This window comes from Heterodontus francisci, unplaced genomic scaffold, assembly GCF_036365525.1.
Source record: "Heterodontus francisci isolate sHetFra1 unplaced genomic scaffold, sHetFra1.hap1 HAP1_SCAFFOLD_756, whole genome shotgun sequence".
Classification (NCBI taxonomy): Eukaryota; Metazoa; Chordata; class Chondrichthyes; order Heterodontiformes; family Heterodontidae; genus Heterodontus; species Heterodontus francisci.
In genome coordinates this window covers 166,642-448,250 of record NW_027141903.1, presented here as the reverse complement: position 1 = coordinate 448,250, position 281,609 = coordinate 166,642, and the positions used below count along the sequence as shown (strand labels likewise).

At 50.7% G+C, this 281,609-nt stretch overlaps 1 protein-coding gene across 2 annotated transcripts; it reads left to right on the top strand.

The window, feature by feature from the left end:
* Positions 1–107,472: 107,472 nt before the first annotated feature.
* On the top strand, positions 107,473–243,448 carry LOC137365626 (probable carboxypeptidase X1). Of its 2 annotated transcripts, none has more exons than XM_068028004.1 (9): positions 107,473–107,593; positions 111,975–112,063; positions 143,867–143,990; positions 155,990–156,186; positions 161,358–161,537; positions 214,175–214,472; positions 236,332–236,471; positions 236,560–236,659; positions 240,999–243,448. In XM_068028004.1, exons 1-9 carry the CDS (start codon positions 107,575–107,577, stop codon positions 241,241–241,243), a joined length of 1,392 nt encoding a protein of 463 aa, XP_067884105.1. In that variant the 5' UTR covers positions 107,473–107,574; the 3' UTR covers positions 241,244–243,448. The 2 variants fall into 2 exon arrangements, with proteins under 2 accessions (XP_067884105.1, XP_067884104.1); XM_068028003.1 differs by lacking the exon at positions 107,473–107,593 and adding an exon at positions 108,730–108,808.
* The last annotated feature ends 38,161 nt before the right edge of the window (positions 243,449–281,609 follow it).

Sequence of the window (281,609 nt, the reverse complement as noted above, 5' to 3'; positions counted from 1 at the left end):
GTTTTGCAGAGAGAGAGAGGGTGTTGCAGAGAGAGAGAGAGGTTGTTGCACAGAGAGAGAGAGAGTTTTGCAGAGAGAGAGAGAGAGTTTTGCAGAGAGAGAGGGTGTTGCAGAGAGAGAGAGAGGTTGTTGCAGAGAGAGAGAGAGAGTTTTGCAGAGAGAGAGAGAGAGTTTTGCAGAGAGAGAGAGAGGGTGTTGCAGAGAGAGAGAGAGAGAGGGTGTTGCAGAGAGAGAGAGAGGTTGTTGCAGAGAGAGAGAGAGGGTGTTGCAGAGAGAGAGAGGGTGTTGCAGAGAGAGAGAGAGGGTGTTGCAGAGAGAGGGAGAGGGTGTTGCAGAGAGAGAGGGGGTGTTGCAGAGAGAGAGGGGGTGTTGCAGAGAGAGAGGGGGTGTTGCAGAGAGAGAGAGGGTGTTGCAGAGAGAGAGAGGGTGTTGCAGAGAGAGAGAGAGGGTGTTGCAGAGAGAGAGAGAGAGGGTGTTGCAGAGAGAGAGAGAGGTTGTTGCACAGAGAGAGAGAGAGTTTTGCAGAGAGAGAGAGAGGGTGTTGCAGAGAGAGAGAGAGGGTGTTGCAGAGAGAGGGAGAGGGTGTTGCAGAGAGAGAGAGGGTGTTGCAGAGAGAGAGAGAGGGTGTTGGAGAGAGAGAGAGAGGGTGTTGCAGAGAGAGAGAGAGAGGGTGTTGCAGAGAGAGAGAGAGAGGGTGTTGCAGAGAGAGAGAGAGAGGGTGTTGCAGAGAGAGAGAGAGAGTTTTGCAGAGAGAGAGAGAGTTTTGCAGAGAGAGAGAGAGAGTTTTGCAGAGAGAGAGAGAGGGTGTTGCAGAGAGAGAGAGAGGGTGTTGCAGAGAGAGGGAGAGGGTGTTGCAGAGAGAGAGGGGGTGTTGCAGAGAGAGAGAGGGTGTTGCAGAGAGAGAGAGGGTGTTGCAGAGAGAGAGAGAGGGTGTTGCAGAGAGAGAGAGAGGGTGTTGCAGAGAGAGAGAGAGAGGGTGTTGCAGAGAGAGAGAGGGTGTTGCAGAGAGAGAGAGAGAGAGGGTGTTGCAGAGAGAGAGAGAGAGGGTGTTGCAGAGAGAGAGAGGGTGTTGCAGAGAGAGAGAGAGGGTGTTGCACAGAGAGAGAGAGGGTTTTGCAGAGAGAGAGAGTTTTGCAGAGAGAGAGAGAGGGTGTTGCAGAGAGAGAGGGTGTTGCAGAGAGAGAGAGAGGGTGTTGCAGTGAGAGAGAGAGGGTGTTGCAGAGAGAGAGAGAGGGTGTTGCAGAGAGAGAGAGGGTGTTGCAGAGAGAGAGAGGGTGTTGCAGAGAGAGAGAGGGTGTTGCAGAGAGAGAGAGAGGGTGTTGCAGAGAGAGAGAGAGGGTTTTGCAGAGAGAGAGAGAGGGTTTTGCAGAGAGAGAGAGAGGGTGTTGCAGAGAGAGAGAGAGGGTGTTGCAGAGAGAGAGAGAGGGTGTTGCAGTGAGAGAGAGAGGGTGTTGCAGTGAGAGAGAGAGGGTGTTGCAGAGAGAGAGAGAGGGTGTTGCAGAGAGAGAGAGAGGGTGTTGCAGAGAGAGAGAGAGGGTGTTGCAGAGAGAGAGAGAGGGTGTTGCACAGAGAGAGAGAGTTTTGCAGAGAGAGAGAGAGAGAGGGTGTTGCAGAGAGAGAGGGTGTTGCAGAGAGAGAGGGTGTTGCAGAGAGAGAGAGAGGGTGTTGCAGAGAGAGAGAGAGGGTGTTGCAGAGAGAGAGAGGGGGTGTTGCAGAGAGAGAGAGAGAGGGTGTTGCAGAGAGAGAGAGAGAGGGTGTTGCAGAGAGAGAGAGAGAGGGTGTTGCAGAGAGAGAGAGAGGGTGTTGCAGAGAGAGAGAGAGGGTGTTGCAGAGAGAGAGAGAGAGGGTGTTGCAGAGAGAGAGAGAGAGGGTGTTGCAGAGAGAGAGAGAGAGGGTGTTGCAGAGAGAGAGAGAGGGTGTTGCAGAGAGAGAGAGAGAGGGTGTTGCAGAGAGAGAGAGAGAGGGTGTTGCAGAGAGAGAGAGAGAGGGTGTTGCAGAGAGAGAGAGAGAGGGTGTTGCAGAGAGAGAGAGAGAGAGGGTGTTGCAGAGAGAGAGAGAGAGGGTGTTGCAGAGAGAGAGAGAGAGGGTGTTGCAGAGAGAGAGAGAGAGGGTGGTGCAGAGAGAGAGAGAGGGTGTTGGAGAGAGAGAGAGCGGGTGTTGGAGAGAGAGAGAGGGTGTTGCAGAGAGAGAGAGAGAGGGTGTTGCAGAGAGAGAGAGAGAGGGTGTTGCAGAGAGAGAGAGAGGGTGTTGCAGAGAGAGAGAGAGAGGGTGTTGCAGAGAGAGAGAGAGAGGGTGTTGCAGAGAGAGAGAGAGAGGGTGTTGGAGAGAGAGAGAGCGGGTGTTGGAGAGAGAGGGTGTTGCAGAGAGAGAGAGGGAGGGTGTTGCAGAGAGAGAGAGAGAGTTTTGCAGAGAGAGAGAGAGGGTGTTGCAGAGAGAGAGAGAGAGGGTGTTGCAGAGAGAGAGAGAGGGTGTTGCAGAGAGAGAGAGAGGGTGTTGGAGAGAGAGAGCGGGTGTTGGAGAGAGAGGGTGTTGCAGAGAGAGAGAGAGAGGGTGTTGCAGAGAGAGAGAGAGAGTTTTGCAGAGAGAGAGAGAGGGTGTTGCAGAGAGAGAGAGAGAGGGTGTTGCAGAGAGAGAGAGAGGGTGTTGCAGAGAGAGAGAGAGGGTGTTGCAGAGAGAGAGAGAGGGTGTTGCAGAGAGAGAGAGAGGGTGTTGCAGAGAGAGAGAGAGGGTTTTGCAGAGAGAGAGAGAGGGTGTTGCAGAGAGAGAGAGAGGGTGTTGCAGAGAGAGAGAGAGGGTGTTGCAGAGAGAGAGAGAGGGTGTTGCAGAGAGAGAGAGAGGGTGTTGCAGAGAGAGAGAGAGGGTGTTGCAGAGAGAGAGAGAGGGTGTTGCAGAGAGAGAGAGAGGGTGTTGCAGAGAGAGAGAGAGGGTGTTGCAGAGAGAGAGAGAGAGTTTTGCAGAGAGAGAGAGAGAGTTTTGCAGAGAGAGAGAGAGGGTGTTGCAGAGAGAGAGAGAGGGTGTTGCAGAGAGAGAGAGGGTGTTGCAGAGAGAGAGAGAGAGGGTGTTGCAGAGAGAGAGAGAGGGTGTTGCAGAGAGAGAGAGAGGGTGTTGCAGAGAGAGAGAGAGGGTGTTGCAGAGAGAGAGAGAGGGTGTTGCAGAGAGAGAGAGAGGGTGTTGCAGAGAGAGAGAGAGGGTGTTGCAGAGAGAGAGAGAGGGTGTTGCAGAGAGAGAGAGAGGGTGTTGCAGAGAGAGAGAGAGGGTTTTGCAGAGAGAGAGAGAGGGTTTTGCAGAGAGAGAGAGAGGGTGTTGCAGAGAGAGAGAGAGGGTGTTGCAGAGAGAGAGAGAGGGTGTTGCAGAGAGAGGGAGAGGGTGTTGCAGAGAGAGGGAGAGGGTGTTGCAGAGAGAGAGGGGGTCTTGCAGAGAGAGAGAGGGTGTTGCAGAGAGAGAGAGGGTGTTGCAGAGAGAGAGAGAGGGTGTTGCAGAGAGAGAGAGAGGGTGTTGCAGAGAGAGAGAGGGTGTTGCAGAGAGAGAGAGAGGGTGTTGCAGAGAGAGGGAGAGGGTGTTGCAGAGAGAGAGGGGGTGTTGCAGAGAGAGAGGGGGTGTTGCAGAGAGAGAGGGGGTGTTGCAGAGAGAGAGAGGGTGTTGCAGAGAGAGAGAGGGTGTTGCAGAGAGAGAGAGAGGGTGTTGCAGAGAGAGAGAGAGAGGGTGTTGCAGAGAGAGAGAGAGGTTGTTGCACAGAGAGAGAGAGAGGTTTTGCAGAGAGAGAGAGAGAGGGTGTTGCAGAGAGAGAGAGAGGGTGTTGCAGAGAGAGGGAGAGGGTGTTGCAGAGAGAGAGAGGGTGTTGCAGAGAGAGAGAGAGGGTGTTGCAGAGAGAGAGAGAGGGTGTTGCAGAGAGAGAGAGAGAGGGTGTTGCAGAGAGAGAGAGAGGGTGTTGCAGAGAGAGAGAGAGGGTGTTGCAGAGAGAGAGAGAGGGTGTTGCAGAGAGAGAGAGAGAGGGTGTTGCAGAGAGAGAGAGAGGGTGTTGCAGAGAGAGAGAGAGGGTGTTGCAGAGAGAGAGAGAGGGTGTTGCAGAGAGAGGGAGAGGGTGTTGCAGAGAGAGAGGGGGTGTTGCAGAGAGAGAGAGGGTGTTGCAGAGAGAGAGAGGGTGTTGCAGAGAGAGAGAGAGGGTGTTGCAGAGAGAGAGAGAGAGGGTGTTGCAGAGAGAGAGAGAGAGGGTGTTGCAGAGAGAGAGAGAGAGAGGGTGTTGCAGAGAGAGAGAGAGAGGGTGTTGCAGAGAGAGAGAGGGGTGTTGCAGAGAGAGAGAGAGGGTGTTGCACAGAGAGAGAGGGTGTTGCAGAGAGAGAGAGTTTTGCAGAGAGAGAGAGAGGGTGTTGCAGAGAGAGAGAGAGGGTGTTGCAGAGAGAGAGAGGGTGTTGCAGAGAGAGAGAGGGTGTTGCAGAGAGAGAGAGAGGGTGTTGCAGAGAGAGAGAGAGGGTTTTGCAGAGAGAGAGAGAGGGTTTTGCAGAGAGAGAGAGAGGGTTTTGCAGAGAGAGAGAGAGGGTGTTGCAGAGAGAGAGAGAGGGTGTTGCAGTGAGAGAGAGAGGGTGTTGCAGAGAGAGAGAGAGGGTGTTGCAGAGAGAGAGAGAGGGTGTTGCACAGAGAGAGAGAGTTTTGCAGAGAGAGAGAGAGAGAGGGTGTTGCAGAGAGAGAGGGTGTTGCAGAGAGAGAGGGTGTTGCAGAGAGAGAGAGAGGGTGTTGCAGAGAGAGAGAGAGGGTGTTGCAGAGAGAGAGAGAGGGTGTTGCAGAGAGAGAGAGGGGGTGTTGCAGAGAGAGAGAGAGAGGGTGTTGCAGAGAGAGAGAGAGAGGGTGTTGCAGAGAGAGAGAGAGAGGGTGTTGCAGAGAGAGAGAGAGGGTGTTGCAGAGAGAGAGAGAGGGTGTTGCAGAGAGAGAGAGAGAGGGTGTTGCAGAGAGAGAGAGAGAGGGTGTTGCAGAGAGAGAGAGAGGGTGTTGCAGAGAGAGAGAGAGAGGGTGTTGCAGAGAGAGAGAGAGAGGGTGTTGCAGAGAGAGAGAGAGAGGGTGTTGCAGAGAGAGAGAGAGAGGGTGTTGCAGAGAGAGAGAGAGAGAGGGTGTTGCAGAGAGAGAGAGAGAGGGTGTTGCAGAGAGAGAGAGAGAGGGTGGTGCAGAGAGAGAGAGAGGGTGTTGGAGAGAGAGAGAGCGGGTGTTGGAGAGAGAGAGAGGGTGTTGCAGAGAGAGAGAGAGAGGGTGTTGCAGAGAGAGAGAGAGAGGGTGTTGCAGAGAGAGAGAGAGGGTGTTGCAGAGAGAGAGAGAGAGGGTGTTGCAGAGAGAGAGAGAGAGGGTGTTGCAGAGAGAGAGAGAGAGGGTGGTGCAGAGAGAGAGAGAGGGTGTTGGAGAGAGAGAGAGCGGGTGTTGGAGAGAGAGGGTGTTGCAGAGAGAGAGAGAGAGGGTGTTGCAGAGAGAGAGAGAGAGTTTTGCAGAGAGAGAGAGAGGGTGTTGCAGAGAGAGAGAGAGAGGGTGTTGCAGAGAGAGAGAGAGGGTGTTGCAGAGAGAGAGAGAGGGTGTTGCAGAGAGAGAGAGAGGGTGTTGCAGAGAGAGAGAGAGGGTGTTGCAGAGAGAGAGAGAGGGTGTTGCAGAGAGAGAGAGAGGGTTTTGCAGAGAGAGAGAGAGGGTGTTGCAGAGAGAGAGAGAGGGTGTTGCAGAGAGAGAGAGAGGGTGTTGCAGAGAGAGAGAGAGGGTGTTGCAGAGAGAGAGAGAGGGTGTTGCAGAGAGAGAGAGAGGGTGTTGCAGAGAGAGAGAGAGGGTGTTGCAGAGAGAGAGAGAGGGTGTTGCAGAGAGAGAGAGAGAGTTTTGCAGAGAGAGAGAGAGAGTTTTGCAGAGAGAGAGAGAGGGTGTTGCAGAGAGAGAGAGAGGGTGTTGCAGAGAGAGAGAGGGTGTTGCAGAGAGAGAGAGAGAGGGTGTTGCAGAGAGAGAGAGAGGGTGTTGCAGAGAGAGAGAGAGGGTGTTGCAGAGAGAGAGAGAGGGTGTTGCAGAGAGAGAGAGAGGGTGTTGCAGAGAGAGAGAGAGGGTGTTGCAGAGAGAGAGAGAGGGTGTTGCAGAGAGAGAGAGAGGGTGTTGCAGAGAGAGAGAGAGGGTGTTGCAGAGAGAGAGAGAGGGTTTTGCAGAGAGAGAGAGAGGGTTTTGCAGAGAGAGAGAGAGGGTGTTGCAGAGAGAGAGAGAGGGTGTTGCAGAGAGAGGGAGAGGGTGTTGCAGAGAGAGGGAGAGGGTGTTGCAGAGAGAGAGGGGGTCTTGCAGAGAGAGAGAGGGTGTTGCAGAGAGAGAGAGGGTATTGCAGAGAGAGAGAGAGGGTGTTGCAGAGAGAGAGAGAGGGTGTTGCAGAGAGAGAGAGGGGGTGTTGCAGAGAGAGAGAGGGGGTGTTGCAGAGAGAGAGAGAGAGGGTGTTGCAGAGAGAGAGAGAGGGTGTTGCAGAGAGAGAGAGAGAGAGAGGGTGTTGCAGAGAGAGAGAGAGAGGGGGTGTTGCAGAGAGAGAGAGAGAGGGGGTGTTGCAGAGAGAGAGAGAGAGGGGGTGTTGCAGAGAGAGAGAGAGAGGGGGTGTTGCAGAGAGAGAGAGAGAGAGTTTTGCAGAGAGAGAGAGAGGGTGTTGCAGAGAGAGAGAGAGAGAGGGTGTTGCAGAGAGAGGGAGAGGGTGTTGCAGAGAGAGGGAGAGGGTGTTGCAGAGAGAGGGAGAGGGTGTTGCAGAGAGAGAGAGGGTGTTGCAGAGAGAGAGAGGGTGTTGCAGAGAGAGAGAGAGGTTGTTGCACAGAGAGAGAGAGAGTTTTGCAGAGAGAGAGAGAGAGGGTGTTGCAGAGAGAGAGAGAGAGAGGGTGTTGCAGAGAGAGAGAGAGAGGGGGTGTTGCAGAGAGAGAGAGAGAGGGGGTGTTGCAGAGAGAGAGAGAGAGGGGGTGTTGCAGAGAGAGCGAGAGAGGGGGTGTTGCAGAGAGAGAGAGAGGGGGTGTTGCAGAGAGAGAGAGAGAGGGTGTTGCAGAGAGAGAGAGAGAGAGGGTGTTGCAGAGAGAGAGAGAGAGGGTGTTGCAGAGAGAGAGAGAGGGTGTTGCAGAGAGAGAGAGAGGGTGTTGCAGAGAGAGAGAGAGAGAGGGTGTTGCAGAGAGAGAGAGGGGGTGTTGCAGAGAGAGAGAGAGAGAGAGGGTGTTGCAGAGAGAGAGAGAGAGAGGGTGTTGCAGAGAGAGAGAGAGAGAGGGTGTTGCAGAGAGAGAGAGAGAGGGGGTGTTGCAGAGAGAGAGAGAGGGTGTTGCAGAGAGAGAGAGAGAGAGAGAGGGTGTTGCAGAGAGAGAGAGAGGGTTTTGCAGAGAGAGAGAGAGGGTTTTGCAGAGAGAGAGAGAGGGTGTTGCAGAGAGAGAGAGAGGGTGTTGCAGTGAGAGAGAGAGGGTGTTGCAGTGAGAGAGAGAGGGTGTTGCAGAGAGAGAGAGAGGGTGTTGCAGAGAGAGAGAGAGGGTGTTGCAGAGAGAGAGAGAGGGTGTTGCACAGAGAGAGAGAGTTTTGCAGAGAGAGAGAGAGAGAGGGTGTTGCAGAGAGAGAGGGTGTTGCAGAGAGAGAGGGTGTTGCAGAGAGAGAGAGAGGGTGTTGCAGAGAGAGAGAGAGGGTGTTGCAGAGAGAGAGAGGGGGTGTTGCAGAGAGAGAGAGAGAGGGTGTTGCAGAGAGAGAGAGAGAGGGTGTTGCAGAGAGAGAGAGAGAGGGTGTTGCAGAGAGAGAGAGAGGGTGTTGCAGAGAGAGAGAGAGGGTGTTGCAGAGAGAGAGAGAGAGGGTGTTGCAGAGAGAGAGAGAGAGGGTGTTGCAGAGAGAGAGAGAGGGTGTTGCAGAGAGAGAGAGAGAGGGTGTTGCAGAGAGAGAGAGAGAGGGTGTTGCAGAGAGAGAGAGAGAGGGTGTTGCAGAGAGAGAGAGAGAGGGTGTTGCAGAGAGAGAGAGAGAGAGGGTGTTGCAGAGAGAGAGAGAGAGGGTGTTGCAGAGAGAGAGAGAGAGGGTGGTGCAGAGAGAGAGAGAGGGTGTTGGAGAGAGAGAGAGCGGGTGTTGGAGAGAGAGAGAGGGTGTTGCAGAGAGAGAGAGAGAGGGTGTTGCAGAGAGAGAGAGAGAGGGTGTTGCAGAGAGAGAGAGAGGGTGTTGCAGAGAGAGAGAGAGAGGGTGTTGCAGAGAGAGAGAGAGAGGGTGTTGCAGAGAGAGAGAGAGAGGGTGGTGCAGAGAGAGAGAGAGGGTGTTGGAGAGAGAGAGAGCGGGTGTTGGAGAGAGAGGGTGTTGCAGAGAGAGAGAGAGAGGGTGTTGCAGAGAGAGAGAGAGAGTTTTGCAGAGAGAGAGAGAGGGTGTTGCAGAGAGAGAGAGAGAGGGTGTTGCAGAGAGAGAGAGAGGGTGTTGCAGAGAGAGAGAGAGGGTGTTGCAGAGAGAGAGAGAGGGTGTTGCAGAGAGAGAGAGAGGGTGTTGCAGAGAGAGAGAGAGGGTGTTGCAGAGAGAGAGAGAGGGTTTTGCAGAGAGAGAGAGAGGGTGTTGCAGAGAGAGAGAGAGGGTGTTGCAGAGAGAGAGAGAGAGGGTGTTGCAGAGAGAGAGAGAGGGTGTTGCAGAGAGAGAGAGAGGGTGTTGCAGAGAGAGAGAGTGGGTGTTGCAGAGAGAGAGAGAGGGTGTTGCAGAGAGAGAGAGAGGGTGTTGCAGAGAGAGAGAGAGAGTTTTGCAGAGAGAGAGAGAGAGTTTTGCAGAGAGAGAGAGAGGGTGTTGCAGAGAGAGAGAGAGGGTGTTGCAGAGAGAGAGAGGGTGTTGCAGAGAGAGAGAGAGAGGGTGTTGCAGAGAGAGAGAGAGGGTGTTGCAGAGAGAGAGAGAGGGTGTTGCAGAGAGAGAGAGAGGGTGTTGCAGAGAAGAGAGAGAGAGGGTGTTGCAGAGAGAGAGAGAGGGTGTTGCAGAGAGAGAGAGAGGGTGTTGCAGAGAGAGAGAGAGGGTGTTGCAGAGAGAGAGAGAGGGTGTTGCAGAGAGAGAGAGAGGGTTTTGCAGAGAGAGAGAGAGGGTTTTGCAGAGAGAGAGAGAGGGTGTTGCAGAGAGAGAGAGAGGGTGTTGCAGAGAGAGGGAGAGGGTGTTGCAGAGAGAGGGAGAGGGTGTTGCAGAGAGAGAGGGGGTCTTGCAGAGAGAGAGAGGGTGTTGCAGAGAGAGAGAGGGTATTGCAGAGAGAGAGAGAGGGTGTTGCAGAGAGAGAGAGAGGGTGTTGCAGAGAGAGAGAGGGGGTGTTGCAGAGAGAGAGAGGGGGTGTTGCAGAGAGAGAGAGAGAGGGTGTTGCAGAGAGAGAGAGAGGGTGTTGCAGAGAGAGAGAGAGAGAGAGGGTGTTGCAGAGAGAGAGAGAGAGGGGGTGTTGCAGAGAGAGAGAGAGAGGGGGTGTTGCAGAGAGAGAGAGAGAGGGGGTGTTGCAGAGAGAGAGAGAGAGGGGGTGTTGCAGAGAGAGAGAGAGAGAGTTTTGCAGAGAGAGAGAGAGGGTGTTGCAGAGAGAGAGAGAGAGAGGGTGTTGCAGAGAGAGGGAGAGGGTGTTGCAGAGAGAGGGAGAGGGTGTTGCAGAGAGAGGGAGAGGGTGTTGCAGAGAGAGAGAGGGTGTTGCAGAGAGAGAGAGGGTGTTGCAGAGAGAGAGAGAGGTTGTTGCACAGAGAGAGAGAGAGTTTTGCAGAGAGAGAGAGAGAGGGTGTTGCAGAGAGAGAGAGAGAGAGGGTGTTGCAGAGAGAGAGAGAGAGGGGGTGTTGCAGAGAGAGAGAGAGAGGGGGTGTTGCAGAGAGAGAGAGAGAGGGGGTGTTGCAGAGAGAGCGAGAGAGGGGGTGTTGCAGAGAGAGAGAGAGGGGGTGTTGCAGAGAGAGAGAGAGAGGGTGTTGCAGAGAGAGAGAGAGAGAGGGTGTTGCAGAGAGAGAGAGAGAGGGTGTTGCAGAGAGAGAGAGAGGGTGTTGCAGAGAGAGAGAGAGGGTGTTGCAGAGAGAGAGAGAGAGAGGGTGTTGCAGAGAGAGAGAGGGGGTGTTGCAGAGAGAGAGAGAGAGAGAGGGTGTTGCAGAGAGAGAGAGAGAGAGGGTGTTGCAGAGAGAGAGAGAGAGAGGGTGTTGCAGAGAGAGAGAGAGAGAGGGTGTTGCAGAGAGAGAGAGAGAGGGGGTGTTGCAGAGAGAGAGAGAGGGTGTTGCAGAGAGAGAGAGAGAGAGGGTGTTGCAGAGAGAGAGAGAGAGGGTGTTGCAGAGAGAGAGAGAGAGAGGGTGTTGCAGAGAGAGAGAGGGTGTTGCAGAGAGAGAGAGGGGGTGTTGCAGAGAGAGAGAGAGAGAGAGGGTGTTAGAGAGAGAGAGAGAGAGAGGGTGTTAGAGAGAGAGAGAGGGTGTTAGAGAGAGAGAGAGGGTGTTAGAGAGAGAGAGAGGGTGTTAGAGAGAGAGAGAGGGTGTTAGAGAGAGAGAGAGAGGGTGTGAGAGAGAGAGAGAGGGTGTGAGAGAGAGAGAGAGGGTGTGAGAGAGAGAGAGAGAGAGGGTGTGTGAGAGAGAGAGAGAGAGGGTGTGTGAGAGAGAGAGAGAGAGGGTGTGAGAGAGAGAGAGAGGGTGTGAGAGAGAGAGAGAGGGTGTGAGAGAGAGAGAGGGTGTGAGAGAGAGAGAGGGTGTGAGAGAGAGAGAGAGCGGGTGTTGGAGAGAGAGAGAGCGGGTGTTGGAGAGAGAGAGAGCGGGTGTTGGAGAGAGAGAGAGCGGGTGTTGGAGAGAGAGAGAGCGGGTGTTGGAGAGAGAGAGAGCGGGTGTTGGAGAGAGAGAGAGCGGGTGTTGGAGAGAGAGAGAGCGGGTGTTGGAGAGAGAGAGAGCGGGTGTTGGAGAGAGAGAGAGCGGGTGTTGGAGAGAGAGAGAGCGGGTGTTGGAGAGAGAGAGAGCGGGTGTTGGAGAGAGAGAGAGCGGGTGTTGGAGAGAGAGAGAGCGGGTGTTGGAGAGAGAGAGAGCGAGTGTTGGAGAGAGAGAGAGCGGGTGTTGGAGAGAGAGAGAGCGGGTGTTGGAGAGAGAGAGAGCGGGTGTTGGAGAGAGAGAGAGCGGGTGTTGGAGAGAGAGAGAGCGGGTGTTGGAGAGAGAGAGAGCGGGTGTTGGAGAGAGAGAGAGCGGGTGTTGGAGAGAGAGAGAGCGGGTGTTGGAGAGAGAGAGAGCGGGTGTTGGAGAGAGAGAGAGCGGGTGTTGGAGAGAGAGAGAGCGGGTGTTAGAGAGAGAGAGAGAGCGGGTGTTAGAGACAGAGAGCGTGTGTTAGAGAGAGGGAGGGTGTGAGAGAGAGGGAGGGTGTGAGAGAGAGAGAGGGTGTGAGAGAGAGAGAGGGTGTTAGTGAGAGAGAGCGGGTGTTAGAGAGAGAGAGAGAGCGGGTGTTAGAGAGAGAGAGAGCGGGTGTTAGAGAGAGAGAGAGCGGGTGTTAGAGAGAGAGAGAGCGGGTGTTAGAGAGAGAGAGAGCGGGTGTTAGAGAGAGAGAGAGCGGGTGTTAGAGAGAGAGAGAGAGGGTGTTAGAGAGAGAGAGAGAGAGCGTGTGTTAGAGAGAGGGAGGGTGTGAGAGAGAGAGAGAGGGTGTTAGAGAGAGAGAGAGGGTGTTAGAGAGAGAGAGAGAGGGTGTTAGAGAGAGAGAGAGAGGGTGTTAGAGAGAGAGAGAGAGGGTGTTAGAGAGAGAGAGGGTGTTAGAGAAAGAGAGGGTGTTAGAGAGAGAGAGGGTGTTAGAGAGAGAGAGGGCGTCTTAGAGAGTGTGAGAGTGTGTCAGAGAGAGTGAGAGGATGTTAGAGAGAGTGAGAGGGTGTCAGAGAGAGTGAGAGGGTGTCAGAGAGAGTGAGAGGGTGTCAGAGAGAGTGAGAGGGTGTCAGAGAGAGTGAGAGGGTGTCAGAGAGAGAGAGAGAGACGGTCTTGGAGAGAGAGACGGTCTTGGAGAGAGAGAGGGTATTAGAGAGAGTGAGAGGGTGTCAGAGAGAATGAGAGGGTGTCAGAGAGAGTGAGAGGGTGTCAGAGAGAGTGAGAGGGTGTCAGAGAGAGTGAGAGGGTGTCAGAGAGAGAGAGACGGTCTTAGTGAGAGAGTGGGTGTCGGAGAGTGTGGGCGGGTGTTAGAGAGAGTGAGAGGGTGTCAGAGAGAGTGAGAGGGTGTCAGAGAGAGTGAGATGGTGTTAGAGAGAGAGAGACGGTCTTACAGAGTGAGAGGGTGTTGGAGAGAGAGAGAGGATGTTCGAGAGAGAGAGAGGGTGTTAGAGAGAGAGAGAGCGTGTGTTAGAGAGAGAGAGGGTCTGAGAGAGAGAGACGGTGTCAGAGAGAGAGAGAGAGGGTGTCAGAGAGAGTGAGAGGCTGTTAGAGAGAGTGAGAGGGTGTTAGAGAGAGAGAGAGGGTTTTAGAGAGAGAGAGAGGGTTTTAGAGAGAGTGAGAGGGTGTTAGAGAGAGTGAGAGGGTGTTAGAGAGAGTGAGAGGGTTTTAGAGAGAGAGAGAGGGTGTTAGAGAGAGTGAGAGGGTGTTAGAGAGAGTGAGAGGGTTTTAGAGAGAGTGAGAGGGTGTTGGAGAGAGAGAGGATGTTCGAGAGAGAGAGAGGATGTTAGAGAGAGAGAGTGGGTGTTAGAGAGAGAGAGTGGGTGTTAGAGAGAGAGAGTGGGTGTTGGAGAGAGAGAGTGGGTGTTGGAGAGAGAGAGTGGGTGTTGGAGAGAGTGGGTGTTGGAGAGAGTGGGTGTTGGAGAGAGAGAGTGGGTGTTGGAGAGAGAGAGTGGGTGTTGGAGAGAGAGAGTGGGTGTTGGAGAGAGAGAGTGGGTGTTGGAGAGAGAGTGGGTGTTGGAGAGAGAGAGTGGGTGTTGGAGAGAGAGAGTGGGTGTTGGAGAGAGAGAGTGGGTGTTGGAGAGAGAGAGTGGGTGTTGGAGAGAGAGAGTGGGTGTTGGAGAGAGAGAGTGGGTGTCGGAGAGAGAGAGTGGGTGTCGGAGAGAGGGAGCGGGTGTCGGAGAGAGGGAGCGGGTGTCAGAGAGAGGGAGCGGGTGTCAGAGAGAGAGAGCGTGTGTCAGAGAGAGAGAGAGGGTGTGAGAGAGAGGGGGTGTTAGGGAGAGAGAGCGTGTGTTAGAGAGAGAGAGAGGGGTGTTAGAGAGAGAGAGAGGGTGTTAGAGAGAGAGAGAGGGTGTTAGAGAGAGGGAGAGAGGGTGTTAGAGCGAGAGAGAGAGAGAGAGGGTGTTAGAGAGAGAGAGAGAGAGAGGGTGTTAGAGAGAGAGAGGGTGTCAGAGAGAGTGAGATGGTGTGAGAGAGAGAGAGACGGTCTTACAGAGTGTGAGGGTGTTAGAGAGAGAGAGCGTGTGTTAGAGAGAGAGAGGGTCTGAGAGAGAGAGACGGTGTCAGAGAGAGAGAGAGAGGGTGTCAGAGAGAGTGAGAGGCTGTTAGAGAGAGTGAGAGGGTGTTAGAGAGAGAGAGAGGGTTTTAGAGAGAGAGAGAGGGTTTTAGAGAGAGAGAGAGGGTTTTAGAGAGAGTGAGAGGGTGTTAGAGAGAGTGAGAGGGTGTTAGAGAGAGTGAGAGGGTTTTAGAGAGAGTGAGAGGGTGTTGGAGAGAGAGAGGATGTTCGAGAGAGAGAGAGGATGTTAGAGAGAGAGAGCGGGTGTCAGAGAGAGGGAGCGGGTGTCAGAGAGAGAGAGAGGGTGTGAGAGAGACGGGGTGTTAGGGAGAGAGAGCGTGTGTTAGAGAGAGAGAGAGGGGTGTTAGAGAGAGAGAGAGGGTGTTAGAGAGAGGGAGAGAGGGTGTTAGAGCGAGAGAGAGAGAGAGAGGGTGTTAGAGAGAGAGAGAGAGAGAGGGTGTTAGAGAGAGAGAGGGTGTCAGAGAGAGTGAGATGGTGTGAGAGAGAGAGAGACGGTCTTACAGAGTGTGAGGGTGTTAGAGAGAGAGAGCGGGTGTTAGAGAGAGAGAGCGGGTGTTAGAGAGAGAGAGACGGTGTTAGAGAGAGAGAGAGAGGGTGTCAGAGAGAGTGAGAGGGTGTCAGAGAGAGTGAGAGGGTGTTAGAGAGAGTGAGAGGGTGTTAGAGAGAGAGAGAGAGGGTGTTAGAGAGAGAGAGGGTGTTAGAGAGAGTGAGAGGGTGTTTGAGAGGGTGTTAGAGAGAGTGAGAGGGTGTTAGAGAGAGTGAGAGGGTGTTAGAGAGAGTGAGAAGGTGTTAGAGAGAGTGAGAGGGTGTTGGAGAGAGAGAGGATGTTAGAGAGAGAGAGTGGGTGTTAGAGAGAGAGAGTGGGTGTTAGAGAGAGAGAGGGTGTTAGAGAGAGAGAGTGGGTGTTGGAGAGAGAGAGTGGGTGTTGGAGAGAGAGAGTGGGTGTTGGAGAGAGAGAGTGGGTGTTGGAGAGAGAGAGTGGGTGTTGGAGAGAGAGAGTGGGTGTTAGAGAGAGTGAGAAGGTGTTAGAGAGAGAGAGAGGGTGTTAGAGAGAGAGAGGGTGTTAGAGAGAGAGAGTGTGTCAGAGAGAGTGAGAGGGTGTTAGAGAGAGAGACGGTCTTAGAGAGAGAGCAGGTGTTAGAGAGAGAGAGGGTGTTAGAGAGAGAGAGAGAGACGGTGTTAGACAGCGAGAGAGAGGGTGTTAGAGAGAGAGAGAGGGTGTTGCAGAGAGAGAGAGAGGGTGTTGCAGAGAGAGAGAGAGGGTTTTGCAGAGAGAGAGAGAGGGTGTTGCAGAGAGAGAGAGAGGGTTTTGCAGAGAGAGAGAGAGGGTGTTGCAGAGAGAGAGAGAGAGTTTTGCAGAGAGAGAGAGAGAGTTTTGCAGAGAGAGAGAGAGTTTTGCAGAGAGAGAGAGAGGGTGTTGCAGAGAGAGAGAGGGTGTTGCAGAGAGAGAGAGGGTGTTGCAGAGAGAGAGAGAGAGGGTGTTGCAGAGAGAGAGAGAGGGTGTTGCAGAGAGAGAGAGAGGGTGTTGCAGAGAGAGAGAGAGGGTGTTGCAGAGAGAGAGAGAGGGTGTTGCAGAGAGAGAGAGAGGGTGTTGCAGAGAGAGAGAGAGGGTTTTGCAGAGAGAGAGAGAGGGTTTTGCAGAGAGAGAGAGAGGGTGTTGCAGAGAGAGGGAGAGGGTGTTGCAGAGAGAGGGAGAGGGTGTTGCAGAGAGAGAGGGGGTCTTGCAGAGAGAGAGAGGGTGTTGCAGAGAGAGAGAGGGTGTTGCAGAGAGAGAGAGAGGGTGTTGCAGAGAGAGAGAGAGGGTGTTGCAGAGAGAGAGAGAGGGTGTTGCAGAGAGAGAGAGGGGGTGTTGCAGAGAGAGAGAGGGGGTGTTGCAGAGAGAGAGAGGGGGTGTTGCAGAGAGAGAGAGAGAGGGTGTTGCAGAGAGAGAGAGAGAGGGTGTTGCAGAGAGAGAGAGAGAGGGTGTTGCAGAGAGAGAGAGAGAGAGAGGGTGTTGCAGAGAGAGAGAGAGAGGGGGTGTTGCAGAGAGAGAGAGAGAGGGGGTGTTGCAGAGAGAGAGAGAGAGGGGGTGTTGCAGAGAGAGAGAGAGAGGGGGTGTTGCAGAGACAGAGAGAGAGAGTTTTGCAGAGAGAGAGAGAGGGTGTTGCAGAGAGAGAGAGAGAGAGGGTGTTGCAGAGAGAGGGAGAGGGTGTTGCAGAGAGAGGGAGAGGGTGTTGCAGAGAGAGGGAGAGGGTGTTGCAGAGAGAGAGAGGGTGTTGCAGAGAGAGAGAGGGTGTTGCAGAGAGAGAGAGAGGTTGTTGCACAGAGAGAGAGAGAGTTTTGCAGAGAGAGAGAGAGAGGGTGTTGCAGAGAGAGAGAGAGAGAGGGTGTTGCAGAGAGAGAGAGAGAGGGGGTGTTGCAGAGAGAGAGAGAGAGGGGGTGTTGCAGAGAGAGAGAGAGAGGGGGTGTTGCAGAGAGAGAGAGAGAGGGGGTGTTGCAGAGAGAGAGAGAGGGGGTGTTGCAGAGAGAGAGAGAGAGGGTGTTGCAGAGAGAGAGAGAGAGAGGGTGTTGCAGAGAGAGAGAGAGAGGGTGTTGCAGAGAGAGAGAGAGGGTGTTGCAGAGAGAGAGAGAGGGTGTTGCAGAGAGAGAGAGGGTGTTGCAGAGAGAGAGAGGGGGTGTTGCAGAGAGAGAGAGAGAGAGAGGGTGTTGCAGAGAGAGAGAGAGAGAGGGTGTTGCAGAGAGAGAGAGAGAGAGGGTGTTGCAGAGAGAGAGAGAGAGGGTGTTGCAGAGAGAGAGAGAGAGAGGGTGTTGCAGAGAGAGAGAGAGAGGGTGTTGCAGAGAGAGAGAGAGAGAGGGTGTTGCAGAGAGAGAGAGGGTGTTGCAGAGAGAGAGAGGGGGTGTTGCAGAGAGAGAGAGAGAGAGAGGGTGTTAGAGAGAGAGAGAGGGTGTTAGAGAGAGAGAGAGGGTGTTAGAGAGAGAGAGAGGGTGTTTGAGAGAGAGAGAGAGGGTGTTAGAGAGAGAGAGAGAGGGTGTGAGAGAGAGAGAGAGGGTGTGAGAGAGAGAGAGAGGGTGTGAGAGAGAGAGAGAGAGAGGGTGTGAGAGAGAGAGAGAGAGAGGGTGTCAGAGAGAGAGAGAGAGAGGGTGTGAGAGAGAGAGAGAGGGTGTGAGAGAGAGAGAGAGGGTGTGAGAGAGAGAGAGAGGGTGTGAGAGAGAGAGAGGGTGTGAGAGAGAGAGAGAGAGAGAGGGTGTTGCAGAGAGAGAGGGTGTGAGAGAGAGAGAGGGTGTGAGAGAGAGAGAGAGAGAGCGGGTGTTGGAGAGAGAGAGAGCGGGTGTTGGAGAGAGAGAGAGCGGGTGTTGGAGAGAGAGAGAGCGGGTGTTGGAGAGAGAGAGAGCGGGTGTTGGAGAGAGAGAGAGCGGGTGTTGGAGAGAGAGAGAGCGGGTGTTGGAGAGAGAGAGAGCGGGTGTTGGAGAGAGAGAGAGCGGGTGTTGGAGAGAGAGAGAGCGGGTGTTGGAGAGAGAGAGAGCGGGTGTTGGAGAGAGAGAGAGCGGGTGTTAGAGAGAGAGAGAGAGCGGGTGTTAGAGACAGAGAGCGTGTGTTAGAGAGAGGGAGGGTGTGAGAGAGAGAGAGGGTGTTAGAGAGAGAGGGTGTTAGTGAGAGAGAGCGGGTGTTAGAGAGAGAGAGAGAGCGGGTGTTAGAGAGAGAGAGAGCGGGTGTTAGAGAGAGAGAGAGCGGGTGTTAGAGAGAGAGAGAGCGGGTGTTAGAGAGAGAGAGAGCGGGTGTTAGAGAGAGAGAGAGCGGGTGTTAGAGAGAGAGAGCGGGTGTTAGAGAGAGAGAGAGCGGGTGTTAGAGAGAGAGAGAGAGGGTGTTAGAGAGAGAGAGAGAGAGCGGGTGTTAGAGACAGAGAGCGTGTGTTAGAGAGAGGGAGGGTGTGAGAGAGAGAGAGAGGGTGTTAGAGAGAGAGAGAGGGTGTTAGAGAGAGAGAGAGGGTGTTAGAGAGAGAGAGAGAGGGTGTTAGAGAGAGAGAGAGAGGGTGTTAGAGAGAGAGAGAGAGGGTGTTAGAGAGAGAGAGGGTGTTAGAGAGAGAGAGGGTGTTAGAGAAAGAGAGGGTGTTAGAGAGAGAGAGGGTGTTAGAGAGAGAGAGGGTGTTAGAGAAAGAGAGGGTGTTAGAGAGAGAGAGGGTGTTAGAGAGAGAGAGGGCGTCTTAGAGAGTGTGAGAGTGTGTCAGAGAGAGTGAGAGGATGTTAGAGAGAGTGAGAGGGTGTCAGAGAGAGTGAGAGGGTGTCAGAGAGAGTGAGAGGGTGTCAGAGAGAGTGAGAGGGTGTCAGAGAGAGAGAGAGAGACGGTCTTGGAGAGAGAGACGGTCTTGGAGAGAGAGAGGGTATTAGAGAGAGTGAGAGGGTGTCAGAGAGAATGAGAGGGTGTCAGAGAGAGTGAGAGGGTGTCAGAGAGAGTGAGAGGGTGTCAGAGAGAGTGAGAGGGTGTCAGAGAGAGTGAGAGGGTGTCAGAGAGAGAGAGACGGTCTTAGTGAGAGAGTGGGTGTCGGAGAGAGTGGGCGGGTGTTAGAGAGAGTGAGAGGGTGTCAGAGAGAGTGAGAGGGTGTCAGAGAGAGTGAGAGGGTGTCAGAGAGAGTGAGAGGGTGTCAGAGAGAGTGAGATGGTGTTAGAGAGAGAGAGACGGTCTTACAGAGTGAGAGGGTGTTGGAGAGAGAGAGAGGATGTTCGAGAGAGAGAGAGGGTGTTAGAGAGAGAGAGAGCCTGTGTTAGAGAGAGAGAGGGTCTGAGAGAGAGAGAGAGGGTGTCAGAGAGAGTGAGAGGCTGTTAGAGAGAGTGAGAGGGTGTTAGAGAGAGAGAGAGGGTTTTAGAGAGAGAGAGAGGGTTTTAGAGAGAGTGAGAGGGTGTTAGAGAGAGTGAGAGGGTTTTAGAGAGAGTGAGAGGGTTTTAGAGAGAGAGAGAGGGTGTTAGAGAGAGTGAGAGGGTGTTAGAGAGAGTGAGAGGGTTTTAGAGAGAGTGAGAGGGTGTTGGAGAGAGAGAGGATGTTCGAGAGAGAGAGAGGATGTTAGAGAGAGAGAGTGGGTGTTAGAGAGAGAGAGTGGGTGTTAGAGAGAGAGAGTGGGTGTTGTAGAGAGAGAGTGGGTGTTGGAGAGAAAGAGTGGGTGTTGGAGAGAGTGGGTGTTGGAGAGAGAGAGTGGGTGTTGGAGAGAGAGAGTGGGTGTTGGAGAGAGAGAGTGGGTGTTGGAGAGAGAGAGTGGGTGTTGGAGAGAGAGTGGGTGTTGGAGAGAGAGAGTGGGTGTTGGAGAGAGAGAGTGGGTGTTGGAGAGAGAGAGTGGGTGTTGGAGAGAGAGAGTGGGTGTTGGAGAGAGAGAGTGGGTGTTGGAGAGAGGGAGCGGGTGTCGGAGAGAGGGAGCGGGTGTCAGAGAGAGGGAGCGGGTGTCAGAGAGAGAGAGCGTGTGTCAGAGAGAGAGAGAGGGTGTGAGAGAGAGGGGGTGTTAGGGAGAGAGAGCGTGTGTTAGAGAGAGAGAGAGGGGTGTTAGAGAGAGAGAGAGGGTGTTAAGAGAGAGAGAGGGTGTTAGAGAGAGGGAGAGAGGGTGTTAGAGCGAGAGAGAGAGAGAGAGGGTGTTAGAGAGAGAGAGAGAGAGAGGGTGTTAGAGAGAGAGAGGGTGTCAGAGAGAGTGAGATGGTGTGAGAGAGAGAGAGACGGTCTTACAGAGTGTGAGGGTGTTAGAGAGAGAGAGCGTGTGTTAGAGAGAGAGAGGGTCTGAGAGAGAGAGACGGTGTCAGAGAGAGAGAGAGAGGGTGTCAGAGAGAGTGAGAGGCTGTTAGAGAGAGTGAGAGGGTGTTAGAGAGAGAGAGAGGGTTTTAGAGAGAGAGAGAGGGTTTTAGAGAGAGAGAGAGGGTTTTAGAGAGAGAGAGAGGGTGTTAGAGAGAGTGAGAGGGTGTTAGAGAGAGTGAGAGGGTGTTAGAGAGAGTGAGAGGGTTTTAGAGAGAGTGAGAGGGTGTTGGAGAGAGAGAGGATGTTCGAGAGAGAGAGAGGATGTTAGAGAGAGAGAGCGGGTGTCAGAGAGAGGGAGCGGGTGTCAGAGAGAGAGAGCGTGTGTCAGAGAGAGAGAGAGGGTGTGAGAGAGACGGGGTGTTAGGGAGAGAGAGCGTGTGTTAGAGAGAGAGAGAGGGGTGTTAGAGAGAGAGAGAGGGTGTTAGAGAGAGTGAGAGGGTGTTAGAGAGAGAGAGAGAGGGTGTTAGAGAGAGAGAGGGTGTTAGAGAGAGTGAGAGGGTGTTTGAGAGGGTGTTAGAGAGAGTGAGAGGGTGTTAGAGAGAGTGAGAGGGTGTTAGAGAGAGTGAGAGGGTGTTAGAGAGAGTGAGAAGGTGTTAGAGAGAGTGAGAGGGTGTTGGAGAGAGAGAGGATGTTAGAGAGAGAGAGTGGGTGTTAGAGAGAGAGAGGGGGTGTTAGAGAGAGAGAGGGTGTTAGAGAGAGAGAGTGGGTGTTGGAGAGAGAGAGTGGGTGTTGGAGAGAGAGAGTGGGTGTTGGAGAGAGAGAGCGGGTGTTGGAGAGAGAGAGCGGGTGTTGGAGAGAGAGAGTGGGTGTTGGAGAGAGAGAGTGGGTGTTGGAGAGAGAGAGTGGGTGTTGGAGAGAGAGAGTGGGTGTTGGAGAGAGAGAGTGGGTGTTGGAGAGAGAGAGTGGGTGTGAGAGAGAGAGAGGGTGTGAGAGAGAGAGAGAGAGAGAGGGTGTTGCAGAGAGAGAGGGTGTGAGAGAGAGAGAGGGTGTGTTGGAGAGAGAGAGAGGGTGTGTTGGAGAGAGAGAGAGCGGGTGTTGGAGAGAGAGAGAGCGGGTGTTGGAGAGAGAGAGAGCGGGTGTTGGAGAGAGAGAGAGCGGGTGTTGGAGAGAGAGAGAGCGGGTGTTGGAGAGAGAGAGAGCGGGTGTTGGAGAGAGAGAGAGCGAGTGTTGGAGAGAGAGAGAGCGGGTGTTGGAGAGAGAGAGAGCGGGTGTTGGAGAGAGAGAGAGCGGGTGTTGGAGAGAGAGAGAGCGGGTGTTGGAGAGAGAGAGAGCGGGTGTTGGAGAGAGAGAGAGCGGGTGTTGGAGAGAGAGAGAGCGGGTGTTAGAGAGAGAGAGAGAGCGGGTGTTAGAGACAGAGAGCGTGTGTTAGAGAGAGGGAGGGTGTGAGAGAGAGAGAGGGTGTTAGAGAGAGAGGGTGTTAGTGAGAGAGAGCGGGTGTTAGAGAGAGAGAGAGAGCGGGTGTTAGAGAGAGAGAGAGCGGGTGTTAGAGAGAGAGAGAGCGGGTGTTAGAGAGAGAGAGAGCGGGTGTTAGAGAGAGAGAGAGCGGGTGTTAGAGAGAGAGAGAGAGGGTGTTAGAGAGAGAGAGAGAGAGCGGGTGTTAGAGACAGAGAGCGTGTGTTAGAGAGAGGGAGGGTGTGAGAGAGAGAGAGAGGGTGTTAGAGAGAGAGAGAGGGTGTTAGAGAGAGAGAGAGAGGGTGTTAGAGAGAGAGAGAGAGGGTGTTAGAGAGAGAGAGAGAGGGTGTTAGAGAGAGAGAGGGTGTTAGAGAAAGAGAGGGTGTTAGAGAGAGAGAGGGTGTTAGAGAGAGAGAGGGCGTCTTAGAGAGTGTGAGAGTGTGTCAGAGAGAGTGAGAGGATGTCAGAGAGAGTGAGAGGGTGTCAGAGAGAGTGAGAGGGTGTCAGAGAGAGAGAGAGAGACGGTCTTGGAGAGAGAGACGGTCTTGGAGAGAGAGACGGTCTTGGAGAGAGAGAGGGTATTAGAGAGAGTGAGAGGGTGTCAGAGAGAATGAGAGGGTGTCAGAGAGAGTGAGAGGGTGTCAGAGAGAGTGAGAGGGTGTCAGAGAGAGTGAGAGGGTGTCAGAGAGAGTGAGAGGGTGTCAGAGAGAGAGAGACGGTCTTAGTGAGAGAGTGGGTGTCGGAGAGAGTGGGCGGGTGTTAGAGAGAGTGAGAGGGTGTCAGAGAGAGTGAGAGGGTGTCAGAGAGAGTGAGATGGTGTTAGAGAGAGAGAGACGGTCTTACAGAGTGAGAGGGTGTTGGAGAGAGAGAGAGGATGTTCGAGAGAGAGAGAGGGTGTTAGAGAGAGAGAGAGCGTGTGTTAGAGAGAGAGAGGGTCTGAGAGAGAGAGACGGTGTCAGAGAGAGAGAGAGAGGGTGTCAGAGAGAGTGAGAGGCTGTTAGAGAGAGTGAGAGGCTGTTAGAGAGAGTGAGAGGGTGTTAGAGAGAGAGAGAGGGTTTTAGAGAGAGAGAGAGGGTTTTAGAGAGAGTGAGAGGGTGTTAGAGAGAGTGAGAGGGTTTTAGAGAGAGTGAGAGGGTTTTAGAGAGAGAGAGAGGGTGTTAGAGAGAGTGAGAGGGTGTTAGAGAGAGTGAGAGGGTTTTAGAGAGAGTGAGAGGGTGTTGGAGAGAGAGAGGATGTTCGAGAGAGAGAGAGGATGTTAGAGAGAGAGAGTGGGTGTTAGAGAGAGAGAGTGGGTGTTAGAGAGAGAGAGTGGGTGTTGGAGAGAGAGAGTGGGTGTTGGAGAGAGAGAGTGGGTGTTGGAGAGAGTGGGTGTTGGAGAGAGAGAGTGGGTGTTGGAGAGAGAGAGTGGGTGTTGGAGAGAGAGAGTGGGTGTTGGAGAGAGAGAGTGGGTGTTGGAGAGAGAGAGTGGGTGTTGGAGAGAGAGAGTGGGTGTTGGAGAGAGAGAGTGGGTGTTGGAGAGAGAGAGTGGGTGTTGGAGAGAGAGAGTGGGTGTTGGAGAGAGAGAGTGGGTGTTGGAGAGAGGGAGCGGGTGTTGGAGAGAGGGAGCGGGTGTTGGAGAGAGGGAGCGGGTGTCGGAGAGAGGGAGCGGGTGTCAGAGAGAGGGAGCGGGTGTCAGAGAGAGAGAGCGTGTGTCAGAGAGAGAGAGAGGGTGTGAGAGAGAGGGGGTGTTAGGGAGAGAGAGCGTGTGTTAGAGAGAGAGAGAGGGGTGTTAGAGAGAGAGAGAGGGTGTTAGAGAGAGAGAGAGGGTGTTAGAGCGAGAGAGAGAGAGAGAGGGTGTTAGAGAGAGAGAGAGAGAGAGGGTGTTAGAGAGAGAGAGGGTGTCAGAGAGAGTGAGATGGTGTGAGAGAGAGAGAGACGGTCTTACAGAGTGTGAGGGTGTTAGAGAGAGAGCGTGTGTTAGAGAGAGAGAGGGTCTGAGAGAGAGAGACGGTGTCAGAGAGAGAGAGAGAGGGTGTCAGAGAGAGTGAGAGGCTGTTAGAGAGAGTGAGAGGCTGTTAGAGAGAGTGAGAGGGTGTTAGAGAGAGAGAGAGGGTTTTAGAGAGAGAGAGAGGGTTTTAGAGAGAGAGAGAGGGTGTTAGAGAGAGAGAGAGGGTGTTAGAGAGAGTGAGAGGGTGTTAGAGAGAGTGAGAGGGTGTTGGAGAGAGAGAGTGAGAGGGTTTTAGAGAGAGTGAGAGGGTGTTGGAGAGAGAGAGGATGTTCGAGAGAGAGAGAGGATGTTAGAGAGAGAGAGAGCGGGTGTCAGAGAGAGGGAGCGGGTGTCAGAGAGAGAGAGCGTGTGTCAGAGAGAGAGAGAGGGTGTGAGAGAGACGGGGTGTTAGGGAGAGAGAGCGTGTGTTAGAGAGAGAGAGAGGGGTGTTAGAGAGAGAGAGAGGGTGTTAGAGAGAGGGAGAGAGGGTGTTAGAGCGAGAGAGAGAGAGAGAGGGTGTTAGAGAGAGAGAGAGAGAGAGGGTGTTAGAGAGAGAGAGGGTGTCAGAGAGAGTGAGATGGTGTGAGAGAGAGAGAGACGGTCTTACAGAGTGTGAGGGTGTTAGAGAGAGAGAGCGGGTGTTAGAGAGAGAGAGCGGGTGTTAGAGAGAGAGAGACGGTGTTAGAGAGAGAGAGGGTGTCAGAGAGAGTGAGAGGGTGTCAGAGAGAGTGAGAGGGTGTTAGAGAGAGTGAGAGGGTGTTAGAGAGAGAGAGAGAGGGTGTTAGAGAGAGAGAGGGTGTTAGAGAGAGTGAGAGGGTGTTTGAGAGGGTGTTAGAGAGAGTGAGAGGGTGTTAGAGAGAGAGAGTGGGTGTTAGAGAGAGAGAGTGGGTGTTAGAGAGAGAGAGGGTGTTAGAGAGAGAGAGTGGGTGTTGGAGAGAGAGAGTGGGTGTTGGAGAGAGAGAGTGGGTGTTGGAGAGAGAGAGTGGGTGTTGGAGAGAGAGAGTGGGTGTTGGAGAGAGAGAGTGGGTGTTGGAGAGAGAGAGTGGGTGTTGGAGAGAGAGAGCGGGTGTTGGAGAGAGAGAGCGGGTGTTGGAGAGAGAGAGCGGGTGTTAGAGACAGAGAGCGGGTGTTAGAGACAGAGAGCGGGTGTTAGAGACAGAGAGCGGGTGTTAGAGACAGAGAGCGGGTGTTAGAGACAGAGAGCGGGTGTTAGAGACAGAGAGCGGGTGTTAGAGACAGAGAGCGTGTGTTAGAGACAGAGAGCGTGTGTTAGAGAGAGAGAGAGGGTCTGAGAGAGGGAGAGCGGGTGTTAGAGAGAGAGGGAGAGCGGGTGTTTGAGAGAGAGAGCATGTGTTTGAGAGAGAGAGGGTTTTAGAGAGAGAGAGAGTGGGTTTAAGAGAGAGAGAGCGGGTGTTAGAGACAGAGAGCGTGTGTTAGAGAGAGAGAGAGGGTCTGAGAGAGAGAGAGCGGGTGTTAGAGAGAGAGGGAGAGCGGGTGTTAGAGAGAGAGAGAGGCGGTGTTAGAGAGAGAGAGCATGTGTTTGAGAGAGAGAGGGTTTTAGAGAGAGAGAGAGGGTGTTAGAGAGAGAGAGAGGGTGTTAGAGAGAGAGAGAGGGTGTTAGAGAGTGAGAGAGGGTGTTAGAGAGTGAGAGAGGGTGTTAGAGAGTGAGAGATAGTGTTAGAGAGTGAGAGAGGGTGTTAGAGAGAGAGAGAGAGAGGGTGTTAGAGAGAGAGAGAGGGTGTTAGAGAGAGAGAGAGGGTGTGAGAGAGAGAGAGAGGGTGTTAGAGAGAGAGAGGGTGTTAGAGAGAGAGAGAGGGTGTTAGAGAGAGAGAGAGGGTGTTAGAGAGAGAGAGAGGGTGTTAGAGAGAGAGAGAGGGTGTTAGAGAGAGAGAGGGTGTTAGAGAGAGAGAGGGTGTTAGAGAGAGAGAGGGTGTTAGAGAGAGAGAGGGTGTTAGAGAGAGTGAGAAGGTGTTAGAGAGAGAGAGAGGGTGTTAGAGAGAGAGAGGGTGTTAGAGAGAGAGAGGGTGTTAGAGAGAGAGAGGGTGTTAGAGAGAGTGAGAAGGTGTTAAAGAGAGAGAGAGTGTGTCAGAGAGAGTGAGAGTGTGTCAGAGAGAGTGAGAGGGTGTTAGAGAGAGAGACGGTCTTAGAGAGAGAGCAGGTGTTAGAGAGAGAGAGGGTGTTAGAGAGAGAGAGAGAGACGGTGTTAGACAGCGAGAGAGAGGGTGTTAGAGAGAGAGAGGGTGTTAGAGAGAGAGAGGGTGTTAGAGAGAGAGCGTGTGTTAGAGAGAGAGCGGGTGTTAGAGAGAGAGCGGGTGTTAGAGAGAGAGCGGGTGTTAGAGAGAGAGAGGGTGTTAGAGAGAGGGTGTTGGAGAGAGAGAGAGGGTGTTAGAGAGAGTGAGAGGGTGTTTGAGAGGGTGTTAGAGAGAGTGAGAAGGTGTTAGAGAGAGTGAGAGGGTGTTGGAGAGAGAGAGGATGTTAGAGAGAGAGTTTGGGTGTTAGAGAGAGAGAGTGGGTGTTAGAGAGAGAGAGGATGTTAGAGAGAGAGAGTGGGTGTTAGAGAGAGAGAGTGGGTGTTAGAGAGAGAGTGGGTGTTAGAGAGAGAGAGGGTGTTAGAGAGAGAGAGTGGGTGTTGGAGAGAGAGAGTGGGTGTTGGCGAGAGAGAGTGGGTGTTGGAGAGAGAGAGTGGGTGTTGGAGAGAGAGAGTGGGTGTTGGAGAGAGAGAGTGGGTGTTGGAGAGAGAGAGTGGGTGTTGGAGAGAGAGAGTGGGTGTTGGAGAGAGAGAGCGGGTGTTGGAGAGAGAGAGCGGGTGTTGGAGAGAGAGAGCGGGTGTTGGAGAGAGAGAGCGGGTTTTGGAGAGAGAGAGCGGGTTTTAGAGAGAGAGCGGGTTTTAGAGAGAGAGAGCGGGTTTTAGAGAGAGAGAGCGGGTTTTAGAGAGAGAGAGCGGGTGTTAGAGACAGAGAGCGGGTGTTAGAGACAGAGAGCGGGTGTTAGAGACAGAGAGCGGGTGTTAGAGACAGAGAGCGGGTGTTAGAGACAGAGAGCGGGTGTTAGAGACAGAGAGCGGGTGTTAGAGACAGAGAGCGGGTGTTAGAGACAGAGAGCGGGTGTTAGAGACAGAGAGCGGGTGTTAGAGACAGAGAGCGGGTGTTAGAGACAGAGAGCGGGTGTTAGAGACAGAGAGCGTGTGTTAGAGACAGAGAGCGTGTGTTAGAGAGAGAGAGAGGGTGTCAGAGAGAGAGAGCGGGTGTTAGAGAGAGAGGGAGAGCGGGTGTTAGAGAGAGAGGGAGAGCGGGTGTTAGAGAGAGAGAGAGGCGGTGTTAGAGAGAGAGAGCATGTGTTTGAGAGAGAGAGGGTTTTAGAGAGAGAGAGAGTGGGTTTTAGAGAGAGAGACCGGGTGTTAGAGACAGAGAGCGTGTGTTAGAGAGAGAGAGAGGGTCTGAGAGAGAGAGAGCGGGTGTTAGAGAGAGAGGGAGAGCGGGTGTTAGAGAGAGAGAGAGGGGTGTTAGAGAGAGAGAGAGGGTGTTAGAGAGAGAGAGAGGGTGTTAGAGAGAGGGAGAGAGGGTGTTAGAGCGAGAGAGAGAGAGAGAGGGTGTTAGAGAGAGAGAGAGGGTGTTAGAGAGAGAGAGGGTGTCAGAGAGAGTGAGATGGTGTGAGAGAGAGAGAGACGGTCTTACAGAGTGTGAGGGTGTTAGAGAGAGAGAGCGTGTGTTAGAGAGAGAGAGGGTCTGAGAGAGAGAGACGGTGTCAGAGAGAGAGAGAGAGGGTGTCAGAGAGAGTGAGAGGCTGTTAGAGAGAGTGAGAGGGTGTTAGAGAGAGAGAGAGGGTTTTAGAGAGAGAGAGAGGGTTTTAGAGAGAGAGAGAGGGTTTTAGAGAGAGAGAGAGGGTTTTAGAGAGAGAGAGAGGGTGTTAGAGAGAGTGAGAGGGTGTTAGAGAGAGTGAGAGGGTTTTAGAGAGAGTGAGAGGGTGTTGGAGAGAGAGAGGATGTTCGAGAGAGAGAGAGGATGTTAGAGAGAGAGAGCGGGTGTCAGAGAGAGGGAGCGGGTGTCAGAGAGAGAGAGCGTGTGTCAGAGAGAGAGAGAGGGTGTGAGAGAGACGGGGTGTTAGGGAGAGAGAGCGTGTGTTAGAGAGAGAGAGAGGGGTGTTAGAGAGAGAGAGAGGGTGTTAGAGAGAGGGAGAGAGGGTGTTAGAGCGAGAGAGAGAGAGAGAGGGTGTTAGAGAGAGAGAGAGAGAGAGGGTGTTAGAGAGAGAGAGGGTGTCAGAGAGAGTGAGATGGTGTGAGAGAGAGAGAGACGGTCTGACAGAGTGTGAGGGTGTTAGAGAGAGAGAGCGGGTGTTAGAGAGAGAGAGCGGGTGTTAGAGAGAGAGAGACGGTGTTAGAGAGAGAGAGAGAGGGTGTCAGAGAGAGTGAGAGGGTGTCAGAGAGAGTGAGAGGGTGTTAGAGAGAGTGAGAGGGTGTTAGAGAGAGAGAGAGAGGGTGTTAGAGAGAGTGAGAGGGTGTTTGAGAGGGTGTTAGAGAGAGTGAGAGGGTGTTAGAGAGAGTGAGAGGGTGTTAGAGAGAGTGAGAAGGTGTTAGAGAGAGTGAGAGGGTGTTGGAGAGAGAGAGGATGTTAGAGAGAGAGAGTGGGTGTTAGAGAGAGAGAGTGGGTGTTAGAGAGAGAGAGTGGGTGTTAGAGAGAGAGAGTGGGTGTTAGAGAGAGAGAGTGGGTGTTAGAGAGAGAGTGGGTGTTGGAGAGAGAGAGTGGGTGTTGGAGAGAGAGAGTGGGTGTTGGAGAGAGAGAGTGGGTGTTGGAGAGAGAGAGTGGGTGTTGGAGAGAGAGAGCGGGTGTTGGAGAGAGAGAGCGGGTGTTAGAGACAGAGAGCGGGTGTTAGAGACAGAGAGCGGGTGTTAGAGACAGAGAGCGGGTGTTAGAGACAGAGAGCGGGTGTTAGAGACAGAGAGCGTGTGTTAGAGAGAGAGAGAGGGTCTGAGAGAGAGAGAGCGGGTGTTAGAGAGAGAGGGAGAGCGGGTGTTAGAGAGAGAGAGAGGCGGTGTTAGAGAGAGAGAGCATGTGTTTGAGAGAGAGAGGGTTTTAGAGAGAGAGAGAGGGTGTTAGAGAGAGAGAGAGGGTGTTAGAGAGAGAGAGAGGGTGTTAGAGAGAGAGAGAGGGTGTTAGAGAGTGAGAGAGGGTGTTAGAGAGTGAGAGAGGGTGTTAGAGAGTGAGAGAGGGTGTTAGAGAGTGAGAGATAGTGTTAGAGAGTGAGAGATAGTGTTAGAGAGTGAGAGAGGGTGTTAGAGAGAGAGAGAGAGAGGGTGTTAGAGAGAGAGAGAGGGTGTTAGAGAGAGAGAGAGGGTGTTAGAGAGAGAGAGAGGGTGTTAGAGAGAGAGAGGGTGTTAGAGAGAGAGAGGGTGTTAGAGAGAGAGAGAGGGTGTTAGAGAGAGAGAGGGTGTTAGAGAGAGAGAGGGTGTTAGAGAGAGAGAGGGTGTTAGAGAGAGAGAGGGTGTTAGAGAGAGTGAGAAGGTGTTAGAGAGAGAGAGAGGGTGTTAGAGAGAGAGAGGGTGTTAGAGAGAGAGAGGGTGTTAGAGAGAGAGAGGGTGTTAGAGAGAGAGAGGGTGTTAGAGAGAGAGAGGGTGTTAGAGAGAGAGAGGGTGTTAGAGAGAGTGAGAAGGTGTTAAAGAGAGAGAGAGGGTGTTCGAGAGAGTGAGAGTGTGTCAGAGAGAGTGAGAGGGTGTTAGAGAGAGAGACGGTCTTAGAGAGAGAGCAGGTGTTAGAGAGAGAGAGGGTGTTAGAGAGAGAGAGAGAGACGGTGTTAGACAGCGAGAGAGAGGGTGTTAGAGAGAGAGAGGGTGTTAGAGAGAGAGAGGGTGTTAGAGAGAGAGAGGGTGTTAGAGAGAGAGCGTGTGTTAGAGAGAGAGCGGGTGTTAGAGAGAGAGCGGGTGTTAGAGAGAGAGAGGGTGTTAGAGAGAGGGTGTTAGAGAGAGAGAGAGGGTGTTAGAGAGAGTGAGAGGGTGTTTGAGAGGGTGTTAGAGAGAGTGAGAGGGTGTTAGAGAGAGTGAGAAGGTGTTAGAGAGAGTGAGAGGGTGTTGGAGAGAGAGAGGATGTTAGAGAGAGAGTTTGGGTGTTAGAGAGAGAGAGTGGGTGTTAGAGAGAGAGAGGATGTTAGAGAGAGAGAGTGGGTGTTAGAGAGAGAGAGTGGGTGTTAGAGAGAGAGAGGGTGTTAGAGAGAGAGAGTGGGTGTTGGAGAGAGAGAGTGGGTGTTGGCGAGAGAGAGTGGGTGTTGGAGAGAGAGAGTGGGTGTTGGAGAGAGAGAGTGGGTGTTGGAGAGAGAGAGTGGGTGTTGGAGAGAGAGAGTGGGTGTTGGAGAGAGAGAGTGGGTGTTGGAGAGAGAGAGTGGGTGTTGGAGAGAGAGAGCGGGTGTTGGAGAGAGAGAGCGGGTGTTGGAGAGAGAGAGCGGGTGTTGGAGAGAGAGAGCGGGTTTTAGAGAGAGAGAGCGGGTTTTAGAGAGGGAGCGGGTTTTAGAGAGAGAGAGCGGGTTTTAGAGAGAGAGAGCGGGTGTTAGAGACAGAGAGCGGGTGTTAGAGACAGAGAGCGGGTGTTAGAGACAGAGAGCGGGTGTTAGAGACAGAGAGCGGGTGTTAGAGACAGAGAGCGGGTGTTAGAGACAGAGAGCGGGTGTTAGAGACAGAGAGCGGGTGTTAGAGACAGAGAGCGGGTGTTAGAGACAGAGAGCGGGTGTTAGAGACAGAGAGCGTGTGTTAGAGACAGAGAGCGTGTGTTAGAGAGAGAGAGAGGGTGTCAGAGAGAGAGAGCGGGTGTTAGAGAGAGAGGGAGAGCGGGTGTTAGAGAGAGAGGGAGAGCGGGTGTTAGAGAGAGAGAGAGGCGGTGTTAGAGAGAGAGAGCATGTGTTTGAGAGAGAGAGGGTTTTAGAGAGAGAGAGAGCGGGTTTTAGAGAGAGAGAGCGGGTGTTAGAGACAGAGAGCGGGTGTTAGAGACAGAGAGCGGGTGTTAGAGACAGAGAGCGGGTGTTAGAGACAGAGAGCGGGTGTTAGAGACAGAGAGCGGGTGTTAGAGACAGAGAGCGGGTGTTAGAGACAGAGAGCGGGTGTTAGAGACAGAGAGCGGGTGTTAGAGACAGAGAGCGGGTGTTAGAGACAGAGAGCGGGTGTTAGAGACAGAGAGCGGGTGTTAGAGACAGAGAGCGGGTGTTAGAGACAGAGAGCGGGTGTTAGAGACAGAGAGCGTGTGTTAGAGACAGAGAGCGTGTGTTAGAGAGAGAGAGAGGGTGTCAGAGAGAGAGAGCGGGTGTTAGAGAGAGAGGGAGAGCGGGTGTTAGAGAGAGAGGGAGAGCGGGTGTTAGAGAGAGAGAGAGGCGGTGTTAGAGAGAGAGAGCATGTGTTTGAGAGAGAGAGGGTTTTAGAGAGAGAGAGAGGTGGTTTTAGAGAGAGAGAGCGGGTGTTAGAGACAGAGAGCGTGTGTTAGAGAGAGAGAGAGGGTCTGAGAGAGAGAGAGCGGGTGTTAGAGAGAGAGGGAGAGCGGGTGTTAGAGAGAGAGGGAGAGCGGGTGTTAGAGAGAGAGAGAGGCGGTGTTAGAGAGAGAGAGCATGTGTTTGAGAGAGAGAGGGTTTTAGAGAGAGAGAGAGAGGGTTTTAGAGAGAGAGAGAGAGGGTGTTAGAGAGAGAGAGAGGGTGTTAGAGAGAGAGAGAGGGTGTTGGAGAGAGAGAGCGGGTGTTGGAGAGAGAGAGAGCGGGTGTTGGAGAGAGAGAGAGCGGGTGTTGGAGAGAGAGAGAGCGGGTGTTGGAGAGAGAGAGAGCGGGTGTTGGAGAGAGAGAGAGCGGGTGTTGGAGAGAGAGAGAGCGGGTGTTGGAGAGAGAGAGAGCGGGTGTTGGAGAGAGAGAGAGCGGGTGTTGGAGAGAGAGAGAGCGGGTGTTAGAGACAGAGAGCGTGTGTTAGAGAGAGGGAGGGTGTGAGAGAGAGAGAGAGGGTTTGAGAGAGAGAGAGAGGGTTTGAGAGAGAGAGAGAGGGTGTGAGAGAGAGAGAGGGTGTGAGAGAGAGAGAGGGTGTTCGAGAGAGAGGGTGTTAGAGAGAGAGGGTGTTAGAGAGAGAGAGCGGGTGTTAGAGAGAGAGAGAGAGAGAGCGGGTGTTAGGGAGAGAGAGAGAGCGGGTGTTGGAGAGAGAGAGAGCGGGTGTTGGAGAGAGAGAGAGCGGGTGTTGGAGAGAGAGAGAGCGGGTGTTGGAGAGAGAGAGAGCGGGTGTTGGAGAGAGAGAGAGCGGGTGTTGGAGAGAGAGAGAGCGGGTGTTGGAGAGAGAGAGAGCGGGTGTTGGAGAGAGAGAGAGCGGGTGTTAGAGAGAGAGAGAGAGGGTGTTAGAGAGAGAGAGGGTGTTAGAGAGAGAGAGTGGGTGTTAGAGACAGAGAGCGTGTGTTAGAGAGAGAGAGAGGGTCTGAGAGAGAGAGAGCGGGTGTTAGAGAGAGAGGGTGTTAGAGAGAGAGGGAGGGTGTTAGAGAGAGAGAGAGAGAGAGAGAGGGTGTTAGAGAGAGAGAGAGAGGGTGTTAGAGAGAGAGAGAGAGGGTGTTAGAGAGAGAGAGAGAGGGTGTTAGAGAGAGAGAGGGTGTTAGAGAGAGAGAGTGGGTGTTAGAGACAGAGAGCGTGTGTTAGAGAGAGAGAGAGGGTCTGAGAGAGGGAGAGCGGGTGTTAGAGAGAGAGGGAGAGCGGGTGTTAGAGAGAGAGAGAGGCGGTGTTTGAGAGAGAGAGGGTTTTAGAGAGAGAGAGAGTGGGTTTAAGAGAGAGAGAGCGGGTGTTAGAGACAGAGAGCGTGTGTTAGAGAGAGAGAGGGTCTGAGAGAGAGAGAGCGGGTGTTAGAGAGAGAGGGAGAGCGGGTGTTAGAGAGAGAGAGAGGCGGTGTTTGAGAGAGAGAGGGTTTTAGAGAGAGAGAGAGTGGGTTTAAGAGAGAGAGAGCGGGTGTTAGAGACAGAGAGCGTGTGTTAGAGAGAGAGAGAGGGTCTGAGAGAGAGAGAGCGGGTGTTAGAGAGAGAGGGAGAGCGGGTGTTAGAGAGAGAGAGAGGCGGTGTTAGAGAGAGAGAGCATGTGTTTGAGAGAGAGAGGGTTTTAGAGAGAGAGAGAGGGTGTTAGAGAGAGAGAGAGGGTGTTAGAGAGAGAGAGAGGGTGTTAGAGAGAGAGAGAGGGTGTTAGAGAGAGAGAGAGGGTGTTAGAGAGAGAGAGAGGGTGTTAGAGAGTGAGAGAGGGTGTTAGAGAGTGAGAGAGGGTGTTAGAGAGTGAGAGATGGTGTTAGAGAGTGAGAGAGGGTGTTAGAGAGAGAGAGAGAGAGTGTTAGAGAGAGAGAGAGGGTGTTAGAGAGAGAGAGAGGGTGTTAGAGAGAGAGAGAGGGTGTTGGAGAGAGAGAGAGGGTGTTGGAGAGTGAGAGAGAGACGGTGTTAGACAGCGAGAGAGAGGGTGTTAGAGAGAGAGAGGGTGTTAGAGAGAGAGAGAGGGTGTTAGAGAGAGAGAGGGTGTTAGAGAGAGAGCGTGTGTTAGAGAGAGAGCGGGTGTTAGAGAGAGAGCGGGTGTTAGAGAGAGAGCGGGTGTTAGAGAGAGGGTGTTAGAGAGAGAGAGAGGGTGTTAGAGAGAGTGAGAGGGTGTTTGAGAGGGTGTTAGAGAGAGTGAGAGGGTGTTAGAGAGAGTGAGAAGGTGTTAGAGAGAGTGAGAGGGTGTTGGAGAGAGAGAGGATGTTAGAGAGAGAGTTTGGGTGTTAGAGAGAGAGAGTGGGTGTTAGAGAGAGAGAGGATGTTAGAGAGAGAGAGTGGGTGTTAGAGAGAGAGAGTGGGTGTTAGAGAGAGAGAGTGGGTGTTAGAGAGAGAGAGGGTGTTAGAGAGAGAGAGTGGGTGTTGGAGAGAGAGAGTGGGTGTTGGCGAGAGAGAGTGGGTGTTGGCGAGAGAGAGTGGGTGTTGGCGAGAGAGAGTGGGTGTTGGAGAGAGAGAGTGGGTGTTGGAGAGAGAGAGTGGGTGTTGGAGAGAGAGAGTGGGTGTTGGAGAGAGAGAGTGGGTGTTGGAGAGAGAGAGTGGGTGTTGGAGAGAGAGAGTGGGTGTTGGAGAGAGAGAGCGGGTGTTGGAGAGAGAGAGAGCGGGTGTTAGAGAGAGAGAGAGAGGGTGTTAGAGAGAGAGAGGGTGTTATAGAGAGAGAGTGGGTGTTAGAGACAGAGAGCGTGTGTTAGAGAGAGAGAGAGGGTCTGAGAGAGAGAGAGCGGGTGTTAGAGAGAGAGGGTGTTAGAGAGAGAGGGAGGGTGTTAGAGAGAGAGAGAGAGAGAGAGAGGGTGTTAGAGAGAGAGAGAGAGGGTGTTAGAGAGAGAGAGAGAGGGTGTTAGAGAGAGAGAGTGGGTGTTAGAGACAGAGAGCGTGTGTTAGAGAGAGAGAGAGGGTCTGAGAGAGAGAGAGCGGGTGTTAGAGAGAGAGGGAGAGCGGGTGTTAGAGAGAGAGAGAGGCGGTGTTTGAGAGAGAGAGGGTTTTAGAGAGAGAGAGAGTGGGTTTAAGAGAGAGAGAGCGGGTGTTAGAGACAGAGAGCGTGTGTTAGAGAGAGAGAGAGGGTCTGAGAGAGAGAGAGCGGGTGTTAGAGAGAGAGGGAGAGCGGGTGTTAGAGAGAGAGGGAGAGCGGGTGTTAGAGAGAGAGAGAGGCGGTGTTTGAGAGAGAGAGGGTTTTAGAGAGAGAGAGAGTGGGTTTAAGAGAGAGAGCGGGTGTTAGAGACAGAGAGCGTGTGTTAGAGAGAGAGAGAGGGTCTGAGAGAGAGAGAGCGGGTGTTAGAGAGAGAGGGAGAGCGGGTGTTAGAGAGAGAGAGAGGCGGTGTTAGAGAGAGAGAGCATGTGTTTGAGAGAGAGAGGGTTTTAGAGAGAGAGAGAGGGTGTTAGAGAGAGAGAGAGGGTGTTAGAGAGAGAGAGAGGGTGTTAGAGAGAGAGAGAGGGTGTTAGAGAGAGAGAGAGGGTGTTAGAGAGTGAGAGAGGGTGTTAGAGAGTGAGAGATGGTGTTAGAGAGTGAGAGATGGTGTTAGAGAGTGAGAGAGGGTGTTAGAGAGAGAGAGAGAGAGTGTTAGAGAGAGAGAGAGGGTGTTAGAGAGAGAGAGAGGGTGTTGGAGAGAGAGAGAGGGTGTTGGAGAGAGAGAGAGGGTGTTGGAGAGTGAGAGAGGGTGTTGGAGAGTGAGAGAGGGTGTTAGAGAGAGAGAGAGGGTGTTGGAGAGAGAGAGAGGGTGTTGGAGAGAGAGAGAGGGTGTTGGAGAGTGAGAGAGGGTGTTGGAGAGTGAGAGAGGGTGTTAGAGAGTGAGAGAGGGTGTTAGAGAGAGAGAGAGGGTGTTAGAGAGTGAGAGAGGGTGTTAGAGAGAGAGAGAGGGTGTTGGAGAGAGAGAGAGGGTGTTGGAGAGAGAGAGAGGGTGTTGGAGAGTGAGAGAGGGTGTTGGAGAGTGAGAGAGGGTGTTAGAGAGTGAGAGAGGGTGTTGGAGAGAGAGAGAGGGTGTTAGAGAGAGAGAGAGGGTGTTGGAGAGAGAGAGAGGGTGTTGGAGAGAGAGAGAGGGTGTTGGAGAGTGAGAGAGGGTGTTGGAGAGTGAGAGAGGGTGTTAGAGAGTGAGAGAGGGTGTTAGAGAGAGAGAGAGGGTGTTAGAGAGTGAGAGAGGGTGTTAGAGAGTGAGAGAGGGTGTTAGAGAGTGAGAGAGGGTGTTAGAGAGTGAGAGAGGGTGTTAGAGAGTGAGAGAGGGTGTTAGAGAGAGAGAGGGTGTTAGAGAGAGAGAGGGTGTTAGAGAGAGAGAGAGGGTGTTAGAGAGAGAGAGAGGGTGTTAGAGAGAGAGAGAGGGTGTTAGAGAGAGAGAGGGTGTTAGAGAGAGAGAGGGTGTTAGAGAGAGTGAGGGTGTTAGAGAGAGTGAGAAGGTGTTAGAGAGAGAGAGAGGGTGTTAGAGAGAGAGAGGGTGTTAGAGAGAGAGAGGGTGTTAGAGAGAGAGAGGGTGTTAGAGAGAGAGAGGGTGTTAGAGAGAGAGAGGGTGTTAGAGAGAGGGTGTTAGAGAGAGTGAGAAGGTGTTAAAGAGAGAGAGAGGGTGTTAGAGAGAGTGAGGGTGTTAGAGAGAGTGAGAAGGTGTTAGAGAGAGAGAGGGTGTTAGAGAGAGAGAGGGTGTTAGAGAGAGAGAGGGTGTTAGAGAGAGTGAGAAGGTGTTAAAGAGAGAGAGAGGGTGTTCGAGAGAGTGAGAGTGTGTCAGAGAGAGTGAGAGGGTGTTAGAGAGAGAGACGGTCTTAGAGAGAGAGCAGGTGTTAGAGAGAGAGAGGGTGTTAGAGAGAGAGAGAGAGACGGTGTTAGACAGCGAGAGAGAGGGTGTTAGAGAGAGAGAGGGTGTTAGAGAGAGAGAGGGTGTTAGAGAGAGAGCGTGTGTTAGAGAGAGAGCGTGTGTTAGAGAGAGAGCGGGTGTTAGAGAGAGAGAGGGTGTTAGAGAGAGAGAGGGTGTTAGAGAGAGTGAGAAGGTGTTAGAGAGAGAGAGAGGGTGTTAGAGAGAGAGAGAGGGTGTTAAAGAGAGAGAGGGTGTTAGAGAGAGAGAGGGTGTTAGAGAGAGAGAGGGTGTTAGAGAGAGTGAGAAGGTGTTAGAGAGAGAGAGAGGGTGTTAGAGAGAGAGAGAGGGTGTTAGAGAGAGAGAGGGTGTTAGAGAGAGAGAGGGTGTTAGAGAGAGAGAGAGGGTGTTAGAGAGAGTGAGAGGGTGTTTGAGAGGGTGTTAGAGAGAGTGAGAGGGTGTTAGAGAGAGTGAGAAGGTGTTAGAGAGAGTGAGAGGGTGTTGGAGAGAGAGAGGATGTTAGAGAGAGAGTTTGGGTGTTAGAGAGAGAGAGTGGGTGTTAGAGAGAGAGTGGGTGTTAGAGAGAGAGAGTGGGTGTTAGAGAGAGAGAGGGTGTTAGAGAGAGAGAGTGGGTGTTGGAGAGAGAGAGTGGGTGTTGGAGAGAGAGAGTGGGTGTTGGCGAGAGAGAGTGGGTGTTGGAGAGAGAGAGTGGGTGTTGGAGAGAGAGAGTGGGTGTTGGAGAGAGAGAGTGGGTGTTGGAGAGAGAGAGTGGGTGTTGGAGAGAGAGAGTGGGTGTTGGAGAGAGAGAGTGGGTGTTGGAGAGAGAGAGTGGGTGTTGGAGAGAGAGAGTGGGTGTTGGAGAGAGAGAGTGGGTGTTGGAGAGAGAGAGCGGGTTTTAGAGAGAGAGAGCGGGTTTTAGAGAGAGAGCGGGTTTTAGAGAGAGAGAGCGGGTTTTAGAGAGAGAGAGCGGGTTTTAGAGAGAGAGAGCGGGTGTTAGAGACAGAGAGCGGGTGTTAGAGACAGAGAGCGGGTGTTAGAGACAGAGAGCGGGTGTTAGAGACAGAGAGCGGGTGTTAGAGACAGAGAGCGTGTGTTAGAGACAGAGAGCGTGTGTTGGAGAGAGAGAGAGGGTCTGAGAGAGAGAGAGCGGGTGTTAGAGAGAGAGGGAGAGCGGGTGTTAGAGAGAGAGGGAGAGCGGGTGTTAGAGAGAGAGAGAGGCGGTGTTAGAGAGAGAGAGCATGTGTTTGAGAGAGAGAGGGTTTTAGAGAGAGAGAGAGTGGGTTTTAGAGAGAGAGAGCGGGTGTTAGAGAGAGAGAGCGTGTGTTAGAGAGAGAGAGAGAGCGGGTGTTAGAGAGAGAGAGAGGCGGTGTTAGAGAGAGAGAGCATGTGTTTGAGAGAGAGAGGGTTTTAGAGAGAGAGAGAGAGGGTTTTAGAGAGAGAGAGAGAGGGTGTTGGAGAGAGAGAGCGGGTGTTGGAGAGAGAGAGAGCGGGTGTTGGAGAGAGAGAGAGCGGGTGTTGGAGAGAGAGAGAGCGGGTGTTGGAGAGAGAGAGAGCGGGTGTTGGAGAGAGAGAGAGCGGGTGTTGGAGAGAGAGAGAGCGGGTGTTGGAGAGAGAGAGAGCGGGTGTTGGAGAGAGAGAGAGCGGGTGTTGGAGAGAGAGAGAGCGGGTGTTAGAGAGAGAGAGAGCGGGTGTTAGAGAGAGAGAGAGCGGGTGTTAGAGAGAGAGAGAGAGCGGGTGTTGGAGAGAGAGAGAGCGGGTGTTGGAGAGAGAGAGAGCGGGTGTTGGAGAGAGAGAGAGCGGGTGTTGGAGAGAGAGAGAGCGGGTGTTGGAGAGAGAGAGAGCGGGTGTTGGAGAGAGAGAGAGCGGGTGTTGGAGAGAGAGAGAGCGGGTGTTGGAGAGAGAGAGAGCGGGTGTTGGAGAGAGAGAGAGCGGGTGTTAGAGAGAGAGAGAGCGGGTGTTAGAGAGAGAGAGAGCGGGTGTTAGAGAGAGAGAGAGCGGGTGTTAGAGAGAGAGAGAGAGCGGGTGTTAGAGACAGAGAGCGTGTGTTAGAGAGAGAGAGGGTGTGAGAGAGAGAGAGAGGGTGTGAGAGAGAGAGAGAGGGTGTGAGAGAGAGAGAGAGGGTGTGAGAGAGAGAGAGGGTGTTAGAGAGAGAGGGTGTTAGAGAGAGAGGGTGTTAGAGAGAGAGAGCGGGTGTTAGAGAGAGAGAGAGGGTGTTAGAGAGAGAGAGAGAGAGAGCGGGTGTTGGAGAGAGAGAGAGCGGGTGTTGGAGAGAGAGAGAGCGGGTGTTGGAGAGAGAGAGAGCGGGTGTTGGAGAGAGAGAGAGCGGGTGTTGGAGAGAGAGAGAGCGGGTGTTGGAGAGAGAGAGAGCGGGTGTTGGAGAGAGAGAGAGCGGGTGTTGGAGAGAGAGAGAGCGGGTGTTGGAGAGAGAGAGAGCGGGTGTTGGAGAGAGAGAGAGAGGGTGTTAGAGAGAGAGAGAGAGAGCGGGTGTTAGAGACAGAGAGCGTGTGTTAGAGAGAGGGAGGGTGTGAGAGAGAGAGAGAGGGTGTGAGAGAGAGAGAGGGTGTGAGAGAGAGAGAGGGTGTGAGAGAGAGAGAGGGTGTTAGAGAGAGAGGGTGTTAGAGAGAGAGAGAGGGTGTTAGAGAGAGAGAGAGAGAGAGAGGGTGTTAGAGAGAGAGAGAGAGGGTGTTAGAGAGAGAGAGAGAGGGTGTTAGAGAGAGAGAGAGAGGGTGTTAGAGAGAGAGAGGGTGTTAGAGAGAGAGAGGGTGTTAGAGAGAGAGAGGGTGTTAGAGAGAGAGAGTGGGTGTTAGAGAGAGAGAGTGGGTGTTAGAGAGAGAGTGGGTGTTGGAGAGAGAGAGTGGGTGTTGGAGAGAGAGAGTGGGTGTTGGAGAGAGAGAGTGGGTGTTGGAGAGAGAGAGTGGGTGTTGGAGAGAGAGAGTGGGTGTTGGAGAGAGAGAGTGGGTGTTGGAGAGAGAGAGTGGGTGTTGGAGAGAGAGAGTGGATGTTGGAGAGAGAGAGCGGGTGTTGGAGAGAGAGAGCGGGTGTTGGAGAGAGAGAGCGGGTGTTGGAGAGAGAGAGCGTGTGTTAGAGACAGAGAGCGTGTGTTAGAGACAGAGAGCTTGTGTTAGAGAGAGAGAGAGGGTCTGAGAGAGAGAGAGCGGGTGTTAGAGAGAGAGGGAGAGCGGGTGTTAGAGAGAGAGAGAGGCGGTGTTAGAGAGAGAGAGCATGTGTTTGAGAGAGAGAGAGGGTTTTAGAGAGAGAGAGAGTGGGTTTAAGAGAGAGAGAGCGGGTGTTAGAGACAGAGAGCGTGTGTTAGAGAGAGAGAGAGGGTCTGAGAGAGAGAGAGCGGGTGTTAGAGAGAGAGAGAGAGCGGGTGTTAGAGAGAGAGGGAGAGCGGGTGTTAGAGAGAGAGAGAGGCGGTGTTAGAGAGAGAGAGCATGTGTTTGAGAGAGAGAGGGTTTTAGAGAGAGAGAGAGAGGGTGTTAGAGAGAGAGAGGGTGTTAGAGAGAGAGAGGGTGTTAGAGAGAGAGAGAGGGTGTTAGAGAGTGAGAGAGGGTGTTAGAGAGTGAGAGATAGTGTTAGAGAGTGAGAGAGGGTGTTAGAGAGTGAGAGAGGGTGTTAGAGAGTGAGAGAGGGTGTTAGAGAGAGAGAGAGGGTGTTAGAGAGTGAGAGAGGGTGTTAGAGAGTGAGAGAGGGTGTTAGAGAGAGAGAGAGGCGGTGTTTGAGAGAGAGAGGGTTTTAGAGAGAGAGAGAGTGGGTTTAAGAGAGAGAGAGCGGGTGTTAGAGACAGAGAGCGTGTGTTAGAGAGAGAGAGAGGGTCTGAGAGAGAGAGAGCGGGTGTTAGAGAGAGAGGGAGAGCGGGTGTTAGAGAGAGAGGGAGAGCGGGTGTTAGAGAGAGAGAGAGGCGGTGTTTGAGAGAGAGAGGGTTTTAGAGAGAGAGAGAGTGGGTTTAAGAGAGAGAGCGGGTGTTAGAGACAGAGAGCGTGTGTTAGAGAGAGAGAGAGGGTCTGAGAGAGAGAGAGCGGGTGTTAGAGAGAGAGGGAGAGCGGGTGTTAGAGAGAGAGAGAGGCGGTGTTAGAGAGAGAGAGCATGTGTTTGAGAGAGAGAGGGTTTTAGAGAGAGAGAGAGGGTGTTAGAGAGAGAGAGAGGGTGTTAGAGAGAGAGAGAGGGTGTTAGAGAGAGAGAGAGGGTGTTAGAGAGAGAGAGAGGGTGTTAGAGAGTGAGAGAGGGTGTTAGAGAGTGAGAGATGGTGTTAGAGAGTGAGAGATGGTGTTAGAGAGTGAGAGAGGGTGTTAGAGAGAGAGAGAGAGAGTGTTAGAGAGAGAGAGAGGGTGTTAGAGAGAGAGAGAGGGTGTTAGAGAGAGAGAGAGGGTGTTGGAGAGAGAGAGAGGGTGTTGGAGAGAGAGAGAGGGTGTTGGAGAGTGAGAGAGGGTGTTGGAGAGTGAGAGAGGGTGTTAGAGAGTGAGAGAGGGTGTTAGAGAGAGAGAGAGGGTGTTAGAGAGTGAGAGAGGGTGTTAGAGAGTGAGAGAGGGTGTTAGAGAGTGAGAGAGGGTGTTAGAGAGTGAGAGAGGGTGTTAGAGAGTGAGAGAGGGTGTTAGAGAGAGAGAGGGTGTTAGAGAGAGAGAGAGGGTGTTAGAGAGAGAGAGAGGGTGTTAGAGAGAGAGAGAGGGTGTTAGAGAGAGAGAGGGTGTTAGAGAGAGAGAGGGTGTTAGAGAGAGTGAGGGTGTTAGAGAGAGTGAGAAGGTGTTAGAGAGAGAGAGAGGGTGTTAGAGAGAGAGAGGGTGTTAGAGAGAGAGAGGGTGTTAGAGAGAGAGAGGGTGTTAGAGAGAGAGAGGGTGTTAGAGAGAGAGAGGGTGTTAGAGAGAGAGAGGGTGTTAGAGAGAGGGTGTTAGAGAGAGTGAGAAGGTGTTAAAGAGAGAGAGAGGGTGTTAGAGAGAGTGAGGGTGTTAGAGAGAGTGAGAAGGTGTTAGAGAGAGAGAGGGTGTTAGAGAGAGAGAGGGTGTTAGAGAGAGAGAGGGTGTTAGAGAGAGTGAGAAGGTGTTAAAGAGAGAGAGAGGGTGTTCGAGAGAGTGAGAGTGTGTCAGAGAGAGTGAGAGGGTGTTAGAGAGAGAGACGGTCTTAGAGAGAGAGCAGGTGTTAGAGAGAGAGAGGGTGTTAGAGAGAGAGAGAGAGACGGTGTTAGACAGCGAGAGAGAGGGTGTTAGAGAGAGAGAGGGTGTTAGAGAGAGAGAGGGTGTTAGAGAGAGAGCGTGTGTTAGAGAGAGAGCGGGTGTTAGAGAGAGAGAGGGTGTTAGAGAGAGAGAGGGTGTTAGAGAGAGAGAGGGTGTTAGAGAGAGAGAGGGTGTTAGAGAGAGAGAGGGTGTTAGAGAGAGAGAGAGGGTGTTAGAGAGAGTGAGAGGGTGTTTGAGAGGGTGTTAGAGAGAGTGAGAGGGTGTTAGAGAGAGTGAGAAGGTGTTAGAGAGAGTGAGAGGGTGTTGGAGAGAGAGAGGATGTTAGAGAGAGAGTTTGGGTGTTAGAGAGAGAGAGTGGGTGTTAGAGAGAGAGTGGGTGTTAGAGAGAGAGAGTGGGTGTTAGAGAGAGAGAGGGTGTTAGAGAGAGAGAGTGGGTGTTGGAGAGAGAGAGTGGGTGTTGGAGAGAGAGAGTGGGTGTTGGCGAGAGAGAGTGGGTGTTGGAGAGAGAGAGTGGGTGTTGGAGAGAGAGAGTGGGTGTTGGAGAGAGAGAGTGGGTGTTGGAGAGAGAGAGTGGGTGTTGGAGAGAGAGAGTGGGTGTTGGAGAGAGAGAGTGGGTGTTGGAGAGAGAGAGTGGGTGTTGGAGAGAGAGAGCGGGTTTTAGAGAGAGAGAGCGGGTTTTAGAGAGAGAGCGGGTTTTAGAGAGAGAGAGCGGGTTTTAGAGAGAGAGAGCGGGTTTTAGAGAGAGAGAGCGGGTGTTAGAGACAGAGAGCGGGTGTTAGAGACAGAGAGCGGGTGTTAGAGACAGAGAGCGGGTGTTAGAGACAGAGAGCGGGTGTTAGAGACAGAGAGCGGGTGTTAGAGACAGAGAGCGTGTGTTAGAGACAGAGAGCGTGTGTTGGAGAGAGAGAGAGGGTCTGAGAGAGAGAGAGCGGGTGTTAGAGAGAGAGGGAGAGCGGGTGTTAGAGAGAGAGGGAGAGCGGGTGTTAGAGAGAGAGAGAGGCGGTGTTAGAGAGAGAGAGCATGTGTTTGAGAGAGAGAGGGTTTTAGAGAGAGAGAGAGTGGGTTTTAGAGAGAGAGAGCGGGTGTTAGAGAGAGAGAGCGTGTGTTAGAGAGAGAGAGAGAGCGGGTGTTAGAGAGAGAGAGAGGCGGTGTTAGAGAGAGAGAGCATGTGTTTGAGAGAGAGAGGGTTTTAGAGAGAGAGAGAGAGGGTTTTAGAGAGAGAGAGAGAGGGTGTTGGAGAGAGAGAGCGGGTGTTGGAGAGAGAGAGAGCGGGTGTTGGAGAGAGAGAGAGCGGGTGTTGGAGAGAGAGAGAGCGGGTGTTGGAGAGAGAGAGAGCGGGTGTTGGAGAGAGAGAGAGCGGGTGTTGGAGAGAGAGAGAGCGGGTGTTGGAGAGAGAGAGAGCGGGTGTTGGAGAGAGAGAGAGCGGGTGTTAGAGAGAGAGAGAGCGGGTGTTAGAGAGAGAGAGAGCGGGTGTTAGAGAGAGAGAGAGCGGGTGTTAGAGAGAGAGAGAGAGCGGGTGTTGGAGAGAGAGAGAGCGGGTGTTGGAGAGAGAGAGAGCGGGTGTTGGAGAGAGAGAGAGCGGGTGTTGGAGAGAGAGAGAGCGGGTGTTGGAGAGAGAGAGAGCGGGTGTTGGAGAGAGAGAGAGCGGGTGTTGGAGAGAGAGAGAGCGGGTGTTGGAGAGAGAGAGAGCGGGTGTTGGAGAGAGAGAGAGCGGGTGTTGGAGAGAGAGAGAGCGGGTGTTGGAGAGAGAGAGAGCGGGTGTTAGAGAGAGAGAGAGCGGGTGTTAGAGAGAGAGAGAGCGGGTGTTAGAGAGAGAGAGAGCGGGTGTTAGAGAGAGAGAGAGAGCGGGTGTTAGAGACAGAGAGCGTGTGTTAGAGAGAGAGAGGGTGTGAGAGAGAGAGAGAGGGTGTGAGAGAGAGAGAGAGGGTGTGAGAGAGAGAGAGAGGGTGTGAGAGAGAGAGAGGGTGTTAGAGAGAGAGGGTGTTAGAGAGAGAGGGTGTTAGAGAGAGAGAGCGGGTGTTAGAGAGAGAGAGAGGGTGTTAGAGAGAGAGAGAGAGAGAGCGGGTGTTGGAGAGAGAGAGAGCGGGTGTTGGAGAGAGAGAGAGCGGGTGTTGGAGAGAGAGAGAGCGGGTGTTGGAGAGAGAGAGAGCGGGTGTTGGAGAGAGAGAGAGCGGGTGTTGGAGAGAGAGAGAGCGGGTGTTGGAGAGAGAGAGAGCGGGTGTTGGAGAGAGAGAGAGCGGGTGTTGGAGAGAGAGAGAGCGGGTGTTGGAGAGAGAGAGAGCGGGTGTTGGAGAGAGAGAGAGCGGGTGTTAGAGAGAGAGAGAGAGGGTGTTAGAGAGAGAGAGAGAGAGCGGGTGTTAGAGACAGAGAGCGTGTGTTAGAGAGAGGGAGGGTGTGAGAGAGAGAGAGAGGGTGTGAGAGAGAGAGAGGGTGTGAGAGAGAGAGAGGGTGTGAGAGAGAGAGAGGGTGTTAGAGAGAGAGGGTGTTAGAGAGAGAGAGAGGGTGTTAGAGAGAGAGAGAGAGAGAGAGGGTGTTAGAGAGAGAGAGAGAGGGTGTTAGAGAGAGAGAGAGAGGGTGTTAGAGAGAGAGAGAGAGGGTGTTAGAGAGAGAGAGAGAGGGTGTTAGAGAGAGAGAGGGTGTTAGAGAGAGAGAGGGTGTTAGAGAGAGAGAGGGTGTTAGAGAGAGAGAGGGTGTTAGAGAGAGAGAGTGGGTGTTAGAGAGAGAGAGTGGGTGTTAGAGAGAGAGTGGGTGTTGGAGAGAGAGAGTGGGTGTTGGAGAGAGAGAGTGGGTGTTGGAGAGAGAGAGTGGGTGTTGGAGAGAGAGAGTGGGTGTTGGAGAGAGAGAGTGGGTGTTGGAGAGAGAGAGTGGGTGTTGGAGAGAGAGAGTGGGTGTTGGAGAGAGAGAGTGGGTGTTGGAGAGAGAGAGTGGATGTTGGAGAGAGAGAGCGGGTGTTGGAGAGAGAGAGCGGGTGTTGGAGAGAGAGAGCGTGTGTTAGAGACAGAGAGCGTGTGTTAGAGACAGAGAGCTTGTGTTAGAGAGAGAGAGAGGGTCTGAGAGAGAGAGAGCGGGTGTTAGAGAGAGAGGGAGAGCGGGTGTTAGAGAGAGAGAGAGGCGGTGTTAGAGAGAGAGAGCATGTGTTTGAGAGAGAGAGAGGGTTTTAGAGAGAGAGAGAGTGGGTTTAAGAGAGAGAGAGCGGGTGTTAGAGACAGAGAGCGTGTGTTAGAGAGAGAGAGAGGGTCTGAGAGAGAGAGAGCGGGTGTTAGAGAGAGAGAGAGAGCGGGTGTTAGAGAGAGAGGGAGAGCGGGTGTTAGAGAGAGAGAGAGGCGGTGTTAGAGAGAGAGAGCATGTGTTTGAGAGAGAGAGGGTTTTAGAGAGAGAGAGAGAGGGTGTTAGAGAGAGAGAGGGTGTTAGAGAGAGAGAGAGGGTGTTAGAGAGTGAGAGAGGGTGTTAGAGAGTGAGAGATAGTGTTAGAGAGTGAGAGAGGGTGTTAGAGAGTGAGAGAGGGTGTTAGAGAGTGAGAGAGGGTGTTAGAGAGAGAGAGAGGGTGTTAGAGAGTGAGAGAGGGTGTTAGAGAGTGAGAGAGGGTGTTAGAGAGTGAGAGAGGGTGTTAGAGAGAGAGAGGGTGTTAGAGAGAGAGAGGGGGTGTTGGAGAGAGAGAGAGCGGGTGTTGGAGAGAGAGAGAGCGGGTGTTGGAGAGAGAGAGAGCGGGTGTTGGAGAGAGAGAGAGCATGTGTTTGAGAGAGAGAGGGTTTTAGAGAGAGAGAGAGTGGGTTTTAGAGAGAGAGAGCGGGTGTTAGAGACAGAGAGCGTGTGTTAGAGAGAGAGAGAGGGTCTGAGAGAGAGAGCGGGTGTTAGAGAGAGAGGGAGAGCGGGTGTTAGAGAGAGAGAGAGGCGGTGAGAGAGAGAGAGAGCATGTGTTTGAGAGAGAGAGGGTTTTAGAGAGAGAGAGAGAGGGTTTTAGAGAGAGAGAGAGAGGGTGTTAGAGAGAGAGAGAGGGTGTTAGAGAGAGAGAGCGGGTGTTGGAGAGAGAGAGAGCGGGTGTTGGAGAGAGAGAGAGCGGGTGTTGGAGAGAGAGAGAGCGGGTGTTGGAGAGAGAGAGAGCGGGTGTTGGAGAGAGAGAGAGCGGGTGTTGGAGAGAGAGAGAGCGGGTGTTGGAGAGAGAGAGAGCGGGTGTTAGAGAGAGAGAGAGCGGGTGTTAGAGAGAGAGAGAGAGCGGGTGTTAGAGACAGAGAGCGTGTGTTAGAGAGAGAGAGGGTGTGAGAGAGAGAGAGAGGGTGTGAGAGAGAGAGAGAGGGTGTGAGAGAGAGAGAGAGGGTGTGAGAGAGAGAGAGAGGGTGTGAGAGAGAGAGAGAGGGTGTGAGAGAGAGAGAGAGGGTGTGAGAGAGAGAGAGGGTGTTAGAGAGAGAGGGTGTTAGAGAGAGAGGGTGTTAGAGAGAGAGGGTGTTAGAGAGAGAGAGCGGGTGTTAGAGAGAGAGAGCGGGTGTTAGAGAGAGAGAGAGGGTGTGAGAGAGAGAGAGAGGGTGTGAGAGAGAGAGAGAGGGTGTGAGAGAGAGAGAGAGGGTGTGAGAGAGAGAGAGAGGGTGTGAGAGAGAGAGAGGGTGTTAGAGAGAGAGGGTGTTAGAGAGAGAGGGTGTTAGAGAGAGAGGGTGTTAGAGAGAGAGGGTGTTAGAGAGAGAGAGCGGGTGTTAGAGAGAGAGAGAGGGTGTGAGAGAGAGAGAGAGGGTGTGAGAGAGAGAGAGAGGGTGTGAGAGAGAGAGAGAGGGTGTGAGAGAGAGAGAGAGGGTGTGAGAGAGAGAGAGAGGGTGTGAGAGAGAGAGAGAGGGTGTGAGAGAGAGAGAGGGTGTGAGAGAGAGAGAGGGTGTGAGAGAGAGAGAGGGTGTTAGAGAGAGAGGGTGTTAGAGAGAGAGGGTGTTAGAGAGAGAGGGTGTTAGAGAGAGAGAGCGGGTGTTAGAGAGAGAGAGCGGGTGTTAGAGAGAGAGAGCGGGTGTTAGAGAGAGAGAGCGGGTGTTAGAGAGAGAGAGAGGGTGTTAGAGAGAGAGAGAGAGAGAGCGGGTGTTGGAGAGAGAGAGAGCGGGTGTTGGAGAGAGAGAGAGCGGGTGTTGGAGAGAGAGAGAGCGGGTGTTGGAGAGAGAGAGAGCGGGTGTTGGAGAGAGAGAGAGCGGGTGTTGGAGAGAGAGAGAGCGGGTGTTGGAGAGAGAGAGAGCGGGTGTTGGAGAGAGAGAGAGCGGGTGTTGGAGAGAGAGAGAGCGGGTGTTGGAGAGAGAGAGAGCGGGTGTTGGAGAGAGAGAGAGCGGGTGTTGGAGAGAGAGAGAGCGGGTGTTAGAGAGAGAGAGAGAGCGGGTGTTAGAGAGAGAGAGAGCGGGTGTTAGAGAGAGAGAGAGAGAGCGGGTGTTAGAGACAGAGAGCGTGTGTTAGAGAGAGGGAGGGTGTGAGAGAGAGAGAGAGGGTGTGAGAGAGAGAGAGGGTGTGAGAGAGAGAGAGGGTGTGTTAGAGAGAGAGAGGGTGTTAGAGAGAGAGGGTGTTAGAGAGAGAGAGAGGGTGTTAGAGAGAGAGAGAGAGAGAGAGGGTGTTAGAGAGAGAGAGAGAGAGAGAGGGTGTTAGAGAGAGAGAGAGAGGGTGTTAGAGAGAGAGAGAGAGGGTGTTAGAGAGAGAGAGAGAGGGTGTTAGAGAGAGAGAGGGTTTTAGAGAGAGAGAGGGTGTTAGAGAGAGAGAGTGGGTGTTAGAGAGAGAGAGTGGGTGTTAGAGAGAGAGAGTGGGTGTTAGAGAGAGAGAGTGGGTGTTAGAGAGAGAGTGGGTGTTAGAGAGAGAGAGTGGGTGTTGGAGAGAGAGAGTGGGTGTTGGAGAGAGAGAGTGGGTGTTGGAGAGAGAGAGTGGGTGTTGGAGAGAGAGAGTGGGTGTTGGAGAGAGAGAGTGGGTGTTGGAGAGAGAGAGTGGGTGTTAGAGAGAGAGAGTGGGTGTTAGAGAGAGAGAGTGGGTGTTGGAGAGAGAGAGTGGGTGTTGGAGAGAGAGAGTGGGTGTTGGAGAGAGAGAGTGGGTGTTGGAGAGAGAGAGTGGGTGTTGGAGAGAGAGAGTGGGTGTTGGAGAGAGAGAGTGGGTGTTGGAGAGAGAGAGTGGGTGTTGGAGAGAGAGTGGGTGTTGGAGAGAGAGAGTGGGTGTTGGAGAGAGAGAGTGGGTGTTGGAGAGAGAGAGTGGGTGTTGGAGAGAGAGAGTGGGTGTTGGAGAGAGAGAGTGGGTGTTGGAGAGAGAGAGCGGGTGTTGGAGAGAGAGAGCGTGTGTTAGAGACAGAGAGCTTGTGTTAGAGAGAGAGAGAGGGTCTGAGAGAGAGAGAGCGGGTGTTAGAGAGAGAGGGAGAGCGGGTGTTAGAGAGAGAGAGAGGCGGTGTTAGAGAGAGAGAGCATGTGTTTGAGAGAGAGAGAGGGTTTTAGAGAGAGAGAGAGTGGGTTTAAGAGAGAGAGAGCGGGTGTTAGAGACAGAGAGCGTGTGTTAGAGAGAGAGAGAGGGTCTGAGAGAGAGAGAGCGGGTGTTAGAGAGAGAGAGAGAGCGGGTGTTAGAGAGAGAGGGAGAGCGGGTGTTAGAGAGAGAGAGAGGCGGTGTTAGAGAGAGAGAGCATGTGTTTGAGAGAGAGAGGGTTTTAGAGAGAGAGAGAGAGAGTGTTAGAGAGAGAGAGAGGGTGTTAGAGAGAGAGAGAGGGTGTTAGAGAGAGAGAGAGGGTGTTAGAGAGAGAGAGAGGGTGTTAGAGAGTGAGAGAGGGTGTTAGAGAGTGAGAGATAGTGTTAGAGAGTGAGAGAGGGTGTTAGAGAGTGAGAGAGGGTGTTAGAGAGTGAGAGAGGGTGTTAGAGAGTGAGAGAGGGTGTTAGAGAGTGAGAGAGGGTGTTAGAGAGAGAGAGAGGGTGTTAGAGAGTGAGAGAGGGTGTTAGAGAGAGAGAGGGTGTTAGAGAGAGAGAGAGGGTGTTAGAGAGAGAGAGAGGGTGTTAGAGAGAGAGAGAGGGTGTTAGAGAGAGAGAGGGTGTTAGAGAGAGAGAGGGTGTTAGAGAGAGAGAGGATGTTAGAGAGAGTGAGAAGGTGTTAGAGAGAGAGAGAGGGTGTTAGAGAGAGAGGGAGAGCGGGTGTTAGAGAGAGAGGGAGAGCGGGTGTTAGAGAGAGAGAGAGGCGGTGTTAGAGAGAGAGAGCATGTGTTTGAGAGAGAGAGGGTTTTAGAGAGAGAGAGAGTGGGTTTTAGAGAGAGAGAGCGGGTGTTAGAGACAGAGAGCGTGTGTTAGAGAGAGAGAGAGGGTCTGAGAGAGAGAGCGGGTGTTAGAGAGAGAGGGAGAGCGGGTGTTAGAGAGAGAGAGAGGCGGTGTTAGAGAGAGAGAGCATGTGTTTGAGAGAGAGAGGGTTTTAGAGAGAGAGAGAGAGGGTTTTAGAGAGAGAGAGAGAGGGTGTTAGAGAGAGAGAGAGGGTGTTAGAGAGAGAGAGCGGGTGTTGGAGAGAGAGAGAGCGGGTGTTGGAGAGAGAGAGAGCGGGTGTTGGAGAGAGAGAGAGCGGGTGTTGGAGAGAGAGAGAGCGGGTGTTGGAGAGAGAGAGAGCGGGTGTTGGAGAGAGAGAGAGCGGGTGTTGGAGAGAGAGAGAGCGGGTGTTGGAGAGAGAGAGAGCGGGTGTTGGAGAGAGAGAGAGCGGGTGTTAGAGAGAGAGAGAGCGGGTGTTAGAGAGAGAGAGAGCGGGTGTTAGAGAGAGAGAGAGCGGGTGTTAGAGAGAGAGAGGGTGTTAGAGAGAGAGAGAGAGCGGGTGTTAGAGACAGAGAGCGTGTGTTAGAGAGAGGGAGGGTGTGAGAGAGAGAGAGAGGGTGTGAGAGAGAGAGAGAGGGTGTGAGAGAGAGAGAGAGGGTGTGAGAGAGAGAGAGAGGGTGTGAGAGAGAGAGAGAGGGTGTGAGAGAGAGAGAGAGGGTGTGAGAGAGAGAGAGAGGGTGTGAGAGAGAGAGAGAGGGTGTGAGAGAGAGAGAGGGTGTGAGAGAGAGAGAGGGTGTGAGAGAGAGAGAGGGTGTTAGAGAGAGAGGGTGTTAGAGAGAGAGGGTGTTAGAGAGAGAGGGTGTTAGAGAGAGAGAGCGGGTGTTAGAGAGAGAGAGAGGGTGTTAGAGAGAGAGAGAGAGAGAGCGGGTGTTGGAGAGAGAGAGAGCGGGTGTTGGAGAGAGAGAGAGCGGGTGTTGGAGAGAGAGAGAGCGGGTGTTGGAGAGAGAGAGAGCGGGTGTTGGAGAGAGAGAGAGCGGGTGTTGGAGAGAGAGAGAGCGGGTGTTGGAGAGAGAGAGAGCGGGTGTTGGAGAGAGAGAGAGCGGGTGTTGGAGAGAGAGAGAGCGGGTGTTGGAGAGAGAGAGAGCGGGTGTTGGAGAGAGAGAGAGCGGGTGTTGGAGAGAGAGAGAGCGGGTGTTGGAGAGAGAGAGAGCGGGTGTTGGAGAGAGAGAGAGCGGGTGTTGGAGAGAGAGAGAGCGGGTGTTAGAGAGAGAGAGAGAGGGTGTTAGAGAGAGAGAGAGAGAGCGGGTGTTAGAGACAGAGAGCGTGTGTTAGAGAGAGAGAGGGTCTGAGAGAGAGAGAGCGGGTGTTAGAGAGAGAGAGAGAGCGGGTGTTAGAGAGAGAGGGAGAGCGGGTGTTAGAGAGAGAGAGAGGCGGTGTTAGAGAGAGAGAGCATGTGTTTGAGAGAGAGAGGGTTTTAGAGAGAGAGAGAGAGGGTGTTAGAGAGAGAGAGAGAGGGTGTTAGAGAGAGAGAGAGCGGGTGTTAGAGAGAGAGAGAGAGGGTGTTAGAGAGAGAGAGAGAGAGCGGGTGTTAGAGACAGAGAGCGTGTGTTAGAGAGAGAGAGAGGGTCTGAGAGAGAGAGAGCGGGTGTTAGAGAGAGAGAGAGAGCGGGTGTTAGAGAGAGAGGGAGAGCGGGTGTTAGAGAGAGAGGGAGAGCGGGTGTTAGAGAGAGAGAGGCGGTGTTAGAGAGAGAGAGCATGTGTTTGAGAGAGAGAGGGTGTTAGAGAGAGAGAGAGAGGGTGTTAGAGAGAGAGAGAGGGTGTTAGAGAGAGAGAGAGGGTGTTAGAGAGAGAGAGAGGGTGTTAGAGAGAGAGAGAGGGTGTTAGAGAGAGAGAGAGGGTGTTAGAGAGTGAGAGAGGGTGTTAGAGAGTGAGAGAGGGTGTTAGAGAGTGAGAGAGGGTGTTAGAGAGTGAGAGAGGGTGTTAGAGAGAGAGAGAGAGGGTGTTAGAGAGAGAGAGAGGGTGTTAGAGAGAGAGAGAGGGTGTTGGAGAGAGAGAGAGGGTGTTGGAGAGAGAGAGAGGGTGTTAGAGAGTGAGAGAGGGTGTTAGAGAGTGAGAGAGGGTGTTAGAGAGTGAGAGAGGGTGTTAGAGAGTGAGAGAGGGTGTTAGAGAGAGAGAGAGGGTGTTAGAGAGTGAGAGAGGGTGTTAGAGAGAGAGAGGGTGTTAGAGAGAGAGAGAGGGTGTTAGAGAGAGAGAGAGGGTGTTAGAGAGAGAGAGAGGGTGTTAAAGAGAGAGAGGGTGTTAGAGAGAGAGAGGGTGTTAGAGAGAGAGAGGGTGTTAGAGAGAGTGAGAAGGTGTTAGAGAGAGAGAGAGGGTGTTAGAGAGAGAGAGGGTGTTAGAGAGAGAGAGGGTGTTAGAGAGAGAGAGGGTGTTAGAGAGAGAGAGGGTGTTAGAGAGAGAGAGGGTGTTAGAGAGAGAGAGGGTGTTAGAGAGAGTGAGAAGGTGTTAGAGAGAGAGAGAGGGTGTTCGAGAGAGTGAGAGTGTGTCAGAGAGAGTGAGAGGGTGTTAGAGAGAGAGACGGTCTTAGAGAGAGAGCAGGTGTTAGAGAGAGAGAGGGTGTTAGAGAGAGAGAGAGAGACGCTGTTAGACAGCGAGAGAGAGGGTGTTATAGAGAGAGAGGGTGTTAGAGAGAGAGAGGGTGTTAGAGAGAGAGAGGGTGTTAGAGAGAGAGAGCGTGTGTTAGAGAGAGAGCGTGTGTTAGAGAGAGAGCGGGTGTTAGAGAGAGAGCGGGTGTTAGAGAGAGAGCGGGTGTTAGAGAGAGAGCGGGTGTTAGAGAGAGAGCGGGTGTTAGAGAGAGAGCGGGTGTTAGAGAGAGAGAGGGTGTTAGAGAGAGAGAGGGTGTTAGAGAGAGAGAGGGTGTTAGAGAGAGAGAGAGGGTGTTAGAGAGAGTGAGAGGGTGTTTGAGAGGGTGTTAGAGAGAGTGAGAGGGTGTTAGAGAGAGTGAGAAGGTGTTAGAGAGAGTGAGAGGGTGTTGGAGAGAGAGAGAGTGGGTGTTAGAGAGAGAGAGTGGGTGTTAGAGAGAGAGAGGATGTTAGAGAGAGAGAGTGGGTGTTAGAGAGAGAGAGGGTGTTAGAGAGAGAGAGTGGGTGTTGGAGAGAGAGAGTGGGTGTTGGAGAGAGAGAGTGGGTGTTGGCGAGAGAGAGTGGGTGTTGGAGAGAGAGAGTGGGTGTTGGAGAGAGAGAGTGGGTGTTGGAGAGAGAGAGTGGGTGTTGGAGAGAGAGAGTGGGTGTTGGAGAGAGAGAGTGGGTGTTGGAGAGAGAGAGTGGGTGTTGGAGAGAGAGAGTGGGTGTTGGAGAGAGAGAGTGGGTGTTGGAGAGAGAGAGTGGGTGTTGGAGAGAGAGAGTGGGTGTTGGAGAGAGAGAGTGGGTGTTGGAGAGAGAGAGAGGGTGTTGGAGAGTGAGAGAGGGTGTTGGAGAGTGAGAGAGGGTGTTAGAGAGTGAGAGAGGGTGTTAGAGAGTGAGAGAGGGTGTTAGAGAGAGAGAGAGGGTGTTAGAGAGTGAGAGAGGGTGTTAGAGAGAGAGAGGGTGTTAGAGAGAGAGAGAGGGTGTTAGAGAGAGAGAGAGGGTGTTCGAGAGAGAGAGAGGGTGTTAGAGAGAGAGAGGGTGTTAGAGAGAGAGAGGGTGTTAGAGAGAGAGAGGGTGTTAGAGAGAGTGAGAAGGTGTTAGAGAGAGAGAGAGGGTGTTAGAGAGAGAGGGAGAGCGGGTGTTAGAGAGAGAGGGAGAGCGGGTGTTAGAGAGAGAGAGAGGCGGTGTTAGAGAGAGAGAGCATGTGTTTGAGAGAGAGAGGGTTTTAGAGAGAGAGAGAGTGGGTTTTAGAGAGAGAGAGTGGGTTTTAGAGAGAGAGAGTGGGTGTTGGAGAGAGAGAGTGGGTGTTGGAGAGAGAGAGTGGGTGTTGGAGAGAGAGAGTGGGTGTTGGAGAGAGAGAGTGGGTGTTGGAGAGAGAGAGTGGGTGTTGGAGAGAGAGAGTGGGTGTTAGAGAGAGAGAGTGGGTGTTGGAGAGAGAGAGTGGGTGTTGGAGAGAGAGAGTGGGTGTTGGAGAGAGAGAGTGGGTGTTGGAGAGAGAGAGCGGGTGTTGGAGAGAGAGAGCGTGTGTTAGAGACAGAGAGCGTGTGTTAGAGACAGAGAGCTTGTGTTAGAGAGAGAGAGAGGGTCTGAGAGAGAGAGAGCGGGTGTTAGAGAGAGAGGGAGAGCGGGTGTTAGAGAGAGAGAGAGGCGGTGTTAGAGAGAGAGAGCATGTGTTTGAGAGAGAGAGAGGGTTTTAGAGAGAGAGAGAGAGTGGGTTTAAGAGAGAGAGAGCGGGTGTTAGAGACAGAGAGCGTGTGTTAGAGAGAGAGAGAGGGTCTGAGAGAGAGAGAGCGGGTGTTAGAGAGAGAGAGAGAGCGGGTGTTAGAGAGAGAGGGAGAGCGGGTGTTAGAGAGAGAGAGAGGCGGTGTTAGAGAGAGAGAGCATGTGTTTGAGAGAGAGAGGGTTTTAGAGAGAGAGAGAGAGGGTGTTAGAGAGAGAGAGAGGGTGTTAGAGAGAGAGAGAGGGTGTTAGAGAGAGAGAGAGGGTGTTAGAGAGAGAGAGAGGGTGTTAGAGAGTGAGAGAGGGTGTTAGAGAGTGAGAGATGGTGTTAGAGAGTGAGAGAGGGTGTTAGAGAGTGAGAGAGGGTGTTAGAGAGAGAGAGAGAGGGTGTTAGAGAGAGAGAGAGGGTGTTAGAGAGAGAGAGAGGGTGTTGGAGAGAGAGAGAGGGTGTTGGAGAGAGAGAGAGGGTGTTGGAGAGAGAGAGAGGGTGTTGGAGAGTGAGAGAGGGTGTTAGAGAGTGAGAGAGGGTGTTAGAGAGTGAGAGAGGGTGTTAGAGAGTGAGAGAGGGTGTTAGAGAGTGAGAGAGGGTGTTAGAGAGAGAGAGAGGGTGTTAGAGAGTGAGAGAGGGTGTTAGAGAGAGAGAGGGTGTTAGAGAGAGTGAGAAGGTGTTAGAGAGAGAGAGAGGGTGTTAGAGAGAGAGAGGGTGTTAGAGAGAGAGAGGGTGTTAGAGAGAGAGAGGGTGTTAGAGAGAGAGAGGGTGTTAGAGAGAGAGAGGGTGTTAGAGAGAGAGAGGGTGTTAGAGAGAGAGAGGGTGTTAGAGAGAGTGAGAAGGTGTTAAAGAGAGAGAGAGGGTGTTCGAGAGAGTGAGAGTGTGTCAGAGAGAGTGAGAGGGTGTTAGAGAGAGAGACGGTCTTAGAGAGAGAGCAGGTGTTAGAGAGAGAGAGGGTGTTAGAGAGAGAGAGAGAGACGGTGTTAGACAGCGAGAGAGACGGTGTTAGACAGCGAGAGAGAGGGTGTTAGAGAGAGAGAGGGTGTTAGAGAGAGAGAGGGTGTTAGAGAGAGAGAGGGTGTTAGAGAGAGAGAGGGTGTTAGAGAGAGAGAGCGTGTGTTAGAGAGAGAGCGGGTGTTAGAGAGAGAGCGGGTGTTAGAGAGAGAGAGGGTGTTAGAGAGAGAGAGGGTGTTAGAGAGAGAGAGGGTGTTAGAGAGAGAGAGGGTGTTAGAGAGAGAGAGAGGGTGTTAGAGAGAGTGAGAGGGTGTTTGAGAGGGTGTTAGAGAGAGTGAGAGGGTGTTAGAGAGAGTGAGAAGGTGTTAGAGAGAGTGAGAGGGTGTTGGAGAGAGAGAGGATGTTAGAGAGAGAGAGTGGGTGTTAGAGAGAGAGAGTGGGTGTTAGAGAGAGAGAGGATGTTAGAGAGAGAGAGAGGATGTTAGAGAGAGAGAGTGGGTGTTAGAGAGAGAGAGGGTGTTAGAGAGAGAGAGAGGGTGTTAGAGAGAGAGAGTGGGTGTTGGAGAGAGAGAGTGGGTGTTGGCGAGAGAGAGTGGGTGTTGGAGAGAGAGAGTGGGTGTTGGAGAGAGAGAGTGGGTGTTGGAGAGAGAGAGTGGGTGTTGGAGAGAGAGAGTGGGTGTTGGAGAGAGAGAGTGGGTGTTGGAGAGAGAGAGTGGGTGTTGGAGAGAGAGAGTGGGTGTTGGAGAGAGAGAGTGGGTGTTGGAGAGAGAGAGTGGGTGTTGGAGAGAGAGAGCGGGTGTTGGAGAGAGAGAGCGGGTGTTGGAGAGAGAGAGCGGGTTTTAGAGAGAGAGAGCGGGTTTTAGAGAGAGAGCGGGTTTTAGAGAGAGAGAGCGGGTTTTAGAGAGAGAGAGCGGGTTTTAGAGAGAGAGAGCGGGTTTTAGAGAGAGAGAGCGGGTGTTAGAGACAGAGAGCGGGTGTTAGAGACAGAGAGCGGGTGTTAGAGACAGAGAGCGGGTGTTAGAGACAGAGAGCGGGTGTTAGAGACAGAGAGCGGGTGTTAGAGACAGAGAGCGGGTGTTAGAGACAGAGAGCGGGTGTTAGAGACAGAGAGCGGGTGTTAGAGACAGAGAGCGGGTGTTAGAGACAGAGAGCGGGTGTTAGAGACAGAGAGCGTGTGTTAGAGACAGAGAGCGTGTGTTAGAGAGAGAGAGAGGGTCTGAGAGAGAGAGAGCGGGTGTTAGAGAGAGAGGGAGAGCGGGTGTTAGAGAGAGAGAGAGGCAGTGTTAGAGAGAGAGAGCATGTGTTTGAGAGAGAGAGGGTTTTAGAGAGAGAGAGAGTGGGTTTTAGAGAGAGAGAGCGGGTGTTAGAGACAGAGAGCGTGTGTTAGAGAGAGAGAGAGGGTCTGAGAGAGAGAGAGCGGGTGTTAGAGAGAGAGGGAGAGCGGGTGTTAGAGAGAGAGAGAGGCGGTGTTAGAGAGAGAGAGCATGTGTTTGAGAGAGAGAGGGTTTTAGAGAGAGAGAGAGTGGGTTTTAGAGAGAGAGAGCGGGTGTTAGAGACAGAGAGCGTGTGTTAGAGAGAGAGAGAGAGAGGGTGTTAGAGAGAGAGAGCGGGTGTTGGAGAGAGAGAGAGCGGGTGTTGGAGAGAGAGAGAGCGGGTGTTGGAGAGAGAGAGAGCGGGTGTTGGAGAGAGAGAGAGCGGGTGTTGGAGAGAGAGAGAGCGGGTGTTGGAGAGAGAGAGAGCGGGTGTTGGAGAGAGAGAGAGCGGGTGTTGGAGAGAGAGAGAGCGGGTGTTGGAGAGAGAGAGAGCGGGTGTTAGAGAGAGAGAGAGCGGGTGTTAGAGAGAGAGAGAGCGGGTGTTAGAGAGAGAGAGAGAGCGGGTGTTGGAGAGAGAGAGAGCGGGTGTTAGAGAGAGAGAGAGAGCGGGTGTTAGAGAGAGAGAGAGCGGGTGTTAGAGAGAGAGAGAGCGGGTGTTAGAGAGAGAGAGAGCGGGTGTTAGAGAGAGAGAGAGAGGGTGTTAGAGAGAGAGAGAGAGAGCGGGTGTTAGAGACAGAGAGCGTGTGTTAGAGAGAGGGAGGGTGTGAGAGAGAGAGAGAGGGTGTGAGAGAGAGGGTGTGAGAGAGAGGGTGTGAGAGAGAGAGAGGGTGTGAGAGAGAGAGAGGGTGTGAGAGAGAGAGAGGGTGTGAGAGAGAGAGAGGGTGTGAGAGAGAGAGAGGGTGTGAGAGAGAGAGAGGGTGTTAGAGAGAGAGAGGGTGTTAGAGAGAGAGGGTGTTAGAGAGAGAGAGAGGGTGTTAGAGAGAGAGAGAGAGAGAGAGGGTGTTAGAGAGAGACAGAGAGGGTGTTAGAGAGAGACAGAGAGGGTGTTAGAGAGAGAGAGGGTGTTAGAGAGAGAGAGGGTGTTAGAGAGAGGGAGGGTGTTAGAGAGAGGGAGGGTGTTAGAGAGAGAGAGGGCGTCTTAGAGAGTGTGAGAGGATGTTAGAGAGAGTGAGAGGATGTTAGAGAGAGTGAGAGGGTGTCAGAGAGAGTGAGAGGGTGTCAGAGAGAGTGAGAGGGTGTCAGAGAGAGAGAGAGACGGTCTTGGAGAGAGAGAGAGAGACGGTCTTGGAGAGAGAGAGAGAGACGGTCTTGGAGAGAGAGAGGGTATTAGAGAGAGAGAGTGGGTGTTGGAGAGAGAGAGTGGGTGTTGGCGAGAGAGAGTGGGTGTTGGAGAGAGAGAGTGGGTGTTGGAGAGAGAGAGTGGGTGTTGGAGAGAGAGAGTGGGTGTTGGCGAGAGAGAGTGGGTGTTGGAGAGAGAGAGTGGGTGTTGGAGAGAGAGAGTGGGTGTTGGAGAGAGAGAGTGGGTGTTGGAGAGAGAGAGTGGGTGTTGGAGAGAGAGAGTGGGTGTTGGAGAGAGAGAGTGGGTGTTGGAGAGAGAGAGTGGGTGTTGGAGAGAGAGAGCGGGTGTTGGAGAGAGAGAGCGGGTGTTGGAGAGAGAGAGCGGGTTTTAGAGAGAGAGAGCGGGTTTTAGAGAGAGAGCGGGTTTTAGAGAGAGAGAGCGGGTTTTAGAGAGAGAGAGCGGGTTTTAGAGAGAGAGAGCGGGTGTTAGAGACAGAGAGCGGGTGTTAGAGACAGAGAGCGGGTGTTAGAGACAGAGAGCGGGTGTTAGAGACAGAGAGCGGGTGTTAGAGACAGAGAGCGGGTGTTAGAGACAGAGAGCGGGTGTTAGAGACAGAGAGCGGGTGTTAGAGACAGAGAGCGGGTGTTAGAGACAGAGAGCGGGTGTTAGAGACAGAGAGCGGGTGTTAGAGACAGAGAGCGGGTGTTAGAGACAGAGAGCGTGTGTTAGAGACAGAGAGCGTGTGTTAGAGAGAGAGAGAGGGTCTGAGAGAGAGAGAGCGGGTGTTAGAGAGAGAGGGAGAGCGGGTGTTAGAGAGAGAGAGAGGCAGTGTTAGAGAGAGAGAGCATGTGTTTGAGAGAGAGAGGGTTTTAGAGAGAGAGAGAGTGGGTTTTAGAGAGAGAGAGCGGGTGTTAGAGACAGAGAGCGTGTGTTAGAGAGAGAGAGAGGGTCTGAGAGAGAGAGAGCGGGTGTTAGAGAGAGAGGGAGAGCGGGTGTTAGAGAGAGAGAGAGGCGGTGTTAGAGAGAGAGAGCATGTGTTTGAGAGAGAGAGGGTTTTAGAGAGAGAGAGAGTGGGTTTTAGAGAGAGAGAGCGGGTGTTAGAGACAGAGAGCGTGTGTTAGAGAGAGAGAGAGAGAGGGTGTTAGAGAGAGAGAGCGGGTGTTGGAGAGAGAGAGAGCGGGTGTTGGAGAGAGAGAGAGCGGGTGTTGGAGAGAGAGAGAGCGGGTGTTGGAGAGAGAGAGAGCGGGTGTTGGAGAGAGAGAGAGCGGGTGTTGGAGAGAGAGAGAGCGGGTGTTGGAGAGAGAGAGAGCGGGTGTTGGAGAGAGAGAGAGCGGGTGTTAGAGAGAGAGAGAGCGGGTGTTAGAGAGAGAGAGAGCGGGTGTTAGAGAGAGAGAGAGAGCGGGTGTTGGAGAGAGAGAGAGCGGGTGTTAGAGAGAGAGAGAGAGCGGGTGTTAGAGAGAGAGAGAGCGGGTGTTAGAGAGAGAGAGAGCGGGTGTTAGAGAGAGAGAGAGCGGGTGTTAGAGAGAGAGAGAGAGGGTGTTAGAGAGAGAGAGAGAGAGCGGGTGTTAGAGACAGAGAGCGTGTGTTAGAGAGAGGGAGGGTGTGAGAGAGAGAGAGAGGGTGTGAGAGAGAGGGTGTGAGAGAGAGGGTGTGAGAGAGAGAGAGGGTGTGAGAGAGAGAGAGGGTGTGAGAGAGAGAGAGGGTGTGAGAGAGAGAGAGGGTGTGAGAGAGAGAGAGGGTGTTAGAGAGAGAGAGGGTGTTAGAGAGAGAGGGTGTTAGAGAGAGAGAGAGGGTGTTAGAGAGAGAGAGAGAGAGAGAGGGTGTTAGATAGAGACAGAGAGGGTGTTAGAGAGAGACAGAGAGGGTGTTAGAGAGAGAGAGGGTGTTAGAGAGAGAGAGGGTGTTAGAGAGAGGGAGGGTGTTAGAGAGAGGGAGGGTGTTAGAGAGAGAGAGGGCGTCTTAGAGAGTGTGAGAGGATGTTAGAGAGAGTGAGAGGATGTTAGAGAGAGTGAGAGGGTGTCAGAGAGAGTGAGAGGGTGTCAGAGAGAGTGAGAGGGTGTCAGAGAGAGAGAGAGACGGTCTTGGAGAGAGAGAGAGAGACGGTCTTGGAGAGAGAGAGAGAGACGGTCTTGGAGAGAGAGAGGGTATTAGAGAGAGAGAGAGGGTGTCAGAGAGAGTGAGAGGGTGTCAGAGAGAGTGAGAGGGTGTCAGAGAGAGTGAGATGGTGTCAGAGAGAGAGAGACGGTCTTAGTGAGAGAGTGGGTGTCGGAGAGAGTGGGAGGGTGTTAGAGAGAGTGAGAGGGTGTTAGAGAGAGTGAGAGGGTGTCAGAGAGAGTGAGAGGGTGTCAGACAGAGTGAGAGGGTGTCAGAGAGAGTGAGATGGTGTTAGAAAGAGAGAGACGGTCTTACAGAGTGAGAGGGTGTTGGAGAGAGAGAGAGGATGTTCGAGAGAGAGAGAGGATGTTCGAGAGAGAGAGAGGGTGTTAGAGAGAGAGAGCGTGTGTTAGAGAGAGAGAGGGTCTGAGAGAGAGAGACGGTGTCAGAGAGAGAGAGAGAGGGTGTCAGAGAGAGTGAGAGGCTGTTAGAGAGAGTGAGAGGGTGTTAGAGAGAGAGAGAGGGTGTTGGAGAGAGAGAGAGGGTGTTGGAGAGAGAGAGAGGGTGTTGGAGAGAGAGAGAGGGTGTTGGAGAGAGAGAGAGGGTGTTGGAGAGAGAGAGAGGGTGTTAGAGAGTGAGAGAGGGTGTTAGAGAGTGAGAGAGGGTGTTAGAGAGAGAGAGAGGGTGTTAGAGAGAGAGAGAGGGTGTTAGAGAGTGAGAGAGGGTGTTAGAGTGAGAGAGGGTGTTAGAGAGAGAGAGGGTGTTAGAGAGAGAGAGGGTGTTAGAGAGAGAGAGGGTGTTAGAGAGAGAGAGAGGGTGTTAGAGAGAGAGAGGGTGTTAGAGAGAGAGAGGGTGTTAGAGAGAGAGAGGGTGTTAGAGAGAGTGAGAAGGTGTTAGAGAGAGTGAGAGGGTGTTAGAGAGAGAGACGGTCTTAGAGAGAGAGCAGGTGTTAGAGAGAGAGAGGGTGTTAGAGAGAGAGAGAGAGACGGTGTTAGACAGCGAGAGAGAGGGTGTTAGAGAGAGAGTGGGTGTTAGAGAGAGAGAGGGTGTTAGAGAGAGAGAGCGTGTGTTAGAGAGAGAGCGTGTGTTAGAGAGAGAGCGTGTGTTAGAGAGAGAGCGGGTGTTAGAGAGAGAGCGGGTGTTAGAGAGAGAGAGGGTGTTAGAGAGAGAGAGGGTGTTAGAGAGAGAGAGGGTGTTAGAGAGAGAGAGAGGGTGTTAGAGAGAGTGAGAGGGTGTTTGAGAGGGTGTTAGAGAGAGTGAGAGGGTGTTAGAGAGAGTGAGAAGGTGTTAGAGAGAGTGAGAGGGTGTTGGAGAGAGAGAGGATGTTAGAGAGAGAGAGTGGGTGTTAGAGAGAGAGAGTGGGTGTTAGAGAGAGAGAGGATGCTAGAGAGAGAGAGTGGGTGTTAGAGAGAGAGAGTGGGTGTTAGAGAGAGAGAGTGGGTGTTAGAGAGAGAGAGGGTGTTAGAGAGAGAGAGTGGGTGTTGGCGAGAGAGAGTGGGTGTTGGCGAGAGAGAGTGGGTGTTGGCGAGAGAGAGTGGGTGTTGGAGAGAGAGAGTGGGTGTTGGAGAGAGAGAGTGGGTGTTGGAGAGAGAGAGTGGGTGTTGGAGAGGGAGAGTGGGTGTTGGAGAGAGAGAGTGGGTGTTGGAGAGAGAGAGCGGGTGTTGGAGAGAGAGAGTGGGTGTTGGAGAGAGAGAGTGGGTGTTGGAGAGAGAGAGTGGGTGTTGGAGAGAGAGAGTGGGTGTTGGAGAGAGAGAGTGGGTGTTGGAGAGAGAGAGTGGGTGTTGGAGAGAGAGAGTGGGTGTTGGAGAGAGAGAGTGGGTGTTGGAGAGAGAGAGTGGGTGTTGGAGAGAGAGAGTGGGTGTTGGAGAGAGAGAGTGGGTGTTGGAGAGGGAGAGTGGGTGTTGGAGAGAGAGAGTGGGTGTTGGAGAGAGAGAGTGGGTGTTGGAGAGAGAGAGTGGGTGTTGGAGAGAGAGAGTGGGTGTTGGAGAGAGAGAGTGGGTGTTGGAGAGAGAGAGTGGGTGTTGGAGAGAGAGAGTGGGTGTTGGAGAGAGAGAGTGGGTGTTGGAGAGAGAGAGCGGGTGTTGGAGAGAGAGAGCGGGTGTTGGAGAGAGAGAGCGGGTTTTAGAGAGAGAGAGCGGGTTTTAGAGAGAGAGAGCGGGTTTTAGAGAGAGAGAGCGGGTTTTAGAGAGAGAGCGGGTTTTAGAGAGAGAGAGCGGGTTTTAGAGAGAGAGAGCGGGTTTTAGAGAGAGAGAGCGGGTTTTAGAGAGAGAGAGCGGGTTTTAGAGAGAGAGAGCGGGTGTTAGAGACAGAGAGCGGGTGTTAGAGACAGAGAGCGGGTGTTAGAGACAGAGAGCGGGTGTTAGAGACAGAGAGCGGGTGTTAGAGACAGAGAGCGGGTGTTAGAGACAGAGAGCGGGTGTTAGAGACAGAGAGCGGGTGTTAGAGACAGAGAGCGGGTGTTAGAGACAGAGAGCGTGTGTTAGAGACAGAGAGCGTGTGTTAGAGACAGAGAGCGTGTGTTAGAGAGAGAGAGAGGGTCTGAGAGAGAGAGAGCGGGTGTTAGAGAGAGAGGGAGAGCGGGTGTTAGAGAGAGAGGGAGAGCGGGTGTTAGAGAGAGAGAGAGGGTCTGAGAGAGAGAGAGCGGGTGTTAGAGAGAGAGGGAGAGCGGGTGTTAGAGAGAGAGGGAGAGCGGGTGTTAGAGAGAGAGAGAGGCGGTGTTAGAGAGAGAGAGCATGTGTTTGAGAGAGAGAGGGTTTTAGAGAGAGAGAGAGTGGGTTTTAGAGAGAGAGAGCGGGTGTTAGAGACAGAGAGCGTGTGTTAGAGAGAGAGAGAGGGTCTGAGAGAGAGAGAGCGGGTGTTAGAGAGAGAGGGAGAGCGGGTGTTAGAGAGAGAGAGAGGCGGTGTTAGAGAGAGAGAGCATGTGTTTGAGAGAGAGAGGGTTTTAGAGAGAGAGAGAGAGGGTGTTAGAGAGAGAGAGAGGGTGTTAGAGAGAGAGAGCGGGTGTTGGAGAGAGAGAGAGCGGGTGTTGGAGAGAGAGAGAGCGGGTGTTGGAGAGAGAGAGAGCGGGTGTTGGAGAGAGAGAGAGCGGGTGTTGGAGAGAGAGAGAGCGGGTGTTGGAGAGAGAGAGAGCGGGTGTTGGAGAGAGAGAGAGCGGGTGTTGGAGAGAGAGAGAGCGGGTGTTGGAGAGAGAGAGAGAGGGTGTTAGAGAGAGAGAGAGAGCGGGTGTTAGAGACAGAGAGCGTGTGTTAGAGAGAGGGAGGGTGTGAGAGAGAGAGAGAGGGTGTGAGAGAGAGAGAGAGGGTGTGAGAGAGAGATAGAGGGTGTGAGAGAGAGAGCGGGTGTTAGAGAGAGAGAGAGAGGGTGTTAGAGAGAGAGAGAGAGAGCGGGTGTTAGAGACAGAGAGCGTGTGTTAGAGAGAGGGAGGGTGTGAGAGAGAGAGAGAGGGTGTGAGAGAGAGAGGGTGTGAGAGAGAGAGAGAGGGTGTGAGAGAGAGAGAGGGTGTGAGAGAGAGAGAGGGTGTTAGAGAGAGAGCGGGTGTTAGAGAGAGAGAGAGAGCGGGTGTTAGAGAGAGAGAGAGAGCGGGTGTTAGAGAGAGAGAGAGCGGGTGTTAGAGAGAGAGAGAGCGGGTGTTAGAGAGAGAGAGAGCGGGTGTTAGAGAGAGAGAGAGCGGGTGTTAGAGAGAGAGAGAGCGGGTGTTAGAGAGAGAGAGAGAGCGGGTGTTAGAGACAGAGAGCGTGTGTTAGAGAGAGGGAGGGTGTGAGAGAGAGAGAGAGGGTGTGAGAGAGAGAGAGGGTGTGAGAGAGAGAGAGGGTGTGAGAGAGAGGGTGTGAGAGAGAGAGATGGTGTGAGAGAGAGAGGGTGTGAGAGAGAGAGAGGGTGTTAGAGAGAGAGGGTGTTAGAGAGAGAGAGAGAGAGAGAGAGGGTGTTAGAGAGAGAGAGAGAGGGTGTTAGAGAGAGAGAGAGAGGGTGTTAGAGAGAGAGAGAGAGGGTGTTAGAGAGAGAGAGGGTGTTAGAGAGAGAGAGGGCGTCTTAGAGAGTGTGAGAGTGTGTCAGAGAGAGTGAGAGGATGTTAGAGAGAGTGAGAGGATGTTAGAGAGAGTGAGAGGATGTTAGAGAGAGTGAGAGGGTGTCAGAGAGAGTGAGAGGGTGTCAGAGAGAGTGAGAGGGTGTCAGAGAGAGAGAGAGACGGTCTTGGAGAGAGAGAGAGAGACGGTCTTGGAGAGAGAGAGGGTATTAGAGAGAGAGAGAGGGTGTCAGAGAGAGTGAGAGGGTGTCAGAGAGAGTGAGAGGGTGTCAGAGAGAGTGAGAGGGTGTCAGAGAGAGTGAGAGGGTGTCAGAGAGAGTGAGCTGGTGTCAGAGAGAGAGAGACGGTCTTAGTGAGAGAGTGGGAGGGTGTTAGAGAGAGTGGGAGGGTGTTAGAGAGAGTGAGAGGGTGTCAGACAGAGTGAGAGGGTGTCAGAGAGAGTGAGATGGTGTTAGAAAGAGAGAGACGGTCTTACAGAGTGAGAGGGTGTTGGAGAGAGAGAGAGGATGTTCGAGAGAGAGAGAGGATGTTCGAGAGAGAGAGAGAGCGTGTGTTAGAGAGAGAGAGGGTCTGAGAGAGAGAGACGGTGTCAGAGAGAGAGAGAGAGGGTGTCAGAGAGAGTGAGAGGCTGTTAGAGAGAGAGAGAGGGTTTTAGAGAGAGAGAGAGGGTTTTAGAGAGAGAGAGAGGGTTTTAGAGAGAGAGAGAGGGTTTTAGAGAGAGAGAGAGGGTGTTAGAGAGAGTGAGAGGGTTTTAGAGAGAGTGAGAGGGTGTTGGAGAGAGAGAGGATGTTCGAGAGAGAGAGAGAGGATGTTAGAGAGAGAGAGTGGGTGTTGGAGAGAGAGAGTGGGTGTTGGAGAGAGAGAGTGGGTGTTGGAGAGAGAAAGTGGGTGTTGGAGAGAGAGTGGGTGTTGGAGAGAGAGAGTGGGTGTTGGAGAGAGAGAGTGGGTGTTGGAGAGAGAGAGTGGGTGTTGGAGAGAGAGAGTGGGTGTTGGAGAGAGAGAGTGGGTGTTGGAGAGAGAGAGTGGGTGTTGGAGAGAGGGAGCGGGTGTTAGAGAGAGGGAGCGGGTGTTAGAGAGAGAGAGAGACGGTCTTGGAGAGAGAGAGGGTATTAGAGAGAGTGAGAGGGTGTCAGAGAGAGTGAGAGGGTGTCAGAGAGAGTGAGAGGGTGTCAGAGAGAGTGAGAGGGTGTCAGAGAGAGTGAGATGGTGTCAGAGAGAGAGAGACGGTCTTAGTGAGAGAGTGGGTGTCGGAGAGAGTGGGAGGGTGTTAGAGAGAGTGAGAGGGTGTTAGAGAGAGTGAGAGGGTGTCAGAGAGAGTGAGAGGGTGTCAGACAGAGTGAGAGGGTGTCAGAGAGAGTGAGATGGTGTTAGAAAGAGAGAGACGGTCTTACAGAGTGAGAGGGTGTTGGAGAGAGAGAGAGGATGTTCGAGAGAGAGAGAGGATGTTCGAGAGAGAGAGAGGGTGTTAGAGAGAGAGAGCGTGTGTTAGAGAGAGAGAGGGTCTGAGAGAGAGAGACGGTGTCAGAGAGAGAGAGAGAGGGTGTCAGAGAGAGTGAGAGGCTGTTAGAGAGAGTGAGAGGGTGTTAGAGAGAGAGAGAGGGTGTTGGAGAGAGAGAGAGGGTGTTGGAGAGAGAGAGAGGGTGTTGGAGAGAGAGAGAGGGTGTTGGAGAGAGAGAGAGGGTGTTGGAGAGAGAGAGAGGGTGTTGGAGAGAGAGAGAGGGTGTTAGAGAGTGAGAGAGGGTGTTAGAGAGTGAGAGAGGGTGTTAGAGAGAGAGAGAGGGTGTTAGAGAGAGAGAGAGGGTGTTAGAGAGTGAGAGAGGGTGTTAGAGTGAGAGAGGGTGTTAGAGAGAGAGAGGGTGTTAGAGAGAGAGAGGGTGTTAGAGAGAGAGAGGGTGTTAGAGAGAGAGAGAGGGTGTTAGAGAGAGAGAGAGGGTGTTAGAGAGAGAGAGGGTGTTAGAGAGAGAGAGGGTGTTAGAGAGAGAGAGGGTGTTAGAGAGAGAGAGGGTGTTAGAGAGAGTGAGAAGGTGTTAGAGAGAGTGAGAGGGTGTTAGAGAGAGAGACGGTCTTAGAGAGAGAGCAGGTGTTAGAGAGAGAGAGGGTGTTAGAGAGAGAGAGAGAGACGGTGTTAGACAGCGAGAGAGAGGGTGTTAGAGAGAGAGTGGGTGTTAGAGAGAGAGAGGGTGTTAGAGAGAGAGAGCGTGTGTTAGAGAGAGAGCGTGTGTTAGAGAGAGAGCGTGTGTTAGAGAGAGAGCGGGTGTTAGAGAGAGAGCGGGTGTTAGAGAGAGAGAGGGTGTTAGAGAGAGAGAGGGTGTTAGAGAGAGAGAGGGTGTTAGAGAGAGAGAGAGGGTGTTAGAGAGAGTGAGAGGGTGTTTGAGAGGGTGTTAGAGAGAGTGAGAGGGTGTTAGAGAGAGTGAGAAGGTGTTAGAGAGAGTGAGAGGGTGTTGGAGAGAGAGAGGATGTTAGAGAGAGAGAGTGGGTGTTAGAGAGAGAGAGTGGGTGTTAGAGAGAGAGAGGATGCTAGAGAGAGAGAGTGGGTGTTAGAGAGAGAGAGTGGGTGTTAGAGAGAGAGAGTGGGTGTTAGAGAGAGAGAGGGTGTTAGAGAGAGAGAGTGGGTGTTGGCGAGAGAGAGTGGGTGTTGGCGAGAGAGAGTGGGTGTTGGCGAGAGAGAGTGGGTGTTGGCGAGAGAGAGTGGGTGTTGGAGAGAGAGAGTGGGTGTTGGAGAGAGAGAGTGGGTGTTGGAGAGAGAGAGTGGGTGTTGGAGAGGGAGAGTGGGTGTTGGAGAGAGAGAGTGGGTGTTGGAGAGAGAGAGCGGGTGTTGGAGAGAGAGAGTGGGTGTTGGAGAGAGAGAGTGGGTGTTGGAGAGAGAGAGTGGGTGTTGGAGAGAGAGAGTGGGTGTTGGAGAGAGAGAGTGGGTGTTGGAGAGAGAGAGTGGGTGTTGGAGAGAGAGAGTGGGTGTTGGAGAGAGAGAGTGGGTGTTGGAGAGAGAGAGTGGGTGTTGGAGAGAGAGAGTGGGTGTTGGAGAGAGAGAGTGGGTGTTGGAGAGAGAGAGTGGGTGTTGGAGAGGGAGAGTGGGTGTTGGAGAGAGAGAGTGGGTGTTGGAGAGAGAGAGTGGGTGTTGGAGAGAGAGAGTGGGTGTTGGAGAGAGAGAGTGGGTGTTGGAGAGAGAGAGTGGGTGTTGGAGAGAGAGAGTGGGTGTTGGAGAGAGAGAGTGGGTGTTGGAGAGAGAGAGTGGGTGTTGGAGAGAGAGAGTGGGTGTTGGAGAGAGAGAGCGGGTGTTGGAGAGAGAGAGCGGGTGTTGGAGAGAGAGAGCGGGTTTTAGAGAGAGAGAGCGGGTTTTAGAGAGAGAGAGCGGGTTTTAGAGAGAGAGAGCGGGTTTTAGAGAGAGAGAGCGGGTTTTAGAGAGAGAGCGGGTTTTAGAGAGAGAGAGCGGGTTTTAGAGAGAGAGAGCGGGTTTTAGAGAGAGAGAGCGGGTTTTAGAGAGAGAGAGCGGGTGTTAGAGACAGAGAGCGGGTGTTAGAGACAGAGAGCGGGTGTTAGAGACAGAGAGCGGGTGTTAGAGACAGAGAGCGGGTGTTAGAGACAGAGAGCGGGTGTTAGAGACAGAGAGCGGGTGTTAGAGACAGAGAGCGGGTGTTAGAGACAGAGAGCGGGTGTTAGAGACAGAGAGCGGGTGTTAGAGACAGAGAGCGGGTGTTAGAGACAGAGAGCGTGTGTTAGAGACAGAGAGCGTGTGTTAGAGACAGAGAGCGTGTGTTAGAGAGAGAGAGAGGGTCTGAGAGAGAGAGAGCGGGTGTTAGAGAGAGAGGGAGAGCGGGTGTTAGAGAGAGAGGGAGAGCGGGTGTTAGAGAGAGAGAGAGGGTCTGAGAGAGAGAGAGCGGGTGTTAGAGAGAGAGGGAGAGCGGGTGTTAGAGAGAGAGGGAGAGCGGGTGTTAGAGAGAGAGAGAGGCGGTGTTAGAGAGAGAGAGCATGTGTTTGAGAGAGAGAGGGTTTTAGAGAGAGAGAGAGTGGGTTTTAGAGAGAGAGAGCGGGTGTTAGAGACAGAGAGCGTGTGTTAGAGAGAGAGAGAGGGTCTGAGAGAGAGAGAGCGGGTGTTAGAGAGAGAGGGAGAGCGGGTGTTAGAGAGAGAGAGAGGCGGTGTTAGAGAGAGAGAGCATGTGTTTGAGAGAGAGAGGGTTTTAGAGAGAGAGAGAGAGGGTGTTAGAGAGAGAGAGAGGGTGTTAGAGAGAGAGAGCGGGTGTTGGAGAGAGAGAGAGCGGGTGTTGGAGAGAGAGAGAGCGGGTGTTGGAGAGAGAGAGAGCGGGTGTTGGAGAGAGAGAGAGCGGGTGTTGGAGAGAGAGAGAGCGGGTGTTGGAGAGAGAGAGAGCGGGTGTTGGAGAGAGAGAGAGCGGGTGTTGGAGAGAGAGAGAGCGGGTGTTGGAGAGAGAGAGAGAGGGTGTTAGAGAGAGAGAGAGAGCGGGTGTTAGAGACAGAGAGCGTGTGTTAGAGAGAGGGAGGGTGTGAGAGAGAGAGAGAGGGTGTGAGAGAGAGAGAGAGGGTGTGAGAGAGAGATAGAGGGTGTGAGAGAGAGAGCGGGTGTTAGAGAGAGAGAGAGAGGGTGTTAGAGAGAGAGAGAGAGAGCGGGTGTTAGAGACAGAGAGCGTGTGTTAGAGAGAGGGAGGGTGTGAGAGAGAGAGAGAGGGTGTGAGAGAGAGAGGGTGTGAGAGAGAGAGAGAGGGTGTGAGAGAGAGAGAGGGTGTGAGAGAGAGAGAGGGTGTTAGAGAGAGAGCGGGTGTTAGAGAGAGAGAGAGAGCGGGTGTTAGAGAGAGAGAGAGAGCGGGTGTTAGAGAGAGAGAGAGCGGGTGTTAGAGAGAGAGAGAGCGGGTGTTAGAGAGAGAGAGAGCGGGTGTTAGAGAGAGAGAGAGCGGGTGTTAGAGAGAGAGAGAGCGGGTGTTAGAGAGAGAGAGAGAGCGGGTGTTAGAGACAGAGAGCGTGTGTTAGAGAGAGGGAGGGTGTGAGAGAGAGAGAGAGGGTGTGAGAGAGAGAGAGGGTGTGAGAGAGAGAGAGGGTGTGAGAGAGAGGGTGTGAGAGAGAGAGAGGGTGTGAGAGAGAGAGGGTGTGAGAGAGAGAGAGGGTGTTAGAGAGAGAGGGTGTTAGAGAGAGAGAGAGAGAGAGAGAGGGTGTTAGAGAGAGAGAGAGAGGGTGTTAGAGAGAGAGAGAGAGGGTGTTAGAGAGAGAGAGAGAGGGTGTTAGAGAGAGAGAGGGTGTTAGAGAGAGAGAGGGCGTCTTAGAGAGTGTGAGAGTGTGTCAGAGAGAGTGAGAGGATGTTAGAGAGAGTGAGAGGATGTTAGAGAGAGTGAGAGGGTGTCAGAGAGAGTGAGAGGGTGTCAGAGAGAGTGAGAGGGTGTCAGAGAGAGAGAGAGACGGTCTTGGAGAGAGAGAGAGAGACGGTCTTGGAGAGAGAGAGGGTATTAGAGAGAGAGAGAGGGTGTCAGAGAGAGTGAGAGGGTGTCAGAGAGAGTGAGAGGGTGTCAGAGAGAGTGAGAGGGTGTCAGAGAGAGTGAGCTGGTGTCAGAGAGAGAGAGACGGTCTTAGTGAGAGAGTGGGAGGGTGTTAGAGAGAGTGGGAGGGTGTTAGAGAGAGTGAGAGGGTGTCAGACAGAGTGAGAGGGTGTCAGAGAGAGTGAGATGGTGTTAGAAAGAGAGAGACGGTCTTACAGAGTGAGAGGGTGTTGGAGAGAGAGAGAGGATGTTCGAGAGAGAGAGAGGATGTTCGAGAGAGAGAGAGAGCGTGTGTTAGAGAGAGAGAGGGTCTGAGAGAGAGAGACGGTGTCAGAGAGAGAGAGAGAGGGTGTCAGAGAGAGTGAGAGGCTGTTAGAGAGAGAGAGAGGGTTTTAGAGAGAGAGAGAGGGTTTTAGAGAGAGAGAGAGGGTTTTAGAGAGAGAGAGAGGGTTTTAGAGAGAGAGAGAGGGTGTTAGAGAGAGTGAGAGGGTTTTAGAGAGAGTGAGAGGGTGTTGGAGAGAGAGAGGATGTTCGAGAGAGAGAGAGAGGATGTTAGAGAGAGAGAGTGGGTGTTGGAGAGAGAGAGTGGGTGTTGGAGAGAGAGAGTGGGTGTTGGAGAGAGAAAGTGGGTGTTGGAGAGAGAGTGGGTGTTGGAGAGAGAGAGTGGGTGTTGGAGAGAGAGAGTGGGTGTTGGAGAGAGAGAGTGGGTGTTGGAGAGAGAGAGTGGGTGTTGGAGAGAGAGAGTGGGTGTTGGAGAGAGAGAGTGGGTGTTGGAGAGAGGGAGCGGGTGTTAGAGAGAGGGAGCGGGTGTTAGAGAGAGAGAGAGCGGGTGTTAGAGAGAGAGAGCGTGTGTCAGAGAGAGAGAGAGGGTGTTGGAGAGAGAGAGGGTGTGAGAGAGAGAGGGGGTGTTAGGGAGAGAGAGGGGGTGTTAGAGAGAGAGAGAGGGGGTGTTAGAGCGAGAGAGAGGGGGTGTTAGAGAGAGAGAGAGGGTGTTAGAGAGAGAGAGAGCGGGTGTTAGAGACAGAGAGCGTGTGTTAGAGAGAGAGAGAGGGTCTGAGAGAGAGAGAGCGGGTGTTAGAGAGAGAGAGAGAGCGGGTGTTAGAGAGAGAGGGAGAGCGGGTGTTAGAGAGAGAGAGGCGGTGTTAGAGAGAGAGAGCATGTGTTTGAGAGAGAGAGGGTTTTAGAGAGAGAGAGAGAGGGTGTTAGAGAGAGAGAGAGGGTGTTAGAGAGAGAGAGAGGGTGTTAGAGAGAGAGAGAGGGTGTTAGAGAGAGAGAGAGGGTGTTAGAGAGTGAGAGAGGGTGTTAGAGAGTGAGAGAGGGTGTTAGAGAGTGAGAGAGGGTGTTAGAGAGAGAGAGAGAGGGTGTTAGAGAGAGAGAGAGGGTGTTAGAGAGAGAGAGAGGGTGTTGGAGAGAGAGAGAGGGTGTTGGAGAGAGAGAGAGGGTGTTGGAGAGTGAGAGAGGGTGTTAGAGAGTGAGAGAGGGTGTTAGAGAGTGAGAGAGGGTGTTAGAGAGTGAGAGAGGGTGTTAGAGAGTGAGAGAGGGTGTTAGAGAGAGAGAGAGGGTGTTAGAGAGTGAGAGAGGGTGTTAGAGAGAGAGAGGGTGTTAGAGAGAGAGAGAGGGTGTTAGAGAGAGAGAGAGGGTGTTAAAGAGAGAGAGGGTGTTAGAGAGAGAGAGGGTGTTAGAGAGAGAGAGGGTGTTAGAGAGAGTGAGAAGGTGTTAGAGAGAGAGAGAGGGTGTTAGAGAGAGAGAGAGGGTGTTAGAGAGAGAGAGGGTGTTAGAGAGAGAGAGGGTGTTAGAGAGAGTGAGAAGGTGTTAGAGAGAGAGAGAGGGTGTTCGAGAGAGTGAGAGTGTGTCAGAGAGAGTGAGAGGGTGTTAGAGAGAGAGACGGTCTTAGAGAGAGAGCAGGTGTTAGAGAGAGAGAGGGTGTTAGAGAGAGAGAGAGAGACGCTGTTAGACAGCGAGAGAGAGGGTGTTATAGAGAGAGAGGGTGTTAGAGAGAGAGAGGGTGTTAGAGAGAGAGAGGGTGTTAGAGAGAGAGAGGGTGTTAGAGAGAGAGAGCGTGTGTTAGAGAGAGAGCGTGTGTTAGAGAGAGAGCGGGTGTTAGAGAGAGAGCGGGTGTTAGAGAGAGAGCGGGTGTTAGAGAGAGAGCGGGTGTTAGAGAGAGAGCGGGTGTTAGAGAGAGAGAGGGTGTTAGAGAGAGAGAGGGCGTTAGAGAGAGAGAGGGTGTTAGAGAGAGAGAGAGGGTGTTAGAGAGAGTGAGAGGGTGTTTGAGAGGGTGTTAGAGAGAGTGAGAGGGTGTTAGAGAGAGTGAGAAGGTGTTAGAGAGAGTGAGAGGGTGTTGGAGAGAGAGAGAGTGGGTGTTAGAGAGAGAGAGTGGGTGTTAGAGAGAGAGAGGATGTTAGAGAGAGAGAGAGAGACGGTGTTAGACAGCGAGAGAGAGGGTGTTAGAGAGAGAGAGGGTGTTAGAGAGAGAGAGGGTGTGTTAGAGAGAGAGCGTGTGTTAGAGAGAGAGCGTGTGTTAGAGAGAGAGCGGGTGTTAGAGAGAGAGCGGGTGTTAGAGAGAGAGCGGGTGTTAGAGAGAGAGCGGGTGTTAGAGAGAGAGAGGGTGTTAGAGAGAGAGAGGGTGTTAGAGAGAGAGAGAGGGTGTTAGAGAGAGTGAGAGGGTGTTAGAGAGAGTGAGAAGATGTTAGAGAGAGTGAGAGGGTGTTGGAGAGAGAGAGGATGTTAGAGAGAGAGAGTGGGTGTTAGAGAGAGAGAGTGGGTGTTAGAGAGAGAGAGTGGGTGTTAGAGAGAGAGAGGATGTTAGAGAGAGAGAGAGGATGTTAGAGAGAGAGAGTGGGTGTTAGAGAGAGAGAGTGGGTGTTAGAGAGAGAGAGTGGGTGTTAGAGAGAGAGAGGGTGTTAGAGAGAGAGAGTGGGTGTTGGAGAGAGAGAGTGGGTGTTGGAGAGAGAGAGTGGGTGTTGGAGAGAGAGAGTGGGTGTTGGAGAGAGAGAGTGGGTGTTGGAGAGAGAGAGTGGGTGTTGGAGAGATAGAGTGGGTGTTGGAGAGAGAGAGTGGGTTTTAGAGAGAGAGAGCGGGTGTAAGAGACAGAGAGCGGGTGTAAGAGACAGAGAGCGGGTGTAAGAGACAGAGAGCGGGTGTTAGAGACAGAGAGCGGGTGTTAGAGACAGAGAGCGGGTGTTAGAGACAGAGAGCGGGTGTTAGAGACAGAGAGCGGGTGTTAGAGACAGAGAGCGGGTGTTAGAGACAGAGAGCGGGTGTTAGAGACAGAGAGCGGGTGTTAGAGACAGAGAGCGGGTGTTAGAGACAGAGAGCGGGTGTTAGAGACAGAGAGCGGGTGTTAGAGACAGAGAGCGGGTGTTAGAGACAGAGAGCGTGTGTTAGAGAGAGAGAGAGGGTCTGAGAGAGAGAGAGCGGGTGTTAGAGAGAGAGGGAGAGCGGGTGTTAGAGAGAGAGAGAGGCGGTGTTAGAGAGAGAGAGCATGTGTTTGAGAGAGAGAGGGTTTTAGAGAGAGAGAGAGTGGGTTTTAGAGAGAGAGAGCGGGTGTTAGAGACAGAGAGCGTGTGTTAGAGAGAGAGAGAGGGTCTGAGAGAGAGAGAGCGGGTGTTAGAGAGAGAGGGAGAGCGGGTGTTAGAGAGAGAGAGAGGCGGTGTTAGAGAGAGAGAGCATGTGTTTGAGAGAGAGAGGGTTTTAGAGAGAGAGAGAGAGGGTGTTAGAGAGAGAGAGAGGGTGTTGGAGAGAGAGAGAGGGTGTTGGAGAGAGAGAGAGGGTGTTGGAGAGAGAGAGAGGGTGTTGGAGAGAGAGAGAGGGTGTTGGAGAGAGAGAGAGGGTGTTGGAGAGAGAGAGAGGGTGTTGGAGAGAGAGAGAGGGTGTTGGAGAGAGAGAGAGGGTGTTAGAGAGTGAGAGAGGGTGTTAGAGAGTGAGAGAGGGTGTTAGAGAGAGAGAGAGAGGGTGTTAGAGAGAGAGAGAGGGTGTTAGGGAGTGAGAGAGGGTGTTAGAGAGAGAGAGGGTGTTAGAGAGAGAGAGGGTGTTAGAGAGAGAGAGGGTGTTAGAGAGAGAGAGGGTGTTAGAGAGAGAGAGGGTGTTAGAGAGAGAGAGAGGGTGTTAGAGAGAGAGAGAGGGTGTTAGAGAGAGAGAGGGTGTTAGAGAGAGAGAGGGTGTTAGAGAGAGAGAGGGTGTTAGAGAGAGTGAGAAGGTGTTAGAGAGAGAGAGAGGGTGTTAGAGAGACAGAGGGTGTTAGAGAGAGAGAGAGAGGGTGTTAGAGAGAGAGAGAGAGGGTGTTAGAGAGAGACAGAGGGTGTTAGAGAGAGAGAGAGAGGGTGTTAGAGAGAGAGAGAGAGGGTGTTAGAGAGAGAGAGAGGGTGTTAGAGAGAGAGAGAGGGTGTTAGAGAGAGAGAGAGGGTGTTGGAGAGAGAGAGAGGGTGTTGGAGAGAGAGAGAGGGTGTTGGAGAGAGAGAGAGGGTGTTGGAGAGAGAGAGAGGGTGTTGGAGAGTGAGAGAGGGTGTTGGAGAGTGAGAGAGGGTGTTAGAGAGTGAGAGAGGGTGTTAGAGAGTGAGAGAGGGTGTTAGAGAGAGAGAGAGGGTGTTAGGGAGTGAGAGAGGGTGTTAGGGAGTGAGAGAGGGTGTTAGAGAGAGAGAGGGTGTTAGAGAGAGAGAGGGTGTTAGAGAGAGAGAGGGTGTTAGAGAGAGTGAGAAGGTGTTAGAGAGAGAGAGAGGGTGTTAGAGAGAGAGAGGGTGTTAGAGAGAGTGAGAAGGTGTTAAAGAGAGAGAGAGGGTGTCAGAGAGAGTGAGAGGGTGTTAGAGAGAGAGACGGTCTTAGAGAGAGAGCAGGTGTTAGAGAGAGAGAGGGTGTTAGAGAGAGAGAGAGAGACGGTGTTAGACAGCGAGAGAGAGGGTGTTAGAGAGAGAGAGGGTGTTAGAGAGAGAGAGGGTGTTAGAGAGAGAGAGGGTGTGTTAGAGAGAGAGCGTGTGTTAGAGAGAGAGCGTGTGTTAGAGAGAGAGCGTGTGTTAGAGAGAGAGCGGGTGTTAGAGAGAGAGCGGGTGTTAGAGAGAGAGAGGGTGTTAGAGAGAGAGAGGGTGTTAGAGAGAGAGAGAGGGTGTTAGAGAGAGTGAGAGGGTGTTAGAGAGAGTGAGAAGGTGTTAGAGAGAGTGAGAGGGTGTTGGAGAGAGAGAGGATGTTAGAGAGAGAGAGTGGGTGTTAGAGAGAGAGAGTGGGTGTTAGAGAGAGAGAGTGGGTGTTAGAGAGAGAGAGGATGTTAGAGAGAGAGAGAGGATGTTAGAGAGAGAGAGTGGGTGTTAGAGAGAGAGAGTGGGTGTTAGAGAGAGAGAGTGGGTGTTAGAGAGAGAGAGGGTGTTAGAGAGAGAGAGTGGGTGTTGGAGAGAGAGAGTGGGTGTTGGAGAGAGAGAGTGGGTGTTGGAGAGAGAGAGTGGGTGTTGGAGAGAGAGAGTGGGTGTTGGAGAGAGAGAGTGGGTGTTGGAGAGAGAGAGTGGGTGTTGGAGAGAGAGAGTGGGTGTTGGAGAGAGAGAGTGGGTGTTGGAGAGAGAGAGTGGGTTTTAGAGAGAGAGAGCGGGTGTAAGAGACAGAGAGCGGGTGTAAGAGACAGAGAGCGGGTGTAAGAGACAGAGAGCGGGTGTTAGAGACAGAGAGCGGGTGTTAGAGACAGAGAGCGGGTGTTAGAGACAGAGAGCGGGTGTTAGAGACAGAGAGCGGGTGTTAGAGACAGAGAGCGGGTGTTAGAGACAGAGAGCGGGTGTTAGAGACAGAGAGCGGGTGTTAGAGACAGAGAGCGGGTGTTAGAGACAGAGAGCGGGTGTTAGAGACAGAGAGCGGGTGTTAGAGACAGAGAGCGGGTGTTAGAGACAGAGAGCGGGTGTTAGAGACAGAGAGCGGGTGTTAGAGACAGAGAGCGTGTGTTAGAGAGAGAGAGAGGGTCTGAGAGAGAGAGAGCGGGTGTTAGAGAGAGAGGGAGAGCGGGTGTTAGAGAGAGAGGGAGAGCGGGTGTGAGAGAGAGAGAGGCGGTGTTAGAGAGAGAGAGCATGTGTTTGAGAGAGAGAGGGTTTTAGAGAGAGAGAGAGTGGGTGTTAGAGAGAGAGAGTGGGTGTTAGAGAGAGAGAGTGGGTGTTAGAGAGAGAGAGGATGTTAGAGACAGAGAGCGGGTGTTAGAGACAGAGAGCGGGTGTTAGAGACAGAGAGCGGGTGTTAGAGACAGAGAGCGGGTGTTAGAGACAGAGAGCGGGTGTTAGAGACAGAGAGCGGGTGTTAGAGACAGAGAGCGGGTGTTAGAGACAGAGAGCGGGTGTTAGAGACAGAGAGAGGGTCTGAGAGAGAGAGAGCGGGTGTTAGAGAGAGAGGGAGAGCGGGTGTGAGAGAGAGAGAGCATGTGTTTGAGAGAGAGCGGGTTTTAGTGAGAGAGAGAGGGTCTGAGAGAGAGAGAGCGGGTGTTAGAGAGAGAGGGAGAGCGGGTGTTAGAGAGAGAGGGAGAGCGGGTGTTAGAGAGAGAGGGAGAGCGGGTGTTAGAGAGAGAGAGAGCATGTGTTTGAGAGAGAGAGCATGTGTTTGAGAGAGAGAGCATGTGTTTGAGAGAGAGAGGGTGTTAGAGAGAGAGAGAGGGTTTTAGAGAGAGAGAGAGAGGGTGTTAGAGAGAGAGAGAGGGTGTTAGAGAGAGAGAGAGGGTGTTAGAGAGAGAGAGAGGGTGTTAGAGAGAGAGAGAGGGTGTTAGAGAGAGAGAGAGGGTGTTAGAGAGTGAGAGAGGGTGTTAGAGAGTGAGAGAGGGTGTTAGAGAGAGAGAGAGAGGGTGTTAGAGAGAGAGAGAGGGTGTTAGAGAGAGAGAGAGGGTGTTAGAGAGAGAGAGAGGGTGTTGGAGAGATGGAGAGGGTGTTGGAGAGAGAGAGAGGGTGTTGGAGAGAGAGAGAGGGTGTTGGAGAGAGAGAGAGGGTGTTGGAGAGAGAGAGAGGGTGTTAGAGAGTGAGAGAGGGTGTTAGAGAGTGAGAGAGGGTGTTAGAGAGAGAGAGAGGGTGTTAGAGAGAGAGAGAGGGTGTTAGGGAGAGAGAGAGGGTGTTAGAGAGAGAGAGGGTGTTAGAGAGAGAGAGGGTGTTAGAGTGAGAGAGGGTGTTAGAGAGAGAGAGAGGGTGTTAGAGAGAGAGAGAGGGTGTTAGAGAGAGAGAGAGGGTGTTAGAGAGAGAGAGAGGGTGTTAGGGAGAGAGAGAGGGTGTTAGACAGCGAGAGAGAGGGTGTTAGAGAGAGAGAGGGTGTTAGAGAGAGAGAGGGTGTTAGAGAGAGTGAGAAGGTGTTACAGAGAGTGAGAAGGTGTTACAGAGAGTGAGAAGGTGTTACAGAGAGTGAGAAGGTGTTACAGAGAGTGAGAGTGTGTCAGAGAGAGTGAGAGTGTGTCAGAGAGAGTGAGAGTGTGTCAGAGAGAGTGAGAGTGTGTCAGAGAGAGTGAGAGGGTGTTAGAGATAGAGAGAGAGGGTGTTGGAGAGAGAGAGGGTGTTGGAGAGAGAGAGGGGGTGTTTGAGAGAGAGAGAGCGGGTGTTTGAGAGAGAGAGAGCGGGTGTTTGAGAGAGAGAGAGCGGGTGTTTGAGAGAGAGAGAGCGGGTGTTAGAGACAGAGAGCGGGTGTTAGAGACAGAGAGCGGGTGTTAGAGACAGAGAGCGGGTGTTAGAGACAGAGAGCGGGTGTTAGAGACAGAGAGCGGGTGTTAGAGACAGAGAGCGGGTGTTAGAGACAGAGAGCGGGTGTTAGAGACAGAGAGCGTGTGTTAGAGAGAGAGAGAGGGTCTGAGAGAGAGAGACGGTGTTAGAGAGAGAGAGAGGGTGTTAGAGAGAGAGAGAGGGTGTTAGAGAGAGAGAGAGAGCGGGTGTTAGAGAGAGAGAGAGAGAGAGAGCATGTGTTGGAGAGAGCGAGGGTGTTAGAGAGAGAGCGAGGGTGTTAGAGAGAGAGCGAGGGTGTTAGAGAGAGAGCGAGGGTGTTAGAGAGAGAGGGTGTTAGAGAGAGAGGGTGTTAGAGAGAGAGGGTGTTAGAGAGAGAGAGAGGGTGTTAGAGAGAGAGGGTGTTAGAGAGAGAGGGTGTTAGAGAGAGAGGGTGTTAGAGAGAGAGAGGGTGTTGGAGAGAGAGAGGGTGTTGGAGAGAGCGAGGGTGTTGGAGAGAGCGAGGGTGTTGGAGAGAGCGAGCGTGTTAGAGAGAGAGAGAGGGTGTTAGAGAGAGAGCGAGGGTGTTAGAGAGAGAGCGAGGGTGTTAGGGAGAGAGCGAGGGTGTTGGAGAGAGAGAGGGTGTTCGAGGGAGAGGGAGGGAGAGGGTGTTTGAGGGATTGAGAGAGTTTTAGTGAGAGAGGGAGAGCGTATTTTAGAGAGAGAGAGAGAGAGAGAGACCCACCACCTCCTCTCTCCCACCCTCTCACTCCTCTCCCTCTCTCCCTCAAACCCACTTCTCCCTACTTTACCTCCTGCTCCTTCCTCCCCTCCATTCCATCCTTCACCCCCTCGCTCCCTCTGTCCCCTCGCTCCCTTTGTCCCCTCTCCCCTCACACTGCCCTTTCCCTCCTTCCCTCTGACTCTCTTTGTTTTGCTTCTAGTTGGGACTGGGTCACTTCGTATAAGCTGCTCTTCAGTAACGATACTTATATCTGGACCCCCTGCAGGAATGGGACTGAGGACATTGTGAGTAATTCCACACTTTATCCACCATTGTGTGTGTGGGGACATTAGTGCAGAGTGTGCGTGTGGGGACAATAGTGCAGAGTGTGTGTGTGGGGGCATTAGTGCTGAATGTGTGTGTGGGGACAATAGTGCAGAGTGTGTGTGTGGGGGCAATAGTGCAGAGTGTGTGTGTGGGGGCATTAGTGCTGAATGTGTGTGTGGGGACATTAGTGCAGAGTGTGTGTGTGGGGACATTAGTGCAGAGTGTGTGTGTGGGGACATTAGTGCTGAATGTGTGTGTGGGGGCAATAGTGCAGAGTGTGTGTGTGGGGACATTAGTGCAGAGTGTGTGTGTGGGGACATTAGTGCTGAATGTGTGTGTGGGGGCAATAGTGCAGAGTGTGTGTGTGGGGGCAATAGTGCAGAGTGTGTGTGTGGGGACATTAGTGCAGAGTGTGTGTGTGGGGACATTAGTGCTGAATGTGTGTGTGGGGGCAATAGTGCAGAGTGTGTGTGTGGGGACATTAGTGCAGAGTGTGTGTGTGGGGACATTAGTGCTGAATGTGTGTGTGGGGGCAATAGTGCAGAGTGTGTGTGTGGGGGCAATAGTGCAGAGTGTGTGTGTGGGGACATTAGTGCAGAGTGTGTGTGTGTGGGGACATTAGTGCAGAGTGTGTGTGTGGGGGCAATAGTGCAGAGTGTGTGTGTGGGGGCAATAGTGCAGAGTGTGTGTGTGGGGGCATTAGTGCAGAGTGTGTGTGTGGGGGCAATAGTGCAGAGTGTGTGTGTGGGGGCATTAGTGCAGAGTGTGTGTGTGGGGACATTAGTGCTGAATGTGTGTGTGGGGGCAATAGTGCAGAGTGTGTGTGTGGGGACATTAGTGCTGAATGTGTGTGTGGGGGCAATAGTGCAGAGTGTGTGTGTGGGGACATTAGTGCTGAATGTGTGTGTGGGGGCAATAGTGCAGAGTGTGCGTGTGGGGACATTAGTGCTGAATGTGTGTGTGGGGGCAATAGTGCAGAGTGTGCGTGTGGGGACATTAGTGCAGAGTTTGCGTGTGGGGACATGAGTGCAGAGTGTGTGTGTGGGGACATTAGTGCTGAATGTGTGTGTGGGGTCATTAGTGCAGAGTGTGCGTGTGGGGACATTAGTGCTGAATGTGTGTGTGGGGGCATTAGTGCTGAATGTGTGTGTGGGGGCATTAGTGCTGAATGTGTGTGTGGGGGCATTAGTGCTGAATGTGTGTGTGGGGGCAATAGTGCAGAGTGTGTGTGTGGGGGCATTAGTGCTGAATGTGCGTGTGGGGACATTAGTGCTGAATGTGTGTGTGGGGGCAATAGTGCAGAGTGTGCGTGTGGGGACATTAGTGCTGAATGTGTGTGTGGGGACAATAGTGCAGAGTGTGTGTGTGGGGGCAATAGTGCAGAGTGTGTGTGTGGGGGCAATAGTGCAGAGTGTGTGTGTGGGGGCAATAGTGCAGAGTGTGTGTGTGGGGACATTAGTGCTGAATGTGTGTGTGGGGACATTAGTGCTGAATGTGTGTGTGGGGGCAATAGTGCAGAGTGTGTGTGTGGGGGCAATAGTGCAGAGTGTGTGTGTGGGGGCAATAGTGCAGAGTGTGTGTGTGGGGGCAATAGTGCAGAGTGTGTGTGTGGGGACATTAGTGCTGAATGTGTGTGTGGGGGCAATAGTGCAGAGTGTGTGTGTGGGGGCAATAGTGCTGAATGTGTGTGTGGGGGCAATAGTGCAGAGTGTGTGTGTGGGGGCAATAGTGCAGAGTGTGTGTGTGGGGGCATTAGTGCAGAGTGTGTGTGTGGGGGCAATAGTGCAGAGTGTGTGTGTGGGGGCAATAGTGCAGAGTGTGTGTGTGGGGGCAATAGTGCAGAGTGTGTGTGTGGGGGCATTAGTGCAGAGTGTGTGTGTGGGGACATTAGTGCTGAATGTGTGTGTGGGGGCAATAGTGCAGAGTGTGTGTGTGGGGGCATTAGTGCAGAGTGTGCGTGAGGGGACATTAGTGCTGAATGTGTGTGTGGGGACATTAGTGCTGAATGTGTGTGTGGGGGCAATAGTGCAGAGTGTGTGTGTGGGGGCAATAGTGCTGAATATGTGTGTGGGGGCAATAGTGCAGAGTGTGTGTGTGGGGGCAATAGTGCAGAGTGTGTGTGTGGGGACATTAGTGCTGAATGTGTGTGTGGGGGCAATAGTACAGAGTGTGTGTGTGGGGGCATTAGTGCAGAGTGTGTGTGTGGGGGCAATAGTGCAGAGTGTGCGTGTGGGGACATTAGTGCTGAATGTGTGTGTGGGGGCATTAGTGCTGAATGTGTGTGTGGGGGCAATAGTGCAGAGTGTGTGTGTGGGGGCAATAGTGCAGAGTGTGTGTGTGGGGGCATTAGTGCTGAATGTGTGTGTGGGGGCAATAGTGCAGAGTGTGTGTGGGGGGGCATTAGTGCAGAGTGTGTGTGTGGGGACATTAGTGTTGAATGTGTGTGTGGGGGCAATAGTGCAGAGTGTGTGTGTGGGGGCATTAGTGCAGAGTGTGTGTGTGGGGGCATTAGTGCAGAGTGTGTGTGTGGGGACATTAGTGTTGAATGTGTGTGTGGGGGCAATAGTGCAGAGTGTGTGTGTGGGGACATTAGTGCTGAATGTGTGTGTGGGGGCAATAGTGCAGAGTGTGTGTGTGGGGGCAATAGTGCAGAGTGTGCGTGTGGGGACATTAGTGTTGAATGTGTGTGTGGGGGCAATAGTGCAGAGTGTGCGTGTGGGGACATTAGTGCTGAATGTGTGTGTGGGGACATTAGTGCTGAATGTGTGTGTGGGGGCAATAGTGCAGAGTGTGTGTGTGGGGGCAATAGTGCAGAGTGTGCGTGTGGGGACATTAGTGTTGAATGTGTGTGTGGGGGCAATAGTGCAGAGTGTGCGTGTGGGGACATTAGTGCTGAATGTGTGTGTGGGGACATTAGTGCTGAATGTGTGTGTGGGGGCAATAGTGCAGAGTGTTTGTGTGGGGACATTAGTGCTGAATGTGTGTGTGGGGGAAATAGTGCAGAGTGTGTGTGTGGGGGCAATAGTGCAGAGTGTGTGTGTGGGGACATTAGTGTTGAATGTGTGTGTGGGGGCAATAGTGTAGAGTGTGCGTGTGGGGACATTAGTGCTGAATGTGTGTGTGGGGACATTAGTGCTGAATGTGTGTGTGGGGGCAATAGTGCAGAGTGTGTGTGTGGGGGCAATAGTGCAGAGTGTGTGTGTGGGGGCATTAGTGCAGAGTGTGTGTGTGGGGACATTAGTGCTGAATGTGTGTGTGGGGACATTAGTGCTGAATGTGTGTGTGGGGGCAATAGTGCAGAGTGTGTGTGTGGGGGCAATAGTGCAGAGTGTGTGTGTGGGGGCATTAGTGCAGAGTGTGCGTGTGGGGACATTAGTGCTGAATGTGTGTGTGGGGGAAATAGTGCAGTGTGTGTGTGTGGGGGCAATAGTGCAGAATGTGCGTGTGGGGACATTAGTGTTGAATGTGCATGTGGGGGAAATAGTGCAGAGTGTGTGTGTGGGGGCAATAGTGCAGAATGTGCGTGTGGGGACATTAGTGTTGAATGTGTGTGTGGGGAAAATAGTGCAGAGTGTGTGTGGGGTGCAATAGTGCAGAGTGTGTGTGGGGGCAATAGTGGAGAGTGTGTGTGGGGGCAATAGTGCAGAGTGTGTGTGGGGGCAATAGTGGAGAGTGTGTGTGGGGGCAATAGTGGAGAGTCTGTGTGGGGGCAACAGTGGAGAGTGTGTGTGGGGTGCAATAGTGCAGAGTGTGTGTGGGGGCAATAGTGGAGAGTGTGTGTGGGGACAATAGTGCAGAGTGTGTGTGGGGAGAACAGTCCAGAGTGTGTGTCGGGACAATAGTGCAGAGTGTGTGTGGGGTGCAACAGTGCAGAGTGTGTAATGGGGACAATAGTGCAGAGTGTGTGTGGGGGCAATAGTGGAGAGTGTGTGTGGGCACAATACTGCAGAGTGTGTGTGGGGACAATAGTGCAGAGTGTGTGTGGGGTGCAACAGTGCAGAGTGTGTGTGGGGACAATAGTGCAGAGTGTGTGTGGGGACAATAGTGCAGAGTGTGTGTGGGCACAATAGTGCAGAGTGTGTGTGGGGACAATAGTGCAGAGTGTGTGTGGGGTGCAACAGTGCAGTGTGTGGGGACAATAGTGCTGAGTGTGTGTGGGCACAACAGTGCAGAGTGTGTGTGGGCACAACAGTGCAGAGTGTGTGTGAGGTGCAACAGTGCAGAGTGTGTGTGGGGACAATAGTGCAGAGTGTGTGTGGGGTGCAATAGTTCAGAGTGTGTGTGGGGTGCAATAGTGCAGAGTGTGTGTGGGGGCAATAGTGCAGAGTGTGTGTGGGGACAATAGGGCAGAGTGTGTGTGGGGGCAATAGTGGAGAGTGTGTGTGGGGACAATAGTGCAGAGTGTGTGTGGGGGCAATAGTGCAGAGTGTGTGTGGGGACAATAGGGCAGAGTGTGTGTGGGGGCAATAGTGGAGAGGTGTGTGGGGACAATAGTGCAGAGTGTGTGTGGGAGCAATAGTGGACAGTGTGTGTGGGGTGCAATAGTTCAGAGTGTCTGTGGGGTGCAATAGTGCAGAGTGTGTGTGGGGGCAATAGTGCAGAGTGTGTGTGGGGTGCTGCAGTGCAGAGTGTGGGAGTGGTGCAACAGTGCAGAGTGTGTGCGGGGAAAATAGTGCAGAGTGTGTGTGGGCACAATATTGCAGAGTGAGTGTGGGGACAATAGTGGAGAGTGTGTGTGGGCACAATAGTATAGAGTGTGTGTGGGGGCAATAGTGCAGAGTGTGTGTGGGGGCAATAGTGCAGAGTGTGTGCGGGGACAATAGTTCAGAGTGTGTGTGGGGGCAATAGTTCAGAGTGTGTGCGGGGAAAATAGTGCAGAGTGTGTGTGGGCACAATATTGCAGAGTGTGTGTGGGGTGCAATAGTGCAGAGTGTGTGTGGGGGCAAAAGTGGAGAGTGTGTGTGGGCACAATAGTGTAGAGTGTGTGTGGGGGCAACAGTGCAGAGTGTGTGTGGGATGCAACAGTGCAGAGGGTGTGTGGGGGCAACAGTGCAGAGTGTGTGCGGGGACAAATGTGCAGATTGTGTGTGGGGACAATAGTGCGGAGTGTGTGGGGTGCAATAGTGCAGAGTGTGTGTGGGGACAACAGTGCAGAGTGTGTGCGGGGACAATAGTGCAGAGTGTGTGTGGGGTGCAACAGTGCAGAGTGTGTGTGGGGACAATAGTGCAGAGTGTGTGTGGGGACAACAGTGCAGAGTGTGTGCGGGGACAATAGTGCAGAGTGTGTGTGGGGACAATAGTGCAGTGTGTGTGTGGGGACAATAGTGCGGAGTGTGTGTGGGGTGCAATAGTGCAGAGAGTGTGTGGGGTGCAATAGTGCAGAGTGTGTGTGGGGACAATAGTGCAGACTGTGTGGGGACAATAGTGCAGAGTGTTTGTGGGGACAATAGTGCAGAGTGTAAGTGGGGACAATAGTGCAGAGTGTGTGTGGGGACAATAGTGCTGAGTGTGTGTGGGGTGCAACAGTGCAGAGGGTGTGTTGGGGCATTAATGCAGTCGGCGTGTTGGAGGGCAGTAGTGCACTGTGCGTGTGGGGGCAATAGTGGATGCCTGTCTGTGGGGGACAATAGTGCACAGTGTGTTGGTGGGGCAGTAGTGCACAATGTCTGGGGGGAGCATTAGTCTAGTGTGTTTGTGGGGACAATAGTGCAGAGTGTGTTTGGTGGGCAATAGTGCAGAATGAATGCCTGAGGCAATAGTGCAGTGTGTGTGACTCCGGCAGTAGTGCAATGTGTGTGGTGAGCAATAGTGCAGTGTGTGTGTGAGGTGCAACAATGCAGAGTGTGTGTGGGGACAATAGTGCAGAGTGTGTGTGGGCACAACAGTGAAGAGTGTGTGTGGGGTGCAACAATGCAGAGTGTGTGTGGGGTGCAACAATGCAGAGTGTGTGTGGGGACAATAGTGCAGAGTGTGTGTGGGGACAATAGTGCAGAGTGTGTGTGGGGAGAACAGTCCAGAGTGTGTGTGGGGAGAACAGTCCAGAGTGTGTGTGGGGACAACAGTGCAGAGTGTATGTGGGGACAATAGTGCAGAGTGTGTGTGGGGACAATAGTGCAGAGTGTGTGTGGGATGCAACAGTGCAGAGTGTGTGTGGGGTGCAACAGGGCAGAATGTGTGCGGGGGCAACAGTGCAGAGTGTGTGTGGGGGCAACAGTGCAGTGTGTGTGTGGGCACAATAGTGCAGAGTGTGTGTGGGGGCAATAGTGCAGAGTGTGTGTGGGGACAATAGTGCAGAGTGTGTGTGGTGTGCAGCATTGCAGAGTGTGTGTGGGGACAACAGTGCAGAGTGTGTGTGGGGGCAACAGTGCAGAGTGTGTGTGGGGATAATAGTGCAGAGTGTGTGTGGGGTGCTGCAGTGCAGTGTGTGTGTGGGCACAATAGTGCAGAGTGTGTGTGGGGTGCAACAGTGCAGAGTGTGTGTGGGGATAATAGTGCAGAGTGTGTGTGGGGTGCTACAGTGCAGAGTGTGTGTGGGCACAATAGTGCAGAGTGTGTGTGGGGTGCAACAGTGCAGAGTGTGTGTGGGGACAATAGTGCAGAGTGTGTGGGGGGACAATAGTGCAGAGTGTGTGTGGGATGCAACAGTGCAGAGTGTGTGTGGGGTGCAACAGTGCAGAGTGTGTGTGGGGTGCAACAGTGCAGAGTGTGTGTGGGGATAATAGTGCAGAGTGTGTGTGGGGTGCTACAGTGCAGAGTGTGTGTGGGGACAATAGTGCAGAGTGTGTGGGGGGACAATAGTGCAGAGTGTATGTGGGATGCAACAGTGCAGAGTGTGTGTGGGGTGCAACAGGGCAGAATGTGTGCGGGGGCAACAGTGCAGAGTGTGTGTGGGGGCAATAGTGCAGAGTGTGTGTGGGGACAATAGTGCATAGTGTGTGTGGGGGCAATAGTGCAGAGTGTGTGGGGTGCAACAGTGCAGTGTGTGTGTGGGGACAATAGTGCAGAGTGTGTGTGGGCACAATAGTGAAGAGTGTGTGTGGGGTGCAGCATTGCAGAGTGTGTGTGGGGACAACAGTGCAGAGTGTGTGTGGGGGCAATAGTGCAGAGTGTGTGTGGGGATAATAGTGCAGAGTGTGTGTGGGGATAATAGTGCAGAGTGTGTGTGAGGCAACAGTGCAGAATGTGTGTCTAGGGCAATAATGCAGAGTGTGCATTTTGGGGGGGTAATAGTGCAGTGTGCGTGTGGTGGGCAATAGTGCAGAGTGCGTTTGGGGCAGTAGTGCAGTGTGTCGGTGGGGGCAGTAGTACAGAGGGTGTGTTGGGGGGGTAATAGTGCAGTGTGCGTGTTGGGGGGTAATATTGCATAGTGTGTGTGGGGGCAATAGTGCAGAGTGTGTGTGGGCACAATAGTGAAGAGTGTGTGTGGGGTGCAGCATTGCAGAGTGTGTGTGGGGCAATAGTGCAGAGTGTGTGGGGGGCAATAGTGCAGAGGGTGTATTGGGGGGGTAATAGTGCAGTGTGCGTGTTGGGGGGTAATATTGCAGCGTCCGTGTTATGGGGGCAATAGTGCAGAGTGTCTTTGGGGGGCAATAGTGCAGACTGTGTGGGGGGCAATAGTGCAGTGTGTGCGTGAGGCAACAGTGTAGAATGTGTGCCTGGGGCATTAGTGCAGAGTGTGTTTGAAGGGCAATAGTGCAGAGTGTGTGTGAAGGGCAATAGTGCAGAGTGTCTGTTGGGGGCAATAGTGCAGAGGGTGTGTTGGGGGGGCATTAGTGCAGTGGGTGTGTTGGGGGGGCAATAGTGCACTGTGCGTGTGGGGGCAATAGTGTAGAGTGCGTGTGGGGGGCAATAGTGCAGCCTGTCTGAGGACGTGCAATAGTGTATGGGGTGGCAGTAGTGCAGAGAGTTTGTGGGGCGCATTAGTCCAGTGTGTGTGTGGAGACAATAGTGCAGAGAGTGTTTAGTGGGTAATAGTGCAGAGTGTATACGTGAGGCAATAGTGCAGTGTGTGTGACTGGGGCAATCGTGCAGAGTGCGTGTGGTGAGCAATAGTGCAGATTGTCTGTGGGTACAATAGTGCAGAGTGTGTGGGGACAGTAGTGCAGAGTGTGCGCCTGGGGCAATGGTGCAGACTGTGTGTGGGGCAATAGTGCAGACTGTGTGGGGGGCTGTAGTGGGGCAACAGAGCAGAGTTGGCTTGAGGCAACAGTGCAGAGTGTGTGCCTAAGGCAATAGTGCAGAGTGTGTGTGGGGGCAATAGTGCAGAGGGTGTGTTGGAGGGGTAGTAGTGCACTGTGTGTGGGGGCAATAGTGCAGAGGGTGTGTTGGAGGGGTAGTAGTGCACTGTGTGTGGGGGCAATAGTGGATGCCTGTCTGTGGGGGACAATAGTGCACAGTGTGTTGGTGGGGCAGTAGTGCACAATGTCTGGGGGGGCATTCGTCTAGTGTGTGTGTGGGGACAATAGTGCAGAGTGTCTGTGGGGGACAATAGTGCAGAGTGTGCCTGGGGCAATAGTGCAGACTGTGTGGGGACAATAGTGCTGAGTGTGTTTGGGGACAATAGTGCAGAGTGTGTTTGGGGGCAATAGTGCAGAGTGTATGCCTGGGGCAATGGTGCAGACTAGGTGTGGGGCTATAGTGCAGAGTGTGTGTGGGGTGCAACAGTGCAGAGTGTGTGTGGGGACAATAGTGCAGAGTGTGTGTGGGGTGCAACAGTGCAGAGTGTGTGTGGGGATAATAGTGCAGATTGTGTGTGGGGACAATAGTGCAGAGTGTGTGTGGGCACAATATTGCAGAGTGTGTGCGGGGACAATAGTGCAGAGTGTGTGTGTGGGCAACAGTGCAGAGTGTGTGTGTGGGCAACAGTGCAGAGTGTGTGTGGGGACAATAGTGAAGAGTGTGTGTGGGGTGCAACAGTGCAGAGTGAGTGTGGGGAAAATAGTGCAGAGTGTGTGCGGGGAAAATAGTGCAGAGTATGTGTGGGCACAATATTGCAGAGTGTGTGCGGGGACAATAGTGCAGAGTGTGTGTGGGGTGCTGCAGTGCAGAGTGTGTGTGTGGTGCAACAGTGCAGAGTGAGTGTGGGGAAAATAGTGCAGAGTGTGTGCGGGGAAAATAGTGCAGAGTATGTGTGGGCACAATATTGCAGAGTGTGTGCGGGGAAAATAGTGCAGAGTGTGTGTGGGCACAATATTGCAGAGTGTGTGTGGGGGCAATAGTGGAGAGTGTGTGTGGGGGCAATAGTGTAGAGTGTGTGTGGGCACAATAGTGTAGAGTGTGTGTGGGGGCAACAGTGCAGAGTGTGTGTGGGGGACAATAGTGCAGAGTGTGCCTGGGGCAATAGTGCAGACTGTGTGGGGACAATAGTGCTGAGTGTGTTTGGGGACAATAGTGCAGAGTGTGTTTGGGGGCAATAGTGCAGAGTGTATGCCTGGGGCAATGGTGCAGACTAGGTGTGGGGCTATAGTGCAGAGTGTGTGTGGGGTGCAACAGTGCAGAGTGTGTGTGGGGACAATAGTGCAGAGTGTGTGTGGGGACAATAGTGCAGAGTGTGTGTGGGGACAATAGTGCCGAGTGTGTGTGGGGACAATAGTGCAGAGTGTGTGTGGGGACAATAGTGCCGAGTGTGTGTGGGGGCAACAGTGCAGACTGTGTGTGGGGATAATAGTGCAGATTGTGTGTGGGGACAATAGTGCAGAGTGTGTGCGGGGACAATATTGCAGAGTGTGTGCGGGGACAATAGTGCAGAGTGTGTGTGTGGGCAACAGTGCAGAGTGTGTGGGGGGACAATAGTGAAGAGTGTGTGTGGGGTGCAACAGTGCAGAGTGAGTGTGGGGAAAATAGTGCAGAGTGTGTGCGGGGAAAATAGTGCAGAGTATGTGTGGGCACAATATTGCAGAGTGTGTGCGGGGACAATAGTGCAGAGTGTGTGTGGGGTGCTGCAGTGCAGAGTGTGTGTGGGGTGCTGCAGTGCAGAGTGTGTGTGTGGTGCAACAGTGCAGAGTGTGTGCGGGGAAAATAGTGCAGAGTGTGTGCGGGGAAAATATTGCAGAGTGTGTGCGGGGAAAATATTGCAGAGTGTGTGCGGGGAAAATAGTGCAGAGTGTGTGTGGGCACAATATTGCAGAGTGAGTGTGGGGGCAATAGTGGAGAGTGTGTGTGGGCACAATAGTGTAGAGTGTGTGTGGGGTGCAATAGTTCAGAGTGTGTGCGGGGAAAATAGTGCAGAGTGTGTGTGGGGGGCAATAGTGGAGAGTGTGTGTGGGGGCAATAGTGGAGAGTGTGTGTGGGCACAATAGTGTAGAGTGTGTGTGGGGGCAACAGTGCAGAGTGTGTGTGGGGGCAATAGTTCAGAGTGTGTGCGGGGACAATAGTGGAGAGTGTGTGTGGGCACAATATTGCAGAGGGTGTCTGGGGTGCAAGAGTGCAGAGTGTGTGTGGAGACAATAGTGCAGTGTGTGTGTGGGGACAATAGTGCAGAGTGGATGTGGGCACAATAGTGCAGTGTGTGTGTGGGGTGCAATAGTGCAGAGTGTGTGTGGGGACAATAGTGCAGAGTGTGTGTGGGGGCAATAGTGGAGAGTGTGTGTGGGCACAATAGTGCAGAGTGTGTGTGGGGGCAACAGTGCAGAGTGTGTGCGGGGGCAATAGTTCAGAGTGTGTGCGGGGACAATAGTGCAGAGTGTGTGTGGGCACAATAGTGTAGAGTGTGTGTGGGGTGCTACAGTTCAGAGTGTGTGTGGGGTGCAACAGTGCAGAGTGTGTGTGGGGACAATAGTGCAGAGTGTGTGTGGGGACAATAGTGCAGAGTGTGTGTGGGGGCAATAGTGGAGAGTGTGTGTGGGGGCAACAGTGCAGAGTGTGTGTGGGGGCAATAGTTCAGAGTGTGTGCGGGGACAATAGTGCAGAGTGTGTGTGGGCACAATAGTGCAGAGTGTGTGTGGGGTGCTACAGAGCAGAGTGTGTGTGGGGACAATAGTGCAGAGCGTGTGTGGGGTGCTGCAGAGCAGAGTGTGTGTGGGGACAATAGTGCAGAGTGTGTGTGGGGTGCAATAGTGCAGAGTGTGTGTGGGGGCAATAGTGGACAGTGTGTGTGGGGTGCTGCAGTGCAGAGTGTGTGTGTGGTGCAACAGTGCAGAGTGTGTGCGGGGAAAATAGTGCAGAGTGTGTGTGGGGAAAATAGTGCAGAGTGAGTGTGGGCACAATATTGCAGAGTGAGTGTGGGGGCAATCGTGGAGAGTGAGTGTGGGCACAATAGTGCAGTGTGTGTGTGGGGTGCTACAGTGCAGAGTGTGTGTGGGGGCAATAGTGCAGAGTGTGTGTGGGGGCAATAGTGCAGAGTGTGTGCGGGGACAATAGTTCAGAGTGTGTGTGGGGGCAATAGTTCAGAGTGTGTGCGGGGAAAATAGTGCAGAGTGTGTGTGGGCACAATATTGCAGAGTGTGTGTGGGGGGCAATAGTGCAGAGTGTGTGTGGGGGCAATAGTGGAGAGTGTGTGTGGGGGCAATAGTGCAGAGTGTGTGTGGGGGCAATAGTGTAGAGTGTGTGTGGGGTGCTGCAGTGCAGAGTGTGTGTGGGATGCAACAGTGCAGAGTGTGTGTGGGGGCAACAGTGCAGAGTGTGTGTGGGGGCAACAGTGCAGAGTGTGTGTGGGGTCAACAGTGCAGAGTGTGTGTGGGGTCAACAGTGCAGAGTGTGTGTGGGGGCAACAGTGCAGTGTGTGTGTGGGGACAATAGTGCGGAGTGGATGTGGGCACAATAGTGCAGAGTGTGTGTGGGGTGCAATAGTGCAGAGTGTGTGCGGCGAAAATAGTGCAGTGTGTGTGCGGGGAAAATAGTGCAGAGTGTGTGTGGGCACAATATTGCAGAGTGTGTGTGGGGGGCAATAGTGGAGAGTGTGTGTGGGGGCAATAGTGGAGAGTGTGTGTGGGCACAATAGTGGAGAGTGTGTGTGGGGGGCAATAGTGGAGAGTGTGTGTGGGGACAATTGTGCAGAGTGTGTGTGGGGACAACAGTGCAGAGTGTGTGTGGGGACAATAGTGCAGAGTGTGTGTGGGGACAATAGTGCAGAGTGTGTGTGGGGACAACAGTGCAGAGTGTGTGGGGAGGGCAATAGTGCAGAGTGTGTGTGGGGACAATAGTGCAGAGTGTGTGTGGGGACAATAGTGCAGTGTGTGTGTGGGGTGCAACAGTGCAGAGGGTGTGTTGGCGGGGCATTAATGCAGTCGGCGTGTTGGAGGGCAGTAGTGCACTGTGCGTGTGGGGGCAATAGTGGATGCCTGTCTGTGGGGGACAATAGTGCACAGTGTGTTGGTGGGGCAGTAGTGCACAATGTCTGGGGGGAGCATTAGTCTGGTGTGTTTGTGGGAACAATAGTGCAGAGTGTGTTTGGTGGGCAGTAGTGCAGAATGTATGCCTGAGGCAATAGTGCAGTGTGTGTGACTCCGGCAATAGTGCAATGTGTGTGGTGAGCAATAGTGCAGAGTGTGTGTGGGCACAACAGTGAAGAGTGTGTGTGGGGTGCAACAATGCAGAGTGAGTGTGGGGACAATAGTGCAGAGTGTGTGTGGGCACAACAGTGAAGAGTGTGTGTGGGCACAACAGTGAAGAGTGTGTGTGGGGGCAATAGTGCAGTGTGTGTGTGGGGACAATAGTGCAGAGTGTGTGTGGGGAGAACAGTCCAGAGTGTGTGTGGGGACAATAGTGCAGAGTGTATGTGGGGACAATAGTGCAGAGTGTGTATGGGGACAATAGTGCAGAGTGTGTGTGGGGACAATAGTGCAGAGTGTGTGTGGGGTGCTACAGTGCAGAGTGTGTGTGGGGACAATAGTGCAGTGTGTGTGTGGGGACAATAGTGCAGAGTGTGTGTGGGGACAATAGTGCAGAGTGTGTGTGGGGTGCTACAGTGCAGAGTGTGTGTGGGGACAATAGTGCAGAGTGTGTGGGGGGACAATAGTGCAGAGTGTGTGTGGGATGCAACAGTGCAGAGTGTGTGTGGGGACAATAGTGCAGAGTGTGTGTGGGGTGGAACAGTGCAGAGTGTGTGTGGGGACAATAGTGCAGAGTGTGTGGGGGGTGCAACAGTGCAGAGTGTGTGTGGGGACAATAGTGCAGAGTGTGTGTGGGGACAACAGTGCAGAATGTGTGCGGGGGCAACAGTGCAGAGTGAGTGTGGGGACAATAGTGCAGAGTGTGTGTGGGGTGCTGCAGTGCAGAGTGTGTGTGTGGTGCAACAGTGCAGAGTGTGTGCGGGGAAAATAGTGCAGAGTGTGTGCGGGGAAAATAGTGCAGAGTGTGTGTGGGGGGCAATAGTGGAGAGTGTGTGTGGGGGCAATAGTGGAGAGTGTGTGTGGGCACAATAGTGTAGAGTGTGTGTGGGGGGCAATAGTGGAGAGTGTGTGTGGTGGCAACAGTGCAGAGTGTGTGTGGGGGCAATAGTTCAGAGTGTGTGCGGGGAAAATAGTGCAGAGTGTGTGTGGGCACAATATTGCAGAGTGTGTGTGGGGGGCAATAGTGGAGAGTGTGTGTGGGCACAATAGTGTAGAGTGTGTGTGGGGGCAATAGTTCAGAGTGTGTGCGGGGACAATAGTGCAGAGTGGATGTGGGCACAATAGTGCAGTGTGTGTGTGGGGTGCAATAGTGCAGAGTGTGTGTGGGGACAATAGTGCAGACTGTGTGGGGAGAACAGTCCAGAGTGTGTGTCGGGACAATAGTGCAGAGTGTGTGTGGGCACAATAGTGTAGAGTGTGTGTGGGGTGCAATAGTGCAGAGCGTGTGTGGGGTGCAATGGTGCAGAGTGTGTGTGGGGACAATAGTGCAGAGTGTGTGTGGGGTGCAATGGTGCAGAGTGTGTGTGGGGGCAATAGTGCAGAGTGTGTGTGGGGACAATAGTGCAGAGTGTGTGTGGGGTGCAATGGTGCAGAGTGTGTGTGGGGACAATAGTGCAGAGTGTGTGTGGGGTGCAATAGTGCAGAGCGTGTGTGGGGACAATAGTGCAGAGTGTGTGTGGGGTGCAATAGTGCAGAGCGTGTGTGGGGACAATAGTGCAGAGTGTGTGTGGGGTGCAATGGTGCAGAGTGTGTGTGGGGACAATAGTGCAGAGTGTGTGTGGGGACAATAGTGCAGAGTGTGTGTGGGGACAATAATGCAGAGTGTGTGTGGGGACAATAGTGCAGAGTGTGTGTGGGGTGCAATGGTGCAGAGTGTGTGTGGGGACAATAGTGCAGAGTGTGTGTGGGGACAATAGTGCAGAGTGTGTGTGGGGTGCAATGGTGCAGAGTGTGTGTGGGGACAATAGTGCAGAGTGTGTGTGGGGTGCAATAGTGCAGAGCGTGTGTGGGGACAATAGTGCAGACTGTGTGGGGAGAACAGTCCAGAGTGTGTGTCGGGACAATAGTGCAGAGTGTGTGTGGGCACAATAGTGTAGAGTGTGTGTGGGGTGCAATAGTGCAGAGCGTGTGTGGGGACAATAGTGCAGAGTGTGTGTGGGGTGCAATGGTGCAGAGTGTGTGTGGGGACAATAGTGCAGAGTGTGTGTGGGGACAATAGTGCAGAGTGTGTGTGGGGTGCAATGGTGCAGAGTGTGTGTGGGGACAATAGTGCAGAGTGTGTGTGGGGACAATAGTGCAGAGTGTGTGTGGGGACAATAATGCAGAGTGTGTGTGGGGACAATAGTGCAGAGTGTGTGTGGGGTGCAATGGTGCAGAGTGTGTGTGGGGACAATAGTGCAGAGTGTGTGTGGGGACAATAGTGCAGAGTGTGTGTGGGGTGCAATGGTGCAGAGTGTGTGTGGGGGCAATAGTGCAGAGTGTGTGTGGGGACAATAGTGCAGAGTGTGTGTGGGGTGCAATGGTGCAGAGTGTGTGTGGGGGCAATAGTGCAGAGTGTGTGTGGGGACAATAGTGCAGAGTGTGTGTGGGGTGCAATGGTGCAGAGTGTGTGTGGGGGCATTAGTGGACAGTGTGTGTGGGGTGCAATAGTTCAGAGTGTGTGTGGGGGCAATAGTGGAGAGTGAGTGTGGGGGCAATAGTGGAGAGTGTGTGTGGGCACAATAGTATAGAGTGTGTGTGGGGACAATAGTGCAGAGTGTGTGTGGGCACAATATTGCAGAGTGTGTGTGGGCACAATAGTGCAGAGTGTGTGTGGGGGCAATAGTGCAGAGTGTGTGCGGGGACAATATTGCAGAGTGTGTGTGGGCACAATAGTGCAGAGTGTGTGTGGGGGCAATAGTGGAGAGTGTGTGTGGGCACAATATTGCAGAGTGTGTGTGGGCACAATAGTGCAGAGTGTGTGTGGGCACAATAGTGCAGAGTGTGTGTGGGGGCAATAGTGGAGAGTGTGTGTGGGCACAATAGTGCAGAGTGTGTGTGGGGTGCTGCAGTGCAGAGTGTGTGTGGGATGCAACAGTGCAGAGTGTGTGTGGGGGCAACAGTGCAGAGTGTGTGTGGGGGCAATAGTTCAGAGTGTGTGCGGGGACAATAGTGTAGAGTGTGTGTGGGGTACAACAGTGCAGAGTGTGTGTGGGGACAATAGTGCAGTGTGTGTGTGGGGACAATAGTGCGGAGTGGATGTGGGCACAATAGTGCAGAGTGTGTGCGGGGACAATAGTGCAGACTGTGTGGGGACAATAGTGCAGTGTGTGTGTGGGGACAATAGTGCAGAGTGTATGTGGGGACAATAGTGCAGAGTGTGTGTGGGGACAATAGTGCAGAGTGTGTATGGGGACAATAGTGCAGAGTGTGTGTGGGGATAATTGTGCAGAGTGTGTGTGTGGACAATAATGCAGTGTGTGTGTGTGGACAATAATGCAGTGTGTGTGTGGGGACAATAGTGCAGAGTGTGTGTGGGGACAATAGTGCAGAGTGTGTATGGGGACAATAGTGCAGAGTGTGTATGGGGACAATAGTGCAGTGTGTGTGTGGGGTGCAATAGTGCAGAGCGTGTGTGGGGACAATAGTGCAGAGTGTGTGTGGGGTGCAATGGTGCAGAGTGTGTGTGGGGACAATAGTGCAGAGTGTGTGTGGGGTGCAATAGTGCAGAGCGTGTGTGGGGACAATAGTGCAGAGTGTGTGTGGGGTGCAATAGTGCAGAGCGTGTGTGGGGACAATTGTGCAGAGTGTGTGTGGGGTACAATGGTGCAGAGTGTGTGTGGGGACAATAGTGCAGAGTGTGTGTGGGGACAATAGTGCAGAGTGTGTGTGGGGTGCAATGGTGCAGAGTGTGTGTGGGGGCAATGGTGCAGAGTGTGTGTGGGGACAATAGTGCAGAGTGTGTGTGGGGTGCAATGGTGCAGAGTGTGTGTGGGGGCAATAGTGCAGAGTGTGTGTGGGGACAATAGTGCAGAGTGTGTGTGGGGTGCAATGGTGCAGAGTGTGTGTGGGGGCATTAGTGGACAGTGTGTGTGGGGTGCAATAGTTCAGAGTGTGTGTGGGGGCAATAGTGGAGAGTGAGTGTGGGGGCAATAGTGGAGAGTGTGTGTGGGCACAATAGTATAGAGTGTGTGTGGGGACAATAGTGCAGAGTGTGTGTGGGCACAATATTGCAGAGTGTGTGTGGGCACAATAGTGCAGAGTGTGTGTGGGCGCAATAGTGCAGAGTGTGTGTGGGGGCAATAGTGCAGAGTGTGTGCGGGGACAATATTGCAGAGTGTGTGTGGGCACAATAGTGCAGAGTGTGTGTGGGGGCAATAGTGGAGAGTGTGTGTGGGCACAATATTGCAGAGTGTGTGTGGGCACAATAGTGCAGAGTGTGTGTGGGCACAATAGTGCAGAGTGTGTGTGGGCACAATATTGCAGAGTGTGTGTGGGCACAATAGTGCAGAGTGTGTGTGGGGGCAATAGTGGAGAGTGTGTGTGGGGGCAATAGTGGAGAGTGTGTGTGGGCACAATAGTGTAGAGTGTGTGTGGGGTGCTGCAGTGCAGAGTGTGTGTGGGATGCAACAGTGCAGAGTGTGTGTGGGGGCAACAGTGCAGAGTGTGTGTGGGGGCAATAGTTCAGAGTGTGTGCGGGGACAATAGTGTAGAGTGTGTGTGGGGTGCAACAGTGCAGAGTGTGTGTGGGGACAATAGTGCGGAGTGGATGTGGGCACAATAGTGCGGAGTGGATGTGGGCACAATAGTGCAGAGTGTGTGCGGGGACAATAGTGCAGACTGTGTGGGGACAATAGTGCAGTGTGTGTGTGGGGACAATAGTGCAGAGTGTATGTGGGGACAATAGTGCAGAGTGTATGTGGGGACAATAGTGCAGAGTGTGTGTGGGGACAACAGTGCAGAGTGTGTGTGGGGACAATAGTGCAGAGTGTGTGTGGGGACAACAGTGCAGAGTGTGTGTGGGGACAATAGTGCGGAGTGGATGTGGGCACAATAGTGCAGAGTGTGTGCGGAGACAATAGTGCAGACTGTGTGGGGACAATAGTGCAGTGTGTGTGTGGGGACAATAGTGCAGAGTGTATGTGGGGACAATAGTGCAGAGTGTGTGTGGGGACAACAGTGCAGAGTGTGTGTGGGGTCAACAGTGCAGAGTGTGTGTGGGGTCAACAGTGCAGAGTGTGTGTGGGGGCAACAGTGCAGAGTGTGTATGGGGGCAATAGTTCAGAGTGTGTGCGGGGACAATAGTGTAGAGTGTGTGTGGGGTGCAACAGTGCAGAGTGTGTGTGGGGACAATAGTGCAGTGTGTGTGTGGGGACAATAGTGCAGAGTGTATGTGGGGACAATAGTGCAGTGTGTGTGTGGGGACAATAGTGCAGAGTGTATGTGGGGACAATAGTGCAGAGTGTGTGTGGGGACAACAGTGCAGAGTGTGTGGGGAGGGCAATAGTGCAGTGAGTGTGTGGGGACAATAGTGCAGTGTGTGTGTGGGGTGCAACAGTGCAGAGGGTGTGTTGGCGGGGCATTAATGCAGTCGGCGTGTTGGAGGGCAGTAGTGCACTGTGCGTGTGGGGGCAATAGTGGATGCCTGTCTGTGGGGGACAATAGTGCACAGTGTGTTGGTGGGGCAGTAGTGCACAATGTCTGGGGGGAGCATTAGTCTGGTGTGTTTGTGGGAACAATAGTGCAGAGTGTGTTTGGTGGGCAGTAGTGCAGAATGTATGCCTGAGGCAATAGTGCAGTGTGTGTGTGGGGTGCAATAGTGCAGAGCGTGTGTGGGGACAATAGTGCAGAGTGTGTGTGGGGTGCAATGGTGCAGAGTGTGTGTGGGGACAATAGTGCAGAGTGTGTGTGGGGACAATAGTGCAGAGTGTGTGTGGGGACAATAATGCAGAGTGTGTGTGGGGACAATAGTGCAGAGTGTGTGTGGGGTGCAATGGTGCAGAGTGTGTGTGGGGACAATAGTGCAGAGTGTGTGTGGGGACAATAGTGCAGAGTGTGTGTGGGGTGCAATGGTGCAGAGTGTGTGTGGGGGCAATGGTGCAGAGTGTGTGTGGGGGCAATGGTGCAGAGTGTGTGTGGGGACAATAGTGCAGAGTGTGTGTGGGGTGCAATGGTGCAGAGTGTGTGTGGGGGCAATAGTGCAGAGTGTGTGTGGGGACAATAGTGCAGAGGGTGTGTGGGGTGCAATGGTGCAGAGTGTGTGTGGGGGCATTAGTGGACAGTGTGTGTGGGGGCAATAGTGGAGAGTGAGTGTGGGGGCAATAGTGGAGAGTGTGTGTGGGCACAATAGTATAGAGTGTGTGTGGGGACAATAGTGCAGAGTGTGTGTGGGCACAATAGTGCAGAGTGTGTGTGGGCACAATAGTGCAGAGTGTGTGTGGGCGCAATAGTGCAGAGTGTGTGTGGGGGCAATAGTGGAGAGTGTGTGTGGGCACAATATTGCAGAGTGTGTGTGGGCACAATATTGCAGAGTGTGTGTGGGCACAATAGTGCAGAGTGTGTGTGGGCACAATATTGCAGAGTGTGTGTGGGCACAATAGTGCAGAGTGTGTGTGGGGGCAATAGTGGAGAGTGTGTGTGGGCACAATAGTGTAGAGTGTGTGTGGGGTGCTGCAGTGCAGAGTGTGTGTGGGATGCAACAGTGCAGAGTGTGTGTGGGGGCAACAGTGCAGAGTGTGTGTGGGGGCAATAGTTCAGAGTGTGTGCGGGGACAATAGTGTAGAGTGTGTGTGGGGTGCAACAGTGCAGAGTGTGTGTGGGGACAATAGTGCAGTGTGTGTGTGGGGACAATAGTGCGGAGTGGATGTGGGCACAATAGTGCAGAGTGTGTGCGGGGACAATAGTGCAGACTGTGTGGGGACAATAGTGCAGTGTGTGTGTGGGGACAATAGTGCAGAGTGTATGTGGGGACAATAGTGCAGAGTGTATGTGGGGACAATAGTGCAGAGTGTGTGTGGGGACAACAGTGCAGAGTGTGTGTGGGGACAACAGTGCAGAGTGTGTGTGGGGACAACAGTGCAGAGTGTGTGTGGGGACAATAGTGCAGAGAGTGTGTGGGGACAACAGTGCAGAGTGTGTGTGGGGACAATAGTGCGGAGTGGATGTGGGCACAATAGTGCAGAGTGTGTGCGGGGACAATAGTGCAGACTGTGTGGGGACAATAGTGCAGTGTGTGTGTGGGGACAATAGTGCAGAGTGTATGTGGGGACAATAGTGCAGAGTGTGTGTGGGGACAACAGTGCAGAGTGTGTGTGGGGTCAACAGTGCAGAGTGTGTGTGGGGTCAACAGTGCAGAGTGTGTGTGGGGGCAACAGTGCAGAGTGTGTATGGGGGCAATAGTTCAGAGTGTGTGCGGGGACAATAGTGTAGAGTGTGTGTGGGGTGCAACAGTGCAGAGTGTGTGTGGGGACAATAGTGCAGTGTGTGTGTGGGGACAATAGTGCAGAGTGTATGTGGAGACAATAGTGCAGTGTGTGTGTGGGGACAATAGTGCAGTGTGTGTGTGGGGACAATAGTGCAGAGTGTATGTGGGGACAATAGTGCAGAGTGTGTGTGGGGACAACAGTGCAGAGTGTGTGTGGGGACAACAGTGCAGAGTGTGTGGGGAGGGCAATAGTGCAGTGTGTGTGTGGGGACAATAGTGCAGTGTGTGTGTGGGGTGCAACAGTGCAGAGGGTGTGTTGGCGGGGCATTAATGCAGTCGGCGTGTTGGAGGGCAGTAGTGCACTGTGCGTGTGGGGGCAATAGTGGATGCCTGTCTGTGGGGGACAATAGTGCACAGTGTGTTGGTGGGGCAGTAGTGCACAATGTCTGGGGGGAGCATTAGTCTGGTGTGTTTGTGGGAACAATAGTGCAGAGTGTGTTTGGTGGGCAGTAGTGCAGAATGTATGCCTGAGGCAATAGTGCAGTGTGTGTGACTCCGGCAATAGTGCAATGTGTGTGGTGAGCAATAGTGCAGTGTGTGTGTGGGGTGCAACAATGCAGAGTGTGTGTGGGGACAATAGTGCAGAGTGTGTGTGGGCACAACAGTGAAGAGTGTGTGTGGGGAGAACAGTCCAGAGTGTGTGTGGGGACAATAGTGCAGTGTGTGTGTGGGGTGCAACAGTGCAGAGGGTGTGTTGGCGGGGCATTAATGCAGTCGGCGTGTTGGAGGGCAGTAGTGCACTGTGCGTGTGGGGGCAATAGTGGATGCCTGTCTGTGGGGGACAATAGTGCACAGTGTGTTGGTGGGGCAGTAGTGCACAATGTCTGGGGGGAGCATTAGTCTGGTGTGTTTGTGGGAACAATAGTGCAGAGTGTGTGTGGGATGCAACAGTGCAGTGTGTGTGTGGGGACAATAGTGCAGAGTGTGTGTGGGGAGAACAGTCCAGAGTGTGTGTGGGGACAATAGTGCAGAGTGTGTGTGGGGTGCTACAGTGCAGAGTGTGCGTGGGCACAATAGTGCAGAGTGTGTGTGGGGTGCAACAGTGCAGAGTGTGTGTGGGGTGCAACAGTGCAGAGTGTGTGTGGGGACAATAGTGCAGAGTGTGTGGGGGGACAATAGTGCAGAGTGTGTGTGGGATGCAACAGTGCAGAGTGTGTGTGGGGACAATAGTGCAGAGTGTGTGTGGGGACAATAGTGCAGAGTGTGTGTGGGGAGAACAGTCCAGAGTGTGTGTGGGGACAATAGTGCAGAGTGTGTGTGGGGTGCTACAGTGCAGAGTGTGTGTGGGCACAATAGTGCAGAGTGTGTGTGGGGTGCAACAGTGCAGAGTGTGTGTGGGGACAATAGTGCAGAGTGTGTGGGGGGACAATAGTGCAGAGTGTGTGTGGGATGCAACAGTGCAGAGTGTGTGTGGGGACAATAGTGCAGTGTGTGTGTGGGGTGCAACAGGGCAGAATGTGTGCGGGGGCAACAGTGCAGAGTGTGTGTGGGGGCAATAGTGCAGAGTGTGTGTGGGGACAATAGTGCAGAGTGTGTGTGGGGGCAATAGTGCAGAGTGTGTGTGGGGTGCAACAGTGCAGTGTGTGTGTGGGGACAATAGTGCAGAGTGTGTGGGCACAATAGTGAAGAGTGTGTGTGGGGTGCAGCATTGCAGTGTGTGTGTGGGGACAACAGTGCAGAGTGTGTGTGGGGGCAACAGTGCAGAGTGTGTGTGGGGGCAACAGTGCAGAGTGTGTGTGGGGATAATAGTGCAGAGTGTGTGTGGGGGCAATAGTGCAGAGTGTGTGTGAGGCAACAGTGCAGAATGTGTGTCTGGGGCAATAATGCAGAGTGTGTGTTGCGGGGGCAATAGTGCAGTGTACATTTTGGGGGGGTAATAGTGCAGTGTGCGTGTGGTGGGCAATAGTGCAGAGTGCGTTTGGGGCAGTAGTGCAGTGTGTCGGTGGGGGCAGTAGTACAGAGTGTGTGTTGGGGGGGCAATAGTGCAGTGTGCATGTTGGGGGGTAATAGTGCAGTGTGCGTGTGGTGGGCAATAGTGTAGAGCGTGTGTGCATGGGGCAATAGTGCAGAGTGTGTTTGGGGCAATAGTGCAGAGTGTGTGGGGGGCAATAGTGCAGAGGGTGTATTGGGGGGGTAATAGTGCAGTGTGCGTGTTGGGGGGTAATATTGCAGCGTCCGTGTTATGGGGGCAATAGTGCAGAGTGTCTTTGGGGGGCAATAGTGCAGACTGTGTGGGGGGCAATAGTGCAGTGTGTGTGTGCGTGGGGCAACAGAGCAGAGTGTGCGTGAGGCAACAGTGTAGAATGTGTGCCTGGGGCATTAGTGCAGAGTGTGTTTGAAGGGCAATAGTGCAGAGTGTGTGTGAAGGGCAATAGTGCAGAATGTGTGCCTGGGGCAATAGTGCAGAGTGTGTGTGAAGGGCAATAGTGCAGAGTGTGTGCCTGGGGCAATAGTGCAGAGTGTGTGTGAAGGGCAATAGTGCAGAGTGTGTGCCTGGGGCAATAGTGCAGAGTGTGTGCTTGGGGCAATAGTGCAGAGTGTCTGTTGGGGGCAATAGTGCAGAGGGTGTGTTGGGGGGGCATTAGTGCAGTGGGTGTGTTGGGGGGGCAATAGTGCACTGTGCGTGTGGGGGCAATAGTGTAGAGTGCGTGTGGGGGGCAATAGTGCAGCCTGTCTGGGGACGTGCAATAGTGCATAGTGTATGGGGTGGCAGTAGTGCAGAGAGTTTGTGGGGCGCATTAGTCCAGTGTGTGTGTGGAGACAATAGTGCAGAGAGTGTTTAGTGGGTAATAGTGCAGAGTGTATACGTGAGGCAATAGTGCAGTGTGTGTGACTGGGGCAATCGTGCAGAGTGCGTGTGGTGAGCAATAGTGCAGATTGTCTGTGGGTACAATAGTGCAGAGTGTGTGGGGACAGTAGTGCAGAGTGTGCGCCTGGGGCAATGGTGCAGACTGTGTGTGGGGCAATAGTGCAGACTGTGTGGGGGGCTGTAGTGGGGCAACAGAGCAGAGTTGGCTTGAGGCAACAGTGCAGAGTGTGTGCCTAAGGCAATAGTGCAGAGTGTGTGTGGGGGCAATAGTGCAGAGGGTGTGTTGGAGGGGTAGTAGTGCACTGTGTGTGGGGGCAATAGTGCAGAGGGTGTGTTGGAGGGGTAGTAGTGCACTGTGTGTGGGGGCAATAGTGGATGCCTGTCTGTGGGGGACAATAGTGCACAGTGTGTTGGTGGGGCAGTAGTGCACAATGTCTGGGGGGGCATTCGTCTAGTGTGTGTGTGGGGACAATAGTGCAGAGTGTCTGTGGGGGACAATAGTGCAGAGTGTGCCTGGGGCAATAGTGCAGACTGTGTGGGGACAATAGTGCTGAGTGTGTTTGGGGACAATAGTGCAGAGTGTGTTTGGGGGCAATAGTGCAGAGTGTATGCCTGGGGAAATGGTGCAGACTAGGTGTGGGGCTATAGTGCAGAGTGTGTGTGGGGTGCTGCAGTGCAGAGTGTGTGTGTGGTGCAACAGTGCAGAGTGTGTGTGGGGACAATAGTGCAGAGTGTGTGTGGGGACAATAGTGCCGAGTGTGTGTGGGGTGCAACAGTGCAGAGTGTGTGTGGGGGCAACAGTGCAGACTGTGTGTGGGGGCAATAGTGTAGAGTGAGTGTGGGGATAATAGTGCAGATTGTGTGTGGGGACAATAGTGCAGAGTGTGTGGGGGGGCAAGAGTGCAGAGTGAGTGTGGGGACAATAGTGCAGAGTGTGTGTGGGGTGCTGCAGTGCAGAATGTGTGTGTGGTGCAACAGTGCAGAGTGTGTGCGGGGAAAATAGTGCAGAGTGTGTGCGGGGAAAATAGTGCAGAGTATGTGTGGGCACAATATTGCAGAGTGTGTGCGGGGAAAATAGTGCAGAGTGTGTGTGGGCACAATATTGCAGAGTGAGTGTGGGGGCAATAGTGGAGAGTGTGTGTGGGCACAATAGTGTAGAGTGTGTGTGGGGTGCTACAGTGCAGAGTGTGTGTGGGGTGCAATAGTGCAGGGTGTGTGTGGGGGCAATAGTGCAGAGTGTGTGCGGGGACAATAGTGCAGAGTGTGTGTGGGCACAATATTGCAGAGTGAGTGTGGGGGCAATAGTGCAGAGTGTGTGTGGGGGCAATAGTGCAGAGTGTGTGCGGGGACAATAGTGCAGAGTGTGTGTGGGGGCAATAGTTCAGAGTGTGTGTGGGGAAAATAGTGCAGAGTGTGTGTGGGGGGCAATAGTGGAGAGTGTGTGTGGGGGCAATAGTGGAGAGTGTGTGTGGGCACAATAGTGTAGAGTGTGTGTGGGGGCAACAGTGCAGAGTGTGTGTGGGGGCAATAGTTCAGAGTGTGTGGGGACAATAGTGCAGAGTGTGTGTGGGGACAATAGTGCAGAGTGGATGTGGGCACAATAGTGCAGTGTGTGTGTGGGGTGCAACAGTGCAGAGTGTGTGTGGGGACAATAGTGCAGACTGTGTGGGGACAATAGTGCAGAGTGTATGTGGGGACAACAGTGCAGAGTGTGTGTGGGGACAACAGTGCAGAGTGTGTGTGGAGACAATAGTGCAGAGTGTGTGGAGACAATAGTGCAGAGTGTGTGGAGACAATAGTGCAGAGTGTGTGGGGACAATAGTGCAGAGTGTATGTGGGGACAACAGTGCAGAGTGTGTGTGGGGACAACAGTGCAGAGTGTGTGTGGAGACAATAGTGCAGAGTGTGTGTGGGGGCAATAGTGCAGTGTGTGTGTGGGGTGCAATAGTGCAGTGTGTGGAGACAATAGTGCAGAGTGTGTGTGGACAATAGTGCAGAGTGTGTGTGTGGACAATAATGCAGAGTGTGTGTGTGGATAATAGTGCAGAGTGTGTGTGGGGGACAATAGTGCAGAGTGTGTGTGGGGACAATAGTGCAGAGTGTGTGGGGAGGGCAATAGTGCAGAGTGTGTGTGGGGACAATAGTGCAGAGTGTGTGGGGAGGGCAATAGTGCAGAGTGTGTGTGGGGACAATAGTGCAGAGTGTGTGTGGGGGCAATAGTGCAGTGTGTGTGTGTGGACAATAGTGCAGAGTGTGTATGGGGACAATAGTGCAGAGTGTGTATGGGGACAATAGTGCAGAGTGTGTATGGGGACAATAGTGCAGAGTGTGTGTGGGGGACAATAGTGCAGAGTGTGTATGGGGACAATAGTGCAGAGTGTGTGTGGGGGACAATAGTGCAGAGTGTGTATGGGGACAATAGTGCAGAGTGTGTGTGGGGGACAATAGTGCAGAGTGTGTATGGGGACAATAGTGCAGTGTGTGTGTGGGGGACAATAGTGCAGAGTGTGTATGGGGACAATAGTGCAGAGTGTGTGTGGGGACAATAGTGCAGAGTGTGTGTGGGGGACAATAGTGCAGAGTGTGTATGGGGACAATAGTGCAGAGTGTGTGTGGGGGACAATAGTGCAGAGTGTGTATGGGGACAATAGTGCAGTGTGTGTGTGGGGACAATAGTGCAGAGTGTGTATGGGGACAATAGTGCAGAGTGTGTGTGGGGGACAATAGTGCAGGGTGTGTGTGGGGACAATAGTGCAGTGTGTGTGTGGGGACAATAGTGCAGAGTGTGTGTGGGGACAATAGTGCAGAGTGTGTGTGGGGGACAATAGTGCAGAGTGTGTATGGGGACAATAGTGCAGAGTGTGTGTGGGGGACAATAGTGCAGAGTGTGTATGGGGACAATAGTGCAGTGTGTGTGTGGGGACAATAGTGCAGAGTGTGTATGGGGACAATAGTGCAGAGTGTGTGTGGGGGACAATAGTGCAGTGTGTGTATGGGGACAATAGTGCACTGTGTGTGTGGGGGACTATAGTGCAGTGTGTGTATGGGGACAATAGTGCAGTGTGTGTGTGGGGACAATAGTGCAGTGTGTGTGTGGGGACAATAGTGCAGAGTGTGTATGGGGACAATAGTGCAGTGTGTGTGTGGGGACAATAGTGCAGTGTGTATGTGGGGACAATAGTGCAGTGTGTGTGTGGGGACAATAGTGCAGTGTGTATGTGGGGACAATAGTGCAGTGTGTGTGTGGGGACAATAGTGCAGTGTGTGTGTGGGGACAATAGTGCAGAGTGTGTGTGGGGGACAATAGTGCAGCGTCTGTGGGGAGCAATCGTGCAGTGTGTGTGTGGGGGACAATAGTGCAGTGTGTGTGTGGGGAGCAATAGTGCAGTGTGTGTTTGGGGAGCAATAGTGCTGAGTGTATGTGGGGGGCAATAGAGCAGAGTGAGTCATAGAGTTTAGTAGCACAGAAATAGGCCCTTCAGCCCATCGTGTTCGTGCCAGCAATCATACCCCATTTTCCAGCACTTGGCCCGTAGCCTTGCATGCTGTAGATTTTCAAGTGCTTATCTAAATACTTCTGAAATTTTGTGATGGTTCTTGCCTCTACCACCTCTTCAGGTCGTGTGTTCCAGATTCCAACCACCCTCAAATCTGCTCTAAACCTCCTGCCCCTTATCTTAAATCTATGCCCTCTGGGTATTGACACCTCCTTTAAGGGAAACAAGTTTCTTCCTATCTATGCCCCTCATAATTTTGTATACCTCAATCATATCTCCCTTCAGCCTTCTCTGCTCGAAGGAAAACAATCCTAGTCTATCCAGTCTCTCTTCACAGCTGAAATGCTCCAGCCCAGGCAACATCCTGGTGAATCTCCTCTGCACCCTCTCCAGTGCAATCACATCCTTCCTATAGTGTGGTGCCCAGAACTGTACACAGTACTCCAGCTGTGGCCTAACTAGCGTTTTATACAGCTCCATCATAACCTTCTGCTCTTATATTTTTTTTAGAACATTACAGCGCAGTACAGGCCCTTCGGCCCTCGATGTTGCGCCGAACTGTGAAACCATCTGACCTACACTATTCCCTTTTCATCCATATGTCTATCCAATGACCACTTAAATGCCCTGAAAGTTGGCGAGTCTACTACTGTTGCAGGCAGGGCGTTCCACGCCCCTACTACTCTCTGCGTAAAGAAACTACCTCTGACATCTGTCCTATATCTTTCACCCCTCAACTTAAAGCTATGTCCCCTCGTGTTTGCCATCCTCATCCGAGGAAAAAGACTCTCACTATCCACCCTATCTAACCCTCTGATTATCTTGTATGTCTCTATTAAGTCACCTCTCCTCCTAACGAAAACAACCCCAAGTCCCTCAGCCTTTCCTCGTAAGACCTTCCTTCCATACCAGGCAACATCCTAGTAAATCTCCTCTGCACCCTTTCCAAAGCTTCCACATCCTTCCTATAATGCGGTGACCAGAACTGCACGCAATACTCCAGGTGTGGCCTCACCAGAGTTTTGTACAGCTGCATCATGACCTCGTGGCTCCGAAACTCGATCCCCCTACTAATAAAAGCTAACACACCATATGCCTTCTTCACAGCCCTATTAACCTGGGTAGCAACTTTCAGGGATTTATGTACCTGGACACCAAGATCTCTCTGTTCACCTACACTACCAAGAATCTTCCCATTAGCCCAGTACTCTGCATTCCTGTTACTCCTTCCAAAGTGAATCACCTCACACTTTTCCGCATTAAACTCCATTTGCCATCTCTCAGCCCAGCTCTGCAGCCTATCTATGTCCCTCTGTACCCTACAACATCCTTCGACACTATCCACAACTCCACCGACCTTCGTGTCATCCGCAAATTTACTAACCCACCCTTCTACACCCTCATCCAGGTCGTTTATAAAAATGACAAACAGCAGTGGCCCCAAAACAGATCCTTGCGGTACACCACTAGTAACTATACTCCGGCTAATAAAGGCAAGTATCCCCAAGGCCTTGTATAATTGCAGCAAGACATCCTTGCTCCTGTACTCGAATCCTTTCGCTATGAAGGCCAACATACCATTTGCCTTCTTAACTGCCTGCTGCACCTACATGCTTACTTTCATCGACTGGTGTACAAGGACACCCAGGTCTCGCTGCACCTCCCCCTTTCCCAATCTATCGCTGTTCAGATAATAATCTTTCTGTTTTTGCCACCAAAGTGGATAACCTCACATTTATCCACATTATTCTGTATCTGCCATGTATTTGCCCACTCACTCAACCTGTCCAAATCACACTGGAGCTTCCCTGCATCCTCCTCACAGCTCACCCTCCCACCCAGCTTTGTGTCATCTGCAAACTTATTACATTTAATTCCCTCATCTATATCACTAATATATATTGTGAATAGCAGGGATCCTAGCACTGATCCCTGCGGTACCCCACTAGTCACTGCCTGCCATTCGGAAAAAGACCTGTTTATTCCTACTCTTTGTTTCCTGTCTGCCAACCAGTTCTCTATCCATGTCAGTATTTTACCCCCAATCCCATGTGCTTTAATTTTGCATGCAAATCTCTTACGTGGGACCTTATCGAAAGCCTTCTGAAAGTCCAAATACACCACATCCATTGGTTCTCCCTTATCTATTCTACTAGATAGATCCTCAAAATATTTCAGAAGATTTGTCAAGCATGATTTCCCTTTCGTAAATCCATGTTGACTTTGTCTGATCCTGTCATTGTTTTCCAAGTGCTCTGCTATTCCATCTTTTATAATGGACTCTAGCATTTTCCCCACTACTGATGTCAGGCTAACCGGTCTATAATTCCCTGTTTTCTCTCTCCCTCTTTTTTTAAATAGTGGGGTTACATTAGCTACCCTCCAATCTGTTGGAACTGTTCCAGAGTCTATAGAATTTTGAAAAATGTCCAGCAATGCATCCACTATTTCTAGGGCCACTTCCTTAAGTACTCAGGGATGTAGATTATCAGGCCCTGGGGATTTATCGGCCTTCAATCCCATCAATTTCCCCAACATCATTTCCCTACTAATACTGATTTCATACAGTTTCTCCTTCTCACTAGACCCTGTGTTCCCAAACATTTCTGGGAGGTAATTTGTGTCCTCCTTTGTGAAGACAGAACCAAAATATGTATTTAATTGATCTGCCATTTCTTTGTTCCCCATTATAAATTCCCCCGTTTCTGACTGTAAGGGACCCACATTTGTCTTCAGTAATCTTTTTCTCTTCACATATCTATAGAAACTTTTACAGTCAGTTTTTATGTTCTCTGCAAATTTGCTCTCATACTCTATTTTTCCCTTCTTAATCAATCCCTTTGTCCTCCTTTGCTGAATTCTAAACTGCTCCCAATCCTCAGGTTTGCTGCGTGTTCTGGCCATTTTATATTTCTCCTCCTTGGATCTAATACTATCCCTAATTTCTTTTGTAAGCCACGGTTGAGCCACCTGTTTTATTATTGCGCCAGACAGGAATGAACAATTGTTGTAATTCATCCATGCACTCTTTAAATGCTAGCCATTGCCTATCCACTGTCATCATTGTCGACAGGAATAGTGCCGGAAGACTGGAGGATAGCAAATGTTGTCCCCTTGTTCAAGAAGGGGAGTAGAGACAGCCCTGGTAATTATAGACCTGTGAGCCTTACTTCGGTTGTGGGTAAAATGTTGGAAAAGGTTATAAGAGACAGGATTTATAATCATCTTGAAAAGAATAAGTTCATTAGCGATAGTCAGCACGGTTTTGTGAAGGGTAGGTCGTGCCTCACAAACCTTATTGAGTTTTTCGAGAAGGTGACCAAACAGGTGGATGAGGGTAAAGCAGTGGATGTGGTGTATATGGATTTCAGTAAGGCGTTTGATAAGGTTCCCCACGGTAGGCTATTGCAGAAAATACGGAAGTATGGGGTTGAAGGTGATTTAGAGCTTTGGATCAGAAATTGGCTAGCTGAAAGAAGACAGAGGGTGGTGGTTGATGGCAAATGTTCACCTGGAGTTTAGTTACTAGTGGTGTACCGCAAGGATCTGTTTTGGGGCCACTGCTGTTTGACATTTTTATAAATGACCTGGAAGAGGGTGTAGAAGGGTGGGTTAGTAAATTTGCAGATGACACTAAGGTCGGTGGAGTTGTGGATAGTGCCGAAGGATGTTGTAGGGTACAGAGGGACATAGATAGGCTGCAGAGCTGGGCTGAGAGATGGCAAATGGAGTTTAATGCGGAAAAGTGTGAGGTAATTCACTTTGGAAGGAGTAACAGGAATGCAGAGTACTGGGCTAATGGGAAGATTCTTGGTAGTGTAGATGAACAGAGAGATCTTGGTGTCCAGGTGCATAAATCCCTGAAGGTTGCTACCCAGGTTAATAGGGCTGTTAAGAAGACATATGGTGTGTTAGCTTTTATTAGTAGGGGGATTGAGTTTCGGAGCCACGAGGTCATGCTGCAGCTGTACAAAACTCTGGTGAGACTGCACCTGGAGTATTGCGTGCAGTTCTGGTCACCGCATTATAGGAAGGATGTGGAAGCTTTGGAAAGGGTGCAGAGGAGATTTACTAGGATGTTGCCTGGTATGGAGGGAAGGTCTTACGAGGAAAGGCTGAGGGACTTGAGGTTGTTTTCGTTGGAGAGAAGGAGGAGGAGAGGTGACTTAATGGAGACATATAAGATAATCAGAGGGTTAGATAGGGTTAATAGTGAGCGTCTTTTTCCTCGGATGGTGATGGCAAACACGAGGGGACATAGCTTTAAGTTGAGGGGTGATAGATATAGGACAGATGTTAGAGGTAGTTTCTTTGCTCAGAGAGTAGTAGGGGCGTGGAACGCCCTGCCTGCAACAGTAGTAGACTCGCCAACTTTCAGGGCATTTAAGTGGTCATTGGATAGACATATGGATGAAAAGGGAATAGTGTAGGTCAGATGGTTTCACAGGTCGGCGCAACATCGAGGGCCGAAGGGCCTGTACTGCACTGTAATGTTCTAATTCTAATTCTAATTCTAAAAACCCTTTAAGTAATGTTCCACAATCTATCATAGCCAACTCGCGCCTCATACCTTCATAGTTTCCTTTATTTAGATTCAGGACCCTAGTCTCGGAATCAAATCTCTCACTCTCCATCTTGATGAAGAATTCTATCATGTTATGGTCGCTCTTCCCCAAGGGACCCTACACAAGCTTGTTAACTAATCCTTTCTCATTACACAATACCCAGTCTAGGATGGCCTGTTCTCTCGTTAGTTCCTCAACGTATTGATCCAAAAAACCATCACATACGCACTCCAGGAATTCCCCCTCTACAGTATTATTGCTAATTTGGTTTTTCCAATCTATATATAGATTAAATTCACCCATAATTACAGTTGCATCCTTATTGCATGCGTCTCTAATTTCCTGTTTAATGCGATCCTCTACATCACCACTGCTGTTTGGGGGTCTGTATACAACCCCCATCAACGTTTTCTGCCCCTTGGTGTTTCTTAGCTCCACCCATACTGATTCCACATCAGGATTCTCTGAGCTAATATCCTTCCTCACTATTATATTGATTTCCTCTTTTACTAACAACACTACTCCACCTCCTTTCCCTTTTTTGCCTGTCCTTCCTAAATATTGAATACCCCTGGATGTTCAGTTCCCATCCTTGGTCACCCTGCAGCCATGTCTCCGTAATCACAACTATATCGTATCCATTTACATCTATTGGCATGGTTAATTCGCCTGCCTTATTGCAAATACTCCGCGCATTGAGACACAATGCCTTTAGGCTTGTCTTTTTAATGTTCTTAGTCATCTTAGCATTATTTTGCACTATGGCCCTACACACATACTCACCCTGCACATACACATGCACGTTCAGCCCGCACGTACACACAAACACACACACACACACACTCTCACTGTGGGGGAGGCGGTGGTGTATTGATATTGTCACTGGACTAGTAGTCCTGAGCCCAGGCTAATGCTCTGGGAACATGGGTTCGAATCCCACATTCACCCTGCACGTACACACACATGTACCCCAGACACACTTAGGACCAAGATGAGGAGAAATTTCTTTAGTCAGAGGCTTGTGAATCGTTAGAATGAGAAAGAACTCATTCATAATCTTGTTGTAAAAGAACCTTTAGGGATGAGTGACCATAATCTGATAGAATTTTACATTATGTTTGAAAGTGAGGTAGTTCAATCTGAAGCCAGGGTGTTAAATTTGAACAATGGAAATTATGAAGGTATGAGGGGCAAATTGGCTGAGGTGGATTGGGAAAATACATTAAAAGGTATGACAGTACATAGGCAATGGATAGTCTTTAAAGAATTATAACATAGTTTACAGCAACTATACATTCCTTCAAGGCACAAAAACCCCAAAAGTAAAGGCAGTCAGTTGTGGATAACCAAGGAAGTTAATCATTGTATAAGATTAAAAGAAAATGCCTTTAAAGTTACCAGAAATAGTAGTAAACCTGAGGATTAGGAGGATTTTAGAATCCAGTAAAGGAAGAGCAAGAAACTAATAAAGAAAGGGAGAAGAGAGTATGAATGTAAACTAGCAAAAAACACCTGCATGTATTAACTTGACACATTTTTGCCTCTTGGTAGATTTTCAAAGCAAACGCAGATCCAGAAACTCCAGTTGGGAACTTCTTGCTGGTTCCTGTTGTCGCTCGATATATCCGCATCAACCCGCAGAGCTGGTATCAGAATGGAAGCATCTGTCTCAGAGTTGAAATTATGGGCTGTCCCCTTCCAGGTACATAACACTGTGCAGCCATCCTCCTTTCTGCCTGTCTCTGTTTTAATGTCTTTGGCAAAAACTGTGTTACAGCCAGGTGAGGAGGGGGTCTCAGGCTCCCCTTTCACCTCTTCTCTGGTTTGACCGCAACAGGGTTTATCCTTTTCTAACTCAGTGGATGAATTTACCACCTCAGTGAGTGTTTGCTCCTGTTTCTCTAATGTAACCAATCAGACAGGTTTTCTTGTGTTTAAGCAAAAAGGATGTAAGTTTATTACTTTTAACACTCTAAAATTACTAAAATAAGCTACGTATTCACACACATATTCACATGAGAGTCACACACATATAAATCGATTACAGGGGGAAAACAGCTTTGGTGGTTGGAGTAGAGTCTGGAATAAATGGAATTTGAATACAGTTTTAAATCTCAAGTCCTCAGCTGAAGTTGTATTCCTGAAGGCCTCGCTTGGCCACGTGCATGATGGTGGGCTTGCTTTGCTCAGGGCTCCTGAAGGCAAAAGAGGGGTTTGATCCATGTCCCCTGGTTGCTGGCTGTGGCGGTCTGTAGGCTTGAGGGGAAGAGGTTTCCAGTTGCAGCCAGGTCTTCTCTTGACCTTTACTGGGGAGAGAGATAGAGAGAGAGAGCTGCTTTGTTGATGGCTTTTCAGTTAATTCCCATCTGTTTTCTGTGTGATGAAGCTCACAGTCTCTCTGGAGCTGCACAGGCAGTCACATGACATCAAACCCCTTTGTTCTTTTAATTAGGTTTTTCTGAATCTTCTCTGAGATTCAAGGCGCAACACCTCAATCTGTCCAGTTGCACTTGGGGGGGCAGTGGGGGGAGGGGATGGTTGGTGGTGGTTGGCTCTTTCGTAGTCAATGGGTATAGATGGCCCCCTGACGACCGTGCTGATGAGGCCATTCCAGGTAATTTAATCAGAGAGCACCCGATTGTTCTGGCTGAGTTGAGTCAGTCGTGTCATCTCCAGTCTGATCTTTTGGTGTTTCAAATGTAAATTGCAGTGGCCATCTTGGCTGCCAGTTTACTTTTTTAAAAGGTTACTTGTAAGAATTTCCACTAAAAGTCTAATGCAAGGTTCCAACTGATGAAATTAATCTTTCCCCTTTGGCCTATAGGGTTTTCATGACAACTCGCAAAGAGAGAATATGAGAATAGAATGGCAGTCAATATAAAAGGGATTCCAAAAATCTTCAACCAGCATGTAAACAGTAAGTGGGTAGTAAGAGGTGGAGTGGGGCCTATTAGAGAGAAAGAGAGTAATATATGCTTAGAGGCACAGGGCAAGGCTGATGTACTTAATGAATACTTTGAATCAGTGTTCAATAAGGAAATGGAGGTTGATAAAATATCAGTAGAAGCAGAGAGAGTAGAAGCAACAGATAGGTAAATATTGAGAGGGGGGAGGTACTAAAAAGGTTGGCTATACTTACGGTAGATAAGTCACCAGGTCCGGATGGCTTGTATCCCAGGTTGTTAAAGGAAGTGGGGATGGAGATAGCTGAAGGGCTTGTCGTAATGTTCCGATCTTCCCTGGATATGGGGAAGGTGCCAGAGGATTGGAGAGTGGCAAATGTGATACCCTTATTGAAGAAAGGGTGTAAGGATAGTCAGAGATGGGGAGAAAGTTTTTCTCTCAGAGGGTAGTGAATCTTTGGAATTCTCTTCCTCAAAAGGCAGTGGAAGCAGAGTCTTTGAATATTTTTAAGGCAGAAGTAGATAGATTCTTGATAAGCAAAGGGGTGAAAGGTTATTGGGGGTCAACGGGAATGTGGAGTTGAGGTTACAATCAGATCAGCCATAATCTTTATTGAATGGCGGAGCAGGCTCGAGGGGCCGAGTGGCCTACTCCTGCTCCTAATTCATATGTTCGTATGTATAATAGTGTTAGCAACGACAGGCCAGTTAGTTTAACATCAGTGATGGGTAAGGTGTTAGAAACAGCAATCAGGGAAAAAAAATCAACCGACACTTGGGCAAGTTTGAGTTAATTAAGGAGAGTCAGCACGGATTTGTAAAAGGCAGATCACGCTTGTCTAATCCAACTGAATTTTTTGATGAAGTAACAGAGAAGGTTTTTTTTAATTCATTCATGGTATGTGGGCGTCGCTGGCCAGGCCAGCATTTATTGCCCATCCCTAATTGCCCTTGAGAAGGTGGTGGTGAGCTGCCTTCGTGAACTGCTGCAGTCCAGGTTGATGAAGGGAATGCGGTGGATGTTGTTTATATGGAGTTTAAGGAAATGTTCGATAAGGTACCACATAAAAGGCTGGTTAACAAAACTGAGGCTCATGGAATAAGAGGTCAGTGTCCAATTGGATAAAAATAGGCTTAAGGACAGAAAACAGCGAGTTGTGGTAAATGGTTTTTCAGACTGGAGGATGGTAGATAGTGGTGTTCCCCAAGGGTCAGTGCTGGGACCACTGCTTTTTTTTTGCTATATATAAATGTCTTGGATCTTGGAATGCAGAATAGATTCTCCAAATTTGCCAATGATACCAAACGTGGAGGTACTCAGTGAGGATGATATGAACCGCCTGCAACAGGGCACAGACAGGCTAGCAGAATAGGCAGAGAGGTGGCCAATGGAATTTAATACAGAGAAGTGTGAGGTGATACATTTTGGCAGAAGGAATAGGGAGAGGCAATATATACTTCATAGAAAGATAGGAAATCGGAGCAGGAGTAGGCCATTCGACCCTTCAAGGCTGCTCCACCATTCATTATGATCATGGCTGATCATCCAACTCAGTAACCTGTTCCCGCTTTCGCCCCAAGAGCTATATCTAATTCCTTCTTGTAAATATACAGTGTTTTGTCTCAACTGCTTTCTGTGGTAGCGAATTCCACAGGCTCACCACTCTCTGGGTGACGGAATTTCTCCTCATCTCAGTCCTGAAAGGTTTACCCCGTATCCTTAGACTATGACCCCTGGTTCTGGACTCCCCCACCATCAGGAACATCCTTCCTGCATCTACCCTGTCAAGTCCTGTTAGAATTTTATAGGTTTCTATGAGATTCCCCCCTCAATCTTCTGAACTCCAGTGAAAATAATCCCAACCGACTCAATGTCTCCTCATACGTCAGTCCCGCCATCCCAGGAATCAGTCTGGTAAACCTTCGCAGCACTCCCTCTGTAGCAAGAACATCCTTCCTCAGATAAGGAGACCAAAACTGCACACAATATTCCAGGTGTGGCCTCACCAAGGCCCTGTATAATTGCAGCAAGACATCCCTGCTCCTGTACTCGAATCCTCTCGCTATGAAGGCCAACATACCATTTGCCTTTTTTACCACCTGTTGCACCTGCATGCTTACCTTCAGTGACTGGTGTATGAGAACACCCAGGTCTCGCTGCATATTCCCCTCTCTCAGTTTATAGCCGTTCAGATAATAATCTGCCTTCCTGTTTTTGCTACCAAAGTAGATAACCTCACATTTATCCACAATATACTGCATCTGCCATGCATTAGCCCACTCACTCAACTTGTCCAAATCACCCTGAAGCCTCTCTACATCCTCCTCACAACTCCCCCTCCCACCCAGTTTTGTATCATCTGCAAATTTGGAGATATTACATTTAGTTCCCTCATCGAAATCATTAATATAATAGCACAGTGCTATCAAGTGTGCAGGAACAGAGGGACGTGGGGGTGCATGTGCATCAATTTGAAGGTGACATGACATATTGAGAGGGTGATTAGTAAAGCATATGGGATCCTGGGTTTCATAAACAGAGGTATTGAGTACAAAAGCAGGGAAGTTCTGCTGAACCTTTATAAAGCTCTGGTTAGGCTCCAGCTCGAGTATTGCGTCCAGTTCTGGTCACCACACTTCAGGAAGGATGTGAGGGTCCTTGAGAGGGAGCAGAGGAGATTTACCAGAATGGTTCCAGGGATGGAGGATTTTAGTTACAAGGTTAGGTTGGAAAAGCTGGGGTTGTTCATTTTCCAACAAAGGAGATTGAGGAGAGGTTTAATAGAAGTGTATAAGATTATGACAGGCTAAGATAAGTTAGACAAGGAAAAACTGTTCCCATTAACTAATGGCACAAGGACTAGGGGACACAGATTGAAGGTTTTGGGACAAGAGATACAGGGGGGGAATATGAGGAAGCACTTTTTTTACACAGCGGGTGGTGATGACTTGGAACTTGCTGCTCAGGTGGAAACAGAGACTATCAATGACTTCAAGAGGAGGTTGGGTGGCCACCTGAGAGAAATAGACTTGCAGGACTAGGGGAATCGAGCCAAGAAGTGGGACTGACAGCATAGCTCTATGGAGAGCTGGCATCGACTCAAAGGGCCGAATGACCTCCTTCTGTGCTTCTCTGTCTCTCTCTGTCTCTCACTGGTTGTTTTTTGACACTCTCTCCAGATCCCAACAATTTCTTTTACTGGAAGAAGGAAGTGATGAGTTTGGATGACTTGGATTTCAAACACCACAACTATGAGGATCTGAGACGGGTAAGAACTGACCCACCAAGGCTGGATTTGAACTGACCCACCTAGGCTGGATTTGCAGTGTGGCTGGAGACGAGTTCAAAAAGCTGCTTATCAAGGCATATCAACTGGACAGTGAAATTTCTAGATGACCCGTTCCACTCTCTATTACCTCCCTTCCCTCGGCCAGCCTCTCGCCCCATACCTTTTTATTCATTTATGGGATGTGGAGGGACCTGGGGGTGCATGTGCATCAATTTGAAGGTAACAGAACATATTGAGAGAGTGGTTAGTAAAGCATCTGGGATCTTGGAGTGCTTGGAGATCACTGGAGTGCTGACTTGGGTTGCAGTAGCGTGTTAAAGTGGAAGTTTGGTGACTGAGGAAGTTCAGTGAGGAGGGAGCGAGGAGCTCCTTTCATTTCCTACCTGTCCTCAGCGTGAGGGTAGCTGAGAGTCTCCAAAGAGCACAGCTGACTGGTGAGTAAGTCCTGGTGGGTATTTTTCAAAGTGGATTGAATTGTAAGTCATTGTTTTAGCAAGACTTAGTTGTTTTTTTTAAAATTATAATCTTCTAAAGTTTTAAATTTAAAGGGTTTAGTCATGGCAGGAGAGCTTGAAGCCGTGGTTTGCTCCTCTTGCTGCATGTGGGAATCCGGGAACATTTCCAGTCCCCAGGACCAGCATGTGTGCAGGAAGTGTGTCCAGCTGCAGCTCCTGGAAGCTCGAGTTTCAGAGTTGGAACGGCGGCTGGAAACACTGTGGAGCATCCGTGAGTCTGAGAGCATTGTGGATAGCACGTATAGAGAGGTGGTCACACCGCAGCTGAAGGGACTTGAGGAAGGAAGGGAATGGGTGACCATCAGGCAGTCCAAGAGAATCAGGCAGGTAGTTCAGGAGTCCCCTGGGGTCCCGCTTGCAAATCGGTATTCCATTTTGGAGGCTGATGAGGCTGGTTCCTCCAGGGAGTGCGGACAGACCCAAGCTTCTGGCACCACAAGCAGCCTCTCTGTACAGGAAGGGGGAAAGAGAGGAAGAGCAATAGTAATAGGGGATTCTATAGTCAGGGGAACAGATAGGTGCTACTGTGACCATCAACGTGACTCCAGGATGGTGTGTTGCCTCCCTGGTGCCAGGGTCTGGGATGTCACTGAACGGCTGCAGGGCATCCTGAAGGGGGAGGGTGATAAGGCAGAGGTCATGGTACATGTTGGTACCAATGACATAGGTAGAAAGAGGGATGAGGTCTTGCATCAAGAATTCAGGGAGCTAGGCAGTAGACTAAAAAGCAGGACCTCTCGGGTTGTAATCTCTGGATTACTCCCAGTGCCACGTGCTAGCGAGTATAGAAATAGGAGAATAGCACAGATGAATGTGTGGCTTAAGAGTTGGTGCAGGAGGGAGGGTTTTAGATTCCTGGACCACTGGGACCGTTTCTGGGGAAGTGGGACCTGTACAAGCGGGACGGTCTACATCTGAACCAGAGGGGGACTAAGATCCTTGCTGGCGGGTTTGCAAGTGCTGTTGGGAGGAGTTTAAACTAATTTGGCAGGGGGAGGGGATGCAGACTCCTAGCAGAATAGGGACACAGCTAAACACAGGAAAGCAAACAAGTCAGAGGGAATACAGCAGAAGTAAGTTTCAAGGGAGTAAGACCAGGATGGAAGGCCTCTACTTTAATGCCAGGAGTATTGCAGGTAAAACGGATGAGTTAAGGGCAAGGATTAACACGTGGAATTTGATATAGTAGCCATCACGGAGACATGGTTGAGGGAGGGGTAGGATTGGCAGCTCAATATCCCGGGATACAGAATCTTCAGGCGAGACAGAGGAGGGGGCATTACAATATTAGTTAAGGAGTCAGTTACTGCAGTAAGGAGAGATGATATCTTGGAGAGGGCATCAGATGAAGCTTTATGGGCAGAGTTTAGGAATAAAAAAGGGACAGCCACATTGCTAGGTGTTCATTATAGACCCCCAGATAGACAGTGGGAAATTGAGGAGCAAATATGTGAGCAATTTGCAGAGGTGTGTAAAAATAATAGGGTAATTATATTAGGTGATTTCAACTTTCCCAACATTAATTGGGATAGTCATCGTGTTAAGGGATTAGATGGAGTGGAGTTCTTAAAATATATACAGGAGAACTTTTTAGCTCAATATGCAGAGGATCCAACAAGGGAGGGTGCAGTGCTGGACCTAATTCTGGGGGATGAAGCCGGACAGGTGGTTGATGTGTTGGTGGGGGGGCATTTTGGTGATAGCGACCACAACATGGTACAATTTAAGCTTGTTATGGAGAAAGAAATAGACAAGTTGCAAAAAAAGGTTTTGGATTGGGGGGAGAGCGTATTTTAGTAAAATAAGGCAGGATCTGGCCAAGGTAGACTGGAAAGAGTTACTTGTCGGGAAATCTACAGAAGAGCAATGGGGGGCATTCAAAAAAGAAATGGGGAGGGTACAGGCCCAACATGTTCCCTCTAGGGTAATAGGTAGGAGCAACAAGCCCAGAGAACCATGGATGACCAGAAACATTCAGGGTAAGATGAGAAGGAAAAGAGAGGCTTTTAGCAAATACAAGGAGAGCAAATCAACGAAGCAGCTTTTTCGGGAGCAGCGTGTGAGCGAGTGAGCAGCTGGGAAAGTCCGTTTGAAAGTAAATTTAATTTCCTTTTGTTTTTCGGCGGAGGCCAGGGGGCTGCTGGGTAAGTAAAACACTATATATTTGGGCGGTTTAAAATAACTTTCCTTTCAGTGCAGCAGCTTTTTCGGGAGCAGCGTGTGAGCGAGTGAGCAGCTGGGAAAGTCCGTTTGAAAGTAAATTTAATTTCCTTTTGTTTTTCGGCGGAGGCCAGGGGGCTGCTGGGTAAGTAAAACACTATATATTTGGGCGGTTTCTGAACCCGAGACACCACACTTGTAGTGTCTCCCACCCGCCCTCCTCCTCTAACCAAAAAAAAGGACTCGGTGGGGTGTTTATAAGGTAAGGCTTTTTCGATTTCTCTGGTTTTATTGTGATTGGTAAAAACTTTTCGTTCCTTTTTCATTTAACTAAGTTTAAGCTTAAGATTAAAAATGGCAGGAGATCTCAGACCCGTATCATGCTCCTCTTGCTCAATGTGGGAGCTCAGGGACACGGCTGATGTCCCTGACTCCTTCACGTGCAGGAAGTGTGTCCAGCTGCAGCTCTTGTTCGACCGCATGACGGCTCTCGAGCTGCGGATGGACTCACTTTGGAGCATGCGCGATGCTGAGGAGGTCGTGGATAGCACGTTTAGTGAATTGGTCACACCGCAGATTAGGATTGCTGAGGGAGAAAGGGAATGGGTGACCAAAAGGCAGAGAAAGAGCAGGAAGGCAGCGCAGGAGTCCCCTGCGGTCATCTCCCTCCAAAACAGGTATACCGTTTTGGATACTGTTGAGGGAGATGGCTCACCAGGGGAAGGCAGCAGTAGCCAGGTCCATGGCACCGTGGCTGGCTCTGCTGTTCCGAAGGGCGGGAAAAAGAGTGGAAGGGCTATAGTCGTAGGGGATTCGATTGTAAGGGGAGTAGACAGGCGGTTCTGTGGTCGAAAACGAGGCTCCCGAATGGTATGTTGCCTCCCAGGTGCACGGGTCAGGGACGTCTCAGATCGGCTGCAGAACATTCTAAAGGGGGAGGGTGAACAGCCAGTTGTCATTGTGCACATAGGCACTAATGATATAGGTAAAAAACGGGATGAGGTCCTACATGCAGAGTTTAGGGAGTTAGGAGCCAAGTTAAAAAGTAGGACCTCAGAGGTAGTAATCTCAGGATTGCTACCAGTGCCACGTGATAGTCAGAGTAAAAATGAAAGAATAGTCAGGATGAATGCGTGGCTTGAGAGATGGTGCAGGAAGGAGGGGTTCAGATTTTTGGGACATTGGGACCGGTTCTGGGGGAGGTGGGACTATTACAAATTGGACGGTCTACACCTGGGCCGGACTGGAACCAATGTCCTTGGAGGTGCTTTTGCTAACGCTGTTGGGGAGGGTTTAAACTAATGTGGCAGGGGGATGGGAACCAATTGAGGTCAGTTGACAGTAAGGAGGTAGTAACAAAAGCCTGTAAGGAACTAGATAATGAAGTCAGTGTGACTAAGGGGAAGAGCAGGCAAGGAGCAGATGATGAATATAAAGGGACTGGTGGTCTGAGGTGCATTTGTTTTAATGCAAGAAGTGTAGTAGGTAAGGCAGATGAACTTAGGGCTTGGATTAGTACCTGGGAGTATGATGTTATTGCTATTACTGAGACTTGGTTGAGGAAAGGGCATGATTGGCAACTAAATATCCCAGGATATCGATGCTTCAGGCGGGATAGAGAGGGAGGTAAAAGGGGTGGAGGAGTTGCATTACGTCAAAGAGGAGATCACAGCTGTGCTGAAGGAGGGCACTATGGAGGACTCGAGCAGTGAGGCAATATGGACAGAACTCAGAAATAGGAAGGGTGCGGTAACAATGTTGGGGCTGTACTACAGGCCTCCCAACAGCGAGCGTGAGATAGAGGTACAAATATGTAAACAGATTATGGAAAGATGTAGGAGCAACAGGGTGGTGGTGATAGGAGATTTTAATTTTCCCAACATTGACTGGGATTCGCTTAGTGTTAGAGGTCCAGATGGAGCAGAATTTGTAAGGAGCATCCAGGAGGGTTTTCTAGAGCAGTATGTAAATAGTCCAACTCGGGAAGGGGCCATACTGGACCTGGTGTTGGGGAATGAGCCCGGCCAGGTGGTTGATGTTTCAGTAGGGGACTACTTTGGCAATAGTGATCACAATTCCGTAAGCTTTAAAATACTCATGGACAAAGACGAGAGTGGTCCAAAAGGGAGAGTGCTAAATTGGGGGAAGGCCAACTACACCAAAATTCGGCAGGAGCTGGGAAATGTAGATTGGGAGCAGCTGTTTGAAGGTAAATCCACATGTGATATGTGGGAGGCTTTTAAAGAGAGGTTGATTAGCGTGCAGGAGAGACATGTTCCTGTGAAAATGAGGGATAGAAATGGCAAGATTAGGGAACCATGGATGACAGGTGAAATTGTGAGACTAGCTAAGAGGAAAAAGGAAGCATACATAAGGTCTAGGCGGCTGATGAAAGACGAAGCTTTGAAAGAATATCGGGAATGTAGGACCAATCTGAAACGAGGAATTAAGAGGGCTAAAAGGGGTCATGAAATATCTTTAGCAAACAGGGTTAAGGAAAATCCCAAAGCCTTTTATTCATATATAAGGAGCAAGAGGGTAACTAGAGAAAGGATTGGCCCACTAAAGGACAAAGGAGGAATGTTATGCTTGGACTCAGAGAAAATGGGTGAGATTCTAAACGAGTACTTTGCATCGGTATTCACCGAGGAGAGGGACATGACGGATGTTGAGGTTAGGAACAGATGTTTGATTACTCTAGGTCAAGTCGGCATAAGGAGGGAGGAAGTGTTGGGTATTCTAAAAGGCATTAAGGTGGACAAGTCCCCAGGTCCGGATGGGATCTATCCCAGGTTACTGAGGGAAGCGAGAGAGGAAATAGCTGGGGCCTTAACAGATATCTTTGCAGCATCCTTAAACACGGGTGAGGTCCCGGAGGACTGGAGAATTGCTAATGTTGTCCCCTTGTTTAAGAAGGGTAGCAGGGATAATCCAGGTAATTATAGACCGGTGAGCCTGACGTCAGTGGTAGGGAAGCTGCTGGAGAAGATACTGAGGGATAGGATCTATTCCCATTTGGAAGAAAATGGGCTCATCAGTGATAGGCAACATGGTTTTGTGCAGGGAAGGTCATGTCTTACCAACTTAATATAATTCTTTGAGGAGGTGACAAAGTTGATTGATGAGGGAAGGGCTGTCGATGTCATATACATGGACTTCAGTAAGGCGTTTGATAAGGTTCCCCATGGCAGGCTGATGGAGAAAGTGAAGGCGCTTGGGGTCCAAGGTGTACTAGCTAGATGGATAAAGAACTGGCTGGGCAACAGGAGACAGAGAGTAGCAGTAGAAGGGAGTTTCTCAAAATGGAGACGTGTGACCAGTGGTGTTCCACAGGGATCCGTGCTGGGACCACTGTTGTTTGTGATATACATAAATGATTTGGAGGAAAGTATAGGTGGACTGATTAGCAAATTTGCAGACGACACTAAGATTGGTGGAGTAGCAGATAGTGAAGGGGACTGTCAGAGAATACAGCAGAATATAGATAGATTGGAGAGTTGGGCAGAGAAATGGCAGATGGAGTTCAATCAGGGTAAATGCGAGGTGATGCATTTTGGAAGATCCAATTCAAGAGTGAACTATACAGTAAATGGAAAAGTCCTGGGGAAAATTGATGTCCAGAGAGATTTGGGTGTTCAGGTCCACTGTTCCCTGAAGGTGGCAACGCAGGTAAATAGAGTGGTCAAGAAGGCATACGGCATGCTTTCCTTCATCGGACGGGGCATTGAGTACAAGAGTTGGCAGGTCATGTTACAGTTGTATAGGACTTTGGTTCGGCCACATTTGGAATACTGCGTACAGTTCTGGTCGCCACATTATCAAAAGGATGTGGATGCTTTGGAGAGGGTGCAGAGGAGGTTCACAAGGATGTTGCCTGGTATGGAGGGCGCTAGCTATGAAGAGAGGTTGAGCAGATTAGGATTATTTTCATTAGAAAGACGGAGGTTGAGGGGGGACCTGATTGAGGTGTACAAAATCATGAGAGGTATAGACAGGGTGGATAGCAAGAGGCTTTTTCCCAGAGTGGGGGTTTCAATTACTAGAGGACACGAGTTCAAAGTGAAAGGGGAAAAGTTTAGGGGGGATATGCGTGGAAAGTTCTTTACGCAGAGGGTGGTGGGCACCTGGAACGCATTGCCAGCGGAGGTGGTAGATGCGGGCACGATGGAGTCTTTTAAGATGTATCTAGACAGATACATGAATGGGCAGGAAGAAAAGAGATACAGAACCTTAGAAAATAGGCGACATGTTTAGAGAGAGGATCTGGATCGGCGCAGGCTTGGAGGGCCGAAGGGCCTGTTCCTGTGCTGTAATTATCTTTGTTCTTTGTTCTTTGGAGCACAGAAAGTGTAGGATGGAGCTTAAGAATGCAATTAGGAGAGCAAAGAGGGGATATGAGAAAGCTCTGGCTGGTAAAAGTAGGGAAAATCCCAAGATATTCTATAAGTATATCAATGGGAAGAGGATAACCAGGGAAAGAGTAGGACCCATTAGGGACCAAGGGGGAAATTTGTGGGTGGAGCCAGAGGACATTGGTAGGGTGTAGAATGAATACTTCACATCTGTCTTCACCCAAGAGAATGAGGAAGTAGATATGGAACTTAGAGAGAGAGACTGTGAGGTTCTTGAGCAAATTGTCATCGGGAGTGACACGGTATTGGAGGTTTTGGAAGGCTTAAAAGTGGACAAATCTCCAGGTCTGGACGATTTGTGTCCCAGGATGCTGTGGGAGGTGAGGGTGGAGATTGCAGGGGCTCTGATCCTAATTTTTAATTCCTCTCTGGCCACGGGGGAGGTGCCAGAGGACTGGAGAACAACTAATGTGGTCCCACTATTTAAGAAAGGTTGCAGAGATAAGCCAGGGAACCACAGACCAGTGAGTCTCACATCAGTGGTAGGGAAACTATTGGAGAAAATTCTGAAGGAGAGAATCCATCTCCACTTGGAGAGGCAAAATTTGATTAGGAATAGTCAGCATGGCTTTGTCAGAGGGAGATCATGCCTAACAAATTTGATTGAATTTTTTGAGCATGTGACCAGGTGTGTAGATGAAGGTAGTGCAGTTGATGTAGTTTACATGGATTTCAGCAAAGCCTTTGACAAAGTCCCACATGGGAGACTTATCAAGAAAGCAAATGCACATGGGATACAACGTAACTTGATAAGGTGGATTCAAAATTGGCTTAGCTGTAGGAGACAGAGAGTGATGACAGACGGCTGTTTTAGTGACTGGAAGCCAGTGTCCAGTGGCGTACCACAGGGATCTGTGCTGGGTCCCCTATTGTTTGTCATTTATATAAACGACATAGATGACTATGTGGGGGGTAGGATCAGTAAGTTCGCAGATGACACAAAGATTGGCCGAGTGGTTAACAGTGAGGTGGAGTGTCTTAGGTTACAGGAAGATATAGACGGGATGGTCAAATGGGCAGAAAAGTGGCAGATGGAATTTAACGCTGAAAAGTGAGAGGTGATACACTTTGGAAGGAGTAATGTGACACGGAAGTATTCAATGAATGGCCTGACACTGGGAAGTTCCGAAGAACAAAGGGACCTAGGCGTGTTTGTCCATAGATCTCTGAAGGCAGAAGGGCAGGTTAACAGGGTGGTGAAAAAGGCATATGGGACACTTGCCTTTATCAATCGAGGCAGAGATTACAAAAGCAGGGAGGTCATGTTGGAGTTGTATAGAACTTTGGTAAGGCCACAGCTGGAGTACTGTGTGCAATTCTGGTCGCCACATTATAGGAAGGATGTGATTGCATCGGAGGAGGTGCAGAGGCGATTCACCAGGATGTTGCCTGGGATGGAACATTTAAGCTGTGAAGAGAGGTTGGATAGGCTTGGGTTGTTTTCACTGGAGCAGAGAAGACTGAGGGGTGACCTGATCGAGGTGTACAAGATTATGAGGGGCATGGACAGGGTGGATAGGGAGAAGCTGTTCCCCTTAGTTGAAGGGTCAGTTACGAGGGGTCACATGTTTAAGGTGAGGGGCAGGAGGTTTAAGGGGGATTTGAGGAAGAACTTTTTTACCCAGAGGGTGGTGACGGTCTGGAATGCCCTGCCTGGGAGGGTGGTCGAGGCAGGTTGCCTCACATCCTTTAAAAAGTACCTGGATGAGCACTTGGCATGTCATAACATTCAAGGCTATGGGCCAAGTGCTGGCAAATGGGATTAGGTAGACAGGTCAGGTGTTTTAATGCATCGGTGCAGACTCGATGGGCCAAAGGGCCTCTTCTGCACTGTATTATTCTGTGATTCTATGTGGGCGTCACTGGCAATGCCAGCATTTATTGCCCATCCCTAATTGCCCTTGAGAAGGTGGTGGTGAGCTGCCTTCTTGAACCGCTGCAGTCCATGTGGGGTAGGTATACCCACAGTGCTGTTAGGAAGGGAGTTCCAGGATTTTGACCCAGCGACAGTGAAGGAACGGTGATATAGTTCCAAGTCAGGATGGTGTGTGACTTGGAGGGGAACTTGCAACTACCCTACTGGTTATATCCTCAAACAACTCTAATAAATTTGTCAAACAGGATTTCCCTTTAGTAAAACCATGTTGACTTGTCCTAATCATACTGTGCTTTTCTAAGTGCATTGTTGAGACTTCCTTAATAATCGATTCCAGCATTTTGCCAATGACTGATGTTAGGCTAACTGTCCTGTATTTCCCTGTTTTCTCTCTCCCTCCTTTCTTGAAAAGCGGTGTTACATTTACTCACTTCGAATCTGCTGGGATTGTTCCAGAATCTACCTTAATTATCTCAGTCTTATTAGGTCCTAGGTTGCACTCTATTTCTGGTATGGAATTTGTGTCTTCTACTGTGAAGACAGAAGCAAAATAGTTGTTCAATGTCTCTGCCATTTCCTCATTCCCCATGATAATTTCTCCTGCTTCAAAGGGACCAATGTTTATTTTAGCTGCTCTCTTCCTTTTTATATACCTATAAAAGCCCTGACAATCTGTTTTTATGTTGCTGGCTGATTTACTCTCATTCCATTTTTTCCCTTTTCATCAACTTTCTGTTGGCCCTTTTCTGGTTTCTAAAACACTCCCAGTCCTCAGACTATTCTTTGTGACATTATAAGCCTCTTTTAACCTAATGCTATCCTTAACCTCCTTAGTAAGCCACTGATGGATTCATCTTGCTGAGTATTTGTTTTTCAATGGAATGTATTTTTGTTGAACCTTTGAATTGTTTATTTAAATGTTTCCCACTGTTCATTTACCGCCATGCCTTCCAGTCTATTTACCCAATTCACCTTCGCCAGTTCCTGCCTCATACCTACGTCATTGGCTTTGTTTCAGTTTAAGGTTCTTGTTTGTGATTGGAGTATGTCATTTTGAAACTTAATTCAGAATTCAGTGGTATTCTGATCACTATTTCCCAGTGGATCTTTCACTCTGACATTACTAATTAACCCTGCTTCATTACATAATACTAGATTGAAGATAACGTTATCTTTAGTCGGTTCCACAACATGTTGTTCCAGTAAGCTGTCACAGAAGAATTCTACAAACTCATCTTCCAGACCACTCCTGCCAATTTTATTGTCATAAAAACATAGAAACATAGAAAATAGGAGCAGGAGTAGGCCATTCAGCCCTTCGAGCCTTCGAGTGTTAGAGGTCTAGATGGAGCAGAATTTGTAAGGAGCATCCAGGAGGGTTTTCTAGAGCAGTATGTAAATAGTCCAACTCGGGAAGGGGCCATACTGGACCTGGTGTTGGGGAATGAGCCCGGCCAGGTGGTTGAAGTTTCAGTAGGGGACTACTTTGGGAATAGTGATCACAATTCTGTAAGTTTTAGAAGACTCATGGACAAAGACGAGAGTGGTCCTAAAGGAAGAGTGCTAAATTGGGGGAAGGCCAACTATACCAAAATTCGGCAGGAGCTGGGGAATGTAGATTGGGAGCAGCTGTTTGAAGGTAAATCCACATTTGATATGTGGGAGGCTTTTAAAGAGAGGTTGATTAGCGTGCAGGAGAGACATGTTCCTGTGAAAATGAGGGATAGAAATGGCAAGATTAGGGAACCATGGATGACAGGTGAAATTGTGAGACTAGCTAAGAGGAAAAAGGAAGCAGACATAAGGTCCAGGCGGCTGAAGAAAGACGAAGCTTTGGAAGAATATTGGGAATGTAGGACCAATCTGAAACGAGGAATTAAGAGGGCTAAAAGGGGTCATGAAATATCTTTAGCAAACAGGGTTAAGGAAAATCCCAAAGCCTTTTATTCATATATAAGGAGCAAGAGGGTAACTAGAGAAAGGATTGGCCCACTCAAGGACAAAGGAGGAAAGTTATGCGAGGAGTCAGAGAAAATGGGTGAGATTCTAAACGAGTACTTTGCATCGGTATTCACCGAGGAGAGGGACATGACGGATGTTGAGGTTAGCGACAGATGTTTGATTACTCTAGGTCAAGTCGGCATAAGGAGGGAGGAAGTGTTGGGTATTCTAAAAGGCATTAAGGTGGACAAGTCCCCAGGTCCGGATGGGATCTGTCCCAGGTTTCTGAGGGAAGCGAGAGAGGAAATAGCTGGGGCCTTAACAGATATCTTTGCAGCATCCTTTAACACGGGTGAGGTCCCGGAGGACTGGAGAATTGCTAATGTTGTCCCCTTGTTTAAGAAGGGTAGCAGGGATAATCCAGGTAATTATAGACCGGTGAGCCTGACGTCAGTGGTAGGGAAGCTGCTGGAGAAGATACTGAGGGATAGGATCTATTCCCATTTGGAAGAAAATGGGCTTATCAGTGATAGGCAACATGGTTTTGTGCAGGGAAGGTCATGTCTTACCAACTTAATAGAATTCTTTGAGGAAGTGACAAAGTTGATTGATGAGGGAAGGGCTGTAGATGTCATATACATGGACTTCAGTAAGGCATTTGATAAGGTTCCCCATGGTAGGCTGATGGAGAAAGTGAAGTCGCATGGGGTCCAGGGTGTACTAGCTAGATGGATAAAGAACTGGCTGGGCAACAGGAGACAGAGAGTAGCAGTGGAAGGGAGTTTCTCAAAATGGAGACGTGTGACCAGTGGTGTTCCACAGGGATCCGTGCTGGGACCACTGTTGTTTGTGATATACATAAATGATTTGGAGGAAAGTATAGGTGGTCTGATTAGCAAGTTTGCAGACGACACTAAGATTGGTGGAGTAGCAGATAGTGAAGGGGACTGTCAGAGAATACAGCAGAATATAGATAGATTGGAGAGTTGGGCAGAGAAATGGCAGATGGAGTTCAATCAGGGTAAATGCGAGGTGATGCATTTTGGAAGATCCAATTCAAGAGTGAACTATACAGTAAATGGAAAAGTCCTGGGGAAAATTGATGTCCAGAGAGATTTGGGTGTTCAGGTCCATTGTTCCCTGAAGGTGGTAACGCAGGTAAATAGAGTGGTCAAGAAGGCATACGGCATGCTTTCCTTCATCGGACGGGGTATTGAGTACAAGAGTTGGCAGGTCATGTTACAGTTGTATAGGACTTTGGTTCGGCCACATTTGGAATACTGCGTGCAGTTCTGGTCGCCACATTACCAAAAGGATGTGGATGCTTTGGAGAGGGTGCAGAGGAGGTTCACCAGGATGTTGCCTGGTATGGAGGGCGCTAGCTATGAAGAGAGGTTGAGTAGATTAGGATTATTTTCATTAGAAAGACGGAGGTTGAGGGGGGACCTGATTGAGGTGTACAAAATCATGAGAGGTATAGACAGGGTGGATAGCAAGAAGCTTTTTCCCAGAGTGGGGGATTCAATTACTAGGGGTCACGAGTTCAAAGTGAAAGGGGAAAAGTTTAGGGGGGATATGCGTGGAAAGTTCTTTACGCAGAGGGTGGTGGGTGCCTGGAACGCGTTGCCAGCGGAGGTGGTAGATGCGGGCATGATGGCGTCTTTTAAGATGTATCTAGACAGATACATGAATGGGCAGGAAGAAAAGAGATACAGAACCTTAGAAAATAGGCGACATGTTTAGGTCGAGGATCTGGATCGGCGTAGGCTTGGAGGGCCGAAGGGCCTGTTCCTGTGCTGTAATTTTCTTTGTTCTTTGAGCCTGCTCTGCCATTCATTATGATCATGGCTGATCATCTAACTCAGTAGCCTGTTCCCGCTTTCGTCCCATATCCTTTGATCCCTTTAGACCCAAGAGCTATATCTAACTCCTTCTTGAAAACATACAATGTTTTGGCCTCAACTGGCCTCCCATCTGGTTCACGAATGTCCTCTAGGGAAGGAAATCTGCCATCCTTACCTGGTCTGGCCGACATGTGACTCCAGATCCACAGCAATGTGGTTGACTCTTTAAAAAAAAATGCCCTCTGTAATGGCCATTCAGTTCAAGTGCAATGGGGGACGGGCAATAAATGCTGGCCTAGCCAGTGACGCCCACTTCCCATGAATGAGTTTTAAAAAACTGCTTTCTGTGGTAGTGAATTCCACAGGCTCACCACTCTCTGGGTGAAGAAATTTCTCCTCATCTCAGTCCTGAAAGGTTTACCCTGTATCCTTAGACTATGACCCCTGGTTCTGGATTCCCCACCATCGGGAACATCCTTCCTGCATCTACCCTGTCAAGTCCTGTTCGAATTTTATAGTTTTCTATGAGATCCCCCCTCACTCTTTTGAACTCCAGCGAATATAATCCTAACTGACTCAATCTCTCCTCATATGTCAGTCTTGCCATCCCAGGAATCAGTCTGGTAAACCTTCGCTGTACTCCCTCTATAGCAAGAACATCCTTCCTCAGATAAGGAGACCAAAACTGCACACACTGTTCCAGGTGTGGCCTCACCAAGGTCCTGTATAATTGCAGCAAGGCATCCCTGCTCCTGTACTCGAATTGTCTCGCTATGAAGGCCAACAGACCATTTGCCTTTTTTCCCGCCTGTTGCACCTGCATGCTCACCTTCAGCGACTGGTGTACGAGAACACCCAGGTCTCGCTGCATATTCCCCTCTCTCAGTTTATAGCCATTCAGATAATAATCTGCCTTCCTGTTTTTGCTACCAAAGTGGATAACCTCACATTTATCCACATTATTTTGCATCTGCCATGCATTTGCCCACTCACTCAACTTGTCCAAATCACCCTGAAGCCTCTCTGCATCCTCCTCACAACTCACCCTCCCACCCAGTTTTGTCCCAGTCTGTGTGAAAATTAAATTCTCCCACAATTATTACATTGCCTTTGTTACAAGCTCCAATAATTTCCTGTTTAATGTTCTGTCCAACGGTATAACTACTGTTAGGGGGGCCTTTAAACTACTCCCACCGGTGTTTTCTGATTCTTGCTATTCCTAATCTCCACCCATATGATTCTATTTCCCGATTTTCTGAGCCAGGATTCTTTCTCACTAATGTCCTTATGTCATCCTTTATTATCGGGTGACTCCTCCTCTCTTTCCATTCGGTCTTTTTGAATTATTGTGAACCCAGGAATATTTATTTCCCAACCTTGGACACCTTCTAACAGTCCTCGATAATGGTGATTAGATCTAAACACCTTATCTCTATTTGTGCCATTAGTTGTTCAAGAGCTCAATTGTTCAAGATGGCTCCTGGGCTGGAAGCTCCCTAGGAAGCTCCCTTGCTGTTCAACTCTATCCATGGCCATCTGCTCCCATCCCTAACGTTTTCTCCCCCAATCTGCCCTCTTAAACTGTTTAAATTCCCCTGGCTCTTTAAATCAGTTCATTTTAGCCCTATCTAAAAGTTAACAGTTAGTTTTAGTCTATGTTACCTGGGCCCACTGCCCTCCCCCAGCCACACCTGCTCTTTGTTTTCTCAATGAAATTGATCCGGATGAAACTGACGAGCACAGCTGCCGATACTTCAATCTCCGATCCTGCTGTCTTCACAGTCCAGAGTGTCTGCAGCCACGGCGTGCGGTAAGTCCATTGAGGTGAAGAAGGAGCTGCGGGACCCGAGAGAAGTCCTGTGAAAAGGTGCCCCGAACACCCAAAACATCCACGAACGGCCCCCCCGGCCGCAACTTCAAAGCGCCCGCGGGAGATGGCTCGGAGAGCATCTGCAGCGCACTGTCGGCAATGCTGCATGCCTTTATTTAAACCACTGCAAAAAAAAAACCCTCAGCAAATGTAATCACCTCTAAGTCTGCCAAATGATGCTTCACCTCCCGAAGGACGTGGATGAGCTTTCCGGACGTCGATGGTGGGCACTGAGGAAATGGCTTATTACCTGCACCAGATTCCACCCCCCCTCCCCCCCCTTTACCCCCCTTCCACCACCCCCCACCCCCGTCCCCTTCCCTGCTCCACCCTCTCAGCTCAACCCCTCACAACCCCGTCCCAGCCCGCCCCCCCCTCGCTCCATCTTCACCCCGCACCCCCTTCCCCTGCACCCCCCCCCACCCCCTCCCTCTACCCCTCCCCCTTGCATCCCCTCCTCCCACCGGCACCATCCTACACCTGTGTAGGGGCCCCAACAACCCCACTGCCTTGTGGGCGTCTCGGGAGAGACCAAGGCTAAGGGAGTAAACCCTAACAGAAAATCCGGAGCGGAACCCCGTAGGCGGTCATGTGTCACCTTTGGCATGTTTCCGGCAGTTCCTGCAGCCATACTGGTGCCAAACGTCGTGTCCTGCACTCCTTTGGACCCCACCAGAAAGGCCGAGAGGGGGGTTTTGACGACTGGGCAACTCTCAACCTCCATAAATTTGCCCAGGCATGCGCCATGGAGAGGTCACTCCATAGTTGCCTCACAGCGACTGAAACAACACGGAAGGCAGCAGTTACGGGTTATAAGTCCAGATAAATTGGCGTAGAAACTGGGCGCCACGGGTTGCCTTTGTCGGTGGGAGAGGTCATTGCACCTCACTGGACAGCTACCGCCCGCCTCAAACCGGGCAGCCCCCGGTCAATAAGGTTCTGTCCCGCCACAGTCTGCCTGCTTCAATGGGTGCTTGGAGCTCAGGGTCATTGCCCGAAAGGTGGACTGATACACCGCACCAAACAACATGAAAAAAGGAAAGAAGGTACCAGCCCTTCGCTTTGCAAGCTGGAACGTCAGAACTATGTGTCCTGGCCTGTCGGAAGACCTTACACAAATCAACGATTCTCGGAAGACCGCCATCATTAACAACGAGCTCAGTAGACTCAATGTAGACATTGCAGCACTTCAGGAGACTCGCCTCCCCGCGAGTGGCTCTCTAGCAGAGCAAGACTACACCTTCTTCTGGCAGGGCAGGGATCCTGAAGAACCAAGACAGCATGGAGTGGGCTTCGCCATCAGAAACTCCTTGCTCAGCATGATAGAGCCTCCCTCAAATGGCTCGGAACGCATACTGTCCATCCGACTGCTCACCACCTCTGGTCCAGTACACCTACTCAGCATCTATGCTCCAACACTCTGCTCCGCACCTGAAGCTAAAGACCAGTTCTATGAACAACTCCATAACATCATTAGCAGCATCCCCAACACCGAACACCTATTCCTGCTGGGGGACTTTAATGCCAGGGTTGGGACCGACCATGACTCATGGCCCTCCTGCCTTGGGCGCTATGGCGTTGGAAGGATGAATGAGAACGGGCAGAGACTGCTTGAGTTGTGTACCTATCATAACCTCTGCATCACCAACTCGTTCTTTCACACTAAACCCTGTCACCAGGTTTCATGGAGGCACCCAAGATCACGTCGTTGGCACCAGCTAGACCTCATTGTCACAAGGCGAGCCGCCTTAAACAGTGTTCAAATCACACGCAGCGTCCACAGTGCGGACTGCGACACCGACCACTCCCTGGTGTGCAGCAAGGTTAGACTCAGACCAAAGAAGTTGCATCATTCCAAGCAGAAGGGCCACCCGCGCATCAACACGAGCAGAATTTCTCACCCACAGCTGTTACAAAAATTTCTAAATTCACTTGTAACAGCCCTTCAAAACACTCCCACAGGGGATGCTGAGACCAAGTGGGCCCACATCAGAGACGCCATCTATGAGTCAGCTTTGACCACCTACGGCAAAAGTGCGAAGAGAAATGCAGACTGGTTTCAATCTCATAATGAAGAGCTGGAACCTGTCATAGCCGCTAAGCGCATTGCACTTTTGAACTACAAGAAAGCCCCCAGCGATTTAACATCCGCAGCATTTAAAGCAGCCAGAAGTACTGCACAAAGAACAGCTAGGCGCTGCGCAAACGACTACTGGCAACACCTATGCAGTCATATTCAGCTGGCCTCAGACACCGGAAACATCAGAGGAATGTATGATGGCATGAAGAGAGCTCTTGGGCCAACCATCAAGAAGATCACCCCCCTCAAATCTAAATCGGGGGACATAATCACTGACCAACGCAAACAGATGGACCGCTGGGTTGAGCACTACCTAGAACTGTACTCCAGGGAGAATGCTGTCACTGAGACTGCCCTCAATGCAGCCCAGCCTCTACCAGTCATGGATGAGCTGGACATACAGCCAACCAAATCGGAACTCAGTGATGCCATTGATTCCCTAGCCAGCGGAAAAGCCCCTGGGAAGGACAGCATTACCCCTGAAATAATCAAGAGTGCCAAGCCTGCTATACTCTCAGCACTACATGAACTGCTATGCCTGTGCTGGGACGAGGGAGCAGTACCCCAGGACATGCGCGATGCCAACATCATCACCCTCTATAAAAACAAAGGTGACCGCGGTGACTGCAACAACTACCGTGGAATCTCCCTGCTCAGCATAGTGGGGAAAGTCTTTGCTCGAGTCGCTCTGAACAGGCTCCAGAAGCTGGCCGAGCGCGTCTACCCTGAGGCACAGTGTGGCTTTCGTGCAGAGAGATCGACTATTGACATGCTGTTCTCCCTTCGTCAGACACAGGTGAAATGCCGCGAACAACAGATGCCCCTCTACATTGCTTTCATTGATCTCACCAAAGCCTTTGACCTCGTCAGCAGACGTGGTCTCTTCAGACCACTAGAAAAGATCGGATGTCCACCAAAGCTACTAAGTATCATCACCTCATTCCATGACAATATGAAAGGCACAATTCAACATGGTGGCTCCTCATCAGAGCCCTTTCCTATCCTGAGTGGTGTGAAACAGGGCTGTGTTCTCGCACCCACACTTTTTGGGATTTTCTTCTCCCTGCTGCTTTCACATGCGTTCAAATCCTCTGAAGAAGGAATTTTCCTCCACACAAGATCAGGGGGCAGGTTGTTCAACCTCGCCCGTCTAAGAGCGAAGTCCAAAGTACGGAAAGTCCTCATCAGAGAACTCCTCTTTGCTGACGATGCTGCTTTAACATCTCACACTGAAGAATGCCTGCAGAGTCTCATCGACAGGTTTGCGTCTGCCTGCAATGAATTTGGCCTAACCATCAGCCTCAAGAAAACGAACATCATGGGGCAGGATGTCAGAAATGCTCCATCCATCAATATTGGCGACCACGCTCTGGAAGTGGTTCAAGAGTTCACCTACCTAGGCTCAACTATCACCAGTAACCTGTCTCTAGATGCAGAAATCAACAAGCGCATGGGTAAGGCTTCCACTGCTATGTCCAGACTGGCCAAGAGAGTGTGGGAAAATGGCGCACTGACACGGAACACAAAAGTCCGAGTGTATCAGGCCTGTGTCCTCAGTACCTTGCTCTACGGCAGCGAGGCCTGGACAACGTATGCCAGCCAAGAGCGACGTCTCAATTCATTCCATCTTCGCTGCCTTCGGAGAATACTTGGCATCAGGTGGCAGGACTATATCTCCAACACAGAAGTCCTTGAAGCGGCCAACACCCCCAGCTTATACACACTACTGAGTCAGCGGCGCTTGAGATGGCTTGGCCATGTGAGCCGCATGGAAGATGGCAGGATCCCCAAAGACACATTGTACAGCGAGCTCGCCACTGGTATCAGACCCACCGGCCGTCCATGTCTCCGTTATAAAGACGTCTGCAAACGTGACATGAAATCGTGTGACATTGATCACAAGTCGTGGGAGTCAGTTGCCAGCATTCGTCAGAGCTGGCGGGCAGCCATAAAGACAGGGCTAAATTGTGGCGAGTCGAAGAGACTTAGTAGTTGGCAGGAAAAAAGACAGAGGCGCAAGGGGAGAGCCAACTGTGCAACAGCCCCAACAAACAAATTTCTCTGCAGCACCTGTGGAAGAGCCTGTCACTCCAGAATTGGCCTTTATAGCCACTCCAGGCGCTGCTTCACAAACCACTGACCACCTCCAGGCGCGTATCCATTGTCTCTCGAGAGAAGGAGGCCCAAAAGAAAAGAAGAAGTACATCTATACAAACATACCAACATACGAATTAGGAGCAGGAGTCGACTCCTCGGCCCCTCGAACCTGCTGCATCATTCAATAAGATCATGGCTGATCTGATTGTAGCCTACCCCCAATAACCTTTCACCCCCTTGCTTATCAAGAATCTATCTACCTCTGCCTTAAAAATATTCAAAGACTCTGCTTCCACCGCCTTTTGAGGAAGAGAATTCCAAAGACTCACAACCCTCTGAGGGAAAATATTTCTCCTCATCTCTGTCTTAAATGGGCGACCCCTTGTTTTTAAACAGTGACCCCTGGTTCTAGATTCTCCCACAAGGGGAAACATCCTTTCCACATCCACCCTGTCAACACCCCTCAGGATCTTATATGTTTCAATTGAGTGACCTCTTACTCTTCTAATCTCCAGCGGATACAAGCCTTGCCTGTCCAATATTTCCTCATAAGACAACCCACCCATTCCAGGTATTAATCTACAAAGAACAGTACAGCACAGGAACAGGCCATTCGGCCCTCCAAGCCTGATCTCGATGCCTGCCTGAACTAAAACCTTCTGCACTTCCGGGGACCGTATCCCTCTATTCCCATCCTATTCATATATTTGTCAAGATGTCTCTTAAACGTCTCTCTGGTACCTGCTTCTACCACCTCCCCCGGCAGCAAGTTCCAGGCACTCACCACCCTCTGTGTAAAAAACTTGCCTCGCACATCCCCTCTAAACTTTGCCCCTCTCACCTTAAACCTATGTCCCCCAGTAACTGACTCTTCCACCCTGGGAAAAAGCTTCTGACTATCCACTCTGTCCATGCCACTCATAACTTTGTAAACCTCTATCATGTCGCCCCTCCACCTCTGTCGTTCCAGTGAAAACAATCCGAGTTTATCCAACCTCTCCTCATAGCTAATGCCCTCCAGACCAGGCAACATCCTGGTAAACCTCTTCTGTACCCTCTCCAAAGCCTCCACGTCCTTCTGGTAGTGTGGCGACCCGAATTGCACGCAATATTCTAAGTGTGGCTTGACTAAAGTTCTGTACAGCTGCAGCATGACTTGCCTATTTTTATACTCTATGCCCCGACAGATGAAGGCAAGCATGCCGTATGCCTTCTTGACTACTTTATCCACCTCCGTTGCCACTTTCAGTGACCTGTGGATCTGTACGCCCAGAACTCTCTGCCTGTCAATACTCCTAAGGGTACTGCCATTTACTGTATACTTCCCACCTGCATTAGACCTTCCAAAATACATTACCTCACATTTGTCCGGATTAAACTCCATCTGCCATTTCTCCGCCCAAGTCTCCAACCGATCTATATCCTGCTGTATCCTCTGACAATCCTCATCATTATCCGCAACTCCACCAACCTTTGTGTCGTCCGCAAACTTACTAATCAGACCAGCTACATTTTCTTCCAAATCATTTATATATACTACAAACAGCAAAGGTCCCAGCACTGATCCCTGCGGAACACCACTAGTCACATCCCTCCATTCAGAAAAACACCCATCCACTGATACCCTCTGACTTCTATGACTGAGCCAGTTCTGTATCCATCTTGCCAGCTCACCTCTGATCCTGTGTGACTTCACCTTTTGTACCAGTCTGCCATGCAGACTTTACTAAAGTCCATATAGATAACATCCACTGCCCTTCCTTCATCAATCATCTTTGTCACTTCCTCAAAAAACGCAATCAAATTAGTAAGACACGACCTCCCCTTCACAAAACCATGCTGCCTCTCGCTAATAAGTTCGTTTGTTTCCAAATGGGAGTAAATCCTGTCCCGAATAATCCTTTCTAATAGTTTCCCTACCACTGACGTAAGGCTGACCGGCCAAAAATTTCCTGGATTATCCTTGCCACCATTCTTAAACAAAGGAACAACATTGGCTATTCTCCAGTCCTCTGGGATCTCACCTGTAGCCAATGAGGATGCAAAGATTTCTGACAAGGCCCCAGCAATTTCCTCCCTTGCCTCCCTCAGTATTCTGGGGTAGATCCCATCAGGCCCTGGGGACTTATCTACCTTAATGCTTTGCAAGACACCCAACACCACCTCCTTTTTGATAATGAGATAACTGAGCCTATCTGCACTCCCTTCCCTCGGCTCATCATCCACCAAGTCCTTCTCTTTGGTGAATACTGATGCAAAGTACTCATTTAGCACCTCGCCCATTTCCTTTGGCTCCACACATAGATTCCCATCTCTGTCCTTGAGTGGGCCAACCCTTTCCCTAGTTACCCTCTTGCTCTCTTTATACGTATAAAAAGCCTTGGGATTTTCCTTAATCCTCTTTGCCAATGACTTTTCATGACCCCTGTTAGCCCTTCTGACCCCTTGCTTAAGTTCCTTCCTACTGTCTTTATATTCCTCAAGGGATTCGTCTGTTCCCAGCCTTCCAGCCCTTATGAATGCTTCCTTTTTCTTTTTGACTCGGCTCACAATATCCCGCGTTATCCAAGGTTCCTGAAACTTGCCAAAGTTATCCTTCTTCCTCACAGGAACATGCTGGTCCTGGATTCTAATCAACTGACGTTTGAAAGACCATCATACCATTTCCCTTCATAATTGCTTGCTGTACCTGTATGTTAGCTTTCAGTGACACACAACAGAAGAACACAAGATAAAAGCAAAATACTGCGGATGCTGGAAATCTGAAACAAAAACAAGAAATGCTGGATTCACTCAGCAGGTCTGGCAGCATCTGTGGAAAGAGAAGCAGAGTTAACGTTTCGGGTCAGTGACCCTTCTTCGGAACTGACAAATATTAGAAAAGTCACAGATTATAAACAAGTGAGGTGGGGGTTGGGCAAGAGATAACAAAGGAGAAGGTGCAGATTGGACCAGGCCACATAGCTGACCAAAAGGTCACGGAGCAAAGGCAAACAATATGTTAATGGTGTGTTGAAAGACAAAGCATTAGTACAGATTAGGTGTGAATATACTGAATAATGAACAGCAGCAAGTGCAAACCTGAAGAAAAACAACCTGAAAAAATCAGTGGGTAAGCAAACTGAACAAACTAAGATGAAATGAAATAAATGCAAAAAAAGATTGTAAAAAATGTAAAAAGGAATGCAAAAAAAAAGGAAGAAAAAATAACTAAAAATGACTAAAAATGAAAGTAAAGTGGGGGGCTGTCATGCTCTGAAATTATTGAACTCAATGTTCAGTCCGGCAGGCTGTAGTGTGCCTAATCGGTAGATGAGATGCTGTTCCTCGAGCTTGCGTTGATGTTCACTGGAACACTGCAGCAATCCCAGGACAGAGATGTGAGCATGAGAGCAGGGGGGAGTGTTGAAATGGCAAGCAACCGGAAGCTCAGGGTCCTGCTTGCGGACTGAGCGGAGATGTTCCGCAAAGCGGTCACCCAGTCTGCGCTTGGTCTCCCCAATGTAGAGGGTGAAAGTAAAGTGGGGGGCTGTCATGCTCTGAAATTATTGAACTCAATGTTCAGTCCGGCAGGCTGTAGTGGCAGGCTGAAGAACACAAGAAGTAGGAGTAGGCCATTCAGCCCCTCGAGCTTGCCCTGCCATTCAATAAGATCATGGCTGATCTGTCCCAGGCCTTAACAACTCTTTCGGGCCTGCTCTGCATATCCCTCGACTCGCCGAGATTTCAAAAATCTATCTACCTCCTCCTTAAATACATTTAGTGATCTAGCCTCCACAACTCTCTGAGGTAGAGAATTCCAGAGATTCACCACCCTCTGAGAGAAGAAATTCCTTTGCATCTCAGTTTTAAATGTGTGACCCCTTATTCTCTAATTATGTCCCCTAGTTCAAGAATCCCCCCCGTCAGTGGAAACATCTTCTCAACATCTACCCTGTCAAGCCCCCTTAGAATCTTATATGTTTCTATAAGATTACCTCTCATTCTTATAAACTCCAATGAATAAAGGCCTGACCTGTTTGGTCGTTCTTGATAAGAAAATCCCTTCATCTCAGGACTCAGCCTAGTGAACCTTTTCTGAACTGCCTCCAATGCCAGTATATCATTCCTTAAATACGGGGACCAAAACTGTACACAGCACTCCAGGTGTGACCTCACCAACACCCTGTACAGTTGTAACAAGACTTCCCTGTTTTTAAACTCTAACCCCCTCGCAATAAAGGCCAAAATTCCATTTGCCTTATTAATTAATTGCTGCACCGACATGCTAACCTTTTGTGTTTCTTGCACAAGAACACCCAGATCACTCTGTACTGCAGTATTTTGTAGTTTTTCTCCATCTAAATAATAATCTGCCTTTTTATTCTTCGTACCAAAGTGGATTGCCTCACACTTTCCCACATTGAACTACATCTGCCAAGTTTTTGCCCATTCACTTAACTTATCTATATCCCTTTGCAGATTCTTTGTGTCCTCATCACAATATACCCTCCCACCTATTTTTGTATCGTCTGCAAATTTGGATACTCTACACTCTGTCCCTTCCTCCAAGTCATTAATATAGATAGTAAATAGTTGAGGCCCACTAGTTACGACTTTCTAACCTGTAAAAGACCCATTGATCCCAACTCTCTGCTTTCTGTGTGTTAGACAATCCTCAATCCATGCCAACACATTACCCCCAATACCCTGAGCTCTTATTTTGTGCAGTAACCTTTTATGTGGCACCTGATCAAATGTCTTCTAAAAATCCCCTTTATCCACTCTGCTTGTTATATCCTCAAAGAACTCTAATAAATTTGTCAAACATGATTTCCCTTTCATAAAACCATGTTGAGTCTGTTTGATTGCTTTATGTTTTTCAAAACATGCTATTTCTGCCTTAATAATAGACGCTAGCATTTTCCCAATGACTGATGTTAAGCTGACTTGTCTGTAGTTTCATAGAACAGTACAGCACAGTACAGGCCCTTCGGCCCACAATGTTGTGCCGAACATTTACCCTACTCTAAGATCAAACTAACTACCTACCCTTCATTCTACTATCATCCATGTACCGATCCAAGAGTCGCTTAAATGCCCCTAATGTATCTGCTTCTACTACCGCCGCTGGCAGTGCATTCCACGCACCCACCACTCTCTGTGTAAAGAACCTACCTCTGACATCTCCCCGAAACCTTCCTCCAATCACCTTAAAATTATGCCCCCTGGTGATAGCCCTTTCCACCCTGGGAAAAATTCTCTGACTATCCACTCTATCTATGCCTCTCATCATCTTGTACCCCTCTATCAAGTCACCTCACATCCTTCTCCGCTCCAACGAGAAAAGCACTAGCTCCCTCAATCTTTCTTCGCAGGACATGCCCTCCAGTCCAGGCAGCATCCTGGTAAATCTCCTCTGCACCCTCTCTAAAGCTTCCACATCCTTCCTATAATGAGGCGACCAGAACTGAACACAATATTCCAAGTGTGGTCGAACCAGGGCTTTATAGAGCTGCAGCATAACCTCGTGGCTCTTAAACTCAATTCCCCTGTTAATGAAAGCCAACACACCATACGCCTTCTTAACAACCCTATCAACTTGGGTGGCAACTTTGAGCGATCTATGGACATGGACCCCAAGATCCCTCTGTTCCTCCACACTACCAAGAATCCTGTCTTTAAGCCTGTATTCCGCATTCAAATTCGACCTTCCAAAATGAATCACTTCACACTTTTCCAGGTTGAACTCCATCTGCCACTTCTCAGCCCAGCTCTGCATCCTGTCAATGTCCCGTTGCAACCGACAACAGCCTTCCAGACTATCCACAACTCCAGCAACCTTCGTGTCATCGGCAAACTTGCTAACCCAGCCTTCCACTTCCTCATCCAAGTCATTTATAAAAATCACAAAGAGCAGAGGTCTCAGAACAGATCCTTGTGGAACACCACTGGTCACCGAGCTCCAGGCTGAATACTTTCCATCTACTACCACCCTCTGTCTTCTATGGGCCAGCCAATTCTGTATTCAGACAGCCAACTTTCCCTGAATCCCATGCCTCCTTACTTTCTGAATGAGCCTACCATGGGGAACCTTATCAGACGCCTTGCTAAAATCCATATACACCACATCCACTGCTCTTCCTTCATCAATGTGTTTTGTTACAGCTTCAAAGAATTCAATAAGGCTTGTGAGGCATGACCTGCCCCTCACAAAGCCATGCTGACTGTCTCTAATCAAACCATGCTTTTCCAAATAATCAGAAATCCTGTCTCTCAGAATCCTCTCCAATAATTTGCCCACTACCGACGTAAGACTGACTGGTCTATAATTCCCAGGGTTATCCCGATTCCCTTTCTTGAACAAGAGAACAACATTTGCCATCCTTCAATCATCCGGTACTACTCCAGTGGACAGTGAAGGCGCAAAGATCATCGCCAAAGGCGCAGCAATCTCTTCCCTCGCTTCCCGTAATATCCTTGGGTATATCCTGTCTGGCCCCGGGGACTTATCTGTCCTCATATCATTCAATATTTCCAGCACATTCTCCCTCTTAACATCAACCTGTTCGAACATATCAGCCTGTTCCACGCTGTCCTCACAAACGACCAGGTCCCTCTCACTAGTGAATACTGAAGCAAAGTATTCATTTAGGACCTCCCCTACCTCCTCCGACTCCAGGCACAAGTTCTCTCCACTATCCCTGATCGGCCCTACCCTCACTCTGGCCATCCTCTTGTTCCTCACATAAGTGTAGAACGCCTTGGGATTTTCCTTAATCCTACCCGCCAAGACTTTTTCATGTCACCTTCTAGCTCTCCTAAGTGCATTCTTCAGTTCCTTCCTGGCTACCTTGTAATCCTCTGGAGCCCTGTCTGATCCTTGCTTCCTCAACCTTAAGTAAGCTTCCTTCTTCCTCTTGACTAGCTGTTCCACATCACTTGTCATCCAAGGTTCCTTCACCCTACCATCCCTTCCTTGCCTCATCGGGACAAACCTATCCAGCAGTCGCAGCAAGTGCTTCCTAAACAACCTCTACATTTCTGTCGTGCATTTCCCTGAGAACATCTGTTCCCAATTTATGCTCCCCAGTTCCTGCCTAATAGCATTGTAATTCCCCCTCCCCCAATTAAATATTTTCCCATCCCGTCTGCTCCTGTCCCTCTCCATGACTATAGTAAAGGTCAGGGAGTTGTGATCACTATCACCGAAATGCTCTCCCACCGAGAGATCTGCCACCTGGCCTGGTTCGTTGCTAAGCACCAAGTCCAACATAGCCTCCCCTCTAGTCGGCCTATCTACATATTGAGTCAGGAAACCTTCCTGGACACACCTGACAAAAACTGCTCCATCCAAACTATTTGCACTGAGGAGGTTCCAATCAATATTAGGGAAGTTGAAGTCACCCATGACAACAACCCTGTTACTTCTGCACCTTTCCAAAATCTGCCTCCCAATCTGTTCCTCCATGTCTCTGTTGCTATTGGGGGGTCAATAGAAAACTCCCAACAAAGTGACTGCTCCTTTCCTGTTTCTGACTTCCACCCATAATGACTCAGTAGACAAACCCTCCTCGACGACCTCCCTTTCTGCAGCTGTGATACTATCCCTGATTAGCAATGCCACTCCCCCACCTCTTTTACCTCCCTCCCTATTCCTTTTGTAACATCTAAACCCCGGAACATCCAACATCCATTCCTGCCCCTGTGATATCCACGTCTCCGTAATGGCCACAACATCGTAGCTCCAAGTACTGATCCATGCTCTAAGTTCATCACCCTTATTCCTGACACTTCTTGCGTTAAAATAGACACACTTCAACCCATCATACTGGCTGCAACTTTGCCCTGTCAACTGTCTAACCTTCCTCACAGACTCTCTGCACTCTGTATCTTCCTGTTCAACAGCTACCCCATCCACTGATCCGTGGCTCCGGTTCCCATCCCCCTGCCAAACTAGTTTAAACCCTCCCGAAGAGCTCTAGCAAACCTCCCGCCCAGGATATTGGTACCCCTCCAGTTCAGATGCAACCCGTCCTTCTTGTACAGGTCCCACCTTCCCCAGAAGGTATCCCAATGATCCACATATCTGAAGCCCTCCCTCCTACACCAGTTCTGTAGCCACGTGTTCAGCTGCACTCGCTCTCTGTTTCTAGCCTCACTAGCACGTGGCACCGGTAACAATCCTGAGATTACTACTCTGCTCGTCCTGCCTTTCAGCTTCCAACCTAACTCCCTATATTCGCTTTTCAGGTCCTCATCCCTTTTTCTAGCTATGTCATTGGTACCGATATGTACCACGACCTCTGGCTGCTCCCCCTCCCCCTTAAGAATCCTGTAGACTCGATCCGAGACATCCCTGACCCTGGCACCCGGGAGGCAACATACCATCCGGGAGTCTCGTTTGCGACCACAGAATCTCCTGTCTGTTCCTCTAACCATTGAATCTCCGATCACTATCGCTGTCCTATTCTCCCCCTTCCCTTCTGAGCCACTGAGCCAGGCTCAGTGCCAGAGACCTGGCCACTGTGGCTTTCCTCTGGTAGGTCGTCCCCCCCAACCGTATCCAAAACGGTATACGTATTATTGAGGGGAACGGCCACAGGGGATCCCTGCACTGTGCGCCTATTCCCTTTCCCTCCCACTGCTTTCTGTCTCCCTCCTTTCTTGAATAGGGGTGTCACATTAGCGGTTTTCCAGTCTGCTGGTACCCTTCCGGAATCCAGTGAGTTTTGGTATATTATGACCAATGCCTCCACTATCTCTGCAGCCACTTCTTTTAAAACCCTTGGCTGCAGGCCATCCGGTCCTGTCGACTTGTCTGTCTTTAGTCCCATCAGTTTGACAAGCACCTTTTCCCACGTGATAGAGATTGTTACAAGTTCCTCCCTCCCATTTACACCTTGTTCATCTATTATTGTTGGGATGTTTATAGTGTCCTCCACCGTGAAAACCGATGCAAAATATTGGTTTAAATTATCTGCCATTTCCCTGTTCCCTGTTATTAATTCCCCAGTCTCATCCTCTCAGGGCCCCACACTTACTTTAACTTCTCTCTTCCTTCTACTATACCCATAGAAGCTCTTACTGTTTGTTTTTATATTTCTTGCTAATTTACTCTCATATTCAATTTTTTCTCTCTTTATTAGTTTTTTAGTCATCTGCTGCTAGTTTCTAAAAAATTCCCAATCCTCTGGCCTACCCCTCGTTTTCACCGCTTTGTACACCTTTGTTTTTGTTTTGATATTCTCCTTAACTTCCTTTGTTATCCACGGGTGGTTCATCGTTCTCTTCGAGTCCTTCCTTCTGACCGGAATAAATGTTTGCTGAGTGTTATGAAATATCTGTTTAAAAGTCTGCCACTGCTCATCTACTGACTTCCCCTGTAGTCTATCTTCCCAGCCCGCTTTAGACAACTCTGTCTTCATACCTCTGTAATTGCCCTTGTTTAAGTTGAAGACACTGGTTTGAGACCCGAGTTGCTCACCCTCAAACTGAACTTGAAATTCTTCCATGTTATGATCACTTCCCCCTAAAGGATCTTTAACTAAGAGATCTCTTATTAATCCTCCCTCATTACACAATACCAAATCTAAAATAGCCTGTTCCCGGGTAGGTTCTGTAATGTATTGTTCGAAGGAACAATCCCTGAGGCACTCTACAAATTCGTCTTCCATGTTACCCTTGCCAATTTGAACAAATTTATTTGAACACATGAACAAGGACACCCAGGTCCCTTAAAACATCAACAGTTCCCAATCTCTCACCATTTAAGAAATACTCTGCATTTCTGTTTTTCTGACCAAAGTGCATAACTTCACATTTTTCCACGTTATATTCCATCTGCCATGTTCTTGCCCACTCACGTAGGAACATAGGAGCAGGAGTAGGCCATTCAGCCCATTGAGCCTGCTCCACCATTCAGTACGATCATGGCTGATCATTCACTTCAATGCCTTTTCCCCACACTATCCTCATATCCCCTTTATTTCATTGGTATTTAGAAATCTGTCAATCTCTGCTTTAAACATACTCAATGACTGAGCTTCCACAGCCCTCTGGGGTAGAGAATTCCAAAGATTCACAAACCTCTGAGTAAAGAATTTTCTCCTCATCTCTGTCCTAAGTGGCTTCTCCCTTATTTTGAAATTGTGTCCCCTGGTTCTAGACTCCCCAACCAGGGGAAACATCTTACCTGCATCTACCCTGTCTATCCCTTTAAGTATTTTGTAGGTTTCAATGAGATCACCTCTCAACAAGGTTATCAATTAACCCTTTCTCATTACATGATACTAGTTCTAAAGTTGCCTGTTCTCTAGTCGGTTCCTCAACATACTGCTCTGGAAAATCATCCCCAACAGACTCCAGAAATAGTCCTCCTCAGCATTAGTGCTCATTAGGTTTACCCAGTCTATACGCAGATTGAAGTCACCCATGATTATTATATTACCCATGCTGCATGCTTCTTTAATCTCCTGATTACTATCATGCCCCACACTACCGCTACTGTTTGGTGGCCTATAAACAACTCCTACCAATGTTTGCTGCCTCTTGCTGTTTCTTAGCTCCAGCCAAACAGATTCCACATTTTATTCTTCTGATCTGAGATCCTCTCTTATTAATGTACTGATCCCATCTCTTATTATCAGTGCAACACCACCTCCTCTTCCTTTTTGCCTAAATCCCCTGGTCCAGGGGATTTATCAACCTTCAATCCTGTTAATTTTCGAGTATTACCTCTTTATGAATACTAATTCATTCAGTTCCTCATTTTTACAAGTCCCTTGGTTCCCGAGTATTTCTGAGAGATTTTCTGTATCTTCCTCTGTGAAGACAGACACAAAGTAATTGTTTAGGTGATCCACTATTTCCCTATTCTCCATTATAAATTCTCCTGTCTTCACCTGTAATGGGCCCACATTTGTCCTTGTTAATCTCAGAATTGTTACAGTGCAGAAGGAGGCCATTCGGCCCATCATGTCCCACCGGCTCTCCAAATGAGCAACTCCCTCTGTTCCATTCCCCTGCCTTCTCCCCATAACCCTACACATTCTTCCTTTTCATATAACTGCCTAATTCCCTTTTGAATGCTTCAATTGAACCTGCCTCCACCACGTTCTCAGGCAGCGCATTCCAGACCTTAACTACTCACTGTGTGAAAAAGTTTTTCCTCATGTCACTTTTGCTTCTCTTACCAAATACTTTAAACCTGTGGCCTCTCATTCTCGATCCTTTCACAAGTGGGAACAGTTTCTCTCTATCTTCTCTGTCCAGACCCCTCATGATTTTGAATACCTCTATCAAATCACTTCTCAGCCTTCTCTTCTCCAAGGAAAACTGTCCTAACTTCTCCAATCTATCTTCATAACTGAAATTCCTCATTTCTGGCAACATTTTTAGCCACTTCCTTTGATCTAACATAAAAGCAAATACTGCAGATGCTGGAAATCTGAAATAAAAACAATAAAGTGCTGGAAATACTCAGCGGGTCTGGCAGCATCTGTGGAGAGAGAAACAGAGTTAACGTTTCAGGTTAGTGACCCTTCTTCAGAACTGGCAAGCGTATCTGATCCGTTGGTTATGGGATCGCTTAGCTCTGTCTATCAAATGCTGTTTACGCAGTTTGGCACGCAGATAGTCCTGGTTTGTAGCTTTACCAGGTTGACACCTCATTTTGAGGTATGCCTGGTGCTGCTCCTGGCATGCCCTCCTGCACTCTTCATTGAACCAGGGTTTGTCTCCTGGCTTGATGGTAATGGTAGAGTGGGGGATATGCCGGGCCATGAGGTTATAGATTGTAGTTGAGTACAATTCTGCTGCTGCTGATGTCCCACAGCGCCTCATGGATGCCCAGTTTTGAGCTGCCAGATCTGTTCTGAATCTATCCCATTTAGCACGGTGATGGTGCCACACAACACGATGGACGGTATCCTCAATGTGAAGACAGGGCTTCATCTCCACAAGGACTGTGCGGTGGTCACTTCTACCAATACTGTCATGGACAGAAGCATCTGCGACAGGCAAATTGGTGAGGACGAGGTGGACGAGGTCAATTATGTTTTTCTCTCGTGTTGGTTCCCTCACCACCTGCCGCAGACCCAGTCTAGCAGCTATGTCCTTTAGGGCTCGGTCAGTAGTGGTGCTACCGAGTCACTCTTGGTGACGGGCATTGATGTCTCCCACCCAGAGTACATTCTGTGCCCCTTGCTACCCTCAGTGCTTCTTCCAATTGCTGTTCAACATGGAGGAGTACTAATTCATCAGCTGAGGCGGGTGCAGTCGGTGGTAATCAGCAGGAGGTTTCCTTGCCCATGTTTGACCTGCTGCCATGAGACTTCATGGGAGTCAATTTTGAGCACTCCCAGGACAACTCCCTCCCGACTGTATACCACTGTGCCGCCACCTCTGGTAGGTTTGTTCTGACAGCTGGACAGGACATACCCAAGGATAGTGAGTGAGGAGTCTGGGACATTATCTGTAAGGTATGATTTGGTGAGTATGCTTGACTAGTCTGTGGAACAGCTCTCCCAATTGTTGTGAGGATGACTTTGTAGGGTCAGCAGTGCAGACTGTCCCTTTGTCATTTCCGATGCCGGGTGGTCTGTCCAGTTTTATTTTTATCAGACTTTTCTGTAGCCGTTTGATACAACTGAGTGGCTTGCTCGGCCATTTCAGAGGGAAGTTAAGAGTGAACCACATCGCTTTGTATCTGGAGTCACATGTAGGCCAGACTGGGTAAGGACGACAGATTCCCTTCCCTAAAGGACATTCGTGAACCAGATGGATTTTTATAACAATCCGGTAATTTCATGATTGTTATTGTTGAGCATAGCATTTTATTCCAGATTTATTATTTGAATTTCAATTTCCCAGCTGCCATGTTGGGATGCAAATTGTCCTGGAATTCCCACACGGAATAAGATGTGTAATCCACAGGACTGACATTGTTGTTGTCGATGTCCCCTTCCCATTTTCCCTGAGGTTGATGTTTTATTTCTTGTCTCCCAGGTAATGAGGGATATTCGCAGGCAGTGTCCCAACATCACACGGACTTACAGCATCGGCAAGAGTTATCAGGGCCTCAAAATATACGTCATGGAAATATCGGATAACCCGGGTGTTCACGAGCTGGGTGAGTGTGTGCAACCCGCGGTACCCAGTGAGCGTGTAACCTGAGCTGGCTGAGTGTGCAACCCAGGTGATACCCAGTGAGTGTGTAACCCGAGGGTTACACAGTGATTGTCAATTGTGGGGGTACCCAGTGAGTGTGTAACCCGGGTGTACCTCGTGAATGTGTAACCTGGGAATACACAGTGAGTAGGTCACCAGAGGGTACCCGGTGATTGTTTAACCAGAGATATACCTGCCCCCAGCTCCTGTACACTGGGCACTGGATATTGAACACAAGAACACAAGAATTAGGAGCAGGAGTAGACCATATGGTCATCAAGCCAGCTCCGCCATTCAAAACGATCATAGCTGATCTTGGTCTTCAACTCCACTTTCACACCTGCTTCCCATATCCCTTGATTCCCCGAGACACCAGAAATCTGTCTATCCCAGCCTTAAATATATTCAACAATGGAGCATCCACAACCATCTAGGATAGAGAATTCCAAAGATTCACAACCCTCTGAGTGAAGTGAATGATTGGCCCGTAATCCTGTGACTGTGCCCCTGTGTTTTAAATTCCCCGACCAGCAGAAATAATCTCTCCGTGTCTACCCTATCCAGCCCCTTCAGAATCTTGTATGTTTCAATGAGATCACCTCTCATTCTTCTAAACTCCAAAGAATACAGGCCCAATTTACTTAGTCTCTCATCATAAGACAACCCCTCATCCCAGGGACCAATCTAGTGAACCTTCGCTGCACTGCCTCCAATGCAAGTATATCCTTTCTTAATTGTGGAGACCAAAACTGCACACAATATTCCAGATGTGCTCTCACCAAAACCCTGTACAATTATAGCAATACTCCCTTATTCCTGTACTCAGATCCTCTTGCAATAAAGGCCATCATGCCATTTGCCTTCCAAATTGCTTGCTGTACCTGCGTGTTATCTTTCTGTGTTCCTTGTGTCATGGATTTGTAATTATTTTTCTCCTTGGATTAAAAACTGTGTGTGTGCCTTTAAGACTCTGTTAAAAACAGTGCACCTTTAAGGGGGAGAAGGTTCTGGAGATACAATGTGCCACAGATGCATTTTTGTTACCCTGGGCAACAGCAGGAGAGAGAGAGGTCACATGGTAATGTTTCCACTAGGCTATGTGTGGAACTGGCAGAAACCAGTTAAAATCAATTAGTTTTGAGAGACTTTCCAGCGAAGCAAACTGAAGAGAAGAAAGCTGTCTATTTTCTCACAGCAAAAATTTTACAAGGGGCTACAAGCCAAGTTAATTCCTTAAGTAAAGAAGAAAAGCCTTCTTTTTCAAGAAACCATTTATATTGCTGTGCTCATCATTCAAAGAACTGTTTAATGCTTGCTGCAGCCAAAGAGTTGAATGTCTATCTACTGAAGGTCTATTTTCATCAAATCCACGTGAAAACTTTGAGTGACCGTTGAATATTTTCAGATTAGAAGAGCTCATCCATCAGGAACGTAACCTACAAAAACTTACTTATTTTCTTTATTGGTACAATTTAAGCTTGTTATGGAGAAAGAAATAGACAAGTTGCAAAAAACGGTTTTGGATTGGGGGAGAGGGAATTTTAGTGAAATAAGGCAGGATCTGGCCAAGGTAGACTGGAAAGAGTTACTTGTTGGGAAATCTACAGAAGAGCAGTGGGGGGCATTCAAAAAGGAAATGGGGAGGGTATAGGCCCAACATGTTCCCTCTAGGGTAATAGGTAGGAGCAACAAGCCCAGAGAACCATGGATGACCAGAAACATTCAGGGTACGATGAGAAGGAAAAGAGAGGCTTTTAGCAAATACAAGGAGAGCAAATCAATGGAAGCATTAGTGGAGTACAGAAAATGTAGGATGGAGCTTAAGAAAGCAATTAGGAGAGCAAAGAGGGGATATGGGAAAGCTCTGGCTGGTAAAAGTAGGGAAAATCCCAAGATATTCTATAAGTATATCAATGGGAAGAGGATAACCAGGGAAAGAGTAGGACCCATTAGGGACCAAGGGGGAAATCTGTGGGTGGAGCCAGAGGACATTGGTAGGGTGTTGAATGAATACTTCACATCTGTCTTCACCCAAGAGAATGAGGATGTAGATATGGAACTTAGAGAGAGACTGTGAGGTTCTTGAGCAAATTGTCATAGGGAGTGACAAGGTATTGGAGGTTTTGGAAGTCTTAAAAGTGGACAAATCTCCAAGTCCAGACAATTTGTGTCCCAGGATGCTGTGGAAGGCGAGGGTGGAGATTGCAGGGGCTCTGACCCTAATTTTTAATTCCTCTCTGGCCACGGGGGAGGTGCCAGAGGACTGGAGAACAGCTAATGTGGTCCCACTATTCAAGAAAGGTTGTAGATATAAGCCAGGGAACTACAGACCAGTGAGTCTCACGTCAATGGTAGGGAAACTATTGGAGCAAATTCTGAAGGAGAGAATCTATCTCCACTTGGAGAGGCAAAAGTTGATTAGGAATAGTCAGCATGGCTTTGTCAGAGGGAGGTCATGCCTCACAAATTTGATTGAATTTTTTGAGCATGTGACCAGGTGTGTAGATGAGGGTAGTGCAGTTGATGTAGTTTACATGGATTTCAGCAAAGCCTTTGACAAGGTCCCACATGGGAGACTTATCAAGAAAGCAAATGTACATGGGATACAAGCTAACTTGATAAGGTGGATTCAAAATTGGCTTAGCTGTAGGAGACAGAGAGTGATGACAGACGGCTGTTTTAGTGACTGGAAGCCAGTGTCCAGTGGCGTACCACAGGGATCTGTGCTGGGTCCCCTATTGTTTGTCATTTATATAAACGACATAGATGACTATGTGGGGGGTAGGATCAGTAAGTTCGCGGATGACACAAAGATTGGCCGAGTGGTTAACAGTGAGGTGGAGTGTCTTAGGTGACAGGAAGATATAGACGGGACGGTCAAATGGGCAGAAAAGTGGCAGATAGAATTTAATGCTGAAAAGTGTGAGGTGATGCACTTTGGAAGGAGTAATGTGACATGGAAGTATTCAATGAATGGCCTGAGACTGGGAAGTTCCGAGGAACAAGGGGAACTTGGCGTGTTTGTCCATAGATCTCTGAAGGTAGAAGGGCAGGTTAATAGGGTGGTGAAAAAGGCATATGGGACACTTGCCTTTATCAATCGAGGCATAGATTACAAAAGCAGGGAGGTCATGTTGGAGTTGTATAGAACTTTGGTAAGGCCACAGCTGGAGTACTGTGTGCAATTCTGGTCGCCACATTATAGGAAGGATGTGATTGCATTGGAGGGGGTGCAGAGGCGATTCACCAGGATGTTGCCTGGGATGGAACATTTAAGCTGTGAGGAGAGGTTGGATAGGCTTGGGTTGTTTTCACTGGAGCAGAGAAGACTGAGGGGTGACCTGATAGAGGTGTACAAGATTATGAGGGGCATGGACAGGGTGGATAGGGAGCAGCTGTTCCCCTTAGTTGAAGGGTCAGTTACGAGGGGTCACAAGTTTAAGGTGAGGGGCAGGAGGTTTAAGGGGGATTTGAGGAAGAACTTTTTTACCCAGAGGGTGGTGACGGTCTGGAATGCCCTGCCTGGGAGGGTGGTCGAGGCGGGTTGCCTCACATCCTTTAAAAAGTACCTGGATGAGCACTTGGCACGTCATAACATTCAAGGCTGTGGGCCAAGTGCTGGCAAATGGGATTAGGTAGACAGGTCAGGTGTTTTAATGCATCGGTGCAGACTCGATGGGCCGAAGGGCCTCTTCTGCACTGTATTATTCTGTGATTCTGTGATTAAGAGACAGCTAATTTTTAAAAAACTCAATTTTTCAAACCAGTTAAGTGTTAGTTTTTGGGTGTGTGTGTGTGAATGCAGGAGTTAGGTTAAGACAAGTTATAAGGTCTTTAGACATAGATTTATCTTAATAGTGTTTAAGATTTAGGTTTTTTTAAAATAGTTAATTTGTTGTTGTCTGAAGATATCTGTTTCATTCTGGGGTTACTAGAATGTTTAATTTAGCTGTTTTCTGATTGAATGTGAAAGCTTAATAATATGTTGTGACCTGTGGACTAATGGGATTGAATTGACTCTGCATTTCTCCCACCACGGTCATAACACTTGTAACAAACACACCCAGGTCTCTTTGAACATTGACACCAGTCTTGAGGATTGGGAGCAGTTTAGAATTCAGAAAAGGAGGACAAAGAGATTGATTAAGTGGGGGAAAATAGAGTATGAGAGTAAACTTGCGGGGAACATAAAAACTGACTGTAAAAGCTTCCATAAATATGCCCTGGAAATAGTGGATGCATTGGTGGGCATCTTCCAGAATTCTATAGACTCTGGAGCAGTTCCTACAGATTGGAGGGTGGCAAATGTAACCCCACTATTTAAAAAAGGGAGAGAAAAAAACAGGGAACTACAGACCAGTTAGCCTTACATCAATATTGGGGAAATTGCTAGAGTCTATTATAAAGGATGTGATAACAGAACACCTGGAAAGCATAAACGGGATTGGACAAAGTCAGCATGGGTTTACGAAAGGGAAGGCATGCTTAACAAATCTACTGGAGTGTTTTGAGGATGTAACTAGTAGAGTAGATAAGGGAAAACCAGTGGATGTGGTGTATTTGGATTTTCAGAAGGCTTTTGATCAGGTCCCACATAAGAGGTTAGCGTGCAAAATTAAAGCACATGGGATTGGGGGTAATAGAACAAGAAAAGAACAAAGAACAGTACAGCACAGGAACAGGTCATTCAGCCCTCCAAGCCTGCGCCGATCTTGATGCCTGCCTAAACTTGCCTGCCTAAACTAAAACCTTCTGCACTTCCGGGGTCCGTATCCCTCTATTCCCATCCTATTCATGTATTTGTCAATATACTGGCATGGATTGAGAATTGGTTGACAGGAAACAGAGAGTTGGAATAAACGGGTCTTTTTCTGAGTGGCAGGCAGTGACTAGTGGGGTACCGCAGGAATCAGTGCTTGGGCCCCAGCTATTCACAATATATATTAATGACTTGGGTGAGGGTACTAAGTGCAACATTTCCAAGTTTGCAGACAACACAAAGCTGGGGGAGGGGGGGAATGTGAGCTGTGAGGAGGATGTAAAGAGGATGTGTGATTTGGACAAGTTGGGTGAATGGGCAAATGCATGGCAGATGCAGTATAACATGGATAAATGTGAGGTTATCCACTTTGGTTGTAAAAACAAAAAAGCAGATTATTATCTGAATGGTGATAGATTGGGAAAGGGGGAGGTGCAACGAGACCTGGGTGTCCTTGTGCACCAGTCGCTGAAAGCAAGCATTCAGGTGCAGCAAGCAGTTAGGAAGGCGAATGGTATGTTGGCCTTCATTGCAAGAGGATTTGAGTACAGGAGCAAGGATGGCTTACTGCAGTTATACAGGGCCTTGGTGAGACCACATCTGGACTATTGTGTGCAGTTTTGGTCTCCTTATCTGAGGAAGGATGTTCTTGCTATGGAGGGAGTGCAAAGAAGATTTACTAGGCTGATTCCTGAGATGGCAGGATTGACATATAAGGAGAGATTGGGTTGACAGGCCTATATTCACTAGAGTTTAGAAGAATGAGAGGGGATCTCATAGAAACCTATAAAATTCCAACAGGACTAGACAGGCGAGATGCAGGGAGGATGTTCCTGATGGCTGGGGAGTCCAGAACCAGGGGTCACAGTCTCAGGATACAGGGTATACCATTTAGAACCAAGATGAGAAATTTCTTCACTCAGAGGGTAGTGAACCTGTGGAATTCTCTACAGCAGAAGGCAGTGGAGGCCAAGTCATTAAATATATTCAAGAAAGAGATAGATATATTAAGACCAAAGGGATCAAGGGATATGGGGAGAAAGCAGGAACAGGACACTAAATTAGATGATCAGCCATGATCATAATGAATGGTGGAGCAGGCCTGAAGGGCCAAATGGCCTACTCCTGCTCCTATTTTCTGTGTTTCTATAACTTCATAAATGCCAATATTATACTCCATCTGCCATCTTGTTGCCCACTCACTTACCCTGTCTATATCTCTTTACAGCCTCTCTGTGTCCTCCCCACAGTTTACCTTTCCACCTACCTTTGTATCATCAGTAAACTGAGATACATTACTCTCTGTGTCTTCATTGAAGTCATTAATATAGATTGTAAATAGCTGAGGTCCCAGCACTGATTCTTGTGGCCAAGTTGAAAATGCCCTGTTTGTGCCCACTCTTTGCTTCCTGTCCATTAACCAATTCTCTATCTGTGGTAATATTCTTTTGGGCCTCCTTATCTCGAGAGACAATGGATACGCGCCTGGAGGTGGTCAGTGGTTTGTGAAGCAGCGCCTGGAGTGGCTATAAAGGCCAATTCTGGAGTGACAGGCTCTTCCACAGGTGCTGCAGAGAAATTTGTTTGTTGGGGCTGTTGCACAGTTGGCTCTCCCCTTGCGCCTCTGTCTTTTTTCCTGCCAACTACTAAGTCTCTTCGACTCGCCACAATTTAGCCCTGTCTTTATGGCTGCCCGCCAGCTCTGGCGAATGCTGGCAACTGACTCCCACGACTTGTGATCAATGTCACACGATTTCATGTCGCGTTTGCAGACGTCTTTATAACGGAGACATGGACGGCCGGTGGGTCTGATACCAGTGGCGAGCTCGCTGTACAATGTGTCTTTGGGGATCCTGCCATCTTCCATGCGGCTCACATGACCAAGCCATCTCAAGCGCCGCTGACTCAGTAGTGTGTATAAGCTGGGGATGTTGGCCGCTTCAAGGACTTCTGTGTTGGAGATATAGTCCTGCCACCTGATGCCAAGTATTCTCCGAAGGCAGCGAAGATGGAATGAATTGAGACGTCGCTCTTGGCTGGCATACGTTGTCCAGGCCTCGCTGCCGTAGAGCAAGGTACTGAGGACACAGGCCTGATACACTCGGACTTTTGTGTTCCGTGTCAGTGCGCCATTTTCCCACACTCTCTTGGCCAGTCTGAACATAGCAGTGGAAGCCTTACCCATGCGCTTGTTGATTTCTGCATCTAGAGACAGGTTACTGGTGATAGTTGAGCCTAGGTAGGTGAACTCTTGAACCACTTCCAGAGCGTGGTCGCCAATATTGATGGATGGAGCATTTCTGACATCCTGCCCCATGATGTTCGTTTTCTTGAGGCTGATGGTTAGGCCAAATTCATTGCAGGCAGACGCAAACCTGTCGATGAGACTCTGCAGGCATTCTTCAGTGTGAGATGTTAAAGCAGCATCGTCAGCAAAGAGGAGTTCTCTGATGAGGACTTTCCGTACTTTGGACTTCGCTCTTAGACGGGCAAGGTTGAACAACCTGCCCCCTGATCTTGTGTGGAGGAAAATTCCTTCTTCAGAGGATTTGAACGCATGTGAAAGCAGCAGGGAGAAGAAAATCCCAAAAAGTGTGGGTGCGAGAACACAGCCCTGTTTCACACCACTCAGGATAGGAAAGGGCTCTGATGAGGAGCCACCATGTTGAATTGTGCCTTTCATATTGTCATGGAATGAGGTGATGATACTTAGTAGCTTTGGTGGACATCCGATCTTTTCTAGTAGTCTGAAGAGACCACGTCTGCTGACGAGGTCAAAGGCTTTGGTGAGATCAATGAAAGCAATGTAGAGGGGCATCTGTTGTTCACGGCATTTCTCCTGTATCTGACGAAGGGAGAACAGCATGTCAATAGTCGATCTCTCTGCACGAAAGCCACACTGTGCCTCAGGGTAGACGCGCTCGGCCAGCTTCTGGAGCCTGTTCAGAGCGACTCGAGCAAAGACTTTCCCCACTATGCTGAGCAGGGAGATTCCACGGTAGTTGTTGCAGTCACCGCGGTCACCTTTGTTTTTATAGAGGGTGATGATGTTGGCATCGCGCATGTCCTGGGGTACTGCTCCCTCGTCCCAGCACAGGCATAGCAGTTCATGTAGTGCTGAGAGTATAGCAGGCTTGGCACTCTTGATTATTTCAGGGGTAATGCTGTCCTTCCCAGGGGCTTTTCCGCTGGCTAGGGAATCAATGGCATCACTGAGTTCCGATTTGGTTGGCTGTATGTCCAGCTCATCCATGACTGGTAGAGGCTGGGCTGCATTGAGGGCAGTCTCAGTGACAGCATTCTCCCTGGAGTACAGTTCGAGGTAGTGCTCAACCCAGCGGTCCATCTGTTTGCGTTGGTCAGTGATTATGTCCCCCGATTTAGATTTGAGGGGGGTGATCTTCTTGATGGTTGGCCCAAGAGCTCTCTTCATGCCATCATACATTCCTCTGATGTTTCCGGTGTCTGAGGCCAGCTGAATATGACTGCATAGGTGTTGCCAGTAGTCGTTTGCGCAACGCCTAGCTGTTCTTTGTGCAGTACTTCTGGCTGCTTTAAGTGCTGCGGATGTTAAATCGCTGGGGGCTTTCTTGTAGTTCAAAAGTGCAATGCGCTTAGCGGCTATGACAGGTTCCAGCTCTTCATTATGAGATTGAAACCAGTCTGCATTTCTCTTCACACTTTTGCCGTAGGTGGTCAAAGCTGACTCATAGATGGCGTCTCTGATGTGGGCCCACTTGGTCTCAGCATCCCCTGTGGGAGTGTTTTGAAGGGCTGTTACAAGTGAATTTAGAAATTTTTGTAACAGCTGTGGGTGAGAAATTCTGCTCGTGTTGATGCGCGGGTGGCCCTTCTGCTTGGAATGATGCAACTTCTTTGGTCTGAGTCTAACCTTGCTGCACACCAGGGAGTGGTCGGTGTCACAGTCCGCACTGTGGAAGCTGCGTGTGATTTGAACACTGTTTAAGGCGGCTCGCCTTGTGACAATGAGGTCTAGCTGGTGCCAACGACGTGATCTTGGGTGCCTCCATGAAACCTGGTGACAGGGTTTAGTGTGAAAGAACGAGTTGGTGATGCAGAGGTTATGATAGGTACACAACTCAAGCAGTCTCTGCCCGTTCTCATTCATCCTTCCAACGCCATAGCGCCCAAGGCAGGAGGGCCATGAGTCATGGTCGGCCCCAACCCTGGTAATATAATCACCTGCAAATCCATGAGCCTTTATCTTGCCAATTCACCTTTTGTGTGCACCTTATCGAATGCCTTTTGGAAATCCAGATATAGAACAAAGAACAGTACAGCACAGGAACAGGCCATTCGGCCCTCCAAGCCTGCGCCGATCTTGATGCCTGCCTAAACTAAAACCTTCTGCACTTCCGGGGACCATATCCCGCTATTCCCATCCTATTCATGTATTTTTCAAGATGCCTCTCAAACATTGCTATCGTACCTGCTCCCACCACCTCCCCCGGCAACAAGTTCCAGGCACTCACCACCCTCTCACACATCCACTCTAAACTTTACCCCTCTCACCTTCAACCTATGTCCCCTAGTAACTGACTCTTCCACCCTGGGAAAAAGCTTCTGACTATCCACTCTGTCCATGCCACTCATAACTTTGTAAACCTCTATCATGTCGCCCCTCCACCTCCGTCGTTCCAGTGAAAACAATCCGAGTTTTTCCAACCTCTCCTCATAGCTAATGCCCTCCAGAACAGGCAACATCCTGGTAAACCTCCTCTGTACCCTCTCCAAAGCCTCCACGTCCTTCTGGTAGTGTGGCGACCAGAAATGCACGCAATATTCTAAGTGTGGCCTAACTAAGGTTCTGTACATCTGCAGCATGACTTGCCAATTTTTATACTCTATGCCCCGACCGATGAAGGCAAGCATGCCGTATTCCTTCTTGACTACCTTATCCACCTGCGTTGCCACTTTCAGTGACCTGTGGACCTGTACGCCCAGATCTCTCTGCCTGTCAATACTCCTAAAGGTTCTGCCATTTACTGTATACTTCCCACCTGTATTAGACCTTCCAAAATGCATTACCTCATATTTGTCTGGATTAAACTCCATCTGCCATTTCTCCGCCCAAGTCTCCAACCGATCTATATCCTGCTGTATCCTCTGACAATCCTCATCACTATCCACAACTCCACCAACCTTTGTGTCGTCTGAAAACTTACCAATCAGACCAGCTACATTTTCCTCCAAATCATTTATATATACTACAAGGAGCAAAGGTCCCAGCACTGATCCCTGCGGAACACCACTAGTCACATCCCTCCATTCAGAAAAGCACCCTTCCACTGCTACCCTCTGACTTCTATGACCGAGCCAGTTCTGTATCCATCTTGCCAGCTCACCTCTGATCCCGTGTGACTTCACCTTTTGTACCAGTCTGCCATGAGGGACCTTGTCAAAGGCTTTACTGAAGTCCATACAGAAATCTTTGTATCCTCATTGGCTACAGGTGAGGTCCCAGAGGATTGGAGAATAGCCAATGTTGTTCCTTTGTTTAAGAAGGGTAACAAGGACAATCCAGGAAATTATAGGCCGGTAAGCTTTACGTCAGTGGTAGGGAAATTATTAGAGAGGATCCTTCAGGACAGGATTTACTCCCATTTGGAAACAAATGAACTTATTAGCGAGAGTCAGCATGGTTTTGTGAAGGGGAGGTCGTGTCTCACTAATTTGATTGAGTTTTTTGAGGAAGTGACGAAGATGATTGATGAAGGAAGGGCAGTGGATGTTGTCTATATGGACTTCAGTAAAGCCTTTGACAAGGTCCCTCATGGCAGACTGATACAAAAGGTGAAGTCACATGGGATCAGAGGTGAGCTGGCAAGATGGATACAGAACTGGCTCTGTCACAGAAGACAGAGGGTAGCAGTGGAAGGGTGCTTTTCTGAATGGAGGGATGTGACTAGTGGTGTTCCGCAGGGATCAGTGCTGGGACCTTTGCTCTTTGTAGTACATATAAATGATTTGGAGGAAAATGTAGCTGGTCCGATTAGTAAGTTTCCGGACGACACAAAGGTTGGTGGAGTTGCGGACAGTGATGAGGATTGTCAGAGGATACAGCAGGATATAGATCGGTTGGAGACTTGGGCGGAGAAATGGCAGATGGAGTTTAATCTGGACAAATGTGAGGTAATGCATTTTGGAAGGTCTAATGCAGGTGGTAAGTATACAGTAAATGGCAAAACCCTTAGGAGTATTGACAGACAGAGAGATCTGGGCGTACAGGTCCACAGGTCATTGAAAGTGGCAACGCAGGTGGATAAGGTAGTCAAGAAGGCATACGGCATGCTTGCCTTCATCGGTCGGGGCATAGAGTATAAAAATTGGCAAGTCATGCTGCAGATGTACAGAACTTTAGTTAGGCCACACTTAGAATATTGCGTGCAATTCTGGTCGCCACACTACCAGAAGGACGTGGAGGCTTTGGAGAGGGTACAGAAGAGGTTTACCAGGATGTTGCCTGGTCTGGAGGGAATTAGCTATGAGGAGAGGTTGGATAAACTCGGATTGTTTTCACTGGAACGACGGAGGTGGAGGGGCGACATGATAGAGGTTTACAAAGTTATGAGCAGCATGGACAGAGTGGATAGTCAGAAGCTTTTTCCCAGGGTGGAAGAGTCAGTTACTAGGGGACATAGGTTTCAGGTGAGAGGGGCAAAGTTTGGAGGGGGTGTGCGAGGCAAGTTCTTTACACAGAGGGTGGCGAGTGCCTGGAACCTGCTGCCGGGGGAGGTGGTGGAAGCAGGTACGATAGCGACGTTTAAGAGACATCTTGACAAATATATGAATAGGATGGGAATAGAGGGATATGGGCCCCGGAAGTGCAGAAGGTGTTAGTTTCGGCAGGCATCAAGATCGGCGCAGGCTTGGAGGGCCGAATGGCCTGTTCCTGTGCTGTACTGTTCCTTGTTCTTTGTTCGTTCTTTCCAAGGACAATAAATACTGGAGTTGCCTGTGATGCCACAACCCATGAACGAATTAAATTTAAAAGCTGAGAAATAATTTTGGGGCAGGATTTTTATTTGTACATAAAAATATTGGAGCTGTGCGAATGCTTGCCCCTTTCAAGAGTTTAGAGCTGGGAGGTGATGTGATCAAACCTCCAGGAATATCGATGCCGGACTCAGAGTGAATTCCTCCTCATGTTTCCTGGGATGTTTGCTGCTTGGATCTTGCAGGAGAACCTGAGTTTCGGTACGTGGCAGGGATGCACGGTAATGAAGTACTTGGCAGAGAGATCCTGGTCTTCCTCATGCAGTACCTGTGTCAGCAGTACCTAAAGAGAAATCCACGTGTGGTCAAGCTGGTCGACAGCACCCGTATACACTTACTGCCATCAATGAACCCTGATGGATACGAACTGGCATATACAAAGGTACGCACTGCACAGTGCGGGTACAGGGGGACAGACTGATCGGGGCACAGACTGACCGACAGGGGGGAGAGACTGACCAACATGAGCACAGACTGACCGACAGGGGGGAGAGACTGACCGACAGGGGGGAGAGACTGACCGACAGGGGGGAGAGACTGACCGACATAAACCACAAACGGACCGACGGGGGGAGAGACTGACTGACAGGGGGCAGAGACTGACCAACGGGGGGCAGAGACCGACCGACAGGGGGCAGAGACCGACCGACAGGGGGCAGAGACCGACCGACAGAGGGCAGAGACCGACCGACAGGGGGGAGAGACTGACCGACAGGGGGCAGAGACTGACCGACAGGGGGGAGAGACTGACCGACAGGGGGGAGAGACTGACCAACGGGGGGCAGAGACCGACCGACGGGGGGCAGAGACCGACCGACAGGGGGCAGAGACCGACCGACAGGGGGGAGAGACTGACCAACATGAGCACAGACTGACCGACAGGTGGGAGAGACTGACCGACAGGGGGCAGAGACTGACCGACGGGGGGCAGAGACCGACCGACGGGGGGCAGAGACCGACCGACAGGGGGCAGAGACCGACCGACAGGGGGGAGAGACTGACCAACATGAGCACAGACTGACCGACAGGGGGGAGAGACTGACCAACAGGGGGGAGAGACCGACCAACGGGGGGCAGAGACCGACCGACGGGGGCAGAGACTGACCGACAGGGGGGAGAGACTGACCGACAGGGGGGAGAGACTGACCAACAGGGGGGAGAGACCGACCAACGGGGGGCAGAGACCGACCGACGGGGGGCAGAGACCGACCGACAGGGGGGAGAGACTGACCAACAGGGGGGAGAGACCGACCAACGGGGGGCAGAGACTGACCGACAGGGGGCAGAGACCGACCGACAGGGGGGCAGAGACCGACCGACAGGGGGGCAGAGACCGACCGACAGGGGGCAGAGACCGACCGACAGGGGGGAGAGACTGACCAACAGGGGGGAGAGACCGACCAACGGGGGGCAGAGACCGACCAACGGGGGGCAGAGACTGACCGACAGGGGGGAGAGACTGACCGACAGGGGGGAGAGACTGACCGACAGGGGGCAGAGACCGACCGACAGGGGGGAGAGACCGACCGACAGGGGGGAGAGACTGACCAACAGGGGGGAGAGACTGACCGACAGGGGGGAGAGACTGACCAACAGGGGGGAGAGACTGACCAACATGAGCACAGACTGACCGACAGGGGGGAGAGACTGACCAACAGGGGGGAGAGACCGACCAACATGAGCACAGACTGACCGACAGGGGGCAGAGACTGACCAACATGAGCACAGACTGACCGACAGGGGGGAGAGACTGACCGACGGGGGGCAGAGACTGACCGACGGGGGGCAGAGACTGACCGACGGGGGGCAGAGACTGACCGACGGGGGGCAGAGACCGACCGACGGGGGGCAGAGACCGACCGACGGGGGGCAGAGACTGACCGACGGGGGGCAGAGACTGACCGACAGGGGGGAGAGACTGACCGACAGGGGGGAGAGACTGACCAACAGGGGGGAGAGACCGACCGACGGGGGGCAGAGACCGACCGACGGGGGGCAGAGACCGACCGACGGGGGGCAGAGACCGACCGACGGGGGGCAGAGACTGACCGACGGGGGGCAGAGACTGACCGACGGGGGGCAGAGACTGACCGACGGGGGGCAGAGACCGACCGACGGGGGGCAGAGACCGACCGACGGGGGGCAGAGACTGACCGACGGGGGGCAGAGACTGACCGACGGGGGGCAGAGACTGACCGACGGGGGGCAGAGACCGACCGACAGGGGGCAGAGACCGACCGACATGAGCACAGACTGACCGACAGGGGGGAGAGACTGACCAACATGAGCACAGACTGACCGACAGGGGGGAGAGACTGACCGACAGGGGGGAGAGACTGACCAACATGAGCACAGACTGACCGACAGTGGGGAGAGACTGACCAACATGAGCACAGACTGACCGACAGGGGGGAGAGACTGACCGACAGGGGGGAGAGACTGACCAACATGAGCACAGACTGACCGACAGGTGGGAGAGACTGACCGACAGGGGGGAGAGACTGACCGACAGGTGGGAGAGACTGACCGACAGGGGGGAGAGACCGACCAACGGGGGGCAGAGACCGACCGACGGGGGCAGAGACTGACCGACAGGGGGGAGAGACTGACCGACAGGGGGGAGAGACTGACCAACAGGGGGGAGAGACCGACCAACGGGGGGCAGAGACCGACCGACGGGGGGCAGAGACCGACCGACAGGGGGGAGAGACTGACCAACAGGGGGGAGAGACCGACCAACGGGGGGCAGAGACTGACCGACAGGGGGCAGAGACCGACCGACAGGGGGGCAGAGACCGACCGACAGGGGGGCAGAGACCGACCGACAGGGGGCAGAGACCGACCGACAGGGGGGAGAGACTGACCAACAGGGGGGAGAGACCGACCAACGGGGGGCAGAGACCGACCAACGGGGGGCAGAGACTGACCGACAGGGGGGAGAGACTGACCGACAGGGGGGAGAGACTGACCGACAGGGGGCAGAGACCGACCGACAGGGGGGAGAGACCGACCGACAGGGGGGAGAGACTGACCAACAGGGGGGAGAGACTGACCGACAGGGGGGAGAGACTGACCAACAGGGGGGAGAGACTGACCAACATGAGCACAGACTGACCGACAGGGGGGAGAGACTGACCAACAGGGGGGAGAGACCGACCAACATGAGCACAGACTGACCGACAGGGGGCAGAGACTGACCAACATGAGCACAGACTGACCGACAGGGGGGAGAGACTGACCGACGGGGGGCAGAGACTGACCGACGGGGGGCAGAGACTGACCGACGGGGGGCAGAGACTGACCGACGGGGGGCAGAGACCGACCGACGGGGGGCAGAGACCGACCGACGGGGGGCAGAGACTGACCGACGGGGGGCAGAGACTGACCGACAGGGGGGAGAGACTGACCGACAGGGGGGAGAGACTGACCAACAGGGGGGAGAGACCGACCGACGGGGGGCAGAGACCGACCGACGGGGGGCAGAGACCGACCGACGGGGGGCAGAGACCGACCGACGGGGGGCAGAGACTGACCGACGGGGGGCAGAGACTGACCGACGGGGGGCAGAGACTGACCGACGGGGGGCAGAGACCGACCGACGGGGGGCAGAGACCGACCGACGGGGGGCAGAGACTGACCGACGGGGGGCAGAGACTGACCGACGGGGGGCAGAGACTGACCGACGGGGGGCAGAGACCGACCGACAGGGGGCAGAGACCGACCGACATGAGCACAGACTGACCGACAGGGGGGAGAGACTGACCAACATGAGCACAGACTGACCGACAGGGGGGAGAGACTGACCGACAGGGGGGAGAGACTGACCAACATGAGCACAGACTGACCGACAGTGGGGAGAGACTGACCAACATGAGCACAGACTGACCGACAGGGGGGAGAGACTGACCGACAGGGGGGAGAGACTGACCAACATGAGCACAGACTGACCGACAGGTGGGAGAGACTGACCGACAGGGGGGAGAGACTGACCGACAGGTGGGAGAGACTGACCGACAGGGGATGGCGGCAGAGACTGACACTGGGCTATGGTTATACAGCGGGGCAGTGGGATTAGTTTGGGATTGATACAGAGCTATGGGGAGAGAGTGGGGCAGTGGGATTAGATTGGGATTGATACAGGGCTGTGGGGAGAGAGTGGGGCAGTGGGATTAGTTTGGGATTGATACAGGGCTGTGGGGAGAGAGTGGGGCAGTGGGATTAGTTTGGGATTGATACAGGGGAATGGGGAGTGGGCAGGGCAGTGGGATTAGTTTGGGATTGATACAGAGCTATGGGGAGAGAGTGGGGCAGTGGGATTAGATTGGGATTGATACAGGGCTGTGGGGAGAGAGTGGGGCAGTGGGATTAGTTTGGGATTGATACAGGGCTGTGGGGAGAGAGTGGGGCAGTGGGATTAGTTTGGGATTGATACAGGGGAATGGGGAGTGGGCAAGGCAGTGGGATTAGTTTGGGATTGATACAGGGCTATGGGGAGAGAGCGGGATTAGTTTGGGATTGATACAGGGGAATGGGGAGAGAGAAGGGCAGTGGGATTAGTTCGGGACTGATACAGGGCTATGGGGAGAGAGCGGAGCAGTGGGATTAGTTTGGGATTGATACAGGGCTATGGGGAGAGAGCGGGATTAGTTTGGGATTGATACAGGGGAATGGGGAGAGAGAAGGGCAGTGGGATTAGTTTGGGGATTGATACAGGGGAATGGGGAGAGAGCGGGGCAGTGGGATTAGTTTGGGATTGATACAGGGTTATGGGGAGAGAGCGGGATTAGTTTGGGATTGATACAGGGGAATGGGGAGAGAGCGGGGCAGTGGGATTAGTTTGGGATTGATACAGGGTTATGGGGAGAGAGCGGGATTAGTTTGGGATTAATACAGGGGAATGGGGAGAGAGCGGAGCAGTGGGATTAGTTTGGGATTGATACAGGGCTATGGGGAGAGAGCGGAGCAGTGGGATTAGTTTGGGATTGATACAGGGCTATGGGGAGAGAGCGGAGCAGTGGGATCAGTTTGGGATTGATACAGGGCTATGGGGAGAGAGAAGGGCAGTGGGATTAGTTCGGGACTGATACAGGGCAATGGGGAAAGAGCCGGATATTGGGATCAGTTTGGGGATTGATACAGGGTTCTGAGGAGAGAGTGGAGCAGTGAGATTAGTTTGGGATTGATACAGGGCTATGGGGAGAGAGCGGAGCAGTGGGATTAGTTTGGGATTGATACAGGGCTATGGGGAGAGAGCGGAGCAGTGGGATCAGTTTGGTATTGATACAGGGCAATGGGGAAAGAGCCGGATATTGGGATCAGTTTGGGGATTGATACACGGCTATGGGGAGAGCACGGGTCGGTGGGATTAGTTTGGGATTGATAAAGGGTTCTGAGGAGAGAGTGGAGCAGTGAGATTAGTTTGGGATTGATACAGGGTTGATACAGGTCTATGAGGAGAGAGATGTATCTGGCACAGACCGGTTTGGTTGCATGCTCTCCATTGTGTGAAGGTCTGAAATGAGCTGTCGTGATCTTTCTGTCTCTTACTGACAGGGCTCTGAGTTATCAGGATGGACTCTTGGACGTTGGAATATGCAGGGTTACGATCTCAATCACAACTTTGCTGACTTGAACTCAATCCTCTGGAACGCAGAAGAGGAATATGAAGATCCCAGTCTGATCCGGAATCATTTCATCCCTATTCCAGCTCATTACAAATGGCCCAATGCTTCAGTAAGTGCAGACGAGTTACTCTTGGCAACTGGCATAGACAGCTGCAGATCTTAGCTCAATCAGAGCATAATTAGAGGATCTGACTGGCATCAGGCATGGCTAGGAGAGAGGGGTGGTGTTTGGGGTGCTCTGTATGGACTGTTGGTACAGGGTGCAGTGTATGGACAGTGGGTGCAGGGTGCAGTGTATGGACTGTGGGTACACGGTGCAGTGTATGGACTGTGGGTACACGGTGCAGTGTATGGACTGTGGGTGCACGGTGCAGTGTATGGACTGTGGGTGCACGGTGCAGTGTATGGACTGTGGGTACACGGTGCAGTGTATGGACTGTGGGTACACGGTGCAGTGTATGGACTGTGGGTACACGGTGCAGTGTATGGACTGTGGGTACACGGTGCAGTGTATGGACTGTGGGTACACGGTGCAGTGTATGGACTGTGGGTACACGGTGCAGTGTATGGACTGTGGGTACACGGTGCAGTGTATGGACTGTGGGTGCACGGTGCAGTGTATGGACTGTGGGTGCACGGTGCAGTGTATGGACTGTGGGTACACGCTGCAGTGTATGGACTGTGGGTGCACGGTGCAGTGTATGGACTGTGGGTGCACGGTGCAGTGTATGGACTGTGGGTACACGGTGCAGTGTATGGACTGTGGGTACAGGGTGCAGTGTATGGACTGTGGGTACGGGGTGCAGTGTATGGACTGTGGGTACAGGGTGCAGTGTATGGACTGTGGGTACGGGGTGCAGTGTATGGACTGTGGGTACACGGTGCAGTGTATGGACTGTGGGTACACGGTGCAGTGTATGGACTGTGGGTGCACGGTGCAGTGTATGGACTGTGGGTACGGGGTGCAGTGTATGGACTGTGGGTGCACGGTGCAGTGTATGGACTGTGGGTACACGGTGCAGTGTATGGACTGTGGGTACACGGTGCAGTGTATGGACTGTGGGTACACGGTGCAGTGTATGGACTGTGGGTACACGGTGCAGTGTATGGACTGTGGGTACACGGTGCAGTGTATGGACTGTGGGTGCACGGTGCAGTGTATGGACTGTGGGTGCACGGTGCAGTGTATGGACTGTGGGTACACGGTGCAGTGTATGGACTGTGGGTGCACGGTGCAGTGTATGGACTGTGGGTGCACGGTGCAGTGTATGGACTGTGGGTACACGGTGCAGTGTATGGACTGTGGGTACAGGGTGCAGTGTATGGACTGTGGGTACACGGTGCAGTGTATGGACTGTGGGTACACGGTGCAGTGTATGGACTGTGGGTACACGGTGCAGTGTATGGACTGTGGGTACACGGTGCAGTGTATGGACTGTGGGTACACGGTGCAGTGTATGGACTGTGGGTACACGGTGCAGTGTATGGACTGTGGGTACACGGTGCAGTGTATGGACTGTGGGTGCACGGTGCAGTGTATGGACTGTGGGTGCACGGTGCAGTGTATGGACTGTGGGTACACGCTGCAGTGTATGGACTGTGGGTGCACGGTGCAGTGTATGGACTGTGGGTGCACGGTGCAGTGTATGGACTGTGGGTACACGGTGCAGTGTATGGACTGTGGGTACAGGGTGCAGTGTATGGACTGTGGGTACGGGGTGCAGTGTATGGACTGTGGGTACAGGGTGCAGTGTATGGACTGTGGGTACGGGGTGCAGTGTATGGACTGTGGGTACACGGTGCAGTGTATGGACTGTGGGTACACGGTGCAGTGTATGGACTGTGGGTGCACGGTGCAGTGTATGGACTGTGGGTACGGGGTGCAGTGTATGGACTGTGGGTGCACGGTGCAGTGTATGGACTGTGGGTACACGGTGCAGTGTATGGACTGTGGGTACACGGTGCAGTGTATGGACTGTGGGTACACGGTGCAGTGTATGGACTGTGGGTACACGGTGCAGTGTATGGACTGTGGGTACACGGTGCAGTGTATGGACTGTGGGTACGGGGTGCAGTTTATGGACTGTGGGTACACGGTGCAGTGTATGGACTGTGGGTACGGGGTGCAGTGTATGGACTGTGGGTACACGGTGCAGTGTATGGACTGTGGGTACACGGTGCAGTGTATGGACTGTGGGTACACGGTGCAGTGTATGGACTGTGGGTGCACGGTGCAGTGTATGGACTGTGGGTACACGGTGCAGTGTATGGACTGTGGGTGCACGGTGCAGTGTATGGACTGTGGGTACACGGTGCAGTGTATGGACTGTGGGTACGGGGTGCAGTGTATGGACTGTGGGTACACGGTGCAGTGTATGGACTGTGGGTACACGGTGCAGTGTATGGACTGTGGGTGCACGGTGCAGTGTATGGACTGTGGGTACACGGTGCAGTGTATGGACTGTGGGTACAGGGTGCAGTGTATGGACTGTGGGTACACGGTGCAGTGTATGGACTGTGGGTGCACGGTGCAGTGTATGGACTGTGGGTGCACGGTGCAGTGTATGGACTGTGGGTGCACGGTGCAGTGTATGGACTGTGGGTACACGGTGCAGTGTATGGACTGTGGGTACACGGTGCAGTGTATGGACTGTGGGTACACGGTGCAGTGTATGGACTGTGGGTGCACGGTGCAGTGTATGGACTGTGGGTACACGGTGCAGTGTATGGACTGTGGGTACGGGGTGCAGTGTATGGACTGTGGGTACACGGTGCAGTGTATGGACTGTGGGTACACGGTGCAGTGTATGGACTGTGGGTGCACGGTGCAGTGTATGGACTGTGGGTGCACGGTGCAGTGTATGGACTGTGGGTACACGGTGCAGTGTATGGACTGTGGGTACACGGTGCAGTGTATGGACTGTGGGTGCACGGTGCAGTGTATGGACTGTGGGTACAGGGTGCAGTGTATGGACTGTGGGTACACGGTGCAGTGTATGGACTGTGGGTGCACGGTGCAGTGTATGGACTGTGGGTGCACGGTGCAGTGTATGGACTGTGGGTACGGGGTGCAGAGTATGGACTGTGGGTGCACGGTGCACTGTATGGACTGTGGGTGCACGGTGCAGTGTATGGACTGTGGGTACACGGTGCAGTGTATGGACTGTGGGTACACGGTGCAGTGTATGGACTGTGGGTACACGGTGCAGTGTATGGACTGTGGGTACACGGTGCAGTGTATGGACTGTGGGTACACGGTGCAGTGTATGGACTGTGGGTACACGGTGCAGTGTATGGACTGTGGGTGCAGGGTGCAGTGTATGGACTGTGGGTACGGGGTGCAGTGTATGGACTGTGGGTACACGGTGCAGTGTCTGGACTGTGGGTACAGGGTGCAGTGTATGGACTGTGGGTACACGGTGCAGTGTATGGACTGTGGGTACGGGGTGCAGTGTATGTACTGTGGGTGCAGGGTGCAGTGTATGGACTGTGGGTACACGGTGCAGTGTATGGACTGTGGGTACACGGTGCAGTGTATGGACTGTGGGTACACGGTGCAGTGTATGGACTGTGGGTACACGGTGCAGTGTATGGACTGTGGGTACACGGTGCAGTGTATGGACTGTGGGTACAGGGTGCAGTGTATGGACTGTGGGTACACGGTGCAGTGTATGGACTGTGGGTACACGGTGCAGTGTATGGACTGTGGGTGCAGGGTGCAGTGTATGGACTGTGGGTGCAGGGTGCAGTGTATGGACTGTGGGTACAGGGTGCAGTGTATGGACTGTGGGTACAGGGTGCAGTGTATGGACTGTGGGTGCAGGGTGCAGTGTATGGACTGTGGGTACAGGGTGCAGTGTATGGACTGTGGGTACACGGTGCAGTGTATGGACTGTGGGTGCACGGTGCAGTGTATGGACTGTGGGTACACGGTGCAGTGTATGGACTGTGGGTACAGGGTGCAGTGTATGGACTGTGGGTACACGGTGCAGTGTATGGACTGTGGGTACACGGTGCAGTGTATGGACTGTGGGTGCACGGTGCAGTGTATGGACTGTGGGTACAGGGTGCAGTGTATGGACTGTGGGTGCAGGGTGCAGTGTATGGACTGTGGGTACACGGTGCAGTGTATGGACTGTGGGTACAGGGTGCAGTGTATGGACTGTGGGTACACGGTGCAGTGTATGGACTGTGGGTACACGGTGCAGTGTATGGACTGTGGGTGCAGGGTGCAGTGTATGGACTGTGGGTACACGGTGCAGTGTATGGACTGTGGGTACAGGGTGCAGTGTATGGACTGTGGGTACACGGTGCAGTGTATGGACTGTGGGTACAGGGTGCAGTGTATGGACTGTGGGTGCAGGGTGCAGTGTATGGACTGTGGGTACACGGTGCAGTGTATGGACTGTGGGTACAGGGTGCAGTGTATGGACTGTGGGTACACGGTGCAGTGTATGGACAGTGGGTGCACGGTGCAGTGTATGGACTGTGGGTACACGGTGCAGTGTATGGACTGTGGGTACACGGTGCAGTGTATGGACTGTGGGTGCACGGTGCAGTGTATGGACTGTGGGTGCACGGTGCAGTGTATGGACTGTGGGTACACGGTGCAGTGTATGGACAGTGGGTGCGGGGTGCAGTGTATGGACTGTGGGTACACGGTGCAGTGTATGGACAGTGGGTGCAGGGTGCAGTGTATGGACTGTGGGTACAGGGTGCAGTGTATGGACTGTGGGTGCACGGTGCAGTGTATGTACTGTGGGTGCAGGGTGCAGTGTATGGACTGTGGGTACACGGTGCAGTGTATGGACTGTGGGTACACGGTGCAGTGTATGGACTGTGGGTGCACGGTGCAGTGTATGGACTGTGGGTGCACGGTGCAGTGTATGGACTGTGGGTACACGGTGCAGTGTATGGACTGTGGGTACACGGTGCAGTGTATGGACTGTGGGTACACGGTGCAGTGTATGGACAGTGGGTGCAGGGTGCAGTGTATGGACTGTGGGTACAGGGTGCAGTGTATGGACTGTGGGTACACGGTGCAGTGTATGGACTGTGGGTACGGGGTGCAGTGTATGGACTGTGGGTACACGGTGCAGTGTATGGACTGTGGGTACACGGTGCAGTGTATGGACTGTGGGTACACGGTGCAGTGTATGGACTGTGGGTACACGGTGCAGTGTATGGACAGTGGGTGCAGGGTGCAGTGTATGGACTGTGGGTACACGGTGCAGTGTATGGACTGTGGGTACACGGTGCAGTGTATGGACTGTGGGTGCACGGTGCAGTGTATGGACTGTGGGTACGGGGTGCAGTGTATGGACTGTGGGTACAGGGTGCAGTGTATGGACTGTGGGTACACGGTGCAGTGTATGGACTGTGGGTACACGGTGCAGTGTATGGACTGTGGGTACACGGTGCAGTGTATGGACAGTGGGTGCAGGGTGCAGTGTATGGACTGTGGGTACACGGTGCAGTGTATGGACTGTGGGTACACGGTGCAGTGTATGGACTGTGGGTGCACGGTGCAGTGTATGGACTGTGGGTACGGGGTGCAGTGTATGGACTGTGGGTACAGGGTGCAGTGTATGGACTGTGGGTACAGGGTGCAGTGTATGGACTGTGGGTACGGGGTGCAGTGTATGGACTGTGGGTACACGGTGCAGTGTATGGACTGTGGGTACACGGTGCAGTGTATGGACTGTGGGTACACGGTGCAGTTTATGGACTGTGGGTACGGGGTGCAGTGTATGGACTGTGGGTACACGGTGCAGTGTATGGACTGTGGGTACACGGTGCAGTGTATGGACTGTGGGTACACGGTGCAGTGTATGGACTGTGGGTACACGGTGCAGTGTATGGACTGTGGGTGCACGGTGCAGTGTATGGACTGTGGGTACACGGTGCAGTGTATGGACTGTGGGTACACGGTGCAGTGTATGGACTGTGGGTGCACGGTGCAGTGTATGGACTGTGGGTACACGGTGCAGTGTATGGACTGTGGGTACGGGTGCAGTGTATGGACTGTGGGTACACGGTGCAGTGTATGGACTGTGGGTACACGGTGCAGTGTATGGACTGTGGGTGCACGGTGCAGTGTATGGACTGTGGGTGCACGGTGCAGTGTATGGACTGTGGGTACACGGTGCAGTGTATGGACTGTGGGTACAGGGTGCAGTGTATGGACTGTGGGTGCACGGTGCAGTGTATGGACTGTGGGTGCACGGTGCACTGTATGGACTGTGGGTACACGGTGCAGTGTATGGACTGTGGGTGCACGGTGCAGTGTATGGACTGTGGGTGCACGGTGCACTGTATGGACTGTGGGTACACGGTGCAGTGTATGGACTGTGGGTACACGGTGCAGTGTATGGACTGTGGGTGCACGGTGCAGTGTATGGACTGTGGGTGCACGGTGCACTGTATGGACTGTGGGTACACGGTGCAGTGTATGGACTGTGGGTGCAGGGTGCAGTGTATGGACTGTGGGTACGGGGTGCAGTGTATGGACTGTGGGTACACGGTGCAGTGTATGGACTGTGGGTACACGGTGCAGTGTCTGGACTGTGGGTACGGGGTGCAGTGTATGGACTGTGGGTACACGGTGCAGTGTATGGACTGTGGGTACGGGGTGCAGTGTATGTACTGTGGGTGCAGGGTGCAGTGTATGGACTGTGGGTACACGGTGCAGTGTATGGACTGTGGGTGCACGGTGCAGTGTATGGACTGTGGGTACACGGTGCAGTGTATGGACTTTGGGTGCAGGGTGCAGTGTATGGACTGTGGGTACACGGTGCAGTGTATGGACTGTGGGTACGGGGTGCAGTGTATGGACTGTGGGTACACGGTGCAGTGTATGGACTGTGGGTACACGGTGCAGTGTATGGACTGTGGGTGCAGGGTGCAGTGTATGGACTGTGGGTACACGGTGCAGTGTATGGACTGTGGGTACACGGTGCAGTGTATGGACTGTGGGTACACGGTGCAGTGTATGGACTGTGGGTACACGGTGCAGTGTATGGACTGTGGGTACACGGTGCAGTGTATGGACTGTGGGTGCAGGGTGCAGTGTATGGACTGTGGGTACGGGGTGCAGTGTATGGACTGTGGGTACACGGTGCAGTGTATGGACTGTGGGTACACGGTGCAGTGTATGGACTGTGGGTGCAGGGTGCAGTGTATGGACTGTGGGTACACGGTGCAGTGTATGGACTGTTGGTACACGGTGCAGTGTATGGACTGTGGGTACACGGTGCAGTGTATGGACTGTGGGTACACGGTGCAGTGTATGGACTGTGGGTGCAGGGTGCAGTGTATGGACTGTGGGTACGGGGTGCAGTGTATGGACTGTGGGTACACGGTGCAGTGTATGGACTGTGGGTACACGGTGCAGTGTATGGACTGTGGGTACACGGTGCAGTGTATGGACTGTGGGTGCAGGGTGCAGTGTATGGACTGTGGGTACACGGTGCAGTGTATGGACTGTGGGTACAGGGTGCAGTGTATGGACTGTGGGTACACGGTGCAGTGTATGGACTGTGGGTACACGGTGCAGTGTATGGACTGTTGGTGCACGGTGCAGTGTATGGACTGTGGGTACACGGTGCAGTGTATGGACTGTGGGTACACGGTGCAGTGTATGGACTGTTGGTGCACGGTGCAGTGTATGGACTGTTGGTACACGGTGCAGTGTCTGGACTGTGGGTACACGGTGCAGTGTATGGACTGTGGGTACAGGGTGCAGTGTATGGACTGTGGGTACACGGTGCAGTGTATGGACTGTGGGTGCAGGGTGCAGTGTATGGACTGTGGGTGCACGGTGCAGTGTATGGACTGTGGGTACAGGGTGCAGTGTATGGACTGTGGGTACAGGGTGCAGTGTATGGACTGTGGGTACACGGTGCAGTGTATGGACTGTGGGTACACGGTGCAGTGTATGGACTGTTGGTGCACGGTGCAGTGTATGGACTGTTGGTACACGGTGCAGTGTATGGACTGTGGGTACACGGTGCAGTGTATGGACTGTGGGTGCAGGGTGCAGTGTATGGACTGTGGGTACGGGGTGCAGTGTATGGACTGTGGGTACACGGTGCAGTGTATGGACTGTGGGTACACGGTGCAGTGTATGGACTGTGGGTACACGGTGCAGTGTATGGACTGTGGGTGCAGGGTGCAGTGTATGGACTGTGGGTACACGGTGCAGTGTATGGACTGTGGGTACAGGGTGCAGTGTATGGACTGTGGGTACACGGTGCAGTGTATGGACTGTGGGTACACGGTGCAGTGTATGGACTGTTGGTGCACGGTGCAGTGTATGGACTGTGGGTACACGGTGCAGTGTATGGACTGTGGGTACACGGTGCAGTGTATGGACTGTTGGTGCACGGTGCAGTGTATGGACTGTTGGTACACGGTGCAGTGTATGGACTGTGGGTACACGGTGCAGTGTATGGACTGTGGGTACAGGGTGCAGTGTATGGACTGTGGGTACACGGTGCAGTGTATGGACTGTGGGTGCAGGGTGCAGTGTATGGACTGTGGGTGCACGGTGCAGTGTATGGACTGTGGGTACAGGGTGCAGTGTATGGACTGTGGGTACAGGGTGCAGTGTATGGACTGTGGGTACACGGTGCAGTGTATGGACTGTGGGTACACGGTGCAGTGTATGGACTGTTGGTGCACGGTGCAGTGTATGGACTGTTGGTACACGGTGCAGTGTATGGACTGTGGGTACACGGTGCAGTGTATGGACTGTGGGTACATGGTGCAGTGTATGGACTGTGGGTGCAGGGTGCAGTGTATGGACTGTGGGTACACGGTGCAGTGTATGGACTGTGGGTACACGGTGCAGTGTATGGACTGTGGGTACACGGTGCAGTGTATGGACTGTGGGTACACGGTGCAGTGTATGGACTGTGGGTACAGGGTGCAGTGTATGGACTGTGGGTACACGGTGCAGTGTATGGACTGTGGGTACAGGGTGCAGTGTATGGACTGTGGGTACACGGTGCAGTGTATGGACTGTGGGTACACGGTGCAGTGTATGGACTGTGGGTACAGGGTGCAGTGTATGGACTGTGGGTACACGGTGCAGTGTATGGACTGTGGGTACACGGTGCAGTGTATGGACTGTGGGTACGGGGTGCAGTGTATGGACTGTGGGTACACAGTGCAGTGTATGGACTGTGGGTACACGGTGCAGTGTATGGACTGTGGGTGCACGGTGCAGTGTATGGACTGTTGGTACACGGTGCAGTGTATGGACTGTGGGTACACGGTGCAGTGTATGGACTGTGGGTGCACGGTGCAGTGTATGGACTGTGGGTACACGGTGCAGTGTATGGACTGTGGGTACACGGTGCAGTGTATGGACTGTGGGTACACGGTGCTGTGTATGGACTGTGGGTACACAGTGCAGTGTATGGACTGTGGGTACACGGTGCAGTGTATGGACTGTGGGTGCACGGTGCAGTGTATGGACTGTTGGTACACGGTGCAGTGTATGGACTGTGGGTACACGGTGCAGTGTATGGACTGTGGGTACGGGGTGCAGTGTATGGACTGTGGGTACACGGTGCAGTGTATGGACTGTGGGTACGGGGTGCAGTGTATGGACTGTGGGTACACGGTGCAGTGTATGGACTGTGGGTGCAGGGTGCAGTGTATGGACTGTGGGTGCGGGGTGCAATGTATGGACTGTGGGTGCACGGTGCAGTGTATGGACTGTGGGTGCACGGTGCAGTGTATGGACTGTGGGTACGGGGTGCAGAATATGGACTGTGGGTACACGGTGCAGTGTATGGACTGTGGGTGCGGGGTGCAATGTATGGACTGTGGGTGCACGGTGCAGTGTATGGACTGTGGGTGCACGGTGCAGTGTATGGACTGTGGGTACACAGTGCAGTATATGGACTGTGGGTACACGGTGCAGTGTATGGACTGTGGGTGCACGGTGCAGTGTATGGACTGTGGGTACACGGTGCAGTGTATGGACTGTGGGTACACGGTGCAGTGTATGGACTGTGGGTACACAGTGCAGTGTATGGACTGTGGGTACACGGTGCAGTGTATGGACTGTGGGTGCACGGTGCAGTGTATGGACTGTGGGTACACGGTGCAGTGTATGGACTGTGGGTACGGGGTGCAGTGTATGGACTGTGGGTACACGGTGCAGTGTATGGACTGTGGGTACACGGTGCAGTGTATGGACTGTGGGTGCACGGTGCAGTGTATGGACTGTGGGTACGGGGTGCAGTGTATGGACTGTGGGTACACGGTGCAGTGTATGGACTGTGGGTACGGGGTGCAGTGTATGGACTGTGGGTACACGGTGCAGTGTATGGACTGTGGGTACACGGTGCAGTGTATGGACTGTGGGTGCACGGTGCAGTGTATGGACTGTGGGTACACGGTGCAGTGTATGGACTGTGGGTGCACGGTGCAGTGTATGGACTGTGGGTACACGGTGCAGTGTATGGACTGTGGGTACACGGTGCAGTGTATGGACTGTGGGTGCACGGTGCAGTGTATGGACTGTGGGTACACGGTGCAGTGTATGGACTGTGGGTGCAGGGTGCAGTGTATGGACTGTGGGTACGGGGTGCAGTGTATGGACTGTGGGTACACGGTGCAGTGTATGGACTGTGGGTGCAGGGTGCAGTGTATGGACTGTGGGTACACGGTGCAGTGTATGGACTGTGGGTACACGGTGCAGTGTATGGACTGTGGGTACACGGTGCAGTGTATGGACTGTGGGTGCACGGTGCAGTGTATGGACTGTGGGTACACGGTGCAGTGTATGGACTGTGGGTACACGGTGCAGTGTATGGACTGTGGGTACACGGTGCAGTGTATGGACTGTGGGTGCACGGTGCAGTGTATGGACTGTGGGTACACGGTGCAGTGTATGGACTGTGGGTACACGGTGCAGTGTATGGACTGTGGGTGCAGGGTGCAGTGTATGGACTGTGGGTACACGGTGCAGTGTATGGACTGTGGGTACACGGTGCAGTGTATGGACTGTGGGTACACGGTGCAGTGTATGGACTGTGGGTGCACGGTGCAGTGTATGGACTGTGGGTACACGGTGCAGTGTATGGACTGTGGGTACACGGTGCAGTGTATGGACTGTGGGTACACGGTGCAGTGTATGGACTGTGGGTGCACGGTGCAGTGTATGGACTGTGGGTACACGGTGCAGTGTATAGACTGTGGGTACACGGTGCAGTGTATGGACTGTGGGTGCACGGTGCAGTGTATGGACTGTGGGTACACGGTGCAGTGTATGGACTGTGGGTGCAGGGTGCAGTGTATGGACTGTGGGTACACGGTGCAGTGTATGGACTGTTGGTACGGGGTGCAGTGTATGGACTGTGGGTGCAGGGTGCAGTGTATGGACTGTGGGTGCAGGGTGCAGTGTATGGACTGTGGGTACAGGGTGCAGTGTATGGACTGTGGGTGCAGGGTGCAGTGTATGGACTGTGGGTGCAGGGTGCAGTGTATGGACTGTGGGTACACGGTGCAGTGTATGGACTGTGGGTACAGGGTGCAGTGTATGGACTGTGGGTGCAGGGTGCAGTGTATGGACTGTGGGTACACGGTGCAGTGTATGGACTGTGGGTACAGGGTGCAGTGTATGGACTGTGGGTACACGGTGCAGTGTATGGACTGTGGGTACGGGGTGCAGTGTATGGACTGTGGGTACACGGTGCAGTGTATGGACTGTGGGTACACGGTGCAGTGTATGGACTGTGGGTGCACGGTGCAGTGTATGGACTGTGGGTACACGGTGCAGTGTATGGACTGTGGGTGCACGGTGCAGTGTATGGACTGTGGGTACACGGTGCAGTGTATGGACTGTGGGTGCACGGTGCAGTGTATGGACTGTGGGTACACGGTGCAGTGTATGGACTGTGGGTGCAGGGTGCAGTGTATGGACTGTGGGTGCACGGTGCAGTGTATGGACTGTGGGTACACGGTGCAGTGTATGGACTGTTGGTACACGGTGCAGTGTATGGACTGTGGGTACACGGTGCAGTGTATGGACTGTGGGTACGGGGTGCAGTGTATGGACTGTGGGTACACGGTGCAGTGTATGGACTGTGGGTACACGGTGCAGTGTATGGACTGTGGGTACACGGTGCAGTGTATGGACTGTGGGTACGGGGTGCAGTGTATGGACTGTGGGTACACGGTGCAGTGTATGGACTGTGGGTACGGGGTGCAGTGTATGGACTGTGGGTACGGGGTGCAGTGTATGGACTGTGGGTACACGGTGCAGTGTATGGACTGTGGGTACGGGGTGCAGTGTATGGACTGTGGGTACACGGTGCAGTGTATGGACTGTGGGTGCACGGTGCAGTGTATGGACTGTGGGTACACGGTGCAGTGTATGGACTGTGGGTACATGGTGCAGTCTATGGACTGTGGGTACACGGTGCAGTGTATGGACTGTGGGTACACGGTGCAGTCTATGGACTGTGGGTACACGGTGCAGTCTATGGACTGTGGGTACACGGTGCAGTCTATGGACTGTGGGTACGGGGTGCAGTCTATGGACTGTGGGCTGCTTTTTTATTTTTTGATGAAATGTGGGTGTCACTGGTAAGAATTTACAAACCACTGAATAAATCTGGAATTAATTGTTAGTCTAATGGTGACTTTTATTCTTGTGTGGGATGTGGGTGTCACTGGCCAGGCCATCATTCATTTGCTCATCCTTCTTTGCCCTTGGACTGAGTGTTTTGCTCGACCCTTTCAGATGGCATTTAAGAGTCAACTACATTGCTGTGGGTTTAGTGTCACTTGTAGGCCAAACCAGGTATGGTTGGCAGATTTCCTTCCCTAAAGGGTTTTTAAGATATTCGATGATAGTTTCATGGCACCATGACTGAGATTAGCTTTCAGTTTCAGATTTTTGTTAATTAATTAAATTTAAATTTCACCAGCTGCTGTGGTGAGATTTGAACCCATGTCCCTCAGGGCATTAGTCTGGGCCTCCCCATTACTAGATCAGTGGCAATACCACTCCACCACCGTCTCCACTATAACACTCACTATATATAGAGTCATTGTCATTTACAGCACAAAAAGAGGCTATTTAGCCGATCAAGTCCGTGCTGGCTCTCCTCAAAGCTATGCAAACAGTCTGATTCCCCAGCTCATAGAAACATAGGAAATAGGAGCAGGAGTAGGCCATTCGGCCCTTCGAGCCTGCTCTGCCATTCATTATGATCATGGCTGATCATCCAGCTCAGTAACCTGTTCCCACTTTCCCCCCATATCCTTTGATCCCTTTCGCCCCAAGAGCTATATCTAACTCCTTCTTGAAAACATACAATGTTTTGACCTCAACTGCTTTCTGTGGTAGCGAATTCCACAGGCTCACCACTCTCTGGGTGAAGAAATTTCTCCTCATCGCAGTCCTGAAAGGTTTACCCTGTATCCTTAGACTATGACCCCTGGTTCTGGACTCCCCCAACATCAGGAACATCCTTCCTGCATCTACCTTGTCAAGTCCTGTTAGAATTTTATAGGTTTCTATGAGATTCCCCCCTCACTCCTCTGAACTCCAGCGAATATAATCCTAACCGACTCAATGTCTCCTCATATGTCAGTCCCACCATCCCAGGAATCAGTCTGGTAAACCTTCGCTGCACTCCCTCTATAGCAAGAACATCCTTCCTCAGATAAGGAGACCAAAACTGACACAATATTCCAGGTGTGGCCTCACCAAGGCCCTGTATAATTGCAGCAAGACATCTCTGCTCCTATACACGAATCCTCTCGCTATGAAGGCCAACATACCATTTACCTTTTTTACCGCCTGTTGCACCTCCATGCTGACCTTCAGCGACTGGTGTACGAGAACACCCAGGTCTCGCTGCATATTCCCCTCTCTCAGTTTATAGCCGTTCAGATAATAATCTGCCTTCCTGTTTTTGCTACCAAAGTGAATAACCTCACATTTATCCACATTATTGGGTGGCACAGTGGTTAGCACCGCAGCTTCCCAGCTCCAGTGACCCGGGTTCAGTTCTGGGTACTGCCTGTGCGGAGTTTGCAAGTTCTCCCTGTGACCGCGTGGGTTTCCTCCGGGTGCTCCGGTTTCCTCCCACAGCCAAAGACTTGCAGGTTGATAGGTAAATTGGCCATTGTAAATTGCCCCTAGTAGGTAGGTGGGTGGTAGGAGAATTATGGGGATGTGGTAGGGAATATGGGATTAATGTAGGATTAGTATAAATGGGTGGTTGATGGTCAGCACAGACTCGGTGGGCCAAAGGGCCTGTTTCAGTGCTGTATCTCTCTATGACTCTATTATACTGCATCTGCCATGCATTTGCCCACTCACTCAACTTGTCCAAATCACCCTGAAGCCTCTCTGCATCCTCCTCACAATTCACCCTCCCACCCAGTTTTGTGTCATCTGCAAATTTGGAGATATTACATTTAGTTCCCTCATCTAAATCATTAATGTATATTGTGAATAGCTGGGGTCCTCGCACCGATCCCTGTGGTACCCCACTAGTCACTGCCTGCCATTCGGAAAAGACCCATTTATCCCTACTCTTTGTTTCCTGTCTATCAACCAATTTTCTATCCATCGCAATACACTACCCCCAATCCCATGTGCTTTAATTTTACACGCTAATCTCTTATGTGGGACTTTGTCGAAAGCCTTCTGAAAGTCCAAATAAACCACATCAACTGGCTCCCCCTCATCAACTCTTAAAATGTTCCCAATCCTCAGGCTTACCATTTTTTTGGCAACTTTATACGCCTCTTCCTTTGTTCAAATACAGTCTTTGATTTCTTTCGTTAACCACGGTAGGAACACTTTCCGTGCTGGGTTTTTGTACATTAATGGAATGTATTTCTGTTGTAAACTATGTATCAGCTCTTTAAATGTTAGCAATTGCCTATCTACAAAGATACCTTTTAACATAGTTTCCCAATTCACCAGACCCAATTTGCCCCTCATACCTTCCTTTGAACATAGAACAGTACAGCGCAGTGCAGCCCCTTCGGCCCACGATGTTGTGCCGACGCTTTCACCTACTCTAAGATCAAACTAACTACCTACCCTTCATTCTACTATCATCCATGTACCTATCCAAGAGTCGCTTAAATGTCCCTAATGTATCTGCTTCTACCACCACCGCTGGCAGCGCATTCCACGCACCCACCACTCTCTGTGTAAAGAACCTACCTCTGACATCTCCCCGAAACCTTCCTCCAATCACCTTAAAATTATGCCCCCTGGTGATAGCCCTTTCCACCCTTAGAAACAGTCTCTGACTATCCACTCGATCTATGCCTCTCATCATCTTGTACCCCTCTATCAAGTGACCTCTCATCCTTCTTCGCTCCAATGAGAAAAGCCCTAACTCCCTCAACCTTTCTTCATAGGACATGCCCTCCAGTCCAGGCAGCATCCTAGTAAATCTCCTCTGCATCCTCTCGAAAGCTTCCACATCCTTCCGATAATGAGGCGACCAGAACTGAACACAATATTCTAAGTGTGGTCGAACCAGGGCCTTATAGAGCTGCAGCATAACCTCGCGGCTCTTAAAACTCAATCCCCCTGTTAATGAAAGCCAACACACCATACGCCTTCTTAACAACCCTATCAACTTGGGTCGCAACTTTGAGCGATCTATGGACATGGACCCCAAGATCCCTCTGTTCCTCCACAATACCAAGAATCCTGTCTTTAAGCCTGTATTCCGCATTCAAATTCGACTTTCCAAAATGAATCACTTCACACTTTTCCAGGTTGAACTCCATCTGCCACTTCTCAGCCCAGCTCTGCATCCTGTCAATGTCCCATTGCAACCTACAACAGCCTTCCACACTATCCACAACTCCAGCAACCTTCGTGTCATCGGCAAACTTGCTAACCCAGCCTTCCACTTCCTCATCCAAGTCATTTATAAAAATCACAAAGAGCAGAGGTCCCAGAACAGATCCCTGCGGAACATCACTGGTCACCGAGCTCCAGGCTGAATACTTTCCATCTACTACCACCCTCTGTCTTCTATGGGCCAGCCAATTCCGTATCCAGACAGCCAACTTTCCCTGTATCCCATGCCTCCTTACTTTCTGAATGAGCCTACCTTGGGGAACCTTATCAAACGCCTTGCTAAAATCCATATACACCACATCCACTGCTCTTCCTTCATCAATGTGTTTTGTCACATCTTCAAAGAATTCAGTAAGGCTTGTGAGGCATGACCTGCCCCTCACAGAGCCATGCTGACTGTCTCTAATCAAACCATGCTTTTCCAAATAATCATAAATCCTGTCTCTCAGAATCCTGTCCAATAATTTGCCCACTACCGACGTAAGACTGACTGGTCTATAATTCCCAGGGTTATCCCTATTCCCTTTCTTGAACAAGGGAATAACATTTGCCACCCTCCAATCATCCAGTACTACTCCAGTGGACAGTGAGGACGCAAAGATCATCGCCAAAGGTGCAGCAATCTCTTCCCTCGCTTCCCATAATATCCTTGGGTATATCCCGTCTGGCCCCGGGAACTTATCTGTCCTCATGTCTTTCAAAATTTCCAGCACATCCTCCCTCTTAACCTCAACCTGTTCGAGCATATCAGCCTGTTCCACGCTGTCCTCACAAACGACCAGGTCCCTCTCACTAGTGAATACTGAAGCAAAGTATTCACTTAGAACCTCCCCTACCTCCTCCGACTCCAGGCACAAGTTCCCTCCACTATCCCTGATCGGCCCTACCCTCACTCTGGCCATCCTCTTGTTCCTCACATAAGTGTAGAACGCCTTGGGATTTTCCTTAATCCTACCCGCCAAGACTTTTTCATGTCACCTTCTAGCTCTCCTAAGTGCATTCTTCAGTTCCTTCCTGGCTACCTTGTAACCCTCTGGAGCCCTGTCTGATCCTTGCTTCCTCAACCTTAAGTAAGCTTCCTTCATCCTCTTGACTAGCTGTTCCACATCTCTTATCATCCAAGGTTCCTTCACCCTATCATCCCTTCCTTGCCTCATCGGGACAAACCTATCCAGCAGTCGCAGCAAGTGCTCCCTCAACAACCTCCACATTTCTGTCGTGCTTTTCCTGAGAACATCTGTTCCCAGTTTATGCTCCCCAGTTCCTGCCTAATGGCATTGTAATTCCCCCTCCCCCAATTAAATATTTTCCCATCCCGTCTGCTCCTGTCCCTCTCCATGACTATAGTAAAGGTCAGGGAGTTGTGATCACTATCACCGAAATGCTCTCCCACCGAGAGATCTGCCACCTGGCCTGGTTCGTTGCCAAGCACCAAGTCCAACATAGTCTCCCCTCTAGTCGGCCTGTCTACATATTGAGTCAGGAAACCTTCCTGGACACACCTGACAAAAACTGCTCCATCCAAACTATTTGCACTGAGGAGGTTCCAATCAATATTAGGGAAGTTGAAGTCACCCATGACAACAACCCTGTTACTTCTGCACCTTTCCAAAATCTGCCTCCCAATCTGTTCCTCCGTGTCTCTGTTGCTATTGGGGGGTCTATAGAAAACTCCCAATAAAGTGACTGCTCCTTTCCTGTTTCTGACTTCCCCCCATAATGACTCAGTATCTACATGTAGATTGGTCGAACCAGCTCAGTCAGGGTAGCCTTGAGGAGGAATTCGTTGAGTGTATCCGTGATAGTTTTCTTGAACAGTATGTAATGGAACCGACGAGGGAGCAAGCTATCCTAGATCTAGTCCTGTGTAATGAGACAGGAATAATTAATGACCTCATAGTTAGGGATCCTCTTGGAAGGAGTGATCACAGTATGGTTGAATTTAGAATACAGATGGAGAGTTTGAAGATAAAATCCAATACCAGGGTCCTGCACTTGAACAAGGGGGACTACAATAGAATGAGGGAGGACTTGGCTAAAGTAGATTGGAAACTAAGATTTTATGGTGGGACAGTTGACGAGCAGTGGAGGACTTTCAAAGCAATTTTTCAAAGTGCTCAGCAAAAGTATATTCCAGTGAAAAGGAAGGACTGGAAGAAAAGGGGTAATCTGTGTCTAAGGAAACAAGGGAGGCTATCAAATTGAATTTGAATTTGAAGGGCGGCACAGTGGCGCAGGGGGCGGCACAGTGGCGCAGTGGTTAGCACCGCAGCCTCACAGCTCCAGGGACCCGGGTTCGATTCTGTGTCCTGCCTGTGTGGAGTTTGCAAGTTCTCCCTGTGTCTGCGTGGGTTTCCTCCGGGTGCTCCGGTTTCCTCCCACAAGCCAAAAGACTTGCAGGTTGGTAGGTAAATTGGCCGTTATAAATTGTCACCAGTATAGGTAGGTGGTAGGGAAATATCGGGACAGGTGGGGATGTTTGGTAGGAATATGGGATTAGTATAAATGGGTGGTTGATGGTCGGCACAGACTCGGTGGGCCGAAGGGCCTGTTTCAGTGCTGTATCTCTAATCTAATCTAGAAAGAGAAGGCATACAAAGAGGCCAAAAACAGCATGAAACTAGAAGATTGGGAAAACACTAAAGGTCAACAGAGAGCCACAAAAAGGGCTATAAAGAAAAGTAAGATAGAACATGAGAAAAAACTAGCACAGAATATAAAGACAGATAGCAAAAGTTTCTATAAATATATAAAACGAAAAAGAGTGGCTAAAGTAAACGTTGGTCCTTTAGAGGATGAGAAGGGGAATTTAGTTATGGGATATGATGAAATGGCCGAGGCATTGAACAGGTATTTTGTATCGGTCTTCACAGTGGAGGACATTAATAACATGCCAGTAATTGACAAAGAGACGAACGTAGGTGAGGACCTGGAAACAATCATTATTACGGAAGAGGTAGTGTTGGGCAAGCTAATGGAGCTAAGGATTGATAAGTCTCCTGGCCCTGATGGAATGCATCCCAGGGTACTAAAAGAGATGGCAGGAGAGATAGCAGGTGCACTGGCGGTAATTTTCCAAAATTCGCTGGACTCTGGGGTCGTCCCAGCAGATTGGAAAACAGCAGATGTGATGCCACTGTTTAAAAAGGGAGGTAGACAAAAGATGGGGAATTATAGACCGGTTAGCTGAACCTCTGTAGTGGGGAAGATGCTTGAGTCTATTATCAAGGAAGAAATAGCAGGGCATCTCGATAGAAATTGTCCTGTTGGGCAGACGCAGCATGGGTTCATGAAGGGCAGGTCATGCTTGACAAATCTTTTGGAATTCTATGATGACATTACGAGCAAGTTGGACAATGGGGACCCAGTGGATGTGATGTACCTAGATTTCCAAAAGGCCTTCGACAAGGTGCCGCACAAGAGGCTGCTGCATAAGATAAGGATGCATGGCGTTAGGGGTAAAGTATTAGCATGGATAGAGGATTGGTTGACTAACAGGAAGCAGAGAGTGGGGATAAATGAGTGCTATTCTGGTTGGCAATCAGTCACTAGTGGTGTGCCTCAGGGATCGGTGTTGGGACCGCAATTATTTACAATTTATATAGATGATTTGGAGTTGGGGACCACGTGTAGGGTGTCAAAGTTTGCAGATGACACTAAGATGAGTGGCAGAGCAAAGTGTGCAGATGACTGTGAAACTTTGCAGAGGAACATAGATACATTGAGTGAGTGGGCAAAGGTCTGGCAGATGGAATACAATGTTAATAAATGTGAAGTCATTCATTTCGGTAGGAGTAACAGTAAAAAGGATTATTACTTGAATGGTAAAAAGTTGCAGCATGCTGCTATGCAGAGGGACCTGGGTGTCCTTGTGCATGAATCGCAGAAGGTTGGTCTGCAGGTACAGCAAGTAATTAGGAAGGCAAATGGAATTTTGTCCTTCATTGCAAAAGGGATTGAGTTTAAAAGCAGAGAGGTTATGTTGCAGCTATATAAGGTACTGGTGAGGCCACACCTGGAGTACTGTGTGCAGTATTGGTCTCCTTACTTGAGAAAGGATGTACTGGCACTGGAGAGGGTGCAGAGGAGGTTCACTAGGTTGATTCCGGAGTTGAGGGGGTTGGCTTATGAGGAGAGACTGAGTAGATTGGGATTATATTCATTGGAATTCAGAAGAGTGAGGGGGGATCTTATAGAAACATATAAAATTATGAAGGGAATAGATAAGATGCAAGTAGAGAGGACGTTTCCACTGGCAGGTGAAGCTAGGACAAGAGGGCATAGCCTCAAGATTAGAGGGAGCAGATTTAGGACTGAATTAAGAAGGAACTTCTTCACCCAGAGGGTTGTTAATCGATGGAATTCCTTGCCAAGTGAAGTAGTTGACGCTTCTTCAGTAAACGTCTTTAAAGCTAAGGTAGATATCTTTTTGAACAATAAAGGAATTAAGGGATACGGTGAGAGCGCGGGTAAGTGGATCTGAGTCCACGAAAAGATCAGCCATGATCTTATTGAATGGCGGAGCAGGCTCGAGGGGCCGGATGGCCTACTCCTGCTCCTAGTTCTTATGATCTTAGTAGACATACCCTCCTCGACGACCTCCCTTTCTGCAGCTGTGATACTATCCCTGATTAACAATGCCACTCCCCCACCTCTTTTACCTCCCTCCCCATTCCTTTTGAAACATTTAAACCCCGGAACATCCAACATCCATTCCTGCCCCTGAGATATTCACGTCTCCGTAATGGCCACAACATCGTAGCTCCAAGTACTGATCCATGCTCTAAGTTCATCACCCTTATTCCTGACACTTCTTGCGTTAAAATAGACACACTTCAACCCATCATACTGGCTGCAACTTTGCCCTGTCAACTGTCTAACCTTCCTCACAGACTCTCTGCACTCGGTATCTTCCTGTTCAACAGCTACCCCATCCACTGATCCGTAGCTCCGGTTCCCATCCCCCTGCCAAACTAGTTTAAACCCTCCCGAAGAGCTCTAGCAAACCTCCCACCCAGGATATTGGTGCCCCTCCAGTTCAGATGCAACCCGTCCTTCTTGTACAGGTCCCACCTTCCCCAGAAGGTATCCCAATGATCCACATATCTGAATCCCTCCCTCCTAAACCAGTTCTGTAGCCACGTGTTCAGCTGCACTTGCTCCCTGTTTCTAGCCTCACTAGCACGTGGCACCGGTAACAATCCTGAGATTACTACTCTGCTCGTCCTGCCTTTCAGCTTCCAACCTAACTCCCTATATTTGCTTTTCAGGTCCTCATCCCTTTTCCTAGCTATGTCATTGGTACCGATATGTACCACGACCTCTGGCTGCTCCCCCTCCCCCTTAAGAATCCTGTAGACTCGATCCGAGACATCCCTGACCCTGGCACCCAGGAGGCAACATACCATCCGGGAGTCTCGTTCACGACTACAGAATCTCCTTTCTGTTCCTCTAACCATTGAATCTCCTATCACTATCGCTCTCCTATTCTCCCCCCTTCCCTTCTGAGCCGCAGAGCCAGGCTCAGTGCCAGAGACCTGGCCGCTTTGAACATAGAACATAGAACATAGAAAATACAGCACAGAACAGGCCCTTCGGCCCACGATGTTGTGCCGATCCTTTGTCCTCTGTCAAGGACAATTTAATCTATACCCCATCATTCTCCTTTATCCATATACCTATCTAAAAGCCGTTTGAAAGTCCCTAAAGTTTCTGACTCAACAACTTCCCCAGGCAAGGCATTCCATGCCCCGACCACTCTCTGGGTAAAGAACCTTCCCCTGACATCCCCCTTATATCTCCCACCCTTCACCTTAAATTTATGACCCCTTGTAACGCTTTGCTCCACCCGGGGAAAAAGTTTCTGACTGTCTACCCTATCTATTCCCCTGATCATCTTATAAACCTCTATCATGTCACCCCTCATCCTTCTCCGTTCTAATGAGAAGAGGCCTAGAATGTTCAGCCTTTCCTCGTAAGACTTATTCTCCATTCCAGGCAACATCCTGGTAAATCTCCTCTGCACCCTCTCCAAGGCTTCCACATCCTTCCTAAAATGAGGCGACCAGAACTGCACACAGTACTCCAAATGAGGCCTTACCAAGGTCCTGTACAGCTGCATCATCACCTCACGGCTCTTAAATTCAATCCCTCTGCTAATGAACGCTAACACCCCATATGCCTTCTTCACAGCCCTATCCACTTGAGTTGCAACTTTCAACGATCTATGCACATAGACCCCAAGGTCTCTCTGCTCCTCCACATGCCCAAGAACCCTACCGTTAACCCAGTATTTTGCATTCGTGTTTGTCCTTCCAAAATGGACGACCTCACACTTTTCAGGGTTAAACTCCATCTGCCACTTTTCAGCCCAGCACTGCAACCTATCCAAGTCCCTTTGCAGACGACAATAGCCCTCCTCGGTATCCACAACTCCACCAACCTTTGTATCATCTGCAAATTTACTGACCCACCCTTCGACTTCCTCATCCAAGTCGTTAATAAAAATCACAAACAGGAGAGGACCCAGAACTGATCCCTGTGGCACGCCACTGGTAACTGGGCTCCAGGCTGAGTATTTACCATCTAAGACCACTCTCTGCCTTCTATCAGTTAGCCAATTCTTAATCCAACTGGCCACATTCCCCACTATCCCATGCCTCCTGACTTTCTCCATAAGTCTACCATGGGGGACCTTATCAAATGCCTTACTAAAATCCATGTACACCACATCCACTGGTTTACCCTCATCCACTTGCTTGGTCACCTGCTCAAAGAATTCAATCAGGCTTGTGAGGCAAGACCTACCCCTCACAAAACCGTGCTGACTGTCCCGAATCAAGCAGTGTCTTTCCAGATGCTCAGAAATCCTATCCCTCAGCACCTTTTCCATCAACTTGCCTACCACCGAAGTAAGACTAACTGGCCTGTAATTCCCAGGGTTGTTCCTATTCCCTTTCTTGAACAGGGGCACAACATTTGCCACCCTCCAATCACCTGGTACCACCCCCGTCAACAGAGAAGATGAAAAGATCATTGCCAGCGGCTCTGCAATTTCATCCCTTGCTTCCCATAACATCCTTGGATATACCCCGTCAGGCCCGGGAGACTTGTCTATCTTCAAGTTATTCAAAAACCCCAACACATCTTCCCTCCTAACGAGCACTTCCTCGAGCTTACCAGTCTGTTTCACACCGTCCTCTTCAGTAATACACCCCTTCTCATTCGTAAATACCGAAGAGAAGTACTCATTCAAAACCTCACTTATCTCTTCCGGCTCAACACACAGTCTCCCGCTATTGTCCTTGACCGGACCTACGGTCCCCCTAGTCATCCTCATATTTCTGACATACGCGTAAAAGGCCTTGGGGTTTTCTTTTATCCTACCCGCCAAGCATTTTTCATGCCCTCTCTTAGCTCTCCTAATCCCTTTCTTCAGATCCTTCCTGGCCATCTTGTATCCCTCCAGAGCTATGCTTAGATTTAAGACCCTAGTTTCTCATTGAATTACATCACTTTCAAACTTAATGTAAAATTCTATCATATTATGGTCACTCTTTCCTAAAAGCTCCTTTACAACAACATTATTAATTAGCCATTTTTCAGTGCACAATACTAGGCCTACAATAGCCCATTCCCTCGTTGGTTCCTCAATGTACTGGTCCGGAAAACCATTTTGTATACATTCCAAGAATTCGTCCTGTACAACATGAGTACTAATTAGATTTACCCAGTATATATGTAAATTGAAATCCCCCATGATTACTGTGTTACTCTTGTTACACGGACCTCTAATTTCCTGATTTATACTGTGATTTACATTACTACTGCTGTTTGGCCTATAAACAATTCCTACCAATGTTTTCTGCCCTTTGCTGTTTCTTATTCCACCCAAACTGATTCTAGGTCTTGATCTTTAGAACTGAGGTCATCTCTCACTACAGTACTAATGCCCTCTTTCATTAATAGAGCTACCCCACCACCGTTTCCCAGCTTCCTGTCCTTCCTGAATGTCACGTACCCTTGGATATTCAGGTCCCAGCTTTGGTTTCCTTGTAGCCACGTCTCAGTAATGACTAGCACGTCATACATATGAATTTTGATTTGAGCTGACAATTCATCTGTTTTACTGTGAATGCTGCGGACATTCAGATACAGAACCTGTAATTCAGTTTTTTACTGCTTTTGTAAACTCTGGCCCTATCTGCTGACACGCTGTTATGTTTGCAATTTCTGTACCTTCCTGCCATACTCTTATCATCATTACCTTTATTCCTACCTTGATCTTTAGCCTTGTGATTTAACTTTCATTTACTCAATCATCCTCTACATGATCCCTTCCCCCCCCCCCCCCCCCCCCCCCCGTGGGAGAGACTAAAACTAAAGAGCACAGTTTAAAAATATGGGGTCTCCCAATGAAGACTGAGATGAGGAGAATTTTCTTTCTCTGAATGTTGAGTAAGTGGAACTCTCTTCCCGGAGAGTAGTGGAGGCAGGGTCATTGAATGCTGTTAAGGCAGGGGTAGACAGATTCTTGACAAACAAGGGAGTCAAAGGGTATTGGGGGTAGGCAGGAAAGTGGAGCTGTGTCCACAAATAGATCAGCTATGATCTAGAATGGCAGAGCAGGCTCGAGGGGCCGAATGGCCTACTCCTAGTTCGTATGTTCGTAATTAGTTTAAAGCCCTCTCTACTTCCCTAGTTATTTGACTCACTTGGATACCAGTCCATGCACAGTTCAGGTGAAGTCTGTCGCAATGGTACAGATCCCACTTTCCCCAGTACTGGTGCCATGCCCCACGAATCGAAATCCATTTCTCCCACACCAATCTTTGAGCCACACATTCATCTCTCTAATCTTATTTACCCTCTGCCATTTGCATGTGTCAGGTAATAATCCAGAGATTATTACCTTTAAGGTTCTGTGTTTTAATTTAGTCCAAGCTCTTCATAGTCCCTATGCAGAACTTCTTTCCTAGTCCTATCTATGTCATTGGTATGTACCTGGACCACGACCTCTGGATCCTCCCCCACACCCTCCCCACTGCAAGTGCCTCTCCAGCCCTGAGCAGATGTCCCAGGATGTGGCACTGGGCTGGCAACACAGCCTTCTGGACTCTCGCTCTCTGCTGCAGGGAACAGTGTCAATCCCCCTCACTGTACTGTCCCCTACTATCACTACTTTTCTGTTTGCTCTCCCTATTTGAACGGCTTCCTGTACCACGGTCAGTCTGCTCATCCACACTACAGCCCTCACTCTTGCCCATACAAGCAGCAAAATTCAAACTTGTTGCTCAATTACAAGGGCTGAGGCTCCTCCACTCCCACCTTCTCGATCCCCTGACCTGCCTGACTCGCAGTCACACCTTCCTGTCCCTGGCCACTGACCAAAACAGACCATCTTATCCTCAGGGGTGTGACTACCTTCTGGAACAAAGTGTCCAGGTAACTTTCCTCTCCCTGATGCATTGCAATGTTCCAGCTCATCTGATCTGAGCCGAAGCTCTTCGAGCTGCAGACATTTACTACAGATGTGGTTGCCATGGATTGCTGTAGTATTCAGCAGCTCCCACATACTGTAACCATGACATATCACCTGTCCTGCTATCTTTATTGTGTTAATTAAATTAAATTTATTTTTCTTAATTAATTTACTCCCTTCTTTACACTCTGTGCACTCAAACAGTAATCAGAGACTCTAGTGTTTATACTCTCTGAGAAACAATGATGAGCGAGCTCTGCGAGATCTCAGAAACCAGTTTAAGCTAGCTACCTATTAACTACTGCTTTCAGAGAGCTTGTATATCCCTGTTTAAGACTGGAAGAAACACTCAAGAGCACCCAAGGGTTAGGGAATGGGGTAAAGGTGGGGGTACGGTTATGGGGTATGGATACAGAGTACGGGTACAGTTATGGGGTATGGGTACGGTGTATGGGTACAATTATGGGGTATGGGGACTGGGTAGGGTATGGGGTACAGTTATGGGGTATGGGGAATGGGTAGCGGTATGGGGTACAGTTATGAGGTATGGGTAGGGGAATGGGGTACAATTATGGGGTATGAATAAGGGAATGGGGTACAGTTATGGGGTATGGGGGTATGGGTAGGGGTATGGGTTACAGTTATGGGGTATGGGTAGAGGTATGGGTTCAGTTATGAGGTATGGGTAAGGGTATGGGGTATGAGTATGGGTATGGGGTGCAGTAATGAGGTATGACGAAGGGTATGGGGTACAGTTATGGGGTATGGGTAGGGGTATGGGGTACAGTTATGGGGTATGGGTAGGGGTATGGGGTACAGTTATGGGGTATGGGTAGGGTATGGGGTACAGTTATGAGATATGGGTAGGGGTATGGGGTACAGTAATGAGGTATGGGTAGGGGTATGGGGTACAGTTATGGGGTAGGGGAGGGGTATGGGGTACAGTTATGAGATATGGGTAGGGGTATGGGGTACAGTTATGAGATATGGGTAGAGGTATGGGGTTCAGTTATGGGGTATGGGTAGGGGTATGGGGTACAGTTATGAGATATGGGTAGGGGTATGGGGTATGAGGAAGGGTATGGGGTATGGGGAGGGGTATGGGGTACAAATATGAGATATGGGTAGGTGTATGGGGTACAGTTATGAGATATGGGTAGGGGTATGGGGTACAGTAATGAGGTATGGGTAGGGGTATGGGGTACTGTTATGGGGTATGGGTTGGGGTATGGGGTACAGATATGGGGTATGGGTAGGGGTATGCGGTACAGTAATGAGGTATGGGTAGGGGTATGGAGTACAGTTATGGGGTATGGGTAGGGGTATGGGGTACAGTTACGGGGTTTGGGTAGGGGTATGGGGTACAGTTATGAGGTATGGGTAGGGATATGGGGTACAGGTATGGGTAGGGGTATGGGGTACAGTTATGAGGTATGGGTAGGGGTATGGGGTACAGTTATGAGGTATGGGTAGGGGTATGGGGTACAGTAATGAGGTATGGGTAGGGGTATGGGGTACAGTTATGGGGTTTGGGTAGGGGTATGGGGTACAGTAATGGGGTAGGGGTATGGGGTACAGGTATGGGTAGGGGTATGGGGTACAGTTCTGGGATATGGTTAGGGGTATGGGGTACAGGTATGGGGTACAGTTATGGGGTATGGGTATAGTTATGGGGTATGGGGATCAGTTATGAGATATGGGTAAGGGTATGGGGTACAGTTATGGGGTATGAGTAAGGGTATGGGGTACAGTAATGAGATATGGGTAGGGGTATGGGGTTCAGTTATGGGGTATGAGTAAGGGTATGGGTTACAGTTATGGGGTATGAGTAAGGGTGTGGGGTACAGTTATGAGATATGGGTAGGGGAATGGGGTTCAGTTATGGGGTATGGGGTACAATTATGGTGTATGGGTATGAGGTACAGCTTTGGGGTATGGGTGGGGGTATGGGGTACAGTTGTGAGATATGGGTAGGGGTATGGGTTTCAGCTATGGGGAATGGGTAGCGATATGGGGTACAGTTATGAGATATGGGTAGGGGTATGGGGTACAGTTATGGGGTATGGGTCGGGGTATGGGGTACCGGTAGGGGTATGAGGTTCAGTTATGGGGTATGGGGTACAGTTATGGGGTATGGGGAGGGGTATGGGGTTCAGTTATGAGGTATGGGTAGGGGTATGGGATACAGTTATGAGATGTAGGTAGGGGTATGGGGTTCAGGTATGGGGTATGGGGAGGCGTATGGGGTACAGTTATGGGGTATGGGTAGGGGTATGGGGTACAGTAATGGGGTATGGGTAGGGGTATGGGGTACAGTTATGTGATATGGGGAGGGGTATGGGGTTCAGTTATGAGATATGGGTAGGGGTATGGGGTACAGTTATGGGGTATGGGTAGGGGTATGGGGTACAGTTATGGGCTGTGGGTAGGGGTATGGGGTACAGTTATGAGATTTGGGGATGAGTATGGGGTTCAGTTATGGGGTATGGGTGGGGGTATGGGGTACAGTTGTGAGATATGGGTAGGGGTATGGGGTACAGTTATGGGGTATGGGTAGGGGTAGGGGATACAGTTATGGGGTACCGGTAGGGGTATGGGGTTCAGTTATGGGGTATGGGGTTCAGTTATGGGGTATGGGTAGGGGTATGGGGTTCAGTTATGGGATATGGGAAGGGGTGTGGGGTACAGTTATGAGATATGGGTAGGGGAATGGGGTACAGTTATGGGGTATGGGTAGGGGTGTGGGGTACAGTTATGGGGTTTGGGTAGGGGTATGGGGTACAGTAATGGGGTAGGGGTATGGGGTATGGGTAGGGGTATGGGGTACAGTTATGGGGTATGGGTAGGGGTATGGGGTACAGTTATGGGGTATGGGTAGGGGTGTGGGGTACAGTTATGAGATATGGGTAGTGGAATGGGGTACAGTTATGGGGTTTGGGTAGGGGTATGGGGTACTGTAATGGGGTAGGGGTATGGGGTACCGCTAGGGGGTATGGGTAGGGGTATGGGGTATGGGTAGGGGTATGGGGTACAGTTATGTGATATGGGGAGGGATATGGGGTACAGTTATGAGATATGGGTAGGGGTATGGGGTACAGTTATGGGGTATGGGTAGGGGTATGGGGTACAGTTATGTGATATGGGGAGGGGTATGGGGTACAGTTATGAGATATGGGTAGGGGTATGTGGTACAGTTATGAAATATGGGGAGGGGTATGGGGTACAGTTATGAGATATGGGGAGGGGTATGGGGTACAGTTATGGGGTATGGGTAGGGGTATGGGGTACAGTTATGAGATATGGGTAGGGGTATGGGGTTCAGTTATGGGGTAGGGGTATGGGGTTCGGTTATGAGGTATGGGTAAGGGTATGGGGTATGAGGAAGGGTATGGGGTACAGTAAAGAGGTATGAGGAAGGGTATGGGGTACAGTTATGGGGAACAATTATGAGATATGGGTAGGGGTATGGGGTACAGTTATGAGATATAGGTAGGGGTATGGGGTACAGTAATGAGTTATGGGTCGGGGTATGGGGTACAGTTATGGGGTATGGGGTACAGTTATGAGGTATGCGTATGGAGTACAGTTATGGGGTATGGGTAGGGGTATGGGGTATGGGGTACAGATATGGGGTATGGGTCGGGGTATGGGGTACAGATATGGGGTATGGGTAGAGGTATGGGGTACAGTAATGAGGTATGGGTATGGGGTACAGTTATGAGGTATGGGTATGGAGTACAGTTATGGGGTTTGGGTAGGGGTATGGGGTAGGGGTATGGGGTACAGTTATGGGGTATGGGTAGGGGTATGGGGTACAGTTATGGGGTATGGGTAGGGGTATGGGGTTCAGTTATGGGGTAAACGTAGGGGTATGCGGTACAGGAATGAGGTATGGGTAGGGGTATGGGGTACAGTTATGGGGTATGGGTAGGGGTATGGGGTTTGGGTAGGGGTATGGGGTACAGGTATGGGTAGGGGTATGGGGTACAGTTATGGGGTATGGGTAGGGGTATGGGGTACAGTTACGGGGTTTGGGTAGGGGTATGGGGTACAGATATGAGGTATGGGTAGGGGTATGGGGTACAGTTATGGGGTATGGGTAGGGGTATGGGGTACAGTTACGGGGTTTGGGTAGGGGTATGGGGTACAGTTGTGAGATATGGGGTACAGTTATGAGATATGGGTAGGGGTATGGGGTACAGTTATGAGATATGGGTAGGGGTATGGGGATCAGTTATGGGGTATGGGGAGGGGTATGGGGTACAGTTATGAGATATGGGGAGGGGTATGGGGTACAGTTATGAGATATGGGTAGGGGTATGGGGTACAGTTGTGAGATATGGGGCGGGGTATGGGGTACAGTTATGAGATATGGGTAGGGGTATGGGGTACAGTTATGGGCTGTGGGTCGGGGTATGGGGTACAGTTATGAGATATGGGTAGGGGTATGGGGTACAGTAATGAGGTATGGGTGGGGGTATGGAGTACAGCTTTGGGGTATGGGTATAGTTATGGGGTATGGGTAGGGGTATGGGGATCAGTTATGAGATATGGGTAAGGGTATGGGGTACAGTTATGGGGTATGAGTAAGGGTATGGAGTACAGTAATGAGATATGGGTAGGGGTATGGGGTTCAGTTATGGGGTATGAGTAAGGGTATGGGTTACAGTTATGGGGCAAGGGTAGTGGTATGGGGTACAGTTATGAGATATGGGTAGAGGTATGGGGTATGAGTAAGGGTGTGGGGTACAGTTATGAGATATGGGTAGGGGTATGGGGTACAGTAATGGGGTACAGGTATGGGTAGGGGTATGGGGTACAGTTATGGGGTATGGGTAGGGGTATGGGGTATAGTAATGAGGTATGGGTAGGGGGATGGGGTACAGTTATGGGGTATGGGTAGGGGTATGGGGTACAGTTATGAAATATGGGTAGGGGTATGGGGTACAGTTATGGGGTATGGGTAGGGGTATGGGGTACAGTTGTGAGATATGGGTAGGGGTATGGGGTACAGTTATGAGATATGGGTAGGGGTATGGGGATCAGTTATGGGGTATGGGTAGGGGTATGGGGTACAGTTATGAGATATGGGGAGGGGTATGGGGTACAGTTGTGAGATATGGGGCGGGGTATGGGGTACAGTTATGAGATATGGGTAGGGTATGGGGTTCAGTTATGGGGTATGGGTAGGGGTATGGGGTACAGTTATGGGCTGTGGGTAGGGGTATGGGGTACAGTTATGAGATATGGGTAGGGGTATGGGGTACAGTAATGAGGTATGGGTGGGGGTATGGAGTGCAGCTTTGGGGTATGGGTATCGTTATGGGGTATGGGTAGGGGTATGGGGATCATTTATGAGATATGGGTAAGGGTATGGGGTACAGTTATGGGGTATGAGTAAGAGTATGGAGTACAGTAATGAGATATGGGTAGGGGTATGGGGTTCAGTTATGGGGTATGAGTAAGGGTATGGGTTACAGTTATGGGGCAAGGGTAGTGGTATGGGGTACAGTTATGAGATATGGGTAGAGGTATGGGGTATGAGTAAGGGTGTGGGGTACAGTTATGAGATATGGGTAGGGGTATGGGTTTCAGTTATGGGGAATGGGTAGCGATATGGGGTACAGTTATGAGATATGGGTAGGGGTATGGGGTACAGTTATGGGGTATGGGTCGGGGTATGGGATACAGTTATGGGGTACCGGTAGGGGTATGGGGTACAGTTATGGGGTATGGGGAGGGGTATGGGGTTGAGTTATGAGGTATGGGTAGGGGTATGGGATACAGTTATGAGATATGGGTAGGGGTATGGGGTACAGTTGTGAGATATGGGGAGGGGTATGGGGTACAGTTATGAGATATGGGGAGGGGCATGGGGTACAGTTATGAGATATGGGGTACAGTTATGAGATATGGGGTACAGTTATGAGATTTGGGGAGAGGTATGGGGTACAGTAATGAGGTATGGGTAGGGGTATGCGGTACAGTAATGAGGTATGGGTAGGGGTATGGGGTACAGTTATGGGGTTTGGGTAGGGGTATGGGGTACAGTTATGGGGTTTGGGTAGGGGTATGGGGTACAGTAATGGGGTAGGGGTATGGGGTACAGGTATGGGGTACAGTTATGGGGTATGGGTAGGGGTATGGGGTACAGTTATGAAATATGGGTCGGGTATGGGGTACAGTAATGAGGATTGGGTAGGGGTATGGGGTACAGTTCTGGGATATGGGTAGGGGTATGGGGTACAGTTCTGGGATATGGGTAGGGGTATGGGGTACAGTTATGGGGTATGGGTAGGGATATGGGGTACAGTTATGAGATATGGGTAGGGGTATGGGGTACAGTTATGGGGTATGGGTAGGGGTATGGTGTACAGTTATGAGATATGGGGAGGAGTATGGGGTACAGTAATGAGGTATGGGTAGTGGTATGGAGTACAGTTATGGGGTATGGGTAGGGGTATGGGGTACAGTTATGGGGTATGGGTATAGTTATGGGGTATGGGGATCAGTTATGAGATATGGGTAAGGGTATGGGGTACAGTTATGGGGTATGAGTAAGGGTATGGGGTACAGTAATGAGATATGGGTAGGGGTATGGGGTTCAGTTATGGGGTATGAGTAAGGGTATGGGGTACAGTTATGGGGTATGAGTAAGGGTGTGGGGTACAGTTATGAGATATGGGTATGGGTTTGGGGTTCAGTTATGGGGTATGGGGTACAGTTATGGTGTATGGGTATGGGGTACAGCTTTGGGGTATGGGTGGGGGTATGGGGTACAGTTGTGAGATATGGGTAGGGGTATGGGTTTCAGCTATGGGGAATGGGTAGCGATATGGGGTACAGTTATGAGATATGGGTAGGGGTATGGGGTACCGGTAGGGGTATGAGGTTCAGTTATGGGGTATGGGGTACAGTTATGGGGTATGGGGAGGGGTATGGGGTTCAGTTATGAGGTATGGGTAGGGGTATGGGATACAGTTATGAGATGTAGGTATGGGTATGGGGTTCAGGTATGGGGTATGGGGAGGCGTATGGGGTACAGTTATGGGGTATGGGTAGGGGTATGGGGTACAGTAATGGGGAATGGGGTACAGTTATGTGATATGGGGAGGGGTATGGGGTTCAGTTATGAGATATGGGTAGGGGTATGGGGTATGGGTAGGGGTACGGGGTACAGTTATGGGCTGTGGGTAGGGGTATGGGGTACAGTTATGAGATTTGGGGAGGAGTATGGGGTTCAGTTATGGGGTATGGGTATGGGGTTCAGTTATGAGGTATGGATAGGGGTATGGGGTACAGTTATGAGATATGGGGAGGGGTATGGGGTACAGTTATGGGGTTTGGGTAAGGGTATGAGGTACAGTTATGAGATATGGGGAAGGGTATGGGGTACAGTTATGGGGTATGGGTATGGGGTTCAGTTATGAGATATGGGGAGGGGTATGGGGTACAGATATGGGGTATGGGTAAGGGTATGAGGTACAGTTATGAGATATGGGGAGGGGTATGGGGTTCAGTTATGGGGTACGGGTATGGGGTTCCGTTATGAGGTATGTGTAGGGGTATGGGGTACCATTATGGGCTGTGGGTAGGGGTATGGGGTACAGTTATGAGATATGGGGAGGAGTATGGGGTTCAGTTATGGGGTATGGGTATGGGGTTCAGTTATGGGTTATGGTGTTCAGTTATGGGGTACAGTTATGGGGTATGGGGTGAAGTTATGAGATATGGGTACGGGTATGGGGTACAGTTATGAGATATGGGTAGGGGTATGGGGCACAGTTATGGGGTATGAGTAGGGGTATGGGGTACAGTTATGAGATATGGGTAGGGGTATGGGGTACAGTTATGAGATATGGGTATGGGTTTGGGGTGCAGTTATGAGATATGGGTAGGGGTATGGGGTTCAGTTATGGGTATGAGTAGGGGTATGGGGTACAGTTATGAGATATGCGTAGAGGTATGGGGTTCAGTTATGGGATATGAGTAAGGGTGTTGGGTACAGTTATGAGATATGGGTAGGGGTATGGGATTCAGTTATGGGGTATGGGGTACAGTTATGGGGTATGGGTATGGGGTACAGCTTTGGGGTATGGGTGGGGGTATGGGTTTCAGTTATGGGGAATGGGTAGAGATATGGGTAGCAGTATGGGGTCCAGTTATGGGGTATGGGTCGGGGTATGGGGTACAGTTATGGGGTATGGGTAGGGGTAGGGGATACAGTTATGGGGTACCGGTAGGGGTATGGGGTTCAGTTATGGGGTATGGGGTACAGTTATGGGGTATGGGTAGGGGAATGGGGTTCAGTTATGGGGTATGGGTAGGGGTATGGAATACAGTTATGGGGTATGGGTAGGGGTATGGGGTTCTGTTATGGGATATGGGAAGGGGTGTGGGGTACAGTTATGAGATATGGGTAGGGGAATGGGGTACTGCTATGGGGTATGGGTAGGGGTGTGGGGTACAGTTATGAGATATGGGTAGGGGAATGGGGTACAGTTATGGGGTTTGGGTAGGGGTATGGGGTACAGTAATGGGGTAGGGGTATGGGGTACAGTTATGGGGTATGGGTAGGGGTATGAGGTACAGTTATGGGGTATGGGTAGGGGTGTGGGGTACAGTTATGAGATATGGGTAGTGGAATGGGGTACAGTTATGGGGTTTGGGTAGGGGTATGGGGTACAGCTATGGGGTATGCGTAGGGGTATGGGGTACGGGTAGGGGTATGGGATACAGTTATGAGATGTAGGTAGGGGTATGGGGTTCAGGTATGGGGTATGGGGAGGCGAATGGGGTACAGTTATGGGGTACGTGTAGGGGTATGGGATACAGTTATGAGATGTAGGTAGGGGTATGGGGTTCAGGTATGGGGTATGGGGAGGCGAATGGGGTACAGTTATGGGGTATGGGTAGGGGTATGGGGTACAGTTATGTGATATGGGGAGGGATATGGGGTACAGTTATGTGATATGGGGAGGGGTATGGGGTACAGTTATGAGATATGGGTAGGGGTATGGGGTACAGTTATGAGATATGGGGAGGGGTATGGGGTACAGTTATGAGATATGGCTGGGGTATGTGGTACAGTTATGAGATATGGGTAGGGGTATGGGGTACAGTTATGAGATATGGGTAGGGGTATGGGGTTCAGTTATGGGGTATGGGGTTCGGTTATGAGGTATGGGTAAGGCTATGGGGTATGAGGAAGGGTATGGGGTGCAGTAAAGAGGTATGAGGAAGGGTATGGGGGACAGTTATGGGGTATGGGGTACAATTATGAGATATGGGTAGGGGTATGGGGTACAGTAATGAGTTATGGGTCGGGGTATGGGGTACAGTTATGGGGTATGGGGTACAGTTATGAGGTATGGGTAGGGGTATGCGGTACAGTAATGAGGTATGGGTATGGAGTACAGTTATGGGGTATGGGTAGGGGTATGGGGTACAGTTATGGGGTATGGGGTACAGATATGGGGTATGGGTCGGGGTATGGGGTACAGTTATGGGGTATGGGGTACAGATATGGGGTATGGGTAGAGGTATGGGGTACAGTAATGAGGTATGGGTATGGGGTACAGTTATGAGGTATGGGTAGGGGTATGCGGTACAGTAATGAGGTATGGGTATGGAGTACAGTTATGGGGTTTGGGTAGGGGTATGGGGTACAGTAATGGGGTAGGGGTATGGGGTACAGTTATGGGGTATGGGGTACAGTTATGGGGTATGGGGTTCAGTTATGGGGTAAACGTAGGGGTATGCGGTACAGTAATGAGGTATGGGTAGGGGTATGCGGTACAGTAATGAGGTATGGGTAGGGGTATGGGGTACAGTTATGGGGTATGGGTAGGGGTATGGGGTTTGGGTAGGGGTATGGGGTACAGTAATGGGGTACAGGTATGGGTAGGGGTATGGGGTACAGTTATGGGGTATGGGGTACAGTTACGGGGTTTGGGTAGGGGTATGGGGTACAGTTATGGGGTTTGGGTAGGGGTATGGGGTTTGGGTAGGGGTATGGGGTACAGTAATGGGGTACAGGTATGGGTAGGGGTATGGGGTACAGTTGTGAGATATGGGGCGGGGTATGGGGTACAGTTATGAGATATGGGTAGGGGTATGGGGTACAGTTATGAGATATGGGTAGGGGTATGGGGATCAGTTATGGGGTATGGGGAGGGGTATGGGGTACAGTTATGAGATATGGGGAGGGGTATGGGATACAGTTATGAGATATGGGTAGGGGTATGGGGTACAGTTGTGAGATATGGGGCGGGGTATGGGGTACAGTTATGAGATATGGGTAGGGGTATGGGGTACAGTTATGGGGTATGGGTAGGGGTATGGGGTACAGTTATGGGCTGTGGGTAGGGGTATGGGGTACAGTTATGAGATATGGGTAGGGGTATGGGGTACAGTTATGAGATATGGGTAGGGGTATGGGGTACAGTAATGAGGTATGGGTGGGGGTATGGAGTACAGCTTTGGGGTATGGGTATAGTTATGGGGTATGGGTAGGGGTATGGGGATCAGTTATGAGATATGGGTAAGGGTATGGGGTACAGTTATGGGGTATGTGTAAGGGTATGGAGTACAGTAATGAGATATGGGTAGGGGTATGGGGTTCAGTTATGGGGTATGAGTAAGGGTATGGGTTACAGTTATGGGGCAAGGGTAGTGGTATGGGGTACAGTTATGAGATATGGGTAGAGGTATGGGGTATGAGTAAGGGTGTGGGGTACAGTAATGAGATATGGGTAGGTATAGGGGTATGGGGTACAGTAATGGGGTACAGGTATGGGTAGGGGTATGGGGTACAGTTATGGGGTATGGGTAGGGGTATGGGGTACAGTAATGAGGTATGGGTAGGGGGATGGGGTACAGTTATGGGGTATGGGTAGGGGTATGGGGTACAGTTATGAAATATGGGTAGGGGTATGGGGTACAGTTATGGGGTATGGGTAGGGGTATGGGGTACAGATATGAGATATGGGTAGGGGTATGGGATACAGTTGTGAGATATGGGTAGGGGTATGGGGATCAGTTATGGGGTATGGGGAGGGGTATGGGGTACAGTTATGAGATATGGGGAGGGGTATGGGGTACAGATATGAGATATGGGTAGGGGTATGGGATACAGTTGTGAGATATGGGGCGGGGTATGGGTTACAGTTATGGGGTATGGGTAGGGGTATGGGGTACAGTTATGGGCTGTGGGTAGGGGTATGGGGTACAGTTATGAGATATGGGTAGGGGTATGGGGTACAGTAATGAGGTATGGATGGGGGTATGGAGTACAGCTTTGGGGTATGGGTATAGTTATGGGGTATGGGTAGGGGTATGGGGATCAGTTATGAGATATGGGTAGGGGTATGGGGTACAGTTGTGAAATATGGGTAGGGGTATGGGGTACAGTTATGGGGTATGGGTAGGGGTATGGGGTACAGTTATGGGCTGTGGGTAGGGGTATGGGGTACAGTTATGAGATATGGGTAGGGGTATGGGGTACAGTAATGAGGTATGGGTGGGGGTATGGAGTACAGCTTTGGGGTATGGGTATAGTTATGGGGTATGGGTAGGGGTATGGGGATCAGTTATGAGATATGGGGAAGGGTATGGGGTACAGTTATGGGGTATGAGTAAGGGTATGGGTTACAGTTATGGGGCAAGGGTAGTGGTATGGGGTACAGTTATGAGATATGGGTAGAGGTATGGGGTATGAGTAAGGGTGTGGGGTACAGTTGTGAGATATGGGTAGGGGTATGGGTTTCAGTTATGGGGAATGGGTAGCGATATGGGGTACAGTTATGAGATATGGGTAGGGGTATGGGGTACAGTTATGGGGTATGGGTCGGGGTATGGGATACAGTTATGGGGTACCGGTAGGGGTATGGGGTACAGTTATGGGGTATGGGGAGGGGTATGGGGTTGAGTTATGAGGTATGGGTAGGGGTATGGGATACAGTTATGAGATATGGGTAGGGGTATGGGGATCAGTTATGGGGTATGGGGAGGCGTATGGGGTACAGTTATGGGGTATGGGTAGGGGCATGGGGTACAGTTATGAGATATGGGGAGGGGTATGGGGTACAGTTATGAGATATGGGTAGGGGTATGGGGTACAGTTGTGAGATATGGGGAGGGGTATGGGGTACAGTTATGAGATATGGGGAGGGGTATGGGGTACAGTAATGAGGTATGGGTAGGGGTATGGGGTGCAGTTACGGGGTTTGGGTAGGGGTATGGGGTACAGTTATGGGGTTTGGGTAGGGGTATGGGGTACAGTAATGGGGTAGGGGTATGGGGTACAGTTATGGGGTATGGGTAGGGGTATGGGGTACAGCTATGAGATATGGGTAGGGGTATGGGGTACAGTAATGAGGTATGGGTAGGGGGATGGGGTACAGTTATGAAATATGGGTCGAGATATGGGGTACAGTAATGTGGTATGGGTAGGGGTATGGGGTACAGTTCTGGGATATGGGTAGGGGTATGGTGTACAGTTATGAGATATGGGGAGGAGTATGGTGTTCAGTTATGGGGTATGGGGTACAGTTATGGGGTATGGGGTACAGTTATGGGGTATGGGTAGGGATATGGGGTACAGTTATGAGATATGGGTAGGGGTATGGGGTACAGTTATGGGGTATGGGTAGGGGTATGGTGTACAGTTATGAGATATGGGGAGGAGTATGGGGTACAGTAATGAGGTATGGGTAGTGGTATGGAGTACAGTTATGGGGTATGGGTATAGTTATGGGGTATGGGGATCAGTTATGAGATATGGGTAAGGGTATGGGGTACAGTTATGGGGTATGAGTAAGGGTATGGGGTACAGTAATGAGATATGGGTAGGGGTATGGGGTTCAGTTATGGGGTATGAGTAAGGGTATGGGGTACAGTTATGGGGTATGAGTAAGGGTGTGGGGTACAGTTATGAGATATGGGTATGGGTTTGGGGTTCAGTTATGGGGTATGGGGTACAGTTATGGTGTATGGGTATGGGGTACAGCTTTGGGGTATGGGTGGGGGTATGGGGTACAGTTGTGAGATATGGGTAGGGGTATGGGTTTCAGCTATGGGGAATGGGTAGCGATATGGGGAACAGTTATGAGATATGGGTAGGGGTATGGGGTACAGTTATGGGGTATGGGTCGGGGTATGGGGTACCGGTAGGGGTATGAGGTTCAGTTATGGGGTATGGGGTACAGTTATGGGGTATGGGGAGGGGTATGGGGTTCAGTTATGAGGTATGGGTAGGGGTATGGGATACAGTTATGAGATGTAGGTAGGGGTATGGGGTTCAGGTATGGGGTATGGGGAGGCGTATGGGGTACAGTTATGGGGTATGGGTAGGGGTATGGGGTACAGTAATGGGGTACGGGTAGGGGTATGGGGTACAGTTATGTGATATGGGGAGGGGTATGGGGTTCAGTTATGAGATATGGGTAGGGGTATGGGGTATGGGTAGGGGTATGGGGTACAGTTATGGGCTGTGGGTAGGGGTATGGGGTACAGTTATGAGATTTGGGGAGGAGTATGGGGTTCAGTTATGGGGTATGGGTATGGGGTTCAGTTATGAGGTATGGATAGGGGTATGGGGTACAGTTATGAGATATGGGGAGGGGTATGGGGTACAGTTATGAGGTATGGGTAGGGGTATGGGATACAGTTATGAGATATGGGTAGGGGTATGGGGTACAGTTATGAGGTATGGGTATGGGGTTCAGTTATGGGGTATGGGGTACAGTTATGAGATATGGGGAGGGGTATGGGGTACAGTTATGGGGTATGGGTAAGGGTATGAGGTACAGTTATGAGATATGGGGAGGGGTATGGGGTTCAGTTATGGGGTACGGGTATGGGGTTCCGTTATGAGGTATGTGTAGGAGTATGGGGTACCATTATGGGCTGTGGGTAGGGGTATGGGGTACAGTTATGAGATATGGGGAGGAGTATGGGGTTCAGTTATGGGGTATGGGTATGGGGTTCAGTTATGGGGTATGGTGTTCAGTTATGGGGTACAGTTATGGGGTATGGGGTGAAGTTATGGGGTATGAGTAGGGGTATGGGGTACAGTTATGAGATATGGGTAGGGGTATGGGGCACAGTTATGGGGTATGAGTAGGGGTATGGGGTACAGTTATGAGATATGGGTAGGGGTATGGGGTACAGTTATGAGATATGGGTATGGGTTTGGGGTGCAGTTATGAGATATGGGTAGGGGTATGGGGTTCAGTTATGGGGTATGAGTAGGGGTATGGGGTACAGTTATGAGATATGCGTAGAGGTATGGGGTTCAGTTATGGGATATGAGTAAGGGTGTGGGGTACAGTTATGAGATATGGGTAGGGGTATGGGATTCAGTTATGGGGTATGGGTATGGGGTGCAGCTTTGGGGTATGGGTGGGGGTATGGGGTACAGTTGTGAGAGATGGGTAGGGGTATGGGTTTCAGTTATGGGGAATGGGTAGAGATATGGGGTGCAGTTATGGGGTATGGGTCGGGGTATGGGGTACAGTTATGGGGTACCGGTAGGGGTATGGGGTTCAGTTATGGGGTATGGGGTACAGTTATGGGGTATGGGTAGGGGAATGGGGTTCAGTTATGGGGTATGGGGAGGGGTATGGGGTTCAGTTATGAGGTATGGGTATGGGTAGGGGTATGGAATACAGTTATGGGGTATGGGTAGGGGTATGGGGTTCTGTTATGGGATATGGGAAGGGGTGTGGGGTACAGTTATGAGATATGGGTAGGGGAATGGGGTACAGTTATGGGGTATGGGTAGGGGTGTGGGGTACAGTTATGAGATATGGGTAGGGGAATGGGGTACAGTTATGGGGTTTGGGTAGGGGTATGGGGTACAGTAATGGGGTAGGGGTATGGGGTACAGTTATGGGGTATGGGTAGGGGTATGGGGTACAGTTATGGGGTATGGGTAGGGGTGTGGGGTACAGTTATGAGATATGGGTAGTGGAATGGGGTACAGTTATGGGGTATGGGTAGGGGTATGGGATACAGTTATGAGATGTAGGTAGGGGTATGGGGTTCAGGTATGGGGTATGGGGAGGCGAATGGGGTACAGTTATGGGGTATGGGGAGGGGTATGGGGTACAGTTATGAGATATGGGTAGGGGTATGGGGTACAGTTATGAGATATGGGGAGGGGTATGGGGTACAGTTACGAGATATGGGGAGGGGTATGGGGTACAGTTATGAGATATGGGTAGGGGTATGGGGTACAGTTATGGGGTATGGGTAGGGGTATGGGGTACAGTTATGAGATATGGGTAGGGGTATGGGGTTCAGTTATGGGGTATGGGGTTCGGTTATGAGGTATGGGTAAGGGTATGGGGTATGAGGAAGGGTATGGGGTACAGTAAAGAGGTATGAGGAAGGGTATGGGGTACAGTTATGGGGTATGGGGTACAATTATGAGATATGGGTAGGGGTATGGGGTACAGTAATGAGTTATGGGTCGGGGTATGGGGTACAGTTATGGGGTTTGGGGTACAGTTATGAGGTATGGGTAGGGGTATGCGGTACAGTAATGAGGTATGGGTATGGAGTACAGTTATGGGGTATGGGTAGGGGTATGGGGTACAGTTATGAGGTATGGGGTACAGATATGGGGTATGGGTCGGGGTATGGGGTACAGTTATGGGGTATGGAGTACAGTTATGGGGTTTGGGTAGGGGTATGGGGTACAGTAATGGGGTAGGGGTATGGGGTACAGTTATGGGGTATGGGTAGGGGTATGGGGTACAGTTATGGGGTATGGGTAGGGGTATGGGGTATGGGTAGTTGTGTGGGGTACAGTTATGAGATATGGGTAGGGGTATGGGGTACAGTTACGGGGTTTGGGTAGGGGTATGGGGTACAGTTATGAGGTATGGGTAGGGGTATGCGGTACAGTAATGAGGTTTGGGTAGGGGTATGGGGTACAGTTATGAAATATGGGTAGGGGTATGGGGTACAGTTATGGGGTATGGGTAGGGGTATGGGGTACAGTTGTGAGATATGGGGCGGGGTATGGGGTACAGTTATGAGATATGGGTAGGGGTATGGGGTACAGTTATGGGGTATGGGTAGGGGTATGGGGTACAGTTATGGGCTGTGGGTAGGGGTATGGGGTACAGTTATGAGATATGGGTAGGGGTATGGGGTACAGTTATGGGGTATGGGTAGGGGTATGGGGATCAGTTATGAGATATGGGTAAGGGTATGGGGTACAGTTATGGGGTATGAGTAAGGGTATGGGTTACAGTTATGGGGCAAGGGTAGTGGTATGGGGTACAGTTATGAGATATGGGTAGGGGTATGGGGTTCAGTTATGGGGTATGAGTAAGGGTATGGGTTACAGTTATGGGGCAAGGGTAGTGGTATGGGGTACAGTTATGAGATATGGGTAGGGGTATGGGGGTTCAGTTATGGGGTATGGGTATGGGGTACAGTTGTGAGATATGGGTAGGGGTATGGGGTACAGTTATGGGGTATGGGTCGGGGTATGGGATACAGTTATGGGGTACCGGTAGGGGTATGGGGTACAGTTATGGGGTATGGGGAGAGGTATGGGGTTGAGTTATGAGATATGGGGAGGGGTATGGGGTACAGTTATGGGCTGTGGGTAGGGGTATGGGGTACAGTTATGGGGTATGGGTAGGGGTATGGGGTACAGTTATGGGGTATGGGTAGGGGTATGGGGTACAGTTATGGGGTATGGGTAGGGGTATGGGGTACAGTTATGGGCTGTGGGTAGGGGTATGGGGTACAGTTATGAGATATGGGTAGGGGTATGGGGTACAGTTATGGGGTATGGGTAGGGGTATGGGGTACAGTTATGAGATATGGGTAGGGGTATGGGGTACAGTTATGGGGTATGGGTAGGGGTATGGGGTACAGTTATGAGATATGGGGTTCAGTTATGAGATATGCGGAGGGGTATGGGGTACAGTTATGAGATATGGGTAGGGGTATGGGGTACAGTTATGGGGTATGGGTAGGGGTATGGGGTACAGTTATGGGCTGTGGGTAGGGGTATGGGGTACAGTTATGAGATTTGGCGAGGAGTATGGGGTTCAGTTATGAGGTATGGGTAGGGGTATGGGGTACAGTTAGGGGTATGGGTAGGGGTATGGGGTACAGTTATGAGATATGGGGAGGGGTATGGGGTACAGTTATGGGGTGTGGGGTTCAGTTATGAGGCATGGGTAGGGGTATGGGGTTCAGTTATGGGGTATGGGGTTCAGTTATGAGGTATGTGTAGGGGTATGGGGTACAGTTATGGGCTGTGGGTAGGGGTACGGGGTTGTTATGGGGTATGGGGTTCAGTTATGAGGTATGGGTAGGGGTATGGGGTTCAGTTATGGGGTATGGGGTTCAGTAATGAGGTATGTAGGGGTATGGGGTACAGTTATGAGATATGGGGAGGAGTATGGGGTTCAGTTATGGGGTATGGGGTACAGTTATGAGATATGGGTAGGGGTATGGGGTACAGTTATGGGGTATGGTTAGGGGTATGGCGTTCAGGTATGAGGTATGGGTAGGGGTATGGGGTATGGGTAGGGGTATGGGGTATGAGTAAGGTATGGGGTACAGTAATGAGGTATGAGTAGGGGTATGGGGTACAGTTATGAGATATGGATAGGGATATGGGGTACAGTTATGGGGTATGGGTAGGGGTATGGGGTACAGTTATGGGGTATGGGTTACAGTAATGAGGTATGAGTAGGGGTATGGGGTACAGTTATGAGATATGGATAGGGATATGGGGTACAGTTATGGGGTATGGGTAGGGGTTTGGGGTACAGTTATGGGGTATGGGTAGGGGTATGGGGTGCAGTTATGAGGTATGGGTAAGGGTATGGGGTATGAGTAAGGTATGGGGTACAGTAATGAGGTATGAGTAGGGGTATGGGGTACAGTTATGAGATATGGATAGGGATATGGGGTACAGTTATGGGGTATGGGTCGGGGTATGGGGTACAGTAATGAGGTATGGGTAGGGGTATGGGGTACAGTTATGGGGTGTGGGGTACAGTTATGAGATATGGGTACCGGTATGGGGTACAGTTATGAGATTATGGGTAGGGGTATGGGGTACAGTTATGAGATATGGGTATGGTTTTGGGGTACAGTTATGAGATATGGGTAGGGGTATGGGGTACAGTTATGAGATATGGGTATGGGGTACAGTTATGAGATATGGGTATGGGGTACAGTTATGGGGTATAGGTCGGGGTATGGGTTCAGTTATGAGGTATGGGTAAGGGTTTGGGGTATGAGTAAGGGTATGGGGTACAGTAATAAGATATGGGTAGGGGTATGGGGTACAGTTATGGGGTATGGGTATGGGTTTGGGGTACAGTTATGAGATATGGGTAGGGGTATGGGGTTCAGTTATGGGGTATGTGTAAGGGTATGGGGTACAGTAATGAGGTATGGGTAGTGGTATGGGGTACAGTTATGAGATATGGGTAGGGGTATGGGGTACAGTTATGAGATATGGGTAGAGGTATGGGGTATGAGTAAGGGTGTGGGGTACAGTTATGAGATATGGGTAGGGGTATGGGGTTTAGTTATGGGGTATGGGGTACAGTTATGGGGTATTGGGTACTGCTTTGGGGTATGGGTGGGGGTACGGGGTACAGTTATGGGGAATGGGGTACAGTTATGGGGTATGGGGTTCAGTTATGGGGTATGGGTAGGGGTATGGGGTACAGTTATGGGGTATGGGTCGGGGTACAGTTATGAGATATGGGGAGGGGTATGGGGTACAGTTATGAGATATGGGGAGGGGTATGGGGTACAGTTTTGAGATATGGGTAGGGGTATGGGGTACAGTTATGAGATATGGGGAGGGGTATGGAGTACAGTTATGAGATATGGGTAGGGGTATGGGGTACAGTTATGAGATATGGGGAGGGGTATGGAGTACAGTTATGAGATATGGGGAGGGGTATGGGGTTCAGTTATGGGGTATGGGGTTCAGTCATGAGGTATGGGTAGGGGTATGGGGTTCAGTTATGGGGTATGGGGTACAGTTATGGGCTGTGGGTAGTGGTATGGGGTACAGTTATGAGATATGGGGAGGAGTATGGGGTACAGTTATGGGGTATGGGTAGGGGTATGGGGTACAGTTATGAGATATGGGGAGGGGTATGGGGTACAGTTATGGGGTATGGGTAGGGGTATGGGGTACAGTTATCAGATATGGGGAGGGGTATGGGGTACAGTTATGGGGTATCGGTATGGGGTTCATTTATGGGGTATGGGGTTCAGTTATGAGGTATGGGTAGGGGTATGGGGTTGTTATGGGGTATGGGTAGGGGTATGGGGTACAGTGATGAGATATGGGTAGGGGTATGGGGTACAGTTGTGGGGTATGGGGTTCAGTTATGAGGTATGGGGAGGGGTATGGGGTACAGTTATGGGGTAGGGGTATGGGGTACAGTAATGAGGTATGGGTAGGGGTATGGGGTACAGTTATGGGGTACAGTAATGAGGTATGGGTAGGGGTATGGGGTACAGTTATGGGGTATGTGTAGGGGTATGGGGTGCAGTTATGGGGTATGGGTAGGGGTATGGGGTGCAGTTATGAGATATGGGTAGGGGTATGGGGTACAGTTATGGGGTATGGGTAGGGGTATGGGGTGCAGTTATGAGATATGGGTAGGGGTATGGGGTACAGTTATGGGGTACAGTAATGAGGTATGGGTAGGGGTATGGGGTACAGTTATGGGGTAGGCGTATGGGGTATGGGTAGGGGTATGGGGTACAGTTATGGGGTACAGTAATGAGGTATGGGTAGGGGTATGGGGTACAGTTATGGGGTATGTGTAGGGGTATGGGGTGCAGTTATGGGGTATGGGTGGGGGTATGGGGTGCAGTTATGGGGTATGGGTAGGGGTATGGGGTACAGTTATGAGATATGGGTAGGGGTATGGGGTACAGTTATGAGATATGGGTAGGGGTATGGGGTGCAGTAATGGGGTATGGGTAGGGGTATGGGGTACAGTTATGAGATATGGGTAGGGGTATGGGGTGCAGTTATGGGGTATGGGTAGGGGTATGGGGTACAGTTATGGGCTGTGGGTAGGGGTATGGGGTACAGTTATGAGATTTGGGGAGGAGTTATGGGGTTCAGTTATGAGGTATGGGTAGGGGTATGGGGTACAGTTATGAGATATGGGGAGGGGTATGGGGTACAGTTAAGGGGTATGGGTAGGGGTATGGGGTACAGTTATGAGATATGGGGAGGGGTATGGGTTACAGTTATGGGGTGTGGGGTTCAGTTATGAGGCATGGGTATGGGGTTCAGTTATGGGGTATGGGGTTCAGTTATGAGATATGGATAGGGATATGGGGTACAGTTATGGGGTATGGGTAGGGGTATGGGGTACAGTTATGGGGTATGGGTCGGGGTATGGGGTACAGTAATGAGGTATGGGTAGGGGTGTGGGGTACAGTTATGGGGTGTGGGGTACAGTTATGAGATATGGGTACCGGTATGGGGTACAGTTATGAGATTATGGGTAGGGGTATGGGTTCAGTTATGAGATATGGGTAGGGGTTTGGGGTACAGTTATGGGGTATGGGTAGGGGTATGGGGTGCAGTTATGAGGTATGGGTAAGGGTATGGGGTATGAGTAAGGGTATGTGGTACAGTTATGGGGTATGTGTAGGGGTATGGGGTACAGTTATGGGGTGTGGGGTACAGTTATGAGATATGGGTATGGGGTATGGGTAGGGGTATGGGTTCAGTTATGAGATATGGGTAGGGGTATGGGGTACAGTTATGGGGTACAGTAATGAGGTATGGGTAGGGGTATGGGGTACAGTTATGGGGTAGGCGTATGGGGTACAGTTATGGCGTATGGGTAGGGGTATGGGGTACAGTTATGGGGTACAGTAATGAGGTATGGGTAGGGGTATTGGGTCAGTAATGAGGTATGGCTAGGGGTATGGGGTACTGTTATAAAATATGGGTAGGGTTATGGGTTACAGTTAAGGGGTATGGGGTACAGTAATGAGATATGGGTAGGGGTATGGGGTATAGATATGAGATATGGGTATGGGTTTGGGGTACAGTTATGAGATATGGGTAGGGGTATGGGATACAGTTATGGGGTACCGGTAGGGGTATGGGGTTCAGTTATGAGGTATGGGTAGGGGTATGGGATACAGTTATGAGATATGGGTAGGGGTATGGGGTACAGTTATGAGGTATGGGTAGGGGTATGGGGTTCAGTTATGGGGTATGGGTAAGGGTATGGGGTACAGTTATGGGGTATGGGTAGGGGTATGGGGTTGTTATGGGGTATGGGTATGGGGTACAGTTATGGGGTATGGGGAGGAGTATGGGGTACAGTTATGGGGTATGGGTAGGGGTATGGGGTTCAGTTATGGGGTATGGGTAGGGGTATGGGGTACAGTTATGGGGTATGGGTCGGGGTACAGTTATGAGATATGGGGAGGGGTATGGGGTACAGTTATGAGATATGGGGAGGGGTATGGGGTACAGTTTTGAGATATGGGTAGGGGTATGGGGTACAGTTATGAGATATGGGGAGGGGTATGGAGTACAGTTATGAGATATGGGTAGGGGTATGGGGTACAGTTATGAGATATGGGGAGGGGTATGGAGTACAGTTATGAGATATGGGGAGGGGTATGGGGTTCAGTTATGGGGTATGGGGTTCAGTCATGAGGTATGGGTAGGGGTATGGGGTTCAGTTATGGGGTATGGGGTACAGTTATGGGCTGTGGGTAGTGGTATGGGGTACAGTTATGAGATATGGGGAGGAGTATGGGGTACAGTTATGGGGTATGGGTAGGGGTATGGGGTACAGTTATGAGATATGGGGAGGGGTATGGGGTACAGTTATGGGGTATGGGTAGGGGTATGGGGTACAGTTATCAGATATGGGGAGGGGTATGGGGTACAGTTATGGGGTATCGGTATGGGGTTCATTTATGGGGTATGGGGTTCAGTTATGAGGTATGGGTAGGGGTATGGGGTTGTTATGGGGTATGGGTAGGGGTATGGGGTACAGTGATGAGATATGGGTAGGGGTATGGGGTACAGTTGTGGGGTATGGGGTTCAGTTATGAGGTATGGGGAGGGGTATGGGGTACAGTTATGGGGTAGGGGTATGGGGTACAGTAATGAGGTATGGGTAGGGGTATGGGGTACAGTTATGGGGTACAGTAATGAGGTATGGGTAGGGGTATGGGGTACAGTTATGGGGTATGTGTAGGGGTATGGGGTGCAGTTATGGGGTATGGGTAGGGGTATGGGGTGCAGTTATGAGATATGGGTAGGGGTATGGGGTACAGTTATGGGGTATGGGTAGGGGTATGGGGTGCAGTTATGAGATATGGGTAGGGGTATGGGGTACAGTTATGGGGTACAGTAATGAGGTATGGGTAGGGGTATGGGGTACAGTTATGGGGTAGGCGTATGGGGTATGGGTAGGGGTATGGGGTACAGTTATGGGGTACAGTAATGAGGTATGGGTAGGGGTATGGGGTACAGTTATGGGGTATGTGTAGGGGTATGGGGTGCAGTTATGGGGTATGGGTGGGGGTATGGGGTGCAGTTATGGGGTATGGGTAGGGGTATGGGGTACAGTTATGAGATATGGGTAGGGGTATGGGGTACAGTTATGAGATATGGGTAGGGGTATGGGGTGCAGTAATGGGGTATGGGTAGGGGTATGGGGTACAGTTATGAGATATGGGTAGGGGTATGGGGTGCAGTTATGGGGTATGGGTAGGGGTATGGGGTACAGTTATGGGCTGTGGGTAGGGGTATGGGGTACAGTTATGAGATTTGGGGAGGAGTTATGGGGTTCAGTTATGAGGTATGGGTAGGGGTATGGGGTACAGTTATGAGATATGGGGAGGGGTATGGGGTACAGTTAAGGGGTATGGGTAGGGGTATGGGGTACAGTTATGAGATATGGGGAGGGGTATGGGTTACAGTTATGGGGTGTGGGGTTCAGTTATGAGGCATGGGTATGGGGTTCAGTTATGGGGTATGGGGTTCAGTTATGAGATATGGATAGGGATATGGGGTACAGTTATGGGGTATGGGTAGGGGTATGGGGTACAGTTATGGGGTATGGGTCGGGGTATGGGGTACAGTAATGAGGTATGGGTAGGGGTGTGGGGTACAGTTATGGGGTGTGGGGTACAGTTATGAGATATGGGTACCGGTATGGGGTACAGTTATGAGATTATGGGTAGGGGTATGGGTTCAGTTATGAGATATGGGTAGGGGTTTGGGGTACAGTTATGGGGTATGGGTAGGGGTATGGGGTGCAGTTATGAGGTATGGGTAAGGGTATGGGGTATGAGTAAGGGTATGTGGTACAGTTATGGGGTATGTGTAGGGGTATGGGGTACAGTTATGGGGTGTGGGGTACAGTTATGAGATATGGGTATGGGGTATGGGTAGGGGTATGGGTTCAGTTATGAGATATGGGTAGGGGTATGGGGTACAGTTATGGGGTACAGTAATGAGGTATGGGTAGGGGTATGGGGTACAGTTATGGGGTAGGCGTATGGGGTACAGTTATGGCGTATGGGTAGGGGTATGGGGTACAGTTATGGGGTACAGTAATGAGGTATGGGTAGGGGTATTGGGTCAGTAATGAGGTATGGCTAGGGGTATGGGGTACTGTTATAAAATATGGGTAGGGTTATGGGTTACAGTTAAGGGGTATGGGGTACAGTAATGAGATATGGGTAGGGGTATGGGGTATAGATATGAGATATGGGTATGGGTTTGGGGTACAGTTATGAGATATGGGTAGGGGTATGGGATACAGTTATGGGGTACCGGTAGGGGTATGGGGTTCAGTTATGAGGTATGGGTAGGGGTATGGGATACAGTTATGAGATATGGGTAGGGGTATGGGGTACAGTTATGAGGTATGGGTAGGGGTATGGGGTTCAGTTATGGGGTATGGGTAAGGGTATGGGGTACAGTTATGGGGTATGGGTAGGGGTATGGGGTTGTTATGGGGTATGGGTATGGGGTACAGTTATGGGGTATGGGGAGGAGTATGGGGTACAGTTATGGGGTATGGGTAGGGGTATGGGGTACAGTTATGGGGTATGGGTAGGGGTATGGGATACAGTTATGGGGTATGGGGTACAGTTATGGGATAGGGATATGGGGTACAGTTATGGGGTACAGTCATGAGGTATGGGCTACAGTTATGGGGTATGTGTAGGGGTATGGGGTGCAGTTATGAGATATGGGTAGGGGTATGGGGTACATTTATGGGGTATGGTTAGGGGTATGGGGTACAGTTATGGGGTATGGGGTACAGTTATGAGATATGGGTATGGGGTACAGTAATGAGGTATGGGTAGGGGTATGGGGTACAGTTATGAGATATGGGTAGGGGTATGGGGTACAGTTAGGGGGTATGGGGTACAGTAATGAGGTATGGCTAGGGGTATGGGGTACTGTTATAAAATATGGGTAGGGTTATGGGTTACAGTTAAGGGGTATGGGGTACAGTAATGAGGTATGGGTAGTGGTATTGGGTCAGTAATGAGGTTGGGTAGGTGTATGGGGTACAGTTATGGGGTATGGGTAGGGGTATGGGGTACAGTTATGGGGTATTGGTTGGGGTATGGGGTACAGTTATCGAGTATGGGGTACAGTTATGGGGTATTGGTTGGGGTATGGGGTATGGGGTACAGTTATGGGGTAATGGTAGGGGTATGGGGTACAGTTATTGGGTATGGGGTACAGTTATGGGGTATGGGGTATAGTTATCGAGTACGGGGTACAGTTATGGGGTATTGGTAGGGGTATGGGGTACAGTTATGGGGTAATGGTAGGGGTATGGGGTACAGTTATTGAGTATGGAGTACAGTTATTTTTTTTTAGAACATTACAGCGCAGTACAGGCCCTTCGGCCCTCGATGTTGCGCCGACCTGTGAAACCATCTGACCTACACTATTCCCTTTTCATCCATATGTCTATCCAATGACCACTTAAATGCCCTTAAAGTTGGCGAATCTACTACTGTTGCAGGCAGGGCGTTCCACGCCCCTACTACTCTCTGAGTAAAGAAACTACCTCTAACATCTGTCCTATATCTATCACCCCTCAACTTAAAGCTATGTCCCCTCGTGTTTGCCATCACCATCCGAGGAAAAAGACTCTCACTATCCACCCTTTCTAACCCTCTGATTATCTTACGTGTCTCTATTAAGTCACCTCTCCTCCTCCTTCTCTCCAACGAAAACAACCTCAAGTCACTCAGCCTTTCCTCGTAAGACCTTCCCTCCATACCAGGCAACATCCTAGTAAATCTCCTCTGCACCCTTTCCATAGCTTCCACATCCTTCCTATAATGCGGTGACCAGAACTGCACGCGATACTCCAGGTGCGGTCTCACCAGAGTTTTGTACAGCTGCAGCATGACCTCGTGGCTCCGAAACTCGATCCCCCTACTAATAAAAGCTAACACACCATATACCTTCTTAACAGCCCTATTAACCTGGGTAGCAACCTTCAGGGATTTATGTACCTGGACACCAAGATCTCTCTGTTCATCTACACTACCAAGAATCTTCCCATTAGCCCAGTACTCTGCATTCCTGTTACTCCTTCCAAAGTGAATCACCTCACACTTTTCCGCATTAAACTCCATTTGCCATCTCTCAGCCCAGCTCTGCAGCCTATCTATGTCCCTCTGTACCCTACAACATCCTTCAGCACTATCCACAACTCCACCGACCTTAGTGTCATCCGCAAATTTACTAACCCACCCTTCTACACCCTCTTCCAGGTCATTTATAAAAATGACAAACAGCAGTGGCCCCAAAACAGATCCTTGCGGTACACCACTGGTAACTATACTCCAGGATGAACATTTACCATCAACCACCACCCTCTGTCTTCTTTCAGCTAGCCAATTTCTGATCCAAAGCTCTAAATCACCTTCAATCCCATACTTCCGTATTTTCTGCAATAGCCTACCGTGGGGAACCTTATCAAACGCCTTACTGAAATCCATATACACCACATCCACGGCTTTACCCTCATCCACCTGTTTGGTCACCTTCTCAAAAAACTCAATAAGGTTTGTGAGGCACGACCTACCCGTCACAAAACCGTGCTGACTATCGCTAATGAACTTATTCTTTTCAAGATGATTATAAATCCTGTCTCTTATAACCTTTTCCAACACTTTACCCACAACCGAAGTGAGGCTCACAGGTCTGTAATTACCAGGGCTGTCTCTACTCCCCTTCTTGAACAAGGGGACAACATTTGCTATCCTCCAGTCTTCCGGCACTATTCCTGTCGACAATGATGACATAAAGATCAAGGACAAAGGCTCTGCAATCTCCTCCCTGGCTTCCCAGAGAATCCTAGGATAAATCCCATCTGGCCCAGGGGACTTATCTATTTTCACACTTTCCAAAATTGCTAACACCTCCTCCTTGTGAACCTCAATCCCATCTAGCCGAGTAGCCTGAATCTCAGTATTCTCCTCAACAACATTTTCTTTCTCTACTGTAAATACTGACGAAAAATATTCATTTATCGCTTCCCCTATCTCCTCTGATTCCACACACAACTTCCCACTACTATCCTTGATTGGCCCTAATCTAACTCTAGTCATTCTTTTATTCCTGATATACCTATAGAAAGCCTTAGGGTTTTCCCTGATCCTATCCGCCAATGACTTCTCGTGTCCTCTCCTTGCTCTTCTTAGCTCTCCCTTTAGATCCTTCCTGGCTAGCTTGTAACTCTCAAGCGCCCTAACTGAGCCTTCACGTCTCATCCTAACATCAGCCTTCTTCTTCCTCTTGACAAGCGCTTCAACTTCTTTAGTAAACCACGGCTCCCTCGCTCGACAACTTCCTCCCTGCCTGACAGTTATCGAGTATGGGGTACAGTTATCGAGTATGGGGTACAGTTATGGGGTATGGGGTACAGTTATGGGGTAATGGTAGGGGTATGGGGTACAGTTATGGGGTATGGGGTACAGTTATGGGGTATGGGGTACAGTTATCGAGTATGGGGTACAGTTATGGGGTATGGGGTGCAGTTATGGGGTAATGGTAGGGGTATGGGGTACAGTTATGGGGTATGGGGTACAGTTATCGAGTATGGGGTGCAGTTATGGGGTATGGGGTACAATTATGGGGTAATGGTAGAGGTATGGGGTACAGTTATCGAGTATGGGGTACAGTTATGGGGTAATGGTAGGGGTATGGGGTACAGTTATCGAGTATGGGGTGCAGTTATGGGGTATGGGGTACAATTATGGGGTAATGGTAGGGGTATGGGGTACAGTTATCGTGTATGGGGTACAGGCTGTAATTGTACTTGTACAACCTGAGCTTGTGCTTATTTCCTGTCTGAAGGTTGCCCCGGAAACACGGGCAGTTATTAGCTGGATGAGGAAGATCCCATTTGTATTGAGTGCCAACCTGCACGGAGGTGATATGGTGGTTTGTTACCCGTTCGACATGGCATGGACAGACTGGCGGGATGGGGAGGTGACTCCCACTGCTGACGATGATGTTTTCCGCTGGCTCTCCTTCGTCTATGCATCAAGTCACAGAGCGATGGCACAAAACAACCGCCGTCTCTGTCACGGTGACAACTTCATCCAACATGGCAACATCATAAATGGAGCAAAGTGGCACATAGTGCCTGGCAGTGAGTTCCCTCAGTAAAACACCTCCCCCGGGCTTCCACGCATTGAGTTCCCTCAGAGAAACACCTCCCCCGGGCACCAACGCAGGGAGTTCCCTCAGTAAAACACCTCCCCCGGGCTCCAACGCAGGGAGTTACCTCAGTAAAACACCTCCCCCGGGCACCAACGCAGGGAGTTCCCTCAGTAAAACACCTCCCCCGGGCACCAACGCAGGGAGTTCCCTCAGTAAAACACCTCCCCCGGGCACCAACGCAGGGAGTTCCCTCAGTAAAACACCTCCCCCGGGCACCAACGCAAAGAGTTCCCTCAGTAAAACACCTCCCCCGGGCACCAACGCAGGGAGTTCCCTCAGTAAAACACCTCCCCCGGGCAACAACGCAGGGAGTTCCCTCAGTAAAACACCTCCCCCGGGCACCCACGCAGGGTGTTCCCTCAGTAAAACACTCCCCCGGGCACCCACGCAGGGAGTTCCCTCAGTAAAACACCTCCCCCGGGCAACAACGCAGGGAGTTCCCTCATTAAAACACCTCCCCCGGGCAACAACGCAGGGAGTTCCCTCAGTAAAACACCTCTCCCGGGCACCAACGCAGGGAGTTCCCTCAGTAAAACAGCTTCCCCGGGCACCAACGCAGGGAGTTCCCTCAGTAAAACACTCCCCCGGGCACCTACGCAGGGAGTTCCCTCAGTAAAACACTCCCCCGGGCACCAACGCAGGGAGTTCCCTCAGTAAAACACCTCCCCTGGGCACCCACGCAGGGAGTTCCCTCAGTAAAACACCTCCCCTGAGCACCCGCACAGGGTGTTCCCTCAGTAAAACACACCCCTGGGCACCCGCGCAGGGTGTTCCCTCAGTAAAACACTCCCCCGGGCACCCACGCAGGGAGTTCCCTCAGTAAAACACCGCCCCCAGTCCTCTGTGCAGGGAGTTCACTCAGTAAAACACCTACCCCAGTCCTCTGTGCAGGGTGTTCTCTCAGTAAAACACCTCCCCCGGACCCCAGTGCGAGAGTTCCCTCTGTAAAACACACCCCTGGGCACTCGCACAGGGTGTTCCCTCAGTAAAACACACCCCTGGGCACCCGCGCAGGGTTTTCCCTCAGTAAAACACTCCCCTGGGCACCCGCACAGGAGTTCCCTCAGTAAAACACTCCCCTGGCACCTGCGCAGAGAGTTCCCTCAGTAAAACACTCCCCTGGGCACTCGCACAGGGTGTTCCCTCAGTAAAACACTCCCCTGGGCACTCGCACAGGGTGTTCCCTCAGTTCAACACACCCCTGGCACCTGCGCAGGGTGTTCCCTCAGTAAAACACTGCCCTGGGCACCCGCGCAGGAGATCCCTCAGTAAAACGCTCCCCTGGGCACTAACACAAGGCTTTCCCTCAGTAATTCAGTCCTGAGACAACCCCGCAGTGTGTTCCCTCATTCAGGGGTACAGAGGGAGTGCCCCCCTGTCAGAGGGTCTACTGAGAGAGCACTGCACTGTTGGAGGGTCAGTACAGAGTGACACTACACTGTCGGAGGTTCGGTACTGAGGGATTGCTGCACTGTCGCAGGGTCAGTAATGAGGGAACTTCGCACTGTCGGAGGTTCAGTATTGAGGGTATGCCGCAATGTCGGAGGTTCAGTATTGAGTGACACGACACAGTCGGAGGTTTGGTACTGAGCGAGTGCTGCACTGTCGAAGGGTCAGTACTGTGTGAGCGTCGCACTGTTGGAGGGTTTGTACTGAGGGAGTGCCGCACTGTCAGAAGGTCAGTACTGAGGGAGTGCTGCACTGTTGGAGGGTTTGTACTGAGGGAGTGCCGCACTGTCGGAAGGTCAGTACTGAGGGAGTGCCTCACTGTTGGAGGGTCAGTAATGAGGGAGTGCCTCACTGTTGGAGGGTTTGTACTGAGGGAGCGCTGCACTGTCGGAGGGTCAGTACTAAGGGAGTGCCGCACTGTCAGAGAGTCAGCACTGAGGGAGTGCCACACTGTCGGAGGGTCAGTACACTGAGGGAGCGCCGCATTGTCGAAGGGTCAGTACTGAGGGAGCGCCGCACTGTCAGAGAGTCAGCACTGAGGGAGTGCCACACTGTCGGAGGGTCAGTACTGAGGGAGTGCTGCACTGTCTGAGGGTCAGTACTGAGGGAGCGCCGCACTGTCGGAAGGTCAGTACTGAGGGAGCAATTCACTGTCAGGGGTCAGTATTGAGGGAGTGCCTCACTGTCGGAGGGTCAGTACTGAGAGAGTGCTGCATTGTCGAAGGGTCAGTACTGAGGGAGTGCCGCACTGTTGGAGGGTTTGTACTGAGGGAGTGCCGCACTATCGGAAGGTCAGTACTGAGGGAGTGCCTCACTGTTGGAGGGTCAGTATTGAGGGAGTGCCTCACTGTTGGAGGGTTTGTACTGAGGGAGCGCTGCACTGTCGGAGGGTCAGTACTGAGGGATCGCCACGCTGTCGGAGAGTCAGCACTGAGGAAGTGCCACACTGTCGGAGGGTCAGTACTGAGGGAGTGCCGCATTGTCGAAGGGTCAGTACTGAGGGAGTGCTGCACTGTCTGAGAGTCAGTAGTGAGGGAGCGCTGCACTGTCGGAGAGTCAGCACTGAGGGAGTGCCACACTGTCGGAGGGTCAGTACTGAGGGAGTGCCGCATTGTCTGAGGGTCAGTACTGAGGGAGTGCTGCACTGTCTGAGGGTCAGTACTGAGGGAGTGCTGCACTGTCTGAGGGTCAGTACTGAGGGAGTGCCGCATTGTCGAAGGGTCAGTACTGAGGGAGTGCTGCACTGTCTGAGGGTCAGTACTGAGGGAGCGCCGCACTGTCGGAAGGTCAGTACTGAGGGAGCAATTCACTGTCAGGGGTCAGTATTGAGGGAGTGCCTCACTGTTGGAGGGTTTGTACTGAGGGACTGCTGCACTGTCAGTGGGTCAGTACTGAGGGAATAGAAACATAGAAAATAGGAGCAGGAGTAGGCCATTCGGCCCTTCAAGCCTGCTCCACCACTCATTATGATCATGGCTGATCATCCAACTCAGTAACCTGTTCCCGCTTTCTCCCCATATCCTTTGATCCCTTTAGACCCAAGAACTATATCTAACTGCTTGAAAACATACAATGTTTTGGCCTCAACTGCTTTCTGTGGTAGTGAATTCCACAGGCTCACCACTCTCTGGGTGAAGAAATTTCTCCTCATCTCAGTCCTGAAAGGTTTACCCTGTATCCTTAGACTATGACCCTGGTTCTGGACTCCCCACCATCGGGAACATCCTTCCTGCATCTACCCTGTCAAGTCCTGTTCGAATTTTATAGGTTTCTATGAGATTCCCCCTCACTCTTCTGAACTCCAGCGAATATAATCCTGACTAACTTAATCTCTCCTCATACGTCAGTCCCAGCATCCCAGGAATCAGTCAGGTAAACCTTCGCTGCACTCCCTCTATAGCAAGAACATCCTTCCTCAGATAAGGAGACAAAAACGGCACACAATATTCCAGATGTGGCCTCACCAAGGCCCTGTATAATTGCAGCAAGACATCCCTGCTCCTGTACTCGAGCGCAGCACTGTCGGAGGGTCGGTGCTGAGATAAGGTTGCGCTGTCGGAGTGTCAGTGCTGAGGGATGTTTGCACTATAGGAAGTTCAGTACTGAGGGAGTGTTGGAGGGTCAGTACTGAGGGAGCGCTAAACTGTCGGAGGTGCCACTTTCAGAGTTAAACTGAGGATACATCTGCCTTCTTAGTGGGTGTAAAGGATCCCTTGGCCACTATTTGAAGAGTAGCCGGAGAGTCGTTTTATTTATTCTTTAAAGGGATGTGGGGGAAGTACACCCACAGTGCTGTTAGGAAGGGAGTTCCAGGATTTTGATCCAGTGACAGTGAAGGAACGGCGATATAGTTCCAAGTCAGGATGGTATGTGACTTGGAGGGGAACTTGCAGGTGGTGATGTTCCCATGTATTTGCTGCCCTTGTCCTTCTAGTTGGTAGAGGTCGCGGGTTTGGAAGATGCTGTCTAAGGAGCCTTGGTGCATTGCTGCAGTGCATCTTGTAGATGGTACACACTGCTGCCACTGTGCGTCGGTGGTGGAGGGAGTGAATGTTTGTAGATGGGGTGCCAATCAAGCGGGCTGCTTTGTCCTGGATGGTGTCGAGCTTCCTGAGTGTTGTTGGAGCTGCACCCATCCAGGCAAATGGAGAGTATTCCATCACACTCCTGACTTGTGCCTTGTAGATTGTGGACAGGCTTTGGGGAGTCAGGAGGTGAATTCCCAGAATTCCCAGCCTCCAACCTGCTCTTGTAGCCACAGCATTTACTATCGCTGGTCCAGTTCAGTTTCAAAGAATCATTAAAGTTTAAAGCACAGAAAGAGGCCACTTGGCCCATCATGTCTGTGCCGGCTGAAAAACAATCCACCCATTCTTATCCCACCTTCCAGCATTTGGTCCGTAGCCCTGCAGATTACTGCACTTGAGGTGCATATCCAGACTCTTTTTGAATGAGTTGAGGGTTTTTGCCTCAACTAGCCTTTCAGGCAGTGAGTTCCAGACCCCCACCACCATCAGGGTGAAAAGGTTTTTCCTCATCTCCCCTCTAATTTTTCTACCAATTATTTTAAATCTATGCCCCCTCGTCACTGACCTCTCTGCTAAGGTGAATAGACCCTTCACCTCCACTCTATCCAGGCCCCTCAAAATGTTGTACATTTCAATCAGGGGAGCCTCAGCCTTCTCTGTTCCAAGGAAAACAACCCCAGCCGATCCAATCTTTCCTCATAGCTGCATTTTTCCAGTACTCAAGTTGTAGCCTAACCAATGAGTGATACAGTTCCAGAATAACCTCCCTGCTCTTATATTCTATACCTTGGTTAATAAAGGAAAGGATTCCATATGTCTTCTTAACCACCTTATCGATCTGTCCTGCTACCTTCAGGGATCTGTGGACATTCACTCCAAGGTCCCTCACTTCCTCTACACTTCTCAGTATTTTCCCATTAATCGTGTATTCCTTTGCCTTGTTTGACCTCCCCAAATGTATCACCTCGCACTTCTCTGGGTTGAATTCCATTTGCCACTTTTCTCTTCATCTGACCAGACCATCAATATCTTCCTGCAGCCTACAGCTATCCTCCTTACTATCTACCACACGGCCAATCTTTGTGTCACCTGAAAACATCTTGATCATGTCTTCTACATTTATGTCCAAATCGTTAATATACACTACAAAAAGCAGGGGACCCAGTACTGAGCCCTGCGGAATGCCACTGGAAACAGCCCTCCAGTCGTTAAAACACCCGTCAACAATTACCCTTTGTTTCCTGCCACTGAGCCAATTTTGTATCCACCTTGCTGCATTTCCCTGGATCCCATGGGATTTTATTTTTTTAACCTGTGTGGCCTTGTTAAAAGCCTTGCTGAAATCCATGTAGACCACATCAACTGCACTACCCTCATCTATCTTCCTTGTTACTTCTTCAAAAAATTCGATCAAGTTGGTCAAACAAGATCTTCCCTTAACAAATCCATGCTGACTATCCTTGATTAATCTGTGCCTTTCTAAGTGACAGTTTATCCTGTCTCTCAGAATAGATTCCAATAATTTGCCCACTACTGAGGTTAGACTGACTGGTCTGTAATTATTCGGTCTATCCCTCACTCCCTTTTTAAACAGAGGTAAAACGTTAGCAGTTCTCCAATCCTCCGGCACCACACCTGTATCCAGTGAGGACTGGAAAATGATGACTGGAAAAGAGCCTGGGGTACATTTCATCTGCCCTGGTGATTTATTAACTTTCAAGGGTGCTTATCCCATTAATAGTTCCTCCCACCTTATTATCACATCCAATGTTTCACACCCCTCCTTAACTACAATATCTGCATCGGCCCCCTCTTTTGTGAAGACAGATACAAAGTATTCATCGGCAGGACAAGGAAAGAGGTTCTACATAGTCAGTATGAGGAGCTGGGCACTAAATTAAGAAGCAGAACCTGAAAGGTAATAATCTCTGGATTATTACCTGAGCCATGTGCAAATTGGAGTAGGGCAAAATAAGATTAGAGAAATAAATGCGTGGTTCAAAGATTGGTGTAGGAGATTTGGGTTCCAGTTCATGGGGCACTGGCACCAATACTGGGGAAAGTGGGGGCTGTACCTTTGGGACAGTCTATACCTGAATCATGCTGGGGCTGGTGTTCCACAAAGCCATAAAACTAGGGAAGTAGAGAGGGTTTTAAAGAAAATAGTAGGGGCAAGGGATTTAGGAAGATGTGGTAAATCAAAGAGTAGAGACAAAGCAAGAGAGAAAAGTATTAATATGGGAAATGATCAACAGAGTGTGACAGGAAGGGACAGTGAGTACAAATCTAAGAGTAAATCATTGGAAAAGGCTAGAGGTGACAAAACTAAAGGCTCTGTATCTGAATGCACGTAACATCTGAAACAAAACAGCTAAACTGATAGTTTGCATTGGAGTGCTGACTTGGGTTGCATTTGAGTGCTATCGTGGAAGTTTGGTGACTGAGGAAGCTCGTTGAGGAGGGAGCGAGGAGCTCCGTTCATTTCCTACCTGTCCTCAGAATGAGGGGAGCTGAGAGCTTCCAAAGAGCACAGCTGACTGGGAGAAGACTCAGAGGGCGGAGTTCCAGACCGGTAAGTATAAAAAAAAACTGAAAGTGACATCACAGGAAAGCTGTGACCTGATTGGCTGGTAGGGAATTTTTACAGAATTTGAAAATAAAACATTGATAAAAATTGATTCAAACCCTAATTAACTAATAAGTAGAGTAACTAAACCAGAGGGAGGAGATTACTGTATTTAGTTAGCATTTAATATTTATAGTAGGAATCTAGCACTAGGGACCACATAGTTAATTAAAACAATTTAGTAAGGATTTAATAAGTATTTATTTATTTTAAATTAATTTATTAATTAGTGATAGAAATGTCAGTTAGAGGGGTGAAATGCTTCACCTGTGAGATGTGGGAGGTCCGTGATGCTTCCAGCGTTCCGGGCGACGACATCTGCAGGAAGTGTACCCAGTTACAGCTCCTCACAGGCCGCATGGATCGGTTGGAGCGGCAACTGGATGCACTTAGGAGCATGCAGGTGGCAGAAAGCATCATAGACAGGAGTTTTAGAGAAGTGGTTACACCCAAGGTGCAGGCAGATAGATGGGTGACCGCTAGAAGGGGCAGGCAGTCAGTGCAGGAATCCCCTGTGGCTATTCCCCCTCTCTAACAAGTATACCGTTTTGGATACTGTTGGGGGGGGATGGCCTATCAGGGGAAAACAGCAGCAGCCAGAGCAGTGGCACCACGGCTGGCACTGTTGTTCAGCAGGGAGGGACAAAGCGCAGAAGAGCAATAGTTATAGGGGACTCTATCGTCAGGTGCACAGATAGGCGCTTCTGTGGACGTGAAAGAGACTCCAGGATGGTATGTTGCCTCCCTGGTGCCAGGGTCAAGGATGTCTCTGAACGGACAGAGGGCATGCTGAAGGGGGAGGGTGAACAGCCAGAGGTTGTGGTACACATCGGTACCAATGACATAGGCAGGAAGAGTGATGAGGTCCTGCAGGGGGAGTTTAGGGAATTGGATAGAAAGTTAAAAGACAGGACCTCTAGGGTTGTAATCTCTGGATTACTCCCTGTGCCACGTGCCAGTGAGGCTAGAAATAGGAAGATAGTGCAGCTAAACACATGGCTGAACAGCTGGTGCAGAAGGGAGGGTTTCAGATATCTGGACCATTGGGCTCTCTTCAGGGACAGATGGGACTTGTACAAGAAGGACGGGTTGCATCTAAACTGGAAGGGCACTAATATCCTGGCTGCAAGGTTTGCTAGCGTCACTCGGGAGGGTTTAAACTAGTGTGGCAGGGGGGTGGGAACCAGAGCAGTAGGACAGCAAGTGAAATAAAAAAGAGGGGGAACTAGTAAATAAAGCCAGTAAGACGAAGAGGAAGAGCAGGCAGAGAGATGTTGCGGAGCACAGCGGGACTGGTGGTCTGAAGTGCATTTGTTTCAATGCGAGAAGTATAACAGGTAAGGCAGATGAACTTAGAGCTTGGATTAGTACTTGGAAATATGATGTTGTTGCTATTACAGAGACTTGGTTGAGGGAAGGGCAGGATTGGCAGCTAAATGTTCCAGGATTTAGAAGCTTCAGGCGGGATAGAGGGGGATGGAAAAGGGGTGGAGGAGTTGCATTTACTGGTTAAGGAGAATATCACAGCTGTACTGCGGGAGGACACCTCAGAGAGGTCATGCAGCGAGGCAATATGGGTGGAGCTCAGGAATAGGAAGGGTGCAGTCACGATGTTGGGGGTTTACTACAGGCCTCCCAACAGCCAGCGGGAGGTAGAGGAGCAGATATGTAGACGGATTTTGGAAAGATGTAAAGGTAACAGGGTTGTAGTGGTGGGTGATTTTAACTTCTAACTTTTAACTTTTAACTATATTGACTGGGACTCACTTCGTGCTAGGGGCTTGGATGAGGCAGAATTTGTAAGGAGCATCCAGGAGGGCTTCTTGAAACAATATGTAGATAGTCCAACTAGGGATGGTGCCATTCTGGACCTTTTATTGGGGAATGAGCCCGGCCAGGTGGTCGAAGTTTCAGTAGGGGAGCATTTCGGGAACAGTGACCATAATTCCATGAGTTTTAAGGTACTTGTGGATAAGGATAAGAGTAGTCCTCGGGTGAAGGTGCTAAATTGGGGGAAGGCTAATTATAACAATTAGGCAGGAACTGAAGAATTTATATTGGGGGCGGCTGTTTGAGGGTAAATCAACATCTGACATGTGGGAGTCTTTCAAACGTCAGTTGATTAGAATCCAGGACCAGCATGTTCCTGTGAGGAAGAAAGACAAGTTTGGCAAGTTTCAGGAACCTTGGATAACACGGGATATTGTGAGCCTAGTCAAAAAAGGAAAAGGAAGCATTCGTAAGGGCTGGAAGGCAAGGAACTGACGAAGCACTTGAGGAATATAAAGACAGTAGGAAGGAACTTAAGCAAGGAGTCAGGAGGGCAAAAAGGGGTCATGAAAAATCATTGGCAAACAGGATTAAGGAAAATTCCAAGGCTTTTTATACATATATAAAGAGCAAGAGGGTAACCAGGGAAAGGGTTGGCCCACTCAAGGACAGAGATGGGAATCTATGTGTGGAACCAGAGGAAATGGGTGAGGTACTAAATGAGTACTTTGCATCAGTATTCACCAAAGAGAAGGACTTGGTGGATGATGAGCCTAGGGAAGGGAGTGCAGATAGTCTCAGTCATCTCATTATCAAAAAGGAGGAGGTGTTGGGTGTCTTGCAAAGCATTAAGGTAGATAAGTCCCCAGGGCCTGCTGGGATCTACCCCAGAATACTGAGGGAGGAAAGGGAAGAAATTGCTGGGGCCTTGACAGAAATCTTTGCATCCTCATTGGCTACAGGTGAGGTCCCAGAGGATTGGAGAATAGCCAATGTTGTTCCTTTGTTTAAGAAGGGTAGCAAGGATAATCCAGGAAATTATAGGCCGGTGAGCCTTACGTCAGTGGTAGGGAAATTATTAGAGAGGATTCTTCGGGACAGGATTTACTCCCATTTGGAAACAAACGAACTTATTAGCGAGAGGCAGCATGGTTTTGTGAAGGGGAGGTCGTGTCTCACTAATTTGATTGAGTTTTTTGACAAAGATGATTGATGAAGGAAGGGCAGTGGATGTTATCTATATGGACTTCAGTCAAGCCTTTGACAAGGTCCCTCATGGCAGACTGGTACAAAAGGTGAAGTCACACGGGATCAGAGGTGAGCGGGCAAGATGGATACAGAACTGGCTCGGTCATAGAAGACAGAGGGTAGCAGTGAAAGGGTGTTTTTCTGAATGGAGGGATGTGACTAGTGGTGTTCCACAGGGATCAGTGCTGGGACCTTTGCTGTTTGTAGTATATATAAATGATTTGGAGGAAAATGTAGCTGGTCTGATTAGTAAGTTTGCGGACGACACAAAGGTTGGTGGAGTTGCGGATAATGATGAGGATTGTCAGAGGATACAGCAGGATATAGATCGGTTGGAACTTGGGCGGAGAAATGGCAGATGGAGTTTAATCCGGACAAATGTGAGGTAATGCATTTTGGAAGGTCTAATGCAGGTGGGAGGTATGCAGTAAATGGCAGAACCCTTAGGAGTATTGACAGGGAGAGAGATCTGGGCGTACAGGTCCACAGGTCACTGAAAGTGGCAACGCAGGTGGATAAGGTAGTCAATAAGGCATACGGCATGCTTGCCTTCATCGGTCGGGGCATAGAGTATAAAAATTGGCAAGTCATGTTGTAGCTGTACAGAACTTTAGTTCAGCCACACTTAGAATATTGCGTGCAATTCTGGTCGCCACACTACCAGAAGGACGTGGAGGCTTTGGAGAGGGTACAGAAGAGGTTTACCAGGATGTTGCCCGGTCTGGAGGGTATTAGCTATGGGGAGAGGTTGGATAAACTCAGATTGTTTTCACTGGAACGACGGAGGTGGAGGGACGACATGATAGAGGTTTAGAAAGTTATGAGCGGCATGGACAGAGTGGATAGTCAGAAGCTTTTTCCCAGGGTGGAAAGTCAGTTACTCGGGGACATAGGTTTAAGGTGCGAGGGGCAAAGTTTAGAGGGGATGTGCGAGGCAAGTTCTTTACACAGAGGGTGGTGAGTGCCTGGAACTTGCTGCCAGGGGAGGTGGTGGAAGCAGATACGATAGAGACGTTTAAGAGGCATCTTGACAAATACATGAATAGGATGGGAATAGAGGGATACGGTCCCTGGAAGTGTAGAAGGTTTTAGTTTAGGCAAGCATCAAGATCGGCGCAGGCTTGGAGGGCCGAATGGCCTGTTCCTGTGCTGTACTGTTCTTTGTTCTTTGTTCAAATAGAAATAAATAAGTACGATCTGATAGTCATTACAAAGTCATGGCTGCAGGATGGCATAGTTTGGGACCTGAATATTGAAGGGTACATGGCATTTAGGAAGGATAAGAAGCTCGGAAAAGGTGGAGGGGTAGCTCTGTTAATTAATGATGGTATTAGCACAATAGAGAAGGATAAGCTAAGTTCAGGAGGCCAGGATGTAGAAGCAGTTTGGGTTGAGATGAGAAATGATAAAGGCAAAAAGTCACTTGTGGGAGTGGTATACAGGCCGCCCAACAGTAACCACACTGTAGGACTGGGTATAAAGCAAGAAATAATGGGAGCTTCTCAGAAATGTCCGGCGATAATCCTGGGGTATTTTAAATAAAAACAAGAAATGCTGGAACCACTCAGCAGGTCTGGCAGCATCTGTGGAGAGAGAAGCAGAGTTAACGTTTCGGGTCAGTGACCCTCCTTCGGAACTAGCAAATATTAGAAATGTCAAAGGTTATAAGCAAGTGAGGTGGGGGTGGGGCAAGAGATAACAAAGGAGGTGTAGATTGGACAAGGCCACATAGCTGACCAAAAGGTCATGGAGCAAAGGCAAACAATATGTTAATAGTGTGTTGAAAGACAAAGCATTAGTGCAGATAAGGTGTTAACGGACTGAATATTGAACAGCAGCAAGTGCAAATATGCAAAAAAACAGTGGGTAAGCAAACTGAACAAACTAAGATGAAATGAAATAAACATGAAAAAAAAGATTGTAAAAAAGAAAGAGAGAAAAAAAGAGAAAAAATAACTAAAAATAAAAGTAAAAGGGGGGCCCATCATGCTCTGAAATGATTGAACTCAATGTTCAGTCCAGCAGGCGTGCCTGATCGGTAAATGATATGCTGTTCCTCGAGCTTGCATTGATGTTCACTGGAACACTGCAGCAATCCCAGGACAGAGATGTGAGCATGAGAGCAGGGGGGAGTGTTGAAATGGCAAGCAACCGGAAGCTCAGGGTCCTGCTTGCAGACTGAGCGGAGGTGTTCCGCAAAGCAGTCACCCAGTCTGCGTTTGGTCTCCCCACTGTGGAGGAGACCACATTGTGAGCAGCGAATACAGTATACTAACTTGAAAGAAGTACAAGTAAATCGCTGCTTCACCTGAAAGGAGTGTTTGGGGCCTGGGATAGTGAGGAGAGAGGAGGTAAATGGGCAGGTGTTACACGTCCTGCGATTGCAGGGGAAGGTGCCATGGGACGGGGACGAGGTGGTGGGGGTAGTGGAGGAGTGGACCAGGGTGTCGCGGAGGGAACGATGCCTTCGGAATGCTGACAGGGGAAGGGAGGGGAAGATACGTCTGGTAGTGGCATCACACTGGATGTGGCGAAAATGGCGGAGGATGATCCTTTGGATATGGAGGCTGATGGGGTGGAAAGTGAGGAACCCTGTCACGGTTCTGGGAGGGAGGGGAAGGGGTGAGGGTAGAGGTGCGGGAAATGGGCCGGACACGGTTGAGGGCCCTGTCAACAACAGTGGGGGGGAATCTTCGGTTGAGGAAAATGGAGGTCACATCAGAAGCACCGTCATGGAAGGTAGCATCATCAGAGCAGATGCGTCGGAGACGGAGAAACTGGGAGAATGGAATGGAGTCCTTACAGGAGGTAGGGTGTGAAGAAGTGTAGTCGAGGTAGCTGTGGGAGTTGGTGGGCTTATAATGGATATTAGTAGACAACCTGTCCCCAGAGATGGAGACAGAGATGTCGAGGAAGGGAAGGGAACTGTCAGCGATGGACCATGTAAAGGTGAGAGAAGGGTGGAAATTGGAAGCAAAGTTGATAAAGTTTTCCAGTTCGGGGCGGGAGCAGGAAACGGCACCGATACAGTCATCAATGTAACGGAAAAAGAGTTGGGGGAGGGGGCCTGTGTAGGACTGGAACAAAGAATGCTCGACATATCCCACAAAAAGACAGGCATAACTAGGACCCATGCGGGTACCCATAGCGACACCTTTTACTTGAAGGAAGTGCGTGGAGTTGAAGGAGAAGTTGTTCAATGTGAGAACAAGTTCAGCCAGGCGGAGGAGGGTGGTGGTGGATGGGGACTGGTTGGGCCTCTGTTCAAGGAAGATTCGGAGAGCCCTTAAACCATCCTGGTGGGGGATGGAGGTGTAGAGCGATTGGACGTCCATAGTGAATCGGAGGCGGTTGGGACCAGGAAACTGGAAATTGTCAAAATGAAGTCGGGCGTCAGAAGAGTCACGGATGTAGGTGGGAAGAGACTGGACCAATGGAGAAAAGATAGAGTCAAGATAGTAAGAAATAAGTTCAGTGGGGCAGGAGCAGGCTGACACAATGGGTCTGCCGGGAACGTCCCGTTTGTGGATTTTGGGAAGGAGTTAGAAGCGGGCTGTCCGGGGGGATTTTAATCTACATATAGACTGGAAAAATCAGGTGGGCAAAGATAGCCTAGATGAGGAGTACATCGAATGTTTCTGAGATAGTTTCTTCGAACAGTACATTCTGGAGCCAACCAGACAGCAGGCTATATTATACCTGATATTGTGTAACGAGATCGGATTAATTAATGACCTCATAGTAAAGGCGCCCCTTGGTAGCAGCGATCGTAATATGATTGAATTTTACATTCAGTTTGAGGGAGAGAAAAGTGGGTCCAAGACTAGTATTTTAAACTTAAATAAGGGCAATTATGAGGGCATGAAAGCAGAGCTAACTAAAGTGAACTGGCAAATTAGAGGATACAAGAAACATCCCAGAAACAGCTGTAAATCTGGAAATGGAAGGGCGGGAAGAACTCAAGACAATTACAATCACCAGGGAAGTGATACTGAACAAATTGTTGGAGCTGTGGGCTGACAAGTCCCCGAGTCCTGATGGACTTCATCCTCGGGTCTTAAAAGAAGTGGCCAGTGAGATAGTTGATGCATTGGTTTTAATTTTCCAAAATTCGCTAGGGGGAAGGTTCTGTTAGATTGGAAAATAGTGAATGTAACTCCTTTATTCAAAAAGGGAGGGAGACAGAAATCAGGAAACTACAGGCCAGTTAGCTTAACATCTTTCATAGGGAAAATGTTAGAAGCTATTATTAAAGATGTTATAGCAGGGTACTTCGAAAAATTCAAGATAATCAGGCAGAGTCAACATGGTTTTGTGAAAGGGAAATCATGGCTAACCAATTTACATACTAACATATGAATTAGGAGCAGAAGGAGGCCATTCGGCCCCTCAAGCCTGCTCTGCAATTAAATAAGATCATGGCTGATCTGGTTATGCTTCGAATTCCACACTCCCATCTACTCCCGATAACTTTTGATTCCTTTGCCTAACAAGAATCTGTCGACCTCCGCCTTAAAAATATTCAGTGACCCCGCCTCCACACCTTCTGAGGCAGAGCAGTGTGTGGAGAGAGATGAAGAATTAACGTTTCAGGTCAGTGACCCTTCATCAGAACTCCTGTCTGTTCCTCTAACTAATGAATAGTCATAGAGTCGTACAACATAGAAACAGGCCCTTCGGCCCACTGCGTCCATGCCGACCATAATGCCTATCTATACTAATCCCACCTGCCTGCATTAATTCCACATCCCTCTATGCCTTGCTCATTCAAGTACCTGTCCAGATGCCTCTTAAATGTCGCTACTGTTCCTACCTCCACCACCTCCTCAGGCAGCTCATTCCAGATACCCACTATTCTTTGTGTGAAAAATTTACCCCTTTGTACCCTTTAGGGCAGCGCAATGGCGCAGTGGTTAACACCGCAGCCTCACAGCTGCAGCGACCCGGGTTCACTTCTGGGTACTGCCTGTGTGGAGTTTGCAAGTTCTCCCTGTGACTGTGTGGGTTTTCGCTGGGTGCTCCGGTTTCCACCCACAGCCAAAGACTTGCAGGTTGATAGGTAAATTGGCCATTGCCCCTAGTGTAGGTAGGTGGGTGGGGATGTGGTAGGGAATATGGGATTAATGTAGGATAAGTATAAATGGGTGGTTGATGGTCAGCATAGACTCGGTGGGCCGAAGGGCCTGTTTCAGTGCTGTATCTCTAAATAAATAAATTCTCCTCCCTCTTACCTTAAATCTATGCCCTCTAGTTTTAGTCACCCCTACCATGGGAAACAGACTCTGGCTATCTACCCTATCTATGCCTCCCATAATTTTATATACCTCTATCATGTCTCCTCTCAGCCTCCTTCGCTCCAGGAAAAACAGACCCAGCCTATCCAATCTCTCTTTATAACTCAAGCCCTCCAAACCAGGCAACATCCTTGTGAATCTTTTCTGCACCCTCTCCAGCTTAATCACATCTTTCCTGTAGTGCAGCGACCAGAACTACACACAGTCCTCCAAACACGGCCTAACCAACGTTATGTACAACTGTAACTGACGTCCCAACTCTTGTACTCAATGCCTCGGCCGATGAAGGCAAGCATGCCATATGCCTTCTTCACCACCCTGTCTACCTGTGTTGCCACTTTCAGGGAACTATGTACTTGCACCCCAAGGTCTCTCAGCTCAACAACATTCCCCAGGGCCCTGCCATTCACTGTATATGTCCTGCCCTGGTTTAACTTCCCAAAATGCATCACTTCACACTTGTCTGCATTAAATTCCATTTACCACTCCCTTGCCCACTTTCCCAGTTGATCTATATCCTGTTGTAACCTTAGACAACCTTCTTCACTGTCCACTATACCATCAATTTTGGTGTCATCTGCAAACTTACTAATCATGCCCCTTACATTCACATCCAAGTCATTAATATATGCAACAAACAACAGAGGGCCCAGCACCGATTCCTGTGGCACACCACTGGTCACCGGCCTCCAATCTGAAAAACAACCCTCCACCACCACCCTCTGCCCCCTGTCACCAAGCCAATTTTGAATCCAATTTGCTAGCTCACCCTGGATCCCATGTGTTCAAACCTTCTGGACCAGCCTACCATGCAGGACCTTGTCAAAGGCCTTGCTAAAGTCCATGTAGACAATGTCCATCGCCCTGCCCTCGTCAATCCTCTTCGTCACCTCCTCGAAAAACTCAATCAAATTCGTGAGACATGATTTCCCACGCACAAAGCCATGCTGACTATCCCTAATCAGACCATGCCTTTCCAGATGCATATAAATCCTGTTTCTCAGAATCCCTTCCAATAACTTTCCCACCACTGATGTAAGGCTCACCGGCCTGTAGTTCCCTGGCTTATCCCTGCTGCCCTTCTTAAATAAAGGCACAACATTAGCTATCCTCCAGTCTTCTGGTACCTCACCCGTGGCTAACGATGAATCAAAAATCTCTGCCAGGGCCCCAGCAATCTCCTCCCTGGCTTCCCATAGCATCCTAGGATACACCTGGTCAGGCCCTGGGGATTTATCCACCTTAATGCGCTTCAAAACCTCCAACACCTCCTCCTTTGTAATGTTGATTTGCTCCAGGATATCGCTGTTCCCTCCCTTGAACTCACTGGCTTCCATGACCTTCTCCACGGTAAATACAGATGAGAAGTATTCATTTCAGACCTCGCCCATTTCCTGTGGCTCCACACACAGATTACCACACTGATCCATAAGGGGACCTACTCTCTCCCTCGCTACCCTTTTACTCTTAATATACTTATAGAATCTTTTAGGATTCTCCTTTATCTTATCTGCCAGGGAAATCTCATGGCCCCTTTTCGCCCTCCTAATGTCCTTTTTAAGTGTACTCCTACATCCCCTATAATCCTCGAGGGACTCGCTCGATCCCAGCTGCCTATACCTGACATATGCCTCCTTCTTTGTCCTGACCAGACCCTCAATATCCCTCGTCAGCCAAGGTTCCCTAAACTTGCCAGCCTTGCCCTTCCATCTAACAGGAACATGCCGGCCCTGAACTCTTCCTATCTCACTTTTAAAAGCCTCCCACTTGCCAGACGTCCCTTTACCTGTAAACAGCCTCTCCCATTCAACTTTTGAGAGTCCCTGTCTGATACCATTGAAATTAGCCTTCCCCCAATTTAGGACTTCAACCTGAGGACCAGTCCTATCCTTTTCCATAACTATCTTGAAGCTAATAGGGTTATGGTCACTGGTCCCAAAGTGCTCCCCCACTGACACATCAACCACCTGCCCAGCCTCATTTCCTAAGAGGAGGTCGAGTGTAGCCCCTTCTCTAGTCGGGCCATCCACATACTGCTTCAGAAAACTATCCTGGACACACTTAACAAATTCTTCCCCATCTGATCCCTGAGCACTAAGGCAGTCCCAGTCAATATGAGGGAAGTTAAAATCACCTACTATTACAACCCTATAAACACATGGGTTTGAATCCCACTACGGCAGATGGTGAAATTTGAATTTAATTAATAAATCTGGAATTTAAAGCTAGTCTAATGATGGCCATGAAACCATTTTCGATTGTTGTAAAAACCCATCTGCTTCACTAATGTCCTTTAGGGAAGGAAATCTGCTGTCCTTACCTGGTCTGGCTTATATGTGACTCCAGATCCACAGCAATGTGGTTGACTCTTAAAATGCTCTCTGAAATGGCCGAGCAAGACAATCAGTTGTCATGGCAATTAGGATGGGCAACAAATGCTGGCCCTGCCAGCGACACCCACATCACACAAAAAACAAATTTAAAAAATATATATATAATAACCATGGCTACAAGAGCAGGTCAGAGGCTTGGAATCCTGTGGCGAGTAACTCACCTCCTGACTCCCCAAAGCCTGTCCACCATCTACAAGGCACAAGTCAGGAGTGTGATGGAATACTCTCCACTTGCCTGGATGGGTGCAGCTCCAACAACACTCAAGAAGCTCGACACCATCCAAGACAAAGCAGCCCGCTTGATTGGCACCCCATCTACAAACATTCACTCCCTCCACCACCGACGCACAGTGGCAGCAGTGTGTACCATCTACAAGATGCACTGCAGCAACGCACCAAGGCTCCTTAGACAGCACCTTCCAAACCCACGACCCTCTACCATTTCGAAGGACAAGGGCAGCAGATACGTGAGAACATCACCACCTGCAAGTTCCCCTCCAAGTCACACACCATCCTGACTTGGAACTATATCGCCGTTCCATCACTGTCGCTGGGTCAAAATCCTGGAACTCCCTTCCTAACAGCACTGTGGGTGTACCTACCTCACATGGACTGCAGCGGTTCAAGAAGGCAGCTCACCACCACCTTCTCAAGGGCAATTAGGGATGGGCAATAAATGCTGGCCTGGCCAGTGACGCCCACATCCCATGAATAAATTTTTAAAAATTCCCCCAACTATCTCATCGGAGAGACTACTACTTTGGGCCCCACCCCCCTCCAGACTAGTTTAAACCCTCCCGAGTAGTACTAGCAAACCTCCCCGCAAGGATATTGGTCCCCTTCCAGTTCAGATGCAACCCATCCTTCTTGTACAGGTCCCCTCTGCACCAGAAGAGATCCCAATGATCCAAGTAGCTGAAGCCCTCCCGCCTACACCAGCTCTTCAGCCACGCATTCATTTGCCTTATCCTCCTATTCCTACCCTCACTAGCACGTGGCACAGGGAGTAATCCGGAGATTACAACCCTAGAGATCCTGCTTTTTAACCTTCTGTCTAACTCCCTATATTCGTTTAGGAGGACCTCATCTCTCTTCCTGTCTTTGTCGTTAGTACCAATATGGTCCACGACCTCTGGCTGCTCACCCTCCCCTTTCAGAATGTCCTGCAGCTGCTCCAAGACATCCTTGACCCGAGCACCATCCCTTTTCTGCCTGTGCGGCCATTATCTGCGGTGTGACCACCTCACTAAACGTGCTATCCAAGACGTCCTCAGCATAGCGGATACTCCACAGTGACTCCACCCGCAGCTCCAGCTCCGTAATGCGGGTAGTCAGTAGCTGCAGATGGATACACTTCCTGCACACATGGTCAGCAGGGACACTGGAAGCGTCCCTGATTACCCACATAGTGCAGGAGGAGCAGATCACAGGTCTGAGCTCTCCTGTCATGACCTACCCTTAGATTAATTAGTTACTCCCTTAATTAAAAAATACTAATTATACTAGGGGCCTTGTTCTACCCACTTCAATCTAAAGTCCTGAAGAAAACCCACTTTAGTAGTACTCACCTTATCACCAGAGGTTTTTTTTCCAACAAAAAAAACTTTCCCCTTTTTTAAAAAAAGATATTTAAATGCACTAACAACTGCTACTCACCAGCCAATCACCTTGCAGCTTTCCTCTGATGTCACTGTTGGCTTTTTTTTTTCAAAACTCCAGCGCGCTGGAAGAGCTCCACTCCCCTCCCGGCGTTCTCCCCACAGGTCCACTCCCCTCCCGGCGTTCTCCCCACAGGTCCTCTCCCCTCCCGGCGTTCTCCCCACAGGTCCACTCCCCTCCCGGCGTTCTCCCCACAGGTCCACTCCCCTCCCGGCGTTCTCCCCACAGGTCCACTCCCCTCCCGGCGTTCTCCCCACAGGTCCACTCCCCTCCCGGCGTTCTCCCCACAGGTCCACTCCCCTCCCGGCGTTCTCCCCACAGGTCCACTCCCCTCCCGGCGTTCTCCCCACAGGTCCACTCCCCTCCCGGCGTTCTCCCCACAGGTCCACTCCCCTCCCGGCATTCTCCCCACAGGTCCACTCCCCTCCCGGCGTTCTCCCCACAGGTCCACTCCCCTCCCGGCGTTCTCCCCACAGGTCCTCTCCCCTCCCGGCGTTCTCCCCACAGGTCCACTCCCCTCCCGGCGTTCTCCCCACAGGTCCTCTCCCCTCCCGGCGTTCTCCCCACAGGTCCACTCCCCTCCCGGCGTTCTCCCCACAGGTCCACTCCCCTCCCGGCGTTCTCCCCACAGGTCCACTCCCCTCCCGGCGTTCTCCCCACAGGTCCACTCCCCTCCCGGCGTTCACCCCACAGGTCCTCTCCACTCCCGGCGTTCTCCCCACAGGTCCACTCCCCTCCCGGCGTTCTCCCCACAGGTCCACTCCCCTCCCGGCGTTCTCCCCACAGGTCCTCTCCCCTCCCGGCATTCTCCCCACAGGTCCACTCCCCTCCCGGCGTTCTCCCCACAGGTCCACTCCCCTCCCGGCGTTCTCCCCACAGGTCCACTCCCCTCCCGGCGTTCTCCCCACAGGTCCACTCCCCTCCCGGCGTTCTCCCCACAGGTCCACTCCCCTCCCGGCGTTCTCCCCACAGGTCCTCTCCCCTCCCGGCGTTCTCCCCACAGGTCCACTCCCCTCCCGGCGTTCTCCCCACAGGTCCACTCCCCTCCCGGCGTTCTCCCCACAGGTCCACTCCCCTCCCGGCGTTCTCCCCACAGGTCCACTCCCCTCCCGGCGTTCTCCCCACAGGTCCACTCCCCTCCCGGCGTTCTCCCCACAGGTCCTCTCCCCTCCCGGCGTTCTCCCCACAGGTCCACTCCCCTCCCGGCGTTCTCCCCACAGGTCCTCTCCCCTCCCGGCGTTCTCCCCACAGGTCCACTCCCCTCCCGGCGTTCTCCCCACAGGTCCACTCCCCTCCCGGCGTTCTCCCCACAGGTCCACTCCCCTCCCGGCGTTCTCCCCACAGGTCCTCTCCACTCCCGGCGTTCTCCCCACAGGTCCACTCCCCTCCCGGCGTTCTCCCCACAGGTCCACTCCCCTCCCGGCGTTCTCCCCACAGGTCCTCTCCACTCCCGGCATTCTCCCCACAGGTCCACTCCCCTCCCGGCGTTCTCCCCACAGGTCCACTCCCCTCCCGGCGTTCTCCCCACAGGTCCACTCTCCTCCCGGCGTTCTCCCCACAGGTCCACTCCGCTCCCGGCGTTCTCCCCACAGGTCCACTCCCCTCCTGGCGTTCTCCCCACAGGTCCACTCCCCTCCCGGCGTTCTCCCCACAGGTCCTCTCCACTCCCGGCGTTCTCCCCACAGGTCCTCTCCCCTCCCGGCGTTCTCCCCACAGGTCCACTCCCCTCCCGGCGTTCTCCCCACAGGTCCTCTCCACTCCCGGAAGGTAAGAGACTGGGCCTCGATCCTCAGGGTCGATTTATAGACTCCCCTCCCGGCGTTCTCCCCACAGGTCCTCTCCACTCCCGGAAGGTAAGAGACTGGGCCTCGATCCTCAGGGTCGATTTATAGACTCCCCTCCCGGCGTTCTCCCCACAGGTCCGCTCCACTCCCGGAAGGTAAGAGCCATATCACTATTTCTCTTCCACTCTTCTTCTATTCTGGTCAATGGTAGCCATTTGGATGTTGGTAGTTGGGGATTCAGTGATGGTAATGCCATTGAATGTCAAGGGGAGATGGTTAGATTCTCTCTTGTTGGAGATGGTCATTGCCTGGCACTTGTGGGGCACGAATGTTACTTGCCACTTATCAGCCCAAGCCTGGATATTGTCCAGATCTTGCTGTATATCTACACAGACTGCTTCAGTATCTGAGGAGTTGCGAAGGTGCTGAAAATTGTGCAATCATCAGCGAACATCCCCACTTCTAACCTTATGATTGAAGGAAGGTCATTGATGAAGCAGCTGAAGATGGTTGGGCCGAGGACACTACCCTGAGGAACTCCTGCAGTGATGTTCTGGAGCTGAGATGATTGACCTCCAACAACCACAACCATCTTTCCACAGATGCTGCCAGACCTGCTGAGTGAATCCAGCATTTCTTGTTTTTTTTTCAGATTTCCAGCATCCGCAGTATTTTGCTTTTACCACAACCATCTTCCTTTGTTTCCTCTGCAATATCCTGATCAATATTTATGTATCAGCAAAGGGCATCAAGGGATGGGGAATAAATGTCAGTCTTGCCAGTGATGTCCACCTCCTGAGAATGAATTTGGAATCTCCAAAACCAATGAACAGTGATTACCTGGTTATATATCACGTTGCTGTTTGTGGGATCTTGCTGTGCACTAATTGGCTGCTGCGTTTCCTACATTACAAGAGTGACTACACTTTGAAAGTACTTCATTGCCTGTAAAGTGCTTTGAGATATTCTGAGCTTGTAGATGGTGTTGTCAACACTTCAATTCCTGTTTTTAATTTGTCACAATCGTTACCTGCCAGGTATGAATGATTTCAGTTACTTACACACAAACTGCTTTGAGATCACAGTGGAGCTGAGTTGTGATAAATATCCACACCAGAGTCAACTTCCAGAAGAATGGGAAAACAACAAAGAGTCACTTCTCCTCTATATGGAGCAGGTTAGTGTGTGACAATGACACCCTCCCCTCTTAACAGTCATTCTGCAATGCTCAGCCTCCATGTAACCTGGGACCTGTTCTTGTGCAGGTTCACCGGGGTATAAAGGGTGTTGTGAGGGATCGTGAGAGTAATGGGATTAATGGAGCCATCATTGCAGTGAATGGGATCAACCATGATATAAGGACAGGTGAGTCAAGGTCGATGAAGGTCAGGGGTCAGAGTGGACGCTCCCCGGGATGTGTGTAAGGGTCAGGGGTCAGAGTGGACGCTCCCCGGGATGTGTGTGAGGGTCAGGGGTCAGAGTGGACGCTCCCCGGGATGTGTGTGAGGGTCAGAGTGGACGCTCCCCGGGATGTGTGTGAGGGTCAGGGGGTCAGAGTGGACGCTCCCTGGGATGTGTGTGAGGGTCAGAGTGGACGCTCCCCGGGATGTGTGTGAGGGTCAGAGTGGACGCTCCCCGGGATGTGTGTGAGGGTCAGAGTGGGTGCTCCCTGGGATGTGTGTGAGGGTCAGGGGGTCAGAGTGGACGCTCCCCGGGATGTGTGTGAGGGTCAGAGTGGACGCTCCCCGGGATGTGTGTGAGGGTCAGAGTGGACGCTCCCCGGGATGTGTGTGAGGGTCAGGGGTCAGAGTGGACGCTCCCCGGGATGTGTGTGAGGGTCAGAGTGGACGCTCCCCGGGATGTGTGTGAGGGTCAGGGGTCAGAGTGGATGCTCCCCGGGATGTGTGTGTGAGGGTCAGAGTGGATGCTCCCCGGGATGTGTATGAGGGTCAGAGTGGACGCTCCCCGGGATGTGTGTGAGGGTCAGAGTGGACGCTCCCCGGGATGTGTGTGAGGGTCAGAGTGGGTGCTCCCTGGGATGTGTGTGAGGGTCAGGGGGTCAGAGTGGACGCTCCCCGGGATGTGTGTGAGGGTCAGAGTGGACGCTCCCCGGGATGTGTGTGAGGGTCAGGGGTCAGAGTGGATGCTCCCCGGGATGTGTGTGAGGGTCAGAGTGGATGTTCCCCGGGATGTGTGTGAGGGTCAGAGTGGATGCTCCCCGGGATGTGTGTGAGGGTCAGAGTGGACGCTCCCCAGGATGTGTGTGAGGGTCAGAGTGGACGCTCCCCGGGATGTGTGTGAGGGTCAGGGGTCAGAGTGGACGCTCCCCAGGATGTGTGTGAGGGTCAGAGTGGACGCTCCCCGGGATGTGTGTGAGGGTCAGAGTGGACGCTCCCCGGGATGTGTGTGAGGGTCAGAGTGGACGCTCCCCGGGATGTGTGTGAGGGTCAGAGTGGACGCTCCCTGGGATGTGTGTGAGGGTCAGAGTGGGTGCTCCCTGGGATGTGTGTGAGGGTCAGAGTGGGTGCTCCCTGGGATGTGTGTGAGGGTCAGAGTGGACGCTCCCCGGGATGTGTGTGAGGGTCAGAGTGGACGCTCCCTGGGATGTGTGTGAGGGTCAGAGTGGACGCTCCCCGGGATGTGTGTGAGGGTCAGAGTGGACGCTCCCCGGGATGTGTGTGAGGGTCAGAGTGGACGCTCCCCGGGATGTGTGTGAGGGTCAGAGTGGACGCTCCCCGGGATGTGTGTGAGGGTCAGAGTGGACGCTCCCCAGGATGTGTGTAAGGGTCAGGGGTCAGAGTGGACGCTCCCCGGGATGTGTGTGAGGGTCAGGGGGTCAGAGTGGACGCTCCCCGGGATGTGTGTGAGGGTCAGAGCGGACGCTCCCCAGGATGTGTGTGAGGGTCAGAGTGGACGCTCCCTGGGATGTGTGTGAGGGTCAGAGTGGACGCTCCCCAGGATGTGTGTAAGGGTCAGGGGTCAGAGTGGACGCTCCCCGGGATGTGTGTGAGGGTCAGGGGGTCAGAGTGGACGCTCCCTGGGATGTGTGTGAGGGTCAGAGCGGACGCTCCCCGGGATGTGTGTGAGGGTCAGAGTGGACGCTCCCTGGGATGTGTGTGAGGGTCAGAGTGGACGCTCCCCAGGATGTGTGTAAGGGTCAGGGGTCAGAGTGGATGCTCCCCGGGATGTGTGTGAGGGTCAGAGTGGACGCTCCCCGGGATGTGTGTGAGGGTCAGATTGGACGCTCCCTGGGATGTGTGTGAGGGTCAGAGTGGGTGCTCCCTGGGATGTGTGTGAGGGTCAGAGTGGACGCTCCCCGGGATGTGTGTGAGGGTCAGATTGGACGCTCCCTGGGATGTGTGTGAGGGTCAGAGTGGACGCTCCCTGGGATGTGTGTGAGGGTCAGAGTGGACGCTCCCCGGGATGTGTGTGAGGGTCAGGGGTCAGAGTGGATGCTCCCCGGGATGTGTGTGAGGGTCAGAGTGGATGCTCCCCGGGATGTGTGTGAGGGTCAGAGTGGATGCTCCCCGGGATGTGTGTGAGGGTCAGAGTGGACGCTCTCCGGGATGTGTGTGAGGGTCAGGGGTCAGAGTGGACGCTCCCTGGGATGTGTGTGAGGGTCAGAGTGGACGCTCCCTGGGATGTGTGTGAGGGTCAGGGGTCAGAGTGGACGCTCCCTGGGATGTGTGTGAGGGTCAGAGTGGACGCTCCCTGGGATGTGTGTGAGGGTCAGGGGTCAGAGTGGACGCTCCCCAGGATGTGTGTGAGGGTCAGAGTGGACGCTCCCTGGGATGTGTGTGAGGGTCAGAGTGGGTGCTCCCTGGGATGTGTGTGAGGGTCAGAGTGGACGCTCCCTGGGATGTGTGTGAGGGTCAGAGTGGACGCTCCCCGGGATGTGTGTGAGGGTCAGAGTGGACGCTCCCCGGGATGTGTGTGAGGGTCAGAGTGGACGCTCCCTGGGATGTGTGTGAGGGTCAGAGTGGGTGCTCCCCGGGATGTGTGTGAGGGTCAGAGTGGACGCTCCCTGGGATGTGTGTGAGGGTCAGAGTGGACGCTCCCCAGGATGTGTGTGAGGGTCAGAGTGGACGCTCCCTGGGATGTGTGTGAGGGTCAGAGTGGGTGCTCCCTGGGATGTGTGTGAGGGTCAGAGTGGGTGCTCCCCGGGATGTGTGTGAGGGTCAGAGTGGACGCTCCCCGGGATGTGTGTGAGGGTCAGAGTGGGTGCTCCCTGGGATGTGTGTGAGGGTCAGAGTGGACGCTCCCCGGGATGTGTGTGAGGGTCAGAGTGGACGCTCCCTGGGATGTGTGTGAGGGTCAGAGTGGGTGCTCCCTGGGATGTGTGTGAGGGTCAGAGTGGACGCTCCCCGGGATGTGTGTGAGGGTCAGAGTGGACGCTCCCCGGGATGTGTGTGAGGGTCAGAGTGGACGCTCCCTGGGATGTGTGTGAGGGTCAGAGTGGACGCTCCCTGGGATGTGTGTGAGGGTCAGAGTGGGTGCTCCCTGGGATGTGTGTGAGGGTCAGAGTGGACGCTCCCCGGGATGTGTGTGAGGGTCAGAGTGGGTGCTCCCCGGGATGTGTGTGAGGGTCAGAGTGGACGCTCCCTGGGATGTGTGTGAGTGTCAGAGTGGGTGCTCCCCGGGATGTGTGTGAGGGTCAGAGTGGGTGCTCCCCGGGATGTGTGTGAGGGTCAGAGTGGGTGCTCCCCAGGATGTGTGTGAGGGTCAGAGAGGATGCTCCCCGGGATGTGTGTGAGGGTCAGAGTGGACGCTCCCCGGGATGTGTGTGAGGGTCAGGGGTCAGAGTGGACGCTCCCCAGGATGTGTGTGAGGGTCAGAGTGGACGCTCCCCGGGATGTGTGTGAGGGTCAGGGGTCAGAGTGGACGCTCCCCAGGATGTGTGTGAGGGTCAGAGTGGACGCTCCCCGGGATGTGTGTGAGGGTCAGGGGTCAGAGTGGACGCTCCCCAGGATGTGTGTGAGGGTCAGAGAGGATGCTCCCCGGGATGTGTGTGAGGGTCAGAGTGGACGCTCCCTGGGATGTGTGTGAGGGTCAGAGAGGATGCTCCCCGGGATGTGTGTGAGGGTCAGAGAGGATGCTCCCCAGGATGTGTGTGAGGGTCAGAGTGGATGCTCCCCAGGATGTGTGTGAGGGTCAGAGAGGATGCTCCCCGGGATGTGTGTGAGGGTCAGAGTGGACGCTCCCCAGGATGTGTGTGAGGGTCAGAGTGGATGCTCCCCAGGATGTGTGTGAGGGTCAGAGAGGATGCTCCCCGGGATGTGTGTGAGGGTCAGAGTGGACGCTCCCCAGGATGTGTGTGAGGGTCAGAGTGGACGCTCCCCGGGATGTGTGTGAGGGTCAGGGGTCAGAGTGGACGCTCCCCAGGATGTGTGTGAGGGTCAGAGAGGATGCTCCCCGGGATGTGTGTGAGGGTCAGAGTGGACGCTCCCCGGGATGTGTGTGAGGGTCAGAGTGGACGCTCCCCGGGATGTGTGTGAGGGTCAGGGGTCAGAGTGGACGCTCCCCAGGATGTGTGTGAGGGTCAGAGTGGACGCTCCCCGGGATGTGTGTGAGGGTCAGGGGTCAGAGTGGACGCTCCCCAGGATGTGTGTGAGGGTCAGAGTGGACGCTCCCCGGGATGTGTGTGAGGGTCAGGGGTCAGAGTGGATGCTCCCTGTTGCTAATCTGTTGCTGTCTGCTCTCACAGCTGCCGATGGGGATTACTGGCGGTTGCTGAACCCTGGTCATTATGAGATCACGGCGAAGGCTGAGGGTTTCTTCCCTTCCACACAGTCTTGCTCCGTTCGATATGAGAGACGCCCAACAATATGTGACTTTGTGCTGACGAGGAAACCAATCTCCAAGTCCCAGGGCAACTTGAAGAGAGGCTCTGTTTCCAGGGGGCGTGCAGGAACGATTCGTAAAGCCAGAGGAGAGAGACGAGGGCTGTGAGTCCTCATGCTACAATGGACCGGAGAAGCTGCCACCTCATTCTGGGGAGGGCTAGCTGGACTGTCAGAATAGGCACTTTGGGCAGCGCCCGCATAGCCAACCAGCCATACATAGAAACATAGAAAATCGGAGCAGGAGTAGGCCATTCAGCCCTTCGAGCCTGCTCCGCCATTCATTATGATCATGGCTGATCATCCAACTCAGTAAACTGTTCCTGCTTTCCCCCCATATCCTTTGATCCCTTTAGACCCAAGAGCTATATCTAACTCCTTCTTGAAAACATACAATGTTTTGGCCTCAACTGCTTCCTGTGGTAGCGAATTCCACAGGCTCACCACTCTCTGGGTGAAGAAATTTCTCCTCATCTCAGTCCTGAAAGGTTTACCCCATATCCTTAGACTATGAGCCCTGGTTCTGGACTCCCCCACCATCAGGAACATCCTTCCTGCATCTACCCTGTCAAGTCCTGTTAGAATTTTTTAGATTTCTATGAGATTCCCCCTCACTCTTCTGAACTCCAGCGAATATAATCCTAACCGACTCAATCTCTCCTCATACGTCAGTCCCGCCATCCCAGGTATCAGTCTGGTAAACCTTCACTGCACTCCCTCTATAGCAAGAACATCCTTCCTCAGATAAGGAGACCAAAACTGCACACAATATTCCAGGTATGGCCTCACCAAGGCCCTGTATAATCACAGCAAGACATCCCTGCTCCTGTACTCGAATCCTCTCGCTATGAAGGCCAACATACCATTTGCCTTTTTTACCGCCTGTTGCACTTGCATGCTCACCTTCAGCGACTGGTGTATGAGAACACCCAGGTCTCGCAGCATATTCCCCTCTCTCAGTTTATAGCCGTTCAGATAATAATCTGCCTTCCTGTTTTTGCTACCAAAGTGGATAACCTCACATTTATCCACATTATACTGCATCTGCCATGCATTAGCCCACTCACTCAACTTGTCCAAATCACCCTGAAGCCTCTCTGCATCCTCCTCACAACTCACCCTCCCACCCAGTTTTGTGTCATCTGCAAATTTGGAGATATTACATTTAATTCCCTCATCTAAATCATTAATGTATATTGTGAATAGCTGGGGTCCTCGCACCGATCCCTGCGGTACCCCACTAGTCACTGCCTGCCATTCGGAAAAAGACCCATTTATCCCTACACTTTGTTTCCTGTCCGCCAACCAATTTTCTATCCATCGCAATACACTACCCCCAATCCCATGCACTTTAATTTTACATGCTAATCTCTTATGTGGGACTTTGTCGAAAGCCTTCTGAAAGTCCAAATAAACCACATCCACTGGCTCCCCCTCATCAACTCTACTAGTTACATCCTCGAAGAATTCTGGGAGATTTGTCAAGCATGATTTCCCTTTCGTAAATCCATGCTGACTCTGCCCGATTCTACCACTGTTCTCCAAGTGCTCTGCTAATAAATCTTTGATAATGGACTCTCGAATTTTCCCTACTACCGACGTCAGGCTGACTGGTCTATAATTCCCTGCTTTCTCTCTACCTCCCTTTTTAAATAGTGGGGTTACATTAGCTACTCTCCAATCTGTAGGAACTGTTCCAGAGTCTATAGAATCTTGGAAGATGACCACCAATACATCCACTATTTCTAGGGCCATTTCCTTAAGTACTCTGGGATGCATACCATCAGGCCCTGGGGATTTATCGGCCTTCAATCCCATCAATTTCCCCAACACCATTTCTCTACTAATACTGATTTCTTTCAGTTCCTCTCTCTCACTAAGCCCTGTGTTCCCCAACATTTCTGGTATGATATTTGTGTCCTCCTTTGTGAAGATAAAACCAAAATTTGCATTTAGTTGGTCAGCCATTTCTTTATTCCCATAATAAATTCCCCTGTTTCTGACTGCAAGGGACCTACATTTGTCTTCACCAATCTTTTTCTCTTCACATACCCATAGAAACTTTTACAGTCAGTTTTTATGTTCCCGCAAGCTTACTCTCGTACTCTATTTTCCCTTCTTAATCAATCCCTTGGTCCTCCTTTGCTCAATTCTAAACTGCTCCCAATCCTCAGGTCTGTTGTTTTTCCTGGCAAATTCATATGCCTCTTCCTTGGATCTAATGTTATCTCTAATTTCCCTTGTAAGCCATGGTTTGGCTACCTTTCCCGTTTTACTTTTGCGCCAGACAGGAATAAACAATTGTTGCAGTTCATCCATGCTCTCTTTAAATGTTTGCCATTGCCTATCCACCGTCATCCCTTTAAGTAACGTTTCCCAATCCGTCATAGCCAACTCGCGCCTCAAACCTTCGTAGTTTCTTTTACTAAGATTCAGGACCCTTGTCTCAGAATCAACGACATCACTCTCCATCTTGATGAAGAATTCTATCATATTAAGCGGGCTCGTCCCCAAGCGGTCTCGCACAACCAGATTGTCAATTATTCCTCTCTGTTCTCCAGTTGGTACCTAACCTGCTATCGCCTTTCATTGTGTACAGTGAGGTTTCTAAGGCAAACATGGACACAGTGAACCTGTCGCCCTGACAGTGTGAAGCACAGTATCACAGTATCCTAATGTTCAGCAATAGCAGCCACAAGAATTGTGGGGGGGGGAGGGGGTCACCCTTGCATGCCAGCTCAGTCGCAGCACTGATCACCACCTCCTACCCCCCGAGCTCACACTGATCACCACCTCCTACACCGAGCTCACACTGATCACCACCTCCTACACCGAGCTCACACTGATCACCACCTCCTACACCGAGCTCACACTGATAACCACCTCCTACCCCCCGAGCTCACACTGATCACCACCTCCTACACCGAGCTCACACTGATCACCACCTCCTACACCGAGCTCACACTGATCACCACCTCCTACACCGAGCTCACACTGATCACCACCTCCTACACCGAGCTCACACTGATCACCACCTCCTACACCGAGCTCACACTGATAACCACCTCCTACCCCCCGAGCTCACACTGATCACCACCTCCTACACCGAGCTCACACTGATCACCACCTCGTACACCGAGCTCACACTGATCACCACCTCCTACACCGAGCTCACACTGATCACCACCTTCTACCCCCTGAGCTAACACTGATCACCACCTCCTACACCGAGCTCACACTGATCACCACCTCCTACACCGAGCTCACACTGATCACCACCTCCTACACCGAGCTCACACTGAACACCACCTCCTACCGCCTGAGCTCACACTGATCACCACCTCCTACCCCCCGAGCTCACACTGATCACCACCTCCTACACCGAGCTCACACTGATCACCACCTCCTACACCGAGCTCACACTGATCACCACCTGCTACCCCCTGAGCTCACACTGATCACCACCTCCTACCCCCCGAGCTCACACTGATCACCACCTCCTACCCCCTGAGCTCACACTGATCACCACCTCCTACCCCCTGAGCTCACACTGATCACCACCTCCTACCCCCTGAGCTCACACTGATCACCACCTCCTACCCCCTGAGCTCACACTGATCACCACCTCCTACACCGAGCTCACACTGATCACCACCTCCTACACCGAGCTCACACTGATCACCACCTGCTACCCCCTGAGCTCACACTGATCACCACCTCCTACCCCCCGAGCTCACACTGATCACCACCTCCTACCCCCTGAGCTCACACTGATCACCACCTCCTACCCCCTGAGCTCACACTGATCACCACCTCCTACCCCCTGAGCTCACACTGATCACCACCTCCTACCCCCTGAGCTCACACTGATCACCACCTCCTACACCGAGCTCACACTGATCACCACCTCCTACACCGAGCTCACACTGATCACCACCTCCTACCCCCTGAGTCACTGGACTAGTAACCCAGGGTATTTCTCTGGGGACATGGGTTCAAATCCCACCACAGCAGAAGGTGGAATTTGAATTTAATTAATAAAACTGGAATTAGAAGCTAGACTAATGATGGCCATGAAACCATTGTCGATTGTTGTAAAAACCCATCTGGTTCACTAATGTCCTTTAAGGAAGGAAATCTGCTGTCCTTACCTGGTCTGGCCTACATGTGACTCCAGACCCACAGCAATGTGGTTAACTCTTACATGCCCTCTGAAATGGCCTAGCAAGCCACTCAGTTGTACCTAACCGCTACAAAGTCAATAAAAAGGAATGAAACCGGACCGACCACCCGGCATCGACCTAGACACCGGAAACGGCAACGGCAAACCCAGCCTTATCGACTCTGCAAAGTCCTCCTTACTAACATCTGGGGGCTTGTGCCAAAGTTGGGAGAACTGTCCCACAGACTAGTCAAGCAACAACCTGACATAGTCATACTCACGGAATCATACCTTACAGACAATGTCCCAGACTCTGCCATCACCATCCCTGGGTATGTCCTGTCCCACCGGCAGGACAGACCCAGCAGAGGGGGTGGCACAGTGGTATACAGTAGGGAGGGAGGTGCCCTGGGAGTCCTCAACATCGACTCCGGACCCCATGACGTCTCATGGCATCAGGTCAAACATGGGCAAGGTAACCTCCTCCTGATTACCACCTACCGCCCTCCCTCAGCTGATGACTCAGTACTCCACCATGTTGAACACCACTTGGAGGAAGCACTGAGGGTGGCAAGGGCACAAAATGTACTCTGGGTGGGGGACTTCAATGTCCATCACCAAGAGTGGCTCGATAGCACCACTACTGACCAAGCTGGCCGAGTCCTAAAGGTCATAGCTGCTAGACTGGGTCTGCGGCAGGTGGTGGGGGAACCAACACGAGGGAAAAACATACTTGACCTCGTCCTCACCAATCTGCCTGCCGCAGATGCTTCTGTCCATGACTGTATTGGTAGGAGTGACCACCGCACAGTCCTTGTGGAGACTACGTCCCGACTGCACATTGAGGATACCGTCCATCGTGTTGTGTGGCACTATCACCGTGCTAAATGGGATAGATTTCGAACAGATCTAGCAATGCAAAACTGGGCATCCATGAGACGCTGTGGGCCATCAGCAGCAGCAGAATTGTAGTCAACCACAATCTGTAACCTCATGGCCCGGCATATCCCCCACTCTACCATTACCATCAAGCCAGGAGACCAACCCTGGTTCAATGAAGAGTGCAGGAGGGCATGCCAGGAGCAGCACCAGGCATACCTCAAAATGAGGTGTCAACCTGGTGAAGCGACAACACAGGACTATCTGCGTGACAAACTGCGTAAGCAGCATGTGATAGAGCTAAGCAATCCCATAACCAACGGATCAAATCTAAGCTCTGCAGTCCTGCCACATCCAGCCGTGAATGATGGTGGACAATTAAACAACTAACTGGAGGAGGTGGCTCCACAAATATCCCCATCCTCAATGATGGGGGAACCCAGCACATCAGTGCGAAAGATAAGGCTGAAGCATTTGCAACAATCTCCAGCCAGAAGTGCCGAGTTGATGATCCATCTCGGCCTCCTCCTGAAGTCCCCAGCATCACAGATGCCAGACTTCAGCCAATTTGATTCACTCCACGTGATATCAAGAAATGACTAAAGGCACTGGATACTGCAAAGGCTATGGGCCCTAACAATATTCCGGCAATTGGACGGCACAGTGGCGCAGTGGTTAGCACCGCAGCCTCACAGCTCCAGCGCCAAGGGTTCAATTCTGGGTACTGCCTGTGTGGAGTTTGCAAGTTCTCCCTGTGTCTGCGTGGGTTTCCTCCGGGTGCTCCGGTTTCCTCCCACATGCCAAAAGACTTGCAGGTTGATAGGTTAATTGGCCATTATAAATTGCCCCTAGTATAGGTAGGTGGTAGGGAAATATAGGGACAGGTGTGGTGGGAATATGGAATTAGTGTAGGATTAGTATAAATGGGTGGTTGATGGTCGGCACAGACTCGGTGGGCCGAAGGGCCTGTTTCAGTGCTGTATCTCTAAACTAAACTAAAGTACTGAAGACATGTGCTCCAGAACTTGCCACACCCCTAGCCAAGCTGTTCCAGTACAGCTCCAACACTGGCATCTATCCGGCAATGCGGAAAATTGCCCAGGTATGTCCTGTGCACAAAAAGCAGGACAAATCCAACCCGGCCAATTACTGCCCCCATCAGCCTACTCTCAATCAGTAAAGTGATGGAAGGTGTCATCAACACTGCTATCAAGCAGCACTTGCTTAGCAATAACCTGCTCAGTGACACTCAGTTTGGGTTCAGCCAGGGCCACTCAGCTCCTGACCTCATTACAGCCTTGGTTCAAACATGGACAAAAGAGCTGAATGCAAGAGGTGAGGTGAGAGTGACTGCCCTTGACATCAAGGCAGCATTTGACAGAGTATGGCATCAAGGAGCCCGAGTAAAACTGAAGTCAATGGGAATCAGGGGGAAAACCCTCCTCCGCTGGCTGGAGTCATACCTAGCACAAAGGAAGATGGTTGCGGTTGTTGGAGGTCAATCATCTGAGCTCCAGGACATCACTGCAGGAGTTCCTCAGGGTAGTGTCCTAGGCCCAACCATCTTCAGCTGCTTCATCAATGACCTTCCTTCAATCATAAGGTCAGAAGTGGGGATGTTCGCGGTTGATTGCACAATGTTCAGCACCATTCGTGACTCCCCAAATACTGAAGCAGTCTGTGTAGAAATACAGCAAGACCTGGACAATATCCAAGCTTGGGCTGATAAGTGGCAAGTAACATTCGCGCCACACAAGTGCCAGGCAATGACCATAGAACATAGATAGAACATAGAACATTACAGCGCAGTACAGGCCCTTCGGCCCTCGATGTTGTGCCGACCTGTGAAACCATCTGACCTAAACTATTCCATTTTCATCCATATGTCTATCCAATGACCACTTAAATGCCCTTAAAGTTGGCGAGTCTACTCCTGTTGCACGCAGGGCGTTCCACGCCCCTACTACTCTCTGAGTAAAGAAACTACCTCTGACAGCTGTCCTATATCTATCACCCCTCAACTTGAAGCTATGTCCCCTCGTGTTTGCCATCACCATCCGGGGAAAAAGACTCTCACTATCCACCCTATCTAACCCTCTGATTATCTTATATGTCTCTATTAAGTCACCTCTCCTCCTCCTTCTCTCTAACGAAAACAACCTCAAGTCCCTCAGCCTTTCCTCGTAAGACCTTCCCTCCATACCAGGCAACATCCTAGTAAATCTCCTCTGCACCCTTTCCATAGCTTCCACATCCTTCCTATAATGCGGTGACCAGAACTGCACGTAATACTCCAGGTGCGGCCGCACCAGAGTTTTGTACAGCTGCAGCATGACCTCGTGGCTCCGAAACTCAATCCCCCTACTAATAAAAGCTAACACACCATATGCCTTCTTAACAGCCCTATTAACCTGGGTGGCAACTTTCAGGGATTTATGTACCTGGACACCAAGATCTCTCTGCTCATCTACACTACCAAGAATCTTCCCATTAGCCCAGTACTCTTCATTCCTGTTACTCCTTCCAAAGTGAATCACCTCACACTTTTCCGCATTAAACTCCATTTGCCATCTCTCAGCCCAGCTCTGCAGCCTATCTATGTCTCTCTGTACCCTACAACACCCTTCGACACTATCCACAACTCCACCGACCTTCATGTCATCTGCAAATTTACTAACCCACCCTTCTACACCCTCTTCCAGGTCATTTATAAAAATGACAAACAGCAGTGGCCCCAAAACAGATCCTTGCGGTCCACCACTAGTAACTAAACTCCAGGATGAACATTTGCCATCAACCACCACCTTTCAGCTAGCCAATTTCTGATCCAAAGCTCTAAATCACCTTCAATCCCATACTTCCGTATTTTCTGCAATAGCCTACCGTGGGGAACCTTATCAAACGCCTTACTGAAATCCATATACACCACATCCACTGCTTTACCCTCATCCACCTGTTTGGTCACCTTCTCAAAAAACTCAATAAGGTTTGTGAGGCACGACCTACCCGTCACAAAACCGTGCTGACTATCTCTAATGAACTTATTCTTTCCAAGATCATTATAAATCCTATCTCTTATAACCTTTTCCAACACTTTACCCACAACTGAAGTAAGGCTCACAGGTCTATAATTACCAGGGCTGTCTCTACTCCCCTTCTTGAACAAGGGGACAACATTTGCTATCCTCCAGTCTTCCGGCACTATTCCTGTCGACAATGACGACATAAAGATCAAGGACAAAGGCTCTGCAATCTCCTCCCTAACTCCAATAAGAGAGAATCTAACAATCTCCCCTCAACATTCAATGGCATTACCATCGCTGAATCCCCCACTATCAACATCCTGGGGGTTACCATTGACCAGAAACTGAACTGGAGTAGCCATATAAATACCGTGGCTACAAGAGCAGGGCAGAGGCTCGGAATCTTGAGGCGAGTAACTCACCTCCTGACTCCCCAAAGCCTGTCCACCATCTACAAGGCACAAGTCAGGAGTGTGATGGAATACTCTCCACTTGCCTGGATGGGTGCAGCTCCAACAACACTCAAGAAGCTCGACACCATCCAGGACAAAGCAGCCTGCTTGATTGGCACCCCATCCACAAATATTCACTCCCTCCAACACCGACACACAGTGGCAGCAGTGTGTACCATCTACAAGATGCACTGCAGCAATGCACCAAGGCTCCTTAAACAGCACCTTCCAAACCCGCGACCTCTACCAATTAGAAGGACAAGGGCAGCAAATACATGGGAACACCACCACCTGCAAGTTCCCCTCCAAGTCACACACCATCCTGACTTGGAACTATATCGCCGTTCCTTCACTGTCGCTGGGTCAAAATCCTGGAACTCCCTTCCTAACAGCACTGTGGGTATACCTACCCCAAATGGACTGCAGCGGTTCAAGAAGGCAGCTCACCACCACCTTCTCAAGGGCAATTAGGGATGGGCAATAAATGCTGGCATAGCCAGTGACACCCACATCTCTGAATGAATAAAAAAAACACTGATCACCACCTCCTACACTGAGCTCACAGTCATCACCACCGCCTGGAGCCTGAGCTCACACTGATCACCAGCTCCTGCACCCTGAGCTCACACTGATCACCAGCTCATGCACCCTGAGCTCGCACTGATCACCAGCTCCTGCACCCTGAGCTCACACTGATCACCAGCTCCTACACCCTGAGATCACACTGATCACCAGCTCCTACACCCTGAGATCACACTGATCACCAGCTCCTGGAGCCTGAGCTTACACTGATCACCAGCTCCTGCACCCTGTGCTCACACTGATCACCAGCTCCTGCACCCTGTGCTCACACTGATCACCAGCTCCTGCACCCTGTGCTCACACTGATCACCAGCTCCTGCACCCTGTGCTCACACTGATCACCAGCTCCTACACCCTGAGCTCACACTGATCACCAGCTCCTGCACCCTGAGATCACACTGATCACCAGCTCCTGCACCCTGAGATCACACTGATCATCAGCTCCTGCACCCTGAGATCACACTGATCACCAGCTCCAACACCCTGAGATCACACTGATCACCAGCTCCTACACCCTGAGATCACACTGATCACCAGCTCCTGGAGCCTGAGCTCACACTGATCACCAGCTCCTGCACCCTGTGCTCACACTGATCACCAGCTCCTGGAGCCTGAGCTCACACTGATCACCAGCTCCTGCACCCTGTGCTCACACTGATCACCAGCTCCTGCACCCTGTGCTCACACTGATCACCAGCTCCTGCACCCTGAGATCACACTGATCATCAGCTCCTGCACCCTGAGATCACACTGATCACCAGCTCCAACACCCTGAGATCACACTGATCACCAGCTCCTACACCCTGAGATCACACTGATCACCAGCTCCTGGAGCCTGAGCTCACACTGATCACCAGCTCCTGCACCCTGTGCTCACACTGATCACCAGCTCCTGGAGCCTGAGCTCACACTGATCACCAGCTCCTGCACCCTGTGCTCACACTGATCACCAGCTCCTGCACCCTGAGATCACACTGATCACCAGCTCCTGGAGCCTGAGCTCACACTGATCACCAGCTCCTGGAGCCTGAGCTCACACTGATCACCAGCTCCTGCACTCTGTGCTCACACTGATCACCAGCTCCTGGAGCCTGAGCTCACACTGATCACCAGCTCCTGGAGCCTGAGCTCACACTGATCACCAGCTCCTGCACTCTGTGCTCACACTGATCACCAGCTCCTGGAGCCTGTGCTCACACTGATCACCAGCTCCTGGAGCCTGTGCTCACACTGATCACCAGCTCCTGCACTCTGTGCTCACACTGATCACCAGCTCCTGGAGCCTGTGCTCACACTGATCACCAGCTCCTGCACTCTGTGCTCACACTGATCACCAGCTCCTGGAGCCTGTGCTCACACTGATCACCAGCTCCTGGAGCCTGTGCTCACACTGATCACCAGCTCCTGCACTCTGTGCTCACACTGATCACCAGCTCCTGGAGCCTGTGCTCACACTGATCACCAGCTCCTGGAGCCTGTGCTCACACTGATCACCAGCTCCTGCACCCTGTGCTCACACTGATCACCAGCTCCTGGAGCCTGTGCTCACACTGATCACCAGCTCCTGGAGCCTGAGATCACACTGATCACCAGCTCCTACACCCTGTGCTCACACTGATCACCAGCTCCTACACCCTGTGCTCACACTGATCACCAGCTCCTACACCCTGTGCTCACACTGATCACCAGCTCCTGGAGCCTGTGCTCACACTGATCACCAGCTCCTACACCCTGAGCTCACACTGATCACCAGCTCCTGCACCCTGAGATCACACTGATCACCAGCTCCTGCACCCTGAGATCACACTGATCACCAGCTCCTACACCCTGAGATCACACTGATCACCAGCTCCTACACCCTGAGATCACACTGATCACCAGCTCCTGGAGCCTGAGCTCACACTGATCACCAGCTCCTGCACCCTGAGCTCACACTGATCACCAGCTCCTGGAGCCTGAGATCACACTGATCACCAGCTCCTACACCCTGTGCTCACACTGATCACCAGCTCCTGCACCCTGTGCTCACACTGATCACCAGCTCCTGCACTCTGTGCTCACACTGATCACCAGCTCCTGGAGCCTGTGCTCACACTGATCACCAGCTCCTGGAGCCTGTGCTCACACTGATCACCAGCTCCTGCACCCTGTGCTCACACTGATCACCAGCTCCTGGAGCCTGTGCTCACACTGATCACCAGCTCCTGGAGCCTGAGATCACACTGATCACCAGCTCCTACACCCTGTGCTCACACTGATCACCAGCTCCTACACCCTGTGCTCACACTGATCACCAGCTCCTACACCCTGTGCTCACACTGATCACCAGCTCCTGCACCCTGAGCTCACACTGATCACCAGCTCCTGGAGCCTGAGATCACACTGATCACCAGCTCCTACACCCTGTGCTCACACTGATCACCAGCTCCTGCACCCTGACCTCACACTGATCACCAGCTCCTGGAGCCTGAGATCACACTGATCACCAGCTCCTACACCCTGTGCTCACACTGATCACCAGCTCCTGCACCCTGTGCTCACACTGATCACCAGCTCCTGCACCCTGTGCTCACACTGATCACCAGCTCCTGCACTCTGTGCTCACACTGATCACCAGCTCCTGCACCCTGTGCTCACACTGATCACCAGCTCCTGGAGCCTGTGCTCACTTTGGGCTCTGCCCATTTCAATGGGCTCAGAAATGCCCATTGACAACAAGCCGCCTCATTCATGGCAATGGTGTGGGTGTATCCCACCGCGTGACCCCATCGAAGCCCGAGGGTTCTCGCCAGGCCCCCTTACCATTCCCCTGCAGCCACCCCCCTCCCCGGCCAGCTGTTCCAGCTTCTCCAGCGCTGTGGCATTAGTCAGGTCACTGTGCAAATACTGAGGGTGAGAGCAGGCTGCACCATAATAAACTCCAAACCTCTTCCATATCTGCTTCTATCTGACTGGCTTCACATCTATTTGTTTATATTGATATCATTATACAATGAGAAAATTAAATGGTGTTTGCAGTTAGTTCACTGTTTGTATGTCTCATTGTTAGTACAGGACTGGAGAATTGCACCATCCAAACCTCTGGAACAGCCCAGACTTCCATCATTACACATTTGTGAATTACCGGATGGGGGAGTGCACAGGAAAGTGATGTTGAGGTAGAAGATCAGCCAGGATCATATTGAATGGCAGAGAAGCTCGAGCAGCTGAATGGCCTCCTACTGTTCCTGTGTAACAGGCACGAGGGGCTGAATGGCCTCTTCCTGTTCCTGTGTAAGAGGCACGAGGGGCTGAATGGCCTCCTACTGTTGCTAAATAACAGGCTTGAGGGGCTGAATGGCCTTCTGTTCCTGTGTAACAGACTCGAGGGGCTGAATCGCCTACTCCTGTTCCTGTCTACCAGGCTCGAGGGGCTGAATGGCCTCCTCCTGTTCCTGTTTCTTATATTCTTATTAAGACCCTCCTTGACCCTATTAGACAGGAACAGGAGGAGGCCATTCGGTCCCTCTGGCATAGTAGCCAAGCTGTGACAGGGTAGACGTTTTGAACAGCTTGCTTGAAGGGTTTTGCAGTGTTAAATGTTGTCGGCCAAGTTTGTGTTTTTGAAGCTGCTGAGGTCACTGGCCGGCTGTAACCTGGGATGCTATAGGTGAGGGTTCGGTGCTTTGACCCCTGACCTTTACCCTTGTTGACTGGTCTGGGCTGTGTCAGGATCAGTTGACAATGGGAAGTGAGAACTTCCTTTCCTGGACTGTCAGCAGATTCAACACTGTGAACTGAAGATAGGAAATGATTCTGATCGAGAGTTCGCCAGTGAGCTGCAGACATGGTTAGACCATCCCAGACTGTCCCAGACCGCCCCCGACCCAGAATGTCCCCATCCCAGCCTGTTCCCATCCCAGATCATTCCCCTTCCCAGACTAGCCCAGACTGTCCCAGACCGCCCCCGTCCCAAACTGTCACCCTCCCAACTTGACTTCATCCCAGTCCTTGTCCCAGACAGTCCCATTCCATACCGTCCAAGACTGTCCCTGTCCAAGACTGTCCCCATCCCAGACTGACATTGACTTTCCTCGTCCCAGACTGTCCCCAACTGAGACTGTTCCTGACCCAGACTACCCAAGACTGTCCCCGTCGCAGGCCATCCCCGTCTATCCCCTGTCCCAGACCGTCCCCAACTCAGACTGTCCCCGTCCCAGATCGTTCCCATCCCAAATCATTCCCATCCCAGACTACCCCGAACTCAGACAGTCTCCATCCCAGACTGATCCAGTCCCAAACTGTCCCCTGTCCCAGACCGTCCCCAACTCAGACTCCTGGTTCTCGGTCCGACTGCTCTGGGCTCCTGAAGGTAAGTGAAGGCCTGAGCCTCACGCTGCATTTATTTGCTCCTGGTTCTCGGTGTTTCCACACATGTCCAACCCAAGGTACGTGGTCTTAGACTGTCCCTGTTCCAGACCATCACCGTCCCAGACCGTCCTTTCCCAGACCGTCCCCTTACCAGACTGTCATCCAAAATCGTCCCCTGTCCCAAATCGTCCCAGACTGTCCCCGTGTCGGAGTGTCCCAGACCGTCCCCGCACCAGACAGTCCTTATCCCAGACTGTCACCGTTCCAGACTGTCCCGAACCCCGGCCGTCCCAGACAATCCCAATCGTCCCCATCCCAGACTTTCCCCGTCCCCAACTGTCTCAGACTATCCCTATCCCAGACATAGAACATAGAACAGTACAGCACAGTACAGGCCCTTCGGCCCACGATGTTGTGCCGAACCTATTAACCTACTCTAAGATCAAACTAACTACCTACCCTTCATTCTACTATCATCCATGTACCTATCCAAGAGTCGCTTAAATGCCCCTAATGTATCTGCTTCTACTACCGCCGCTGGCAGTGCATTCCACGCACCCACCACTCTCTGTGTAAAGAACCTACCTCTGACATCTCCCCGAAACCTTCCTCCAATCACCTTAAAATTATGCCCCCTGGTGATAGCCCTTTCCACCCTGGGAAAAATTCTCTGACTATCCACTCTATCTATGCCTCTCATCATCTTGTACCCCTCTATCAAGTCACCTCTCATCCTTCTTCGCTCCAATGAGAAAAGCCCTAGCTCCCTCAATCTTTCTTCGTAGGACATGCCCTCCAGTCCAGGCAGCATCCTGGTAAATCTCCTCTGCACCCTCTCTAAAGCTTCCACATCCTTCCTATAATGAGGCGACCAGAACTGAACACAATATTCCAAGTGTGATCGAACCAGGGCTTTATAGAGCTGCAGCATAACCTCGCGGCTCTTAAACTCAATCCCCCTGTTAATAAAAGCCAACACACCATACGCCTTCTTAACAACCCTATCAACTTGGGTGGCAACTTTGAGGGATCTATGGACATGGACCCCAAGATCCCTCTGTTCCTCCACACTACCAAGAATCCTGTCTTTAAGCCTGTATTCTGCATTCAAATTCGACCTTCCAAAATGAATCACTTCACACTTTTTCAGGTTGAACTCCATCTGCCACTTCTCAGCCCAGCTCTGCATCCTGTCAATGTCCCGTTGCAACCTACAACAGCCTTCCACACTATCCACAACTCCAGCAACCTTCGTGTCATCGGCAAACTTGCTAACCCAGTCTTCCACTTCCTCATCCAAGTCATTTATAAAAATCACAAAGAGCAGAGGTCCCAGAACAGATCCCTGTGGAACCCCACTGGTCACTGAGCTCCATGCTGACTACTTTCCATCTACTACCACCCTCTGTCTTCTATGGGCCAGCCAATTCTGTATCCAGACAGCCAAATCTCCCTGAATCCCATGCCTCCTTACTTTCTGAATGAGCCCACCATGGGGAACCTTATCAAACGCCTTGCTAAAATCCATATACACCACATCCACTGCTGTTCCTTCATCAATGTGTTTTGTCACATCTTCAAAGAATTCAATAAGGCTTGTGAGGCATGACCTGCCCCTCACAAAGCCATGCTGACTGTCTCTAATCAAACCATGCTTTTCCAAATAATCATAAATCCTGTCTCTCAGAATCCTCTCCAATAATTTGCCCACTACCGACGTAAGACTGACTGGTCTATAATTCCCAGGGTTATCCCTATTCCCTTTCTTGAACAAGGGAACAACATTTGCCTCCCTCCAATCATCTGGTACTACTCCAGTGGACAGTGAAGACGCAAAGATCATCGCCAAAGGTGCAGCAATCTCTTCCCTCGCTTCCCGTAATATCCTTGGGTATATCCCGTCTGGCCCCGGGGACTTATCTGTCCTCATATCATTCAAAATTTCCAGCACATCCTCCCTCTTAACCTCAACCTGTTCGAGCATATCAGCCTGTTTCACGCTGTCTTCACAAACGACAAGGTCCCTCTCACTAGTGAATACTGAAGCAAAGTATTCATTTAGGACCTCCCCTACCTCCTCCGACTCCAGGCACAGGTTCACTCCACTATCCCTGATCGGCCCTACCCTCACTCTGGCCAGTCACCGTCCAAATTGTTCTCCGCCCCAGATCGTTCCCCATCCCAGATTATTCTGTACCAGACTGTTCCCCGTCCCAGATGGTCCCAGACTGTCCCTGTCCCAAATTGTTCTCCGCCCCAGATCGTTCCCCGTCCCAGACTATTCTGTCTCAGACTGTCCCCGTCTTAAGAGTCATAGAGAGTCATAGAGTCATACAGCACAGAAACAGGCCCTTCGGCCCATCCTATCTGTGCCAGCCATCAAACACCTATCTATTCTAATCTCATTTTCCAGCACATGGCCTGTCGCCTTGCATGCTATGGCATTTCAAGTGCTCATCTAAATACTTCTTAAATGTTGTGAGGGTTCCTGCATCCACCATCCCTTCAGGCAGTGCATTCCAGATTCCAACCACCCTCTGGGTGAAAGCATTTTTCCTCAAATCCCCCCTAAACCTCCTGCACCTTACCTTATATCTATGCCCCCTGGTTATTGACCCCTCCAAGGGAAAAGGTTTCCTGCTATCTAACCTATCAATGCCCCTCATGATTTTGTATACAAAACAAAGAACAAAGAACAGTACAGCACAGGAACAGGCTATTCAGCCCTCCAAGCCTGCGCCGAACTTGATGCCTGCCTAAACTAAAACCTTCTGCACTTCCGGGGTCCGTATCCCTCTATTCCCTTCCCATTCATGTATTTGTCAAGATGCCTCTTAAACGTCTCTATGGTACCTGCTTCCACCACCTCCCCCGGCAACAAGTTCCAGGCACTCACCGCCCTCTGTGTAAAAAACTTGCCTCGCACCATAAACCTATGTCCCCCAGTAACTGACTCTTCCACCCTGGGAAAAAGCTTCTGACTATCCACTCTGTCCATGCCGCTTATAACTTTGTAAACCTCTATCATGTCGCCCCTCCACCTCCGTCGTTCCAGTGAAAACAATCAGAGTTTATCCAACCTCTCCTCATAGCTAATGCCCTCCAGACCAGGCAACATCCTGGTAAACCTCTTCTGTACCCGCTCCAAAGCCTCCACGTCCTTCTGGTAGTGTGGCGACCAGAATTGCACGCAATATTCTAAGTGTGGCCTAACTGAAGTTCTGTACAGCTGCAGCATGACTTGCTAATTTTTATACTCTATGCCTCGACCGATGAAGGCAAGCATGCCGTATGCCTTCTTGACTACCTTATCCACCTGCGTTGCCACTTTCAGTGACCTGTGGACCTGTACGCCCAGATCTCCCTGCCTGTCAATACTCCTAAGGGTTCTGCCATTTACTGTATACTTCCCACCTGCATTAGACCTTCCAAAATGCATTACCTCACATTTGTCCGGATTAAACTCCATCTGCCATTTCTCCACCCAAGTCTCCAACCGATCTATATCCTGCTGTATCCTCTGACAATCCTCATCATTATCCGCAACTTCACCAACCTTTGTGTCGTCCGCAAACTTACTAATCAGACCAGCTACATTTTCCTCCAAATCATTTATATATACCACAAACAGCAAAGGTCCCAGCACTGATCCCTGCGGAACACCACTAGTCACATCCCTCCATTCAGAAAAGCACCCTTCCAAAGTTACCCTCTGTCTTCTATGACCGAGCCAGTTCTGTATCCATCTTGCCAGCTCACCTCTGATCTCGTGTGACTTCACCTTTTGTACCAGTCTGCCATGAGGGACCTTGTCAAAGGCTTTACTAAAGTCCATATAGATAACATCCACTGCCCTTCCTTCATCAATCATCTTCGTCACTTCCTCAAAAAAACTCAATAAAGTTAGTGAGACACGACCTCCCCTTCACAAAACCATGCTGCCTCTCGCTAATAAGTTTGTTTGTTTCCAAATGGGAGTAAATCCTGTCCCGAAGAATCCTCTCTAATAATTTCCCTACCACTGACGTAAGGCTCACCGGCCTATAATTTCCTGGATTATCCTTGCTACCCTTCTTAAACAAAGGAACAACATTGGCTATTCTCCAGTCCTCTGGGACCTCACCTGTAGCCAATGAGGATGCAAAGATTTCTGTCAAGGCCCCAGCAATTTCTTCCCTTGCCTCCCTCAGTATTCTGGGGTAGATCCCATTAGGCTCTGGGGACTTATCTACCTTAATGCTTTGCAAGACACCCAACACCTCCTCCTTTTTGATAATGAGATGACTGAGACTATCTACACTCCGTTCCCTAGGCTCATCATCCACCAAATCCTTCTCCTTGGTGAATACTGATGCAAAGTACTCATTTAGTACTTCGCCCATTTCCTCTGGCTCCACACATAGATTCCCATCTCTGTCCTTGAGTGGGCCAACCCTTTCCCTGGTTACCCTCTTGCTCTTTATATAAGTAAAGACTCTTTACATACCTCAATCATGTCTCCCCTCAGCCTTTTCAGTTCTAAGGAAAACAACCCTAGCCTTTTCAGTCTCTCTTCATAGCTGAAATGCTCCAGCCCAGGCAACATCCTGGTGAATCTCCTCTGCACCCTCTCCAATGCAATCACATCCTTCCTATAGTGTGGTGCCCAGAACTGTACACATTACTCCCGCTGTGGCCTAACTAGCATTTTATACAGCTCCATCATAACCTCCCTGCTCTTATATTCTATGCCTCGGCTAATAAAGGCAAGTATCCCAAAGGCCTTCCTAACCACCTAATCTACCTGTGCTGCTGCCTTCAGTGATCTATGGACAAGTACACCAAGGTCCCGCTGACCTTCTGTAATTCCGAGGGTCCTACCATCCATTGTATATTCCCTTGCCTTGTTAGTCCTCCCAAAATGCATCACCTCACACTTCTCAGGATCAAATTCCATTTGCCACTGCTCTGCCCATCTGACCAGCCCATCTATATCGCCGAGCGCGTCTACCCTGAGGCACAGTGTGGCTTTCGTGCAGAGAGATCGACCGTTGACATGCTGTTCTCCCTTCGTCAGATACAGGAGAAATGCCGCAAACAACAGATGCCCCTCGACATTGCTTTCATTGATCTCACCAAAGCCTTTGACCTCGTCAGCAGACGTGGTCTCTTCAGACTACTAGAAAAGATTGGATGCCCACCAAAGCTACTAAGTATCATCACCTCATTCCATGACAATATGAAAGGCACAATTCAAAATGGTGGCTCCTCATCAGAGCCCTTTCCTATCCTGAGTGGCGTGAAACAGGGCTGTGTTCTCGCACCCACATTTTTTGGGATTTTCTTCTCCCTGCTGCTTTCACATGCGTTCAAGTCCTCTGAAGAAGGAATTTTCCTCCACACAAGATCAGGGGGCAGGTTGTTCAACCTTGCTCGTCGAAGAGCGAAGTCCAAAGGACGGAAAGTCCTCATCAGGGAACTCCTCTTTGCTAACGATGCTGCTTTAACATCTCACACTGAAGAGTGCCTGCAGAGTCTCATCGACAGGTTTGCGGCTGCCTGCAATGAATTTGGCCTAAGCATCAGCCTCAAGAAAACGAACATCATGAGGCAGGACGTCAGAAATGCTCCATCCATCAATATTGGTGACTACGCTCTGTAAGTGGTTCAAGAGTTCACCTACCTCGGCTCAACTATCACCAGTAACCTGTCTCTAGATGCAGAAATCAACAAGCGCATGGGAAAGGCGTCCGCTGCTATGTCCAGACTGGCCAAGAGAGTGTGGGAAAATGGCGCACTGACACGGAACACAAAAGTCCAAGTGTATCAAGACTGTGTCCTCAGTACCTTGCTCTATGGCAGCGAGGCCTGGACAACGTATGTCAGCCAAGAGCGATGTCTCAATTCATTCCATCTTCGCTGCCTCCGGAGAATACTTGGCATCAGGTGGCAGGACCGTACCTCCAACACAGAAGTCCTCAAGGCAGCCAACATCCCCAGCTTCTCCACACTACTGAGTCAGCGGCGCTTGAGATGGCTTGGCCATGTGAGCCGCATGGAAGATGGCAGGATCCCCAAAGACACATTGTACAGCGAGCTCGCCACTGGTATCAGACCCACCGGCCGTCCATGTCTCCGCTTTAAAGACGTCTGCAAACGCGACATGAAATCCTGTGACATTGATCACAAGTCGTGGGAGTCAGTTGCCAGCGTTCGCCAGAGCTGGCGGGCAGCCATAAAGGCGGGGCTAAAATGTGGCGAGTCGAAGAGACTTAGTAGTTGGCAGGAAAAAAGACAGAAGCGCAAGGGGAGAGCCAACTGTGTAACAGCCCCGACAAACAAATTTTATCTGCAGCACCTGTGGAAGAGTCTGCCACTCTAGAATTGGCCTTTATAACCACTCCAGGCGCTGCTCCACACACCACTGACCACCTCCAGGCGTGTATCCATTGTCTCTCGAGATAAGGAGGCCAAAGAGAGAGAGAGTATAAATAGGTGGTTGATGATCGGTGTGGACTTGTTGGGCCGAGGGGCCTGTTTCGGTGCTGTATCTATGACTCAGAATTTTTTCCAATAGTTTCCGAACCAATGATGTTAGACTCACCGGCCTGTAATTACCTGGTTTATCCCTGCTACCCTTCTTGAATAATGGTACCGCATTCGTTGTCCTCCAGTCCTCTGGTACCTCTCCTGTGGCCAGAGAGGATTTGAAAATTTGTGTCAGAGCCCCTGCAATCTCCTCCCTTGCTTCACACAACAGCCTGGGATACATCTCATCTGGGCCTGGGGATTTATCCACTTTTAAGCCCGCTAAAACAGCTAATACTTCCTCCCTTTCAATGCTAATATGTTCAAGTATATCACAATCCCCCTCCCTGATCTCTACACCTACATCGTCCTTCTCCATAGTGAACACAGATGAAAAGTAATCATTTAAAACCGCACCTATGTCCTCCGGCTCCACATACACATTGCCACTTTGGTCCCTAATGGGCCCTACTCTTTCCCTGCTTATCCTGTTGTCCTTAATATATTTATAAAATGCCTTGGGATTTTCCTTTATCTTGCCCACCAGTGTTTTTTCATGTCCCCTCTTCGCTCTCCGAATTACTTTTTTTAAGTATTCCCCCTAACCTTTCTATACTCCTCTACTGCCTCCGCTGTTTTCAGCGCTCTGAATCTGCCATACGCCTTTTTTTCCTTCTCCAATCCTCTATATCCCTTGACATCCAGGGTTCCCTTGACCTGTTGGTCCTACCCTTCACCTTAATGGGTACACGTTGGCTCTGAACTCTCACTATTTCCTCTTTGAATGACTCCCACTGATGTGACATAGACTTTCCTACAAGTAGCTGCTCCCAGTCCACTTTGGCCAGATCCTGCTATATCATATTGAAATCGGCCTTCCCCCAATTCAGTATCTTTATTTCTGGCCCGTCTTTGTCCTTTTCCATAACTACCTTAAATCTTACAGAGTTATGGTCACTATCCCCGAAATGTACCCCCACTGATACTTCTACCACTTGTCCATCTTCATTCCCTAGGATTAGGTCCAGTACTGCCCCTTCTCTTGTAGGACTTTCTGCGTACTGGCTCAAAAAACTCTCCTGTATGCATTTTAAGAATTCTGCCCCCTTTAAGCCTTTTGCACTAAGACTATCCCAGTTGATATTGGGGAAGTTGAAATCCCCTACTATTATTACCCTATTATTTTTACACCTCTCTGAGATTTGCCTACATATCTGTTCCTCTATCTCTCCCTGACTGTTTGGAGGTCTGTAGTACACTCCCAGTCAAGTGATCACCCCCTTTTTGTTTTTAAGTTCTACCTATATGGCCTCATTTGAGGAACCTTCTAAGATATCATCCCTCCTTACTGCAGTAATTGACTCCTTGATCAACAGTGTAATACCACCCCCTCCCCTGTCTCACCTGTAGATTCTATACCCTGGAATATTGAGCTGCCAGTCCTGCCCCTCCCTCAGCCATGTCTCTGTGATAGCAATATCATCATAATCCCATGTGCTAATCAATGCCCTCAATTCATCTGCCTTATTAATAAGACTCCTTGCATTAAAGTATATGCAATCCAGCCTTGCATTTTTCACTTGTGTCTTAACAGGTCTATATTTGCTCTGCCTTCCAGACTGACTCAGTTTCTCTTCTATATTTGACTGTGCCTCACCCCCTACGGTACCTCCACTCTGTATCCCATCCCCCTGCCAAATTAGTTTCAACCGCACCCCCCCACCACCCACACAGCACTAGTAAATCTCCCAGCAAGGATGTTGGTCCCATTCTAGTTCAGGTGCAACCCGTCCAACTTGTACAGGTCCCACCTTTGCCAAAAACAGACCCAGTGATCCAGGAAACTAAAGCCCTTCCTCCTGCATCATCTCCTCAGCCACGCAGTCATCTGTTCGATCCTCCTATTCCTATACTCACTAGCACGTGGCACCGGGAGTAATCCAGAGATTACAACCTTTGAGGTCCTGCTTTTTAATCTGCTACCTAGCTCCTTAAATTCTTGTTGCAGGACCTCATCCCTCTTTCTACCTATGTCGTAGGTACCAACGTGTATCACTACCCCTGACTGCTCACCCTCCCCCTTCAGAATGTCCTGCAGCTGGGTATAGATCGTCCCCGTCCCACACCATCCCCGCCCCACACCGTCCGGGAGCGGAGAGGAGCAGAGCAGACCTGTGGGGAGAACGTTGAGAGCGGAGCCTATGAATCTAACCCGAGGATCGAGGCCCAGTCTCTTACCTTCCGGAGCGGAGCGGAGAGCAGTCGGACAACTTCCAGCGTGCCGGAGTTTTGAAAACAAAAAGCCAACAGTGACATTACAGAAGAGCTGCATGGTGATTGGTTGGTGAGTCACTACTGTTAGGAATAGCTCTAAATAGCTGGGCAAGTTTCTCGGGTAAGAAAAGTTTAAAAGTTTAAAGTTTATTTCAAATATAGTTTGTGTTTTTTTTTAGGGAGTTCTGTAGTAGTGCCCAGTAGTTCCAGTGCCCGGGACCAGTATGTGTGAAGGAAGTGTCTCCAGCTGCAGCTCCTGGAAGCCCGGGTTTCGGAGCTGGAGCAGTGGCTGGGGACACTGTGGAGCTTCCACGAGGCGGAGAGTATCGTGGATAGCACGTATAGAGAGGTGGTCAGACCACAGGCTCAGACCCCACAGGCAGGAGGGGAATGGGTGACCACCAGGTAGAGCAAGAGGACTAGGCAGGCAGTTCAGGAATCTCCTGTGACTATTCCCCTGCAAAACAGATATACTGCTTTGGATACTGTTGGGGGGAATGGCCTCTCAGGGGAAAGCAGCAACAAACAGCCCAATTCATTGCACCACGGTTGGCTCTGCTGCACAGGGCAGGAGTAAAAAGTGTGAGAATGCAATAGTTAGAGGGGATTCAATTGTAAGGGGAATAGATAGGTGTTTCTGTGGCCGCAAAAGAGACTCCAGGATGGTATGTTGCCTCCCTGGTGCTAGGGTCAAGGATGTCTCAGAGCGGTTACAGGACATTCTGAAGGGGGAGGGTGAACAGCCAGTGGTCGTGGTACAGATTGGTACAAAGGACGTAGGTAAAAAAAAGGATGAGGTCCTGAAAGCAGAATATAGGGAGTTAGGAAGTAAGTTGAAAAGTAGGACCTCAAAGGTAGTGATCTCAGGATTACTACCAGTGCCACGTGCTAGTCAGAGTAGAAATAGCAGGATATATCGGATAAATACGTGGCTGAAGAGATGGTGTGAGGGGGAGGGTTTTAGATTCCTGGGACATTGGGACCAGTTCTGGGGGAGGTGGGACCAGTACAAACTGGAGGGTTTAAACTAAAATGGCAGGGAGATGGGAATCTTTGCAAGGAGTCAGAGGAGGGGGGATCAAAGACAAGAACAAAAGACAGTAAGGGGAATAAGAAAAGTGATAGGCAGAGAAATCAAGGGCCAGAATCAAACAGGGGTACAGTGAAAAATAGTGGGAAGAGGACAAGTAATGTTAAAAAGACAAGCCTTAAGCCTTTGTGTCTTAACACACGGAGCATTCACAATAAAGTGGATGAATTAATCGTGCAAAAAGATGTAAACGGGTATGATATAGTCGGGATTACGGAGACATGGCTGCAAGGTGACCAGGGATGGGAAATGAACAGAATCACAGAATAATACAGTGCAGAAGAGGCCCTTCGGCCCATCGAGTCTGCACCGATGCATTAAAACACCTGATCTGTCTACCTAATCCCATTTGCCAGCACTTGGCCCATAGCCTTGAATGTTATGACGTGCCAAGTGCTCATCCAGGTACTTTTTAAAGGATGTGCGGCAACCCGCATCTACCACCCTCCCAGGCAGGGCATTCCAGACTGTCACCACCCTCTGGGTAAAAAAGTTCTTCCTCAAATCCCCCTTAAACCTCCCACCCCTCACTTGTGACCCCTCGTAACTGACCCTTCAACTAAGGGGAACAGCTGCTCGCTATCCACGCTGTCCATGCCCCTCATAATCATGTACATCTCGATCAGGTCACCCCTCAGTCTTCTCTGCTCCAGTGAAAACAACCCAAGCCTATCCAACCTCTCTTCATAGCTTAAATGTTCCATCCCAGGCAACATCCTGGTGAATCGCCTCTGCACCTCCTCCAATGCAATCACATACTTCCTATAATATGGTGACCAGAATTGCACACAGTACTCCAGCTGTGGCCTAATCAAAGTTCTGTACAACTCCAACATGACCTCCCTGCTTTTGTAATCTATGCCTCGATTGATAAAGGCAAGTGTCCCATATGCCTTTTTCACCACCCTATTAACCTGCCCTTCTGCCCTTCTGCCTTCAGAGATCTATGGACAAACACGCCAAGTTCCCTTTGTTCCTCTGAACTTCCCAGTGTCAGGCCATTCATTGAATACTTCCGTGTCACATTACTCCTTCCAAAGTGTATCACCTCACACTTTTCAGCGTTAAATTCCATCTGCCACTTTTCTGCCCATTTGACCATCCCGTCTATATCTTCCTGTAACCTCAGACACTCAACCTCACTGTTAACCACTCGGCCAATCTTTGTGTCATCCGTGAACTTACTGATCCTACCCCCCACATAGTCATCTATGACGTTTATATAAATGACAAACAATAGGGGACCCAGCACAGATCCCTGTGGTATGCCGCTGGACACTGGCTTCCAGTCACTAAAACAGCCGTCTGTCATCACTCTCTGTCTCCTACAGCTAAGCCAATTTTGAATCCACCTTATCAAGTTACCTTGTATCCCATGTACATTTGCTTTCTTGATAAGTCTCCCATGTGGGACCTTGTCAAAGGCTTTGCTGAAATCCATGTAAACTACATCAACTGCACTACCCTCATCTACACACCTGGTCACATGCTCAAATAATTCAATCAAATTTGTTTGGCATGACCTCCCTCTGACAAAGCCATGCTGACTATTCCTAATCAAATTTTGCCTCTCCAAGTGGAGATAGATTCCCTCCTTCAGAACTTTCTCCAATAGTTTCCCTACCACTGACGTGAGACTCACTGGTCTGTGGTTCCCTGGCTTATCTCTACAACCCTTCTTAAATAGTGGGACCACATTCGCTATTCTCCAGTCCTCTGGCACCTTCCCCGTGGCCAGAGAGGAATTAAAAGTTAGGGTCAGAGCCCCTGCAATCTCCACCCTCACCTCCCACAGCATCCTGGGAAACAAATCGTCCGGACTTGGAGATTTGTCCACCTTTAAGCCTTCCAAAACCTCCAATACCTTGTCACTCCCTATGACAATTTGCTCAAGAACCTCACAGTCTCTCTCTCTAAGTTCCATATCTACTTCCTCATTCTCTTGGGTGAAGACAGATGTGAAGTATTCATTCTGCACCCTACCAATGTCCTCTGACTCCACCCACAAATTTCCCCCTTGGTCCCGAATGGGTCCTACTCTTTCCCTGGTTATCCTCTTCCCATTGATATACTTATAGAATATCTCGGAACTTTCCCTACTTTTACCAGCCAGAGCTTTCTCATATCCCCTCTTTGCTCTCCTAATTGCTTTCTTAAGCTCCATCCTACACTTTCTGTATTCCACTAATGCTTCCATTGATTTGCTCTCCTTGTATTTGCTAAAAGCCTCTCTTTTCCTTCTCATCGTACCCTGAATATTTCTGGTCATCCATGGTTCTCTGGGCTTGTTGCTCCTACCTATTACCCGAGAGGGAACATGTTGGGCCTGTACCCTCCCCATTTCCTTTTTGAATGTCCCCCACTGCTCTTCTGTAGATTTCCCGACAAGTAACTCTTTCCAGTCTACCTTGGCCAGATCCTGCTTTATTTTACTAAAATTCCCTCTCCCCCAATCCAAAACCATTTTTTGCAACTTGTCTATTTCTTTCTCCATAACAAGGTTAAATTGTACCATGTTGTGGTCGCTATCACCAAAATGCACCCCCACCAACACATCAACCACCTGTCCGGCTTCATTCCCCAGAATTAGGTCCAGCACGGCACCCTCCCTTGTTGGATCCTCTACATATTGAGCTAAAACGTTCTCCTGTATACAGTTTAAGAATTCTACTCCATCGAAGCCCTTAACACGATGACTATCCAAATTAATGTTGGGAAAGTTGAAATCACCTCATATAATTTCCCTATTATTTTTACACACCTCTGCAAATTGCGCACATATTTGCTCCTCAATTTCCCATTGACTATCTGGGGGTCTATAATAAACACCTAGCAATATGGCTGTCCCTTTTTTATTCCTAAACTCTACCCATAAAGCTTCATTTGATGCCCCCTCCAAGATATCATCTCTCCTTACTGCAGTAACTGACTCCTTAACTAATATTGCAATGCCCCCTCATCTTTTACCCCCTCCTCTGTCTCACCTGAAGATTCTATATCCTGGGATATTGAGCTGCCAATCCTGCCCCTCCCTCAACCATGTCTCCGTGATGGCTACTATATCACAATTCCACATGTCAATCCTTGCCCTTAACTCATCTGTTTTACCTGCAATACTCCTGGGATTAAAGTAGAGGCCTTCCATCCTGGTCTTACTCCCTTGAAACTTACTTCCGCTGTATTCTCTCCGACTTGTTTGCTTTCCTGTGTTTTGCTGTGTCCCTATTGCGCTAGGAGTCTGCATCCCCTCCCCCTGCCAAATTAGTTTAAACTCCTCCCAACAGCAGTAGCAAACCCGCCAGCAAGGATGTTAGTCCCCCTCTGGTTCAGTTGTAGACCGTCCCGCTTGTACAGGTCCCACCTTCCCCAGAAACGGTCCCAGTGGTCCAGGAATCTAAAACCCTCCCTCCTGCACCAACTCTTAAGCCACGCATTCATCTGTGCTATTCTCCTATTTCTATACTCGCTAGCACGTGGCACTGGGAGTAATCCAGAGATTACAACCCGAGAGGTCCTGCTTTTTAGTCTACTGCCTAACTCCCTGAATTCTTGATGCAAGACCTCATCCCTCTTTCTACCTATGTCATTGGTACCAACATGTACCATGACCTCTGCCTTATCACCCTCCCCATTCAGGATGCCCTGCAGCTGTTCAGTGACATCACGGACCCTGGCACCAGGGAGGCAACACACCATCCTGGAGTCACGTTGATGGTCACAGTAGTGCCTATCTGTTCCCCTGACTATAGAATCCCCTATTACTATTGCTCTTCCTCTCTTTCCCCCTTCTTGTGCAGATAGGCTGCTTGTGGTGCCAGAAGCTTGGCTCTGTCCGCACTCCCTGGAGGAACCAGCCTCATCAGCCTCCAAAATGGAATACCGATTTGCAAGCGGGACCCCAGGGGGCTCCTGAACTTCCTGCCTGATTCTCTTGGACTGCCTGGTGGTCACCCATTCCCTACCTTCCTCAAATCCCTTCAGCTGCGATGTGACCACCTCTCTCTACGTGCTATCCACAATGCTCTCAGACTCACGGATGCTCCACAGTGTTTCCAGGCAAAAATCAAAAGGCGGTGGAGTTGCGTTGTTGGTTAAAGAGGAAATTAACGCAATCGTGAGGAAAGATATTAGCTCTGATGATGTGGAATCTATATGGGTAGAGATGAGCAACACTAAGGGGCAAAAATCATCAGTGGGGGTTGTATATAGACCCCAAACTGTAGTGGTGATGTTGGGAATGGCATTAAACAGGAAATTAGAGATACATGCGATAAAGGAGCATCTGTAATTATGGGTGAGTTTAATCTGCATATAGATTGGGCAAATCAAATTAGTCACAATACCGGAGAGGAGGAATTCTTGGAGTGTATACGGGATGGTTTTCTGGACCAATATGTTGAGGAACCAACTAGAGAACAGGCCATCCTAGACTGGGTATTGTGTAATGAGAGAGGAATAATTGACAATCTAGTGGTGCGAGACCCCTTGGGGTTGAGCAACCATAATATGATAGAATTCTTCATCAAGATGGAGAGTGACGTAGTTGATTCTGAGACAAGGGTTCTGAATCTTAATAAAGGAAACTACGAAAGTATGAGGTGCGAGTTGGCTATGATGGATTGGGAAACATTGCTTAAAGGGATGACGGTGGATAGACAATGGCAAACATTTAAACAGTGCATGGATGAACTGCAACAATTGCTTATCCTGTCTGGCGCAAAAGTAAAACGGGAAAGGTAGCCAAACCATGGCTTACAAGGGAAATTAGAGATAGCATTAGACCCAAGGAAGAGGCATATAAATTCACCAGAAAAAACAACAGACCTGAGGATTGGGAGCAGTTTAGAATTCAGCAAAGGAGGACCAAGGGATTGATTAAGAAGAGGAAAATAGAGTACGAGAGTAAACATGCAGGGAACATAAAAACTGACTGTAAAAGTTTCTATAGGTATGTGAAGAGAAAAAGATTGGTGAAGACAAATGTAGGTCCCTTACAGTCAGAAACAGGGGAATTTATTATGGGGAACAAAGAAATGGCTGACCAACTAAATGCATACTTTGGTTCTGTCTTCACAAAGGAGGATACAAATACATTACCAGAAATGTTGAGGAACACAGGGCTTAGTGAGAGAGAGGAACTGAAGGAAATCAGTATTAGTAGAGAAATGGTGTTGGGGAAATTGATGGGATTGAAGGCCGATAAATCCCCAGGGCCTGATGATATGCATCCCAGAGTACTTAAGGAAATGGCCCTAGAAATAGTGGATGCATTGGTGGTCATCTTCCAAGATTCTATAGACTCTGGAACAGTTCCTACAGATTGGAGGGTAGCTAATGTAACCCCACTATTTAAAAGGGAGGTAGAGAGAAAACAGGGAACTATAGACCAGTCAGCCTGACGTCGGTAGTGGGGAAAATTCTAGAGTCCATTATCAAAGATTTTATAGCAGAGCACTTAGAGAACAGTGGTAGAATCAGACAGAGTCAGCATGGATTTACGAAAGGGAAATCATGCTTGTTAAATCTACTAGAATTCTTCAAGGACATAACAAGTAGAGTTGATGAGGGGGAGCCAGTGGATGTGGTTTATTTGGACTTTATAAAGGCTTTCGACAAAGTCCCACATAAGAGATTAGCATGTAAAATGAAAGCACATGGGATTGAGGGTAGTGTATTGCGATGGATAGAAAATTGGTTGGCAGACAGGAAACAAAGAGTAGGAATAAATGGGTCTTTTTCCGAATGGCAGGCAGTGACTAGTGGGGTACCACAGGGATCGGTGCTAGGACCCCAGCTATTCACAATATATATTAATGATTTAGATTAGGGAATTAAATGTAATATCTCCAAATTTGCAGATGACACAAAACTGGGTGGGAGGGTGAGTTGTGAGGAGGATGCAGAGAAGCTTCAGGGTGATTTGGACAAGTTGAGTGAGTGGGCTAATGCATGGCAGATGCCGTATAATGTGGATAAATGTCAGGTTATCCACTTTGGTAGCAAAAACAGGAAGGCAGATTATTATCTGAACGGCTATAAACTGAGAGAGGGGAATATGCAGCGAGACCTGGGTGTTCTCGTACACCAGTCACTGAAGGTAAGCATGCAGGTGCAACAGGCGGTAAAAAAGGCAAATGGTATGTTGGCCTTCATAGCGAGACAATTCGAGTACAGGAGCAGGGATGTCTTGCTGCAATTATACAGGGCCTTGGTGAGGCCACACCGGGAATATTGTGTTCAGTTTTGGTCTCCTTATCTGAGGAAGGATGTTCTTGCCATAGGGGGAGTGCAGCGAAGGTTTACCAGACTGATTCCTGGGATGGCGGGACTGACGTATGAGGAGAGATTGAGTCAGTCAGGATTATATTCGCTGGAGTTCAGAAGCGTGAGGGGGGATCTCGTAGAAATCTAAAAAATTCTAACAGGATTTGACAGGGTAGATGCAGGAAGGATGTTCCCGATGGTGGGGGAGTCCAGAACCAGGGTCATAGTCTAAGGATACGGGGTAAACCTTTCAGGACTGAGATGAGGAGGGATTTCTTCACCCAGAGAGTGGTGAGCCTGTGGAATTCGCTACCACAGAAAGCAGTTGAGGTCAAAACATTATATGTTTTCAAGAAGGAGTTAGATATAGCTCTTGGGGTGAAAGGGATCAAAGGATATGGGGGGAAAGCAGGAACAGTTTACTGAGTTGGATGATCAGCCATGATCATAATGAATGGCGGAGCAGGCTCGAAGGGCCAAATGGCCTACTCCTGCTCCTATTTTCTATGTTTCTCTGTCCCTGACTGTCCCCATCCCAGACAGTCTTTGTCCCTGACTGTCCCCATCCCAGAACATCCCAGACTGTCCTCATCCCCGACCGTCCCCTTCCCAGACCGTCCCTGTGCCAGACTGTCCCAGATCTCGCAGACCGTCCCCGTCTTAGACCGTCTCCGTCCCATACTGTCCCAGACTGTCCCCATCCCAGACGGTCCTTGTCCAAAACAGTCCTTGTCCCAGACTGTCCCCATCCCGGACCGTCCCTGTCCCAGACTATCCCCATCCCAGACTGTCCCCGTTCCAGACAATCCAAGACTGTCCCCGTGCCAGACTGTCCCTGTGCCAGACTGCCCCAGACTGTCCTTGTCCAAGAGGGACCCCGCCCAGACTGTTCCTGTCCCAGATCATTCCCATCCAGGCTATCCCTGACTCAGAACATCCCGGTCCCAGACTGTCCCCTTGCCCGTCCCAGATCATTCTCTGTCCCTGACGATACCCGTCTCAGAGAATCATAGAACCATAGAAAGTTAAAGGCACAGAAAGAGGCCACTTGGCCCATCGTGTCTGTGCCGGCCGAAAAACAATCCACCCATTCTAATCCCACCTTCCAGCATTTGGTCCGTAGCCCTGCAGATTACGGCACTTGAGGTACATATCCAGACTCCTTTTGAATGAGTTGAGGGTTTCTGCCTCAACTACCCTTTCAGGCAGTGAGTTCCAGACCCCCACCACCCTCGGGGTGAAAAGGTTTTTCCTTATCTCCCCTCTAATCTTTCTACCAATCACTTTAAATCTATGCCCCCTCGTCACTGACCTCTCTGCTAAGGTGAATAGACCCTTCACCTCCACTCTATCCAGGCCCCTCAAAATGTTGTGCATTTCAATCAGATCTCCCCTAAGCCTTCTCTGTTCCAAGGAGAACAACCCCAGCCTATCCCATCTTTCCTCATAGCTGCATTTTTCCAGTCCTGGCAACATCCTCGTAAATCTCCTCTGTACCCTCTCTAATGCAATTACATCCTCTCTGTCATGAGGTGACCAGAACTGCACACAGTACTCAAGTTGTGGCCTAACCAATGATTTATACAGTTCCAGCATAACCTCCCTGCTCTTGTATTCTATACCTTGGTTAATAAAGGAAAGGATTCCATATGCCTTCTTAACTACCTTATCGACCTGTCCTGCTACTTTCAGGGATCTGTAGACATTCACTCCAAGGTCCCTCACTTCCTCTACACTTCTCAGTATTTTCCCATTAATCGTGTATTCCTTTGCCTTGTTTGACCTCCCCAAATGTTTCACCTCACACTTCTCCAGGTTGAATTCCATTTGCCACTTTTCTCTTCATCTGACCAGACCATCAATATCTTCCTGCAGCCTACAGCTATCCTCCTTACTATCTACCACACGGCCAATCTTTGTGTCACCTGAAAACATCTTGATCATGTCTTCTACATTTATGTCCAAATCGTTAATATACACTACAAAAAACAGGGGACCCAGTACTGAGCCCTGCGGAATGCCACTGGAAACAGCCCTCCAGTCGTTAAAACACCCGTCAACAATTACCCTTTGTTTCCTGCCACTGAGCCAATTTTGTATCCACCTTGCTGCATTTCCCTGGATCCCATGGGATTTTATTTTTTTAACCTGTGTGACCTTGTTAAAAGCCTTGCTGAAATCCATGTAGACCACATCAACTGCACTACCCTCATCTATCTTCCTTGTTACTTCTTCAAAAAATTCAATCAATTGGTCAAACAAGATCTTCCCTTAACAAATCCATGCTGACTGTCCTTGATTAACCTGTGCCTTTCTAAGTGACAGTTTATCCTGTCTCTCAGAATAGATTCTAATAATTTGCCCACTCCTGAGGTTAGACTGACTGGTCTGTAATTATTCGGTCTATCCCTCACTCCCTTTTTAAACAGAGGTAAAACGTTAGCAGTTCTCCAATCCTCCGGCACCACACCTGTATCCAGTGAGGACTGGAAAATGATGGTCCGACCTTCTGCTTTTTCCTCTCTTGCTTCTTTTAACAGCTTAGGGTACATTTCATCCGGCCCTGGTTATTTATCAACTTTCAAGGATGCTAATCTCATTAATACTTCCTGTCTCCCTATGTTTATCACATCCAATACTTCACACTCCTCCTCCTTAACTGCTCTCTTTTGTGAAGACAGACACAAAGTATTCATTAAGAAACATACCAATATCCTCTGCTCCTACACATAGGTTTTTGGTCTTTATGGGCCCTACTCTCTCCTTATTTATCCACTTATTCTTACTCTTAGTTATCCTCTTACTCTTAATGTATTTATAAAACATCTTTGGGTTCACCTTGATTTTGCTTGCCAATATTCTTTCATGCCCTCTCTTTGTTTTCCTAATTTCCTTTTTGATTTCACCCCTCCACTTTCTATACTCCTCTCGGCTTTCTGTAGTATTGAGTTCTCGGTGTCAAACATAAGCTTTCCTTTTCTGCCTTATCTTACCCTGTAGCTCCTTGACATCCGTGGGGCTCTAGATTTGGCCGCCTCACCCTGTTTCTTTGTGGAACATGGTTACCCTAAAACCCTTGAATCTCCCCTTTGAATGCCTCCCACTGCTCTGGAACTGATTTACCTTCAAGTAGCTGTTTCAAGTCCACTTTCACTAAATCACTCCTCAGTTTAGTAAAATTGGCCTTGCCCCAATTGAGAACTCTAACTCCTGTTCTATCTCTGTCGTTTTCCATAATTATGTTAAAACTGACTGAATTATAATCACTACCACCAAAATGCTCTCCTACTGCCACTCCTTCCACCTGCCCATCTTCATTTCCTAAAACTAAGTCTAAAACTGTGCCCTCTCTTGTTGAACTTGCTACATACTGGGCAAAAACGTTCTCCTGAATGCACCTCAAGAATTCTGTTCCCTCAATTCCTTTCGCACTAAAACTATCCCAGTTAATATTGGGGTAATTAAAATCTCCTACTATTACTGCCCTATTGTTCTTGCACTTCTCAGAGATTTGCCTACATATCTGCTCTTTTATCTCCCTCTGACTGTTTGGGGGTCTATAGTACACTCCCAGCAGTGTGATTGCCCCTTTTTTGTTCCTTAGCTCAATTCATATGGCCTCATTTGATGAACCTTCCAACATATCATCCCTCCTCACAGCTGTAATTGTTTCTTTGACCAAAATTGCCACTCCCCCTCCCTTCTTATCCCCCTCCCTATCGCGTCTGAAAATCCTGTAACAAGGAACATTGAGCTGCCATTCCTGTCCCTCCTTAAGCCATGTTTCTGTAATAGCTATGATATCATACTGTCACATGTCTGTCTGTGTCCTCAGCTCATCTGCTTTATTTGCTCTACTCCTTGTATTGAAATAGATCCCCTTGAGCACTGCCAAACTCTTTTTTTTATATTTTCTAACCCTCGTTTCCTCTGTCTTCCAGACTCATCCATTAATTTTCTGGCTCCCATTTTAATTCCTGATTTTTTCCCAGCTGAGTCTACCCTCAGGACCCCATCCCCCTGTCAAACTAGTTTAAACCCTGTTCAACAGCACTAGCAAAACGTCCCGCAAGGAACTCAGTCCCGGCTCTGTTCAGGTGCAACCCATCCAGTCTGTACAGATCCCATCTCCCCCAGAGCCGGTCTCAATGTCCCAGGAACCTGAAGCCCTCCCTCCTGCACCATCTTTCCAGCCACACATTCATCTGTCTTATCCTTCTATTTCTCTACTCACTTGTGCGAGGCACTGGGAGTAATCCGGAGATTACTACTTTTGAGGTCTTTCTTGCTAATTTCTTACCAAGTTCCCTAAATTCTGACTGCAAGACCACATCCCTCTTTTTATCTATGTCGTTGTTTCCGATGTGGACCACGACTGCTGGCTGTTCACCCTCCCCCTTCAGGATGTTCTGCAGCCGCTCAGTGACATCCTTAACCCTGGCACCAGGGAGGCAACACACCATCCTGGATTCACGTCTGTGGCCACAGAAACACCTGTCTGTTCCCCTGACTATTGAATCACCTATCACTATGGCTTTTCCAGTCTTCCCTGTACCCCGCTGTGCAGCTGAGCCACCCGTGGTGTCATGGACTTGGCTCTGGCTGCACTCCCCAGGTGAAGCATCACTTTCCTCAGTATTCAGAACTGAATACCTGTTGGAGAGTGAGATGCACTCAGGGGTCTCCTACATTACCTGCCTGATTCTTTTTGACTGTCTGGTGGTCACCCATTCCCTCTCTCTGCATACCCTTAAGATGTGAGGTGACCACATCTATAAATGTGCTGTCCATGTAGCTCTCATCCTCACGAATGCACCACAGTGTCACCAGCTGCCACTCAAGTTCCAAACCCCGGAACTCAAGCTGCTTCAATTGACAACACTTCCTGCACAAATGGTTATCCAGGATACGGGAAGCATCCTGGATCTCCCACATAGCACAGGAGGTGCACTCTCGAGGTTGAAGCAACCCTGCCGTACCTTTATTTATTAGTTGACCCTTTGCTACTGCTAAAAAAACCTTACCAATACTATAACAGCTTAGAATTATTAATAAAGCCTTACCCGTACTGATAAATCCAACTAAAAATCAATACAGTTCACCAGTTAAAATAAACCTTACTCAAAAAAAAATACCAGCTACTCACTTGTTCCTTATTATTAAGCTATTTACACACACACCCTAACAGTAATCTACTAACCCAGTGTCATGCAGGCCCCCACCTGGCAAGATTGAGGCACATATATTTCACTACATGGACATTAAATTTTTAAATTGTTACTGGGAAGAAAAGAAGGCCTATTACCAGGGGTTGCCAAGCCCCTGGCTGGAAAGACATTTTTTGCATACTAGCAGACAGTGTTGGAACAAAGGAACCAGTCCCTGCTCCCCAATACACAGGAGACCTGGTCAAACCAGTCGGTCACGTGACCACCTGCTGGCAACTAGGGAGTTTTAAATTCGAGAAACAGTGTTGGAACTCAGAAAAGCTGTTTGCTCCTGGACTGAAAAGATCCCTCGTGGCTGGATTGCTGCCGCCTCTCCTGTCTGCTACCATCCCTTTCTCACGGAACTGAAAACCACTGAAAACATATGAACCCCAGGAGAAAAAAGTCTCCGACAGGGAACAAGGGTTAAGAAGAATACTGGGCCCCAACAAAAAGCAAGATCAACCTACAAGCAAGGACTTCAGCGAGCTCAAAGCACACGTAACAAAAACCCCTCTCTTCAGAGACTGCCTCAAACCTCTCTCTTATTTTTCTTCTGCTCTTTTCTGTCTCTATTTGAATGTGCTTATCGCATATGCATGCTGGCGTGGCGTGTATCCATAGACGTTAACCGAATTAGAGTTTAAGTTTTCATAAATTTCACTTTAAACCTAAGAAAGTCTGTTTATGCTAATTTCTTTGCCTTATAATTGGAAAGCGGTGAACAAGGATTCACCAAGGGGGAGCTTAAAACACAGTTTGTGTAAAAAAAACCCTGTTACAGTTAGACCAGATGAAGGCTGAAAGGAAACCTGAGACAACTTTCTCATCTGGTCATAACAACAGCTATTTAGAGTTATTCCCTAACAACAGTTACCAACCAATCACCTTGCAGCTTTCCTGTGATGTCACTGCTCACTTTATTTTCAAACTCCGGCGCTCCAGGATTCCTCTCCGCTGCTCTCCCAGAAGGAAAGTGCTCTAGGCCGCAATCCTCAGGCTGTATTTATTGGCTTTCACTCCATGTTCTTCCTGCAGGTCCACTCCTCTCCACTGCCCTCCTGGAAGGTAAGTGCTGTAAGGCTGCGATCCTCAGAAGTGGGGATGGAGATAGCGGAAGGGCTTGTCATAATCTACCAATCTTTCCTGGATATGGGGGAGGTGCCAGAGGATTGGAGAGTGTCAAATGTGACACCCTTATTGAAGAAAGGGCAGAAGGAAAATCCTTATAACTACAGGCCAGTTAGTTTAACATCAGCGCTGCCAGACCTGCTGAGTGGTTCCAGCATTTCTTGTTTTTATTTCAGATTTCCAGCATCCGCAGTATTTTGCTTTTAGTTTAACATCAGCGGTGGGTACGGTTTTAGAAACAATAATCAGGGAAATCAGGGAAAATATCAACAGACACTTGGAGCAAGAGGGTAACTAGAGAAAGGATTGGCCCACTCAAGGACAAAGGAGGGAAATTATGCGTGGAGTCAGAGAAAATGGGTGAGATTCTAAACGAGTACTTTGCATCGGTATTCACCGAGGAGAGGGACATGACGGATGTTGAGGTTAGGGACAGATGTTTGATTACTCTGGGTCAAGTCGGCAGAAGGAGGGAGGAAGTGTTGGGTATTCTAAAGGGCATTAAGGTGGACAAGTCCCCAGGTCCGGATGGGATCTATCCCAGGTTTCTGAGGGAAGCGAGAGAGGGAATAGCTGGGGCCTTAACAGATATCTTTGCAGCATCCTTAAACACGGGTGAGGTCCCGGAGGACTGGAGAATTGCTAATGTTGTCCCCTTGTTTAAGAAGGGTAGCAGGGATAATCCAGGTAATTATAGACCGGTGAGCCTGACGTCAGTGGTAGGGAAGCTGCTGGAGAAGATACTGAGGGATAGGATCTATTCCAATTTGGAAGAAAATGGGCTTATCAGTGAAAGGCAACATGGTTTTGTGCAGGGAAGGTCATGTCTTACCAACTTAATAGAATTCTTTGAGGAAGTGACAAAGTTGATTGATGAGGGAAGGGCTGTAGATGTCATATACATGGACTTCAGTAAGGCGTTTGATAAGGTTCCCCATGGTAGGCTGATGGAGAAAGTGAAGTCGCATGGGGTCCAGGGTGTACTAGCTAGATGGATAAAGAACTGGCAGGGCAACAGGAGACAGAGAGTAGCAGTGGAAGGGAGTTTCTCAAAATGGAGACGTGTGACCAGTGGTGTTCCACAGGGATCCGTGCTGGGACCACTGTTGTTTGTGATATACATTAATGATTTGGAGGAAAGTATAGGTGGTCTGATTAGCAAGTTTGCAGACGACACTAAGATTGGTGGAGTAGCAGATAGTGAAGGGGACTGTCAGAGAATACAGCAGAATATAAATAGATTGGAGAGTTGGGCAGAGAAATGGCAGATGGAGTTCAATCAGGGCAAATGCGAGATGATGCATTTTGGAAGATCCAATTCAAGAGTGAACTATACAGTAAATGGAAAAGTCCTGGGGAAAATTGATGTCCAGAGAGATTTGGGTGTTCAGGTCCATTGTTCCCTGAAGGTGGCAACGCAGGTCAATAGAGTGGTCAAGAAGGCATACGGCATGCTTTCCTTCATCGGACGGGGTATTGAGTACAAGAGTTGGCAGGTCATGTTACAGTTGTATAGGACTTTGGTTCGGCCACATTTGGAATACTGCGTGCAGTTCTGGTCGCCACATTACCAAAAGGATGTAGATGCTTTGGAGAGGGTGCAGAGGAGGTTCACCAGGATGTTGCCTGGTATAGAGGGCGCTAGCTATGAAGAGAGGTTGAGCAGATTAGGATTATTTTCATTAGAAAGGCGGAGGTTGAGGGGGGACCTGATTGAGGTGTACAAAATCATGAGAGGTATAGACAGGGTGGATAGCAAGAAGCTTTTTCCCAGAGTGGGGGATTCAATTACTAGGGGTCACGAGTTCAAAGTGAGAGGGGAAAAGTTTAGGGGGGATATGCGTGGAAAGTTCTTTACGCAGAGGGTGGTGGGTGCCTGGAACGCATTGCCAGCGGAGGTGGTAGACGCGTCTTTTAAGATGTATCTAGACAGATACATGAATGGGCAGGAAGCAAAGAGATACAGACCCTTAGAAAATAGGCGACATGTTTAGAGAGAGGATCTGGATCGGCGCAGGCTTGGAGGGCCGAAGGGCCTGTTCCTGTGCTGTAATTTTCTTTGTTCTTGTTCTTTGTAAAGAGTGTTCAGGAACAGAGGGATCTGGGTGTGCATGTGCATCGATCTTTGAAGGTGGCAGGACATATTGAGAGAGTGGTTAGTAAAGCAGATGGGATCTTGGGCTTCATCAATAGAGGGACTGAGTACAAAAGCAGGGAAGTTCTGCTGAACCTTTATAAAGCTCTGGTTAGGCCCCAACTGGAGTATTGCGTCCAGTTCTGGTCACCACACTTCAGGAAGGATGTGAGGGTCCTTGAGAGGGAGCAGAGGAGATTTACCAGAATGGTTCCAGGGATGGAGGATTTTAGTTACAAGGTTAGGTTGGAGAAGCTGGGTTTGTTCTCCAAAGAACAAAGGAGATTGAGGGGAGATTTTAATAGAAGTGTATAAGATTATGACAGGTTTATATAAGTTTGACAAAGAAAAACTGTTCCATTAACTACTGTCCCAAGGACTAGGGGACACAGATTGAAGGTTTTGAGATACAGGGAGAATGTGAGGAAGAAGTTTTTTACACAGCGGGTGGTAATGACCTGGAACTCACTGTCCACGATGGAGATGGAAGTGGAGATTCAAGATTCAATTTAAGAGGAAGTTTGGTGGTCACCAGAAGGAAATAGAGGAACTGGGCTATGGGGAAGGAGCTGGGGAGTGGGACTGACTGGATCACTGCATGGAGAGACAGCATGGTTCAATGGTCCAAATGGCTCCTGTCTGTGCAGTAAATGGCTCTTTGACAACAAATATTTCTCCAATTCCCTTTTGAAGTTCATTACTGAATCTGTTTATATCATCCTCTCAGGCAGCAATTTCCAAATCTCCACCACTCATTGTGTAAAAAAGGATTTCCTCTTGTAACTTCTAGTTCCTTTCCCTCTCGACCTTTCAGCCAGTAACGAGTTTCTCTATATTTACTCAATCTAAACCCTTCAGAGTTTTAAAGCCTCTTATAAATTGTGCTTTTAGCTTTGTGTGCTGCAGGGCCCCGTTCTGAAGCTGGATTTCCCCTGGCTTCAGCCACACTGGCTGATCAATCAGCAGTTTTAACATGCAGCTGCATATTCTGTGGTTAGAATCTGGAAGTGAAGACTTGACAAGTTCAATGTGACATGTTTGAATGTTAAAGTTTGGAGTGCGTGGAATCAGGAGTCATTCTGCATCAGACTCCCAGAACACATAGACCCCGAGAGACCAGAACATACAGTCCCTGAGACACCAGAACACACAGACTCAGAGACACCAGAACACACAGACACAGAGAAACAACAGAACACACAGACCCCGAGACAACAGAACACACAGACCCAGAGAGACCAGAACACACAGACCCCGAGAGACCAGAACATACAGTCCCTGAGACACCAGAACACACAGACCCCGAGAGACCAGAACATACAGTCCCTGAGACACCAGAACACATAGACCCCGAGAGACCAGAACACACAGACACAGAGAAACAACAGAACACACAGACCCCGAGACACCAGAACATACAGACTCGGAGACACACCAGAACACACAGACACAGAGAAACAACAGAACACACAGACCCCGAGACAACAGAACACACAGACCCCGAGAGACCAGAACACACAGACTCGGAGACACACCAGAACACACAGACACAGAGAAACAACAGAACACACAGACCCCGAGACAACAGAACACACAGACCCCGACACACCAGAACATACAGTCCCTGAGACACCAGAACACACAGATCCCGAGAGACCAGAACATACAGTCCCTGAGACACCAGAACACACAGACCCCGACACACCAGAACATACAGTCCCTGAGACACCAGAACACACAGACCCCGAGACACACCAGAACACACAGACACAGAGAAACAACAGAACACACAGACCCCGAGACAACAGAACACACAGACCCAGAGACACACCAGAACACACAGGCACAGAGAGACCAGAACACACAGACCCAGAGACACACCAGAACACACAGACACCGAGACACCAGAACAGACAGACCCAGAGACACACCAGAACACACAGACCCCGAGACACCAGAACACACAGACCCAGAGAGACCAGAACACACAGACCCAGAGACACCAGAACACACAGACCCCGAGACACCAGAACACACAGACCCAGAGAGACCAGAACACACAGACCCCGAGACACCAGAACACACAGACCCCGAGACACCAGAACACACAGACCCAGAGAGACCAGAACACACAGACCCAGAGACACCAGAACACACAGACCCAGAGAGACCAGAACACACAGACCCAGAGACACACCAGAACACACAGACCCCGAGACACCAGAACACACAGACTCAGAGAGACCAGAACACACAGACCCAGAGACACACCAGAACACACAGACCCCGAGACACCAGAACACACAGACCCAGAGACACCAGAACACACAGACCCAGAGACACACCAGAACCCACAGACCCAGAGACACCAGAACACACAGACCCAGAGACACACCAGAACCCACAGACCCCGAGACACC

Excerpts from the sequence above, each read along its gene's own strand:
- LOC137365626 (XM_068028003.1), top strand. The coding sequence starts at position 108,757 with ATGGCAGTCAATATAAAAGGGATTCCAAAAATCTTCAACCAGCATGTA. Across the intron at positions 143,991-155,989 it reads CCCGGGTGTTCACGAGCTGG|GAGAACCTGAGTTTCGGTAC; the intron begins GTGAGTGTGTGC and ends TGGATCTTGCAG. Across the intron at positions 236,660-240,998 it reads CAACCATGATATAAGGACAG|CTGCCGATGGGGATTACTGG; the intron begins GTGAGTCAAGGT and ends CTGCTCTCACAG.